Source organism: Chaetodon trifascialis, chromosome 22, assembly GCF_039877785.1.
Source record: "Chaetodon trifascialis isolate fChaTrf1 chromosome 22, fChaTrf1.hap1, whole genome shotgun sequence".
In the NCBI taxonomy this organism is placed as follows: domain Eukaryota; kingdom Metazoa; phylum Chordata; class Actinopteri; order Chaetodontiformes; family Chaetodontidae; genus Chaetodon; species Chaetodon trifascialis.
In genome coordinates, this window is record NC_092077.1 from 6,102,501 (window position 1) to 6,344,289 (window position 241,789).

The 241,789-nt window shown below is 43.0% G+C and overlaps 10 protein-coding genes across 14 annotated transcripts; 5 read left to right on the plus strand and 5 right to left on the minus strand.

Moving 5' to 3' along the window:
- Positions 1–13,293: 13,293 nt before the first annotated feature.
- Positions 13,294–17,954, minus strand: LOC139350600 (amphoterin-induced protein 2-like). The gene is made up of 2 exons (XM_070992090.1): positions 17,759–17,954; positions 13,294–16,659 (listed from the first exon to the last, which is right to left on the minus strand). Exon 2 carries the CDS (start codon positions 16,561–16,563, stop codon positions 15,046–15,048), a length of 1,518 nt encoding a protein of 505 aa, XP_070848191.1. The 5' UTR covers positions 16,564–16,659; positions 17,759–17,954; the 3' UTR covers positions 13,294–15,045.
- Positions 17,955–54,427: 36,473 nt separating this feature from the next.
- On the plus strand, positions 54,428–77,913 carry slc38a4 (solute carrier family 38 member 4). Its single transcript, XM_070992396.1, is given in 17 exon segments — positions 54,428–54,506; positions 58,078–58,282; positions 58,285–58,316; positions 59,646–59,742; positions 60,722–60,837; positions 62,326–62,399; positions 63,106–63,198; positions 63,365–63,446; positions 63,532–63,614; positions 64,378–64,436; positions 65,491–65,742; positions 66,583–66,662; positions 68,084–68,184; positions 68,389–68,513; positions 76,182–76,326; positions 76,962–77,059; positions 77,254–77,913. Coding segments are annotated over 16 exon segments (1,614 nt in total). The 5' UTR covers positions 54,428–54,506; positions 58,078–58,210; the 3' UTR covers positions 77,359–77,913.
- A 31,778-nt stretch (positions 77,914–109,691) lies between these two features.
- Positions 109,692–119,777, plus strand: slc38a2 (solute carrier family 38 member 2). The gene is made up of 16 exons (XM_070992049.1): positions 109,692–110,017; positions 111,258–111,383; positions 111,519–111,600; positions 111,689–111,804; positions 113,789–113,862; positions 113,958–114,050; positions 114,412–114,487; positions 115,647–115,729; positions 115,988–116,046; positions 116,449–116,613; positions 116,720–116,799; positions 116,915–117,015; positions 117,636–117,760; positions 117,852–117,996; positions 118,091–118,188; positions 118,367–119,777. Exons 2-16 carry the CDS (start codon positions 111,259–111,261, stop codon positions 118,481–118,483), a joined length of 1,539 nt encoding a protein of 512 aa, XP_070848150.1. The 5' UTR covers positions 109,692–110,017; position 111,258; the 3' UTR covers positions 118,484–119,777.
- A 3,049-nt stretch (positions 119,778–122,826) lies between these two features.
- scaf11 (SR-related CTD-associated factor 11) lies at positions 122,827–137,544 on the minus strand. 2 transcript variants are annotated; one of them, XM_070992047.1, is made up of 15 exons: positions 137,365–137,544; positions 134,447–134,492; positions 134,029–134,174; positions 133,461–133,544; positions 132,885–132,964; positions 132,721–132,800; positions 132,595–132,632; positions 132,424–132,494; positions 131,929–132,054; positions 130,008–130,105; positions 127,529–129,751; positions 126,733–127,055; positions 124,386–124,487; positions 124,070–124,189; positions 122,827–123,683 (listed from the first exon to the last, which is right to left on the minus strand). In XM_070992047.1, the coding sequence occupies exons 2-15, from the start codon at positions 134,463–134,465 to the stop codon at positions 123,588–123,590; spliced, it is 3,606 nt and encodes a 1,201-aa protein (XP_070848148.1). In that variant the 5' UTR covers positions 134,466–134,492; positions 137,365–137,544; the 3' UTR covers positions 122,827–123,587. The 2 variants fall into 2 exon arrangements, with proteins under 2 accessions (XP_070848148.1, XP_070848147.1); XM_070992046.1 differs by having other exon boundaries at positions 124,314–124,487.
- A 1,879-nt stretch (positions 137,545–139,423) lies between these two features.
- On the minus strand, positions 139,424–173,627 carry arid2 (AT-rich interactive domain 2). 2 transcript variants are annotated; one of them, XM_070992044.1, is made up of 22 exons: positions 173,410–173,427; positions 173,083–173,268; positions 172,867–172,960; positions 171,843–171,940; positions 162,041–162,174; positions 155,946–156,164; positions 155,584–155,651; positions 154,706–154,775; positions 154,038–154,288; positions 152,141–152,237; positions 151,827–152,036; positions 150,939–151,103; positions 149,572–149,650; positions 149,289–149,423; positions 148,707–148,930; positions 145,120–147,539; positions 142,504–142,658; positions 142,272–142,410; positions 142,097–142,182; positions 141,723–141,846; positions 141,281–141,372; positions 139,424–141,099 (listed from the first exon to the last, which is right to left on the minus strand). In XM_070992044.1, exons 2-22 carry the CDS (start codon positions 173,172–173,174, stop codon positions 140,988–140,990), a joined length of 5,064 nt encoding a protein of 1,687 aa, XP_070848145.1. In that variant the 5' UTR covers positions 173,175–173,268; positions 173,410–173,427; the 3' UTR covers positions 139,424–140,987. The 2 variants fall into 2 exon arrangements, with proteins under 2 accessions (XP_070848145.1, XP_070848146.1); XM_070992045.1 differs by having other exon boundaries at positions 162,086–162,174; positions 173,083–173,627.
- A 7,828-nt stretch (positions 173,628–181,455) lies between these two features.
- gas2l3 (growth arrest-specific 2 like 3) lies at positions 181,456–205,407 on the plus strand. 2 transcript variants are annotated; one of them, XM_070992646.1, is made up of 9 exons: positions 181,456–181,597; positions 192,431–192,486; positions 197,755–197,941; positions 198,977–199,095; positions 199,594–199,735; positions 201,027–201,090; positions 201,188–201,329; positions 202,283–202,387; positions 202,793–205,407. In XM_070992646.1, exons 2-9 carry the CDS (start codon positions 192,463–192,465, stop codon positions 204,152–204,154), a joined length of 2,145 nt encoding a protein of 714 aa, XP_070848747.1. In that variant the 5' UTR covers positions 181,456–181,597; positions 192,431–192,462; the 3' UTR covers positions 204,155–205,407. The 2 variants fall into 2 exon arrangements, with proteins under 2 accessions (XP_070848747.1, XP_070848746.1); XM_070992645.1 differs by lacking the exon at positions 181,456–181,597 and adding an exon at positions 190,310–190,437.
- Positions 205,408–207,766: 2,359 nt separating this feature from the next.
- tm7sf3 (transmembrane 7 superfamily member 3) lies at positions 207,767–218,365 on the minus strand. Of its 2 annotated transcripts, XM_070992530.1 has the most exons (12): positions 218,087–218,365; positions 215,754–215,908; positions 212,942–213,092; positions 212,462–212,582; positions 210,970–211,141; positions 210,675–210,852; positions 210,503–210,589; positions 209,814–209,894; positions 209,569–209,721; positions 209,340–209,440; positions 208,963–209,125; positions 207,767–208,887 (listed from the first exon to the last, which is right to left on the minus strand). In XM_070992530.1, the coding sequence occupies exons 1-12, from the start codon at positions 218,220–218,222 to the stop codon at positions 208,634–208,636; spliced, it is 1,752 nt and encodes a 583-aa protein (XP_070848631.1). In that variant the 5' UTR covers positions 218,223–218,365; the 3' UTR covers positions 207,767–208,633. The 2 variants fall into 2 exon arrangements, with proteins under 2 accessions (XP_070848631.1, XP_070848632.1); XM_070992531.1 differs by lacking the exon at positions 209,340–209,440 and having other exon boundaries at positions 209,483–209,721.
- A 542-nt stretch (positions 218,366–218,907) lies between these two features.
- Positions 218,908–222,933, minus strand: fgfr1op2 (FGFR1 oncogene partner 2). The gene is made up of 6 exons (XM_070992415.1): positions 222,644–222,933; positions 221,630–221,766; positions 221,232–221,349; positions 220,999–221,141; positions 220,769–220,882; positions 218,908–219,400 (listed from the first exon to the last, which is right to left on the minus strand). Exons 1-6 carry the CDS (start codon positions 222,666–222,668, stop codon positions 219,263–219,265), a joined length of 675 nt encoding a protein of 224 aa, XP_070848516.1. The 5' UTR covers positions 222,669–222,933; the 3' UTR covers positions 218,908–219,262.
- Positions 222,934–222,945: 12 nt separating this feature from the next.
- On the plus strand, positions 222,946–225,938 carry med21 (mediator complex subunit 21). The gene is made up of 4 exons (XM_070992416.1): positions 222,946–223,104; positions 223,454–223,568; positions 223,744–223,844; positions 225,283–225,938. Exons 1-4 carry the CDS (start codon positions 223,063–223,065, stop codon positions 225,460–225,462), a joined length of 438 nt encoding a protein of 145 aa, XP_070848517.1. The 5' UTR covers positions 222,946–223,062; the 3' UTR covers positions 225,463–225,938.
- Positions 225,939–228,324: 2,386 nt separating this feature from the next.
- LOC139350819 (serine/threonine-protein kinase 38-like) lies at positions 228,325–241,521 on the plus strand. Its single transcript, XM_070992430.1, has 14 exons — positions 228,325–228,701; positions 232,976–233,115; positions 233,751–233,802; positions 233,907–234,029; positions 234,156–234,239; positions 234,327–234,450; positions 234,584–234,738; positions 234,828–234,930; positions 235,034–235,095; positions 235,335–235,452; positions 235,534–235,657; positions 235,781–235,876; positions 236,661–236,752; positions 236,851–241,521. Exons 2-14 carry the CDS (start codon positions 232,982–232,984, stop codon positions 236,973–236,975), a joined length of 1,392 nt encoding a protein of 463 aa, XP_070848531.1. The 5' UTR covers positions 228,325–228,701; positions 232,976–232,981; the 3' UTR covers positions 236,976–241,521.
- The last annotated feature ends 268 nt before the right edge of the window (positions 241,522–241,789 follow it).

Here is a 241,789-nt window from a genome sequence, read left to right on the forward strand (position 1 = left end):
GCATTAAACAGCATTGCTTGAAAAGCTTGAAGCTGGACTTTGTTGCTTCATGTACAGATGAGAGCTGAGCAGCATCGCTTGATGGATGGCTGGGATCCAAACTGCACTGCTGGCTTATTTAAAGGAGTATTATGAGCTGGGATAGTGGGACATGGATAAAGGGTTACAATGAACGGTCTTAAATGAGCCTCAGTGTATGAATGTATCAGCTGAGGTCTAACTATACTAGGTGTTGAGGTGAGTGTGTGTCATTGTTCTCACTAACACCTGTGTTTCTGCCTTAAAGCCTTCTGTGAGATACAGTATGTGGCAGCAGTTTCACAGAAATGCCAGTCAGTTGTTTTTTAGACATTTGAACATGTATACATGCTTGTTTTTTAAGTGTGAACTTGAAACGCAAGTTCCGTCTATGAAGGGCCATGCGTATCTGCGTGGGTGTGTGTCACATCAGTAGAGAATCCACCAACAGTAGGGGGTTCACCTGAGAGGCAGGGAGTGATGAAAGGGCTTGAAAAAGCAGCTCAAGTTAAAGATGTTCAAATGTTTTGTATATAGCACCAGGACACTGGAGTCTAATCAGAGAAGCACTCCAATTAGCACATCTCAACCACCTGCACTTACAGGTTGCGATGGTGATGGGAACTGCTGGTGACTCCTCACACAGTTGGTTTAATAGAGATTAAGCTGAGAGGCACTGCTCAAATATCTTATTACTTAAAGAGCATAATTCCTATCACCTACACATCCTGAGAGACAGTCTGAACGTGTTGCTGTCAACAATGTTGGAAATAGAGCAACCTAAAAAAAAGGCCCTTTTTCTGATTTTGCTCCTCTCGGTTATCATTGGAGTCAGTGGAGCAGTTGGTTTTCCTGTCGCTGTGAGGCTCAGCAAAATGTGTAAGATACTTGCATTGTCTGAAAGAGGGAAATACTAAGAGTGAGGAAGAGGAATTTGGAAGAAGAGTTGAACATCTTAACCCCGCTCTGCGCGTGCTGTCACCCACTCTCATTGCAGCTGTTGTCCAGCAATCCCACCCACACAGACAAACCAAGACGTTACTTAGAGATCTATTCTATCCGAGCCGTGGCAGCGTCCACAGTAGGCTAAACTTTGAAATGCTTTCCATTTGAATTTAGCTGAATAACTGCAGTAATAAACATTATTTATTGTAAAGAAAGTTGACTTTTACTTGACTGTGTGTCTTTCTTCAGCATTGTGATATAGATATACACTATTATACGTATGTATGTCATTTTAATCATTCTCAGTCATCACAAAAAAAGTGCCAAAAAAGAAAGAAAGAATATGATTAAATGGTAACTTTTCTACAGGTTGAAAAAAATATATAATTTGGTAGTAATTATTCATACATTTCCAATTGCTAAATTCCAATTAGTGTAACACAGAGAGTCTTTAAGTGCACAGCAGATTAGCTGAGCAGCCTCAAATGTGTCCACAAGCAAGCACACAACCAATGTTACCAATAATAAAGCATGAAAATTTACATTTCTCCTGTAATCAGTGTCAGATCACAGTATTTCTAAGACTATTGTTGGAAAGTACAAGGAAACATTTGGAAAAAAAATTAGACGCAGTAAAAAATAATTCAGTTCATTAAAGAAACACTGAAGACCTCAATGTCCTCAGTGGCAGCTTCAGCACTGGGTGAAGTAAGACGCTGGATAAAGTAACAGCTGTTCAGACAAATCAGTACTTCCTGCTCACACCAGCAGGGGGAGTCAGAGTGCTAAGTTACACTTCAGCAACAACAGACTTTGGCACTGATTTATGGTAATATTTCTCATAATAATAGAATGTGATAATGATATTACTACTTTTGAACTATTTTGATGTTGAATTCAATTGAAATGTCTCCAAATTTACATGAGTTTCTTTTGGAGCACCACTGAAGAGATGAAAGGGGGAAATGTGTCAACTGTGCTAAACATCCTTCAACCTTCACGCATCTCTGAATATGAATTAAGACCTGATCACACATTTTGTGCAGTGTGCAGCTGGCTTCAAGGCTAACCAGCTTGTTATCTCTCTTAAAGTAGATAAGCAGGCTTTTACATGCATCCTTATCACTCTGTGTTTTATGATGAAACACAACACTGTCTTCATGGTAATGCAATCTCATGAGGAGAAGTCAATGATGCTTTAAATAATGCAGCTGTTATTTCATATTCCACTGCGTGACTGAATTTGCATCACCTTCCACACGTCAGACTCTTGATTTTGTCCAACAGCACAGCGCCAGTGGGGCAGGTATTGTGTCCGGCATCCCTGCACATGCATTTTAATACCCAAACACATCTGTTTATCCACGTCGATCACTCATCTGCTCATTTTGAACATACAAATAATCATAGATTAGCGAGCAGAGGCTTGTCCTCCAGCGTGGATTACTCTGGTGTGGGGGCTCTTGCGCAAACTCCATTTTGATTATTAAAAGCAGGGGACAGGGGAGGCAAACTGTGTTTTGTTTCCTATTAAGGCGACTCCTCTCACTAAGAGGATTACCCCTGACACACGCTCAGGAGTTACGTAAGGCTGTCAGAGGATAATATCTGATATTTCCTCATATCCTGCATTTTGGCAGCTCGGCACTCAAATTGGTGTGGTGGGGCGAGGGGAGGTGGAGCGGTGAGAATACAGAGATGGTGTCTTGTATGAAGGACAGACCTCTCGTCTTATTGCTGTACAGTGTGTGGAGTTTTTTTGGCCTGTTGAAGTGTAAAAACAACAGAGGGAAGAAACATCCTAAAATCCTGTATTTAGCTGTGTGACATGAGCAAACTAAACACCTCATGTAGATGCTGGTGTAGATGTTGGCGAGGATCAGTGATTGGTGGAGCTCTGGAAGGTTTGCTCTCCACTCTCACGTTTTGATTTGCTTCTCTTTCCGCCAGTGGGCGACGGGACACTCTGCCGCTGTGGTCATGTATACTAATGAGACAGATGTGTCCCTGAATACAAATCTTGGCAGCTTTGACTTGCAGTACATGTTTTAAGATGAACACAGCAACAGTGAGTGGCACAGTGGGATTTAAATGAGCAGATTCAGCAACAAAGTCTGGAGAAAATCAGACTCAGAAGCATCTTTTCTCATGTTCATGACAGAATGTGACAAATTTTAAACACCGTTTCAGCCTCTTTATCTAGCTGTCATTTCACAGCAGAATGATAAACGCCAAGTGATCCATAGTATGACTTTATTTTGATGTATTTTCATCACATTTATGTATTAATTTGGACTTTAAAGCTGCACTAATCAATATTTTTCTATTAACAATGGATCAAATAACTTTGCGTGACGTGAAAGGTGTTGCTGATAGAGACTAACCCACAGAGAATTATCGCCCGATGACGTCGTTTTCCTCAGCTCTACAGTGTGTCAGAGCATCTTTCAGCTCACTGTTTTGGCTTTACGGCACGCAGCTTTATTGCTTTGTTTGGTTCACTGTCACTGCTCTCATCAGGCTCATTTCCAGACACAGCAGGCAGCTGCTTTAAGCTGATAAACCCACTGTGTGCCACCCGCCCAGCACCAAACGGCAGTCAGACGAAGTGAGTGACTAGCTGGTGAACATGGTGGAGCGTCTACATGACAGGGATCAAACCAGATGTGGCGAGAAACACAACCCCAAATGAATGCTAATGTCGCTAACGCGTTCACCATGATGTGAGCTGATCATTTTCTCCCATATTTCTGACCCCTATACCTGAGTGTGTCGCCTGACCAACTTAAAGAAGAAGCTGCTTCATAAAGAGCCATTTATTACAGTCACCTCTTGGATCGGTCCCCAGAAAGACCAAAAAATACCCACACCTGCGCTGTCTTGACCTGCTGGATGTTATTCTGCCACAGGTAACTGAACTCTACGATCGGAAAAGACTTAATTTAATTCATCCATCAGTGTGGCACATCCTGAGGCTCTGTGTGACTTGCTTAATCTGTATTTTATTTTAATTTCATTTTAATTAGGCAGTTGATGGACTTGCACAAATATTTAATGCACAAGATTTAAAAGGAAAGTCATATCTTTGCTGTAATTGCCCCGATTGTCTTAAGTAGCAATCGTAGACTTACGTTAACGAAAGTATTTAAATCTACTGTATTGTGCTTTGAAATTGATTTGCATCTTCATTTCCACTTTGTGTGTATATATGTATATACATACATAAAGCAATTTTTGTACGCTGGCGGACACAGACCCTGCACCACACTGGGTTTTGGATAAAACTCAGTTGGACCTCTAATTGCAGGTAGCCTACTGGTAATAGCTTTCGTCAGGCCTCTGATTGGCCAGCGTGGCTTTAGAGTTGGTTTGATACACTCTCGACAGCGCTTCAGTTGTGTTTTTGCTTTTTTCATATGGACAGACATTTTTTCAAACGCCCAGTTGTTCATAAACAACAATGGGGTGAGATTCACAGACTCTGGAACATTTCGTGAAACCATTGTCAGTTAATACACTTTGGAAATGATTGCATTTAAATCAGGCGCACATAGTGTACTTCCCTCTGCCATGGCTCAAATATTCGTGTTCAGATACTGCATCCTTTGCAAATCCCTCTTCCTATGGAATATCTGCATCCACCAGAGGCTGAAACAGGACAGACAGAAAGCCATGGTCCACCACGTGTTTTCTTCCCCACGTAACCTACAAGCAGCTCAGATGAATCACCCACATGCCAGAAACCGCCTCCTTTAAATATCAAGGCTCCAGCTGCCTGCCTCCAAATTTCAGATAACGAGCGCTGCATGTAAGCCGCCTGGAAGATTGTTTGCACTCAGCGACATTAGACAGCCCGGCCCTGATGTCACATCCTGGATCATCGCTGTAAAAGGCAGGAAAACAAATAAAAAACATGGAAATAAAACACTCCTGTTTCCTGGCTGTGGTTGCCAGGACAACACAGCTGACAAGTCCATCTCTTTCCCCCTCTTTTTTTCTCTCTCTCTCTCCGTGTGTGTTTCTCTTTCTCAGTCTGATTGTGTCATTTCTATTTCTCCTTTTTCTTTCAGGCTGTTTCTCGTTCATTTGCCATTCTTTAATACAGTCAGGATCATCATATATACAGCACACACACACACACACACACACACACACACACACACACACACACACACACACACACACACACACACACACATCCAACACATACTGATTCTTACACTTCAGTCTGTCACTGTTACAGTCATTTGGGGACTATTAACTTAAATTGAACTGAAATATATATATATATATATATATATATATATATATATATATATATATATAAAGAAATGTATATTATAGCTATTTTTCTGCAGTGACAGCACCTTCCATAACACTGCCTATTGTCAGCTGCTGCTTGGTCCTATTAAAGCCCTCCCCACATCATGACTCTTTGACCCCTGTGTTACACAGGGCTAACCTTTGCTGTAAGCCATTTGTCATTACTGTCCACTGTACTTCTAATGGGAATCAGTGCTAGGCTAACTAGCTGCCATTGTCCAAGTGGAAGCAAGATAACCTTGTTTGCTAGCTTGAACTTGTTAAGACTGAGGCTACGTTTACACTTAGGGAAAACGCATATGTTTTCATGCAAACTGAGTTTTTTTCACGTTTTTAAAAACTCTGGCCAAAGTGAAGATTTCTGAAAACGCCGGTTATGTGTTGCCGTGTAAACAGGGTTAAACAGCGTTGTAGGTTCTGAAACGTCACAACATGCGACGAAATATACTTGACGTCACGTGATTGACCTATGTTTACGCTTGACGGCGTATTTGTCCGGGTTCATGTAAACGACAACATTTTTGAAAATTATGTTGTGTGCACAATGTTATTTTTGAAAACAGAGGGGCAAAATATCTGTTTTCCAAAATACCCTGCTACGTGTTAACGTAGGCTGAGTAAAGGTCTGGACTCCAAATGCAGGACGCAGCTTGAGATGATTTTGACTTAGAAAAGGAGTCAGCAGGATTTCAGGTGGCAGACTGGAGCTGACCTTGAAACACAAGGAGAGCACAGTCTAAGCAAAACTTGAGCAAAGAACAAACCACTGGGAGAGTTAGATTGCCTGTTAGATTGTGTTATCAGGTGAGCGAGTACAACACTACGACTGGTGAGGAGAGCCGGGTTGTTGTCCTGTGGCTGGTGATTCATTGATTGGCTGCAGCTGTGGGGGCTGATTGGCATGAGGATCAGGTGTAGGTGAGCCATGACTGAGGTGGAACCTTCCAGCCCAGACACACACACACAAACACACAAATATACACTAGGAGAGGACTCACAAGACACAAAGGGACAGGGGAAAAACACAAGCTTTCTGACAAAACTCTTGAAGTAGAATTCAAACTTAACAGCGCGATGGGTCGTCCCAAATGTTGAACATTGTAGAAAATGTCTCATATCAGCATTTCTAGGATGTGCAATCATGCATCATGGTAGTTGACAACACGTGTCCTCGTACCACTGGCTCGCAAATGTCAACCACTGCCACTGGTAGGAAAAGCCAACCCAGAGACTTGAAGCTTGAAATGAGGAGAATTCAAATTTCAGCTGGATTGGAGCCTACATGAACTGATTTTTTGGCCACTTACCGCTGTGCCACTAAAAATTGAAGATTGATTGACGGGTGAGTGACATGATATTACTAGTTGAAACTAGTTGGTTCAAGCTTACGTAAGCACACATCATATTTTGTTTTAAAGGAAGAAAACATGATTGGATTTGATGTAAGAGAGAAAGAAATGGATTTTTATGTCATTTCAGTGTTCATTTTTGCATTTATTGTTAAATAGGTGCACAATATGACAGTTCTTGCAATCTAAAAGGGTTAAAAAGGCATTTTTCATTTCATCTCCACTTAAACCTTTGATCCAAATCCTAAACTTAAACTGTCCTTGATCTTAATCCCAAATCCAACTATTAAGTCCACTTTTCAAACAAAGTACTTTATCTCATTTACTTCAGACTTATGAAGTCATTTGTCTAGCATAATTTTGGTTATACACACACACACACACACACACACACACACACACACACACACACACACACACACACACACACACACACACACACACACACACACAGACACTCCCAGTGTGCGACAGTGGCCAGATAATAAGGTCTAATAACGTGTTGAAGATATGGGTAGCAGCTCACATCCTGCCCAGACTGACCCCTCCTCCGCACTGAAATATTTGATCAGACAATTTTAAGGGCAAAGCTGTCATTGCCAGCCTCAGAAAAAGAGGATAATTACACTGCGGATAAGGCTTGCACCTTCTTTCCCATGGAATCTGGGTCAGCTTCAGCTTCCATATCTGTGGCGGGCACATTTGTTCCAACTGTCCCTTCAGGCTTTACATCTCCTACTGTTTCATCACAGTGAAGCAGGAGGTGGTTGGATGCTGCACTTACACCTGGCTGTCTTCAAGTAGCTATAATTGTGTGCTGAAGGGCAGCATTGTGGCCTTCTTATATGCAGCATTACATGAGAATAGGTGAGTTGGGTTGGAACCATTCCTGACCACCCATATAGAAGTTGTAGAAATAGTATTAAGCAACATTTTTATATAAATAAATGGCTGGTCATGTGTTTACCACTTATTAGAACAATCACCAAGCACATAGGAAGTGATGCATTTAACATTTCTAGTTTGGAATAAACGAGTGTAAATAAGCAGTGAGCTGCAGCCGGTAACCACTGTAATTAAAGAGATGGAGAAAATAGCTGCTATTTATAAAAGTCAACTATCACTCAAACTGTTTGATTGATGGGCACTTCAGATGACAGAATGCTGTGTATACAGAAGTGAGCACATGCTGTAGCAATCTCTTTGAGGCCACTTTGCAGCATGCACTGCACACTGGGTTATAAAACTCAAACCCTCAACAGCGCTGAATGAGGATGGGTGTGATTTTCTGGCCTTTAGCAGACACTTATAACCCTAATCAATACACTCTGGATGAATGCGCAAACACATCAGGCAGAACAATTACAACACACATCTTCTGTGTGGATGGGAATGAACATCCTCATATTAGACCAGCTAAGTAGCGACTGTTAACCACACTAACCACCTTAATTATAATCACAGTGAATGATGTATTTATTGCTTGTTATATATGGGCACAGATTTTTGTTTGTTTGTTTTTGGCTACCTGGGGTCAGCAGAACAAGCTGTGAAAACTACAGTGATATATTATCACCTTTTAAAGTTGATGTGGTGAGCGTGCTGCAAGCACTTCGCTATTTACACAACCTGCAATGTTGGCATTCATTTGGAGTCATGTTTCTGGTCACCTGCTGAGTGTAAATCCAACACCAACTCTACTTTTAGATCTGATCTAGTCTCTTCCAACTCCTGATAAATGCTCCACAGTGTTCACTAGCTTGTCGCTAACTGTGTCAGCTGTTTGGTGCAGGTAGTGTACAGCGAGATTTTGAGAATCTTTCCACTGAAAACAGCTGCCAGCGGCTGAAAATGATGCTAATAATACAGTGGATGACAAGGGAAGCTCTCCAGGTCTCCCAGCGTGGTTGCTTTAATATATTTGTTTTGGCTTTCTGCAGCACATTTTTTTTCATTTTCAGCACCTTTCCGTTGTATTTGTGTTGGATTTTCATATGTATAAGTATCAAAAATTCTCCTCATTCATAATAGCAATAGTAATAAAAATAATGATAAAATGTGATGAATTGTTTCAACTGTTAAACATCAGCTACTAACACGGAGCATTAAAACACAGAATGTGATGCTTTCTAATCAAAGTCTGACATGCTGGTTATCAAGCTGTGTCTAAAGGTTAACAGAGCCAAAAACAAAACATGACAGCCCCTTTAATGTCAAGAAATAAAAGGTTTGCATCAAGACAGTCTGCGGCTCTAATGTATTGATGCAATGCAAGAATATACATTTTCCTTTCACTGCTGAGATTTTTTAACCTCCACTGGCTTCAGCTTGACCCACAATGTTTCAATATAGTTTCCTCGCTATGGTTATAACCCAGAACCCTGAGGTTAAATGAACAAGTTAATTGTGTCCTTACAAGCTTCCTATATCTAAAATTCGGCTGAGATCCTTTATACTTCATTATGCTGCTATCGTTAGCGTTTGATTGCAAATTCTCTCTCTTTATTCATGGCAGTCATTAGCCCTATTGCCTGACCTTCTCTCTTATCTCTTAGAGGAAATTTCCTGGTAGTGACTTATTACCTTGATTATTGGAAAACACACATACGTCATAGAACCCAGCTTAAGAGCTGTGTGAGGTCCTCAAGTCATCCATGAAATGTCAGCTTTTCAGTCCTTTTTCTGTGGACGGGGATGAAAAAGCAGCATAGAAATGACATCAGTCTTTTAAACGTGGCAGGGTTGCTGCCTTTCTCTGCTGTGTGTTTGTTCCTTCAAGTCATTTCTAAGAGAGACTTCACTGGTAATTTCACAGGTAATGTGCTGTGTGTCATATGGATCCCAGTGGTTTATCCAACAGTGCCTGCAGCACACAGCTTCAAGTGACACCAAACTGTAAGATTTGGTGTTTGCTTTTGCACATTTTAATGAAGTGCGACATGAGCTCACAATCACGCCGCCTTGCTCCAGCTCCTTTCTTTGGTGGCTTTGGAGAGCTCATCCTGCGTATTTACAATGTCAGGTTTGTCTGGCTCTAATCTACAGTCACAACATTACAATTCGTCCCTATCTTATTGTGGGCTGAACACTCATCCCTTCAACAAAAACTCTCTCAGCACTCAATCACATTCCCTCCCCCCCGTCTGCCTCCTCCACTCTGGCTGATATGCTCCTTAAACTAAAGCACATTAGTTGATGAAACACCCATTCTCTCTCCTCAGCTTGGGCTATTTTTTCATGTCTAAGCTTGCAAAATGATGTTAAGTAATATGATTTTGATCTTTGCACTCCTTAAAATGTGACTTACAGCATTAATGTTGGTTGCATAGTCTGCTATAAAGCTGTCTTAATACAGTCATATTACAATATGGACTGCTCTGCCATTTGAAAGCGTCTAACCTTCAGATGCATACATGATTGGAGCTTACCCTCTTCCCTTAGTGGATCAAAAATGACCCAGATTAGAATAAATAGTTTCTGCTCATAATAAATATGAGCTATCTTCGTAACATTTACTCAAATATTATGTGAATTATAGCTATTTATTTATATCAATACACACACCACGACTGTTCAGTAACATTACTTAGTTATAACGTGGGTTAATATGGCTGTAATAGCATAATTGTCTAAATGTGTAAACAGTAAAACACCAGTCAATTTAGTGCTAACAATTCTCCACAATTAAAAATACAGATAATACTTTGCAGATCAAATGTAAATCTGTCTTGCTGTACAAACTAATGAGCTGAGCGGTGATGCTATTAACAACATTTTGGGGGAATACATGGAATATTTTTTCACCCACAAAGGTGAAAGAAAAAATCTGAAGAAGGTGAGACGTCACAGAGAAAGTACATCCTGAATACATGACAGAGACCTGCAGGATGCAATAAACTCTCTGCAATCCCCAAATACGTTCCCCATGTTATTGATGCAGCCACTTCACCACCGAGCTTTTCACGGATATTACAGAACTCGAGCACGGTGTGTTAGATACTGTATATTGTGTTTTCATCCTGCAGGTAATGGAATTGCTGTGTGTTCTCCTTTTTTCCACTTTAATATAATGTCGAAGCCCCACCGAGCATGATGTCCATAAGAAACTGCAGGTATGCGTACATTTTACCTCTTATAAACCTGCTTGTTTCAATTATTTAGCGGTTAAGTTCTTTTTACTGTCAATAGTCATTCAACATGGATTTATTTGTTATGAAAAATTAAACAAATGCACATACAGATTTTTCATTGATATTTTCTCATGCGTGTCACCAGCATTACTCTCTGGAAAGGGTTACAATAGAGTATGTATAAGATGTGGCACAAGAGCTCCCAATGTTATAGGATCAAATCCCACTGGGGTTGCACATGCTCCAAATGTCTACACTTACAGTTCACTGTGTAGAGAAAGGTTCCATCGAACTGCTTTAATTTTTAACCATGTTGTAAGAATATTTGATAAGATTTTACATCATTTTTACAGTATGTGCTGCAGGTTGAGCTGTGGTCTCGAGAAAAGAGCTAATCCAAAAGGAAAATTACTCCAGCTTTGATCGAGTTATTGCAGACTGAAGAATGAAATCATTATCACTAGTAAACTTTGCTTGTGAAACAGTAGGACTGCAGGGGCCGTGACGCCCTGTGTTGTGGACAGATCACACTGGTCCTTCTCTAGTAAGGCAGGTCTCCTCACAGTAGCTTTGGCTCTCACTGTCAGAACATGGTGGATCAAGCACACAGTTAAGAGGCCAACATTAATAAAACCACCTTAATTAAACAATTTGCTAAATGGTCCCATTGTCTTCAATGTGTGCACATTAAGGTTCCTATTTCAGCTGCAACCCACACAGCCATTATACTCCTCCAGCATTTGAATTATGGATAGCCAGGAAATTACTACATTTATATTGGGCACAAAGGAGATTAAACACTTCTGTGGTGTCCGACTGTATTTGTCTATCGACTTGTTTCAGTAGAATTTTATAATTGATGTTACTCAATTAGAATTCAGTAAACTCCTATTAATACTAATACTCCTGCTGCTCTGTTATTACACTTACTGGTACTACAACCACCATTAATACCAAGACTATTACAGTATGCTGTTACTAGATTACAGCTATAATAACAATTATATCATTGGTTTAGATGATTGATTTACATAAGGTATTTTACCATAAACCAGTTTATGGTTTTTTATGACTTGGCATGGGAACAGCTACCACAGCTGGAGATGTCAATGAACAACATATACACTCTAGATATACCCTATATAGAATCTTGGTTAATTTGTATGAGGAGGGGACGCTTAATTCAGCTAATTGACCTTCAAACTCCGAGGAGGTGCATACAAGCCAGATTTGAGCAGAAAAAAACGGGTTTTGGTCACAATATATGGAAAAAAATCACCTGTAACATTACAATGGCTGGATATGTGCACAGCGCAAAGAAATAATTTAGTGAAGAGCGCAACAAAGTAAGACCTTGAGTACATATACACACACTTAAATATTTATATACAGACAGATACATACATATATACATACTGTACATACATAGAAATCTAAATTCCCAAATATACGCATATAAGGAATAGGTTAATGAAAAGGGTACTCCATCAATGTAATATTGCCTATCAATTAGGTTGGGGGACTCACATTTGGTAATGGTCACACATTTGGTAATGCCCCCCCCCCCCCCCCCCCCCCCCCGCAGAAACCATCAATCTGACATTCCCGCCCAATTCATGCAACGATTGGCCAGATATGTGGAGGTAAGAAAGTAAGCAGAATTTTAACTTCTCTCTCAGACTCCCTGTTTTCTTTACTATTTGAGAGCGTAACACTATAAAGTCTTCCAGGAAAGACGGTCTGAAATTGGCTTTCTGTTATAAACATGAGATAATCCCGACATCAACAGGGTCATTTGTGTAATATCAGGGAACTGCTCTTTAAACCAATAAACAAATAAAACCAAGACGTGCTATTTCTTCTACAAACACTCAATATTGTTGCAGCCACCATCATCATTAAATTAATATTATTCACTGAAGTGAGCACTTAACTGCTATTTGCTAATTGGAAATAGCTGGACTGACACCTGCAACACTCTCCAAATGCCACTGTCTTGACCTGCGAAAAGCACCTTGTCACTGCGAATGGAGAGGGATGCCTAAATTAATCCCAGTGGGATCCATCACTACCGGAAGCCCATTCAACACCTGCCTTTGGCCTGTTTCCTCTGAAAGCATGAAGTTGTTGTAAAAGGCTCCTCTTGTCCTCACTGCCGTTACAGCGCTCATTTCAAATGTCATTATGCCTGGAAAAGCACTGACCAACAAGTGCACAAGAAAAACAAGGTTTTAAAGGTTTTGCTTTTTTCTCTCTCTCTCTCCACAGAAAAGGCTTGTAAGAGGATTTTTTGCAAAAATGCGATTTGTTGACTCACTAAGAGGTTATTGGTCATCCTTAAATCCTTCTGATGTAACACTACTTTTCATTTTTCACCCCAACTGCCTCTTTTCATTTTAGATCCAAAAAAGATTTGACCAGATTGCCAGAGAGGAGCCAAACAAGATGAAAAAAAAAAGTGTAGATCCTAAACAAGTCCAATATGAGTGTTATATTCACTTGTAGGGATAAAAAGAACACACTCATCCTCCAAATTGAAACATTTTATTTCATACCTTCAAGTCTGTGTATTCATGACAACTTCACTGCTCTACTTCAAATCTACCCTACATCTAACAGAGTAGAAGAAATATAAAAAGTTGATATTCAGAGAGTGGTTGCATGGACATGTACCTTCAACAAGCCTCTTGGCACCTTGGAAATTGTTCCACACACCTATAAGAATCAAACAAAGGGAGGACGGAGCTATGTGGGTCATGGTGGGCTTGGGGCGAGCTGGCAAACTTCCTTCTGATTTCTGTGACACTAATCTGGGCTGACTGGGGCTTCATCAGCCAGCCCAAACTCCCCTCCTGTCTGAACCAATAAGGATCAATTCCTCAGTGAATCTTCTCTTTGTAAAGCTGCGGCTCGGTGGAACAAGGTGGAGGGTGAGTGGGAAAGTCCATTTTAAACTGGATGAACAGGGATCAGATTGACATGTGTCCAGCCTGCTGAAGTGTCAGTCCAAACCAGTTCAAGGTGGGCTGGTCTAAACCTGAACTTTAACACTCCTTTGGAGAACTGTGGTCTGAATTTTCCAAGGTGTCAACAGAGTACTGCATTTTTGGTATAGATTATAAATTATGACAGTAGTCTGTAGCTGCTGCCATGTGAATACATCACTCCTTTGAATTCTTTTGTCATTTAACGCTCATCCATCAAATTAAAGGGTCAGTCCATACAAACATATTTTCTCCCTCACCTAGTGGTGTCAGGTTGTAATCCTCAGTTGGGTTGTAATCCTCAGCTTGTTTGTGGCTTCAAGTGACTCCTCTCACGTTACACGAGTCATTTGACCGATTGCTAGAAAACAAATGTTGGTTAATGCAGCTCTAAGTGTCATCTTCAGTGCTATGAATAACACAAACAAAATTCTGTTCACCTCTTATTGGATTGGTTGGAGAGAGAAATGAAACGAATGATACATCAGAACCAAAGAAAATAAAACTAGAACTTTAAGCATGGCTGGATACTATAGTTTAGGGAAAATGCATATTTTTGCAATTGGAATAAATGAAAATTCCAGGTCATCTAATGCATTTTCATCCAACTTAACATAAGTCTGTACAGATTTTGTAAGTTTCCACCTACAACACAATAGGCTACTTTATGTTTTGCTTTGTACAGGGTCTTGTGACATTGTTGTACCTGATTAACATAATTTGAAGAGGGTGTGAAGCAGACACAAATGGATCTGGCAAAACATCAAAGTTCAGATCATTTCACACACGACTGACATGTTTTGACAATGATACGCTCCACAAGTACAGAGACAGATGGTTAAAAATAACAAGGGTCACTGTTATGGCTATATTCACAATGCATATGCTCTACAATAATAATTACCACCCTTGTCTGTAGCAGCTTATTACATCAGATGTAAGTATTCCTCTAAGCCCAATTTAAAACACCACCCACATTTATATGACCTTTGTGATCTTTGCAGCAACAATTTCCCACGTTAACAGTGAAATTTCCCTATGAACTCTGGATATAAAAAAAGCAGATGCCACTTCACAGTCGAGACATAATTGAAATTCTGCCCACAAAAGAAGTGCATTTTCTGCTTCAGACCAAATACCCAAACCATACAGGAGAGAATTACTTCACAAGGATCACAGTACACAAGGGCTTACTTCACATCAAATGGATTTTTTCATTGTGTTCTGAAACAAAACAGTGAAAAAACACCTGGGTTCAGACTGTAAGAATGCAGGAATGAAAATGTAAAATCCTTGCTATGCCATGTGAGAAGGGTCTGTGAGGGTCTGTCCCACTGTCCTACTTCCATTCTTGAGAATTCCCTCAGTGGTAACATGACCCAAGTTCATTGCTGGTGTTTTTGGGACACCAATATCAGAGTCGTCCGCCTGAGGCTCTAAGAAAGCCACCCTCTTCCCGTTTGAACGCCGCTGTCCTGTCTCCACCTCTCTGGGATCTGAACAGAGGATGATGGCTCGTCCGCCACATCCACTCGGTCCCCCGCCCCGGCTTTCACGGCATCGACAGGGAGTGAGGTAAAGGTAGAGCAGCACCAGGATGATGCTGACCACACAGGAAGCCAGGGTGGTGAACGCTGTGTTGAAATGTTCAGCACCGCTGCGGTGTACCAACCCACTGTTGGAGGTAGCGCTTATGTTTCCGACCACCACGCTGACCTCCAAAGACTCACTGGGGTCATAGCGGTGCCTGCGGACTGTCACACACCCATACATGCCAGAATCCTCCATCAGGGCTGATCGGATTTCAAGGGTGCCATTGGGGAAAACTACTAGGTGGGCATTTGGATCATTGGTTGATGAATTCACCACAGTGCTGGGAGTAACCCAGAACACCACCAGCCCCTCCTGGGATGGAGATGCCAACCCTGGACATGGCACTCTTAGCCAGTTGCCAGGCTCTACGCGGTAAGTCTGTGCCTCTAGCGGCATATCTGACACTACCTGCTTGCTACATTCAGACCCAGAAACTGAATCATCTCTACAGGGGTATTCACCTCTGAAGTCAACCAGTGGCCGATACTGTCTCCACATCCAGTACTCCAGCAAGGCGAGTAAAGCACAGTCACAGACCAAAGGGTTTTCATGAAAATAAATTCCACCTTGCTGGGTGAGAGACAACAGGTTCTGGACAGGAACCTTGGAGAGCCTGTTGTATGACAGATCGAGAAAGGTCAGATTATGAGGCCCTCCAGGCTCCCAGTAAAGGCCCAGGGGGAAAACCAACAGTCTGTTCCCAGAGAGGTAGAGCCTCTGCAGGCTGTGAAGGTCACTGAAGGCTCCTGGGTTAATCTGGATGATCTGGTTTCCAAACAGCAACAGCTCTTTCAGTTCCCTCAACCCAGTGAAGATGGACGAGTTCAGCACTGTTAGTCGGTTGGACGAGAGGTCCAGGTGAAGGAGATGCAGCGTCACAGTGAAAGCATTCACCTCAATTCGGCTTATGGAGTTTCGGCTGAGGACCAATGTGGCAAGCCAGTCAAACGGTCGTGAAGTCCAGTCCACAGGCACCACAGTTAGGGCATTGTGGCTCAGGTCCAACCGTGTGGCATAGCTTGGGAGATCAAAGGGCAGCGCAGACAGATTGCGGCTGCTGCAGGAAATTATATCACTGGCACAAAGGCAGTAGGGTGGGCAAGTGGCCACAGAGGGAGGGAAGCCAAGACACAAGGAGAGCAGCAAGGCTGCAGCGACAGGGTTGCGACAGCTGCCTCCAATATTGGTCTTGCCCAAAAGCTGTGATGCAGTGGGACACATCCTGGTGTTCCCTCAGGATGAGATCTCAGGTTACTCTCTCACTGGGTGTACACATGTCAGGCTTACAAGCCTGTGATAGTGAAGGGCCATTATGAACTGAGGAGAGACACAGAAAGAGAGTAAACAAGGAAGAGAGAACAGGGAAATTAATTATAACAGCTAATGGCATTAAACAGAGATCCCAATGAACAGTCAATTGAAGCAAAACACATTTATCAGGAGCAGAAATGGCAGCGAGACAAACAGCAAAACAGAAAGACCATAAGAGAACAAGTAATACAAGTAAATGCATCACATGCATGTAACTATGAAAATAAATTGTAATCCACATTTAAATGCTGCTGCTGGCATCATCTGCACATGACAACTGTTAGTAAGAGCTGGAACAAGTGTAACTTAATCCATATGTATCAGTAATCCATACTGCTCCACATATTTCCCAACGCAATAGTCAAGGTGAAAGTCCTGCAATATTTACAGCATGCTTAAATTATACAACTTGATTATTGGAAAATCTCTATGAGCAGCTGTTTTCCCCATCAAACTGCCCTCATAATTATTATTTTAGTGCTTCAAAGGTCAAGTAGATTAATAGTAAACAAGCATGGAAAAGGACAACAGTGGATCCTGGTGATCAGAGCTGTAAAGATTAACCAATTCATCAATGAGCCAATCTGTAGCTTACATTCATTAATCAATCGACAATCAATTAATCATTTATCATTTCTTCTGTAAAAATATAAATTATTCTCTGGTTGCAGCTTCTTTCATGTGAGAAATGGCTGCTTTTCTCTGTATATATTATTGTGACCTGAATCTAATTTGGCTTTTGGAGGTTTTTAAACCGGCCAGACAAATAATAGATTGATTAGGAAGACAATTAGCAGTTTGAAGTGATACTGAGAAGAACTGTTAGGAACAGTAACAAAGTTTAGAGACGTGAGAAAATTTAAATAGGAGCTGAAAGTCATAGACTGTTACAGAATGAGTGTGAAATGTAGAGATGAACTCACTTATAATAAAACTAATTCGTATGAGCCTACTCTGCTCTGTCACCACACATTATCCGGCTCAGCAGAGAGATAACAACCTGGATTTCACGACTTTTGTGGAGGCAGAACAAAACAAACAGAATAAACCTCACCTTCACACCCACGCAGCTGCCTAATGAAACCATCATCTTGTCTGCTTTTACCTTCACATCCGGATGCGCTCTGCGGACGCGATGCTGGACCGCGTCCCGTGGCTGAATCCTAATATCCTAAAGGCGCATCGTTTGCGCTCGGCGAGTAATCCAGCCGGAGTGTGAGGAGGAAACAGGGGAGCTGCTGCTGAACTGTTCACCTGCAGGTCGGGTTGCATGCTGCTGTGGGTGGGGTCGCCCTGAGAGTAAATACGGAATACAACAGCAGCCAGTACACCAATAACATGAAGGTGGGTGCAGCCAAGAGGAGGAGAGAGGGCTGTGAGAGGAAGAGGAGAGAGGAGAAGGTGCGGTGCACATTTGATTCTGGATGTACTTATTCTTCCTCCTCTCTGGCGTTTTTTTCTTTTTTTTTTGTTCAAATAACTAATTATACGATAACTACCTCTGCCAATATGGCTGCATTATGAATCCTAACCTGCCGAGCAGATGGTCACACAATGTTTATGGCACTTTCAAACCTGGTGCACCTCATCAAAATGCTGTAGAAACCTCTGTTATATAACTTCAATATGGAGGCCAAAAATGTAACACAATAAGAAAAAAACTGTTACCTGCATATTGACAAAAATGTTTCCCAGATAGCAGATTAAAGCCGAGCAAATCAATATTTTTATACCAAAAGTGGACCAAGTGACTGCATGTGAAGTGAAAGGTGTCGCTTGCAGTGATGAACCCACAGAAAATGACCACCTGACTCTGCAGTTACCCTCAGTTATACAGAGCATTTTACCATCTTTAATCATATTGTTTTGGTTTTACAACTACAGCTTTACTCTTTTGGTTGAGTCTCAGTCGTGTCCAGCTGGTGAACGCAGTGGATCATTTACTGCAGCTGTTCAAGAGCCAGATGTTTCCCTCACAAGTTGGTGGACAACAAATGCTCCGTGCATGCTGGATGTGGAAAGTGTTTGCTAACACATCAATGTTAACTCAATGGTATTTAGTCACTGTTGTGTTGACAGGTTACACCGCTGCACCTAAAGTGGCCATTAAAAGCCTAACAACGATGTCTGAATGGTAAATCTGACCTATGTGATTCACTGTTCGCTAAAGAGTCGAGTTGTAATGACCCTGTCTTCCGCTCGCCTGAATAAGTGCCGACACTATATGTTGTGTGACACATTAAAGGGGCACTCCAATGATTTTACACTTACACTTACTTCCTGCAGTTCCCCTTTAAATTGCGACTTTATGATTTGTAAACAACTTTCAAACGTGGTGTTACCCTTCCTTTTTGAGATTTCAATTATTTTCCTTAAAGGTTTTGATCTAACTATTATGCCTCAGTGTCACATAACGAAATCATAACGTATCACTTTGCTTCCCTGCTGTCACCTGACACACAGAGAATTGACAGTCTGAAGAAAGAATATTTCCTCAAATCTGTCCCCCTAAATTCAGATCATATTAGCTTTAAATCTGGGAGATCCTCACTGCGACTCACTCTTAAAATCTGTCAGGAGAACATATATTTGAGTACGTATACAGTCCATGTCAATTTAAAAAGGAGGAGTTTAGCTGTAAAAGCAGTCATTCTTAAACAGAATAAACAGATACCAAATTGATTGATATTTCCTGGAGGGCACAAAAGACGTGACATAGGAAAATAAATCAAACCAGAGATCTATGTTTCTGCAAATGAACCCTTCAGTGGTTTAGATGTTATTCTTACAAGCTGAGGACTCATAACCCCTGCAGAGATCGCTAAGCCTGCCTATGTAGACTGCAGCATTATCTTAATGGTGGCTTGGCAAAGACGTGTTGGTTTAATTAGAGATAACATCATTGCAATTAAACATCTGTGACCTTGAACATGTCTTTTTTCATTTTCTCCCAGCCTCGGCTTTGTCCCTGCCTGGTTGCACTGTGCTGTTCAAGGTCTGCGCAATAAACTAACACTGCTGCAGCTGACAGAAACTCTGTTTGCTTTTTGTACTGTTCAAGAAGAGCAGCGCTTTAGGATTTGCTTGCTGAAGCAGAATATTTCAGCCAGCGTTGCTCAGGGTTTACATAATCCCTCTCATTTTCCAAAAACTGTTTATTTGTGTAATGTTGGAATATAAAATTGAGTCTTTTGCCTTATTTGTTCACCTATTGTGGCTACATGTTCCCCTTTACAATCACATGAAACCTAATTTTCTAAAATGCTTTCAATGCGTACTTCAGAAGCTGTTTACTGTAGCATTGTGTGTGACAGTTTGCGGCTGGCAGATGGTGTCTTTCATACTACATGAAAGTATTCTTCCACCTAATCAGTCCGTCAAGGTTGTTAGCTGTGAGCTTGAAGAGCCAACAGTTGTTTTTTTTTTCCTTTTGATTTCTTGTTCGATCTTGTCGATCCTCACACTCACACCCAGTTCAACACCCAAGGGGAAAGAAAGGAGGAAAAAATCAATTGAATTCTCATTTTGGAAGATGAGTCAATTCCATTAGTTGAAAGAGAGGTGAGAATGAGGCCTGTCCTCTTATATCCTGACTTCGGCATAATCACAATGTGCTCCTAATTATGAGCTTTCCACCCTGGACTCCATGACGGACAAATGGCTGTATGTTTCCATGGTGCCGACCATCAAAGGGGATGGCCTCCGGGGATTTTGCCAGAGTTGTCCATGTTTGCTCCAAGATCACACAGTCATGTGGTTGATATGCAAGGGATAATGGACCAACATGTACTTTTTCCTTCTTCATTTCCAAAAACATTATGTGGCATAAGAAATGAACAACTTGGAAGGGCAGTGACGCCTCTGAACAGAATATGAGACATAATCTATATAAACACACTTCAGTCCGTCATCTTGCTAGAATCAGATGATTTGTGACTTTCATTCCTGCGATTCAGCATCCACTGGTACCTGCTGGTCCTACTTTTCAGTTAAATACATGTAACTGTGTCTGTTTCGTATCTCAGGTGTAAAATAGTCACTGATTACATGGTTAGCATGAACAGCAGGGTTCTGAGTGCTGCCTGAGGAGACAGTGGTCCAGATGGTTTTCAATTTAGACAGAGTTCAACAGTCCATCTATCCATCCTACCTAACTTATTTGAACTTATTTTTCAGCATCTGATCATCCCAGTATTCATTCAGCCAAAGTCACAGAGACATCCAGAACTGTACCGAGTAGGTCTGCAGTTTCTCAAGTTTTGGAAGTTACAGGTTGTGTCATTTATTGATTTCAATAATAGATATTGTACGTTTAATAAATACAGAACATTAAAAGGCACAAATAGTTTGCAATTTAAATTAATATTCAATATGTGCTAAATATGGTTCTTCACTTTCTTGCTGAGAGTTAGATGGGAAGACCAGCTCAAACGCCAGGTGCAAATGCAAAAACCCGCTGATGGAGAGGGAATCCATCAGTCCATCGTCTGAGTGCAAACACTCATGATGGGTTTTACCAGCAAACAATTAAGCAGATCAACTTGTGTCGTTTGGCAACATTCCACTTTGAAAGCAGGTATGAAATTATACAAACTGTGCACAGGTGTTGCTAAACCTTAGAGGGACATCATTGCTGTCATCAACATCGAACTTATGTTCCTCAGAGGAACCTTCCATTTTGTTCAATTTTAAAAACATCGTCTCGGTCCTAACTGTGCATTGCTAACCTAGATCATAATTGGAAAAAATATAGGCACAAGGGAGAAAAAGTCACACTGCATACCTTTCTTGTAAGTAGCGGCTCTTAGCGCCATCTGCACAGTGCTTCATTCCTGCTGTTAATGACTACTCTTCGAACACTGGAAGCTGCGACAGGGCCGAGGAGCTGCAAGAGTGGTTTTAATGGAAAGAATGTAGTCCTACACATCACATTATGCAGGGGAATAGCTTTTTCCATTTAACTCTCATTGCCTGGTAAATGCCTATGCTTTGTGGAGCTGCAAGTGGGGCGGCAGCAGGAAGCTATTCGAATTCACCGGGGTTCAGGTAAGGCCTGTATCCCATAGTTGTAGTTGGCCACTAAAGGCACTGAATGTTTACAACTCTAACCCCATATGCCAAGATTTTCTTTTAGCTGCTGTCAAGTGACATCACGTGAGAAATTCAGTAGACTTCACACAGTTTGCCCTGGAGCCAAAAAAGGCTTTACACAGCTTTTTTCACATATGCAGAACTACTCCCCAGACTTTGATATGTAAAATCAGTGGGGTTCCCCTTCAGAATCAAAATGTTTGTAGGATCACAGAAATCTTCAATTTGCTGAGAGCCTCGAACATTCTGAATGGGATGTTTTGGCGGCTGGAACACACTGTTGAGCCTTTTCATGTTTGCTGGCCAAACTCAACCAAACAGGAGCCCACCTGGTTACACTGCAGACTGCTTACCTTCGCTGTTACACTCACTCACAAATTCATTTTGATAGCATGTTCTTTTATTTGGCGAGACAGGTCATGGGACATAATTCAAGAAAAGTTTCTCATACCAGAGAAACTGGTATCCATGGAGTGCCATGGAGTGATCCATGGCACTCATATGAAGCCAGTGGGACCATCCGCTGTTATTAAGCCTAAACTGATATAATGTACTTATGATGCAGGTCATGCTGCAGTGTGTCTGGTCTTTCTTTGGTGATGGAGTGAAATGTAGTTGAAAGGTAAGTTAGGTCAAAGCTCAAGAATGCTGTCACCTGTCCTAGGGTCCAGTAGATTAATGACAGCACTGATACATGTATACATTCCTCTTCATTCATCCCTCCTCACCAGTTTTCAACAATGTCATCCACAGTGTTATTTTTTCATCATCATGCACCAGCATGGCTGATGTAACACCCCTCGCATGTTTCAAATCTGAGCACTCACTGCTGCGGTGCCTATAGACCCTCTTTGTTATTACTGTCTTCATACACCAAGCACTCCTGTTTTGCATTAGAAACACTGGTGTTATGACCCCCCACACATGTCTCCTCAGTTCAAAGGCTGCTTACCTCCTCCTCTTTGTGAGTGTGAATGTGGGAAAGATAATGTGTGGGTTTAAATAATGCATGTAGCACATTGCAGGACCCTTGTGACATTAAAAATTGCTTTGTAGTATTGGAGTGTCCAAACCCACAGTCTCACTGTGAATGATAAAGAATAGCAATTTCACTGCAGCACAGAGAGTTTTTTTTGTCTAATAGTGGCATACTATGGTTTATTCATCTAATTTCATTTTAACATTAAAAGTACTCTGCTGCAGATGTTTAACTCATCACAACTCTGACGACGAATAACCACAAAAGCTGCAGTAGCATGGCAACCACGAGCAAACTGGGTTCCATGTGACCTTTGACCCTTTTAAGGTTCAAGGGAATGCATCATTTGAGCGTAACCTAAAACTAGCCTGTTGAAAATTCAACCCGACACCCACCCACAGTGTTATTTACTGTATGAACCTGTGCTGACAGCAAAGACAGACACGCGTCACGCGAGAACTCTCAGTGACATTTTGTCGTAGATCACGAGCCAACTTTCATCTCTGATTTCAGATCAGGGCACGGCTAAATTTCATACACCAAATGTTAACAACTCAGGTGGGATAATGATGGTATGCTGAATAGTAGGAACTCTCAGCTGGATGATATGAAGTTTAAAGTGAAAAACATCAGCTCGCCGTTTTAAGTAATGGATATAAATATCAGCAACCCTTTCAGTTTTAATCATATGATATGTTACTCCCATACTACTATGATATACACGCTATTTACTGTAATTATGTTGACAGTGAACTATGTTGGTAATTATTTCACTATTATACACAACACATGAAATGATGCATTACAACAGAGTGTCCAGCTTTCAGATTTAAGTTGTACAATGTTCCAAATAGCAAGTAAAACATTTTTCCAGGGATTTAATAGTTTGACTTTTGTGGTGTGTCTGCTCTAATGAAGTAACTGAAACAAACCAGACGCTCAGCTTCTAGTTCTCCATGAATATCCCATGATCTCAAGAAATTAGCCTTTTGTTTTCTCTTGTAATCTGCTTTCAGGAGAAAACAAGCTTTGTTGTCTCCAGATAATGAAATAATTATCTTGGGATCTTGAGATAACAGCAGTTTTTTTTTTTTTTTTTTTTTAATGTTGGCATGGTCATTCTGGGCTTCCTTAGAGCACAAATCATCAGTTTTAGAATGCATTTCAGGAGTTAAGTACACAGTTGAACATTTTCAGTGTCATACATTTGGTCTTGTGTCTGCCTGGTTTGGGATAAGCAGAAGAAGAGCTGGAGAGATTAGAATAACCGCTGAACAGACAAAGGAAAGAACGCCAACTTCAGAAACTGGACCTCAGCAGAACACCAAGGAGCTCTGCCAAAAGCATTTGATTGACAGGTGCTCTCTGGAATGTTCAGTGCAGAAATAGTAATGAAATAAAATTAATACCCTAATTCTAAGAATCCGGTGTCCTGTAGAATCCAGTCCTCTGATCATTTTGGCTAATGCTATGCATGAACAGCATTTGGAAGAACTAGAAATGATTAGGATTGAAAATGGCTTGTCTTTCCAGTCGTACCGCTCATCTCTTTGGATTTGCTGCTGCAAATGTTCGTACATTAGACAGATTTAGGTCTTTGTGATGGCAGCTAACAATGACAGATTTTATTGTCTGTTTGATGTGTACAGTATTTCCCAGGGAAAACAGCTTTTAGCCTCCAGTCCACCACCAACGAAAACAAACAAAATAAATCATATTTTATTTGGAGCCTTTTGTCTCAATGAAAACACTCACTGTCATTCAGCAGTTGAAGGATCCAGGAGCTGGGAACTGCTTTGTTGTTTGGCTGTATGCAGTAGGAACGCTAAGGATTTGAAATTATTTTCAATTTTACTGTATTCTGTAATTGAAACCATTAAAAGCCCCAAAACAGGTTTCATGCAGCACCTTACAAAGTCTTATGCTGGACAAGAAAGTGGTCAATATCTACAGTCAGCTCTGCCACGACTGCTATTATTGTAGAGAAACAGCGCCGTCAGGTGGACACATGTGGTATTTATACTCAGTATTAGACTTTATTGATCCCAGTTGGCAAATTCTTTCATTGCAGCAGCAGGTTAAACATACATATAAACATAAATTCTATACAAAATAAAGAAGAATAAGTTTCCTTATCTTTAGATATCTTTATATTTCCTGTCTTTTAAAATTAATAATATCTGCTATTTACTGTACATTTCTTCAAGTACTGTACCTAAATACATAGTTGACGTACTCATACTTTACCTGAATATTTCCATTTTATGTGTGTTCATACCTCTACTCCACTGCATCTCAGAGGCAAATATTGTACTTTTTACTCCTCTGCATTTGTCTGGCAGCATTACTGAGTAGTTATGAGTCAGATTTCAGTTTTCATACCCTTCCTGTCCAATGAAAAGCATGAATCTCTAACTTTTTGGATAAACTGAAATGTTCCTTTATGGGTTGAGAAAATTTTCCTACTTCTTAAACTGAATGACCCCCTTGGATTAGCTGGAAAATGTCAAAGAAACAGCACAAATGTGATGATTTTATGGAATATTATGCATCGCTGTAGATTAAACAACACAACAGTATACAAGGGTCATTAAACGGAGCTCAACCATAAATATCTGCAGCAGTAAAATGCAACATACACATGAATGCAGCAATGATATTGATCTAAAAACTTCAAATATTATAGTAAAACACTTACAGGGAGCATTTTACTGCACAATGATTATGTTTACCTTTGATAATTAAGTAGTCTTTGCTGATAACATTTCCATACTTTTATATGTAAGCAGGGTTTGGAATGCAGGACTTCTACTTGTTTAAAGGTTTAACAGTGTGATATTGCTAATTTTACTTAAATTAAGGATATGAATGCTTCTTCCACCTCTAAATGTTGATTCATTAAGTGGTAAGAAATGACTTGCTTGAATGTAGATTAAACAGAGAGAGATTCAACCCTGCCCTGCGATCGGCTGGCGACCCCCCCCCCCCCCCCCCCCCGCGACCCCGACAGGGATAAGCGGCGTGGAAAATGGATGGATGGAGATTCAACTCTGTCACAAAGACTGTGCTTTGATTTTGTACATTCAGCCCGTGTCATGTATATTTTCTCAAAAGTTGAATCTAAGAATATCCAGACATCATATTGTTTCCTTGTTGAGTTAGCCATCAGTGGATTAAAGGAATAGGATAGAAATAGGATGACTGGAATCTTTATAACACAATTACTGACGTAGAGAGAAAATCAATAGAACTCGTAGGCGCCATTGCAAGATTATTCCTTTGCATTGCATAACAGTGTGCAAGTTCCAAATTGCAGCAAATATTTGAAGTCAGCAGAAGTTCCAATACCCAGAAATGCTGTCATAAACACACAGCATGCTTAACGAAGCCCAACTGGTGTTCTGGTGAATCTGAGTCTCCAAGTCTGTCCTCATAATTGGTGCTTGTTTACCTTTTTCCAGCATCACCGCGAATGCATGTGTGATCATCAGTTTGATCTGAGGTGCTGTTTGACACATCGAGGCCATGAATATTTATCTGGTAGCACGAAGGCTCAGTACAACAGCACACTGTAACAGTGTGTAAAAGATGGAGCCTCCAGCCTTTCAGATCTATTGTTTATCACATAAGTGTCACTTGAGGGTGTCCCACACATTGTTTGATGACAGTATTTGACATGGTGACAGACATGATTCAGAGATGAGCACTTTAAAGGATGCCTGCATTCAAGTCATTACTGAGTCACTGTGGAGAATCTATAATCCAGTCTGAAATCCATAACGTGGACTCACCATGTCTTACAGGTTCCATGTGATCTCCTCCAGCTCACTGTGGCAAACAGACTTCCTGACAGACAGGAGGCTGCAGGCGAGGCTGGGGGAAATCCCATCCAGCACCCAAAGAAGAAGAAGAAGAAGAAGAAGAAGAAGAAGAAGAAGAAGAAGAAGAAGAAGAAGAAGAAGACACACTTTATTAATCACCACACAACATGCACACGCCATGCTTTTGGTGAAATTATTCCTCCGTAATTAACCCATCCTTGGTCCGTCCTCCCTCCGTGGCAGACCAGGAGCAGTGGGCTGCCAGCCAACAGTGGCGCTCAGAGTCCCAGTTCCTTCTGTCACCATTCAGTCAGGTGGTGATCTTCTTGCATGTTTTTAGTGGGTTTTTTTATGGAGGATCCCCCAAATGAACACAGGGAGAACATGCAAACTCCACACAGAAAGGCCCCTTTTTCCTCGAGATAAAGGGCAGCAAGCACCGAAGGCATGGTGGAGGACACGCCACCCCAGCACCCACATCGCCCCAGGCGGGAATCAAACCCGGAACCTTCTAGCTGTGAGGCAACAGTGTTACCACTGCCATCCATGACATTACCCCATTTCATATTTATTCATTTGCACTGTTTGTATTTGTGTACAATTTACTGAAACACTTCATCTTCAAGTACGTGTCTGTCTTCTTCATCGAGGGCCTTCATTGTGTTATCCTTGACAGTTTGTTCATGTGTGGGCTTTGATGTCTCCGTTCTCATAATGTCAGATAAACTATAAAGTTCAACGTTAACATTGTTAGCATTAGTTTGCAGCTAAAATGGTTTAGCTAACAGTAGTTTGTACAGTTATGCTACTGCAATATGCAGTAGCTACAGCAGGATGCACACACACACACACACACACACACACACACACACACACACACACACACACACACACACTCTAATCCTAACTTACCCTAACCTTAACTCAAGTCTAAAATTGAATGATCAACTTTATGGGACTATTTTGTGCTCATAAGAAAGTTTAGTGTCCACAATGGGACTGTAAACAGATGTTTGTCCCCATAAAGTGAGTAATACATGTCCACACAGTTACACTCACACTGGACAAACTCCTGGATGTACAGGACCCACCATCTCATTTATGCATACATCATACATCATATTGTATGCATAAATTAAGTTTAAATATATTTTATCAAAGCAAAATAGAAAAAAAACATATATAAATAAAAATAAAAACCTCTTTATAACTGTGGAGCTTAAAAGGGACAGAAGAGAGCGCTATATTTATGTTTACACTGCATTTGAATTATTTAAATAACTGCATTATTTATTCATATAACCCTTTACTATATTTTGCCAGTTTCTGGACTCCATATTTCCACACAGTGTCAAAATGATAAGAAGAAATCTGTAACGCAGGAAGTAGAACATTCATCGACTGATCAAACTTTGTGTTATTTTTATTTCCAGAATTATAATCCAGCATCTCTGCTACATGAAACACTCAAGAGAGGAAGAGCCATTTGTTAGTGATGCAGTTAAAAAAGAACAATTGCACTTTACTGTTTGCTAATCTGCTCATCTCTACATCATCAACTTTGAATAATGAAGTCTTTATGACATATAACTCATTCAAGCACTTTATATCCATTTTCATATAAAAATGCTTCAATCTACAGACAAAATCTGTTTTTCTCACTCAGTCAGTCTTTGTTTTGTGTTTGTGTAGCTGTATGTTCTGTATTTATAGGTGCGTGTTTTGCACATGTTTGTCAAGATGTGTGTGTGGCCCTTCCTGTCAGGGATCATTTTTGCCGCCATGTTGACACACGTGTGCTTGCAGTGACAACTATGGGAGGGGAAAATGGCTGTGCACGTCATATGTCACGCTGTCATCACCATATGAACGCAAAGACAACCCCCCTCAACACACACTCACATTTCTCTCCTTCAGCCTTTACCCAGCAGCCACTGGGGAGAAGTGTGGCTTGGTGAGGGTCAAAGAGTTCACATTCCAGGTAGAAAACATAAGGCCTGTCCTTGACTGAAACTCCAACCTTCAACAGTTTCAGTTGTTTCAGTAGCTTCAATTTTGCATTTGTACTGTCCAACATACAAACATATTGCTGTTTAGAGCTGTTGTTTTCTTGCCCCACCAGTATGGTGCAAAGTCACCTCCAGTTGTGGTCGGTTTATAAGGGCAAAGGGTCAAATCCAAAAATATAATGTTGACAGGAAGATGGCGGGGCCCATGCAGGTGGCAGGCGTTCAGACAAAGTGTTGGCCTCACACTCCGAGCCTCCCTCAGACCCTAAGAAGCGTGTCATCTGCAGATCCGGAAACAATAACATTCTTGCTCAGGGACTTCTTTTGGTCCTCCCAACCCCCCTTTAACCGTCCAGACAAAAGCCCAAGGAGAAAGAGACGGGGAAAAAAAAGATTCCTCTTGATAAGGCACGGCCGGTTATAAACTTCCAGAGGCTCTTTCCATTTGTTCAGCTGCCTAATGGAAAAGTACAGGGCTTTGGCCTGCCACCCACCCACTTGCTTGTATGGTAGCATCTCACCCTTTCGGGCTGCAGCTCAGTATGTAGAATTAGTGCAACTCAATTTGTGAAAACACATGGCGCATGACGTTCCGTCAGACAAATCCCTGTTTGTGCAAACACTCTCACGAGGGACAGCTTCTCATCAGGAGTGGTGACACAGCAGAGGAAAAACAAAAGACAGGGAAAGATAATGAAATATCACAGCAAAAAGACTGTGTATCCAGGCGCTCTGAGAAATGAAACCTTTCTCAACCACCCTTTAAATATGAGCGAAGGGATTTGACGTGAACCCGTAACTTTCTGCCAAAGTTAAAACAGTTTTATTTTACCTGGAAGATTTTTCCTCTAAGGTCTTCTCACCTGTGGTGGGATACAGTCAGAAAAACATTATGTCACAAGATGCACCAATCAGGATGTAGCAACGTTTGATTCCAAAATCTGATGACAGTTGTGTTTACTTCAATCAGTCAAATCTGATCAAACCACACTGACATGATGAGCACATACATTTGTACATAATTTACATTTTCAGGAGCTTTAAAGGACAACAAATCACCCCTTTCTGCATTTCCCTTTAGCTTTATTGAACTTTATAGCATCTTTTAACTCATGGTTGAGGTTTCTTTCTTTCTTTTTGGCCTAAAAACCCAACACATGCTGCCTGCCCTGCACCACACAACAGACAACATTAACAACTAGCTAATGAACACACTACATTCGGCAGCTAAAGAGAAGAGAAATATTTCCCTCTGGAGTAGGTGAGGACCAAAGCAAAGCAAAAAACAAGGTGAACATTGGAGATTCTGTAGCCCAGAGAGATGACTCCAAATGAATGCTAATGCTGCTCATCATGTGCTGCATGTGCAAATAGACAATTATTTGCCATTAAGTCAAGCCAAGGCACTCTCAGATCAAGCTAACAACCTTATTTACCTTTGCATCACTCCACAGAGTTTCTCCTCACTGAGTGAAGTTTGACGGACAGGACACGTTGGCTGTATTGTGATAGCATATCTAGAAACAGAGCGGCCTTGAATGCTCACTACCACGAGGGATTGGACGCATTTCTGTCTCCGTCTGTTTGTCTGTTCATTTTCACTAAATACTGCCAACGATGGAGTTGACGCTACAGGAATAGAAGCCAGATGGGAGTCAGACCCTCCTACTGGCAAACATCCACCTCACATGTGCGTCTTTGAACAAGACATTGATTCACCACTGGCTCCAGGAGTGCAGGAGCCACCAACGGGACAAATGTGATTAGCTCATATGTCCAGCGAAGGTGAGTTGAGGCTACCTTTGTCGGTCAAACAGGGACAAAGATAGCCAATGGCTATTTTTGGGTTTGAAAGAGAGCTATGCTTGTTGGGTCTTGTGTCAAAAGGTTGTATTGCAAGTTTCAAGTCCCACACGATACTGTTTATTGCTATAAAGTAATGGTTATATTTAGATGTTATATTGTAGATGGCGAACTCTAATGGTTGTGTTATTGCATGTTATTCTTAGATATAGAAAGTTAGAAAGTAAGGGTTACATCCAGGCATTTGACACTGGAAAATATATCAGGTTAAAAGTGATAAGTATTAATTACAGATGGTGGATTTTACAGTCATAGACGTAAGATGGTCAGCCGCTGGGATTTCAGCTACATGACACTAATTACTTCTCAGGCTCGCCTTCAGCTGGACTTAGCTCTAAAGGAAAGCGAAAAAATAAAACAAGTGTCACATTATTTATCACCTGGCAGAAAAGGAGGGCAAAGTTCACTTCCCAAAACTAACCCAAGGGTCATGATTGGGAATCAACCTGATACGCAGTCGAAAAGTGGGGTGTGAAAAGTGAGGTGCATGCCAACCAAACTTTTTTTGTGGCCAGGATCTTGTTCCTGCATCTTGTTTTCCATCTCAGTCTTATCCTTTTCACGTGTCTGTTGGCTTTCCACAGCTCCCTGTTTTCAACACAAATTTCTCTTTACCATTTGGAGTCTGGACTTAATATGCTCTTGGTCGTGCAGCTGCTCCTCTCACTTTTCCTCGAGCCCATGTTCCCTCTTGCCAGCAGCTTCACACCGTGTTCATAATGCTGTTTTTGTCTGGCTTGTTTTTGTTCCAGTATTTCCTTGACTGTTTTGGTTACTGTGTTTTACAAGTAACTGGTGCAGGAATGCATGTTCTCTGGTGACGTCCCTCCATGAGCTGAGCTGGTCATGCTACGTCCTACATCATCTGAAGGTGTTTTCCTGAGGTTCAGTAAGGCAAGATAGTGGTCTTCTTTATCTGCATGTGTTTCTTTGGCATAGGTTTGGCAGTTTTAACCCTTCTCTCTGCCAATCCATTTGAGTGTGGATGAAGTGAGCTTGATGAGATGTGTTGCAGTCCAAACTCTTCTGAGAATTTCTTGAACCCATCCGATCTGAGCTGAATGTTGTCTATGGTCATTACATCTTGAATGTCATGCCTCGCAAAATTGTTGTCCGTCACGTGACTCTCATGAATGTGGTCAAGTGGGCGCTTCTGTGAGCGTTGTTTTCAGCTTGGTACGAGCTCCATCTCCTTATGCCACACCACATCAATCTGTGATAGCTTTCAGTTTTTCTCTCAGCGCTATATGGTCAGAGAAATTGGGAATAACTTTTCCAAGCTATGCTACCATTCCCAGGAGTCTTTCCTTGTATTTTTTGCACTTGGTGGTTGGCATATTCTATGTTACCTCCACCTTGCTCTGGTCTGGTTTCATCCCATCTTCACATAAAACGTGTCCCAAATACTGAATTTTCTCCAGTCTTATGTGGCATTTTCTCGATTCAATTACAGGTTCTTAGCTCAGAGGCCTTAAGAATGGGTAGCGTCCAAGAGGGGTGACACCACGGTGTGTTGTTACTATAAACAAAACACCTGACATGCATGTTAACTGTAATAATATAATATTCTCACACTTCATCTCATTGTTTTGGTGTCATGATTCACAACTTTATGTTATGGTTCACCATCGTTATTCCCATAAACTCTGTTGTCACAACAGGCAGCTGTTTTCAGAAAGACAGCTGTGATATGCTCACCGTACACTCCCTGCCCAGGCAATAGACAGAGCCACTCGCAAGTGAACACAAAACGAGTTGGTGGAGGGCAAAGTGGGGCTAAAAGGAGAGTGAACGAGCTTGTTACTTTGGCTTTGTGGCTCACAAGTTATTGTTTTCCTTAGTCTCATTTCCAGCAGCAGCAGACAGATGCTTTCAGCTAAAAAGTGAGCACCAAACCGTTAAGTTACAGACTAATGTAAAGTGAGGAAGGATTAACATCTAGCTAATGTTAGCTGAAGACCAAGATCTGTAAGACCAAACAGAGCTAAAAGCAGAATCAATTTTGACTTAGGTGGTTAAAAAGAAATGAATGCTAACATTGCTCCATGCCTAATCTGCCATATACATACAGTCATATGCCTCTGTTGTGTTTAACTTGCTGTGCTACCTCCAAGTGGCTAAAACAATCCATTAATTCAGGTTTAAAATGACTGTGACAAGTACCTATTCTGTTTTGGTTCTGTACATCCAGTAGAAATGTTGTGTTTCTTAAACATCATGGCATGAGAGCCAAAATACTTTATGCTACAATTAATAATTTCATGACTTCAACAAATATCCTTCCATTTTCCTTCTGGATTACTGTGACACCATGCAGATGTTTCGTTATGTGTTGCCTTTATCTTAAACAACAGGCCAAAACAGAAACAGGAAGTGTGAATCCAGATTTAAGAGATGCCACACCAGATGGCCTGTAAATCGCTCTTTTCCCTGCTGTTTCTCCCAAAAATATCATAGCTGATAATATTGACAATCAGGATGACCCAAGCTGTGCAGTAAATGATAAACTGCACGTGTCCCCTGTTTTTTCCAAACTTTGTGGGACGTGTGTGTTGTGTCGGTGGTCCCTCCAACCCAGCCGACCGTTGGACTTTTTAGGTTTGTTGTGGCCTGACCCCAACTGCAGGAGAGGAGTGGGGGGCTCCTTTCATGCGTATATGAATGTCAGCAGCAGCTTCAGCCACCAAAAACCTGCCCCCAGACCCATTAGCGCGCAGGGGCCAGAAAAACAGCCATTGGAAAAACACATTGCATAATATCTTATGTAACAAGCCTCTGAAATTAATAGCTGGAGCAGAGGAGCGGAAGAATCGGGAAATTATGTCGAGGCCTTTCTGTATTGTGTTGTCGTCCGGGCATGAGGGGTACACAGGAGGGCTCAGAGGATTCATGAACAGGAATGCTAACTACTTGTCACAGCTAGACACTCTGAGTAGGACCTGACAATGTACAACAAGTGAAAGCTAAGTTTCTTTCAGAAATGATGCAGACACAATGCACTAATATAAAGAGATCAAGATCACTAAATGCAGAGAACAGCAACATCAGAAATCATTTAGTCAGAATGTATAGTGAATAGTGTCTATGATCACTCCGGAAACAGCAGTGACATAATATTCACAACATTATTTTTGAACTACTTGAAAAACTTGTTTCATATAATTCTCTGAACTGTCAGCCTTGTGGCAAACACCACCCATTTGAGGTGTAGTATGTCATAATTCCGTGCTGAATGCTTGCACATACGCTTAAACCCATGTCTGACTTCTCTGAGATAAGAAGGAACCCGTCAGTTTCCTAACCTTGGTTTTTACAGTGTGAAAGGTCAATGGCATCTCTGCACGCCGCGAGACGTTAGTGATTATTCCTGATAATGAAGCCGCAGGTTCATTTCCACGTGGTGCAGCACATGCATGCTGATGTGCAATACATTGAATTATTGCTTTTGATTCCTCGTGTCAAATCCTGAAAGTGTTATATTCAAAATAACAGTGTCAGGATTGATTCTAATAATGAGAAGAGCTTTGATATAAAAAGTGGATACAATGTAGCATCTATGGTCCAGTTTTCACTCAGAATCTATCTGAAACATTTCAGAGCTAAGTTACTGACATGAAATAGACACAAGAAGAAGCTTTTTAACAAGCTGGTAATAAAAAAGGTTGAGCTCTCAGCTGACCCACTGACCCATTTGGAGGGATGTTCAAGCCAATGCTTTTGACGCTGGGAACTCAGAATACTCTTCCACAGATCCTGTCACAGATCAAATGACTTTCATATATTACTAAACAAGTGTCCCAACGACACGGTGGTGGTAAATGTAATCGCCGCCTGGATCATGTTCAGACAGAGCTTGAGTCCTGTTTGTGATTAAGTCTAAGCAACAAAATTGCTCTGGACAGGATTTAGGCTTGACCTTTTCAACATTTAACCTGAGACCACAGTCTTACAACCTCAACTAGCTGCTGTGAGTGCCAAAACCAAAGCATAAAAACTAGTGATCAGGCTTTAGTTGCTATGAGAGCATTGGAAAACAAACAATATTTGTCAGTAAGCATTTTGCAGATAGGTTCCACACAAACATTTTGCAACTTGGAAGATTGGAGGAGTGTTCATAAAGGGCATTTCCTCCCTGCATTGAGATAAATGAGTATTGTAAAAACATAATTGCCACTCCCAAAATAATTTGAACTGCGGTTTGGGTGGCTGGAACCGTTAGAAAGTACTCTGCTTCACTCTTAATGTTTCAAATCTATCATCATACCCTGAGACTGTGTGACAAACTGAATGTGTGTACCTGTGGGAGTGTGAGGCGTGGTCTTACTGAAATGGAGTATTCATGTTTGACACACCAACTCTTGGTCGATAAAAGTTGAAAAAAAGGCCAGTTACTGTACCTCGTAACCGTGCATCTCATTGTTATTCACTGATCATAAATGGACCAAGCATATTATTTATGCACAGGAAAGCCTCCCCTAGAACACCATTATGGGGTCAGAAATACTTGCTGGGAGCTCTGTTGATTCCATGTCCTCTCTTGGTGGTGGTGACATGCTGGTTTTATTAACTTTTCTCATCGAGAGGGTTCAACTTCACTTTAGTCTGAGGTCAGTTCAAGCCTTTGTTGTTACAATTTTAGTGTACGAGACTTGAGGCTATCCTTAGACTGACTTTGCTCTCATGGTCAAAACACCCATCTGGATAAACAGCCATTTGTAAGAGGTGAGGGGTCTTTTTTACTCAAAACCAAGGAGGCAGATGTTGGATTGAACAACAACACATATACTGGGTCTGAGCATCCGTCCTCCTGTGCTGCTTGTCCATCAAACCACACCAAAACACAGATGTGTTGACGATCCAAGAAACAGTGGGTGACTGACTGTGAGCAAGGCATTGCGAGACTTGAGAGGTTCAATTTCCTGCTTAAATGTCAGATTTCTTCATCCATCCCTGTTCATGTGGAGTAGAGTTCTCCCAGTAATCAGTTAAACGAGAGGAGAAATTTGCTCAGTGCGTTTGTGTAATTTCTGTGCCACTTACATAACGAGAGCTTTTGTTTGACTGGTTTGCTCAATGGGAGTTATCCCCCAGTAACAGGTACGTTCCAGCCTGAAGTTTATGTAAGCTCTGTTTGTCAGTATTATGCTGAAGTTCAACAGTGTTTGACCAGGGTGGGCAGGACAGCTCCGTGTTCGGTGGCATTTCGCCATGCAAAATTTAACTCTCAATTATCTGGGGAAACACCAGCAACTACTGGGCACTCACAATCGTTTGCTGGAAGTTAAAGACATTCAAGTTTCTATTGCTTAATTGTGTTTAGATGTGCTTGTGAAAAAAAAAAAAAAAAAAAAAACCTCAACCAAGTCTGTTTTTAATTTCCAATTCGTGAACCACAGACTACATGAAATCCAAGATGGCGAGACTCCATGTGCCTGGTGAACTGAGAGGGCTTCCTCCATTGCACTCAGATTTGCAACTAAGGATTAAATCAAGTGAAAGACTGTAGCAGAAGGTTTGTAGCACAAAGGCAAAAGGAGGAGCAATATAATCTGCTATCACATGGCTGGAAACACCGATGTTGCTTCTTTCATCATGTGGGTCAAATGTAATTTCAGTAGAGCTAATGTGAGTTCACTGATTACCATTATCTTTACTGCGAGAGGTTAAAGGGGCCAGCGCGTAGTGACTGGCTCTCAAAGAATCTCACGTTCATGCACGTGAGGACTTTTCAGGTTACTGCTTAGCTTCAGGTCATTTCAGTGGAAGGACAGACAGTGAAGTCAACTCAGGAGTCTTTCATGTTCAGTTTAAGTGGTTAATTATGGACAATTTTGATTAAATGGCTGAAAATGTCTAAAATCACATCATCTTTGTTTCAGTATTAAAATTGTATACATGCTTTGCAACTTCCCTTATGTACATATACCTTGCTTCATACTGTCAGTGTTAAATTATAAAAGTAATATCTTATTTCTGAATAAAAATACTGTAAATTGTGATTTATTTGTGGTTAGCAGACAACTGTTCCACATTCTAAATATTACTACATACAGCCAATGAAGTTCTACGAAGTCTAATTGACCTTTTTTTCTTTTCTAAAGACATTTGTAAATCACTACCACAGGTAATAAAGGAAATGTACAGCAAACTTGTGTACAAACTTTAAAGCCCATTTCCTGTTTTTACAACTTTTTGGGGACCGATTGGGAGCAGAGGAACTTCCAAACACGCAATTTCTGGCATATTATCACCTTCCCACCGATTATCAGTCTCATGCTATCCTATCATTTGGAGTCATGTTTATGTCCACCTGAAGAATCTAAGTCCAGCATTCATTGTCCTTTAACCACTCTCCAATAAGTCCTGAGAAATATATCTGAATCCATGTTTTAAGTTTCTTCAACCGCTAACATTGATAACTTTGTCTGTTTCCCATATGGGGCAGGTGCCTATTGCTGTGGGACATGAGGCTGATATGAGTTACTGCGTATAGAGTCACTTGATTTATTGTTAATAAAAAAAGAAACGCTGATTCATTGAGCTTTAAAGGTTCCATGTGTAACACATCAGGTAAATTGCCAATAACTCCCAAACATGCTGCACTGTTGGAGAGTACCAGCGCCAAGCTACAGTTAAGGGACTGCAGAAAAGGCTGGACTCCAAAGGCAGGACATGGAGACTGATGGTTTGAATAATAAAAAGGATTTACAGTCACAAAAAGGAACATGATGAGTGGGAGACGTTGTGTGCAGTTCCACAATGGAGCAGACAGGCAGGTGAGGTGAGTCAGCAGGTTTTCTGGTGGTGGACTCCAGAAAACTGCTGTCTGCTGGGCAGACTTGACTGACTGAGACACAAAGAGAACAGACTAAACTGCTCAGAAAACACTTAGGCAAATGACACTATAGCAAAAATAAAGCACAAGGAGAGCAATGTGAGACGTGTTACCAAGCTATTGAGTACAACAACCTGGTGAAGACAGGTGAGGACATCTGAGTTTTATCCTGTAGCTGGTGATTATGGATTGGCTGCAGCCGTGGTGGCTGATGGGCAGAAAGAGCAGGTGTAGGTGAGCCATGATTGCAGGGAACCACCCAGTTCCCAACACGCCAACAAACTCACACATATACATGGACAGACACGAGTAAAGATGACCACAAGGAAATAAAAGGAAAGAGAGGAGGAGGGAGGCTTCCTAACCTCAACAGTGTGAGGACAAAGGTCCTCAAAACTACTTGGTTAGGTTGAGGAAAAGATGATGGGAAAAAATAAGTGTGTTACTGTTACATGTGTGATGTAACTTATTTAAAATGGATCAACGTTGACTTTCGGTTTTACACAGGACACAAACAGAGGTCTCCTGGGTGAAAATGTTTGTGTGACCCATCCATCCACGCCTCCTCGCTTTGTTGCTCCTATCATATTTACAGCAACCATGAGAGCTTGCCACCTAAGAATAAGTGGCCATCGTACTAAGCTACTTGCACAGTGGACCGATAGTCCCAATTTTCTGGTGAGGACTGGTTGTCCATGTCATGAGCATTAAAAATTTCCTTGATTTCAGTACATACAAACAACTGGGAACAGTATACCATATGTGGGCAACCATCTTTAAAATCAAAGAATCAAATGCCATCATCATCATCCAAAAATTAATGCCCAGACTTAGTCTCAACATTTAATCCCTTCACTTTCTACTACATTTATTGGTAAAACATCATGCACAGCATTACTCTCCTGTGACATAGTACACTGAATCTGAAAAAAAAAAAAAAAAAAATCAGTGAAGAAGAGCCACACATTGTGTGGTACCACCATGTCAGTGCAGGCTCCAAGCCTATCACCCCTCACAAGTGAAAGGCATTTTCTATTTCAGCTAACTAGGTCACCCGGCTTTGTGAGCCAGGTTTCGCTCAGTTCGGACATGCAGTTCAGGATCTCAGTGTTCAAATTCTCAGTCTCAGATGTGTAGGTGCTAGATCAGCAGCAGCTATAATAGTCCACAATATTTACTTGTTGCTAAACTGAAAGCAGTGCCACATGCTGAAGATGAACATGATGATAGATGAACATATATGCCCAGCCCATGAACATAGAGCATATAGGATGACCAGTCATAATTAGTGATTGATACTCCTGGCATCTGTCTGCTGAAACTAAACTTGATTACTCACAGTGTTGGACTATTTAATCATTGTCAGCTGAAGTAGGCCGACTCTCATGTGAGATGCTGATGCTCTCATGATTCGGGACATGAGACCTGCAAACATCCAACATGGGTTTTTTTGTACTGGTGAGTCTAATAAATTGAATTAATGTGCATCCTGGTGCTGAAAGTCAGAGGCAGGTAGTTTACAGATTCAGGTGTATTCATCTTTTGTCTTTTTCCATCAGGAAATGTCATCGAATGGTCTTTACAAACACAGAGAAAATTACTTTCCTTGCATCCCAGCATGCTTTGTGTACAGTGAAAGTTTGGGGATAATAATCAGGTAGAAAATAAAAGAAAATCAGACTCAACCTTTGACTACACAGGCATTTGGAGTTATTTTTGCTCCATCACTGATTGCAGCTTGAATGTGTCATATATTTACATACATTTACATCCAATTGACCGCTTGTTCAACCCACCACTTTGTGGAAAGGACGCACTTACTGTTTGGAGTTTGGAGAGTGGTGTCTTTTTGTAGCTTTCCCAAAACTAAAAAACACAAGAATAAAAGTGTAAGGAAAGCTGCTACAGTGAGCAGCAAAGGTTAGCATGTCTGGCTAACTACCTACTGTAACCTGCAGTTACTTCTATACTAACTGTATTTAGTGGGGTTGTGGGTTTCTTTGGGAAAATAGGACTGGGATATCCCCCCTGTGAACGCCATGATGCTACTGAATCAGATGTTAGTGGCGTCATCCTGCTCTACTTTTAGTTTGCTGATGTTCACACTACAAACTTGCATTGGATTATACTTGTGTGGTGTTAGAAAGAAGCAGGTTTACCGACCACTGCACATACGAGCATAACACATCTGAATGCCTGACCAAGCTGTCAGTGGTCACGTTGCATTGTTTAACCTGGGACGTGAATCATTAGCATCAGTCTTTTGGTATTATATGTAGCCATCATGTGCATATTTAAGCTGCATTTGCAAGGCCCTTGTTGGAAAAAAAAAAAATTCAAATTAAAGAATGCAGACGGAAATCCACATGAATTCAGAGCAGAGTAATTTTTAGACACTGGTGGTTCCTCAGCCTTGTGAGGATGATTAGAGACTGTACGATTGTTATTAGCGGGGACTGAAAAACTCAGAGGGAATTGTAATTTTTATTAACGCTGACAGGACGCCAGTGTGACAGAGCAGAGGAGGGTCTTTTCTTTCTTACGCCATAGGTTCATTTCAGGTCAGGCTTCCCTTGCATGACTTTTTTATGTTAAAAAGAGGTGAAATATTTACATCAAAAACTGGTTTCATGTGAACCGCTGATCATAAAAGGTGCGTTTCACTGTATATGCATAAAACATAATATCAAAACAGAGAGATGGACTAAAGTTAAATATGCATGCCAAGCTGAGGTATAATATGATGCACATTCAGTAAACAGAGTCGTCTCCTTCTCTCCTATGCATGTATTGATGATGATAAACCTGTGGTTGTTGTCTGTTTGGATCAACAGGAAGAAGTTCCCTCTGAGTCTCCAGCTGCTGCTCCCAAACACACCTGGGAAACGCTTGTTGTTACGTGATTCTGACTCATTCGGCCTAATTGGTTTAACAGTCAGAGACCTGACAGACGTCAGAGATCAACGACACCATCAGATCTAATTCATATGAAGTTTCACAATTTGGAATCCGGGGTGAGGCAAAAATATCACAGCTCTCAGTTCCAGCAGAAGCCACAGCTGGTGACCGTGCCCTGGTGCAGATTAACGCACAGGAAAGTCCCACATGTGCAGGAGATTACCTCGATTTGATGAGAGGGATCTTTTGCCAAATGGTGACTCACAACCAAGAGGGAATTTGCAAGAACAAACGAAATCAATGACAAGCCGGTCCTGATCGATGTTGATGTGCTAATCTTTGAAATGACCACTTCTATTGAACATGGGACTTAAAAAGTTAATTCAATGACAAATGTATTTTCCTGACTACAGTAAACCGAAAAATTGACATTGATGTAGCCAGTGTGAAGGCCAGACACTGTGGAAACTCAGTCAGAGCATGTTGACCCTGTTGACTCTGGCTTTATATTACATATGAAACTGCTTCTTAAGGTAATTGTGTTCTCTTTAATTGATGAGGCTCCAGCCCATAACCCCTCACATAAAAGTGGGTATAAAAATGCAATGAATAGATGAAGATTGCACTGAGAGCCTAGTGAGCAGTGTGCTCATCCAAGGATGTAGGTAGGAAGGCTGAGAACTGTCAATCATCTATTTGGACATCCTACAGGAAATGATGCCTTTTGGCGCTGAGAGAGGCGAAAACTGTGGGCGGATGTTGTCAAGCTAATACCAGCTTCCTCTTTCAATCCAGTAAATACTAGAAGAGGAAGTTGCACAGAACAACAGATACAAATTTAAGATTCAAGAAGGAAAAGTAAAGGTAAGCCAGAAATGTGCCGCCCTAATGATACAGAGGATGATCTTTACTTTCTTTTGTTTTCCTTTTCTCTGAGAACACAATACTTTTTTTAGTGGGATGAAAACACAATGTTGTTTTTTTTTTCTTTCTCATAAATATGAACAATTCGTACAGACTGAGTTGGCTTTTCACTTATGAAACATTTAAGTGATGAGGAACAAAGATGAGGCATGCAGCATTTGATTTCTTTCTTCTTCTCTGACTAGTGTACCTGTTTGAAGTTTTACACAGTATATATACTTACTTGCATTATAAGTGAAGTTTTTTGTTTTGTTTATGTGTTACTGGAAGTATGTATTATTTTTTATGTTTGATACACAGCAATGGTTTGTCATCTCATGTGGGATTGGGTTTGACATGACAGAACTATTTAAATACCTGTTTTGCTGATGGAGTCTGGTTGTTCCTTCTCTGGAAAAAAAAATCCCCCAGCACTGAGAAAATGATGTGTTTTAGATTTATGGTTTGTCTGGAGTAAACAGAAGAGGAAATCAGTTTTGTAAAGATCAAATATCAGCCGACTGCAGACAAAGACAGGAGCGCCACCGAAAATCAAAGAGAGAAATCACAGTACCACACACAGTTTGACAGACAGTGAACTCTGCACAGTGCAGCACTGGAGAGGCACAGTGTACATCCCAGGATGGCCTCTGTCAGTGCTGCTGCATCATTTATTATAGTTTAACATTATGACTTCATTAAGGACTAATAATTATTCTCATTCATGATTCAACCGTTAATTGTTTTCTTGAGTCACTGATTAATAGTTTGGTCTATAAAATGTCAGAAAACATGAACAAAGGTCCATCCATGTGTTTCGAATCCAAGATGATGCTTTCAAGTGTCCTGACTGCAAATTCTCACACTGGAGAAGCTGCATAAGGAATGATTGGAGCCTTTGCCTAATACATGAACTAAATGACTGATCCTTTATCAAAATAGCTTGGTTAATTGACTTAACATAACTTAAAACATAACTTTAACTTACCTAAGTATACTGAGATATAGAGTCGCATAAATGGAAATAAAGTAAATTGCTTTTGGTATAGTCCGCCACTGGCCATGACACATGCGTAAAACCATTCATAACCATTCAGACAGATCCCACCTCTGTACAAACTCCTATTTTTACTGCTTCCCCTTTAAGTCGTAATTGCAGGGCATCGGGAGTGAGGAGCGCTCCTTTCTGTCCCGACAACGTGGCCAGGCGGAATGTAAACAAAGGATCGCAAGCAGTTAACGGCACAATCATTAAGTGAAGCTTTCCCTTTTATCCGAAGCGCTGCACAAACAGCCTTTAACCAGCATAAATATGCATACTGATTATTATATATTCAGTTAATGCGTTCACCATGAAACAACGGAAACAGACACCTTGATCTTAAGGCAATCAAGATGTTTTCTCGGCTCATGTTGAGGTGGCTTGCGTAATGAGTACCTAGAAAGGGGTTGATTGAGAGAATTGGGACCCCCACCCCACCCCCACCCCCCCAGCAGCGCTTGGCGGTGTAACACGACGCTTCAGGAGTTGCCATCATCACATGGCAGATGGAAATTTCCACTCAGACTCCTTGCTTGTTAAATGGGAAGGGTCTCCAACTCTTGTCTCCACTAGTGCGCCTCCTCCTCCGCCTGCTACAGCTGTCCGCAACACAGAAAAATTGGGTAAGACCCCAACATTTCCACGTAAATATTTCTTCTTTTTTATTTATCTTTCTGAGCTGCATGTGATTTTTGGTTAATTATGGCCACCATATTTGACGGCCTGGACGCGGGTAGTTTAATTCTCATTTACGATTGATTGGAATTAGCGGCTCGGAGGTTCTGCAGCCTAATTGGAGAATGAGAGAAAATAAAAGAAAGGTTAACTCTTGCGTGAGTTTACTGCCGCTGGGAGACTTGTTTCTTCCTCTCATCAGTTTGTTTCAGATGCATTCCCAAATGAGTAAATGCTGAAGAGAAAGAGCAGCCGCGGCGGCGTGCGGAGCGCTTCCTGCAGGGTGTTGCCTGGAGTCAATATAAAGCAACGATAAGCGCCAAACACGCGTCTTTATTTATACAAGACAATTACGCTTAGCGCACGGTGATCATTTAGTATCCGAATTTGGCTCCAAACTACATGTTTCCACTGCAGTCACCGGTTGATCATCCATCACATGGACTGAAACTTGTGTTTTGCATGCCTGCTGTGCAGCTTTTCCGCGTTTACTGACAGAAAACACAAAGGCGGCTGTTATTTATTTTTCCAGTTTGCATCATTCAGGCTGCTTTGTGTCTGTTCTAAGCAGGTACGCAACTCACCCCAGAGGAATAAGTCAAATTCTTTATTTTGAAGGGATGCGTTTATTTTGAAGAGGAGAACTGCAATTGAAAGTATAATGTGGATCATGGGTTTATATAACAGCAGACAGTAGCATGCTGAGTGTGGCCTCCAGGGCTCACTGGGGTCTAATAAATATGTTATGACTGCTATCACAGGCTCAATCTATTGTTGTGGTTGGAAGTTCTATACAAATCTCCTGCTTTACCTTTAGCTTCATTTGATCTCCCAAACTTATCAGTGAAGCCGATGGGCTCTCTTTTGCAGATCTCCCCTGAGTGTCACTGCAGAAACAACTTTTTAGTCTTTCTTGTGCATTTTCTTATCTCACCTACTGTTGTTTAATTTAGGTCCCACTCTTAGTCACTCTTTAAGTGCCTGGTAGCCACTCTGAGAAAGAAAATCACATGGATTTGACAGTAAAACAGAGCAGAGTCATTGAGGTCTTGAGTGGGATTGGGATGCCTTTCGTAGGTGTACTCAGTTGTTGCCACTTTCTTTGTAATAACACTTCATGGTCATCCTTGCCTTAAGGTTCTTTAAACTAAGCATTTGAAGCAACACACCCTAATCCCAGCTATATACAGCAGAACCGCAGCTCATGACTGAGAACAAAGATGAGATTCAGCCAGGAGAATATCTAGGCTTAGGCATATTTAAGCGGTGAGTTCACTTTCTATCATTGCTCGTCTGACTGCTAAAAATACCCAGTTGCCACACAGTGACTGTATGTGCTCTGTTCTCTGTGCACCTTACTTACATAAGACAAACAGCTGATGCAGTAATGTCTACCTTAATGACATTACATTAATATCTTAATGAAGCTCCATCTACACCTTTGTCAAATGGCTTTTTAAGCTGTAATAATACCCAAGTGGGTGTGTTTCCTGCTGATTATAGTGATGTTACAGCTTTGCACTGCACACTGTAAGTGTTTTATTGAAGGTTGCATGCACACACACACACACACACACACACACACACACACACACACACACACACACACACATTCTTAAAAAAAAATGTGCTTAAATAGAAATGAAATGTTAGTTTTTGATGTTTTTGGCACAGACAGCTCGTTGTCACATTGCTTGGCTGCAGTAGCCCATTTTAAAAAGGATCACAGAGTGAATAAGATGTAAATGAGTTGTCTAAACTTTGATCTGATCTGCAAGAATTCATTGTAAATCTTTCAAAAAAAAAGAAAGAAAGAAAGAATGCTCAGGATTGAAGCAGCAGAGGTTGAACTAGCAAAACCATTAGGGCTTGATTTCTTGAACTTAAAAGTTCCCTCCAGAGCCACAGATTATACGGCTGTTGTCAAAGGCTGAGCAGTGCGCCTCATGATGAATAAACTGGCTCCATGTGTAAAGTGCATGGAGTACACCTGTGCAAAACATCTTGTTAAAAACACCCAACAGGTGAGAATAGATACCAGCACAAGTTTGAACACCTGTCAGCAGGGCAAACCTCGGCTGTGGATTCTCGCTCCTCATTGGCTGTTAGGAGACCTGAATGACACATGTAGGCCAGATCATGCCGGGCAGCTGGGGGTTCAAGGCGCTGCTGGTGCTGGCTGATGGCCGATGAGCAAATGAGACAGATATAGAGTCAGTTTCAAAGGAGTGGATATCGCTAACACAAAGACACAGTGAGGCAGCGCTACAAAGGAGACAACCATTTGGAAGTTTTCCACGACGCTGTTAGCACATTCAATTGAAGTCTGAAATGGTGGAACAATGTAAGGAGCCGCCTATTTTTACCTGCAGGATTGCATAAGGTGTGAAAATGTGGAAAGTGCATTGACGGCTTTTGTAATGTCAAGCAACCATGTGCATCTAAGCCTTTTTAAATGTGAGAAGTTGTTGATCCTCGCAGGAAAATTCCCTTCTTTTCTCGCCCTCCACATGGTGGTCAGAGGTCAGAGTTCAGCTACAGGGGTTCAGTGTCTTGCTGGAGATCCAAACATGGAAGGATGTTTCCCAACAGAGCTGCTTGAACACTTAGTTCTTAGTGTCAGTTTGATCTAAGTCTGCTCCACGAGACGAAGCATTTCCTGCAGCATGGTCCAACGTAAAGAGTTTGAAATTTGCTGTCCTGCCAAGTGTTAGATGAGCAGATTGATACCACTCTCATAGCCTCTGCCACCAGCCAGTTAGCTTAGCTATTAGCATAAAGATTTGAAACAGCGGGGAACAAATTTAGTTTTTATATATAGTAAACAAATGAGATATAAGATGTTAATTAGCCACCTGTTTCAAGTCTCTCTGCTGAGCTAAGCTAACAAGCTCTGCAGGTAGCTTTATGTTTATTATACAAACAGGGTGGAATGGAGCATGCAGGTTTTCCTTGTACACTGGCTGAGAAGCTAATGTTATTGCATCCAGTAAAGGTAAAAATCAAACACATCCAACTCGCACATTCACACATATTTAGACAGTTTTTAACAAAAAAGAATCACTTAGGCCTTTGTCATTTATGACAAATGCCCAAATTTGCCAAAAGTAAGGTTTGTATTTGATCTCCACATGTCCATCTTCCATCTGCCAGGAAACTGAACCAGGATTCAACATGAATCAGTACTGATAAGTACAAATGTAATCAATACCTAGTCCTATGGGGAGACCAGGAAGGGGGAGGTTATGTCATTATAATCTCTCTTTGTCACTCTTCAAACACAATAGCTTGTCTAAACTAACCAGTGGCCTGATGTCCCAGACCAGGCCTCCGAAACTGTTCCAGGTTCATGGTGACTGATGCAACAGAAAATGAGTTTTAGACTCAGTAAAGAGTCCCACACAGCGTTGTAAATGGATTCACAGTGGAGAATGACATCTGTCAGAGCAGTGTATTGCATAACTGAAGTGATCGAATTATGATTTCATACTTACATAATATTAAAAGATGCACTTAACTTGATCTAACACAGACTGTGGAATGTGTAAGGGATCTTGGCAATTGAATTGCTGAGGTGAGTTTTGAATTTTCAGACCTACAAAAAGTTTTTTTTAAGGCAGATGCTTAATTCAGTATATAATATCTATATATCATACATGGGTAGGAACGGGTCATGATGACAGTCATCTAATAACTTTAAATAGCAACCAGATTAGTTCTGTGTAATGCCCTATTTGTACTTCACTAATACCTGAAAATGTCCAATGTTTTCTACAGAGTGCCTGCCATAGTCTGTTTATGTTGGCCAGTGTTCAACATGGGGCAAACCAGGGGAACAAGAAACCTAGCAGATTATTCTGTAAATGTGTTATCCTGCTGAATGCGCAGTCTGTCCCACATGCTTGATGGCCAGTGACATCTTTGTACATGTGACTTAACATTCAGACAAATGTACCACCTGTATGCTCTCAAATTACACTTATAGAGGTGTTTTCATTGCGCACACATGGTGGAAAATAGCACAGACTGAACTTTCTTAGTCTTTGGCTCCTGTTTACTCAAACAGAATCTGAAGCCATGTAAAGCTTTCGAACGAAAAAGTAAAAATCCTTATTTTTTAGTGCTGTCCTCCCACTAATGCCAAGTTCAAAACCTTGAGCTTGAAAAGAATTACATATTGTTGCGAAGCAAGGTGCTGCTGCCGTCATCATCAGCAAACATCAACAGTAGGATCGATACTAACTGATAAGATGAACAGGGCGAGGGTCTGCAAGAACTTGTTCACACAGGTCACACCAGGCTTATGTACAAAAGGCCAATATGGTGTTTACTAAAGTCCAACCGGCTGTAATGTCACATGACTACACAGAAGTCACAGAGTTTTCATCAATATGTTATTTTTTGTCCTTTGCTGTCACTGTGTCCTCCACTGATGAAAAATCCTGATTCAGACAAATGTAAACGTTCTTTGTTTGTGACTTTCTGCCAGCTTTCCAAGAACCTTTCAGCATAGAAACCCCATTTTCCTCGTAGATTCAGTCAGTCAGTCAGTCAGTTTCTCTGCTCCTTTCATTAAATATTGTCAAAACACCCTGCACTGCTTTATGGCCCAATGTCACACAGATTCCAAGTATGACGGTCACTGAATGCTTACAGCAATTAGATGTCCAAATGAGGTAAAAATGACCAGCCATCAAACTTGTCCAAGCTTACTCTGAAGATGTTATCAGACAACAGAAATGTGCGAGAGGAAGTTAAACTTTCATTAACTCGCTCGCTGATATCTCTAGGGAATACTGCAATCGTAATACCTCTGCTCATATGTCATACATCCATGAATTTTGGCTGTCTAAGCTCAGCCAAAAGGCATGTGCCAGACCACTGAACTCCTTTACTATATCAATTCAGCTTCTGGGACGTTGGCTCACAATGCTAAGAGGTATTCCACCCGGTTTGTGGTTTGCACATACAGTACTGACTGCAAAAAACTTATATCGTGATGTTACAGGTGTTTTTGGAGCATTCCACCACTTCCCAGTCTTTAGTTGCTCCTGTCCCAACTTGGATCCAAAAATCAATGAAGCTGCTGAGGTCAAACATTAAATATATTGTCTTTCTACCATTTTTAATTGAGTATTAGTTAAAAAGGATTCACAAATGATCACATTCTGTTTGATTTACACAGTGTCCCAGCTTTTTTGGAATCAGGCTTGTACATCATTGATCAATGCAGTCATGATTTTGCGTTGCCCTGTTGAAATAAGGGCCAAGACAACCTTTTTTGCTGACTACCTCTGTTTTTAGCCATGTTAGCGCCGTAGATGTAGGGATGGCAACTTTGGCGCAGACTGAAATATCACAGCAGTAATTCATGGTCCCCAGACGAAGAATCCTACTGACTTTGTTGATCCCCCTGTCTGTTCCTGTAGTTTTGTCCCATTTAGCAAACATTAGCATGCTGACATGTTAAACTGGGAAACATGGTGACCATATCAACCAAACCATCAGGATGTTGCATTGTCACTGTAAGCAGGCTGATATTTGCATTTAGCTCCAACTAATGCTGTGCGTAAAAGTCACAGAATCCACGGCTGTACGAGGTCTCAGTCCATGTGAGAGTGAGTCAGTCCACGAGACAGACATGTCTTGTATACAACTCATTCATTCATTCAAAATAAAGATGCATCTGGATAAACAGTACATGCAGCGTAGTGGAAGTAGTTGTAAAAAGTGGGCAAAACATGCAGGGCACAGGGCACGCTGCTTTTTACAGTTTACAATATCATTGGCTGCAGAGTGTGAACACCACAGTATGTAGCGACATAAACAGTGCATCAGGTGTGGCTCTGAAACAGACCTACAGAACCTGTCAGACAATAAGTGATGGCTCTGGCTGTAACACGTATAAACTCCACGTGTACAGCTGGAGAGTCAGAAATATGCAGCTGAATATTACCCAATGCTAGACATCAGATTTGTCAGGCAGTGTTACTTTATGACGTTATGACTGCTCTTGTGTCAGATTCATTAAATTCCTGGATGGGAGGAATCTAGGTTACGGTCATGGAAAACAAATTGTAGTGATTTAAAATGAAAATCTACCAAATACATATTTGTTTTTTAAGCTATCCAATTTAAACCTAACTTCAAAAATACCTCTTGATTTCTTCAAACCAGATGTTTATAGCGGACCATGACGTGGCCTTGATAGTCCACATGTAAAATGTGTAAAAAGCTAAAGAAAGGAGGGAGGCCTTTGTCTCAACATGCCACACATGATAAATTCCTCCCCAGTGGAAACACAGACCGATCATCTGGAGGAGCGTGTTCACTCAGTTCAACCCAGATGTGTGTGGCTCTCAGCTCTGTATGATGTGGTTGTATTCTGTAGCTCTGTTGCATGTTACGACTAAAAGCTGCCTCCGAAGTCACTACACTGAATGCAACCAGCAGCTGTAAATCTGTTCTACATGACATGCTTCATTAGTAGCTGTGATTGGTGGCGTAGGGTTGAACCACTTACACGAGAGCCACTGCCTTAACAGACTCACAGCTGCATTAAAGTTCTGTTACCACTCTTAGAGAGATGGCAATGACACTGACACTAAATATGAATCCACAGCCATCAGAGTATTAGCTTAGCTTAGCTTAGCTTAGCATGAAGCAGGGGGGAACAGCTCGCCAGGCTCTGTCCCAAGGTGAAAAAACCTTGCTGCCAGCACCATCTGTGTTTCCAGGAGTATAAGCAGGTTGCCTGGCAACTTCACAGTGTTTCCAGGAAGTCACTGCCCCAGAAACAGCACACAACACAGGAAACCTTAACATGTCATTTTATCTTTCTGTTACGGATCAAACAAACACGATACAGTATCTTAATTAGTGCCGGCAGGTGCATTTTGTTACCTTTAGACAGAGCTCGGCTAGCTGCTTCCGCCTGTTTCTAGCCATTATGCTAAGCTAAGCTAATTCGCTACTGCCTCTCATACGTAGTGTACAGACATGAGTGGTGTCAATCTGCCCATCTAAGTCTCTGCATGAAAGTGAGGAAGGATATCTCTGACAATTCCATGAACCATTGCTTTAACTCGACCTCAGAGGGTCAAGCTGTGATTTAAGACAAAATGACTTTTAACCGCTCAACCCGCAGACCTAAGAGCCATCTATTCTCTCAGAACAGAGCAGTATGTTGCCAGTGATTTTACTGAGACTAGTTTGCTCGTGATGCTTACACAGCTGGAGCCATTTGGGCAAGCTGTGTTAGTTTCTGAATGACAGCTTTTTGATTATTTCAATAACTGAGTCCCGAGCAGCCAGACAAACAGCCTGATTACGTTAGGAATGAATCACCAGACCTTTAACAGCTCCATTTTTATTTCCAAACCTCTTCATTACATTTACTTTGTGGCTTCCAGTAGAGGACGGGGGTTGCAATTTTGCAGCTCTTGACGTATGTCCATTTGTGTAACTGTGCCAGTGTGAAGCAAGCATGCCTCGATAACTTTCCACTAACTCTCAAAAGACCGATTCATGAACGACAGTAGCCAGCTTTACAAAAATGTAATGAACTTGTTCTATGTCAGATGTGTGGTATTTTTAAAATGAACTCAGACAATGTTGAGCTTTCTTTTTAATGGAGAAAAAAAAATTGGACACCTTTCTACAAATAGTAATGACTAAGTGTCATGTATGTTACATCATGTAAGAGTCACCTTCTTGCAAACAAGTTTGTAGAGCTAACTTTACACGCAAGGGACAGAAATATCAGCTGCCTTGGACCTGTGACATTCTTCAGGAGGCCACCATCCTTTCAAAGAGGTCATAAGATTTTGAATATTATTTTGAATGAATAATATATATATCTTTACCTTTCACCATGCCTTTCCCATTTTATATGGTCCAGGAAAACTTTGCCTTTAATTTTATATTTGAACGGATATTGCGTGTCATCTGGCCAATGATTCACCAGCAGACTGCGTGGTATTTGCAGCCAGTCACATGGGGTTGAGAGGTAGAGGCTTAATTTAGAGGCCTTCAAATTCCAGCTCATAATGACCACTGACAGAGTTGTTGGGATGGCGGACCCCACAGCAAAGATACAGGCTGATGTGGTTTTGGATGCACGTGTGGTGGGACTGATTCATCCACGCAAACAATCAGAGGTACGAGTTAAAGTCCCTGGTGTCACGTTAGAGATGTTGTGATCAAAAAGAGGAGGTTAATATCCCCGTGATCCATGACACAAACATCTTCCATGGCCTTACGCTTACCAGCTGATGTCAGCACTGTGTTTTTCTCTTGAGACAGACGTGATCACATTCACACATTCACGCCAGTTTTTACAGTGTTCGGCTTCAGAACATTTTCAAGGCCGGGATGTTTATGAGGTCTTGTGCTCTAAAGGTAAACCAAAGGCACACAGAGGTCAAACATGGCGATGAACCAGCTGCATAAAAGATCAGCAGCACTGATTGAGAGTGAAATAAGCAAATAGTGTTACCTCATCTCTGATGCTTCTTTGAGCAATGACTTTACCAAACCATGTGTCAAAATAAAACCAAAAGGACAGACATTCCCCACACAGGAACATACTGTCGAAAACAAGTGTTTCAGGAAAGATCCTTTCCATACGTCACACATGTTGATCTGAATGATACAGTGGCAGAACGATAGACACTTACAATACATCATGTTTGAATGTTGATTTAAAACATGGAAAGTGTTAGAAGATGGTGAAAACAATTTCTCAGAGCCAGTCACACAGCTTCAAATTGCTTCCAGCCGACAGTCTGAAACACAAAGATATTCAGTTTAATGTCACATAAGAAAAGAGAAAAGAAGCAAATGTGACAAAAAGCAAAAGTTCTTTTTTGGTGTTTCTGCTACTAATTGATGAATGGGACAAATCATTTCAACTCAGAAATCACAGAATCTCATGTTAACTGAGCCAAAAGGCCAAATTGACCACAAATATTGAGAATTCGTGTAGAATTTGCTGCTCTTTTACAATTAAGATTTTATTGAGCTATTGTCCTGTCAGACTCTGATTTAGTATTATTTATAGGGAAGGACACTTTTATCAAAATATAGTAAGTAATTTACCCTCAAATGGGCGATCCGGCTGAGGTTTGGGGATTTGCTAGAGACAGTTTTAAAAAACAAAAAGCTGAGGTTGAGATATCCTGATTTTTAGTTCCCAAAATGAGTGAAGCCCCAAATGTGCAGGATCCTCCAGTTCCCACAATGCCACTCAGTGGTATCTTTCTTGTCTTTTAAACTCTGCGTCCTCACTTTGGATCCCAGACTTTCTGCTGATTATATCATCAAGGTTACTTTATCGGCTTCCTTCACTGTGATAGAAGACATTATGCAACAGTTGTCACAGGCTGAATAGCACCTTGTATGATGAATTAACTGAAGTGTTTGCTGTAAAGATAATAGAAACAGCAGTCTACATTTAAAACTGCATGTTTCAAATGATCACATGTCTTCAAAAAACATTATTCCTAAAGCAGGCTTAATGAAATGAGGTTCGGTTAATACTACAGACATGTCAGTTAGACGTGTTTCTGTGCCTCAGCTGGCCATTTGAAGTCTTTTTGTTTCTAAGTGTGTGCTATGTTTGACCTCAAAGACGGAGCTCAGTCACTTCAAGAGCTTCCAGCACCCCCAGCCAACCCCCATCCTTGTTTGGTATGTCGCAGGATTGGCTCAGGGGCAGCTTTCTAGTCACAGGTGATTGGCTGTGTATGTGTGTGAAGCCCCCCTCTCCCACACACACACACACACACACACACACACACACACACACACACACACACTTCAAGGACTGCCGTGCTATGGAGGAATGTCCCTTCGGCTGCAGAGAGGATCATGGTGACGAGTTTATGTTCGCGGGAATTAGGCTTTCACTGTCGTTTGCAAGGCTGTGTTGTTCGGTGTAGTGATTACTGTATACACAAGGTGTCTGCTTCCTCGTGGCTTCGCTTTTTTCCTAAACTAACAATCCCACATCAGAAAAGTTGCATTTCTTTTTTGGGGGTTTCAAGTCAGTTGAAAACTTAAACAGACTGCTTGTTTGTTTTGGTGGTGGCTGTTCTACGAGCAGGTCTGTTCACATTTTTGCCCGCAAATTAGGCTTCGATTGTTATGGTATAGCATAGCTGATCCATTTTTCCTGCACTTGAAGCTACATTTTGTCTTTTAAATAGCGCATTCTTCCGCTTACAAATGAATGTTGTATTCACAAGCATGTGAGCAAACTTGAGGTAAATATTGCGATACACTAACATGGCTGAGTCAGTTCAACAACCTTTGACTTTTCCCCATTTGTACAGCTGTTTGTGTCATTTTAGCTTTTAGCATCATCCCACACATTCATCTGATACAGCTGCGGTGACTTGTGTTTCATAGCCTTGCTTTTGAGACTCAATTACAGTGAAAAAATACAATATTCTGAACTTTTTTTAATGTTGGCGCTGTATAAAATCTACAGCTGAATGCCTGCTTGTTCCTAACTAATTACAATTAAGAGTTTTTATGTGTAAATTTCTAAATAAATGTGTAAATAACCATCCCACGTATTGTCACTTCCTCATTGAAAGCTCTTCAAAACCAAGTTGATAAAATCAGTTTATCAGCTGAGAGCAATAAGTTTTGCTTTCACTGATGATCGAGTAGACTTTGGCACTTTCTAAGGTTTCTAAGCTGCATCTGATTCACAGAAAAGCACCACGTTTTTTTTTTTTTTTTGTTCCTCACATGCCGCGTGTGTGCTCCTTCTTTTGGATGGCATAACAAAGTGGACAAGAGATAAAGCCTCATCCCTGACAGCAACACGGCCTTGGCCACAGCGACATCCACAACGCTGTCCTCTGATTGGTCGTTCAGCGGCACAGCCTACCCTGAATCTACTGACAGTTGCCCACGTCGGGCATCTGCATGTGTGCGTGTGCAAACAATTATGTGTGTATTAGGCAGTGTGAATCAGTTGTTTTAAGCATGGAGGGCATGTGTGTGTGTGTGCGTGTGTGTGTGTGATCAGTTCACCGGTCCACCTATGGTTGGCCAGCTGCTCACTATGACCTCAGCATCTCATCAGTCCACATGAGTCTGACCTGTATGAGTTTGCAATGGTATGAAATGTATGGTTATGGTCATGTGGCGGATCATGAGATCACATCTTGAAGGGACCGTCGGTATTTAACAGCGTTGATGCTCTCTGGTGTCTTCAGTCATGGCGAATGTTCTGACGATGTTACAGTTTAGATGCCAGTTTTTTCTTCATTCGTTTGTACCAACCCTCCTCTTTTCCTTTGTGCTCTTCACAATCAGGTTATAGATTTTTTTCACTCCAGTGTTTATACTTGTCCCATATTATGTCTTTCTTTCTGTCCCTGCTTTGCTTAAACAGAAATGAGCAAGAATGCCAGACATGTGTGTCTGTGCATGTGGGTGTGTGTGTGTGTGTGTGTGTGTGTGTGTGCATGTGTTGGGGGAGTTACGAGGGTGCTTCCACTCCTACTCCACAGAGAAGGAGGGGCTCTGAGTGAACCCTTTTTGTCCTCATTGGTCAGCAGAGGCCCTCCCTCCTCCCTTTTAAAAGCCTGCTTTCTCACCTGAGTTACAAAAGAGCTGCAGCTCCTCACCCTCTCACTTGTCTATCATCTGTATTAAAAGTACATTTATTCCACAAGAAAATAAAGGAACATTCCTGGAGCCTCTGTTTGGAACTCTCTAAGTGAGTATGCCTGCTTTGCATGAAAAATGTGGTTGATACGATGAGGGAAGACAAGGCTGCTGCAGTTCAGACACTGATTCTCAAAATCAGTAATATGCTTGAGGGGTTGTTGTCAAGAAAAGAATGCAGATTTATTCTCAAATTGTCTTTATTTCACTGCACAAGCTGCAGCAGGGTGTGTTTGAGGAACACACAGTTGCTCTTACAAATCTTAATTAGAGTTGACCAGAGTTTCTGCAGCCTGCCTTGCTGGAAGAAATTTAGCTCTAAGGTAGTGGCTGATGCAAGAGTGTTTGGGTGGAGGATGAGGAGTGTTTTCAGAGTGAGGCCATGAAATTCTAAACTGACCTGTTGGAAGAAATGACTGATATTTCTCCTTGGAGTATGCCTCAAAGTTTTTTTTTGTTTGAGACTATGCAAAAGCTCACAGGTTAAGAACAAATCGGTGTCTTTTTACAGCATTTTTGACTTTTCTGTTTTGATACATTTCATTTCTGCTTTACAGTGACTGTTTGACCTGCCCACACAGAAGTTAAAGAATGTTTCATCAATCAAATGAAGCTAAAAAAGATGCATGGGAAAGCTCTTGATCTCTAATTCAACAGAACCTGTGTGATCTCTCTTGCTGACTAATATTCAGTTGTTTGTGCTTGCTGTTCTTTAATGGTTAAATTGGTTACAAAGCTGCACAACAGCAGGAAATCCTGTCCTGCTTTCTAATTTCACAAGTCACCACGCATGCAATTGCATGCTTGCATCTTCGTTAAAATCAGCAGCACATTTAATCAAATAATTAGTGATTTTTCATGCTGATCACCTCCCAGACTGAGACAGTTTAACTGTGAGAGAAATGGAGATAATCATGATCAAGCTGCAGAAGCTCTGGTCAGGTTCACACTTAGCATTAAAATGAACGGCCGTAAACCCAAGTGTGAAGGCATCCCAGCACACAATGGGATCAGAACACCTAGGACACTTTCAAAAGTGGTCAGAGGTGGATTTGTCTTCATGCAGAATTAACATGTTACCTCTTGTCTCTGTAATACCATTTGAAAGTGTGTTTCTCGGTTTTATCCAGTATGCAAATGGCCTCAGCAGTCCTGTCGTACAGCTGAGTGACCATGTGCAAATGTGTTTGTCCTTGCTGGGGGGATTAAATTAAATGTATGGAGCAAGTGCTCACTCAAGATGGATTTTACATGCCTTATATAAACTTTCGGTGTGAAATGCAGTCAGTGCCACTTATGCAAGCTGGAACTGCATCCGAGCAAGCTACATGGCACGCTGCCAAACGTGCGCTTCTGTAAAGTTGTGCTTGTAACAACGGCAGGATTAAACTGGACAAAGTGTGAAGTTAACCAAGTTAGACAGGTTAATCCTCTTGGCAATGAAAAATGTAAACCGTTCTCCAATTCTCTCTCGCCACACAGCAGAGAGCGACACTGAGAGATTAGGAGTACTGGTGTGTATGATGTGGTTGTTAACGGTAATGTAGCCAGTTAATCTCTGTTGGCTCAAAGATATCAGCTTTTAAAGCAGTTCACTTCCGAAAGGGAAGATCACAGGGAAAACAGAAGCCTATCAATGATAAAAACATGATATAAAATACAGTTTAGTCTCGCAGATCATACTGCACCTGCCAGGGAGGGTCATCCTGGAGAGTCTTGACACCTCTGACATTGTTAGCAGCTGATAACCTTGTTGCCAAATGGTAACTTTCCATAGCTGCATCGTGGGATGTTAACTGTAAACACTCTTTAGACATTGTGATGCAAAGACCTTGCTGCTAAACCACTTCCGTCATTAGTAACTGTTGCTTAACAAGCATCCCATGGTGTTATTTACCAGCTGACTTAGATGCCTCCACGTTAATGTAGTCAACTCCAATAAAAACCTTTAGACAATGACCCTCAGCAAGACCAGTTACTTTAACTGTCAGTTATGTTTCATTTGCACCTCGGTGGGAAAAAGGTTTGGCAGTCAGCGGTTTGGCACACCGTGCACTGGATTAAAAGCTGGAGTATAGTGCCATCTTTGCTTTTTAGTGAATTAGGACTTCTTTTGAAGTGAATTGTGACACCAAGAACTGGAATCAAGTCGTGATATTACCAGATATACAACTTTACAACCTGTTTCTGTGACCCCAAGTTGCTAAAAAATAAGTTATTGGAGGTTTAAAGATTCATCCCACCATGCCTCAGCTGTACTCAATTAACACTAACATACCGTGTTAACATGCTAACCACGAGCATCTTATCATGTTAACACGATGAGAGGCGTAAACCCCACCCACAGAAAAACATCCCAGTACTGGAAGTCTACTTTAAATTAATAGTTCAACATTTCTTGCCAAGAGTTAGGTGAGAAGATCAATACCACTCTCACTTCTGTATGTTAAATATGACAGCTAGCAGCCAGTTAGCTTAGCTTATTTTAGCTTAGCATAACAACCTGTGAACAGAGCCAGGCTAGCTGTTTCCAATCTTAATGCTAAACCTAAGTTCACCATCGCTTTGTGTTGAATCTGATCTGAGATTGGTATCAATTTTCTCCTGCAAGTATCAGCAAAAAAGGGAATAAATTCTGTATATCCCAAAATGTGGAGCAGTATGTTTGACGCCTCTGGTTTTGTGGTTGTGTAATTGTGGCCGTGGTTAGTGTTTTCTCTGCGCTGTTTGTCAGTGAGCAGCACTTGAGATCTTTCCTTTCACCCAATCAAAGAGCTCTTTGTGTGAGTGGACACCCAGCGCTGTAAATAATTTGGTTGTTAGATGAACAGAGAGCCTGTATGATTAGAAATTCTGCTGTCTCTGATCTCCTCATTACATAACTTAATGATGAAGGCTGCAGATGGACAAATGTGTGTGCTGTGGGTGTTGGCTTTTTTTTCTTTGATGGTAGTGTGTGACGGAGAGTAAACCAGATCACACATGAACAAGGGAGCCTGTTGAGGGTGGTGGTCAGGTGGCCTCATGAACTCACTGCATCCTTGACCTGGTTTCAGGGTTTGTTGACTTAACTGCAGCCAGGAACCTTTATGGATGTCGACGTTGTAATATGTTCCTGACGATATAAGAGACCCAATGTGATTTGGATTCTAATCTATAATGTGTTTTACTTGCAGTCATTATAAGCCAAACATAGTTGTTCTTGACCACAGTTCAAACTGGTGTAAAATGGAGATAGCAGTAAAGCTAACAGAACAGTCCTGCTAGTGGTGGCGAAGCTGTATGAGGGGAAATGGTTGCGTCATCTCCAGGTAACATAAACAGTCCCTCAGTTCCAGAGGCAAGTATGAAGGACTGGTTTGCAGGGTAGAGGGCCCCATTTCACTCTGAAGTGTTCTTCATCAAGGCCAAGGGCTCCATTGAGATATGTGCAACAGACAATACTTGCGTCTTGCAGGCCTGTAGTCAGCTGAAAATGGCCATTCCTGTGTTGAGTGTTAATGGATCTGTAAGAGCAAGAAGTCACTGTAGTTGAAGTTCTGAACAGACATCATCAAAGCTGTCTAAACCACTGAAACCTTCGTCGAATGTTTCCTCTTTTACACCCATGTCTTTTCTTATAGGTAACAAGGTCCAGCCAAGGTTAGGAAAGAATGCACATCTCCACTGTGAACTCCGAACCCTGAAATTCTGAAAACCGTACTTCTTGCCTCTTGTCCTGCTGTGCAACATTATGCCGGGAGATCGTGGATCGGTATGGAGCTGAGGAAAGTCTCCACAGAGGCTGACGATGACAGCACCGACAGTCAGGACGACCGCTACACAGAGCTCCATCGACTCTGAGGAAGGCCACCATCGACAGGTCAGCAGCCAAGTTTCTATTTCTTTCCCAAATGAATAGACGCCAGGAGTCATGTGACAGATTATTTCTGAACATTTTGGGGTGGCACAATTCATTCTTAAACATTGTGTAAACTACAAAGTCGCTGTTTCTGAGTGCTGTAAGATAAACCCAATTTATCCAGCTAGGTTTCTGCAAGTCAGGGGATAAGTCATATTACAGACCTTTGTTTTACTGTAACCAGGTTACTACATTGCATGTCCTCGAATTTCTGCATCTACTAGTGTTGTTCACAAACATTTCCACATCTTTTGGGTCAACAAAATTGAAACAATATCTCAGTTGTTGGTGAGCAAGCATGCATGGACTCCATGAGTGCACGATTCAAGTCTTTTTTGGCTCTAAAGACATTCACCGAGGAATGGGGTGTATTCAAGACAGCAGCTACAGCTGATTCAGAACAGGTTGCTCACATTTAGCTGCAATGATTCAATGGCATTGTGTGTGTGTGTGTGTGTGTGTATGTGTGTGTGTGTGTGTGTGTGTGTGTGTGTGTGTGTGTGTGTGTGTGTGTGTGTGTGTGTGTGTGTGTGTGTGTGTGTGTGTGTGTGTGTGTGTGTGTGTGTGTGCTTTGTCCATCACTAGCCTCAGCCTGACTGAACCCTATAACCTGGTAAATGATGTGCGTAAAAATAGTATTAGCATTCATCGTCAGGGTGTGAACAATCACTTGGCCTGATGACAGCTAAAGCTCAGCAGGCTCTCTGGCATTAACATGTCTTTACATGTCAATAGCAGCTATTGTAGCAGGCAAATGATAATGCAGACCAAGTCATTAATTACGTTACATATCCAAAAGGAGACTTCAGGGAAGGAAGTCAGTAGTTAATTAAAGATCCCCTCCAGACATCTTTTAAGATGTATATTAAGTACTCTACTTTGAATAATGATTTGAGTCTCCAAACTGCCTCAGATTTTCAGTTAGCACAGAGAACATGTAAACTTTCAACAATGAATGTGAAAGTCAATCTCTGCTCATACATCATTCTACCCAGTGAAGATTAAACATTGAAATGTAGGAACAAGAAGTAAAACACATTTGACTGGAGGGGGACTCTCCACTGGAAGTTCTAAGATCAGTCTGACTTTTGGGGGGCTTAACAAGGATGTGGTGACCGGTAGATTAAGCACGCCAACACATGCAGCTGACCCTAAATAACCAGCATCAGCAGATGTCAGCTGACCAGAAGTTTTCGCCTCGGGTCACCTGACATCTTGTGACATGACTGCCTTGAACTTTACAGAACAAGGTGAACTGTTGTTTTTCTGTCTTTCATTTTGTCCTTGCAGTCAGTTTCTGGATGACAATGATGGCGGAGAGAGCCAGAAGTTCCTGTCAAATGGGATGATGAAGAAGAAGAAATATGAGGAGTACCATGAAGAATATGTAAGAGGACAAGTCGCAGTGTTAATTTAGTCAATGTCTGTCAGTCAGATTAATGGTTTAATCAAATACTAGAAAACAGAATTTGTCATAGTGATCATATTTATATTCAGATTAAGTTCCATTAAGTACTTTGAATGGAGTCTGGCAGCAGTTTGAGCTCATCTGGTTTTCATCAGGCTCTAGGAGCAATTTTCTCTTTCTAGAACTGCCACTTTGTACCAGAGACTGATCTCTGTTCAGCAGCAGAAAAGGACCAGAATGCAATGCAGGGACATGACACTTTACTCTTGGGTGACTCTACACTCAAAATGAATTTGGTGTGCTCTTAGATTTCAAGCATGGTGCTGCAAGCAAACAGCACAGGAGTTCACTTCCTGATGTTGCAGGTGTGTTTGTATGTGTTTAACGGCAGCCCCGCCACATGATGGAGCTCGTGAGTGAATGTAAGAGCAGCTGTGAAGGTTATTAGGTGGTATAAGAGTGTTAGTAAATCAGAAATATGTGCTGGACACCCAATTACCTAACACTGTAGCAAATGCACCTCTGATTTTTGTTTATGAGCTTTCCCAGTACAGACAAGACCAGTCACATTCTGGGAAATGTTGGCAGTTTTGAGTTGAGGGAGAATGGCCCAGTCAATAAAACTTAATCACAACTGGAAATGTAGTTGATATCTAACAGTGCAGGGAAGGTGAGGGTGTGTTTTTCCTTGAATTACAGCTTGTGGGGGACAAAGTAGTTACTAATACTAGTAAAATCTTGTGTGGTTTGCTGCACATTGCCAAATGTTTGCCTTCTTTCTTGCTGCAATGCAGGGGAAGTATTTTACACAATTACGTTGTTGATTCCAGTTTTAAATAAATCATCAAGTATCTGAGCTCAGTTTTACTTCAAAGGCAGACTTTAAATGTTTTTCAGTGTCGCATATCTGTTTTCCTCATACAGATCTCTCTTCCGTCTTTGTTTTCTCTCTGAGCAGCATCCCGGCCACACCTCCTTCGGCATGTCTGTCTTCAACTTGAGCAATGCCATCATGGGCAGCGGCATTCTGGGCCTGTCCTTTGCCATGGCGAACACTGGCATCGTGCTCTTTACGTAAGTACTTTCTGCAGTAGAACAAGGAAACCGACAGCATGCATGTGAGGGTGTGTGTGAGAAATGGCAGGACAGGACAGGCACGTAGTTACTGCACATTCACATGGTTTTGCACATTCTACATTTTGACCCAGAGTATGTGTAGATTTAATACGTCTCACAAACTTTCCATTTTTTGTATATCAGCACTCAAAAAAATTATAGCTAAGTTGTACTTTTTCTCAGGGTTTTTGACACATTGTTCATTACATCTCAAAATTGTTCACACTCTCCTCAAAATCCCATATTAAAGCCCTTAAATGAAGTACAGTCATAGTTGACAAACACTGGTTTCAGTTACAGTGTCATTAGGATTTATTTTATACTGTAATTACAGGGCAAGAGCTGACAGGACTGGCATGTAAGCTGACACATAATGAGCTTAATTAACCTTATTGGGCAGAACCTGGCAGAAAGAACGCCCTGATGTGTAAAAAAAAAACCTTAGAACAAAAAAAGATCATTTATCAGCACCATGACAGTGTGTCTTAAATGTACAGTGTTGCAATTTACTGTACATTCAACTGAGTGTACCTAATTTAATCAATAGTTGTTGAGACATTTCACTCAAAGCCATAAATGGCAGCTGGCGGTAATGAGGAGTCAGGGGATCGGTTATGTCATTTGAAGACATGATCCTGTGTCGACTGGCCAGTGAGACAGAATAATCTGGAAAAGTATGGAATATATAGCAGCACAGCCATGCAGAAATGTTTGAACTCCTGCACCCTGTGACCTCAGCTCCTCTGCCATCTTTCATCCAGCTCTGTCTGTCCCATGTATATGCATTATCAGCATTCACGGGTGACTTCCATGAACATCCGACCCCATGCTGCCACCCTACACCCCTCAATCCCATGCATGCAGCCCCCCCGTCCACTATCCATACCCCTGCTGTGTGGCAACCTCATGAGCTGTTACAGGGAGTGTCAATGGACAAGAGAAATATTGCAATAGTATTTGAAAAATGATAGCAGACAGGGAATAATAATGAACTCATGTCATCTCTTCTAAAGCACCACCAGCACAACAAACCTCTCCATCCTGTTGCTTAAAGTGAGCTGAGTGGAATTCCTGCAGGAAGCCATAAAAGTAATGATCTGTCCCAGTCCGTCCAGTGCCACCCTGCTGATACTCTGTTTGCCATCTGAAGAATGCAACGGATGGTTTCATTGACGTAGCATTGACGTGACACTGCACCAGTCATGTTAGAACCATGTCTTAGCAGCTGCACTTTGTCACAGATACTTTGAAAAAAAAAATGCCACCAGCCACAACTGAGCCCAAAGCAGCCCATCAAAGTGTAACTTCCTTTCTCCTAACTGCACCTACTCTCCCTCATATCACATCCATCCAAACGTTTGTCTTCTCTCTTCTCATGCACAGGGTTTGTTGTTATCGCTGTGTCATGTCTCAGTTCACTGACCTCTGCTCTCCCTCTTTGTGCAGAATCCTCCTTGTCGCTGTGGCCATCCTCTCCTTATATTCTGTACATCTGCTCCTTGTGACGGCTAAAGAAGGAGGTTGGTGTTTTAAGTTAACTTCAGGTTCAGCAAACTCAACCGGCCTCCTAATGGCCAACGACCACGGGCTGATGACTTGGAAATAAACCTGCATTGAAGGTCCATTGTGTAGGACTTAGGGGGATCATTTGGCAGAGACTAAATATAACGGTCAGAAATATGGTTTCAATTGTGTCCACCATGTGATCTTTCTACAATAGCCCAGAATGGGCAAACCAAACACTTTTGGCCTTTTTAGCAGCCAATCGCAGGTTCCCATACATGCTTGTAAGGGGAGGGCCTTCAGTTAGTTGCAATTTGCAACCTCGCCACCTTGTCAACTTTTGAGACTTTTCTACAATCTTTGCTTCTTTTTGGTGAAATAATATTCATGCTAAATGTTAAATGGCCTGTAAAACTTAATAAAATGTCTTTGACTGGACTGATAGACATGCAAGGGGTCGTAGAGATATTGCTTTCGGGTGGTGATTAAGGACTGTGGCACTTGTCAAATTTTGCCACATTGTATGCGCACTAGCATAAAATCTACAGTCCTTGAAAAGTTGTTCGTGCATTACATGAAATTCGATCTTCATAGTAACACAGAACAGAAAAGGCAATACACCTGAGGCTCTTTTCCCATGTATTCCCATTGTCTCTGTTTTTGTTGTGCTGCCTGAGGTGTTTTCTCACGGCTGATCTGCCATCAACTTGCCTGTTCTGACAGGATCCCTCATCTATGAAAAGCTGGGGGAGCGAGCATTCGGCTGGCCAGGGAAAATGGCAGCATTCGGATCCATCATTATGCAGAACATTGGAGGTAGGCAGTGATCTCACGTGCATGTGTGGATACCTAAGTTCATTTTGAAAAATAAAGTGGTTTACTGCAATTTCATATAATTGCTTAAACTCTATATTTGCATGTAATACAGCTAAGTTAACAATCTCAGGGGATCTTAGGCATCCATGTCCTCTCTGTCCTGCAGCCATGTCCAGCTACCTCTTTATCGTGAAGTATGAGCTCCCTGAAGTGATCCGAGCCTTCTTGGCTTTAGAAGAAAACTCTGGGTGAGTGCGTGTGTCCTTTTGAAGATAAGTATGTCTGTGTGTGTACATCATTTAACACATAGATCTCACTGTATCCCCTGTGCAGTGAATGGTACCTGAACGGGAACTACCTGGTGGTGTTTGTGTCCATCGGAGTCATTCTGCCTTTGTCTCTCCTTAAAAATCTGGGTAAGGACTCACTTTGCGGCAGTGACAGCTAAGATGCTATGCAAACTTTACTTCAGACACTTCTGGTACTGCAATGATACTGAAGCCAATTGGTTTCCATGTTTCTCTTCCATGTTCTTGCAGCTGCCTGCAATCCACCAAACCAGAATGAACGTAACACTAGTCGAGCCCTTAGTCAGCTCCGGCAATTAGGAGTGACTGTGAAGTAACACTGCTATTAAGCCTGTTGTCAGCTCTGTCAGACAGATGTAATTTATGAAAGCAAGAGCCAGATCCTCCTCAACTGGCTCAGTCCCAAAAAAGGCTGCACACTGAGCCCAGATTATGTAATTATGACATAAAGACTTAAGGCATTGACATCAGACATAAAGAAGCAGATTGGCTCAAAGCTTTATGTCTGAATTTATTTATTAAGTTGTGATTTTGGTGCACACAGACGTTAGATTTATTCATGTGTGTTTTGGGTAGATTTGGTCACTGTTCTATCCGGACCTTAAAGGCCTCATAAGCTCAAATCTGAACTGACGCTCATATCAGGTTTTTGAGGGTCTATTTCAGGATGTGGGTCACAACCTAGAACGCAGCATGACCCAGATCCAGATCTGAGAATAGACACCAGAATGAATTGACAGCAGTGTCAAAAAGAGTGCAAGGGTGCAGAATAAGAATAGCAAACTATATCACATCTGTATCTGACACGTTGTCACTTCTGTAGTTTGTGGCTTTTTTTTTTTTTTAACCGCTGACATTTTCTTCTCTTTAGGCTACCTTGGCTACACGAGTGGTTTTTCCCTTTCCTGCATGGTCTTCTTCCTGGGTGTGGTAAGTTCAGATTTCTAAAACCCAAAGGGAAATGTGGGATTCAGCCACAGAGAAGGGCATCTTAATGCTGCTCTATTGGCACAGCAGACATTTGCTAATAATATCTATTAAAGCTGCTATAATTGATATTTTTATTCTAAGAATGGATCAATTGCCTGCATGTATGTTGAAGTGGTTGCTTATAGTGACGAAGCCTCAGAGAATTACTGACAATTGTCCAGTTCCCCTCAGCTCTACAAAGCTTTTTAGCCTCTTGAGTCATGTTCTGGTTTTACCACCTGCAGCTTTACCCTCACCGCTCTCCACCCTACTTGTGGGCAGCTGTTTTAAGAGTTTTTTTTGTTGTTTTCTTTTTATTTTTTGGTGAAATGTACTCAAGAAAACAACTTCATTCTACTTGCCCAGCACCAATGGCAGACAGGCAAAGTGTTTCAGTGAAGCTTTTTGCAGCAGATATCTCCCTCAGGAGTTAGTGCACACCTAAACAGAGCTAAATGGAGAGTGACAACTGGGCTTACGTCAACCTGGGGGCCAGAAACATGACTCCAAATGAATGCGAATGTTGCTTTGTGCCTGCTTGATGTGTAAATAGTAAACTTAAAGCCGACACATTCATAATATCAACTTAAAATGGTGACAATATGTCAGTTTGACAGCTTGTTTCTGCTGCGTCCAAGTTGCCAAAAAAAAAAAAAATCACATAGCAGTGATGCTTAGCTCATCAGATTGTTAAATTGCTAACGAGCTAACTGACAGGCATGACTTTGACCCTGTCCTCCTGTTGCCTCATAGTTGAGGACCTCCAGTATGGCTGGTACAGGCTGTATTACACTGTCTGACAGACCTGGAACTGCCGCTCACTTGTTTAGAACATTACATCATGTAGAAAAAGTAGAACTAGCTCACATGTTTTGCAAAATAATCCCAAAATGACCCAAATGGAGAACTGCCACAACTCTCGTTTCAAGCAGAGAGAGTGGTTGGGAATTTTTTTCATTTATTTTTACTTGGAAGCACTGTAGCTGTTGCATGACTTCATATTGCTCTTTTCCAGGTGATCTACAAGAAGACCCAGCTGCCCTGCCCTCTTCCTTTCTTCTACCAGCACTCGTCGAACCTCAGCATGAACGCCTCAGACTTGTACCACCTACAAAACAATTCAGCGCACATGGATTTCTCCCGTGCTGACGTTTCCCCGGCGGTCCTCGGCAGCCATGACCCTCACCACTCCACCGGCGTCCACTTCGAGCCGCACCCTGATGATGAGGAGATGTGCACGCCCAAATACTTTGTCTTCAACTCGCAGGTACGAAGAGGGCTGATGTTTGATTGGTTTTCAGTAGAGCGCGAACTTCTACTTCCTCCAAATGTTTGTCCAACTTGCAGAGCTCAGTGATATGAGTAAAAATAACCCTTTTGTATGTTTTATTAGTGAAGGTGGGATGTTATACTTACACGCTGCTGGTCCCACGCTAGTTGAGTTGAATCAGTGACTGAACATAGACATTATTCATCTGTGTGAAGAGATGACATTTGTGTGAAGCAATATTGGACTCCTTGGCTTACACAGAGGAAGACATCTTATAACCAACAAATCCAACAGAAACATTACACCATGTATTTGTCAAGACATGTTTAGTAAAGGTGGGGATTTTAGGGTGTGTTTTGGCATTTGTGTGTGTGTACTTACCTATTTGTGTGTGGGCCTATATGATCATAAATCAAGCTAAGAATTTGACTCAGAGCATTACATAGTGGGACACGGGATTAGCTGTGCTGTCTCGATTCACCAACATTGTAATTTTCCTGGTGATGAGAGGGGGAAGCAGTCGTTTCATATTCTTTGACTGGATTACTGTCTACCTGCTTCTTCTGGGTTGTTTTGGACTTGGCCAGTTGCAGTTTGAGGCATTAAGGCAGTGTGGATAGGTCAACTGTAAAGAACATGATTTATGACTAATCAAACACTTACCTGTAGCGTCGGTCTGTGATTCGTGGGTGGTGGAGCAGTTAGTCAGTCAGAAAGTTGCCAACAGTTCCAACTACAAAACATGTTTCTGGCTCACTAATTATCTGACTTAATGAAAGTTTACATAGATTGTTAGCACCACGGTTGTCTTATTTGTCCTGTACATGTCTCCCCCAGACGGCTTACACCGTGCCCATCCTGGCCTTTGCCTTTGTCTGCCATCCTGAGGTCCTGCCTATCTACAGTGAGCTGAAAGAGTAAGTGTTCTTCTTCCCCTTATTATTAGTATTATTACCTTTATTTAACCAGGAAGTCCCATTGAGGTTCAGAATCTCTTTTACAAGAGAGACCTGGCCAAGGTAGCAGCCAGTCGGAACATATTAAAATGCAACAAATACGACATATTAAACAGACAAACAAACAACAAAACATACAAGCAGTGGAGCACCACCACCACCACCTCCTAAAACAAGCTTAAAGGCTCAGTTCAGCCAAATGAAACCCATTTTCTCACTATGGAGCCATGCAGACAATGTTTACGTGCCAAGATTTGGAGATAAGAGTTTGAAAGCTTGTGCTGCCATCACAATATATCGAAGTGGAAAGGATTTTGTGTCACTCAAAGATCGGAAAATTACATGTAGAAAATAAACAACAAAGCCATTCACACATGGCTCAAGGAGCCTCCCAATGACAAGAATGGGACACTAACGAGGCAGACGACTGTCGTTGACACCCAAGGGTCGCACCCTACCCCGCCTTAATAGGGGATCGTTAGCCTCACAATAGAGTGATACCATCCTTGGTTTTGGGGGTTGGCCTCACTCAGAGGATAAATACTTGAACCTAACACCATTTCATTGGACTAGAGCTGTCCTATCTAGTCCGGTGCGCATGAACTGATGAAGCCTGCTCGGATGAGAGGCGAAACGTCTTCCAAGACAAACTGACAAAGTCCAGTTGCGATCGATTGAATGCCCTGAAGCTTACAATGACCTGGATGAATGAGAATATTCACAGGCATACATGTAGAGGCCTCTTTCTGGAGACGATGTCATGGTCAGCCCTCTACTGATTGACAGACCTCACTATGAACAATTTTCACTGGGTCTGTTGTAGTTTTAATGTACAGTCCCCTTACTTTGAGAATGAATTGAAGTTTACTCATCACATAACCACGCTTATGAAGTAATTACACTACAATGAGACCTAAGGTCACTACAATTCAGTCTCTTGTGGCGTTGGGCAGCGCAGGGTGCTGCACTGTGAATGCAATTCCTTGTTTGGCAAAGTGGAGAAGTATTTTCTTTTGTTTTCCAGTATGCATTGAGAACAGTCAGTGATGCAGTTTCCCCAGTAATGACGAGCGCTCTTAAGAAATGTGACAAAGGCGGGAAAGAATCAGGAAATGGATCAGGCAGGTGTGCAGAAAGGATGTGGTAACAGGACATCCTGCACGCCGTGGAAGAGAACAGAAACGGTCCAATCATGAGGAGTCACTGAAAAGAATGCAAAGCATTCAAACAGGCTCAGAAGAAAAGCAGATTGTGAAGATTAAGAAGGATCTCCATCTGTTTATATTGATCCAAGACATTTAGTGCAAGTGTCGAATGTGTTCCTGAACCTTTGAAAACTGAAGGTGCCTCTCTGACAACGAATGTGTGTTTTGTTTCCACAGTCGCAGCCGGAAAAAGATGCAGAACGTGTCCAATCTGTCCATCATGACTATGCTCATCATGTACATGCTGTCAGCTCTGTTTGGCTACCTCACCTTTTATGGTAAGAGCGATGATACACAAAAGCAACAAAATAGTAACATAAATAGCCTCAAATGTTACTTTTCTGCATTAAGAGACAAACAGACTGATAACCATTAGAGCTAATAGAGCTTTGAAATTCCAGAACAAACACCAAGCGACACTGTTTGACTGACTATTGTTCACAAATGGCTCATGTTTTTCCTTTGTTGCTCCTCCAACACAGACAACGTGGAGGCAGAGCTGCTCCACACCTTCACCAAAGTTTATAAGTTTGACACCATGTTGCTGCTGGTGCGTCTGGCTGTTCTCACTGCGGTCACTCTGACTGTCCCCATCGTGCTGTTTCCTGTGAGTACTGCTTCTTCTCCACAGACAGACAGACAGGGGGCACATGAAGCAATAGTTAAGTCTGGGAAGCAGAACATTTTCCTCATTGTAAAATATCATGGCAGGGACTGAGTTCTGGGGTTTTCACACTAACGTTCATTCGAGCAGTGCTGTCTTTTTCCTGTGCCAATTCTTTAAGCGGCATTAAAATGAACGTCATTTAAGCGCTGATATAATTTGATTGACGTCAGAGCACACAAACGTGTTCTTCAGACACACATAAACATACACCACCCTTGTAATTTAGAATATCTGGCTGCTGCCTTCCACCTGGCGCCAACCAGCTACTTGCAAACCACTCGTTCAGTAAAACATTACTGCCACTTTGTGTCATTCTGCTTACAGGCTGTGTTTTGTGTTTGGTGCATAGTCAGTGTTTTTTTTTTTCTGGATGCAGCTGTTTTTTTTCCTGGCAGTTTGGTAAAAAAGAACACACTGTTCAGTTTGGCACTCTGCTTGTGTCGTCATCTCAATTCCCAAAGCACACAAGGTGAGGTTTTAAACAGCCACGCCTCTTAATGTCGCAATACAAACACTCACATGATTACTCCTCTCTTACTTACTTTGTTTCCCCTTCGTCTCTCAAGATGGGGTCAAAGGTTAGCCCTTGTGTGACGTCCAGTGGCCAACACTTATCGCCTCGGTCACAAGCGCATACATACTCTTCTGCCTCCCCTCTCCATATATGCTCAAAGGCTAATTTTAGCTTGGCCCTTGTCTGACATACGGAGAACAAAAAAGGGCTGCTGGTCAGAGGAACTGTCATCCCCCAATTTAGCTTTCATGCACAAACACACACACACACACACACACACACACACACACACACACACACACACACACATGTGGAGACTGAAGCTGTTGAAGAATGTTGCTGAACTTGGTTATCATGAACTATTACATGAAAGAGATAAGTAATTTGGGGCTATGGGTCCCGCAGGGAACTTGTTTATCAATTTTAGAAAGATCATGTTTTAATGTTACGGTAGCACCCCCTGTGGGTAGAATAGTATTAAACGCTATATGCTACATGCTGTTTGGCTGTATGTAGAATATTTTCAAATATGCTTGCGATCCAATTTAATACTGAGGAGTTATGATCCATTAAGTGCACCAGGCCACAACTTTAAAAGTCTGGTAACCAATCAAAGACAAACAGTAACTGATGAACAAAACAGAACTCATAAATTTTGTTTGGGGTCGTCTAAATATAGACCCATGTTGTAATATGTTAAGCATTTCCAGAGGGGGCATCAGTTCATTTAGTATGAATATTTTAGATTTCAACTTTCCAACATTCCTCCCATAGACTTCTCTTATTTATTTTAATACTTTAAAAATGTATTTAAACTGACTGAAAAATGTTAGCATAAGGAGAAGTAATAGTATACATCTCCTGATGAAGATGGGTCGACAGCGAACAGAAGTAGTTAGACGCCACAAAAACAGTGAAATATTAATAATAAATAAACAACAGAGAGAAGAAAAAAGGAAAAAAAGTGCATAGATAAATGATGTGCCAGCTCTCCCATGAATACACACAGCTGCTAATCTGGGAATAATCTCTGAAGTGGCTGCAGATACAGTAGCCTGCCACCAGGGGGCAGCAGATTAGTTGATATTGAGTCACAGGAAAGTGCTGACAGAGAATGATGCAGCACTGACTGCATGCCATGGAAACACGCAGCTTGACACAACACACACACACACACACACACGCACACACACACACACACACACACACACACACGCGCATTTATACATAGAGAATAAAAATATACGATCTTAATCTGTAGTCTTTTATATCTTCTTCATATGTACACACACTGTCATTGTCGCATTTTATTACAGTTCAGCCGTTTAGCTGATGCTTGCATTCTCCCCCATACCCCTCTGACTGACACACACAGACACCCCCCCACCCCCAGCAGACACTGCTGTTTTTTTTTTCTGTGGAGGGGAATGTGAGAGAGGATCCCCCTCTCTCTGCAGTGGAAGTTTACAGCCTCCAAGTGGACAGTGGAAAAACCCTCACCCTGACCGCTACCATGAGGGAGATAGAGAGGCGGAGCTAGTGAGATGGGGGTGGGCTGGCAAGGTAAAGAGACAGAATCACAGACCTCTGCCAAAGCCACACAGTCCTCTAAATGTGTTGTCTTAATGATAGATAATGGTTAGAAATCTACATGTGGATGTGCATCAAAGAAACCATATAATGAATGGCTGATGGTGGCCATGGGAAAATACCTCAGTCACATGGGAATGTGAGGATTTTGTGTGAGGGTGAATTTTGCACAATTTCAAAGTGGTCAGACATCACTGAGTTCCTCAATCCTCTGAAAGAGAAACTCAGGTAGTTTTCAACCATGGCTGTATTTTCCCACATCTTTGTGTCAAAGTGACGGATGGGGGCAATATGATTTTTTTAAACTGGCGCAGTATTGAGCGAGAGCACTGCATCCAACAGCTGAAAAATGGGCTGCAATGTGATCCGTCCAGGCACCATCAGTGTACATCCATGAAAGTGCTAGTTTTTGCCACTGACTCCTTTCCACCAAACAACTCCACCAAGCGACAACTCAACTCTTGCAATGCTTCAGAGCAAGGCATCTCTTGCAGTTATGCTGTCGGCACGTGACTGTTTTCTTTATATGCAGCAGTTTTATTTGACTCCAACTCACAATTAATCCATTTTAAATGTAACAGACATGGAGAAGGGTAAGCCTGTAAAACTATATAGTGCTGAGAAAGTGAGAGGGAAGAGGACTGAGATAACAGAGGAGATAAAAATTTGATAAGGGCACAGAAACACAAGACTGAAATGGGATGCCGCAAAGCAGCTGTGGTAACTCGCAGCTTAGTGACAAGGGAGAGGCAGTAACACAGCAGCCCTGTCTCCTGGAAATAATCTTTATATACAGCTAATCTGCAACAGCAAATTTGTTTTGAGGGAAACTTAACGTCGACCTAATTGCGTATTCTATTTGCAGAATGAGGAAGTGTTAATTAACAGAGCTAGCAAGTTGAAAAACTTAAATATTAAGCAAGAATGGGAAGAGTTAAGCTTTAAAACTTAAAAAAAAATACACTTGATTTGATCAGTTTGAACATTAAATATCTTTGAACTGCTTTCAGGTGAACATAAGTCAATAATGAATGAGCTGTGAACTTTAAAAAATGTCAAGCAGATTCCTCCTGTGAGCTTGTGTTAAAAACTGGTCTTGGCCTGTGTATACCTGCATGGACGCCTTTGAAAAGAACTGACTCATAACCTGCTTTACATAAGGCAGTTTTGGTGATAAACTCTAGCTGCTGAGAGTGGTATGGAATGCGTATGGTTGACTGAGCAAATGCCGTTGGTGAAGTGGAAAAACAGGTCGATGTGTGCATGGATTTCAGTTGAGAAACGTGCGTTTTCTGCAGAGTTGGGAATGTTTAATTAACCAATCGCTTGTCTTGCAATAAATTAAAGGGTGTTGCTGTAATGTGGCCAAAAGGTTGATGAACTTGAACGCATAGAAGGCGTCAGATCAAAAGAACTACTCAGTCACACCACTCTGCCAAGTTCCATTTGACATTTGAGAATCTCGCCTTGAATCCTCCTGACCTTAATTTTGCAGTGAAACGCTGCCAACCTTCAGCTAGAGATTAACGTTAGCTTTGTCTGCGACTGTCCTTGGCTCCAGAGGGGAAGTACTATGTGAGAGAGGAGAGAATGCATGTGTGGGAGTATACATTTTGAGACATGTGTTTTAGGTGTTTAAGTGTGTGTGTGTGTGTGTGTGTGTGTGTGTGTGTGTGTGTGTGTGTGTGTGTGTGTGTGTGTGTGTGTGTGTGTGTGTGTGTGTGTGTGTGCAGTCACGTGAAGGATAGATGCTAACAGAGGCCAGATCACACAGGGCTTTGCCAGGATCCTGTACATAATGAAAGGGCTTTATGTGGAGTCAAACCTGCCCCATTTCCCAGGCTCCAGCTGGAGATGGAAACCATGGGAGAGGGCTGCAAACGAGCCTTTATGTCTACCATCGTGTAGTTTCAGTCTGAGGCTACGTCCATGTTAATACGTTTTGATTGGAAAATAAAAACAGCCTCAAGTGTTGTAGCACGGTATCAGAAATAATCTCCATCCAGACCAACACGCCTGAAAACATGTCACATGACCATTCATGTACACTGGGCGTGCACATACAGGTGTTTGGTGATTTTCTCCTTTGCATGCAGGCAGTAGTAGCACGATGAAATGCAGCATTGAACTGCACAACAGCCACTTGCACTGACAACAAGGTCAACAATGCCTGTAATTAATTTTCCATGTTGAACAAACTGCTGGTGGTCAAGGCTCATAGATATACTGTATATAGACATTTAATTTTTCTGGAAAAGGGTCACCTGACAGGGGTGGGACGAATCAGGATAGGGCAAGTTGTAACTGACGTTAGCCAATCAGGAATTGAACATGGGTGTCTGCATCATTTCTAGAAGTCTTCGCTTCCAATGTAATCCCAGAGTTTTAATACTAAAAGGAAAGTCTCCATTTTAAGGGCTCTGAAACATCAGAACAGTGTGGATGCTGCTCACAAACAGCAGAAATTCTGTGTCGTTGATTGCTATTTGGTGTGGATGTAGCTGATTCACAATAATAACCTCACCATTTCAAATAATATCAGTTTAGTTCGTTAGCTATAGGCAAGCAGCAATTAATGTAACATTTACTAATGCTTTACAGATCGGTCATAGTGGTACAAGGAAAAAAAAATGAATGGCTGCTAGTTTATAGCATGTCAAAACTGTTTTGGGGTTGCCAGGTTGTGAAAAAAACCATTCATGCTGTTGTGTCAGCTCCTCATCAATTCTGAAGTAACACAAGTTAATCAAGGCATTAATTAAGGGTTGTGAGTCACTGTCTAACAAGTCTGCAGGAATTAATGTAGGTGAGTCATTAAGAACATGTTTATATAATAACCTCTGAAGTCATAAGTGTTAAAAAGCTGTTAATTAATTCACTGCAGCTCTTTTCCTCAAGGTCAGAGGTCAAACAGGCCTCTCGACTGGTCCAGCGAATTAAACAGCAGTACAAGTGTTATGCTAGTGGGACTGACACCGGCCCAAGATTTTTCACAACCTGGCAACGCAAAAGTTGTTCTTATTAAAGATTAAGGTCAACCTTTGAAACAGTGGCACGGTCTGTGTGGTGGTCTGAGTGGAGCTGAAATGCTGCAGAGCATCAGTGTCGCCACTAGAGAGCTCGTGTCGACATTCACGGCACCGTGTTTTGGGAGGTGAGTTTTTGGTCATGAGTTGTTTTGGTTGCAGGAAAGAACACTTTGTGAAACTTAACTGTTTTTTGTTTTTTTTTTGACACAAACCCAGAAACCTGGCAACCTGAAAGTTGTTTCTCTTAAAGTGCACATGGAAATGTTGTAGGTACATTTTGTGAAAGGCGACTCTTTGTTTTTAAAGTCTAGTTTGACCGTTAAGGTTCAAGTAATTCTTCAGCGCCTGTGCAGTCGGAAACACTCCGATATGACTTTCCTGTTGATATTTTTACTTGAAAGGGGACTTTTACCCTGCTGCGTGTAGTTTCACTTCACATTCAGCATCTGTGCAGATTCAAATGTGTGGTTGTGAAAAAAAAGCAAAGGGCTTCATGTAGAAACAACAGGTTCAACAGGGTAACACTTGAATTTAACAGCTGCCACACAGTGTCTGCTGTTGTCTCTAGCTTTGAATATGCTTTCATGTGTGCATCGTGACTTGAACAGAGAAAACCCAACCCCTGTTTGCAGTAAATGGGCGAAAGTGTAAAATCTGTTTCTAGGCTGGACACATTTTGCAGAACTAGCTTTCGTAGCTAAATTCCTGGTTTGTTGCTAACTGGCTGAACCCAGATGTGGCTGGGTCAATCTGGCTGCCTACAACACGCTGTGTGTGTGTGTGTGTGTGTGTGTGTGTGTGTGTGTGTGTGTGTGTGTGTGTGTGTGTGTGTGTGTGTGTGTGTGTGTGTGTGTGCAGACCTCTGACAGGTAAAGACTAAGGAGTAGAAAGTGTGCAAATATTGCACGGTGAACTCCAAAGGCTTTGCGCCAGGTAACAGTGGGGTGCTGAATAGTTTGGAGCCTTGGCAAGAAATGCCTCGTCCAGGCTCTAGTTTTCCAAGCTGGTCTAATTATGCAACAGCTGGTGGGTGGGGGAGGTAGGGGTGGGGGCACACTTGTAGAATTTTAGTTGGGATTCACTTGAATTATTGTCATTATCTCCCATAAGAAACGAGTTTTGGCTTTAGTGGTGACACTTATTTGGCAGTGGACGGTGAAGCGCAGGCGTCACCCCAGTGCCTCCTGACTGTCATGATGGAGGTCACTTGGTTCAGTCTGACAGTGCAGAAAATCCAGTTAATGTGATTTTTTTTTCTCCCACTGTGCCATGCTAGCTGAATATAAATCTTTTCCTTAAATCAGACTTGAAAGAATACAAAGACGGCCTGTGGATGTTCTGCCAGCAGCAGCTTTTAAAAAGGAAAACATGGCACGTCTGGTCCTTAATAAAGAAGCGACTATCTCTGAACCTCTTCTTGCATCTCATATTTGTAGTGAAATATGTTTCCATGGCAACTGGTGGCCCTCATCTCCCTTAATGTTGACATGCTCCATCTAGACTTTTCCAGTTATGTTGCTTGTCATTGGTGCTTTTTATATTGCTTTTTAAATGTACGCACACTTGTGTACATAAGTCCTCTCCATTCGCTACCTTTTATTTGCTCAGCTTTGTTCTGAGCCGTTCCTGTGTGTCCGTTCCTGTGTAAGTACACTGAGAACAATGAAAAAACCTGAGTCACAGTCCTTCTATCTATACTTGACCAATAAGGCTGATTGTGATTAATGAACTAGTAAGTAAGACGGGAAGGAAGACAGGCTGGCAGAAAAAAAGAAGTCAACTGCAAGTGATAGCTTTGTGTAAAAGCACACCTCCCCCCTTGCAGGCAAGCCTGCCCTCCTCTCAGGCTGATGCAATCCCATGGTTCCATTGCGCTGCAGGAGATAATCCCCTGCCTTTTTGAATGGGCACGGCAAGCTCCGCCCCTTGTAACCTTTCCCCGTGTGGCCTGCGAGCTGACGGTGCCTCGGGTTTCACCTGATCCCCACAACCTTTCACCCACTGGTGGCTTGAACAGGCTGCCTGTGGCTCAGCAGCACCAGGCACATTAGCTGGGATCTCCTCGTTCTCTCGGTTTCCCTCTCGCTCTCACACACACAAACACAGTCATAAATACACACAGTAACCTCGTAGGACTTGACACACTTCAGTCAGCGGCCAAGTGCAGGAATCAGCCTCAGGCAGTGGCCAGCAGACATGCAGACTGTTGTTGGTCACGGTTTGTTTCAGGGACAGACTGTACACATGCAGAAAAGTAACAACAGTGACACGTGTTTCTTTACAGTCCAGTGTGGAGGAGGTTGAATGCAACTTTACTTTTATTTTATGAAACAAACCCAATAACTTTTACAGGCACGAGCTGACCAAACATGCTGTGATGATTACACATCCCGCCTGCGGTTCAGTCAGCTAGTGCTGAACTTTAAATTAATTATAATAATGAGTGAAATGTCAATGCTTTTTGCTTTTTCCCAGATCCGCTCCTCCATCAGCACACTGCTGTTCAGCGGTCGGGAGTTCAGCTGGACTCGCCACATGCTGATTGCCGCAGCCATCCTGGCCTTCAACAACATGTTGGTCATCTTCGTGCCCACCATCAGAGACATCTTTGGCTTCATCGGTGAGTGCTGCCTGAATGCCTTGATGCACAGGAAACAGTTGCAATGTAGGAGGAAAGTTTGGTTTACAGGCAGTAAAGACCCACCACATGGACATACATGAGTTAATAACACAGGCAGAGCAGCAGAGGCCTGATTAGCCTCTTCAGTTTAGGGGTCATTTTATTAAGTAAAGACGCTGGAATACAGAAGCTTAAAGTGTCGTGTCGAGTCAGCTGTGCAGTCGCGTGAGCAGTTTGTGACCACTGGGTCTGAAAACTCACGTTCTCACTGCCAGCACACATGCACTGAACAGCACAAGAATGTAGACACGTCTGCTTGATCTTCAGCTGCAGCCTTTTGAGCGCAGGCAGCATTGTATGTTATTGTATGTTAAGGGATTTTAAAAGGATGCAGTGCCACAGAGCTGAATGAAGTTTTGCCTGCCATGCAAATGACTTATTGATGACTATTCAAGTTTTACCTGTATAGTGTTGTATAAGAGCGAGGACACACTCTCTCCTAGGAGAGTGAATGTAAATGCAGGAAACCAAGTCTCACTCTGAGGTTGGAGTGTTTTTTGTCCTATGAGTGATTCAGTGTTAAAAAGTGGGTGTCTGATTGGCTGAATCTATCTCCCTCCTGGTTTTCATTGCAGGTTCATCTGCAGCCACGTTGCTCATCTTTATCCTACCTGCTGCCTTTTACCTCCGCCTGGTTAAATCAGTGCCGTTCCGCTCCCCGCAGAAGATCGGGGTAAGTGTGCAGAAATACACACAGGCATGCACTCTTTCAACATCTTTCGCTCTGTATCATTTTTCTCACTCCCCGAGGGGCGAAGAACATTGTCAGAAACTTAAACAGAAATTTCAACCCTCGGCTGCGCATCACCACACATTCAGCTACATTTAATCCCTCCTCTGTCTCTTGTTGTGTCTTTCTCTCTTCAGGCGGCCATCTTCCTAGTCGTGGGAATCGTCTTCATGATTGGCAGCTTGTCACTCATCGTCCTCGACTGGATCCACAACCCCCCAGGCTCCAGCGGTGGTCACTAAGCCCCTTCTTCTATCCCGTGATTTGCATTCAAGAGTGCAGCAAGCCCTCTCCACCCCCATCCTGCCACATGTCTTTTGGTTTGCCTCAGCTGGTCCCACATCTGGGTTCCCTTCCACTCACCACATCTCAAGCATTGCTCATAAAACCACAACATAATGGACATAATGTGCTGCACCGGGTTAAGACATCTTCAGTTTCCCCCAGACGAAGTCACTGGAGGGAGACGTTTGTTTCCATTTTCCTTTTTTTGTTGCTGTAAAGTTCTGGATGTGACACCACACAAACGAATGAATCAAAACCTGGACAGGAAGACGCACGCCACCATCAACATGGTCATCATTGTTATTTCCAGCTAATAAGAGACAAACACATGCATTGCAGCCCTCACCTGGAGCAGATCTGTGCCATTTGCTGGGCTGGAAAGACGATAGGAGTCCCTCAGTCCTCTGCACTTAAAGGAGACATTTGGAGGTGAAGTGTGTCATCCTCCATGAAACAAGGAGCACTTCTAGCACCTAGAAGTTTCACTTGTAGAGCTTACACACACACACACACACACACACACACACACACACACACACACACACATATATGGACATAGTAAAACCCATGTACACCTGCATTTTCAAGCAATGATCCACCGAAAATTCCTGAAATTTAACAAGCAGTTGTCTCATCTCAAAACTACATTAATCAGTAGCTCCAGCCAATCATGTAGAACTTTTATTGAAGAAAGTTTTATTTTGCTGCTCTGCTACATGTTAACAATCAGAAGCTTTGCCAAAGTATCCATGCACATACAGTCAGAACTGATCAGAGTCATGCTAGAGCTTCCTTATTTTAACGTTTTAACCCAGGCTCTGCCACAGTGCAAGGAGACACTTTCAGTATTACTGTCAAAGAGGGAACTGAACATGCAAGGTATCAGTGGACATAGTTAAGCATGTCTGCTTAAAACAAAGAAGTGTTGTACATTGATATTTTGGGAAATGTGCTTATTTGATACTCTCTTGTCTCTATGCCACATATGAAGCTTACGTTACAGCCAGCAGACGATTAACTTCACATTAAGACTGGAAGCGGAGGAAAGGAGCTTGCTAACTCCCTAAAAACCACAACTCAATGTTTTGGCAGTTTGTTTACATTGTCAGTTTTTCGTTCAGATTCAACTATTGAGATATAATGTTACAATTCTTAAGTCTTTAGAAGTGATCCTCAGTGGATTTTAGCTTTGAATCGAGCCAGCCTTGCTATTTTCCCCCGCTATCAGTCTTCGCTAGGCTCGGCTAAGTCTAACCGTCTCCTGGCGCTAGCTTCATATTTAGCGAAGATGTGGCCCATTTTTTAAGTGCAAGACTGTAAACCAAGCTCAAAATATATGCATTTTATCCAAGCTCTCACTAAAACCCTAAAATTTCTGTCTATAAAAGGAAAAGACAGATTCAGGTAGCGTGCTTTGTAGCTGAGCACATGGGCCACTTTGTTGATGAAGATTCAATTATTAATGAACTGATCATCAGGTAGTTACATATTTTTTGTTCACTGTCATTGTACATTCAGTCAATAATCAGATGAAAGCTGTAACATATTCTTTTTAAATTGTGCCTTTTGGATCGTTCTCATTGTAATTGGCTTCTAACACTGGTGCCTTTGGTAATTGACGATATCATCATCACCTCATCTCAGCTCTTCTCCAATGCCGTTGCGTGTCACGAACACATCCAGCCAAAGTTGACAACATTAATAGATCCTTTGTGGATCTACATAAGTGAAACGAATAGATATTTCAAATGAAATAGTGTATTATGTGCATGTTTTTGGATTACAAACATGGTCTTTTTGGACAATTGTATATGCTCTGTAAATAATCTTTATTTTATGGTACACTGACACTCATTGTCTGTGAGTGGGTTGTTAGGGGATTCTGCCTTACAAATCCTCTGCAATCCACTGTTTGTTCTAGTATATATATAAATATATATAACATGTATTAGATCTTTTTTCTCATGCTGTATGACAGTAGGTTTTTTTTTTCCTTTATGTGAAGCTTGTATATTTGTAGAAAATTTGGTCGCTATATATCCATTTTTATGTTTTAATGTTAACTTGTCATATCAGGATGAATTAATCAACGGCCTACTTCAGAACATGGTTTTCCCAGAAGTCTCAGAAACAAGGCAACATGTTTCCGTTGCTTATTGGCTCCTGCTGACCAACACCGGGTTGCAATTAAAGCCTCAAATAAGCAGTATTGATGTTGAATGTGCTTTCAGAAACAGTGCTGTAACACTTAACAGAAGCAAGATCATGAAGTATTTCGTACACTGCAGGAAGGTTCCTTTAGGGCAGAACATCTTTAATAATTAGTTTGAAAAGCTCATGGCTCTTCTGCTATTTATGGTATTGCATATCACTAATCTTAATGTGTAGCCGTACACCTATGCTAACACGTAACTGTGCAAAATGCACAGGAACCTTTTGTGCTCACCAGTTCTGAAGCTCTACCAGGACAATCTTACACAGATGTAGTTCATACCTTGCTGTGGCTTATAATCACTGCTGTCATTGAAAAACCCTTTTAAACTCAGTTTTGTTGAGGTTTGATGTCCATGACATTACTTGAACTGAAGCTTTCCACGGCCTGAAAGAGTCAGCAAGCTTCATGAACAAAGGGTCCATGCAGCCCCTTCAGTGCTCACTATGAATGTTCAATAATGGATTGTACCTAATTTGAAAATCTGGCTCTCTCTCTCTCTCTCTGCATTTATTCTGAATTTTTGGCTGTAACTTCATTAGCCATCTGCCATCAGCGGCCTATTCTGCTCATCGGTAGTCCGTGCAACAGCTTCCTCTCTTTCTCAGGTTGGGTTTTGTCTTTTCAAATTGCTCTTCTTGGAGAGAGGCAGAAAGAGAGGCAGCAGGTCTTCAACAGAATATCCAACAGCAACACCTCTACCCTGTTTAGTATCTCAGGTATTCAGTCTGGATGATTTTTTTCTTCTCACCTTTGGATAACTTCAAATCTCTTCACCTTTCGCATGATTGAGCCAAGCTGTACAATGCCGTTGTATATCGTTCTGGCATCGAAGAGAAGTCGTCTTGTGGATTTGTAAAAGCGGACAAGTTCAAAGCTAATTTTGACAGTGTTTAGAAAGAATAGCATAGAAAAGAACACACCTTTATTGAAGGGAGTTGTGCAGAACCACCTGCCTTATTTTTGTATGACCCTCAGCCGCGGTGAAGCACTTGCTCAAAGTTTCCGCTGTTGGCAGTGTCCCTGCTTCCTGTGGATCAGGCTGAACATTCACATTTGTAATTTTACCCAAACAAAGGGGACGTTTTTGTATCAGTGATGCTGTTCCATTATGATGAACAATAAAAATGTGAAATGAAAAGGATTTCTTTTGTACATTTTTTTTTTAATCTGCCTTTATTTTGAGAAGGTTGCACTTTACAAGACACCCGGAATTGATTCCTGATATCGATTGCATTTTCAAGGTGATACACAGTCGATGTGCTGATGGTATTGGTGCACTATTGTACAGAATAAGTCTCATTTTGAGCATGTGTAGGAGTTGCTATATTCAAACTGTAAAAAAAAAAAAAAAAAAAAATTCCCTCTGTGACACATCAGAGCTTACATAACATGTCTGTCCAGTCTGGGTCTCGGGATGTAACACTAAAGCCATATTTCTGACATAATGATCAGATGATATTAGGCCTGTCGAAATAAAATGGATGCTCCTGTTCCTGTGGAGCTAGCATCTACTGCTGACATGTAACACCACCTTGTAATGTTCCCAGAGGATCAAAATGAGAGGTGAGGGAAATGAGTTGGGCAGGGACATGTCCAATGAGTGGCACCCCTGAAATCCGACTGACCTTTGACTCCCCAGATGCCACCCCATTATCCTAAAGTATGATTGGCTGTCTGCCCAGTGAGAGGCGGACCTTTCTTTGACATAACTGTTAGATAAGTGTTTGTATGTGCATTGTTTGGTTATGTATGTAGCCTACTTTTGGAAGGTATTTCTTTAGAGTAAGTTTCGAGTAAAGTATGGAAGCTTTAAATTAGATTTGTATGCTGCCCCTCTGTTGTGTGATCAGTTTCAAATAATAGAAGGTAAGATAGGCAAAGTTAGTAATGAAAGTAGGTATGAGAAATGGTAAATTATTGACATTCCTACGTGTGTGTGTGTGTGTGTGTGTGTGTGTGTGTGTGTGCGTGTGTGTGTGTGTGTGTGTGTGTGTGTGTGTGTGTGTGTGTGTGTGTGTGTGTGTGTGTGCGTGTGTGTGTGCCCTACTTAGGTCACAGTCAAAAAAGTCTGAACCCACCACTGGAGTTCAGTAACCTTTGCATTTCTTCCCATATACACTACCTTGACTCTAAAATCATCAAGTCTTCCAACATAACTTGAACTGGGTTTTTGTCCAGTTACAGCCTCCCAAAATGATGCAGGAGGATTTTGACCTGGTGCCCCTACTGGTAGACAATGTTGTTCATCACCTTTCAGAACGCATCATGTCTTTTTACTGCATTCATAACTCATAACTGCATGACTGTAGATAGTAGTTTTGTCCAGAATGAGGTTCAAAATTCAAAGCATATGGTAGAAAATGTCTCAACGTTTAACACAGCAATATTTTTACAGTTTCTGAGGTGTGCAAACTGCAAAGGTTGTGGTCATCGAGGACTTTAACTTTGAAGTCAAGGCTTTTTGAGGATGTGCAGACTGCCCACTGAGTAAATGTTTGGCAACATCTCATCTTGGTCTCATGTTCTGGACACCAGGAGCTTGAGTGAGATTTATATCCAATTGGAACAATCAACATTGGTTGGAAAACATTTAGTCTGTAATGAAAAACTTTTCCGTCAGATGACAGATGAATAAAATCCACCATGCAGGCTAGCAAACACGTTTGTATGGCTCAGGCTGCAGATGTATGTTATTGATGTGTGCGTGTTTGCATGGGAGAAGGACACAGGGAGACTATGCAGCATCACCACATCAGGATGCAGATCACACTCCACCGCATGGTTTTGTTGTCAATCTGGTTACGCAACACTGTGAGCTTTGACCTCTGGATGATAACCTGCTGTATCCTCCATTCACCTCGCTGTGCTGTCAGCACTCTCCTGCATGCTCAGGACTTCTTTAGCTCATTTACATTCACCGCTCTGCCCTCCTGCCTCTCCTTCTCTTCGGTCTTGATGCATGAATGTTCAATCTAGTGTAACTCCATCACTCTGTCCTCACATATTTATAGAAATGTGCAAACAGTCCCTTATCCAATTTACCATACAAATTAGATCTCCAGTATGTATGCCTGTATGCAGTGTATGGTGAAATTGAATCAAACACTTTCATTGCCCAGGAGTCAGCTGTGTTGTCAGTATTTGATTTATTTATGCTGTTTGTAGTGGCAGATTGGAGAGTTTTGGTGCATGTTGGATTAATTGATTTGAAAACTATATTCATCTTCCACATAGACACACTAAGGCAATTCAAAATACAGGATGCAGAAAGTGTTCAACCCAGTGTTGACTCATTAACTATGTTTACATGCCCACATTATTCCAGTTTGTGTCCAAATGAAAAAGAAAATATTCCTACATAGCTGCTAACATGGCAAAGAAAAGTAATATGACACTAACATTCCAGTTTACATGCAGCCACACATGCTCCAATTAACGTAATGATGTAGGCCCATGTCCTACGGCTACACCTGTTCAACATTAATTACCGTTCAACATCCATCCATTATCTATACCGCCTATCCCTTTTGGGGTTGCGGGGGGCTGGAGCCTATCCCAGCTACAATGGGCGAGAGGCGGGGTACACCCTGAACCGGTCGCCAGCCGATTGCAGGGCCAAATGTAAGGACAAACAATCATTCACACTCACACCTACGGACAATTTAGAGTCATCAATTAACCTAATGAGCATGTTTTTGGTCTGTGGGAGGAAGCCGGAGTACCCGGAGAGAACCCACGCATGCATGGGAAGAACATGCAAACTTCACACAGAAAGGCCCCACCTGACCCGGGGATCGAACCGGCAACCTTCTTGCTGTGAGGCACGCGCACTACCTGCTGCGCCACCGTGCAGCCCCCGTTCAACATCATTCATTCAATCGCTTTCTCAAATTTCTTTCTCAGCATTACAATATGTGTGCATATCAAAACACCTGTTCTGTGCATGCGTCTCCACCCCAGCCTTGCAAACTGCTAGGTGGTTTGTTTCCAACGTGCAGAGCAGACCGGATATTTGCAAGGCTGTGTGTCACCGACTAAAAACTGGAGGTTGACCAACCAATCAGTTTGGCCGATTAATCTGCTCCAATAGGACATTTTATAAATTATCATTAATGGCAGAACTTGGCCGGTGGCTGTGCTCATTACCATTTTGCATGGAAGCCAAGGTAATGTCATTGTTCACATGAGATCATTTATATTTAACATAAAGTCAACTTTATATAAAACAGCTTTATTAATAAATTATGAGCATAAGGTTGTTGGTTATAGTGGGGCATTATTAATGCATTTGACTGAAGATAACTGCTGCCCAGCTGAAAGCAACGTGCGTCCACTAAAAGTGTTTGGTTTTGCCACTGATGGCTCAGATTGTTATCCTAAGTGTCCGACAACATTATGGAAACGATCCCTACAGACCTTTTTGTTAAAAAATTAAAGAGCCACTATATCGCCAAAGCCACCACTCTCCATTTACAGAAGCAGTGATTTTAGCATCGTAACACGCTTCATTCAAACTCGACAGAAACAAAATGAAACTTACCAGAATCTTTTTTGGTTCTACTTTCATACTTCCAAGAATCACTACCAACTCTGGTTTGGTTGAAATAAACTTTTCATGCACCAAATTGGTAGAGGTGCAAGAGAGCGGGTGGGCATCACAGAAGCAGAAGGGGAAAACACCTTGTAGAGCCAGAATATTTTCACATCTAACTCAGGAAATATTTTCACCAGACATTATGACTGGAGAGATTTTAGTATGTCTGACTTCAACAGACTTTCCCAGTAAAAACAGTAATTAGTGGATAAAGAAACTGGTTGCGTGACAGTGCAGGCCAACACAAGAAGAGCCACTGCAGTAGTGCTGCTTTTTATGTATCAAATATTAATTTTCACAATCAAATCTATTTATTTATTTTTTTGGTTACAATTTGATTGAATATTCAGAATATTCCTTGACAGCCCAAAAGGGAATGTGCTGTTTCTATGACCTGTATCAAATTCGGACTATTGTTATAATCTAAATAACTGGAAAATTAGTGGGCATGTACACATAGACAGTGCAGTTACGTGGAATTAATCAGTGTACAAGAACAAAGGGGTTTCCCACAGTTTTGACAAAGGGTACATTGCCTGTAAAGCTGCTTTATTGTTTCTGAATGTCAAAAATAAAACTCTAAAGCTACATAAACAATCAGGTGCAGAGTCTAATTCAATAATTAATCAATGAAGAAATCCACAAGAAATTGATCCAGACTCCTCATCCCCCATTTAAATGATCCCAACCAACCCGCTTGTTGTTGAATGAAGACGTTCTGTACGAATGCTTTAAAACCCACCTCGACTCCTGCACTCCTCTTCTTCTTCCTGTATCTCAATTTTGTACAATTGCCCACTTCTCTGCTATTTTCTTCAATGCCGGTCTCTCTTCTCTCCTCATTCTCCCTCCTCTTCCCTCTTTGCCTCTGCAACTGTGCAACACACTCCCCCTTTCCCCAACCCTCTTCTCTCCCTGCGTTTTTTCCTCCTCTATCTTCTTTTTATGAGGATTAACTGTACTGTGGGGTAAATTCCAGGAATACGATCACCGTTAATAACCTACTATCTGTGTGGGAAAAAAGCTTCTGCAGCACCAATCTGCAGAGGTTTGGACTCAAACTAGCCAATTGTCTGTACATTGTATTTACTGAAGAACTCTTTAACTGTAGATACTATGAAAGATTTAAAAAAAAAAAAAAAAGCAATGCATTGACTCATATAAAAATAATCCCTCTCAATTATCACTTATGACCCAGTGGAAGGTTCTTGACTTAACTTGACTTTACTTGCCTGATTGCTATTGTTATTATGTTATTGTGTTATTGCTATTTAATAGATAGTAATCAGGCAGTGACCGTTAGCAGCACACTTCAAAGAGGAAGCTACAAAAACGGTGGACACAGTGCTGGAAAAATGCAAATGTAGCAAGGCAAAATGCCAACTGGACAAAGCTAATCTCAAAATGGGAGTGAATCTAGGGTTGGCTTCCACCTGCTGGTGAGCACTGGGGGAGAGGATGAAAAGCAACATGGAGTGAGCCTGTTTTCTGCTGTACATGGATTGGGTGGACAATATACATTTAAGTGGTCAAGGCCTTGGGTATGTGGCATGAAAACAGAAAAGATGATAGATAGACTGAGGATTGGCAGGGCTTGCAACAATTACATATTTAATACTATACATGGAGCCACATTTAGATTGCATTCTGAGAAATATCAGTACTAGCAGTGATATCATTTTGCTTCGTCTGCTAACATGTGATACAAACATAAAGTAAGGCAGAGGTTGCACAGACAACAGTGATGCAAATGAATTTGTATTTGATGGCACATCGGTCGGCTTCATAACTAGCTTTAAAGGCCCACTGTAGGATAGATAGCAACCAAGTGAATATCCTTCACCTCATCCTCACACACAGTGGCCGCTAAAAACGTAGAAGCGTGGCAGTGCAACATGGTGGTTCATGTGTCATGTGAGGTTCCACAAGGTTCAATCTTTGGTCCCATCTTGTTCATCTTGTATATGCTCCCTCTTGGTCCTATTTTTTAAAAGATTTTTGTTATGCAGATGACACTGAGCATTATGTATCATTTAAATCCGCTCATCTTAAAAATCTGAATACTCTACACTGTTGCCTTACTGCAAAGATCAGACAGCACTGACCTAAATCATTGGCACAGACAAAGTTTAAGGGAATATTGGTCTTTGTCATCTCACAGGGAATATAAAACTAAACAACTAAAATCAGTTCAGCATTGCTTAACAATATCATAGAGCAAATCATCCATACTTGTCTCTTCCTGCAATACTGGCTGTAGCATCAGATTTACTATACAGTCACACAAGTGCAGGAGCATATTTCACAAAATGTCAGACTATTTCTTCAATAGGATATCAACAAATACTGTCCTCTGTATTCTGCCAGCTAAATAATGACGGCTCTGACACATATCCATCTGCTTCAAAGTGTTCCAACCTCTCCGAAGTCACAAGGCACAAATCTGACAGAGCCATGTGCATCACCTGCCCTGCGCTCAAATCAGACCCTACAATTTAAATGTTTTGGGGCGGTTATTTGAGTCAGACAGACACGAACAATGGAGGAAAGCAGCTGTACCCCAAATCATGATTAAATCAGATACTGTATGCTGCTGTGAGGTTGCCAAAGCAAAAATTCTACTTGTGAAAATCAACATAAGTCATCAAGGACATCCTTGGTGGATGCCAGCACCCACCACTGTAAATAACCAAAGGTGCAGGACTCTCGTTTATATGCTGTTGTGCAACACAGATTCAATTTCCATAACAGCTGAGTGGAGTCAAAAACAGTCCTGCTCTGTCTGAATGTCACCGCAGCTGAACGACTTGCTAAATAACATGGAATGACTTGCACTGTGTCATTGGACAGGTGATGTGTGTGTTTCAGCATTACATATGCATATGCTGCTGGCTGGAGCTGATGGCTCCTCCAATACAACAAAAGGGTCACGTGGAAGACACCACACACACAGTCGCACACACTGAGGCACACCCAAACACAACCATACGCACATTCAGTGAACACAGACACGTAAAACATACACTGTCGTTACAGTAAACATGGGTTTCATGGTGCCAAAAAGCACTGGGTGTGTGTGATGATCCGGTCATGTGACTTCCAGGATCCCATCAGCCTTCAGTGCGCACCCACACCCATGACAGCCCTGCCACACACGCAGACACACATACACGCACAGCGGCTGAGCGTCACACAGCAGTCCACGTCAGTCACAGCAGAAGCAGGATGTAAACAATGAGGGCAAAGAAACAGAGGCCTTCAGGTGAGAGTCATAATCAGTTACTGAAGGAGAGAAAAATCACAGCTTTAAAACAGTTAAATGACTTTTAAAAAATTTCACATGTTAAAAGATATTGGGATGTGCTTGCCTTTGTAAATAAAGCAGTACCTTTACAGTCTGTATCCTGTATATGTGAGAGATAAACATATGAGTTTTGATTCAGGGTATGGAAGCATAATTTATAATAAATACATTTTTGTTCCAGTCGTCTATTTTGTTGTTATTTTTAGCATTTCACACTCATAGAGGCCTCTACAAACCGTGTGATGTGGTCAAAGCCTCAGATCGAGTACATGAGTGGAACATTAGTTGAGACTGTTTTGTCAACTGCTGCTACTTCCTAGTTTGATGGTGAACTGCTAAGCTGAGACTTTGTATTCAATGTGGATAACATAGAAGTATATTAATTTGAAATACATATATACATTTTTTTTTTTTACAGTGTTTAAAGTCTATTTTGCTATTATAAGTCAGGAAGTTTCTGTATAGGTTACTTTTACCATTGAGTGACATTTCTGCTTTGTTCCACAGTAGATTCAGTATAAGGTGGGATTCAGTGTGGGATTCAGGTCACCTCCTCTCAGGTACATGGCAGCTCCTCGGTGTCTCCGAGTGTCAGAGATCAGAGCGGGCTGTTTGATTTGGCGTGTCTTACTGGGAAGGAGCTGCGTGACACACTCGCAGCAGTGAAGATGGCGACACGGTGAGAGAAATCACGTTATGATGCGAGAGGGCAGCCATGCCAGCCAAGGACACACACACACACACACACACACACAAAGAGCACAAAGAGGATGGTCTTGATTCTGACCCCCAGAAGTCTTTGGGACAACTGAGCAGAAAAAACAAGAGTGTAACAGTGCACCTGTTTGAAAGCAAATTTAGACATTGGCGAATATCTTAAAGTACATTTCTAAATGCGCAGTGCACACAGCATAATTGTGCACTATGACTATGTAGGTTGTTTTATTATTCGGTGTGCAGAGATGGTGTTGCTTTAAAATCCCACAGCCTGTGCTGCTGTAGACAAGCTGGCCTGGGATAAAATCCAACCGAACACCTTCCCTGCTTTCATCAGCTCTGTGCTCTTCTCCTACTGTGTTGGAAAATAAACCTATTTTATCATCACAGAGGGAAAAAAGACCTGAAAAGAAGCTGTGGTGCACATTCTGTACTTTTTTGGCGCATGGTATTTGATTAGATATTAACTGAATGGTCATCCACTCATTCATTTATTTATGGACAAAGTCGTGAGATTGAACATTTTAAACCCTCATCTCTCACCTCACTACGGCAGTTGTTTTGCTTCCCCCTCTGAGCACATCACACCCTTTCCAAGAAAATGCCGAACGTTTGCTATGTTTGCAAACACTGAGCTCCAACCCTGCAGTTTCATATGTCCGTGTGAAACATACTGAACTTATACATGGTGCGGTGGGACCGTCCCACTATGAGCGCCTCCTGTTCCTCTAGGTTTTCACAGGAACAAGTGGCATCCAGCACAACATTCACTCTTGATTGTCTTCAAGATGTAAAGTATTGAATTGACAAGTCTTGTGAAACATTTTTTACTTTGAATAAAATCATTTCATTTTGCGTCAGGTTCTGTAGTGGCTCAAATCATTTTTTCATCAACGACACTTGTGTACCTCAAGGGTCGATTGTGGGCCCTCTACTTTTCTCCATTTACATGCTTCCCCTTGATCACATAATAGTATACATAGTATATCTTCCTGTTGTTGCCTGAAAAAGATGAACGCTTTCATACTTTGAGGATATTAAGTGCTGGACATCTTTCAACTTTCTCCACTTTTAATGAGGACAGAGACACCCAGTCAGTCGGCCCACTAAAAAATATAAAACCATATGTCTATTGCTGTGAGATGGGTTGCTGTGAGATTTAACAACATTCAAAGGCCATGACTTCTCAAAGACATTTTTGTTCATCTGACATTAACTCTAGCACCACTATGAGGCTCATATTTGTGGTTTAAGTGAAATTTGTTAAAAACTGCAAGATGGATTGCAATAAAATTTGGATATTCATGTTAGCACCACTATCAGATCAAAATGTCATGGTGTCTAATTTTCTAGTTTAAACTCTTGACATTATACTTAACATGAGCCTCAGCTATACTTTCTTAATAGCCAATTTAATTTGATTCAATCCATTATCTCATTAATCTGCACACAATTCTGCACAATGACAAGCAAAAATGCAATTCTGGAGTGCTTTGTTAATTTCGTTAAAAAAACTTAAAGACTGAAATACTCATTTGCATAAGTATTCAGACCCTTTGTTATGGCACTTGCAAATGAGCTCTGGTGAATCCTGCTTCTGTGGATGGTCCTTAGATGCTTCTAAAACTTGATTGGAGTTCAGCTGTGTCTTCTTGAATTGATTGGACATACTTAGCAATGGCACACACCTTTCTGTATGAGGTCTCACAGCTTCTGGTGCACGTCAGAGTAAAAAGCAAACCATGAAGAAATGTCCATAGACCTGCGAGACAGGATTGAGATTTGGGGAATTAAACAAGAAAATTCTGTAGCCCTGAAAGTGCCAAAGAGCACGGTGGCCTCCATCATTTAGAAATGGTTTGGAACCACCAACAGTCTTCGTAGATCTGATAGGCCAGCCAAACTCAGCTGGGCAGCCGGATCTAGGAAGACTGCTGATGAAGGGCCTTGGTCAGACAGGTAACCAAGAAGTCAATGGTCACTAAGAATGACATCCACAGTTCCTTTGTGGAGACAGAGTGACCTTACAGAGGGACAGCCATCAGTGCAGCACTCCACCAATGAAGATTTCATCATAGAGTGACCAGACAGAAGCCATTCCTCATGAAAAAGCACTTGACAGCCCACTTAGAGTTTGTCAAAAGGCATACATGTCAACAACACAATGGCCAAAACCATACCACTAAGAAAACATAGGAGTGGCTTCACGTAAACTCTGTGAAAGTCCTGTCATGACAGAGCATGGTTGTGATCAAATAGCCTTTTTTTTGCTTAGGAAGGTTCTTTCTTTCAAGTGAAATAAACTGAGTGCTATACAAGTAAAGTTATTGTTATGTTATTAGGTTTTTTGGGTCAGTGCTTGTAATAAGGATATTGTACAGCAGATAACCTGATGATTCAAGGCTGAACTGTCACAACCTCTGATCTCATTGTTTTACTCTAATAAACACTTTATGATACCTTTTTTACAACACCGACTGTTACCTAAGTGTTAACGTTTACAGTGAGGCTGTGCCCGTCATTACTTCCTGTGGATACGATAAGACCTTCAAAAGAGCATCAAAAGGTTTGTGTTTTGGATAGAAAGTTTACAACCCACAATGACATGCCAAACAATGATAAGTCATGTTGTGCCGGAAGTCTTTCATGTTTGAACAAATAGTTCAAAGGTCACTGCTGGGGGATTTGTCCAGTTGGGCAATATCAAGAAATACCAGCATGAATGTGTCATAACATGAGCTAACAGTATAACAATATGGTAATATATTAAAAATATTATTTAATTATTAAGTTTTATTATTACGTCATTTATTTCTTTATTGAGCAACAATCATTTTTCAAAGTAGATGTTCTGTATTGTATTTTTTATTGGACTGTTGTTTCTGTGTGTTTTGTCATAGGATGTGCACACTGGATTTCTTATAGGTGAATTTACAGAGAAAAAAAAAAACACATGATGTTTAATATTACTCTAAACCTGAACATTTCACAATCTTCATGGCTGCAGTCCATCAACATGTAAGGACAGGAAACACCAGTTGAAGAGATGAATCAAAAGCAGGCGGGGCCAAACGCTAACAATGATTTCTATTTCTACTTCATCATGGGTTGTGTTCAAATGTGTGTGTCACATGCCAAATCTCACAGGGTGGCACACTGTTCAAACATTTTTAAGCTTCAATATGGAGTACGTAGATGGGTGGAGTTTAGCAAATAAGGCCTGTTCAGATAGTGCCATGTTGATCCTCTGCCTGATGCCCTGTGTTGCAACAGCACCTAGTCTGGGCAAAGTTACACCAAACACCAGAACATGCAAACATGCTTCACCAGTTCACTGCATTACAGCTGTTAATGCAGTTTCCATTCATTTAAAAAACAAAGCCAGAGTTAACTACAGTACAAATTGAGGCACTTTAACTTTTACTAAAGCATTTCCATTTTATGCTACTTAATACTTCCCCACACAACATTTCAGAGGAAGGTATTGTACAGTACGTCTATCTGACTGCTATGGCCTTGGAAATATATGGCTATGGAGAATACACAAAACCTATGATGCTGAACAGTAGTTTCTGCAGTAGTTCAAATTAGCTCCACTTCAGCTAGCTACAACAATAAAAAGCTGCTTTCTCCCTGCATATACTCTCTGAGTCCCTGCACTGTCTCCCTGCTATCTCCAAGTTTCTCAAACTCATCATTGTCCTCATCCAATCACAACGGGATCCAATCACTTCTAGCCAATCATCTGCAAGCTGTCAAACTTTAAACCCCTCTTCTCTCCACTGTCTTTTCGTCAGCACCATGATGCACATGCGACCTACACTCCATCACCACCTCCACTGTGGTGATGTTCTAACCTCCAGCTCCATTCTCTTCACCACCACCAATGTTTAGACTGATATATATAGAGTTTCCTATATATCGGAAGCACCTAATCCATAGGACTGCATCCCATGTTGACCTGCTTCCATGGGATTTTTCATTCTTTCTGTTCTTCCTATAGGTATCTCCTGATTTAAATGACACAGATTCAGATGTTGTGGGGACATAAATGTGTTTACACAGTCACATTGTGGAGACTCACCTTCCTCACAGGGACAAAATGCAGGACCCCATAATGTAAATCATTAAATTTTAGGTTGAATACTTGGGTTAAGGTTAGGGTCAGGGTTAGGATTAGGCAAGTAGGGGTTATAGTTATGGTAAGTCTCCAGGAAATGAATGTAAGTCTATGTAATGTCCCCACAAATGATGGAAAAATCATGTGTATATATGGTAAATGTACACACACGCGCACACACACACATGCACGCGCACATGCACGCACGCACATGCACGCACGCACATGCACGCACACACACACACAGCATGTGCGCACACACACACAGCGCGTGCGCACACACACACGCACGCACACATGCACATGTGTGTTGTGTGTGTACATCTACCATATATGGACATACAGAATGGCTTTGATGTCACTTTCTGTTCTACAGTCACGTCACTACCTCAGCAGAGACAGACTGAAGATTTACTTTATTGACCTTTGACCAGAGAACTACTCATTTCTAAGTGCTTCCAAAGGAACTGATACTGATTTTGTTTTTGTACGTCCCATAAAATGGGAGAGTTGAAGAGCAGCAATATGGAGTTGCCTCCGTTCACATCAGAGGCTTTCCAGGAGGAGGCCAGGCATCTCGATTTTCTAACAATTCAGTGAGTAAAGTTGAATTTATCAGACAAAACCTGCTGCAGCAGTAATGAATACACACACACACGCACACACATATATGCATATATACATGTATAAATTGTTAAATGTTTGTTTTGCTCACTCATTTCTAATCTTTTCTTCCAGGCAATGGATGTTACTGGCTCACGGCACATTTGATAATGACACAGCCGACGTGCTGGCCGACATGTGTCATGGCATTATAGACCAGGCCTGCAGCATTGTATTGGGTCATGTTGAACCGCAGGTTTACAGCTGGATGTATTCCATGAAGGGTGAAACACTACAGACGGAGCAGACCTATTGTAGAGTGACACCTGAGGATATTCAAGCCAGCCTGGGAAATTCACTTCACAGCCTTTTTCAAGAAATAATGGACGCCCCTCATGAGGCATCTGACATCTATGAAGGGCTGCTCGAGCTGGTTGCTGAAGAGGTGGCCAAGAAAGTGAACTACAAACTGGCTATTATCACGTGGGAGTCCACTTGTATCCCTGAATTGCTGAAATCTGTTGAGATTGAAACATCGTATCATCGAACTAAGCACATGGTTTACCTGCTCACCATGATACTATGTGAGTGCCTGAAAAGGCATGAGTCCTCTGAAGAAGTATATCCGGTCAGTACTTCATCCCAGGCGACCGATCCATACCATCTGTCCGAGGACGAGGACTCCAGAACAGAGAGCATCGAAAGCTCTCAGAGTTCAGACGTCCCCAGTACCAAAGAGGAGTCCTTGCACAGACAGGAGACCTTTCTTGCGGACTTCCTTAGTCAGCTGTTGGACCACATTGCCCACTCCACCAAGATGTCGATGCAGGACTTGGACTTTGAAGGAATTTTGAAAAGTCTGAGGAGGACTATGGGAGAAGTAAACTGCCCTTTCCCACAGACGTGTGGAACCCTCCACCACACCATCTTTAAGAATGTTTGTCAGGAGTTTGGATCCGCACAGCTGCTGCAGACTGCCATCATGTCTGACCACTTAGTGTTCGTGGAGGCAGTTGCCAGGGAATTAAAATCACAGCTGCGGAGGCTTTGCGGAAGAAAAAGCAAAAAAGTTACCCCGGCCTGTGAGGCTGACACATCAGTGTCCCACAGTGAAGTCGTCGAGCAGGGGAATGCCATCATCAGGATGTTCTCTGCTGTGGCCCGGACTGTGAAGAGGCCTTTCTGCTCCTGCATCAACGTTTGATCACAGTATCTCCTTTCATTTCACAGTCATTCTTTCTCTTCTTCTTTCTTTATTTCTTCACATTCACCTTGAACAACAATCACTGCTTTTCTCTTTCTTTTTCAAGATGAATGCCCTCTTTAAAAATGTGTAGTTTTGATTGAATCTTTGCCTTTTCTTTGTGGAGTTTGCACATTCTCCACATGCTGGTTTTCTCCAGGTGCCCTGGTTTCCTCCCGCATTGCAAATGCAGAATTTTCCAAACTGTATTTAAAAAAACTTTTTTCGCCATCTCTGCAATGGCCAACAGCGATGTACTGTAACTTAAGACAATACATGCAAATAATCAAAACGCATGCAAATGAATTCATTACCTTCATCAATTTGAAAACAAATGTGCTGCAAAAGCACAAAAAATAATCACAACAGATATAAAAGTTGTCAAGTGACGATGAAATCTGCTTACCCATCAGTGCATCAGTAGCGATTAAATAAAATTCAAATTAAATGAAAAATAAACAAAAAACTGAAGTTGCAGAGATTCAAGGTTGTTTTTTTAAGGTTTGATCTTTTTTGCATCCTTTTGGACAATTATATTTGATTTGCTTTTATATTGATGTTGTAATCTAAATTACATGTGAGAGACAATATTAAATAAAAAAACAATGTCCTGTAAAATTTGCTAGAATGTACAGTTGTCATTTAAAAAGGCTTAGTCGTGTTATTTTCATGAAAGAGAAAGTCACAGCCTGAAGGAAACATGTAAGTTATTGTACAAACTGGGCCAAGAGACTCCGACAGAGTCAGTATGGAACTCATAATGTAAAGCCACGGAACCACCGAGCATCTGATGGTATTTTATTAAAACAACAAGGACCTCTGGCACCACAGAAAGGTATGCCTCAATAATACAGCTGTGTCTGAAGTTGTGTTTGTTCAGCCAGAGCTGCTGTTTACTCTGCTCTCACCCTGCATGTGTTTTTGGATGTTCCTGTTCAGGTGCTGTATTTCCTTCAGCTGATTCAGTCCTCTCCAAACCTGCCATGTCTTGGCTCAATTTGCTGGAAACGCTTAGCTGATGTGACTGTGTGAGAAAACGATAACTGAGGGTGGAGACCAAAGTACAATGGACACTGCTGTGTCCATGTTTAATGATGTGTTGAAGATTCTGTGACACGTTTGGTAGCAAGTGTTCTTTGCTGTAGCACTTCTGCACTGCAGTTCTCAGATATCACTTGTGAAACTATGAAACACTGCGAGCTCTTCCCTTTGTCTCATCTGCCATGGTGGCCAGCTCTTCTTCTGTTTCACAAGATACACATCTCTTCCTCTACAACAGAGATCAAGCACAGTGTGCAGCTGCACAGAAAATAAACACTTTTAAGGTTTTTCAGCGTTACGTGCCTCATCACCTATAGAGGAGTGAAGCGTAACCACTGGTGTATGATGGTGGTGCGTGTAAAAATGGTTGCATATGAGTTACCTGTAATGTCATTTTCAGCCAGAAACAACTGCCAGCATTGTTCAGTGTATTCTCCTTTTTCATTTTAAATACGGAACCTGTGCATCGTGTGCAGCGACACATGCAGTCCAACATAATAAGCATTAAAAAGAAAACACAACGCCATTTTAAAGGCAGCAGAGAAACGCAAAGATTATTGCCTAAATTCAGAATCCAGAAATGATCGAAAATAAGCTTTAAATGGGAATCTTGAAACACACCTCCAGCCATAACTGACCGAATCTGGAGCACACCAGTTGGCCTCACCTTGTAGAGTGCAGCTGTGCTCTAAAGGAAGCAAGATACTCTGACACTGCTCTCTGACCAGCACTTTTGAATGTTATCAGATGCTTTCTGCAGACCTGTCATGAGCTGCCTCGACCCCTGAAGTTTCTCTATGGTTATATAACCTGCTTGGCCCTTTCTTTTTTTCTTTCTTTCTTTCATTAAAATGCCATTCTCTTGAATCTGACTTATTGTAAATGCGGTTATGTATACAAAGGAATGTTTAGACCCATGAGCGTCTGAGTATTTGCAGCATTTTTACCTGGAGGCCCGTTTGGGGGCAAGCAGAAGACTGCTGCCTGTGCACAGTTTATCTCATAAAACAAGAAAATCAGGTGATAAAAATGATGAAGTGCTGTGAGAAGTGGATAAATGTGACACAAACAAGTGCAGACAGCTCATTAAATTACATTAAAAAAAAAAAGAAGTGCTGTCTGTGTGTGCTGCTAGTTTACTTGGAGTTAACTCCACTCCTGAAATGAACGGGATTTGTTGTTAATTCATTCAGGAGATCATTCAAAACGCCCCATACTTTCAAATGTGTCTTTCTCCCTTTCAAATTTTTATTTTCCTGACCTTCGGAAGATCAAGATATTGTGGATATTGTGTGTATTGTGCATACAGAACAAGTTTTTACTTATATACTCCTATTTATATCTATTTATTGTGCATAGTGTCCGTGACATTAAAGAAGTCTAAGTCTAAGTTTCATCCAGGTCTGGAGCAGCAGGGTCAGTCCCCAGCTTAGTGTTATGTAACAGCAAGATAGTTTAAGTAACGTAGCACACATGAAGATAACAGAAGAAATGTTTTGAATGGAATCATCTGAGGAAATACACATACATTTAAGACAAGAAAAGTCAATAATCACATGGCTCTATCAATAAATAGAGCTGTCAATCAATGGGGGACAAATGTGTTTCACCTTACGTCTCGCTGTATGACTGAGGATTACATAAAAATATATGTACCAACAGCCATGTGACTGTTGGTGCTGTGTCCACACACTGAGGTGAAGTCAGCACAGCAGCAAATCAAGTTCTCAGACAGCAAGAACATTGCATATTTGGAACCCCTCCAAAAGAAAAGTTGGTTGAAAGTTACGAAATGCATAAATGAGGACATCAAACTAATGTCTCAGTCCCTGCAGAACTTCATCGCACTTCTTTGTTGAGAACAGTGACTGGACACTTTATCACTGAAGCTCCTCCCTCGCACAGCTGAATTCACTGATCGGTGTCACAGTGCACACCTGAAGGCACTGAAAAACATTAGAAACCATTCATGATCTGTGTGATAATGAAAGACAAGAAAAAAGAAGCAGTTATTCAATAAAGAAACAACAATATTTCGCAAATAATCTGCATAAAAAACATGCTAGATCAGCTGATATTTAAGATGGAATTCAACATTAACTGTAACCAAAAATCTATTAATACCTGCCTAATACTGTTAATTGCAGCCCTTCATTCCTTGATGGCAAACAAATCTACATTGAAACTATCTTTAATTGAAGGACAAACATTAAAAAATGTATTGAAAATACAGCTTCACACAGGATATAACTGTTTTCATTATCTTGCCGTCTAAAAACTTCAACAGTGCAAACTTAAAAGAACAGGCGCAGGTGAATGTGACTCCATGGGGCACAAAGATAAAGATGTTTTTCACCCACAGACTGACAGGTCTGCATGGAGAGAGAGATGCATGAAGCAGACAGGTCCAGTTTTGATTGCTCTGTGTCAGGTTCTCTAACCTGCCCTCCTGTATCATGCGTTACATAACTGTACCAGTCTGCAGAGCCCCTCAGCACCTGCTAACTCAGTTGTACTTTCTCACTCCCCTAGATGCTCACATCAACTGTCAAATCAATACTTTTGCCTCACTTGAAACGGTTAAAATGACACAGCCAGAGCAAAACCGAGCTACAGCGTGAGTAAGTCTGGGACACAGTGTCACTTTGTATAATACGATCCAAACGTGATTGTGTACAGTGAGGCAGTAACCAACATGTGACCTCACCTGCAGGTCCTGTGAGATCTGCATCAGGTGTTGGTGTTTTTACATGAGTTCTGTTTGTGTTTTTTCTTTTTTTCCCATTGCAATATAACTGCGGGTGTACCTACTGCAATGCACAGTCATGGTTGCTTGGCGTTTTCTGTTTGGCTACAGCTGCGAACAGTTTTGCACAAATACCGTCATACTGAGACCGCGTTTAGTTTTTCAGTCATCAGGTGAGCAGGTAAAGCTCCCAATCACCTTGCATGTGTTGTATGTGTTGGTTACATAATCAAACCAAAGGCAGAGGAACGTTCTGGATATCTTAGACAATCTTTCAGAACGTTATTACGTGCATAGCATACAATTGTCCCATATGAGCAAAAGGCCACAACATCAGCACAACTGGCAGGATCAGCACCTCAATGGGCTCCTTTGGGAAGGAGTCTCAGGTGGGTTTGAGAAGAGTCACACAGATGTCAGATGTGGGTCACAGAGGGTCAGTGGTACTGAAGGTGGCCCCTCAGTGTATTCACACCTGGCTGAAACCAGGTCAGACCAGATGAGAAATGGTGGATGAACACTGCAGACGGCCGTGCAGATGCAACTGTGCTCCTCTCATCTCTCAGATTTGTTCGTTGCTGTTGAGATCACCCATCAAGCACCGGTGGCAGAACTGTAGCATCCTCGATGTCTTTACTCTGTCGTTCAGTCGCATTTCCTCCTCATGCTAACGACAGTTCCTCCTCTGTTTATTTTGGGGCTGTGTTAATTGCAGGAAGTCAAATCGGATAACATGTTCTACCAAAATGGAAAAAAAAACATAAGATCAGCAGCAGAGCTTGTAATTACAGGTTCGTCACATTAGTTGTATCCTGATGGATTTAAAAATGATCCATGCTGAGGTGTGTTTTAAGAAGCATGTGATCTGGAAATAAGTCATATTTGAGACCAGTTGTTGGGTGGCCATGTTCATTTGATGTCACATCATGAACTGGGATTTGTGTTGTTTTGTGTTGCTGAGTGTATTTGACCCTCATATTCCAAAGCGATCCTGGTCATAGGTCTGAAGTGTATGGAAAATATTACATAACGCCAGGGTCCAGTTGAGCTAATGTGTCTCCAGTCAGTCAACATAGCAGTCCTGTAGACGGAGGAGCACAGGTTAGCATACACACTAGAAATCAATTAGTCATGTGTTCCGTGTCACACCGCTCTGCCGAATCCCTGCACTCATAGTAACACATGCACAACAAACTGTGTTGATAGGCCATTTCCAGGAATAGCTCGGCTGCACCGAAATGATTCCGTTTATTCAGAGATGTGGGCATTCAGAACCAGACGGACGCACAGTTGCATCTCAAGACTTCAGTAATTTTTTTAAACTGGAGCGCTCTAGGTTTGCTTTTCTGCTGGTGTCAGTGCTTCTGTGGTCGTGTTGCATTCAGTGCTTAAACGCCTGCACGCAAAAAGGAGATACATGAATTCAACACTAAATACTAAATGCAGTAAAAAGTGATGTAACACATTAGTTTTGCAATTTAAGTGATCAGTTATTTAGTTACAGTTCCAAATAAGCAGTCTGTTAAAGCTTTTCCACATTTCTTTCTTCCTTTTCTTGACACATACAAAAAAAGGAAATCCCTGCTCACATTGGCGCTATTTGTTTCCTGTTTTTGCATGCGGCTGCATGCTAGTGGAAGGTAATCAGTCCAGTCCTGTGGATGTGTCTGTGCACATGCATCTCAGCTGGTGACATGACAGAGAGGGCAGCCTTTACGCCGTGGAAGTATTTGCATTATCTCGAATTTGTGGGTGAGAGGGAAAAAGACACCTCAGTGTCTGGTTTTGTGTGTGTGTCTGCTAACTGTGCCTGGATGATAAAAGTGTGTGTCTGCTAACTGTGCCTGGATGATAAAAGTCCGTCAGCTGTGAAGAGCTCGGCTTCAAATTTAAAGAAGCGCCTGCAAGTTAAGCACAGACTCACAACACTTGCTGTCATCCATGCATCCATTTTCTATGCCGCTTATCCCTTTCGGGGTCGCGGGGGGGCCAGAGCCTATCTCGGCTGTCAACGGGCAGGAGGCGGGGTACACCCTGGACCGGTCGCCAGCCGATCGCAGGGCATACAACCATTCACCTAGGGGCAATTTAGAGTCACCAATCAACTTAATGAGCATGTTTTTGGTCTGTGGGAGGAAGCCGGAGTGCCCGGAGAGAACCCACGCATGCACGGGAAGAGCATGCAAACTCACACAGAAAGGCCCGACCTGGGAATCGAACCTGCGACCTTCTTGCTGTGAGGCACGCGCACTACCTGCTGCGCCACCGTGCAGCCCCTTGCTGTCATGTATATCAAGTAATTCAGGTTGTATGAAGTTGAGTTACTATTAAAAGTAACAGCTGTTGGTAAGTGGGTTTAGCTACCTTTGGACAGCTTCGGAAGCTTCCAGTCTTCTTGCTTTGTCATATCTGCTGTCAAGTCTGGCTCTAGTCATTATTTTATCATGTCCTCGTGTTAAAGCCTTTTCACCTCTGACTCAGACGCTTGACTGTTCTGATGTGAAAGCGTTCAATAATTGATTCCTTCACATGTGACCCTTTAACAAGCTCACCCCTTCACCTCGACAGGGAGGTCTTCTGCTCCGCACCTAAAGAGCGTTTCATCATTACAGCAATGATCTGTGTGAGGCTATGGTATTTATTTGAGAATTATGGGTGGGCTGAGGGAGCGGGACTTGATGTCAAATCCTATTTGTAGTCATAATTAATTCAGTCTGTCTTAAAATACCTTCCTGTTCTTACTTTAGTGGGAAAATGCAGTTTCTCACACGGGCTACCTGAATCAGTACCGTCCTTCATGAGACCTCAGAATAATGTGTTTTATACCACCCAGTGAAGAGACACTTCTTTAAAACATCATTTTCAGACAGTAGTAGCTTGCTTTCAGTTTGGTGAATGCCTTTCTAAATCCCAAATTTGGTGAATTTTGAGCTTCAGACAAGTTTTTAAGAGACCAGAACTGACGCCATTAACAAGATATGGTGCTTCTGGACGTTTCTAAGACATTGTCTTACTGTTGGCGCCGCTTGGCTTCACAGCACCGCCCCTTCCCGGTATCAGACATCTGTTTGCGTCCTCTTCACCTCCAGCGGCAGAGAGGAAACTGTCACAGCAAAGGCATTTCATTACATTTCCTGTGTTGAAAGGACATTACCATACTGAGACAAGCAGAGGCAAACAGACCAGGAATTCAGAGGTTATCATGTACTGACCAGACTTTGTTTCTCACCCGGCAACTATTTGAAAAATGGCATTTGTTTTAGAGGAGGAAAATGCTTTTGACACTTGCTTTGCTTTAACACTTCTTGACACTCACATCATTTTGGACGTGCGGCTGGCCTTTTTATACACTTTCACTTTCAGCCCTGATCTCCACTCATGTTTGAACAGGCATATTTCAAACCTAAGCCATAATACATATGAAGACTCACCCTACTGTTATTTAATATCTTCTTTGAACGCTCTCCTTGACTAGATGACAACTCCCTCTTGAAATAATATAACAATAGTGAGGTGGTACAATAGCATGTTGCCACCCGTAACAATGAAGTCAAATAGTGGCTTGATTAATGCCTGACAGCAGAGGTTGGACACCAGACCTCTGCCTGTCAGGCCGAGTCGGGTTCTGACAGACATTTGTATGATGATTCAGGTAAGGCTTGGTTACCACTCTCTTGCACTGATTGGACAGGAATATGTCTCCATCACCGTATCTGACACACTCAAAACTGACGGGCTCAATGGCTTCTGTGACTCTGCGTGTGCATCCGTTCTGTGTTATATTCATGGCGAAGGAGCTAAAACATCAGAAATGAGAAGGCCTCCACGCTCGTCCTCGAGGTGGTGACATTATTAGCCGACTGGTCTGCAGAGGCCCATTGGATTCACATGCCACCAATCACTTTTGCAGATTCTCATGTGTAAAAACAAAAGCAGTTTTTCAGGAACAACCTTCACTCTGGAGGGAAGCTGTAAACTGTGCGTGTGTGTTGGGGGGTATTCTCCTAATCCTCTCAGTTGCAGCAGCTCCACTAATTCCTGTGCCACAGCAGTGCCCTAACTTCACCCTGCACTGTGAACCAAATTGCCTGCCCTTTGTTCACTTCTTTCTCCCCGCTGGCAGCGAGAGACTTTCAGACTCGAGTCGTGTTTTAAGAGCTACACTATCACACACAAGTACACAAACACACGTGTACTGTCCCACAAAGCCAAACAGCTGGAGCCGTGTGAGTCGTGAAACTGAAATAACTAACTTCACAGTTTTACCTCTTTGTCAAGGTCAAATGTACTCATGATGCTGCGAGTGCATAGCCAGGGTTGAGTTATAATCCAAACACAAGAGCACGTAGAAAAATAATGATAAAATGGAGCAGAACCTCTTAAAATCCATTCAACGGAAAGGGAGATCTTCGGCTTAGGTTGTTCTTGAATGACAACAATGAGAAACAAGACGTCAAAATGAGGCAATGGCAGTTAAAAGGGTGAAGGAATGAATGTGACCTCAGTCACATTTTCTGGAAATGAAAGTATTCTGCGCTGCGAGCTACCACAAACCACAAGTGTGTTGTTATATTAGATTTCGAGTGGATAATGAGTATGCACACGTCCCAAGTTCCAGTCTTGAAAAGCATTTTTATATTTAGCAGGCAGGGAAAGGAATGGATTTTGGTATGAATTCACTCATGTTTCAGGAGATATATGAACAATTAGCACAAACTAGAAAATGCGTTTTATTTCACTGTGTCTTTAAAGTATTGCATTAAAATCATAATCAAGCTTTACCTCCTGAGTATATTCTTGAATCATATCACTAAACTGAGATTGGTTATTGTTGTCGCTAGGATTTATTATGAACCATTTATGAGAGAAAATTATATTTTTATGTCTGCAATATTCTGCATTTCTTTATTAGCAAGTAAATAAATATGCTTGATGGTTAGCGTTGCTGAGGCCTGACCTCTGACACATTTCCCTCCCTTTTATCTGTCTGAGTTTCATTCTTTTCTTTTTTTTTAAAAGAGCGCACATCCCACAGCAGCCCAGTGGAGGCGAACAGGGAGTCAGCGGGTTCATCGGACTGACCGAGGTCCATCCCGGGTGGAAAGTTTTTGGAGAGCGGGACGAGCAGCCTCCCCTCCCCTCCGGGGCCCCTAAGGCTAACGTGATCCCCCATTTGTGCTCCTGTCATAAAGAATGCGCCCGCTAAACCACTTTCCCACCACTAAGAGGATTACTAAGGTAATGCTCCTGAATCAAGAGATGCTCTGGCACATCTAGACATTGGGAAGCTGAATTTAATAATTCATGTAGAAAGCCAGAATGGGATTTCAGCCTGTGGGTCAAATGGAGCGCCTTACCTGGACATTGGGCTCAGAGATGCTAGCTGGCTAGTCATCTTTGTGGATTTTGAATCAAAGAAAAAGGGAGGAAACCTCTAAAATTGGTCGAGATTCCAGCTTTGCAATGCGCCTGCAGCCAGTTTGGATATTGTCTCTGCCACTGCTTAGTCTATTGTTGTCCAGGGGAGAACGTACAGCTGTGGAATCATGCAACCATATCGTTTAACCTGAGGGTGGAAGCTGCACAAGTTCTTATTATTCCCCCGACATTTCGCCCTCCAGTAAGACTCACACAAGACATGATCCCTCACTGGCTGCCACTTGTTACTGGACGTTAGCACAACGTCTCACAATTTATTGTTTCTGTTTCATCAGATTATTTCAATTGGCAGGCTGCTTATCATTTCAAAAGTCATAAACCATGGCAACAACAAGCAGATCCCAGCTGGGTTCATCATTTTTTTGTGTCTCCTGGAAACAGATCTGTTGTAACATGTGTTACCCGAAGTGTGTTCCTGTATTTAGTTGTGTTGTGAGTATTTGCAGTTGCTGTGTCATCAGACTGATGAAGGTGTTTCCTTAAGTTTGAGCATGTTGAGCTCTCTTCGCCACCGTAGCATCTCCATAGAAAATTCAACTGGCGCTCTGTCCAAACCGTGCAGAGAATCCGGCAATGGTCGCTGTACTCGGCGGGTTTTCCCACTGTGTTAGGAGGTCGTGTTTAGCTAAGGAGTGTTTACGTAGTGACCCTGATCCTGTCGCAGGCCTCACGTCCGATCAGGATCAACTATGCCTCTGTGTGAGTGCGTGTCTGTGTGACACGACAAGGTTTCCAAAAGATAACTCACTTCCTCTTTGGCGACTTGTTTGCTTTTCAGTCTGATGGCCACCAGCCTCCTTTGTGCCGCCAGCGTCGAATGGCGGTAGCATTCACGCACACCAATACCCATCGAAAAAGACAAACGCATAGACATGTGCAATCACAGCCACAAAACAATGTAAGATGAAAGTAACAGTAATCAGAGACAGAGAGAAATCTGCCAAAACTAAATACAGATGCTTTTTTTTTCTTACTTTAGTATAATCACCACTGAGAAGGACCAAATTGCTCTGTTTGGCTGAGCAAGAACAAATATGTAATTTCTTCCCAGGTGACTCATCATGACCCAGGCTCCATCCTGACTCCAGCCATTTCTCCAGTGTTCCTCTCAAACTCTTCTCTCCTAGAGGAAATAACCCAGTTACCTCTCACCCATTTGATGCCTCCAGATCTTTGCATTAACTTTTTGTTCACACCAAGAGCCAGCGGAGAAAAACCCAACGACCTTTATTTTCCTAATAAAGCATGGTCGATCATGAGATCTCCTCCTTGGGGAAAGAAAAAAAAGCTGTCCGTCTATATTGTAATAACGATCCTCCTTAGAGGTTAACTGTTCCAAGAACATTCACAGTGGGGACGGGGTGAGTAAGGTTGAGGAGCAAGAAAATCCCCAGCCCAAAGTCAGGGAAAATGAAAAGTTAATAAGTATAGGCTGGGGGGAGGTGGGCAGGTGGGGAGCGGCGGTGTTAGCGATCCGGTCCGGACACAGGAGGGGGGGCTTGGTGGGAGACTGGCACAGTTAAATATGATGTTCTGAGAGGTGTTCATTTGGTCAGTGGGCAATGGATTTACATAAGACAATGGACGGCTGCCAAGGAGGTTATTAGCACTGGGGTCGGGGTGAGTGGGTCCAACCGTTGTGGGTGAATATCACATCCAAGGAGGCAAGTCACACAGGAGTCACGTCAGAAAGTTGGCAATTCTGTCTCCTGGCTCACATGTTAGCAATCAGTTGCACATCCTGCAGACATGTAGCAACATTAGCATTCATTTGGAGTCCTGTTTGTGGACACATGGCAAATGTTACTCCAACGTTCACAATCTTTTTAGGTCAGGTTCGGTTTCCACCGACTCCTGAGAAAACATCTGGTTCTTTAGCTTTACATGCTCCACTTTGTTCATCAGGTAGTTGCTGAACTAGTCTGTTGGGGTTTATCTGAGCTTTGGAGCTCTAGAGCTGGCAGCACTGAAACTGAATCAAACATTAAAGCTGCAAAACCAAAACAATGAGTAGAGACAATAAAATGCTCTAAAGAGCTGAGGGGAACTGCAAAGTGGTGTGATTCTCAGTGGGTGCGGCACTACAAACAACCCCTTTTACATTACACACAGTGATCTATTTGATCTACATACACATATATTGTCATCTCATGCATCCATACCCATTGATGAAAATACATAGAAGTCTATGGAGAAGCACAGAGCTGTTGAATTTCCTGAGCCACTGCTCTCAGATTCAGTCCAGAACACCTGATCCTGCTTCCTGTCCAGTGTGATGGCCTCCTCTGCTGTCAGAGCTGCTGAAGCCTCGAGGGCACTCTGCAACACTGACACTGCACTTTCTTTCACATCAAAAAAATGTTAGATGATAAATGTGTGATTATCTGCAAATATAACAATGAAATGTAGTCAAAAACATTTTGTTTAGCTTTTATATATATAATGAAGCACCTGTAGGTGATGACACATCTCTTCAGGTGTTAGGTGGGTGGAGCCATGTTGGGAATTATGTTGTCACCAAACTCCCACAATCAACAAAACAATGAAGATGTAAGTCATGCCTTTACAAATGACTTAACAGCTGCTGAAGGGAAAATTGGGCTGTGGCTGATTTAAAATGTGCTTTTACAAACTAAATGGCACTAAATATATAAAGCCTCCACTCTGTACAGTGTGAGAGTATGGAATGTGGAGGAGGAAATGTGTGTGCAGTCACAACAGTCACTCACCCTGCAAGTCCAACCAGCCTGAGCTCACCTATGGAAATGTTGTTTGTCTTCTTCTGCAGGCCTGAACTTTCTCTGCAGGCCTCTGGGGGTAAATATTAGGACCGCATTCAAGCAAATATCTATCTGCAACCAAGAGCAGTTTGGTTCGTATTATTCACACTTCCTGAATATACAAGTGAATATTTTAGTTGTTAAGCATTTTGGGGACGTACGCACCTCCAGATCTAACTGATCAACATTGCATTAGTGTAATGCTTAAAACAAAACAAAAAAAAATCAAAACAGGAAGTGAATAATAGTAGTATTTCCCAAAATGTCAAACTATTTCCATTTCTGTCACTTACTGCACAAGTCGCATTTCCTTTTGCACTCAGGTCTCCAACCATGAGGAACTATGAAATATCATCTGTCTCTTCATCATGACCAACCTTTTGTGCTTGGTGTTGTTTCCTGGAGTGTGTTCTGGTGGCCTTTTCGCTTCCTCTGACAGGCCATGGCAGTTCACAGAGGAGAACTGAGACCTGTGTTTCCAGTGTGGCAGAGTTTAAATAGCAGTGTTCTCACCTGGCCGAAAAATGAGTCAGTGCTCCACAGTTTGAACAAACTGCTTCAATTCCCACGAGAGTGACTCTACTCTCACGTCTCAAGAAACCTCAGTGTCACAAACTAAACAAAAAAAGCTGGAGAAAATGGCCGGACGTCTCCGCTTTTCACTGCGACCATTTTCTGCAAAGGTGTGAACAAGCAAATTCCACATCTATTTGCTTTAAGACAAGCCTCAACAGACACACACCCACACCCAAACAAAGTCTGCTGAGTGGTACTGTTGTGGCTTCGCAGATGGAGGTGGCTCATTAATGCTGCAGTGCAGAGCCTCAGCGCAGACAGTGTTACAGTGAGAGCCTTGTTTCTTAAACTCCTCAGAATTGGCTCTCAGTGTACTTGTGAGCCACCACATGACAAAGTCAGCACTATTTGTAGCAGTGGTCGTGGCAGTGGTATTAGTGGCGGGGCCCTAACAGACGCAGCAGAGTTGTAATGATGGAAGCACTGCAAATGAAAGGAAGTCTAATAGCATGAGTGGGAGGAGTAGATTTCATGATAGGCCTTTTGTTCTATTGACCTTCTTCCAGCTTTGGACCCGCCCTGTCTCACCTGTCTGACCATTCCCTGGGCCCCGGTCCAGATCTTGTTCCTCTGGATTCATCCATTAGCGCAAATGCTGTATGGATATGTGCGTTTCTCTGTGTGTGGACGGGGGTAACGAGGCAGCTGCGTTCAGACCACGACCCCTCCTGCACCCCTTGCCCCCGCTCCAGTTTCCTGATCCGTCTTAGATCTGCTGGGTCGAGCTAAAGCCCCTAACAAAGGCTCGTACTCAGAGAGCCACACACAAACTTACTCATGTGTGACTGAGGGCAGAGGAATGCACAATGTGTGTGTGTGTGACAGCGAGATCATGAGGGATAGTGAGTGAGAGAATCAACAGCCGTGTCCTCTCACTCATGAATGTGTCGCCTTCATGCCTTCACACCAAGTGTGTGGATATCTGTGCGTGTTCATATGTCTCTGTGCGTGTGTGTCTTTTGCCTGATCAGGTTGAAGGTCTCATGTGAACTGAGCCAGCGACACCTGCATTCACCTGCACACTGTGTTGTGTGAAATTCTTGTGCGCCATGAAAGAGCAAAGCAAAAGGAAAAAGATGGCCATGTGTAAAAGAGCAAGTCCGTGTTGCTGGTTTACTCTCCACCAGTAACTTTGACTCTTAGATAAAACAAGAGAAACCACCTTTTCCTGTTTTGTCCCGCATCTTCCTTAAAAAGAAAACAGGTTTGCCTTTCCACAAAAGGGGCTGCGTTGCATTAAAAATGTACTTTCTGTGAGACAATATGACAATAGCGCAGCTTTGTGAAACTGTTCACATTCCAAATCTGTGTAACTTGAACTTGTGTCACAAGATCACAAAGCCAGAGTGAATGTGAGGCCGCGTACGTTTTGTGGAGCAGTTCAGGATGTAAAGACATAATGACGTTGCATAATGTGTCTGAGAAGAAAGATCTCTTTCTTATCAGCTGCTGACATTTCACCTCCAACTGAGGCAGATTCATGACGCCGACTTCACACCCTGTGCTGCTTCTCGTTTGTTCGTGCATCGTGGGTGACTCTTCCTTTTGTAGTCATCCTTCTGTGAAATTGGACTCTGCTGAGTCAGGTTTGATCACGTGCCCTGCTGAAGTGTCCACAAACAGCTATATGATCATTACACCATTATGATGGGAGATAAGGAGAGGTATCTGGAATAGCAGTAATACCAAAAGTAGTAGCACCAGTAGCAGTAGTAGAAGTAGTGGAAGTGCTAGCAGAAACAGTAGCACAAGTACCACATGTCATATGAGAAGCAGTCAAAGCCGTAGTAGTAATTCCAGTGCAAGTAATAGTACAAGTAGTAGTAGTATGTTACTGCGAGTAGCAGTAATAGTACATGTGCTGCAGCAGAAACAGGTGTATCTGTGGAGGCAAAGGTCAGTCTTTAAAGCTGCCTGAAAGTTAACAAGCTGTACTGTCCTGAGTCATGCCAACATTAATAATAAACTGGAAACCAGAGCTGTGGAAGATCCCTCCCATATATCAACCACACACACATCGTTACACATACACACACACACACACACACACACACACACACACACACACACACACATTTGACCTGCGAGGAGAGCCAACTGTGTGAATGAGGATCAGGATGAGCGCTGTCACATGACAGCGTTTGTGTGTAATCTCCTCCAGACAGGGAGGTCTGCTTTGAAGCTCCACTCACAGCCTGATCTGGACTGACAGACTTCCAGGGCACAGAGTCCGCATCACCTTCAGAAAGCGTCCAGTGTCTGTGGAGTCCAGAACATTGGAAACGATACTGCGACGGAAAAAAAATCCCTTTTCTGTAATGAAGCGTGTTAAATAACCTTAAAATCAGTCCATCCATGTTTGGAACTTGATGAACTTGGGCTCAGCTGACAGGACTGTGGGGGTACCTCAGAGGGAAAAGGTTGGGCACTCCTGCCCTGCAGGATTATTACTCCTATCAGAACTAATACAAAAACTGATATACTCCAACTGTTAAGTACAAACATTGTCCGTTAACCAGTTAATTATCATAAAGTGATGATCACGGAAGGATTTAGAACATTTCCACACGTTCATCTGTGGCACTGATGAATTGTTAGGTTTGTCTCACTTATTATCTTAATCTCATGTGATATTATCATAGTATTTCTATAGTACTCCTTTCTAACACTTACTGTAAAAATGTACTCGGATCCCTGTGGTTTTTTCCAGGGAAGAGTCTCTAGGTCACCGCTCTGTTTGTATACAAAGCCCACATCACTGCTGCGCGTAAAGAGTCTCCACCTCCACCATCCAAACGAGTCGGGCCGAGCTCCTCCTCTCCTCTCCCTCCCTCCTCCTCCCTTCCTCCCCTGTGGGTCTGGGCTGATGCAATGCTCATCTTTATAAAAGGGTGAGTCCCCACCCCTCCTCCAGCAGAACAGGGTCTTCTCTCCGAGCGCACCGCATCTCTGGAATTTGATTTGATTAGAAGTAAATCTAAATTCTTTTGATTTTACGCGTCGGTCGGTTTATTCTAAGAGTATCTCTTCTTTCTGTTACTTGAACTGTTTCAGGTAGTGTTTTGAATCAGATCCTGCCTGGTAAATAGGCCTATCCATTCAAATTTCAGTTTATTGATATTCAGCCTAAATACACTCAAGGAATCAGTCGGCTTTTGTGATCAAATCGTCCGGAAATTTGCTGTTTTTTTCTTTTTATTGGAAGGATTTTACAGGCATCCTGCCACATCTTCACAAGGTAAGAATGCCGGCATTTCATCATTTACCGACTACCCGTCAGAAAATTACCGGATGTAGGCGTCACAGTCTATAAAAGAGAATTGTAAGCTTTTAAATTGGCAATATCTTACAGTTTTTATCTTTCTATTTGTACATAATTACCTCATGATCTGTCTTTGATCTGTATTTTGGATCTTTGGGTAAAAGAAGATGCGCTAACAGCTCTTTTGAGCTAATTAGTCACTATTGCAAGTATCTCCTGCTGTACTAGCTGTGCGGATCACTTTCTAAATAAGCGGAAATGTGGTTTCTAGGCGTTAATTCTTAGCAGATCAGCCCTGGTCCAAATAAATAAATAAATAAATACTGAAGCGGTGTGACAGTGATGCTGCAGTGCTGGGCTCATGTCTGGATATGGCAAAGGGGTGTCACCGCCACACAGACAGTAAAACACAAGCTGGGTGAAAAGGAGGAGATGTAAACCTGCCTCTGTGTGTTATTTGAGCACAGGCTCCAGTCGTAACCTGACTATGAATCAGAGCGCGAGCCTCTGCGCAAAATGGAGAGCCATGCCCATAAGGAGACAGCACGTGCCATTGTTTCCATTGGAGCCGGCCATGGAAATAATGTCATTAAATGCATCTGGGGTTCCGCCTGTTGTGCTCTGTGTGGATCTCCATGTGCGCACTGCGCAGCCAAGAGAAATACATAATATTATATTCAATATTAAACTGGCCACATGAAGCTTTGCCTTAATGTCACCTCATTCTGCTTTCTAAATGTCTGATGAATGTTCTGGATGAGGGAAAAGACGATGACACGCCCTGTTTTAATATCACTTTTCATATGATTTCGGAGGGAAATGTGCGCAAAGTCAGCGGCGCGTACTGCGGTTTTTTTTTTTTTTTTTGTCATTCAGCGTCTATAGCGGGGCTGAGGCGCTGTCGGGTGGACTCAGATGCCGGTCTGGTATTTTTCCACTGCCGGTGCGTCACCCCTTCACTCCCCCCGCCCCCTCCCATCGTCCAAGCCTACCTCCTCCTCTCGCCAAAGAAAAGTCACATGACCTGATATTCATGAGGAAAGCTGCGGCGCGCGCCTGCTCACTATAATATTGATTATTCTAACGGGCAGGGGGACGCGCACAGCCAGAAATAAAAAATACCGAGGCGCCACGGCATGACGCAGAAGGCAGGAATGCGTAAAAAATGAATGCTTGAAAATAAATATGGTCTTTTTTCCTGCTCTGAAATGCACAGTATGAAACAACCCACTGCTAAGACGGAGATGAGTCGTTTCAACATCTCTCCTGAAGAAGACAGCAGCAGCTCCAACAGCAATGAATACACTTACCAGGACTGTCCAAAGAAGGTCCCACTGAGCGGGTGAGACAGGCTTTACAGTAAAATATACCTGAGCGAGCAGAGTATGAGAGAAAAATAAGCCTTTTCCGCAGTGTGAACTGTACATCCTGCACACCTTCACTCCTCTCATCTCTTCTCTTTCATTTCCTTCTAAAGCCAATACTCTGACATCGATGCAGAGAGTCAAAACTTCCTCCCTGAACACAACCTGGGCAAGAAGAAGTATGAGACTGAATATGTAAGAGCTTTTCTCATCCTCCAACAGTTTTTCTTTGATCACATTGATCTTTTTTTTCCTCATTTTGTAACCTGTAATTTCTCCACAGCACCAGGGCAATGCCTCCTTTGGCATGTCTGTCTTCAACCTGGGCAACGCCATCATGGGCAGTGGCATCCTGGGTCTGTCCTACGCTATGGCCAACACTGGCATCGCCCTGTTTGTGTAAGTGTTTCTTTGTGTATTTCTGCATTTTTTACATGCAGGCTCACAGAGGTTGAAAGTGAGGATTTGGTGGTAATGCCAAGATAACCGCAACTGCAAACACCTTCAGGCATGAGAGAATGGCAGATCTTGAAGTAACACCACAGTCCTTTCGAATGGTGAGGTTCAAAGTAAAGGAAAACTGCCTCACTCACACAACATCACATCTGTATTCTTTGAGCAGATGCAGGTGTGGTTTTGTCTGTTGTATCGAGGTTGCAGCACATTAAACTGGTATCCAAAGTTTGCAAATGTTCATCAATGCAAGTACTTGCTTTCACGTTTGCTGTAGGTGAAACTGGAGAGAGTGCTCATTTTTAGTTGGAAAAGGGGAAAAAAAGAAATGTTCTTTATGGCTAATCATGGTGTTTGTATGAGAGTTCCCCCTACTGGTTTTCCAGTGTAATTTTAGATCACAGTGTCTACAAATCTTTCTCCTTTGCAGTTTATGTGAACAATTTTAAGCTGTTGCATCAGATCTCCTCTGGATTCGCTCATTTTTCATTAGTGTCAGCTCTTACTTGTGTCTGCATTTCTGATATTTGCCTGCAAAAAACCCCACAAGGTTTCCTTAAATCTCACCTAAGAAGGACTGTCAAAAGAAACTAAACATTTTTTAACCACAGAAATAGCACTTCACAGCACTGACAGCTTACTGTCTCTGAGACAAGAGCTGAAGCACCCAGGAGCCAGAGACCAAAGTGTCTTTTCCTGTAACGCTGTCAGAATATGAATAAAAGTAGACACAGTAGGCTACTAGCTTCTTTAAATGCTACCAAATGACAGTTGTATGTCAGTTTACAAACGCAGGGAGTGGCAGGTGAAGCAGCTTAGCCGAGCTAATCCCACTGCATTTGGGCCAGAATTACGTAAATGGCGAGTAAACACACCCTCACAGGAGATCATGAATGGAGCATAGCGTGGTTCACTGTCAGCCAGCAGCGGACCAATCCAAGGCCTACATCTGCAGGAACTAGCGGATTACTGAAGCTGAATAACCACCACGTAACTTGTCTGTTTGCATTTTGCAACACCGTCTGGCGCTCTTCTCATCAGTATTTACAGTAACAGAATGCTCTCACAGAGCAAACTGACTCCCCATAAAAGGCCATCCAAACCACGTATTTGTTGAGCTGCAGCGTACAAAGTGATAAGACGAACGGTTCTGATATCAGAGGCATGTAGACAGGGAGCAGCCAGTCAGAAGCAGCTGGAGGGTCACATGCAGGGAGCAAACGCTGCATCTCTGCAGTCTCAAATGTCCGGGAGATTAATTTTCACCTGGACTATTAATACCCAGGCACACAGTGCTGGCTGTGCAGCGGCCAAAGGATGCAAAGAGGATCCCATACAGGGAAACCTTTCGCCCTTTGCAACCTTGCTGATGCTGCCCATGAATCAGAGAACCTGCAGACTGATGCTGCCTTCAAGGTCTTTGCTGATCAGGCCAACAAAATGTGAGAAAATGCAGGTTTTCATCATGTCAGATGATCTTTTTTTTACTTAATAGTGAAACTCTGCAGAATCTAAGGTCTCAGAGTCAACAGGGACAAAATGCTCTGATTGATGATGTTTTTTCCAAAGCTGATAGTTTAGGATCCTTCAGTAGCCACTCTGAGGACTTTTCCTGAGATAATCATAATGAACGTACATGTTGAGGTCTTGAAACAAGCAGAAATAGGTCCTGTCCTTCTTCCAAAAGAGATTTGATTTGTTATAGAGGTGAACTGGTGTCATCTGCCATCCCTCAGTGTTTGACCTTCATGCTGGCCAAATGTCAGTGTGTTTGTTTACTGCAGTCAGGAAAATACATTTGTCATTGAATTGGCCTTTCAAGTCACATGTTCATTCTGGAGTGCAGCACTTGAACACCAGTCAGGACCGGCTGTCATTAGTTTGGGTTTTTTTTCACATTCAGCTAAGGATCCCTCTCGTCTGTTTACAGGATTCTCCTCGCGGCCGTCGCCATCTTCTCCTTGTATTCTGTCCACTTGCTGCTGAAGACGGCCAATGAAGGAGGTAGGTCTGTCACACAGTCACATGTTCAAACCTCCTGGTGGCTTCTTAAAGTCTGTCTGAATGCTAAATCTTCTTTGTGTATGTCCTCTTCTAAGGTGCACTGGTGTACGAGCAGCTGGGTTACAAAGCCTTCGGGATGCCGGGGAAGCTCGCCGCTTCCACCTCCATCACCATGCAGAACATTGGAGGTGAGAGCCTGTGGCATTTTAACAGCAAAGAAAAGGTCTTTGTCTTGTTGAGCGTAATTGAACTTCTACCAACATGTGGATTCCACAAGCTGAAACACTGGCCCTCTGTGTCGAAACTAACTGCACGGAGGGAAAAAAGCAAAGAAAGGAAAACAGAAATCTTGGCCAATGGAAAGCAATGTGTGTTTTAGGAATGTAGAGTCGCTTCCAGTAAAAACTTGAGTCATTCTAAAAGCACGCGTTAAACTCTCTCTTCCTCCATCAGCCCCTCACCAAATATTAGGCATTTGTAGTGGACTTCATGGGAATGACTTGGCTTATTTTACAGGGGAGTGTACTCACTGCAGTTTTGTCTTTTCAGCCATGTCAAGCTACCTCTACATCGTCAAGTACGAGCTGCCCATCGTCATTCAGGCCTTTGTGGGAAGCAACAATGGGTGAGTCGCCAAATATTTTACCCTCATTGATGATCAGACCATTTGTGAAGCATTTTTGCAGCCGTAACTATGATCCAAATTTGAGTACAGACGAGTAAACACATTCACAAAGGGGTGTTTTCAGGGTCAGGCCTCCAAATAATGGGAGGTTTTGGTGAAAGAAAATGGTGACAGAAAGCTGTGTGATCTAGTACTATAAGTAAGAACATCAGGTGTAAAAGAGAGCAGGCGCGCCTGGCAGCGGCACTCGAGGTGAAGTGGCACATCAAGCAAAATGGCTGCTGGTTGTTTTTCAAGTGCTGAATGTCGAAGAAGAGGAAGCTGCGTCCTTGTCCTTCTGTTGGAAGGGGGAGAGGAGGGTGGACGCTTTAAAGGGACGGACAGTGCTCAGCCTCTCCGAGCGGCCCTTCAAAGAGCCCTTTTAGGAGACGCAGCCGGTGCCGCATCGAGACAGAGCGCAGGATGAGCTCACTGCGACCTCGCTTCAAGTTTAAAAAATTGATGTGCTTTGGCTCCTCAGTGCGCCTTTGTTAAATCTATTTGTGCGAGCGATGTGGTCATCCTACGCAGGCCAGTGTGTGTCAGCTGGAGTGCAGATGTTGGTAAATCTGCCGTGATGTGTCAGAGCAGCAGCGGAGGGGTTTGATCAGGGCTGGAAGTGAGGATGGGAAAGAAAATTCAGACAGCAAAGTGGATTTAATGGGATGTTTTCTGCAGTAGTAGTCCATTTTAGTGCCAATTAGGCTGCTCCTGGTGCTGGTTACTTAATTTGTCTTCAGATGCTTGCAAATATTTACAATGATGAAAGAGACATCGGAGGAATTTAATAATGCATTAGAGTTGGCAGACCTGTGGTCAAACAGAGAAAGATCAGGATTGATGCATCAGAGGCTGAGATATCCCGATGTACAGACCAAATGCCCAAATCACTGGAAAACAAATAAATGATGACATCACCAGAGTAATTTTAGAGAGCTCCCCCAGAGTCACAGAAGACAATACTCAAGCAGAGTTAAATTGTCTGTGACACATAAACTGAACCTCATGTGTAAATTTGGTGGAGGACTCCTTTAATATAAGTCGTATGATGATGAGCTCAATTCTTAATTCATTATAGACTTGTATCACTGACATGTTGGTCTATGTCGCTGTGTTTCAGAGAATGGTACACTAACGGTGACTACCTGGTGCTGCTGGTGACGGTTGTCATCATCCTGCCTCTGTCACTGCTCAGGAACTTGGGTAAGCTGTGTGTATGTGTGTGTGTGTGTGTGTGTGTGTGTGTGTGTAGGGGTGTTGTACAATCGGATGCATGTCTATATAGGGTTGTTTCAGGGTCAGTGACGCACTTGCATGTGCGCAAGACTTAAACAACTCGTAAATTATTCACGGCTTGGAGTGATGTGATAAAAGAAAAAAAGGAGCGTTGCGCAGTTGCAAAATTGAGCTCTCCCATAAAAACAGAAGCTCATGTGTGTGTGTGTTGTCTCCCCCCTTCAGGTTACCTTGGTTACACAAGCGGTCTGTCCCTGCTCTGCATGGTGTTCTTTCTGATTGTGGTGAGTAAAATATACCCGTTTCCTCACACACACACACACACACACACACACACACACACACACATGAGCGCACACATTCCCAGCACACCCCTTTGGCACATGAGCCAGACTGTTGTTCCAGATGAGTGTTAGTCAGAAGACAAATTTCATTTTTTCCATGAAAATCTGTGGCTCCCGCTCGTCCCACACAGTGGAAGAGTGGGATTCATTTATTAGGAAATACAAAAAGCTTAAGTCATAAAACACTGGAACATGACATCATAGTGAAACTGAAGTTGGCAGTCTGGTTTCAGTGTGGTTTTCTTGTCTCTAACCTAAACGTGCTTTCAAAGCCTTTTCAACCGGGAAAAAAATGCCCAAAATGTTTAATTTAGCTTTAAAATCCGCTGTCTTGCCCTGCAGGTGATCATCAAGAAGTTCCAGATCCCGTGTCCTCTGCCCGAGGACGTCAACGCTCTGAACGAAACCATAAGCAAAGTGCTGAACACCACCTTGTCCCAACTCAACAACGCTGTGGACTACAGCGAGGACGCCTGCACACCAAAATACTTTGTCTTCAACTCTCAGGTAAAGCCCTTTGAGATGCGCCTGGAGAATTTACATTGGCACTGAAAACGACAATCTCGTGGAGCATTTTGGGGCATATTTTGAAATTTGACGCTCTGTTTCGCAGACTGTCTACGCTGTTCCCATCCTGACCTTCGCCTTCGTGTGCCACCCTGCCATCCTGCCCATGTACGAGGAGCTCAAAGAGTGAGTGCGCACTGCTTTCATTTCATCACCGTATACTTCTTCTTTACGTCACATTTACGTAAAAACTGGGTTATGGTCTCTAAAAGAAACATCCCCTCTTTTCCTGCCCAAACAGCCGTTCTCGCAGAAGGATGCAGGGCGTTGCTAATGTGTCCTTCCTCGCCATGTTCCTCATGTACCTGCTGGCCGCCCTCTTTGGATATCTGACCTTCAACGGTGAGTCTGAATAACCAACTGCATTTAATGCGCATATAAATAATAAATATAGAACGCATGGTGGCAGGCAGAGTTGAACTTTAGCTTAACAAATGAGAGAATACACCTCATTTCCATCAAAATTATTTTAATGTAGCTTCTTGAGGCATCAGAATGCATCAAACATCTTCAGCAACAGATGACGAGAATGCAACAAAGACTGTTTGTACCAGTCCGGGTTGACAAGCAGTCATTGCCCCTGAAGAGTAACTGTCAGTTAAGTTCAATCACCAAGTCCAAAATAAACAGCGAGTAACCCTCCTGGAACAAACTGATCAAGACCTGTTATGTAAGACTGTGAAAAACTCCACCTGATGCGCTGTGCCTTCTTGCTTGCGTTCCTGTTTTTCGTGGCAGGAACGCTTGAGTGACTTCGCATGAAGCCTGATGCAGGGTGGCGCCCAGTTTGAGTCAGGGCCAGTACAGATTGAGAAATCATCGTGATGTTTGTTCAAACCTGCTCAGAGACACACAGCGAGCTCCCAGCTGCAGCAAAACAGACAGAAATAATCGTCAACAGATGTGTTTTTGGAGCTGTGTGGGCTTCAGGTCTAAAGGGTCTCTGCTGTCTTTCTGCACAGTGCATGTGGAGCCCGAGCTGCTGCACACCTACTCCAAGGTCTACAAGTCTGATGTGCTCCTGCTGATCGTCCGTCTGGCTGTGCTGACCGCCGTCACGCTCACCGTCCCTGTGGTGCTTTTCCCTGTGAGTATCAAAGAGGCAGATCTTAGATTGTTACCGTCGCGTGCATTTAGTTGTTCGTGTGGGATAACCTTTATGTGTCTCTCCCCTGCAGATTCGTACCTCCGTCAACCAGCTCCTGTGCGCCTCTAAGGACTTCAGCTGGATCCGCCACACCATCATCACCGTGGTCCTGCTGGCGGGCACCAACGCCCTGGTCATCTTCGTCCCCACCATCAGGGATATTTTCGGCTTCATCGGTGAGTGTCTGCGCCTGAATGTGTGCGACAGGGCCGTGGAAAGCATCTCAAACGCAGAATATGACTAAAATGCCAAATTTCCTCCCTCACACAGGCGCTTCCGCTGCCGCCATGCTCATCTTCATCCTGCCCTCTGCTTTCTACATCAAACTGGTCAAGAAGGAGTCCATGAAGTCTGTGCAAAAGATCGGGGTAAGGAGGGAGCTCTTGTATTTTCTATGATTCCCAAAACATCACCAGAAATCAGTCTATATACGCTTTTTATAATCTCTCATTGCACTCTTGACACAAAAGCGAGGACGTGTATTTCCCAGCTGTTCCTCAGGGCAGGTAACACATCATCTAAACGTGAAATCCCTCTCCTCTCCAGGCCACCGCCTTCCTGCTGTGCGGCTTCGTGGTTATGATCGGCAGCATGAGCCTCATCATCCTGGACTGGATCCACAACGCCACAGCCAGCCCGGACGCACACGGCGACGGACACTAAAGCTCCGCCTCTCCTGCCGCGGCCTGCTTAGCAGAGAGGACGCTCTCAGCGCCGGACAGCCGGCAAACCGACGAAGATCAAACCCTGTTGAAAAAGAAGAAAAACACAAGAACTCACTTGATGCTCGGCTTTGACTTCCTGAGCGACAAACCATGCCATTCCAAGAGAATGTATCTGAACTTTGTACAGTATGCTGTTATAGGCCACAAAGATGGTGTTCGACTTGGTTTTTTTTCCTCTTTTTATCGCGACTTTTTTTCATTGTTGTTTGCGTTTGCTTTTATTTTCGTATGTTCTTTTGTAGTTATGGTACAGCTGAAAACAAATATTTGAAGGTGCCTCAAATCAGAGATAACATAGTCGTAGAGTTCAAAGTGCAGCTTACGCTCAGGTACGGTGTCAGGTGTGCGCGAGTGTGGCTGTGACCTCAGAGCTCGGCAGCAACCAATCCTGCTGAGAGGAGAACGGGAATCTTCCGGAGATCGACGAGAGGCAACAGACTTGAAAGTTTGTCCTCCTCAAGGAGGATTAAGTTCCTTCCAACATTTGTTGTTTTTTTTTTCTTTTGTTACTTTGCCAAAAATGTATTTGTAAAGCATCTTTGTATATTGAAAAGCACTTACTGTTCAGCACACTTGTGGAGAAAAAAACAGATATGTCAGTTTTCACGGGCGAGGCCTACTTCACCGCCTATTCAGTATTCGTACAGAGGTTGTGTGACCTTGCTTATAGTGTCAGCTTTCCTTGTAAAACATAGCGTAAGTCAACAGAACCTGCCTTTTCAAACCCGACACTGGGAGCTGCATTTAAGTATCTCACAAGAGGACTCTTTCAAAACTGTATTTACTCTTTATAACCTGCTGAAGATCTTGTTGGAATAGCGTGTGCAGCGACGACACTACTGCTTCGAGACCTGGGGGCCACCGAGCCTCCAGTTCCACCTCCCCATCCAGGGGAAGGGGGAAACGTAAAATTTTTTTCTTTATGGGAGAATACTTTGAATTTGACCACATGCAGTGGTTGTAATATACCTGTTAAACTTGCAAAGAAATAACAAAAAAGTCAGAAGGTCAGGTGTGCTCTTGAACACAGACAACCAAACAACAACAACCAGGAAAGCTAAGGAGAGCATCTGTCACAATATTTAGAGTTTTTGTTTTGTTTTGTTTTTTTACATACGGTTGCGCAGTTTTCTGCTTTCAGAATATTTCAGTGAAGAACTTGATAGCTCGGCGCGGACTCGTTTCCAGCCGAGCCATGAACCTGTCATCTGACGGTGCACTGTGCTTCCAACACTAACTTAACACATCACCAAACTGTTATTGTCCACCATCTATTTATGGAAGACCGTGAAATCAATGTAATTTAATCTATTTTACTATATTTATATAATATTCTATGTATATATATATGTATATATATATATCTATTGAGTTCAACTGTATATACGCTTTGTTTTGTTTGACTTTTTTTTTTTTTTTTTTTTTTTACAATAATGCGTTGGAGCAGTAAAACAAAACAAAAGACCCCAAGCTGGTGAATTTGTGATACTGAATTGGCTCTGATACACTGGAGCTTCAACCGTTCATCTCTGTTCAGACTGACTGACTTGTGTTGATTCTGTGAAAACTGTGCTACATGTGGAGGCCGCTGATACAGCCGTGGCAGTCTTGTTTCCTTTATCGCCCCCCCCCCCCCCCCCCCCCCAACACGAACCTGGATCAGCAAAACGTTCTTTACGCACATCTTGGTTGGAGAGTACGTCAGCCATCTCTTGACCTCAGGAGCAAAGAGGGCTTTGCCCACCAGTGTTACACTCTTGTTTCAATGAAACACTATGTACATCCTGTAAATACTGTCCAATTAAAATCAAAGATAATCTATAACATCGACTGTTGGCTTTATTTGCATCCTGTTATGGCTTCTTTTTGGCTGAGCAGCGCTTAGGAATGTGGTGTATGAGGACAAACTGGTCTACATATACCTTTACGGTCCTCCACCATGCAGCAGAATGCTAGTCAACCTCAATAGTGGCCAGTAGGGGGCGTTATTAATGCCAAACACAACACAAACACGATTCAAAATGAATGAACAGAGTAGGTTTTTGAAGAAAATGCTTATAAATTTCTTTTTAGAAGAATAAAGGAAAGAAAAATCTTTATTCATTGCAGTTGATAATTTCTTCCTGAACATGAATTGTTGTGTTAACCCTTAAACTTATAGTAAAACTACAATGGGACATGATTAGCACTGTCCTCAGAGGGACTGTATACTCAGGAAAACATGTCTGTGCTTTGTCTTCTTTTTGCCCCACAAACCTGTGAATTATGTCCAGTCAAAATCAAACAGCCTCCATGCTTTTGGCATCCTCTGTCAGCCTCTGTGTCTGTGCAGACTTTGTGAATGTGGTTGATGAGGACAAGGAGCTCAAACTGATCTGGACGCCACTCACTGTGCAGTTACCAGGGCCTTATTCCTATCAATGAATATGAGTCTGAAGAAAAATCTCTACCTGTATTTTTCCTCCTGCTTCACCTCCACTTAACTCAAACGTTACAAAGATTTCTGAGTGTATAAAACACACATTTGTGGAGTTACTCTGTGGTTTGCATAAATAAAGGCACCGTCCTACGTGTGGGGTTATAATTACTCTTCGAGTGCAGACTTAAAGGGCATCTCTTTAAAAAGCATGACTGCAGTGTTATAAAATGAAGCTTTTTCCTCTGGGATGAACGTCACTCGTCTTTCCTTCACACTGCTGCTCCCTAGTGGTCAACAGAAGACACTCCACAGCTGGAGACAAATGTATTTAACCTTTCTGTCTCACACTGGCTAAATATGTACAAAGCTGATGGACAGGATTATCCACTTTACAGGAGAAAAGGTCATTTTAATAAGTGTGATGTGACAGGATCATACAAACTGACCAAATCCTCGGCTCGTTTAAGATTTCGTACATTCAAGCTTGTAATGAAGCTCAAAAATGTGTCATTGGCCTTGGAAACAGTTTCTCAACACAAGGTTTTTAAGCAGCAGTTCTGGAGCAGATTTCATTTGTCCAGCTGTGAAAGACTTGTTGTTCCTGTAATTCCTCTTAATTTGGCTGCATTTTTCACTCTGTTGGCTCACTGTAAACCTAAACCACTGCTCTTTATGGTCGACTGACATGTCAAAAAGTAAGTACAGGTGTGACTGATGACATTAACGATGTCCGTCAAGGTGTTCCAGTAAACCACAGGTCTCAAACTCGTTCCACAGAGGGCCGAGTGGCTGAAGGTTTTCTTTCCAACCAAGCAGCAGCACACCAGACTGGGCTCATTTCATTAGCTGATCTCAGTCTTCAGACAGCTGATTGGTCAGACTGCATGCTCTTGATTGGTTGGAGGAAAAACCTGCAGCCACATGGCCCTTTGTGGAATGAGTTTGAGACGTGTAAACCATGATGGAGTGAATGATGACAGTGAACCAATACACACAAAACCAGGACGCTCAAACTGGGGCAGCTGAATGGAATCTGTGTGTGTGTGCGTCATGTCAAAATTGTCAAAATGTATTTTTCAGCGAAAAAAGACCAATTCTTATTTGTTCAGAGACTCTTGTGTCACAATTCCCGACAAAGCTTCACCCACACCAACCTCAGGTCTAATTAGGCAGATTAATTGGAAGCACCTGCAGGCCCTTTAATAATCAGCTGTGACTCAGACATTTGAAAAACTTCTTGAAGATATATGACTGAAAGCAATAGTTGCTGACATTTTTGGTGCTTTATAGTGAGTTTCAGCTCATTGTTAATGCATCTGCCTGCAGCTTTAGTTCTGCTTCACCTTCATGCCTCTCATGCTGTCGTTTCTGGCTGCACAAGGTAGCAGTTTGCAGCATAAAAGGTCTAAAAAGCCCAGTGTACGCTACCTGCTCAACAGCAGACAGACAGACAGTGAGCAAGTGATGGACATAATGCAGGATTTAGCAGCTGAAGAACCACATCAGCCCAAATGGACAATAAAAATAAAAAATCTGGCTGGAAATTTAAGGTTTTGTTTTCTTTACTTGTCTGAATCTAACAGTTATATTACGTATTAGAACAGTGCAGCACCATCCTTCACATTCAATCAATGGAAACTTTCCACTTGCCGTCTTCTGATTCCTTCCTTGGAAAAAATAGGGGGGCATTGTGTTTAAACGAAGAAAACATCACAATACCACACAGTTTCAAAAGTGATTTTAAGTGATTTCTGGGAAGTGCAGAGCAGAAACACCACAGCGACAAAGATGGAGACAACCATGACGCACTTCCAGGCGTCTCCTCCCTTCATGTGAAGCCTCTGACAAACACACATAGCAGATCAGGAAGCAGCTAATTTATTTCACTATTCTCTGTATACTTTGCAACGTTCATGTTCAGCCACTGACATTTATTACACATTCAGGCAGGGTTCATTCCGCTTGATCTCGCCCCCCGCCCTCCCCGGCATCTGTGCCTTACATTACACACTCACTGCTGACTGGCCATCCTGCTTAGCGCCTCCTCAACCAATCAGGGCCCTGATTAGAGTCAGATTCCAGACTGCCGTCACCGGGCCACAGAGGTTAGTAAAGGCAATGCACTGTTTAAACTAGGCTTTCATCTGAAATATAATATTTTTTAAAAAAGAACATTGACAATATTCAATGAATAAGCTATGCGATCAGGATGCCACAGAGGAGGAAATCACTGTACCAGCCGGCACTCTGGGAGAGGCTCCACACTTCACGAGCTGCTGTCGTTCACTGAGTGTTGCATCTTTAGTATGAACAGTCCCACCGCCCCTCATGCTACCCTGCGCTCCTTACAGTAGTTCCCAAGTCACATCACCTATGCAAAATAAAGGGCTCTTGCATTACAATTTCTGATTGGGTAATTCTTTTTCTAACAAAATATGAAAATCTATAGAAAAAAATCTTCATCATTCAATAAAAGGTAGAGATATCAAAAAAAAAAAAAAAAGAAAATGTTAGCTCTCCGTTGTCTTTCAGTTTGGAGGCCAAATTCCAGCTAGAGGAAATTGCACTTGAGCAGCTGAATGGGTCTGTGAGGGCACCACCGCGCCAGGAGCAGGGTGGGCTTTCATTTCTTGCGGGCGTGCTTGTATTTGTCCACGTAGGCCTTCACCAGGTTGGCCACCTTACTGGAGTTCACCTCACCACTCTTGCTGTGACACACCTGAGCAAAAGAAAACACAGTGACGGTCAAGTTTAGGCTAACGTTAGCAGTGCTGTCTTTCTCGTTAATGGATTTGAAGACATTTAGACCGCATCAAAACACACTGCTTAGTGTTCTCTCTTGGGAAACATACTGTCTGAACATAAAACAAGCAGCTAAACAGGGTTATGTTAGGATGGAATGTCAGTCTACACTTACATTTTCTTTGTAACAGTTACTACGCATTTCAATGGCAAATCTGTGACCCTTATCATCCTAAACTGCATATTTGCAGACACGAGAACAGAATGTTGACAGGGGTAGCAACAGTAACTAAGGAGGGTGGGGCTTAGTGAATGAACTGCTGTCAATTCGTGTGAGAAAATCTCAAAGTGAGAAGCTTTTACCTTTTCTACCGCTTTGCGGACAATCTCCTTGTACTCCTCTTTCGTGATTTCCTTCCTTTGGTAAAAGGGTTTGATGGCTGTCTTCACTTCATTTATAGCTTTTTCTTGGATCTGTTGTTTCTACAGCAGAAAGAGGACATGAGATGGCTTGAGATAAACTGGCAGAAATTGGCAGAGAAAATGAACACGTTCTCGACAGATGGTTTGTGATTGACGATCAGGTAGACCAGTGGCAGCAGGATACCTTCTCTTTTTTGGAGCTGTCAGCTTGAGCCTTGTTATGATGGCCGGACTGAGTTGTGGAGGATGGTAGTACCTGACTGGGTGGCAGCTGGCCCTGGGTCGCTACAGCAATACCAGCTTTGGTTGGGGTTGGAAGAAGGGCAGGTTTCCCATAACCCACCATTGTACTTGCCATCTAGGAGAAACCAGAGAATTAGAATAAACATGTTAATATGAATACAACTTGCTGGATTTTGGCTATGTCAACACCAAAACATCAAGTTTGGTTGAAAAACATGGCCGCCATCATCCAGAAAACCTTGCAAAGGGTGGGGCTTGGCAGGCAAATGGCCATACCTGACTTAAAATTTGTCCATCTGTCATAAATCTGGGTACAGATCTGATGAGGGGCTTGAACTGGGAATTGCTGCTTGTAGCTATATTCTATTTTATTTCAACTAGTGATGGGTCATACTGTGCCGACGCTTTGGAGCTTGTGTTGAGAAACCCCGGAAGTATTTTGTGAAGCGCGTATCGAAGCTTGTGTCGTTTAGGGCGAATGACGTCACTGATGACGTTTGAACCCTCGCTGGTTCAGGAATTGGTTTGAGTATTGGTGCGATTTATATACCGCAATAGATCCGCTCACACTTCGTGGGTTAGTGTTGGTGATTTGTTGGTTTGTGTGTGACATAGAGGTGCGTTTTGATGGAGAAAGAGAAAGTTTTCCCCCGTGTGGGAACATTTTGATCTGATCTCTTCCAATAAAATAAGTACACTTTCAGTAACATTATTACACATGTTTTGTGTTTGTTATGCAATGTACTATATTTTTCACTGTCTTTTCTTTTAATCCAAGCTGAAGTGTGTGTTGTGTGCTAAAGAAATGGTGTACAACAACACCTCACCCATGCTGAGGCATTCTTGTGCTTTGCATGAAAATAATGAGGGGAATGTGGCATATTTTCTTTCTGAATAAGAATGAATGAAGTCCTTAAGTTGCACAATCAAATTCACTGCCCTCTTCATGTTCACAAGCACGTCCACTGCCCCTTACCTTGTTAAAACACAGCAACAGTTTCAATTCAACTGCCATGAGTTATTCAAACGTTGACAAAATTATTTACTGATAAACATTTGACAAGTAATATTAGATTCCATTGTATTGTCATGTTACATACCATACTACACTAAACAACCTAACAACAATCTAAATTTTCATTTACATGAATAGTGTTGCTTTCTTCAACGAAAATTATGACTAAATATCGTCGTTAACGAACCTTTATCACATGACGAAAACGAGACAAGACGCAAATATGCAATATCGTTGACGAATAAAAACGAGACTAAATGTGGTTTACAAAATAAAATCTCTGCTAAAATGTCTCTTCAGTTTCGTTGACTAAAACGAAATGAGACGGAACGTTCTAACGTTGTTATTATTTTGCAGTATTTCTGTTTCCTGTGCCTCACTTCAGGGGCTGCATCAGGTCGCACTGCGCAGTCGCCGGCATTAGTTCCCACTCGCGGCGTTATTTAGAAGATGCAGCTGTGGTAGGTTAGCGTTAACGACAGACAGCTGACACAGAGAACGGGGCCGATGGCCGGCCAGCTGGCTTTGGTTGGTAAAATAAATATGTTGTAAATTCAAATCAGAGCGTCTTCATGTCTGGAAAGGATGTATTCTTGAGTCTATAAGGTAACAATAATATAATAATAAGACAACCTTGTTTGAATTGTGAAATGGGTTTGGCTACAGGAAAATTTTGGTTTTGTCTTTACTACTAGATACTATATTGACTGGGTTAAATAGAATTGCATTACTAAAAAGAGACTACAATACAGTTTTCATTGACTAAAACTAGACGAAAATAGTCACGGATAATTCTGACTACAATAAGACTGAAATGCTCAGACTTTTAGTCGACTGAAACTTGACTAGACTAAAAAGAGTATGAACGTTACTAAAACTAATAAAAACTAAAATGACAGCTTTACACAAAGACTAGACTAAGACTAAAATTAAAACAGGCCGCCAAAAACATCACTATACATGAACAATACATGAAATGTATTTATTAAGATGAATTGATTTATTTTACTTGGCAGTCATTCCCATGGCTGCACTGCTGCAGGACAGTCTTGGGTGTATTGCAAATTGATAAAATTACAATTACCAAGGTCGGCATGGTATGACCCATCACCACCTATAATATATCTGGCTGTTTAACAGTCTTTGACCAGCAGGGGGGTTTGTGCGCACATGAAGCCTCGAAAAATGAACCTTTTTGTGAACCATTTGGCTGGAAGGCTTCAAGGCTTCAAGAAGCTTCATCTCGCCATCACTAATTTCAACATTTAGCAATATTAATGCTGACAGATATTCATAGTCTCACATCCCCAGCACCAGTCTGGTCTACATTCATAATAGTCCATACCTGTGTCGCGTAGCCATCAGGCTGAGCTGCTGTCGTCTGGCTGCCTTGCTGCATGGGCGGGGGCGGCGGAGGCGGCGGTGGAAGGCCCTGAGCGCCGACAGCGGGGACCTGAAGCAGTGGTACGGCAGGGTGGAGATGCACAGGGACCTGAGGAGGCATGGCGTACGGTGCTGCAGGCTGCAAGCTGACCGGCAAGGCTCCTCGCGGGCCCTGCATGGGGTAGTGATGGGGAAGAACATTCAGCTGAGGAGGAATCACGTTCATCACAGGCACCGGAGCGTTACCCAAGACCGCCTGGGGAGGAGGCTCGCTTTTCGAGGGATCTGTAGAACAAGAAAAACTAAATTGAGAACCTGTCAGGAAGAATTTGTCATCCTCTATGACAGCTAAAAGTCACATCTTGTAGTTGACTAAAAGTACTGTATTTATTTATTTATTTATTTATTTATTACTGTGCACAAGATTCTTGACAGACTCAAATAAATAGCCTTTACTCAAACACAGATATGAGCGAGTAAAACAATTGTGAGAGTCAGAAAGGAACAAATTAACAACTTCTGAGTGGGTTCCTGGGTTTTATTATGTCTGTTCACAGTTGAGATACTTGATCTCCCTCTATTACCCTAATAGAGAACATTAATCCCACACACCATGACTACTGCTCCTATTTAAGAGGGAAAGGCTGATTTATTACTTGCTCTTTCATAATTTGCATGTTGTAAAGCAGAAGCAGTACTGTGTTTGGAGTAGTTATAAATCACTGAACAGAGAAGCCTGCTTTTCAAAAGGTTTTGACCTGTTGCTGCTGTCGGCTGCTCCTCCTCTTGTCGGTTCCAGCCTCCGGGTCCTCCTCTCTCCCTCTTAGAGTAATAATCCTGAACGTCTGCGGGTAGTGTCCTCCTAACAGCCCAGCTGGATGCTGATGACCAGCCTGACCGGTCAAGCATAGAGTCTGCTGGCTCCGAATCTTTCCTCCTGCCACCGCCACGGTTTTCATTGAAACGGCTATACGCGTCATTCCCTGAATTGTTGCCTGTACCTGAGAAGTTGTTTCTGGGTTGCCAGCGGTTGTCGGATGTTTCCTCCTGCTGGTTGTAGAAGCTACGGTTGCCTCCACCACGCCCTGCGCCCCGGCCACGTTCAAACCCTCCCCGGCCACCGCGGCCCCGTGACTCTCCTCTGTTGCGGTGGTCTTCCCATCGTGAGCCGGCACTGGAGTCGCGGTTCCTGTTATCAGATTCAGAACTCTTTTCCGTCACCCAGTCAGGATTCTCCGACCATCCCTGGCGATCAGGGGAACTTTCCGTAGGCACACCATTTTCAAAGCGCCCAGCGCCTCCATGATACCTCCGTCCCTCACCGCCAGACCCACTGCCCTGCCCAGACCTCCAGGTGCCCCTGCGGTCCTTCCTCTGGGGAGACTGCTCTCTGGAAGGTGGTCGTTCAGGGCTAGGCCCTCGTCTGTAGGACCTTGTTCTGGATCGTGACCTAGACCGAGACCTAGACCGGGATCTGGACCTAGATCGACTCCTGGATCGGCGCCTTCTCCTTTCACGACTTCGGTCCCTCCTAGAATAGTCTCTCTCACCGTCCCGGTCCCTGTCTCTTTCTCTGCTGCGAGCGCGGGATGAGCGGCTGGAGGGCGGGCTGCCATCACGTTCTCTAGAGCGTGATCGAGAGCGCCTGGATGGTTCCCGCTTGGAGTCCCTCTTGGGTGACCAGGTAGAGGTTGGGGAGTGGAAGCGAGAGCGCCGCTGTCTGCCATTTTTCCTCTCTTGACTCCTTTCTCTCTCCCGCTGGTCCTTGCGACCCTCATCCTTGGCATCTTGGCTTGCAGAAGCAGGAGGTTCAGCAGCAGCTGCGGCAGCACTCTCCTTCGGTAGTTCTAAAATAGGATCGTTACCACGCTCACTGATGGGTGAACTGCAGTCCATGGCAACAACTTCAGTGTCATCCTTGGATGGACTGCCATCCTTTGTTCCTTCCCCTGAGCTGTTAACTACTGAAGGCTCTTCTGATCCAACCATTTCTGTAGCAGCATCCTCAGAAGCTTTTGATTCTGGGACAGCCAAGTCATCCTCTGACTCTCCAGCAGAGGGGGAAGGCGGCTGTGGAGAATTCTCACATGATTCAGCCTTCGCTTCCTTTGGAGAGTCTTCATTGTTGAATTCTTCTGACTCTGCACAGATCTCCATGTCATCATCCTGCTCCTCACAGTGTGGAGACATCAGGTTCTCCAGCGAAGCCCTCTGAGAGTCAGAGGGTGATGGTGAAGTCCTGTTCTCAGAGTCCTTCTCTCCAGAGGAAACAGGGGTTACTGGCTCTTCATCCTCCCTCCTCTGGACATCCTCAGATTCATCTGCTAACGGCTCTGGTTCATGCTCTGAGGGACAAGACAGGTCATCGTCTCCCTCATCTAACTTCTGTTCATGTTCATTCGATTGTTCCTGAGCCTCATCGCTATCCTGTCCCACATCATTACTCAAAGGATCGGCATCTCCTTGCTCATCAGCAGAGTTGAAACCATCATGGTCTTCAGTGACGCTCCCTTCAGCATCAGACTGTGGCTGCTCTGAGTTGTTCAAATCCTGCTCCTGATCACTTTTCTCTTCTTCCTCCTCCTCCTTTTCCACAGTGTTATCCCCATCAGCCTCTTCCTCCTCCTCACTCACTACCGGGCTGCTAACAACTTCTGGGGATCGTTTTTTCCTTGTTGTGGCTTTCCGTTTCCCACTGGCCTTTCGGTTTGTTACCTGTTTCCCCTTCCTCTTAGCTGGGGCCTGAGAAGCCTTTACTGGCTTGGCGGACTGGCCGGTAGACGAGTCAGAGTCTGACAGACTGGACTGTGGCGGTGATGGGTCAGATGCAGGAGGCTCTTCCTGGGTTTTACTGTGGCGTCCAGATCGCCTGGCTGGCAGAGACTCAGCCTCTTTGGCAGGAGCTTTGGAGGTTGATGCCCGACCACCCCTCTTCTCTCCTCCTTTGGGACACGTGATGGCACAGACAACACCTTGAAACACTGTGGTAGAGAAATGAGGCCCAATTGCATTTAGAGATACAATCAGCAATTCTTTAAAATCTTGAAGAGCAGCTACCAAACTTTTTTTTATACCTCACTTAGAAATATATCGTCATCTAGATTGCTTCATTTTCTGTGTTGACTTGTTTATAAGGAAGTTTCTAAATAAGACTCTAAATAACATTCATATCCAAATAATGGACTTACATTTCTCGAAAAAAAGCTTGACACCAGAAACTTGCCAGACAAGACTCACCAAAATGACCAGGGCCAAACAGTGAAGTGGAGGTAAAAGGAGATGAGCAGAGTCCAAATGGAAATGGGCTGTGATTCCAACTGGGATGGAAATTCTGCCTGTAAAAACAAAAATATAACATAAATAAAAGATACCACGCAATCTCTTGCATTGTTGTTGTTGATGACAAAAGGCAGAAAACAAAGTACGGGCACTGACACATTTTCTCTCAGCGACTGAATTACTGATACCACTCATTCTTCATATTACTAAACATCACTTTAGGACTGTGTGTTTGTGTGTCATTGTGAAACTTAAACTGAACTTGACACACACTGTGAAGACGTGTACTGGAATGCTGGTTTTGTTATATAGACGTGGTGAAACAAACACCACAGACAGTTTCTGTTATTGTCATTGCTGTGAATACCACAGTTTTCACACGGCACCGCGCACACAGTGCAAAGCTCCCGTCTTCATTAGCAGTTTGATTTGTGTCGCCGTGGGGGAGCGCCTGGTCAGACAGCGGCAGAGCGCGACCGGCTTCTGCTGCTGAGTTGTAACATTTAACAATAAAGGGAGCATGGATTTAATTTGAGTGACGAAGAGAAAACTCGCTGCCTGAAGATATCACAAATCAAATACTCTTCGTTTCAGCTTCGGAAAGCCAGACCGACGACGCATTTGTTAACTGCAGAGGTTGGGGTGGAGAGGTGCGGGTGGTGCTAGGGACTTCAAAAAGCCCAATGAAACAGTCCATTCTGCTTTAAAAAACATGTTAATTATTACCACCCAAAGGAAATCAGAATGTATATGAGTAAAATTAGACAGCCACTGTGCTGTATTTGAAATGGCTGCCAGTCTTTTTAACAGCAAACCAGCTCGTATTAATGCTGGTTTTAAAAAGGTACCCTGCAGTGTGTGTGTGTGTATCCTTGAGGTCAAACAAATGAGTTGAATGCATGTCCTTGCTCAACATTGGTAAAGCCAATTCCACAAACATTTTAAATCCTGACATGTTTACATCTATGTTTACTAGACTGAATCCTTTGTTTGGCGCACTGCTGTATTGCATCACGCACATGCATGAGATAAACAAAAACAGGAACTGCTCATGAATAAGGCATCCCATAGCACTACAGAGGTCGAAGAGTCCACTGGTTATCTTTAAGAGTCACTACTGTTTCTATACTTTAGCTCTAATAGTTGTGTTTCAGAACATTTAAAACCCTTGCACACCTAATGCTCACACTCCAAAGTCATGTTTTGATGGTTTATTGCGAAGTATGACGAATAGGGCAGCTGTAGCTCAGGAGGTAGAGCGGTCGTCTGCCAATCAGGAGGTGGTTCGATCACTGGCCTCACCAGTCCACATGCTGAAGTATCCTTGGGCAAGATAATGAACCCCAAAACTGCCCCTGATGCTGTGCCATCGGGGTGTGAATTCATATGTACGTCGCTTTGGATAAAAGCTGACTGCGAAATCACAGCATTCCCAAAATCCATGATGACTTAACAATCATGTGAAAGATGTTCCTCTGCTTCTTTGATCTGAACCAAAGCAGTGAACTTCCTGTGACTTTAACTCGGGATAACTGACCTGCCTGTGCTCCTCTGTGGTTTAGAACACACAAAGACTGAACTGAATGTGAGCAACAGAGCCTTCATTTTACCTTCCATTTGGCTCCCAAAGCCAGAAAAACCACCCATCTCTTAAATCCTAAAGGCTTTATATTTTCCTGCAAGTGGTGTAACTCATATTCAAATGTATATATACTGTATGTATGCACTCGTTGCACAGTTTTTGGTTCCACTCAGACTGGACACAGAGGAGGAAACTGCTTCAGACTTGTTTTAGTGTGAACATGACCTTGCAGGTGTTATTCACAACAGCAACAGGGGCAAACAAAGCAGTATTTGTGCACAGTTGGGATTTCATTACCTTGAGGTGCCGTTAGCCGGGATGGGAGCAGCAGGAGAAAGCCACGGACAATCTTGCGCCTGAGGTTTGCACTGTTTGAACCCAGTGTCATACGGTATGTCCTCTGTCACCCAAACAGGCTCTGCACTGCAGGAGGATGAAAACACAATCAGGGTTACAGTCTACACGTGAAAAAATGATGAAAAAAAAAAAATGTAATCTGTAACATGTTCCACTTTGAAAGTTGGCCATTTGAAGTCATTTTCTTTGCACTCCAGCAGGGGGCTTTCTTGAATTCCACTGCCCCCCTGACTGAATGCTCGCTCTGTAATCTGAGCGTCTGTAATTCTCTTTGATAAGATAAAAGCCGAGCAACAAGTAGGACAGATAATCATCACACCAGAGCAGGTAGTTTCAGATTTTTTTAACCACAGGAAATACTACTAGTGTGCACTCCTGTATTTGTCCTAATTCTTTGTAGTTAAAATATTCATCATAGAAGGAAGCGTGACTTACATGTCCTGAGTCGATGTCGTTAATGAGACACAAGAAGACGGTGACCATGTACAGCACTCTGTTCCTCTCACCTGGAGACATTAAACATGGATGAGACTAAATCCTGAAGAACACTGAGATAACACCGCACCAAACGCTCAAACATGAATGCGGAACGGTGAAAAAAACCACCTTTTTTCTGCTCAGCGACAAGGGGTCGTCATCGTTACCTGCAAGACATTTACAGACAGTTAGATCTTGCTGACACAATGTGAGCGGCTCATGCATAATCCTGGAGGAAGAGGAGTTTCAACATACATTTCCTCACAAGTCCTTTTGTTTTGGCATCTGCCTTCCGCTCCACCTTTTGCCGTCTCAATCTTCTTGCAGGCTTACTTCTGAAAAGACGACAACACCTAATTGTTAGGTCCTAACCTTCTGATCAACTTAAAAAATAACAATAATAACTGGCTCGCACTCACTTTAAACAGACTTTTTGTTCCAGGTTTCGACAGCAGCAAATCTCAGCTTCAGGTTGAGTCGCCCGCTTCCGCACAGGAACCTTAAAACAGCCACACATTTCATTGTGGTGTGAAATATTACAACATTTTGTGTGACATAAAGGTCAGTCGAGGCGTCATATGCTTGACTGACAGCGGACCTGGCTGGCGCACAGCAGCGCAGCGTAAACAAACTTTGACTGGTAAGCTGTAGCTTTCAAGCCAAGGACAGACTGTGCTGCACCGCAGCATTCGACACAAACTGACATTTGCAGGTACATTTAAAGCTGTTTGCTCCAAAGTGCAAACTAGTCAACTAGCAAATGTTTAAAATAGAACGTTTTGATTGGCTTTATGCAAAGAGGCTCTGTCTACAGGATGCAGACATGTATATGCAAAGTCAGAGTACATCCACTTTACAGAGCACGTAGTTTAGCTGAACTTTATATATACAGCTTTAGATTACTGCGTTGGATTACCAGCAACAGCATCCAATGGCATCTTCTTAAAGGCAGCGCAGCCATGACATCCTATAACAGTGCTGGAACCCAGACTGACCTGAACGCAGCTGAGATTCCCGTCCCATCTGTAAACATTATTGAAAGGTCTTCTGTCCACTGGGCAGGAAGGAGCCATCTGCAGCTGGAAAGTAAGTTCAACAAACATCATTAACGTACAAATCTGAAAAGGCACTCGGTTTAAAAGGTAAACAGTTCACGCTGGTCTAATGCTCTGCAGACTTTTCCACTCTGACATTAATCACATTCTTGGGGAAATACTTGATGCTATTTTTGACATTAAAAGAATCAAATTTAATCTTGTTTGTGGCACAAGGCCAATATCAGCCATTGGTCTAAAAAGTCTACAACATTGGCTCAATCTTAAAACAAACACTTGTTAATTGAGATATTAGAATGAAAAAGGTTCCAACAGTTAGTCCAAATAGGATTCAATTCAATTCAATTCAATTTTATTTGTATAGCGCCAAATCACAACAGAAGTTGTCTCAGGACACTTTCCATATAGAGCTGGTACAGACCAAGCTCTTTTATCTACAAAGAAACCAACAATTCACTACTTCTGATATCTCCATTTCACAAGTATGTTATCGAGCACTGAACGTCACCTCGGCCCATGTGACGAGGCATCTCAGGCAGAAGACGTGGCAGCAGCTGTCGGGCACGGCGAGCTCGCCTCCAGCCAGGAGGCTCAGGCAGATCGGACACCTCTCCGCCTCCTCAGCATCCGTCCCATCAGGCGGGCCCTGGCCAGCTAAACACACACGAAAGCACACACGCACGCACGCACGCACGCACGCACGCACGCACGCACGCACGCACGCACGCACGCACGCACGCACGCACGCACGCACGCACGCACGCACACACACACACACACACACACACACACACACACACACACACAGAAAGAGGAAGCGCTAAGATAAAGGTTTTCAATGTGTGTACTCTCATTTGGCAGATTATCCGTTCCAATCTGGAAAACACGGAAGAAAAAAAAAAGTGTTGTGCTGTGTAGAATCTCACCACTTCCAGCTCCAGTCATGTCTGCCCCGGACTGTCTTGATCACCACTACAACACAGAGGACGAGAGCAAATTAAGATGAAGGTGTTGATGCACAGGAGAGGAGTCCAACTGATGGGGTGCATTAGGTTATTTACTTTGTTTAGTCCACAGGGAAATAACCCTAAAATCTCATTATCACAGCACCAAGACATGAGAGAAAATGCCATAAAAGACCAATTTATTTAAGTGATTTGAAACCTGTCAGAGTGGAGTGTTTACATTCGAAGAGGGCTAAATGTTTAAAGGCAATGACAACACAGTACTGCATGACATCGCTTACAAGCTTAATGGCATAAGCAGGCCTGCATTACAGAGGAGAGGCTACACTACAATCAGTGCATTTACAGGAGGGACGTAATACCACAGAACCTCCACCAACAGTCAAGCTGCAGTTTACATCGTCCCTCCAGACTCATATGTAGGGAAGACTCTGAACGTATTACGTATCACAGTGACCTTTGACCATCAAAATCTTAATAAATTCATCCTTGACACCAAGCAAACGTTTCTGTCAAATTTGAATGAATTTCCTCAAGGCGGTCCTGAGATATCACCTGCACAAGTACAGGGCGAACAGAGGTACGAATGTACATATAAACGGATGGATGGGCAACCCCAGAACACAACAGCTCTGGCCAAGTCTGTCGCCTGCTCAGAGAGATAAAAATGCTGAAATGGGTCACCAATTATACTTTAGCAGCTGTTAATACGCAAAACATTAAAACGCATAATATATCAATAAGTCAATATGTGGTGGGCTACATCCAACAGCAATTACAGAATTTGGAGGAAAAAATTGAATGTAGAGAAAATGAAAACAGATTTTGAAGTGCCCGACAAATGAATTCAATTCAATATGCCTTTATTCGTCCCACGAGGGGAAATTCCAATGAATGAAACCTGCATCGAAACGCATCTTTGCACTGACTCTTTATTAAACCACACCGCCTCTAAAATTCACTTTGTGTTCTGTCTGAACACACAGAAGGTGAACTCGCCTGGATACTGCTGCAGTATAGACAACAACAAACTATTATGGACGCGTATTAATGTTTTGGGATTAATGACATATTGATGGATTAAGTCTGCCAATATTCTATGCCAAAATTCTGCACTCTCATGTTTGGCAATTTGACAATTTAAATGTCTTTATACTTTTTAAATGACCTGCAGGGCAGTAATGGCCCTGAAAGAAGAGCATGTGTATCAGTGTGGTTGTGCAGAACTGCAGTTACACACTTTGACAAACTAACAAACTAGAAGATGATTGACAGAGATCATTTGACAGCTTACTGATATATAAATACAACTTAACTGAGTATCAGGACAGGTTTCTGTAAATCACCAACAAGAGAACAAAATCCCTTAACAAATTTATACTGTATGAACATTTTGAATCTAACATAAATGATACGGTGACATAAATTCACAGAGGTTTGTTCACCTCATTTGAAGCATTATAGATGTTTGCCTGTTTGAAGTGATAAATTGGAATACTGCATGTTTTATAGTCTTGCTGCAATTTTGCGGCCTGTGCTACAAATCTTTCAACCTCTGTTGCATCAGTGCTGTGTGCAGAAACGTTAACATGCAGCCCTGGTTATGCACTGGTTATCCATTATAGAGAATTTAAAAAAGACAACTGTATGTGATTAAACATTACATTAACACTTTTTAAGGGGGGAAATGTATACTGATGGATTTATTTTTTCCTAAGGAAGAAAAGTGTTGCACAAAAGTTAATTTACCAACGAACATTGGGACAAAAATAGCCTATTAGACTGTTTTTGACAAACACATAATAAAGACAGATCCCTAGTTTTTAGAGAATTGTGACCAAGATATGTACTAAGCTACAGTTTACAGTTGGAAAACTATTTGTGGCTCTCTTGTGGACAAACTATGTAATGCTACTGTGTAATAAAATGTCTAAAATTAAGCATATCTGTGGTGTTTCTATGATGATACAACATGTGTGATGAAGTCATTTCTAGCCAATATTAATGGCGTGGTCTTTTCTCAGGGGGGTTGTGATGATGGGAATTTTCATTGCTTAAAACTATTATAGTCAATTATTGATGGACTACACGAAAGTGTGCAACACATGTGTCGATGGATGAATCATTGCTAGTTGCAGTCAGAATGCAGACTTTTAAACGTTGTGATAATAAAGTTCATCAGAGAAATGAAAGTGAAATGTTATTCCCTCTGACTCACTGTGTTTGGCTGTATCAGCGGCATAAACCCACCGCAAACACCGAGTTCAGCCTCGATTTCAGTCATTGTTGAACTAATCGAACTAAAGGCTTCTGGAGGTGGGGGCTTTAATTTCCAAACACTTAAAATAAAGCAAGTCAGCACAGACTATTAACCAAGAGCCACTCGCTTCGACTAAGACATACAGCACTATCGCTCCATTTGGAAAGCCGATGCTAATTTAGATGAACTGGGGTGATTGACGTAGCTAACTAAACAGCAGTTGAGTTGACAGATAAGTGCTTGTGAAAGCTCGCTACTGTTTTGAACCAGCACGGCCTGACTCCCGAAGACACAAAATTAGCACCAACTTGATCAACCACTGCCAACACGACGGTTAACAACATGGATGTTGTTGGTTAGCCAGACAGCTCCTGCTAGCTAAAAACACAGCTACCTCAGAGCTAGCTGGTTGTTGTTAGCATAGCAGCAAACACGGCTAAATAGTGTCTAATATTAGCCACAATGATTACACTGAAGGTCATAAGTTAGCTAGCTAGCAGCGAGCGGATTTAGCAGAAAGCTAAGCTCCTAGCTGCTTTGAACAACAGCACCTGCTTACGTCGCTTTTAGCTTGCTAGCAGTTAGCTCTAGTTAGCTAGCGGTAAGTGTCGTTACTCACCTTTGAGAGTAGCTGCGGCTGGTTCGCACCTAGTAAACCGCTTTTAGCGTCCAAACTCCTTCTTTGAAATGCAGACGAATCGCACTCTTCGGATATTGTTTTTTGCTAAAAACGAAGCGTAGCTTTCAGAAAGTCCCAGCCACATGTCTTGCGGTCTGGCTCAGAGTTTTTGCAGCTGGCGCCCCCTACCGGAACCGCCGAGCATTACAGAACAGAGTGGATTTATCCCTGTGGTGCGTTTACATTACAAAGAAGTCACAGCAACAGGTGGTAAAGTAGCGTAAAATTGGATTCAACTTCCACTGCGTTAAGGTCAATTGGACAGAATTGACATACTTTGCTTCTTGTCTCCTGTATTTGCTGATGTATTTGGCAAATACATCAGCAAATCAAATATGTATGTGCCATGTAACTGTCAGGTTTGTTTTAAGTGACTATAAGTAGTGCCAATAAACACCTTCGATATCAAGTGTGAGAGATCTGCATCCAAGTCTGCCCAGTCATATAAAAACACTGTAATGCTACTGTCTACTGGCACAAAGAAGTTGGTAAATCTGTACTAAGCTACTGATCATAGTCCTAGCACAGTGACCTACACAAGACATGATAAGGCATGTTCTTTAATTTTGCCTGAGGAAGAACAGTTTGTTTTCCCGTGTCTACAAGTGATTAGCTAACACAGTGTACAGTCTATACAGAAGAAAGCAAAAATAGTGGAGACAGATTGTCATATTGAGATGAATGTATTCAGCAACATGAGTCTTCACTTCCCTCCAGTGGTCACAGAGGAGAAAAGTAACACTATTTAAGTCTGAGTGACTTGAAACTGGACACACAAGTTCAACTGATCAACCATGATGGATTTTTGCTGTATGAACTCCAAAATGGGCACATATCGTTGCAGGACTGAGATATACATTCCTATCATAAATGAGCAAGATCGGTTGAAAAACATGGCCGCTATCAACCAAAATACTTTGGGCAGGGCTTAGCAGGAAGATGGCCATAACTCATGAACATATTTGCTCATACTTTAAGATGCCTTTAAGCAGTCATGATTAAACTCACTGGAGGCCCCCTGCGCTGTCTGCTGCATTAACAAGCTGATTAAAATCCGATGACGGGGAAACAAATGGCGGAACTACTATAGGCTCTGTGGTGATGAAACAAGGTGTGATGGGTCTCCTCACTCAAAATAGCTAGAACAGTAACTGAACAGTAGCTGAAGTGACTTTGCTCACCTTCCTGAAGCCTAAAAGCCAGGTGTTTTTGGCCAATTGAGCTCCTTCCTTCTGTTGGAGTTTTTAAAATTGAGTAAGGGTCATTCAAATGAGCATTGCTACGATGAGTGAAAAGAGAGTCCCACAGTGTGCAGACACACCACAGCAATAAGCACCAAGCGACAAAGATGGAAGCAAAAATAAATTTCAGCTTCAAGATGTCATATTACGCACAAATAAAATGTGACACCATACAGTCTTTTGATGAATACAGCAAGTTCACTGTAATGTAAAATTAAACACAAAGTGTTTTTGGAGCGGTGGGAAGTGGAGCGCTTAGCAAAGTCATTAACAATTCAATTATGTTGAAAGGAGCGAGCCACAGGAAAGGAAAATGTCCAGTGGTTAAACAGAACAAAAGGATGAGCTTGCCAGCAAATGGAGCTTGTTAGGTTATATCAGACGAGAGGGCCGTTTGAAGTCCCAACTACCAGCCACGAAAAACGGAGAGCTGAATATTGAAAACACTGGCATCTGTTCAGACGCCTTGTATTTAGAACACAACCCAGGGAGCAGTGATGAATCCAGGAAAACACTCACTCACGTTCTCCACAAAAGATTTTCTCCAACTGAAGCACCCTTCATTCACATTTTCCAAATATATTTGAGTTTATTCTAAAGTGGATGATACGACATCACTGTGTCATCCTTTATTTATTACATTCATTTGAACTATTTAAACAGTTAATTGCAGCAGCGTTGGCTTGCTGTAAATTGACTGCAAAGTGGGAAAATTTGGGGGGGGTGGGGGAGAAGAAAGAAGCATAAAAACCAAAGCAAAATGTTCAGTGTTTTATTTAAAAACTATAAACAGTCACCAAAGTAAATAAAGCCAATCTCTAACAGACTGTTAGGTCTATGTATAGTCACACATCCTACTGACACCGCAGAAATGAGGATGGTTGGGTCGCCCCGCTCAGATGCTAATACGACAGGCAGTCATAAATGTTACACAACACACGGTAGAGAGGACAGTCTGAGGACGTGAGCCGGAATGTGGCATGGTATTAAGAATGAAAAAATAGTACAATAAAACTCCACACTATATTAAGATAGAAAAAAGTAGTGAAGAAAATATCATACCTGCACGTAAAGCAAAGAACACAGGAGAAAACCTGTATAAAAACTCCATGTATTTAAACCAATTTACAAATACAAAAAAATTTTGGTACGCGCACTGTGCCCGTACAATGACAAAACGCTTACAGTGGATATATGTTACTTGTGTGTCTGTGTGTGTGTGTGTCAAGGGAAGGGTGTGTGAGGGAAGAGGGAGGGAAGAGAATACCTTCAATATTTTTTTTCTTCTACAAAATGACATGAGATATATTATTCCATACTCTTTCAGCCAGCAAAATGAGTTCTACAAGGTATTATAATACAAAAAATGTCACAGTTCCACAAAAAACTGTTTTTCCCCCTCCCTAAGCTTTACAGCATCAGTACCTTTGCAGAATTATTTACAGGTTTTTAAGTACATTCATCCACTGCTGAGTATAGAATCACATTAGATACAAGTGACCAGGGATCATAAAAAAGCAAAAAAAAACAAACAAAAACAAAACAAAAACAAAAAAAACATACTACTTTATTCAATCCTACCAAAGTAATGCTTCTATTACTCCACAGAGCAAGTTCTCCAGTGGCTGCATCGGCATGAAAGAGGATCTTCTTTATATATATTCACAACATATTTACAAGATTCTTTTTCATTAATTGTAATGGTATTCATTTCAATAATAAATAAGTGAAAATATATTGACTCAAGTAAGAAAACCAAGCTACCAAGTTTCTAAAGAAAAAAAAAATTCTCTGCGCCAGTAGCCAGCTGAGTCCTCCTCCACCCATCCCTGTGGGATACCTTGAATAGCCCCGCCCCCCCACTCCTCACCCACCCGTACTCTTCAGCCGACCGCCACTCACTCCAACGCACACATCTGTTCACGGGACGAAGAGAAGAATAAAAATAACAAAAAAACTTAAACAAAATGTGCTCGTGTTTGGGGTTTCGTCGGTTGAGTCCCTCGGGGAAGCAGTCTTTAAAGAGCTCCCCCTTGTGGGCAGCTGGTGGAAGACCCCGTGGCAGTTTTTTTTTTTCTTTTTCTTTTTCTGTGTGTGTGGAGGCGCTGGGGAAGGGCGGGGGTATGAACACAGGTTGGCGAGGAAGGAGGTGAGGGATGAGGTGGGGGGTTGAGGGTGCCAGGCGCGGCAGAAGGAGGGTCTCTGTTCTGGTTCCCGACCTCTGCTCCCCCTGCAGACCCGCTACGGCTCACTGGTGGCTTCCTCCTCTCGTCTCAGGAGAGGACCGGGGTGGTGGGGTTTTTAGAGGTTGTCCTTTTGGCGTTAAGCCTGGAGCGAGCGCGTCAGTTCATAAAGGCATTTGGCGAGCGTGGTGGAAACCTCCATGTTACTTAGTGCGAGCACAGAGAGGTGCGTCTCATGCCTTTTTACCAACCTGCGGGACAAGAAGAAGAATGATCAAACCAACCCACGAAATGTCGATGTTCTGGACTGCATTACACTGTCACACGTGTTGTAATATTCAGGACAACTTTCTGGTCACAAGGCAAAGAAACAAGCAGCAGCAAAAACCAGAAAGTGCACTCAACACTCCTCAAACCCCACAGGATACTTACATGCGACCACAGTCAGAGTGCTTGGCGATGTTCTTTAACGTTAAGGCAGCAGTTAGTCGTATGTGTTTGGTCACTGGTCCCTCTTTCTCATCCTGGGAGAGGAAACAAACACATGTATTCATGGATACAGAGAGGTAACAATGGTGTATCACCTCTCACGATAATCAGTGGTCTAAACCTGCAGAAATGTGTCTAATGAGTGTTTTTCTGATCACATTCCAATCTAATGAAGACCTGAAAATGACCAGGTTCTTTTGTCCCCGCATTTCCAGTCAACCCGACCCTGTTCTTAAAAGCTTCAGAGCAGCTTAAGTTCACATCTGCCAACCAAGAGCTTTATCAGTCATGTAAGTGTGTGTGTGTGTGTGTGTGTGTGTGTGTGTGTGTTTTTTTATGGAAAATCAGGGAGAAATGTGGTAATGGTCATCGTCCTTGTACTTACAGTGAAGTCCCTGAAGACCAGGTTTCGAGAGCCTCTGCGTAGGGCCATGAGAGCTGCACTCGGATGATTAACGATTGCTTTCGGTGCTCGCGGTGCCGGAGTACTGCCTGCCGCTGGCGGAGTCCTTTACAACACAACACGTACACACACAATACATCAATGTCATTAGTCAAATCACCCCATCAGTTCACTGATGGAGGGGAAATTCTCTTATCTACGATTTAAACTGCATCTTGTTATAATGCCCATCTTGACACAGTGGAGCCATATGAAATCAACCAGTCGATGCTTGAATGAGATGAGGTGAGGTAACACGTATGAAGTGTTTCATGCATCAATATTGTATGAGGATTAATAAAGAAAGGTGTATGTACTGGGAAGAAGTCTGATTGGGACTTTGCGCCTGCTGCTCCTCTAGTTTGAGTCCAGCCAGCAAAGCCTCTCGAGAACAGTGCTTATCCTGGAAGAGAAAGAGCAGAACAATTTAGACAAATCTCACACAGGATTTCATTCCACCACCAGCCACAGAGAAAGTGGAGAGAGTCCTACCTGTAGATGCGTGATGAAGGACAGTCTCTGCCGGGGGAAAGGTTCACATCCCTCCCAAAGACATTGGCCTCCATATACACCTTTTCCTCCGTGTTGCGTTGCTGCGTGGTAAAACACCTGAGATGGCGTCTCGAACCACCTGGAGAAGAAATAAAAACAAATCAGCAGATGCTTGACAGCAGCTCAGCACGGGATAATTATGAACAAGCAGCAGCCTGTCTCCGACACGTACCGTTTACAGGACTGCCACAGACACTTGAAGTTCTGCCCTGCTTTCCTGCTTTGCTCTGGTGGTGCTGCGGGGGATTGCTGTGCTGGGAGGTGAGGGCTGTGGTTACCTGTCAGTGCAGGCTGGGATACAGGGGGCGGGGACGGGGTGACGGTAGGCTGTGGAAGAGTTCGAAAAGTCCAAAATGTTAATCGAAAATAAATGGAGACACCATCAAGTGATGGCCCTCATTCCATTTAGAGACATTAACTGTTCCTGACAGATCAAGATCTTCACAGGTTCATATGAGTCAACACATTTTGCTTACTAGCACAGATATATTCACCAATTGCAACTGTAATTTTTACCTAAAAATGAAGATTACATACAGATGAAAGAAACTCTTACATCAACAGAGTTGAGAATGTAGAATATTATAACACCTTTCAACTGACAAGTGACACATCAGCAACTGGTGAACTAATGTTTTTTTGGAATAATCACACCAACAGGACATCTTGTTCAGACAGTTCCAAGTGAATACCTGTGTTCCTGAAAATCTCGTGGAACAACAGAACCATTACAGCGCAGAAAAAAATCAAACTTGCACATATGACATGAGAGGAATGACGTAGATTGCAGCTCTCTCTCTCTCTCTCTCTCTCTCTCTCTCTCTCTCTCTCTCTCTCAAGAGGAGTGTCTTGTTGGCTGAGATGTAACCCAGGCCTTGCTACTGGCAGAAGTTGTTCTCTCAGCTGCTTTGCTATAGGAGGTGGGTATCAGTGAGAGCCACATAGTCTTAACTGGTCTCACCTTCTTAACCTCCAGGCATTAACTCATCACACCCAAACCCCTCCAGCCAACATGACAAGTAAAGGTCAATAAGCACGTATTTGTTGTTGCAGAGTTAAATACTCAATTAAACTGTTTTTACTCATCTGTTATTGTTCTTAGAATCACCTTCTCACAGGGGTATGATATTAAAGCTTTTACAGTGGAAGCAAATGCACCCTGCAGAAGTACAGAATTACATAAATGTTCCTAAACAGACAGCAATTTGAATACCAGTCCCTTTTCCTAACTGCACAACAATTGTAATTCCACTTTATTGTCAGATTATAGTCTGTGGCCTGACTCTAAAATATTGCACCTCTAGTGCATCATGTGCCACTTCAGTTCAGTTATATAACTGTATTTCAGAATCAAAAACTGGAGCCATATTAAAAACATACCCTGTGAAGTTTCTGACCATGAGTGGCTCTGTAGAGCAGTGTTTTGAGTTGCCCGTGCTCTACTAGCAGGGCCACAACAATACACAATGGAATGATTTACCCATGACTCTCATTTTAGTGTCTTTAATGGAATCTCACACAACCTGAAGTGAAAAACGTTAAATGAATGTATTGCTGGTATCCGTTCTTAGTGCTAAAATGCCATTGGCACTTTCTGGATTTTGTTGCTGTAGCCTCCCTGTTGGCAATTTAATTTAGTTCTATTCCAAAGCTGAAGACATCAGCAACATATTAATGGTACCGTGAGGAACTTTCAGAAAATAACTGAAATTAATGGAACCGGTGGCAATTAAGTGAGGGACAGAGCTCATGCTCACCCTGCTTAAGACTCTGTCAGCACCAACATGCATCATTCTGGGCATCGGCCAACACAGTGACCTGACATACACAAGACTAAACACTGAAATTAATGATGGAAAATAAATAATTCAATTGAATTATATTCTGAATAAGGGAACTATATGTAATGTTCCTATATTGTGTTTGGACCATTGGCTTTGTTACAGCTAGCTGGCTAACGTTAGCTTAGGTCAGCTAAAATCAACACTGTTTGTCATAAAACATAAGTTAGTACCACAAATCAAATAGGCTTGTAAAGAAAATTTGGCAAACTAGCCAACAAACACATCGACTCGTAGCATTTTGCTTGCGAGAATGCTAGCGAGCAAGAAGGAAAGCAAGCTAAGGATAGCCAGCTATCTTTGACTTTCTAAACTAACGTTAGCTTGTGTTGCACAATGTTGGTGCTGTAGGGGAACAGAAGAGAGCCAAGGCACTCAGAAGTGCACATAAATGTTAAAGCCATTGGGTTTTCCTGGTCTTTTTGTTATGTGACAAATGTTCACACATTGCCAATACAAGGAGATTAATACATGAAAATTGCTTCACATTCTTAAATACTGAACCTTAAGACAGAGGGAGACGCTGAGTAGTACCCTACATGTCAAATAATTGCTGTATGTAAACTCCACAGAACAAACGTATCAATAAAGAGCAAAATCAAAATCAGCATATAATCAAAGGAATGCAAAAAAACAGCTTTGCATATGTTTTGTAGTGGGAGATGCCCCCAACCTGTCTGCTAGACTGCAAAGGGAACACAGAAACGTGTTCGGTGAATGTAAATAAATCTGTTTGTTTACAATGAAAATGTCACAGAAAACCCTTATCCAAAAAAGTAGGTGGTGAATTAGACACAGACACCTTGGTAATGCAAATACTCACCCCTTATGTGTCTGTGACAGACATGCAAGACACATTCTGTCACAGACTTGACATCAAGTAACACAACGAGAAGACACTGTGGATAAATGTGGCTTACTGTGAGACTAACCCTATAATGACTCACCGTTGAGCCAGCTGCCTGTGTGGGTGAGCAGTTCCTCTGCTGAGTGGCATTCTCTATTGCTACTTTGGCTACTGTGCTTGGGTCTGTTCCTGCTGGCACTGCCACCATGGTGGCACTGCTGCCGGCGTTGTTGGGGTCGCTGATGGTGATGATCCGCACTCCCACTTTATTGGGGATCCCCGAGGATGCTGCCGCTGCACTGCAGTCCTCATTCTCAGCTGATCTCTTGAGACCTCGAGCCTCAGAGGCCACTCCATTTGCAGGAGAGGCAGCAAGACTCTGGGAGGTATGAGTAACAGTGGAGGGGAGGGTGGAATTGGGGAGCAGTTGCTGTCTTAGCACAGGCACAGTGTGGCCCAGCCCCAAAGGTCCATTGGTTAATTCCGAAGGAGGCTTGTTGCCTACTGTCTGGGGTCCATTGGCCAGGCGCTCAGCCTGTTGGGCTTTGGCAGTGTCCTGCTGGGGGGGAGGAGGACTAGGGAGAGGGGGGTCTGACCCATGACTCTTCTCAGAGGGGCCCACCTCCCCATTCCCCAAGTACTGTTTGGAAGCAATGTGATTTGGAATGTTTTTGTTGAAGTTGCCACCACTGTCACCCCGATCAAAGTCACACACCCCATTGACTAGAGTCTTTTTGGGGTCGGGGCTGCCCTCCAGAGGGGTGTTCAGACTGGGTGAGAGGGCCTGCTTCCCATTAGCAGGATGACTCTCTGTAGCCGGGCCATTGAGCGCCCCCTGGCTGTTCCCTGAGTGGTATGGAGGTAGATTAGACTCCATGCACTTCCGACCATTTAGCAGCTTGGCACCTGCCGCAACGTCACCGTTACTGGTTTTCCCATTGGAGGAGTCTCCTTCTGCCAAAGAGGAGTTCTCCATCACCTCTATCTTTCTCTCATGGATGTGCAGCCCCGTCGCATCCTTGGCCTCCTCCTCCTTTTGACAAATTATTTTGTCCCCTCTGAGAGGGGCTGGCAGTGGTGGCGGTGGAGCTGCTGGGGCATGGTGGGGCACTGTTCCAGTAGAGAATGGAGGAGGAGGAACTCCTGGTGCCATAGCACCCTGGCTGACAGCAGCAACAGCAGCAGTAGAGGTGGTGAAACCAGTGTTGGGGACCACGGTAAATGTGACTTGTCCAGCTGCTGCAGGGCCCTGGATGATGGTAGCCGCTCCTGGGCTACTTGTGGAAATTAGCTGGCCTGGCAAGAGTTGGACTGTCTGGAGGGCTGGGGTTCCTGCTGCAGGAAGCTGACCAGGAACTAGCTGGACATTGAGCTGCTGGGGCTGTGGAGAGGGATTCTGGGTACTGTAGCTTGTCTGGTAGATGACTTGTGGACTCTGGGCTATTGTGCTGTTGGGAAGGGGCACCTGTGGAGCGGGTAGGATGAGTTTTCCTCCCGGAGTAGAAGGCCCTCGCTTTGGAAGCAGTAGCTGTTTGATCAAGCTGGACTCAGTGGAGGTAGGCTGAGAGGGAGGAGTTTGGGAAATTATTTGGAGCGGCTGCTGTTGATGTTGCTGCTGTTGATGCCGTTTCATGGACAGTGTGTGGCTGACAGTTTGACTGGACTGGACCTGGGTGCTGGAGTGAGAAGCTGGAGGTGGACAGGGGTTTGAAGCAGCTCCAGGCTGCCCTGCTATCTGGACAGTCTGGGCACCGGGAATGGCGGAGGGGTTGGCAAGAACAATCTGGTGTATGGCAGGGGTGTAGGCTGGGCTCTGTTGAGGGTTGGGACTGACTATTACGACACTCTGGGGCTGCTGTTGAGGCTGAGGCTGCTGGTTGGGAGTTGCTATCGTGGCTCCTGGTCCACCTGACTGGTTTGGTGCTGGTTTGGGAGCGATATTCTGAAATGTGACGCGTGACCCCTGGGAATTGGGCACACCCGCGATACTCAATGCCGGAGCACCCCCAACCTGGAGGGAAGGAGAGGGTGTCGATGCTGCAGCAACACACTGAGGCTCCATCTGGGGAGCTCCACCCTGAGGTCCACACAGGGGAGGGGTTTGTGGCAGGGGTGGGTGCTGGGTGATTGGAGGGCACACACCTTGTACCCTGGCGGTGAGGATGTGGCCCTGTGGTACCTGCTGAAATAGCGTGACAGGTGTCCCCGTGGGGAGCATTGGGGAGTGTTGCTGAGTTGCAGGTGGAGCAGTAGGATTCTGGGGACTGTGGTTCTGGGAAGCTGGCGCCGATGTCGGAATCTGGACCATTGGAACAGGGCGAATCTGTTGCTGCTGCACAGCTGCCAGAGGTGGTAACTGCAGAGGCACCTGCGAGGGCACCAGGTGACGGGAAACAGTCGGGTGGCTTGCATGGGGAGGTTCCTGTGTAGACAAGGCCATGGATGGGGCGGCACCAGCGGAGCTAGGGCCCAGGGCACGGACAAACTGCGGCGCAAGACTGGGATGCCCGGGAGGTAAGCCTGGTCACACATTAAACACAGACACAAAGAACTGTTTAAATCCATGATACAACTTAATAATCAGTTTTCTGAGTTTACAAAGACTCTTTATAATATTTTATACACAGCCACTATACACAGCAGTATACTGTGAGGCAGGGTTAACTATATGATCACATGCATCAATATATCATTTGAAGCGTATCGTCTGTATTCAGGCAATTTCTTCTGTTACTGTGACAGAATGTACAGCATGTGTCACTGAAGCTTCAACAGTACCAGAAGGGGCCAATAATCAGGATTACCTAAGCGGGCAGCACATCATGCAAGCTGGATACAGTCTTGCAGTATAAACCCTGCTCACCACTTGCCAACCTGATGGGCACAGGAGCCAAAAACCTCAGAATGCGACAAAACAGAAAAAGGCTGGAGATTCACTACTGTGTATTAACAGGAAAAATGGCATAAACAACCCTGAATGAGCTACACATGCTCAGCTAGGATGACTTTGTTGTTCAATTCAATACAAGTTATAATGACCACAACGTTAATGTGATTCTAATGAGTTTTTCGAATCACGCTTAACATTCTTTAAAATATGATGCTGATGAGATGCAGCAAAGAGAAAATAGCATTTGAACAACTAAGTGGACAATATTCTAAGTATTACTTTATTAATGATTTCATAATTAATTCAATTTCCACAACACAAAACACCACTGGCAAGTGTCCTTTTGTGTTCAGTTTCATGACTGTGATACATCCTTTCAATTTCCCTAATAAGCTCCTTCAAGTAACTTCTTTTCCTACAAACATTTTCTCAAGACGTTTGTCTTTGTAATTAGTTCAGCCATCTTGGTCTCAGTGGTACCAGCTCTGCTCTCTCTGCATGGCTGCCAGCATCCTTCTTCTCAGTACCACTTTTCTGAAGCGCTTTTTCTTTTCCTCCATAGCTCTTTAGCTTCTGACATGAACCTTGTCTAGGAGTTTTACTAATTGCAAAAGTATGTCAACAGTGACCCAGGGGGAAACATAAGAGTGAATACATTAGTTTCCTAAACAGTTTCTAGTTGTATGTATAGCATTTTTAACTTTGGAGCTAGTACAGCCTCTTGCAGTGTGAACCATCCCAAAAGAGAGACAACGTGGATGAAAGAATCTAAAGATGCTTAATTCTAGTCGTTCTACCTGGAGGCGGGGCCTGAGGGTCTCCGGGAGCTTCCTGTCGGGCTGCTGGAGGTGGAGGAGCTGCTGCCGGATTCTGCTGCTGTTGCTGCTGCTGAGGCTGCTGGTAGTACAGCTGGATGGGCAGGGGGATTGACCTTCGCCTTAGCCCGACCAGGAGAATCTGAACCTGACCATTGGCCTTAACCTCCTCTTGCCGCCGCATCGTGTGGTTGGGAAACACAGTCCTAGGGTGGCAGGAGGAGACGGAGGAAAATTGCTTTTATTCAGGCTGTTGATTACTTCCTGTTGTACACTAAGCACATTTTCTAATACTTTCTAAAGAAACTCTTCTAGCCACCAATGTCCCATGCAGTAAGAAGCAACAGAAAGAATTTTCCTGAATAACTAATGATGCTTTTCTTCAAAATTTGCTCGTATCTTGCTAGGTCATGGTTGCTAAAACTCAAAACAGCTATGCTTTGTTAGAGCTGCTGCACAGAGGCAAAGGGCAGCAACTGCTGTGTGGCAAACGATCTTGATCAGGACGCAGACATTAATCAGTACTCTGTGCTGGTGGAGCAGACAGGATGAAACAGGACTAACCGCAGACATTTGAGGAAGCCAGTGGAGTTCAAGATGTTGCTTCGTCCCATTTTGCTGCACGTGCCCAGGTACTCGGAGTACATTTCTGATCGAGACACAGAGCCCTCAGCGTTTGTCTCGAAGTGTGCGTTTAGCCTATTGGAGAAACAGACAGAGTAGTTACGACGCAAGCAAAAAAGATGCTGACAAACAACAGGAAAATCCTAAATTTGCTTTCTGACAAAATACATCTGAATGTTCGTCTTAAGTCAAATTATCATATCTATAGATGAATGACTCTTACCACTGCAGTGTAAATTTTTCCCCATCTAGTTCAACAATACCAGGTGGTGGTTGAGTGGACTGAACTGGGACCCTTGTTACTGAAAAAACAAAATGGAAAAAAGGAAATAAACAAACAAACAAACAAACAAAAAAACAGAACAAAACAATGTTTCAGCATAATTTATATAAAACTTGAAGACTCCACTGCAAGAACGCAGTGAGTTTGTCCATTGAGTCAATAGACTTCATGTTTGTAATACTCCCCAGGCTGTCCACTAGATGTCAGCAAACTAACAACTTTGTAGCCCAGTGGAGCACATCAACAGTACAGGAATGACACTTCCAAGGTTAGGTGTGTTAAATTCCCTCCAGGGTCACTCGTTAATTCACACACTGACCCGTGACAACTTTGGAAAGCTGCTTTTACCTCTGCATTTCACTACCTTGTCTCATTGTCCCACCATGATATGAGCGGGTGGCAAACAACAAGCAATTCTTAAAAAGTATCGACATCTAAGACTAAATAGCTATTAATTTCTGTGGTGGTCTTGAACCCCCTAGAAAAACTGCTCAGTGCTTTAATGTTGCTTTTAACTTTAACCTAATTTGATTAGTTTTGTACTTCAAATGTGTTTTGAACAGTTGCAAATTGTTTCATCACAGATGGGAAAATGTCCAGATATGGAACAACGCTCGACTCTAGCTGTCCTTATTAGCATGTAAGAATTAACAGATCAGAAACCCGCGAACGTCTGATGTGCAATGTGACACAATTCAACTGCATTTTTCAATGTGAAAATCCCAAGCAACTTATTTCAAGTGACAAAAAAACCCCGACATGGATAATCAGCAGGTATTTCAGCCAGGAATGGGTAGAAATCAAACTGGTCTGGTAAACACTTTGAAGTGAAGGATGTGCTGCAGTATTCCAATGGCTCAGCAACAGGTGAGTTAGCACCTGTAAGTGAATTAGTTGCCAACTGGCAGTGATTCTATGACTGTTTCCTACACACATTTTTTACAGTTCAAAATCAGTAGCTTTGGGCAAACATAATATTAAATGTCTTTAGAGTCGAATACAAACACTATGGGGCTATTTGTGGTGTTTTGTTGATCTGATCTCAACTGATGCATCAAGTCTCAGAGTTGACCACAAACAAGCTCTCATTTGATGCTCTGCCGAGGTTTTGTTCACTGGCTCAGTCATACGGTTTACGGCAGCCGGATTCCTCTGTTACCTTCACTCTGCATGCATGATTCACAAATTGCTGCAGCAAACTCACACAGATTAGCTGTTGCCTGTGGTCTTGTGTAGATTTGTATCATTTCCACTCACAATAAACAAAGGAGATACATATATGTATAGATTTGAAAAACAAAACTCACCAGGTGCTGGAGCTCCCTGCACTGCTGCAGGTACCTGTTCTACCAGCTGCGGTCGAACCTCGGCTGCCTGGTCGGCACTGGCCTGATGCTCGATCAACCGCACCGCTGTCAGGGCATCAGGTCCAAACGTGTGAAGGTCAACTGACACTAACCTCACTAACAAGTCTGACCATAGAGAATAAGAAAGAAGAAAACACATGAGGATCAGCGCAGTGGAGCCTCGTCAAAACAGGCAAACACATTTATCCACTGAGCTGATCAAAGAAAAGGTTTCAGTCCTGCAATGAGAATGCAATCCAAACCAGACCCTTAAGATAAAGATGAGGGTGCAAGGAAAGAGACATTGTCATTTGAGCCAGTTATTCATGAATGGAAAGAATAGCGTGATAAAACTTGGCAGGCAGACATGTTACCAAAACTCCACTAAGCCCATGTGGCATTAGATTTCAAGCTCTGGATTCACTTATTAAGTAGAAGGGACTGGAATGAACCGACATTAAACAGTCAAACCAAGTAGAGTGTCGTGGTATGATTTAGGGCTGAGGCCAACCAAAGAAAATCCTGGCTGACTAAAATTCTACCTGCTCTTCAACCAATCGATTGGTTGGTTGTGGTGGGGGGGTGGGAGTGGGGCAATCTGCATGTTATTACTAAATTAACTAAAAATACACTACTTTTGCTTTAATCTAATGCAGCTGCCTCTCTCTTTTAAAGCACTGCACCCTTGAGCTTATTAAGACATTATCCAGAGCTATATGGGAAGTAGTCTGTCAGTCTTTATGAAAGTAACACCCGTGATTGTTCGACCAATGACAATGTGGTCAGACAAGAGCATATCAACCAACCAGTCCGAAGGTGTCACCTCTAGTATGACAGTAGGATTCATACCTATGCTGTGGTCGACGGAGGCAATCTTGCTGCAGGGAATCTCTCCGAGCTGGGCCAGCAGGTACAGCACCTCCAAGGAGGCCATGAGGAGCATGAGGTCAGGCAGGGTGAGGAGCATTATTACCTCCCTGTAAGAGTCCTGGTCCACATATTCGCAGATCAACACACCATTGTCCTCTGCCTTGCTGAGGTTGCCCAAGATCTCCATGGCTTCAGGGGACACACACAGAAATAAAAAAAAACACATTTAACTTGAGATGTTCTGTGCTGCTTACTGACACTGAGAAGTCGGCATAATAAGTAAGAAAACTCACCTCTCATTTTGAGAAACCTGTCCCTGGACATCAAGCATTTGGTGATGGTGTGAAAGATCAGATGAGTCGTCCGAAAGTCAACCGGATCCAGCTGGAGCTGCAAGAAGTCAGATAAGATTTATTCAACGATCCCCCAGTCCAGCAAGCCAGAATGGCAACACTGATTATAAATATTACAACCTGCTTCTCACATTCAAACCGCTCTGACAATGAGAGACACACTAACTTGAATAATAACTGCACTGAAGCGATAAAAGCATGGCTTGTTGCTATATTTGTAAGCAGCCAGAAGCCAAACACAGTACTTCCATCACGCCATTAATCATTTGTGTTCTGAGTCACAACACATACACAAGTAAAAAAAAAAACAGTCTAGTAGCATTCATATTATTTACATTTACAAAAGCACTGCAGTATCATATCTGAAGTGTCCTAAAAGCAACAATCCAATTAATGGCATCAAAGGCTTAACTGATACTATCAGGGACCCTGTGCATAGTTTCTAAAAATAGATCTCTCATGTACATTGATCTCATACCAATACATGTGATATTAAAAATGAAGCGAGCACATGTGATGTACTCACCGCCACCATGTCACAAGCATTCTCAGCATATCTAGTTCTACATTTTTTTTCATGTTGGACTAGAAGGTCTGAGTTTAATGTATGTATGTAGCTGCTAGAACATGTGATAATTTACAAATAATATATATATAATATGAAAACATTATTCTGAAAAACAGACCACTTGGAAGTGACATAACACACCATTTGGCAGACATCGCCATTTCTTCCCTAAAGAACCTCGTAGACATGTCTGTTTTTGAACAGGAACTAATCATTTCATTATCAATTCATAGATACTGGAAGAAGATAATGTAAGTGTCTTAGCCAGCAAGCCATCGTGCTGTCAACACATCTGATCTGCACAAGTCCTTATCAACCAAGAGAAAGCTAACAGTTACTAATGGCTAGTAAGCACGTTTTCACAGCAGATGCTCCCTAAACAGCTTCATAAGAACAACTGCTTCAACCTCCCCCCTTAGTTACTGTTGCTGTGCCTTCAAGCTTTCTGTTCAGGGGGAGCACATGTGCAGTTTACAATAATAACGATGGCACAGATTTCAGACAGATGTGATAAAAGCGTACTCCTCATTTCTAGAAAACAACCATTGATTTTGCCAGCAGAAATAATGATGGCAGATTCTATCAGCTACAGGCAGCTAGCTCATTAAGCTAGCAACAGCTCTATGGATTCATTGAAAACTCTGTGCTAGTCCAAAACTTGAACGTACCCCACAAACTAATGTCTTCTAGTTAGTTAACAATGTGTACCTTGGCCTTGGGAAAAACAGTTTCTACTGTAGCTAGTGAGCTACTTAGCCAGCCATGTGAGCGCTGGCTGCTTATATTAGAGCAGACGAACACAGTTTAATTCACTTCAATTCATTCAAGCATCACTTGTACTACAGTCTAATGCACACTACTTCAACAGGTGGAGAAATCCAAAGCTCGGCAGGCTTGCCGTGCCTAGTTACTGTTGCTATGCTGTGAGTGGACAGTCACTCTACAGGGGAGGGGTTTGGCAAACGGTCATTTTAATCTGTTCGGACTGCTGCGCTGAATAGCACATTACACAGTTTGCAAGTTTTCTTTGGCACTTCTCTCTTCGTTTTTGGAGAAGAGATGATGGTAAAGACAAAACAGTTTATTGTGTCACAGTAACCTACATTTGGGAACAACCCTTCCTCACCAGGAACTTCACTCTTACTTCATTACTGGTCTGACCCAAATTCATGCATCAGTTTTTTAAAAGGCTGTTTTTTAAAGTCACAACGGTTATTTTGACTCTGCAAAGCCCAGAACGAGAGCCCCGAGCAGGAACACTTGACCAACCTCAGCAGCCACGTTGCCCAACGTGTCAAGTCCAAGCTGTCGGAGTGAGATGAGGTTACAGTGGGCACAGAGCAAAAGGAAGCGCAGGCACGTTCGGTTGGCCGCCAGCAGCTTGACGTTGGCCTCCTCGAAGGAGAGGTTTCGCAGGATAACGGCAATCTGCAGCACCCGCTGGGCCTCCATGTCACTGATACCCGGGTTCCGTGGCGGGTGGAAGAGGCTCTGCCAGTGCTCCTCACACGTTGTACCATCTGCAAAGAGAACAGAGCAGGAACAATTTAAAGCTTCGTGCCAGATGGGGGTGTGAGCTTGCGCTGTGAGGATCTTTGAGGATCACAAGCTACAAGAAAAGATAACCTGACATAATTCTAAAATAGTGTGTTGTTTTGCGTTGTCATTTGTGGACTTTAGCTTTTACTTATTGCAAATCTTTTCTAAAGGGAATATGAAATAATTATTGTATGCAAGGATGGGACTTCTGCTTCCAATGAGAAAGAGGGGTTAAAAACACAGAACACATCCCACTTCTCTCTCGCAGGTATTACACAGTAAACAAAGTCTGCACTCTTGAGCATGTCATGGCATTTTAGGTGTGAAACATACCGTGGGAGCACACAGGAGTGTACCCTTTCATTGCTTTCTGTGGCTTTTACGCCGAGCGTGTTTACCTTGTGCTGGGTTGCTCTTGTCCCAGATCAGCTCCCTGACTTCAGCGTCCTCCACCACCTCCTTCCAGAACTGCAGAAGAGCAGCAGCTGTTAGCGGTGCATTTGAAATGACGCTAATGTTTCAACTGCAGCCAAATTTGGCTCTATTAACTTAAAACAAAGTGCGCCATGATGCAATTTGACCGCGACAGTTTGATCAGAGCTTCAGCTAGCTGTTTTGCTAGTAGCAGTCAATGTAGCCTTGAGCTGCCAGCCTTGAGCAGAGATGAGGAGTGGGCTGCGGGAATATGGTAAACTCACTCAGCAGACTTTGATGTGGCACAGTTGCCCTTTAATCTCGTACAAGCACACTATGCAGTTAACAACTGTTAACAAATCTTTGGGAATTCTTTCTTGCTCTATGTTATTAAGACAGTCTGAGTGGGAGTCCAGTCCTCCCCTGGATTACAGATCAAAGCCTTTTTAACTGGATAGAAATTGTCCTTGAGAAAGACGCTGGACGTCTACTGGCTGACCTCTGAACTCCCTTCAGGACGAGTAGCCACAAAAATGCAGGATAAATTAAATACATTATTTTTGAGTCATGACTTTACTTTCAAGTATGTCTCTTAAATTGAGTGAGATCAAAGTGAATTGACCTCAGTTTGGTTTTAAAGACGCCTCAGAGAAAACTGCTCTCTGAGGTTCCTCTGTAGGGATGCACCGCAGTTTTCTGCCAATCCTCGCACTGCAGAGCATGAAACGGACGCCCTGTGGCTTATTAGTGAAAGCAGAGCCTAATATCTACATATAATGGCCAAATCAAGAGATATACATTTAGTAGACAACTTCCAGGAGACAGAACAGGTCACACAAATAAAACTTTTTTTAAACTTTACCCTGACAAAGTCCCTTGAGGTTTTCTCCTTCCAGTCCATTCCAAATACCCCAGAGAAGCTGCCTAGCGCTACAAAGGAACAATGGAGGGTTAGAGCAGAGCATCAGTGTTTCAGTTCAGTATTATTTGTCTCTATTCACTTCTTCTTCCACCCCCCGATAAATTAAATTGCCACGAGCAGAGAACACTTGATCCTAGAGCAAAGAGGTGGAAAAAGGAGGCAGCGTATCATGAGTTTGCACCCCCGAATAAATGCTCTTCTGCAGGGCTGAACAATTAAAATGAAAACTAGACTAGCCTCAATAACGTTCAGATTACATTTTCAACTTAAAGAGCACAAACTGAGCAAGGCTGGGAACGTACAGTCGTCGAAGACGCCGGCGTGGGCCAGCAGCAACGTGACCAGTTTGGGGTCCTTGTCCAGCTGCATGGCGTGCTTGCTCTCGTTGGAAAGCAGAGTGCAAACATTAACAGCGAAGTCCACTTCGTTAGGTAGGCCCGAAAGGAGGGAGAGCACCAGTTTGTTGTAGTCACACGGTGGAACGAAATCCGTAGACAGTCCATAGCTTTGGCGGAGATAGTCTGGAAAAGAGGAGATATCTCAGTGTTACTATATACAGTGTATTCAGAAGTTTGAGAAAGAAGAAATGAAGCAGGGTAAGACAAACAACACTTGGGCAGTGACTGTAGAGGAGTTTGGATTTTAAAAGTTATCACTGCAACGTGCGAATATTGCAAGAGGATCGCTGCAGAATAAGAGGAAAGCCTTTGCTTGCCCTAGTTTGTGGTACTGTTGCCTGTGCGCACCTCCAACCAGTTTAACTCAAATTTATTTTTCCTTAACTGAGTTTAAGCAAACCAAATGGGGCATGAAGCTGTTCAGTGAAAGCCGTCTCTGGTTCAGATTAGTTTGATGAGCCATGCCTCGTCTCACCGAGGAACATGGACGTTCTCTAACTTTTAATTGTGTTTGTCTCTGACTCAGTCAACCTCCATGATGGGCTTTTTGTAATTAAAAGACTTCTAATCCCGACTACTCGGGGAACCCTGTGTGTGGGGAAAGAATCATGACTTGAATGTTAGTCGGTAGCTCTAAATGACAGATGATCCAGTCTGTGAAAGTGCAATCATTGTGTCAACAAAAGACCTAAGTTTCCTCCCACCCTATGCTTTGATTTTCTGCCATCCATCATTTTGTGTGCATAGGTGTCATTTTTCCATACAGTGAATATTTCAATTTGGTGCAGGATCTTTGTAGACCGCTGCCCCTGGAAACCAATCATAAAGCAGACAGGAGTCCTGCTGAGTGAATTTGATTTCCATGCTGAAAAGGTTTGTGCAGGCAAATGTAATTCTGCCGAGTTGCTGTTACAGCAGCAACAGCTCCTTTCAAAACCTGCCCGTCTCCGCTCGTCCTCCGACACCTGCAGCGAGCCAGTGCTGTACAGAAGTGCGGCGGACTGATGTTCCGACATTCCATTTGACAGACGAGGCTTTCTGAGTGGAGTGAATTAAAAGCTGTCGCAGGCCTGCGACCAAAACACGACGAGACAACAGGGCAGACCAAAGCTCAGTGAGAGATTTCCAGACCAACTGTCAAATAATTAACCATCGCTGAGCCTGCCTAGCCAGCATAGCATGGTTTCAGCGTGGTTGTTCGACTACATCACAGCTAAATTTCAATTCAGAGCCTGGGACACAGAGACTACTATATCAGCTGATATTAATGCAGACATATTGATACCAGTGTGTATTTCAGCTAATAAGTAACAAGAAAATGTAGTACAGAAGTGCCAAAGAAGAGAACGCTGACAAGCTGATTTGTAACCTGTAAATGTCTCAGTCAGCCTTTATAATCATTGCTATTTGACATATCATAAGGGGATTTTTTTGAACTCCCAAAAAGAGTTCATTTGAAGTCATATGTCTGACCCCTCCATTAATCAATGATAGAATAATAACAGAAAATTACTCAGTAACTATTCTGCTGATTGTTTCGTCTTTCATCATTTTTCCAGCAAAAACGCCAAACATTCCTGGTTTCCAGCTCAAATATGAGGATAAGATGCTGCTATTAGTTACTTTCTAAAAGCAAACTAAAAACTTTGGACTGTTGCCCAGTTTCTCCATCATCAAACTGGACATCAACGGCAGAACGAGTTTCCTCTCACTCCGTAAACATTAATAGATTTGAAAGCGAAATGTTCTCCCCAGAGAGCACACAAAGCTTCCATTTAAATCAAATAGTGTACGTATATTTTGTCAGCGCCACAGAAACACAAGGTAACTGCTAAAGCATCATACAGTTGTCTGACATTCACTGACTTCAGTTAGTCATCGGTTTGATTAATGGTTTACAGTCTAATAATGTGTGTTTGTATTGACAACACAGTGGCTGATCAGGCTAATTATCCGTTAACTGTACTCAATTTCTAACCACAGTACGCAGTAAAAGGTTGCATGTGTGCATTTTCTTTTTAAACTTCTTTCCGAGACATGACGCGCTTGTTGGGGTCATTAATGGCTCCTGATGAAACGCGAAAGCTCGGCATTCTCATTGCCCTTTTTAAGTTCCCCTTTTATAAGTAACATTAACATTTATTCCCCCAGAAACAGCTAACATTTCTCTGTATAATGTGACCTCCTGCTTCTGTCAGTTGCTGTGTGTCTAGGAGAGACTAGAAGTCACTTAATCTTTTATCTTGATGTAAGTTTTAATTTACTTTCAAAATAATTCCAATGATATCATGGCAGCCTGGTTACATGCAGAAAGAAAAAAGAAAATATATTTAGAAGCAAATTGCATTGGGTAAGTTAATCATAATATATTATAGACCTATTACTGTTGCTATCTATACCAGATCAGGTATTTTGGCATAAAACCCCACATTTTGAATTTAACCAAGTATCCTGTGTCATGAATCCATGCCTTGCATCTACAGCAAAACAAAATTCAGCAGGCTATTTTGATTTTTATTGTGGACATGCACCAATATGGCAGCAGTTAGCATGGAATTTTGGGAAGTGGTGTTGGATGTATGGACAAACAAGTGCACAAACCCTCACCTCAGACAAACATTTTAAAACAATGGTGTCAACACACTGGTGCTACTGCGGTAATGTCGTTCATCACACAGATTGATGTTTACGTAGCACATGCGACATATGTCTCTCTGTACAGCGCTGTGAAACTACTACAGTGTTTCTTGACTGTCCCTGGAACCTCTGTCCCTAGCGTTGGGGTATTTTCCACTGCAGGTGGTATACAGGGCACACCCCTATTTAAAATGAATGGTTTTAGCCCCAGCACACATGCTAAAACCAACAATAATAAGCTTTCCAAGAGAGTAAAATTGCTAAGTCAACTGTTGGGGGAAACCACCATATTCTTTAATATCTGACTCATCTGGGTAGTGAATGAGCAAAACTTCCAACCCACAGACAAAGTTTGCCGCTGTTGGTCGTGTGCCTTTTCCCACCCTGGTCATGTTTTGGAGTCCATTAGCTCAGCAGGCAGAGGGCTGACTGGTAGAGAAAAGAGCCCGCCACTAAAAGGCTGGAGGCTCTAATCTAAACTGAGGTTGAGGGAAAACCAACAAGTGCTTCCTCCTTCCCTTCATCAATAACTGCTGTCAGGACAGTCAATTTACCTCAGAGAGCAGCACAGCAGTCAACAGTCCAACACTGTGAGTCTAATGGACAGCTCGCATTCACTGCGAGTGAGCGGGGTTGGACAATACAGACAAGAGGTTGGCCTTGGCAAGTTGTGCAAAAACATTTACTATACAGCATGTGGTTACTCAGATGCTGGTCTTTCAGCATGAAAGCAACAGCATGCTTGGGTTTAAAAGATTATTAGTCAATGCTTAGGTGTGTGGGCACAAAAAAAAAAGAAAAAAAAAAGGCGCTGACAATTACTGCAAACGCAAGCTTCATAGCCTTGGTCCAAACACAGCAGCGCTTGGCAAGATGAAAACTAAATTAAATGAGTCACTGGGTAATAAAAGTGATGAATGTGAAGTACATTAAGTACACTCGTGAACTGGTCAAACGGCAGAGAGGTTGGCCATGACAGGGGCCCTCTTGGTATTTAAATGTGAAACATTAAACAGACACTCCTGCTGTCCGAAACTTTGGAGTAATTGCTGTGTGAGGCAGAATTAATTAAACAGCCTGATGAGGCAATAGGGATGTCCAATAGTTGGTGCTGTAGCGCCTGCATCATGAGATTATAAATAAAAATCACCCTGGAGATTATGTGCCGAAAACACAGAGCGAAACAGATACCAAAGGATTTTTTTTAGAAAGCTTGAAGTTAGCAGAACAGAACAACCTGACCAAAATGAAGCAAAAATACAGAATATGTGCGATCAGATGACAAAAAAAATCTCACAAAAAGAACATTACTTCTGAGGTGAGATTATGCATCAAATAGCTCAATTTGCAGATGAGACAGCTGGCAGGCCAGCTTTTATGGGTTAAAGAAATAAGTCAGCATTTTGGGAGATGTGTTATCTGCTTTATTGCTGAGACGCCTATGAGAAAATTGATACCACTCATGTCTGAGCAGAAAATATGTAGTTGCTGCTAGCGGTCTGTTAGGTCTGTCCAAAAAACAAAGAAGAGAACATCTGCTATACATACATCATATACACACGATTATTACCAGCCACAGCAGCATAACTGGTACTGTTTTCACCTTGTGAGACTGTGTGTGTGATTATGGCAATGTAGGAGTAGTGAGAACTACCACTGAGGCCATTTTCAGTACTTTGCCAGGTGTTTATACTGGACAGATTTCGTACAGGTGTTTAGTTGAGATCAAAATGAAGGTCGAGTTTGAAGGTGGGAATGGTCGATGTCTAATGATGGGTCGGAACGTCAGCATGTGGATGGGTATAGCGGCTGGTGAGACAACCATCGCAACACGCTCTCTAGTTCCTGCTGAAGTCCTATTGGTTAGGGTTGAGCAGTATGACGGTGTACGCCACGCGACAGTAGCAATGTGTCCGCCGGTAGAGATTTGGCAATGTTGTTTCTAACGTGGGAGCTATTCCTTAAGTCATATTTACACACAGTCATTCACAGTGGAATCACTACTACACTGCTGAACAGCGAGCAAGTGGGCGTGTTGATGACACTGCACGGAGTGTAGCTGCTCGTTACTCTTTTCTGCTTGCCTGATATTGCGGATATGTCCAAATACATGTAGTATTGATGTGGACACAACAACAATCATCATTTCAGATGAGTCCCCCTCCTCAGGCACTACGCCTCACCTAAACCTAAACCGGTAAGTGAGAACACATCTGACTCAAACGATGAGATGGTATGTTTTGGTTATTTGAAACTCTTATGTAACAGAATTTACATAACAATTAAAGCAGAATTTCAACATTTTACAGGAGGTTATGTGCCTGACTATTTCTTGGTTGGGACGGTAACCTCCTGCAGCTGCGGTTAGTTGCCCATCAGCTGCTCGCTGCCAAGTAATAGCCTGGAACTTGACCCTGTAAAAATTGCAAATTGTCATTTTAACATTATTCATTTATTTAGAGAATATATAAAAGGAGACACGACATGTTTATTAAAGATTTTTGAGGTGCTGGTAGGTGGATTTTGTCAGCTTTGGACAATGCCAGACAAGTCATTTCCCCCTGTTTCCAGTCTTTGTGCTAAGCTTAACTAACAGGTGGCTGGTTCCATCTTAATATGAAGCAGACAGACATGAGCAGTATCAACTTTCTCATTTAACCCTGAGCAAGAAAGTGAATAAGTGACTTTCTCCACATGTCACACTATTCCTTTAAAAATCCGCTTTTCCTCACTCTAGCTCAGGCACCATCACAGCAACAAAACGCAGCCTGCTCGACTACAGCACATGAAGACCTGACACATTTTTATTAACACAACACAAGGAATTTTCAAACAGTTGAGCTGAAAACTGTTTCATAAAGGGAACAACAATCAGACAGGCCAAACTCTGCAGCTTGTAACACCATTAGTGGCATTAAATCTATCTGAACCTTCGTCAAAACTCGCAATAAACATATTTCCTTCCTCATCAAATTCTTGTGAAATGAATCCAACCCACTGGAAAACCCTTGGAACAAACAGCTTTTGTCGAGGCCCATTTCTATGCATATGCTTGACCTGTGGGCTGACCAGTTTCCCATGCATCTCACACACAGCTCTGATGAAGTGATGCTTTGCTGTAATCACATCTGCGTGAGGATTAAGTGTTTGAGTTGGCCATGGGGCAGAGAGACGGGATGAACTTCAGAGAGAAAATGAGAAACTGAGTGAGAAAGAAAACAAGAAAGTATACAAATAGAAACTCAATCCCTGTACCTGATACAGACGTGACCGAGACAGAGTGAACTTGTGACCACAAGTAAAAATAAGACGGCTCCTGAATACTAAGTGTGGTGCGCACAAGAAACAAGCTGACTTTCTACCTGATACAATATGTTGCTGGTAGTTGTAAGAGCTGGGAATTGCACCGATTGGAAGAGAGGCTTTGGGATTCCCCGGCTGCGCTTCTTCATCATCCTCGCCGAAGTGGTGGACTTTCTCATACTTCTCCAAGTATCTGCGGAGGAAGAGGAGAGAGAGAAAAATCAGGCGATGAGCCAAGACGTGCATGGTGTGAATTTTGCAGTGAATCTGTGCTCTGCTTTCTTTCCAAGACTTGAGTGACTTAAGATTTATTTTTTAATTATGCAGACACATTTCCCTGTGAGTGCAGAAGCCTTGAAGTGGATGCAGCGTTCTGTCTCTGTGATACTGAGTACAAACTCCTTAACTAGTCACTGGCAGTCTCAGTGTATGCTGAAATGTAAGTGGGAGCAGCTTCTATCAACTAAACACTAAGAACCAGGACTAAAAAATGTCCCCCATTAGAGGGAAACTGTTTACTCTGTGATACACTCAGCTGCCTCTTTCTCTGGTTTGGCGCGACAGCATGAAAAATAAAAATGTCAAAGTAGTCGAGGTTAGCTGAATTTTAAAATCTAATGGTAAAAAGGATTCCATGTATCCTAAATCTTGATAACACAGAGATAATGAATCTTTCTTGAATCCTTCGCTCTAAGTCAGGATGCTGCGCTCATGCTTTGAAGCACAATGAACATAAAGGTCCTATAAATTCACTTGACATTATATTTGAATCTTGTCACGTAAAATCTTTAAAGCAAACAACTGCCTCAAATATACGGGGTAAAAAAAAAAATGCAGCATTAATATGTGAAGATCCTTAATTTGAATTTGTAAATAATTTATCAAGAATAGAACTTATACTAGTGCTAAAACATAACTACAATCTTCTTCCTCCAATGTAAAAGCTGCAGTATGGAAACATTTTGCATTTAACAAAGCTTGACAAAGGCCAGACAGCGTGCAAGCCGTGTTGAGTTCACCTGTGTTTGGAGGGAAAACAGCCTTTTGTTGATGCCAGACAGAATATTCAAGCGTCACAGCTTTCAATATTTCAATGAGGCTGAAATGAGTCATGCATTCTGCAGCCAGTTCGATCATAAAAGCGCTACACGTGTACGTGCTGTCAACAAAATGCAACCTCAAGCAAATTTAAACATTGCAATAGGAATGAATTCATCCAGCAGCCTAATGGACCAGGACACTTTAAGTGACCTCAGTGAAAAGTCTTACTTTACTGATTTAATGAAAGTAGAAATTTTAGAACAAGGACCCGCCGTTTCTTCGGCCAAACAGGCTTAACAGCTGAAGGAATTTTAATAATTCCATTGTCACCCACTTAAACCAGGAACTACAAACACATGTGTGTACATAGCATAAGTAGCCTAAGGAGCCGTGGCTGAAAGACAGAGCGACACCTGTAGACACCCAAACATCAACAACAGAGAACCAGAGGGAGAAGCCATACTGTCTGCCCGGTGAGAGAAGCACAGAAACACCACAGCAACAAGCACTTAGACACAAAGTGGAGAAATTTAAAAAATTTAAATCTAACAGAGGACGCAATGAACTTCAGAATGCATCTGCCACCACAAGTTTTTTTTTCCAGACTCTTACCTGCTGAAAAGCAAAGTGCTCCACACACTGTTTAGATCAGGTGAAGATTATTCTGCACAGCAACATATTTCAGAGAATGGGCTGCCCAAAACTTTTCAAACAAAGCAATCAATATTAGACGGAACCGCTCTTGTTGACTGATCAGGGAGGGAGTTCAAACTACTTTTAATGCAACTAAGTAAGTGACAGAATCACAGAAACAAGTGAATCTTCGACTGGCGTGATTCTCCATTCTCACGTTCTTGAGAAGTTTGCGCTTGACTTGGGGGGGAAAAATCCTCTCCACGAGCATGCAACTACGGTGCCAGGCTTTCTTGAGTTTGATAAACACCTCATAATAATGCGGAGAAATCTTCCGGACAAACAAAAACACACACACACACGCAGCAAAATACCTCAGCAGTGATAGTGTGCTGAACCCTGCCTGTGTGGCAGTGAGTCACCGAGCGAGCGCCTGTTTCTGAATGAGGCCCCGCTTGTTCATCGCGGCCAAGGTAATCCCCCATCCGCTGGCTGCTGGGTGACACGCTGGACTATAAATACACTCAGCCTTCATTTGGAGGGAGCGAGAGAGAGAGAGTGGAGAGCGCAAGAGAGCGGGAGAGATAGGCCCCAGATCTGACTGCAGCGTCATCAACCGCTGTCTGGGTATAAGCAAGAAAAAGGCTGTGGGTGAAGACAGGTGGGGGCATGGGATTGACTGCAGCTGCTCGTGTCTGCACTTCCCCTTTTTCATACATGCGTGATGAGAAGAACATCAGTTCCCTCCCGCTTAAACACACAACCGCCACCCAACAGAAGCCACCACAACCGTTAAAAAAAACCCAAAAGTGTGTATTATCGCAGCCAAAACCGAGGTGTATTTTCCCTCCAAATAACTGAAGGGGCACAAAGGGTGGCAAGCTGACAAGGCCTGAGGAGTGATGAATAGACAGAGCGGCAGCCACAGCTACTGTCGCTAGTATTATGTTATTTATGGTCATCTGGGTCACACCAGAGCAGATACTCCTGGCTTCAATTACTCTCAGCTGCCTGGCTGCCCAAATGCCCTCAGCGTGTCTGTGTGTGTGGGAGTCGATTGCCCCCTGCTGGACGTGGACGCAGACATGCAAAACACAGCCACTGCCAATTTCTGGACAGAAATGTTTGCTGGGATTTAACAGAGCCAGCTGTCCAGCACAGGCTGAAGGTGGTTTGCTTTGTCAATAATCAGAAAATAGTGTAAAAGATGGATCGTTTACAGGACAGAACGTTTGTTCCCTGAAAGCAAACTTAAAGTTAAGTCCTGTCAGCTGACAGTATCCATATCAGAGACATGGGCTCATTGATCCTGAGTGTTTTTCAATTACCTCACTGCAACACTGACCACTGTGCTCTAATGCTATTCCTGTGACCCATGTCAGAAAGTCTGCTTCACCCATGCGGTCAATACATGTATGCACACATACAACTCAACACCTTGATAAGTGCAAGCATTTCCATTTGAGTTATCTGCCTGGTCAATCTCAATGACACAGTAGCTCAACGGTTAGGAGCATTTCCTGGGTTCACACTGAGCTTTTTGTTGGACTTTGTATGATTGGTTTTCAGAGTGAAAGTACAGCATCTCCTTGAAAATATACACAGTCACTCAAGCCTATTCTCCCATGGACTGTCATGTCATGTAGTTCTAGAAAAAGCTACAGCCTCGGCTGTTATGCATTAGGTTCGACTGTATCACGTTTATTCAATTAATGTGAAACGTTTGTTTTTGCACGTGTAACACGTCTTCATCAGTGAAAATTAAGTTATTACAGTGTGTACAAAAACTTTATTTTACACAGTAAACACAGATGATAGCTGTCTACATTAACTGTCAAGTGCCGCACGCTGCTACTTGAGTAGTAAACACCAGTGACTGTCGTGACTCCAGGTTTTGCCGGACTCCTGGAAGCTAGCTAACTACGGCTATTCATAGTGGATTTAAGGGTCAGATCTCAGCCTATACAATGTCCTCATATACACATGGGTTTCTTCTTAGGCCAAAATGATAGAGATGCACTCCTGGACTTCTTCTCACTACGACACTGGTTCCTACACAACGGCTGGACAGCATTTAATACGACGGTGTGAGATGGGCTTGATGCTCCTGTGCAAACAGTAGAAGCATGCAAAGACTACTCCGACAGGCAAAGGGTTCTGTGCAAACTCTGCCACGTAAAGCCGGCACATCACAAGTCCAAAGCAGCTATGCCCAGCGATGTGAGAGCGAAGCACACAGCAGAAGGTGAGGGCCCATTTACACATCAACAAGCAACGGCTAGCTTTGTCACCTGACAAAGCAAGTTTGATGGTGGACGTGCAAAGCAAACAACAGCTGTCAACTCAAAGACGACAACTTAAGACTTGCTTTCCATCAGCTTTGTTGATGAGTTTTCGCAGTCTGATGCCATTTGTTGAGCCCAAGTTTACAATCCCCTCCAGAAAATCCATTACTGCAAAACTGAATGTCTCTCTCTCTCCCTCTCTCTCTTTGTGTGTGTGGAAGTATGCAGAGGGTAGGGTGGAATCTTCGAAGAATGGACAAATAGTTCCCATAAATATCAAATAGCCTTTTTGCTTGAAATGCCACTATAGTTATGTGTAAAAAGTACAGAGCAAGTAAAGTGACTCCGCTTTTACTGAAGCGCTGCGGTCTCCATTGCAAGCAGAGCAAACATTTCGACTGTATCATCTAATGAAGTGGTAACACCAGATTCAAGTTCCACTGTCAAGTACAAGGCAGATCTGTCCATCCGCTAGTTAGCAAGGAGACTGAGAGAAGGAGATTAGGCTATCAGTGGTGGCCAACAGTGCTGGAGGGCTGGTCAAATTACAGGCCAAAAACACAAAGTCTCAAGAGCCTTCAGATGTTATCTGTGATAGCAAGTTGGCTCTAGCGCTCTTATTTTGTTAAAAGTCTCTTATTACGCTGTATAAAAAGGCAGAAAACAGACAAACACTAGCCAAAGCAGCCTCGTCTTTATTCATAACCGGTCGTCATCTGAGCATCTCTAAAGTCTGAGCAGCAGCTAGGATGAGGCGGGGGAATACAAACACAGCTAATGCAGGCCAGATCAAAGGCCACTTCGTCCAGATGTTTCAAATGAGCAGGAGAGTCTATCGACATACACAGGAAGCGGAATACGCCCAACAAGCATGATGGCACCCAGAATAATCTCATAACCAGGTGTGAAAATTAACACCCGCCAAGCAGAAAAAGGTAGCAAGATGCATCTGTGGTGTACAGCCGAGTTCAAGTTTTTGTTTTCTATTTTCCTCCTTAAATAGAAAATATCACATGTTGTCTTCTGCTTAATTAAATGACTAACTCGGGTGAGAACTGCTGTACGCATGTAATGTGAATATCAAGACTTTTGACATTGCACACAACATTAACCATGCAGCCCGGCCCCATTAACTTCAAGTGCTACTTAAGCACATAAATAGACGAGTGGATATTTAAACATCGACAGAGACAGAGGCCTCCAAATGATTTTCGATGCCTGTAAAACATTTTCATTTCGACTTTGTCTACATCACAATCCAATCTAATTAAATAAGAGAAATGCCTTTGTATCAAGCGTGCCCCTGTTGGGTTCCCAGTGCTTTCTCCACACAAGTGGTGGCGTTTCAACTCTGGCGTCCCACATGGCACCGTTTGATATGCAGGCAAGGTCACACATCTTTACGACTGATCTAATTATGACATTTTTTTCATTAAAACAAACAAATTCAATCAGAATTTGTACAATCCACTTGCAGCTGGCTGGAAAATAGAGAGAAAAGTATGGCACGCTCAATTTCTCGTGACAACTAAAATACGGCCTAATTGTCGGGATCGTGAGAATTTGGGAGCCTAAAAGTAGGGTCACACGCTAGTAACGGTTGAGAAACACGTATCCAACTAGTGTGGCGTTAGCAGAGGATTCATATCAAAAAGTGAAACATTCTGATATTGACTGAGATGAGTGAATCTGTGAGTCTGACTGCACCTGCTTCTCCACATTGCAAACAGTTACGGTGACAGGTTAAAGTGTGGCATAATTTGCTGTACAGGAAGTAGCATTTTCAGCTCTGAGAAAGACAGATTATTTGGAGGTGGTTGATTCAGCAGAAAGTATATGTATAGAGTAGAGCAAGTTTCTTTTTCTATCATCACCGTGGACAGTAAAAACTGTCCTTGCAGCAGTGGCAATGAGCCTAACTTTGTCATAACGTGGCATGGGTCAAAAGGTGAAATCTGATCTGTATTTGTACAACAAATGCCACAGGACATGACAGGATATCACAAAAGCAACATTCTCCCCATTTAATTTGTTGAACAAGGCTGAAGAAAAAAACATTTTGGTCTTTAGAACCTTTCCAACCATGTGTATCCATCTCCTCGTGACAACAGATATAACAGATGCGAGCTAACACAGAGGATCAAATGAGCGGTTCCTAGATGTCAGTGCCTCCTGGGCCTTGATTTCCTCCCAATGAGGATGCAGTGGAGAGGGCAAACAAAGGGTGAACCAGGGTATCCATCACCTGACTTGGCTACTGTGTTAAGTGTGCTGCAGTTTGGAAAAGAAGTCAAAGACTGTAGCAACACCAGAGGCCTGATTTCAAAACACCTTTCGTTCACTCTCAAATTACAGCGCTCTCCTTGACAAAGTGCATGGTGTTTTATGCCTGGTGCATACTAAAAGAACTGATTTTAAAAGTAGGAGACCACAAACAAACAAAGACAGATTTACTCAATTTCATCACATTTTGATACTAAGAGTGCACACATCGGGTGATGACTGCCGGTCAGCTCGCTCTCATTGCCTATTTTGGGTTTCTCTTCAATTCGATATCACAGGATTTCAAATCAGAAATATCAAACTTGTTTGGTATGTATTATTAAAACAGCATGTGAAATCGGGAGAGAAGTTCGATCCAGTCAGTAACCTTATGTCTGTAAAGCCCTCACACTACAGGATCATTTGGGCAGATTATCTGTTCAGACCAGCCTCAAATCAGGAACACCCCCACAATTGTTAGGAGAGGCGAATCAGACCCAAAATCTGCCCAATTATCCTCTCGTGTGGTGCCGGCATTACTGAAAAATCAGGACTCTGTTGCCCCACAAGGGTTGAGAGCTTATTGCAAACTACTGCCAAATCATATGAAACTAGTAATGGAAGAGGAAAACCATGGAGATGTGAAATAGTACTGACTGAGAATCATCCAAATCCGTGCAGCCACAAGTAAACTCAAAGCAGCCGTGAGTAACTCTAACCCAATCTACTCAAACACAGTGCACAGATGAAGAACATAAATGTATGGCAAATTATGGAAACGTAAAGAAAAAAGGAAAAGAGTTCCGGTGTTATACAAGTTCTTGTAAAACATTCCTCATATCTTCAAACATTCAAACATTTTCATGGCTGTGGAAACATGGGCCAAAACATTTTTGCCATGTTGATCATTTCATTTCACACTTTCCTTTATATTAGTAATTCTGTTTGACAACATCTTACTGTCTTGTTTCACTGATCAATAATTCTTTCACTCACACCTCAACACCTGATTTCATTTTTTTTTATATTTCGCTTCAATCTTGCTAATGAAGTGAGCCAAAAACAAAGCTGCATTTCCACCGTGACCTTAGTGTGTCAGTGTGATGCGACGCCAGCGCTTTGATCCAGAGTGTGAATCCTTCCTCCCGTGAAGCTGAAATGAAATCAGCGCCATTGGTAGGACTGATGTCAAAGCAGCGCTTCAACAAGTTGAAAACGAGCTGGAAAAATGTTTCTGGCAAGCGTCGCTCACTTATTACTGAGTGACATTCAGATATCAAATAGACGGCAGCAGGAGCTGGCACTGAACTTCAACGCTGCTTATTACTCTGCTCTGAGTGGGAAGTGCTGACCGGAGAGAGCCACATCATGATCATCCCATTCATTCAAACAGGGAAACTTGGTCAACAGATAAGACTACGTCACAGGTTTGATTCCTGCAGTCACGGTACATCCTTAAGCCTTTCCTACCAACTCATTAGGATTTACTAAAAAATAAAAAGCACCAAGAATCAGCACAGGAGTACTCAACTAGAAGTTAGGCTTGTTAAAAGCCACAAATACCAAACACTGAGCAAAATGACTACCCCTTTAAATGTTACTTGACACTTGTTTTCAGACATCTAATCATCACCAAGAAAGCAGATCTACAGATGCTTTCAGCAGTAGCCTTAAAAATGCACACACATCTTAAAAAAAATGCCCAGGCAGCCAGTGGTTACTTATGGCCATTCAACTGGATAATCAAGATTAACACCTGATATTAGCAAACATCCACCCAGCTTAAGTGTCCTTGAGCGAGACACTGAATCTGAAGCAGCTCCAGTGAGCACATGTCCACTGTGTAACTGGCTATGACCCCTGATCTGCCTGGATGAGGGCAATGATTACATTATAAGCCCACTTTTGCATAGAAAAACTGTGGGGGGGGGTGAACGTTTAGTTTCTCTATTGTGCTCCATCAGCAAAAAAGCAGCATGAGGGAGGCGAGACAGCCTCTCTATTATCAGCCTTGGTTGAGGCAAGACAAGTCTAGCTGCCTGCTGCCTCTGACATCCACAGCACTGAACTGCCTTAGATAAACTTTACAAAGTAGCTCCAGCGACTATCGTGACACGGACTGATAGCCAGCATGTCGGTCGACTCAGCCGCTGGGCCTCCACTGCTCATTCATCTTCCTAAAGTCTTTTACAGATAGTCCTGAGTAACACATGAAATTTTTAGGGGTTAAAGAAAAAACATTAATGATGTTAATGGCTCCATATGACTTTCTGCTTTGTCTTGTCACTTGCAGAACAACGCAGCGGCCTACTGGTATTTTAAAACCACTCTCTGACAGATAACACACATTAGCTGGCCTAACTGTGTCCTCCGAAAAGTATTATAGAGACTCAACAAATCAGATCAGCAGTTGACTCCCTGTGACAGGTACTTCAGGCATACTCAAAACTAAGCCTGTTAGACAAAGACAAAAGCAGATTTCTGAATGTTAGTGTTTTACTGAGCCGTTGAGGTAAAGTTCCCACATAAATCAGATCACAGAAACTCAACACCTTTGCGCTACAGCTACTTCCACTCCAAGAACAGGCCTTAACAACGGTCTTGTCAGCTGCCTGAGCTTCCAAGCAGACCATTAGAGCAAACTACATGATTGCCTGCTTTACAAAAAAGGCTTCATAAAGTATTTGGTCAAATATGAGGATGGTTAATAGCGGTTTGTGGCCATTATGGTAATCAGAAAGACCTTAACTGACTTCAGAAGCACTGCCAGCTGACATGTGCCTGAGGTGTCTCTCTCCTGCAGACAAACAATGGAGATGTGAACTTTTCAGGAGCTACAAGTCTCATCAGCTGTGCACAGTTGGTGCTCCAATTGAATTCTACACTTCCAACTTGCCACAGCTTGAATCAAAAGCCAACTTAGTTAAAAATACCGATAATTAGCCGCCGCTTAAGATCTCAACCAAGTGACCTGCAGTTACCTGTAAAATATCCATGAGAAGATACAAGCATTTTTCTACTACAGAGGTGGAATCCCCTGCAGGCAGGTGCTAGTGATGGGAACAATCGTTACATGAGGTGGTGGGGAGAAGAAAAGGAGCACAGAGAAAGCAGTAACACCAACAACCACAAATGCCAGCTGTTGGGGAGAGCTGCATTTACACCAGACTCCCATCACTGGCAGCTGACTGTGCTAAGGCTGAATGCAACACATGTTCCAGCACCCAGAGCTGCTCAATCATTAGCGCTATAGCAAAAGCAAACACCCTGTGGCTACATCATTTTCAGACAGGAATAACCATCATTAGTTTATAGTATAGGGTCATTACAGACAAATGCTACTTAAGTGAGTTCTCCAAAACTATGTCCCTGACTAAATACAGAGGACATATTTAGCCAGATGATTCTTTTTTCATATAAGAGACAGATGATTTATGTGGAGGAGCCAACTGATCTACCGTGTCATGACTCGTGCACACAACACACAGACCTTGCTTGGCTTGTCACAGTATTGTACTGGTGCTGCTTCCGAGCAGAGGGGAGTGGAGAGGCTAGATCCTGCTGACTGCATCTTAACATTTGTAAACACTTCCCACATGCTACCTGCGAGGAAGAGAGCTGCATGGCAAATGCTACTTACCGAAGGTAGTACTGTTTTAAAGCGAATGCAGCGTTGGAACAACTCCTGGGAAAGTTAAACTCTTCTCCAAGTTCAATCCATTGGTTTTTGTCGGAGACCTGAAAGGGGGAAATGAGTTCGTTAGATAAAATACTGGCAAGAGAAAGAGCGGTTTAGACTGCAGCCTTCTGGTTAGCTAACGTTTCAGGTTCCCCCAATGAGGCAATATCACAATCCCTAATCAATAACTTTGTCAAACTGCTCAAAATGTGAACACATACTGAAAAGGATTAAATTATCTGGCAGGACATGAAGTATTTTAGTGTTTAATTAGCAAGCTTAAGCTTGTTATCGGGACAAACTTCCATCTGATACATCAGTAAGTAACTGTTATAACTGCCTGACTCCCATTAGGATACTATCGTTACTGTTGAGGCTAGTTAGCACTACAGCTAACAAGCTAACTTGACTTTTCCGTTTTGGCGTTCAAACGTAACGAAGCTAAACTCCAACAAACCGCCTGCATCAGAAAACAAACGCTTCAGCTCACGGCGACCCCTTTGATTTTGGACTAGGTTTCGCTGCCGTTCACTGTATTCACTACATGGGCCTGTGAGGCCTACATTTTGTGATCAGCCATGAAGCCGAAGAAAGATGGCTATGGCGAGAAAGAAAAAAAATCCAGCTTCCCCTGCGTGAAAACTACCGGTAAAAGCCCGGGCGAAACGCTATGTCCTCCGCGGTGTTTCCCGAGGCCGGGCTCCGTGCCGATAATCGATGTTAAACGTGCCCGCTAATTTTGAGTCGCTCCAACTGCACTCTGACTCCGAGCGGTTGGACTCTCAATTCAAACCACACAACAACACAAGCCACCACATTGCATAGAGATACATGGCAAACTAGCACAAGGCCAACACCGACCCACTAACGTTTGTCCAGAGGGTTACACTTGTCCCGGGTTACCCACACGGAGTTGTGGAGTGGTCCACCGAGGAGTCCACACAGAGCAGAGTGTGGAGAAAATCCACTTTTAGTTCCCACTCACCTTAGCAAATCCACCTAAAGAGACGACTCTGATATAGAGAGCATTCAGATCCAGCTCTTTCCCACCCACGAAAGGAATCTTCTTGAACGGCGATCTGAGGGAATAACACAAGAAATAAAGGCACATATGTTTAATAACAGTTTTGCCTCGCTCGCAGTCGCATGCAATGAAGATTTAAAGTTGCAATTCTTGGGAATAAAGACGCCCCAATCTCACCCTCTGCTTTGGTGAAATTGCCGCAGCTCGTCCAGGAAAGCCTGTCCTTTCCTTCGCTGATCTAGTAGATTTTTCCCCGTCGAATTTGCCATTGTTTTTGCATGCAAAAACGGTTAAACCCCACTTCAGTCGCTTCTTAAGACACCAAGGATCCCATACTCCGCCGGCGCTCAGTCATTCGCGAAGCTGAGTGTTTAAAAAGTTAAAGAAATAGCTGATAGCAAGAAGAGCGGCAGCTCGCTAATAAAGACTGATGCACACAGAAAGCAAGCCCGATTCAACCCCGGACTAAGTTCCAACGAACAGTCACAAATACGACCGATTTACCGGCAGATTAGAAACGCCATGGCAGAATGTGGAGAATAAATGCTTTTGGTCGCGGTTGTATTCGTTTGGAGTGGTTTGACAGTGTGATACGGACGCAGCTCCGAGGCTATCGCACACACTGTAGAGCGGCAGAGGGATCCAGTTCTCAGACAAAAAGATGTGAAGGCCGCGGAGCCCGGCCTGCCATGCATGCAGCGCCCTCTGTGGCCAAAGGCGTCACTGCATCGTCCAGAGCAGAGCGGGTGCTGGAACAATAGAGACTGTTTTCTTTTTTAGGGACCGTCTGACAACTCGTCTCTGTTTGGAAAACGGGTCAGGAGGTACTTGGAAATGTCCCGTGGGGGGAGGGGATAACACTAATTAACATAACTCCCTTGTTATCCCAACCAGGCGTGTAATGGAGGGCAACCCCGCATTTTACTCGTGAAATATTATTTTTCTAGTATATTTATAACTGTCTTCCAAATGAACGAAATGAAATCTCACCCTTCTGATATTAGTTAAGTGAAGATAAGTTATTTCCATTAGGAAAGAAAAAACTGCAAGAATTATCAACGTCAGTACCACAGCAATATTTTAAAATACTATGCAACCACTTACAACCAATCACAGTCTATTGACAATTATTAAAACTACAAAATGAGATACAATGACACACATGTTCATAAGACATAATTATTTGCAGTAATTAAGAAAACGCATCGGATCAGTACTTCAGGAGTAATTACTATGACTGGGAGGCATGTGCTTTGTCCAGATTAATGTCTGAAAGCTTAACAAACTGGTCACCCCTTCACTGAATATATCTGAAGATATTTGATCATTTATGCACATACAGTTTCTTAAATTTCTTTTTCTTGCATTCGTGATTTTGGACTAACTTATTTGTGCCTCTGTGATATCACAATAATACAGTGCAACTGGGATGGAAAATCGACAACATGACACAAATTGATTTTTTGTTTATCATTATATGTCGTTTGAGTTGGCTGAGCTTTTTTTTTTTTTTGCTCATACTACAGTCCTGTTTTCATATTTTCATTACACACTGTGATCTATACGTTAAATCTATTTATGGTGTTGTAATGTTTTGGTGCTTCATATACGGTCACTACACTACTGGGTTTTTTTTCATGGTGCAATTTGTTGCTGGAAACCTGTGAATCTTGTGGCGAGCGGCCCCTATCCCTTGCTGACCACTTCAAAACGACTTTTATCTCACGGGATGGTTGAAAATTACTCCTGATCCCTTCTCCCTGTAACTGCCAAGCGGATATCTTCTTGATGGGGTTACATTCAACCATTACACGTACCCCTTTGCTCAATGAAAAACCTGTCACAAAATGGCGGAGACGTACGTTAGCAGACCCCATTTTGAGGAATTGACACTAGACAGCGGAAAAGTGCGTGTCCTTGCGTGTGGTTTTCAAAATAGTGCTCTTCTTTGCAAACAAACTGCGGCACACCCGAGTTCACCTCACGCCTGTTTGGACTCCCCACTCGTCAACCGAATTCTGGGCTAACGAGTCGGTCGTGCGCTAGCTTGTTAGCTTAGCCAACGTTAGCTAACCTAGCAAAATGACCACGAACCTGCTTTGAGCAGTCTGTGTTAATCCAATTACCCGCGGACATCTCACGTTAACAACGAATTTATTTACTGTTTCGTGTCGTTACCAGTCAATAACAACCACGCAGTGTACTATGTTGTCAGTGAATGGAGTGCATGCTGTACCGACGTCTTACATTAGCGTGCCAGATTCCAGTCTCTCATTAACACTGCAAATATTGGTAACTAGATTACCTCCAGATACCAGCAGCTCACTTAGACTCTCCCAGAGCAAACACACTGCTGCAGTTGACATCATTCAGCTATAAGAAACATTAAACGCTGAGCAGTTTTCACCACGAGACACCTGTCAAACTAATTCAGGTAGCTGTGATACTCGTTTAAGGCACGCCGGTGTTGTAAGTTAGCTAGCCGGCTACTTAGCCGCTGTATGTGTTGTAAGTTAGCTAGCGGGCTAGTTAGCCGCCGTATGTGCGTAAGTTACCTTCGCTTTGCATTTGTCATTACTTGATATGTTTACAGTTTGACGCTGTTAACGCTGTTAACAATAACGTCTTGCTAGTCAGTTAAACGCTCTTTTAATTGTTGGTCGACTGTATCCATGGCGCTGCTGTATGTGCAGCGTATGTACTGGATAATAACACGCTAAAGGTGGAGCCCATGTTTGTCTCTAAGGACCACAGAGAGTTCAGCGTTCAGGCTGACAAGTGCGCAAATATAATACTTATACTTATAATGATAAGGAGAAAACCTGAATAAATCTTATAATGAGTCTTTTTGTGTGTACTTGTTTGTCCTGTCATGACACAGTGAAAGTCAAAGCGTCGTTTTACAACTCTGTTATTGTAGCTGTAATTCATGACTGAAAAGCGCTGTTATGCCTCTTCATTATAAATGAGTCCAAGCAGGACGTCAATTAAATTTTTGGGTTGAATAAAATGAATTAAAACACTGCTGCATCATGAAGGCTTTGCTAGAAAATGGCCTACTTATCCTGGCGCATGAAGGCATTTCCCATAGCATTCATAAGGTGCATTTGGGGATTATTAAATTATTTCCATGCAGCCATTCAGTTTTGCGTAAAAATGCAGTCATGTATATTCTGAGGATAAAGATCTCTTTCCATTTTAAATGTTTCAGTGAACAGTAGATAAGTAGAAACATCTGCAGTGATACACTTATAGATGGATTACATTTGTATTATCTCATTTACCTTTTGGTTTGAGAGACCTAAGTTACAGAGCAAAACCTCACATTTATTTATTCCAGGCAGAAACTTTTTGGCATACTGGAAGGATTTCCTGGTTGGACTGACTGTAAAATTGATGTAATAGATGGATGATGTTGCCTGCAAGCAGCATGGTACAATATAACAAAGATGTTTCAGGCATGTTCTTAGTCACAGGTGAAATTTCTTGCTTTTTTAGGAAGGCCTTAATTTGGAACAGTCATTCATTAGCATGTGACCTGTTGAAATGCTCAAATAGATCAAACCCTGATTTCAATAATCATACTGTCATGTAATCATAGCCATAGATTATTATAATGGACGCCAAAGGTACTAAGTCAGTGTCAGATGTCTTTTCAGAGGAATTCATTAATACACTTATCCTTGAAAGGTCATGTTTGTTAAATTAATTTAACACTGATCAAATGAAATCATGAGCTAACGCCATAAAGGTAGTCGTGAGTGGAAATATCATCTTAAAATCTGCCATCTCGGTGTCATCCTTTACATCTTTGCATCCACCCATCTGAGCTGCGTTTAAGAAGTGATGGATGCTGTGCAGTGACTGTGAATGTGCGCGGTCAGTCAGGGCCTGTGCCATCAGGCGGAGGTCCTCATGTGATGTGACAGGCAAGCCTCTCATGGCATATGGCGCAAATGGGGCCAGTGAGCTCAAGCTGCCTCCAAGCACCCAGACAAAAGATCCCAGTGGGAAGCTAACTGCTTCTAACGTCCTTACACCTCCCTGCACCCTGCGGCTTCCACGCCTGAGGTTTGCCTCTGAAGTCATGTGCAAGCATTTGGTGGAAAATGGCTCCACCTTCTGGCAGCCGCGCGTCACGTCTGACTGATGGCACGGATTCACCTCATTGCGTTTGGAACATATTGTACTTGCAGGGATCAGTTGAGAGATTTTAAACTGGATACAGTCACAGTTGGAACAAGATGCATGCTGGGAGCTTCAGGGAGGGCGCTGTGGGTGGAGGCGAGAGATCCTAATGCAGCCGGAAGTTGTGCAGTGCAGTACACTTAGCACCATATTTTAAAAGTTGTGTGTATTTGTTGGTATTTTTAAATCAGTATGATATTACTTGTGCCTTAATATTAACATATTTTACAGTTTGCTGCACATGAAATCCATTCATTTAATGTTTATTTTTATAAGGGCAAGCAAAGGACCTATGCCACAAATAACAGCATTTATAAACTGATTGATCCATTACAGCTAATTTAATCCATTTTCAGATCTGTCCGTATGCTCAGTAAAATAGCACATTGCAGTACTTTAGTGTGTTTTCTTTAAATAAGATGTTAGGTCAGATTGACCTAAACAGTAATGTAATACTCAACACAGCAGTTTTGAAACTAGAAAGAATTTGTGGGATGTTGTTTATTAGACTCACTGAAGGACAGGATACAGTCTCTGCTTTCTTCATTATTTAACCACTGATGTACAACTGTACATCCAACTCATTGTTTCATCTTTAATGACATGTAATGTATTTACTTGTACATTTATTTCACAGGGACAATATAGATGAACAGAGATACATGAGGAGAGGTAATGGAATAGATGTAGTGTATAAACACATTATATATGTTCATGCAGAACCTGAAAAATGTGCCTTTTCATTGGTCTGATCCATAATTAAAAATGTGTGTTTCACTGAGCAAAGTGAAGAGTCTGACATTCATTTGCAGAAGGGGAAAGTTTCTCTGTTCTTGCCTTAAGTCTCAGTCTATGACATCCAGTAAGATCAGAAGCCAATCGTGGTCCAATACACAACTTAAATAAATGCAGCATGGAAACCTGAAACCTCCAGTGCATGTATGCTGAGGATGGACTTGATAGGAGACATCTTGCGTCCTGCAGTTAAACTTTTCTAATTAAACATATTTACATATGCATGGATTCTGGATTCTTCAATGAAGGACAAGGAGTAGGTACATTTTGAAGATGTTTTTTAACAAATTAACTGTAAAACACACATCAGACACAAATGATCATTTAAAGCAATGTATTGTTACATGTCTCAAAGCATGTCTGGATGGGATCTTTGAGGTTTGTTTGTATGAAACACCGATTTAATGTCATGGATTTGAGTGGCAGCAAATTCCCTTGAACCAGTATGATTCCACGGGAGGCTGGCAGCCTGTCCTGGCTGTGTTGTGGTGATTCGTGACCTTTATGTGACATGTCTATATTTTCAGATCCTCTCACAGCTTGAGCACAGTTTCTGTATGGCCTTTCTATTAAATGTGGAGGAGGCTGCAGAACAAATCTTCATCTGAGTCCTCTGCAGAGGACAGTGTGGATCAGCGGCAGCATTGTCTGTTGGCTCTGTGTTTCTCTTGAATATAAAGATCTTACCCTGTCACTGTGCAGAAGAGGGGATTGTGCTTTTTGCCTGGTGAATTAACTAGAACTAATTGTGGGTCTCAAAAATGCATGTAGAGACAAAATATTCCTTTTCTTTACTGTCCTTCATGATAAGTTCTCAGAGACTTCCAGAAAAAAGTCAGTTCAGTCACACCTCCGTTTGTTTGTGAATGAGATCAATCAGAAATTTAAAATCATTCTTTAAATATATATATATATATATATATATTTATGTACGTATGTTCTTGATTTTTTTTCCTGCTGTCATTTTAAATGTTCTTTTTATCAGTAATTGTAATAAAGCGGTCATCAAGTCGTGGCCATCACTCATTTTATTATTTAAACTTGTACTTTTCCTGCTGTGACATGTCAAGCTGTGTTTGTCCATTTTCATCACTAGGTGGCAGTAGTGTAGAGGTTGGATTTGGACTTTATGCTCACACCTTTTGTCAGTTGCTGTAGTTTTACATAGAAAACACCATATCACTCAGTGATGAAGGCTCCTTTACTTTGTATTGTTTATTCTTTACTTTTCAGGACTTTTTATACTATACTGACGCTTTTTGATGCAAGTTGTCGACATGAGTGCCATTACTATGAACTACCATTGAATCTTTTGCAGGCAGACATGGCAGTTGGACTTGTTTTAACATGAAATGCATACAGTAGGTGTAACTGATGCCATTATTCATGGCTCCACTTCATTAAATAGCACAATTGCAGGGGCCTGCCACTGGCACACTCATATAGAATGCAGCCATTATTAATGGTGTTAATTGCGCCTGTGCTATTTATCTGATGAAATGTCCAAATATCTGCTATTAGATTGACCATATCGTAATTATGAAGGACTGATAAGAAGCACATTCTGAGTGTCTGCCAGCTCTTTCTTCCTTCATCTGAAGTGATGGATTCTATGTTTCAGTCTTGTCTGTCAAAACAAAAGAAGTAGAAATGAATATTGACCACAAGCTGCAATAACCATCCTGGTTGAATGTGCTAAGAAAAGGACATCACCCATAGACACCCTCTTGTACTGCTGGGTTCACGTCTCATGGGACTGATGGTTGACATCTCCATGTTAACAGCAAGTGTTCATGTAATTGGATAGCTCAAGATAGTTGTATGATTACAGAGTTGATTGCACTATGTTCAGAAAATTTAGGGTTAATTACATTGAATGACAGACTTTGGCTGACGTGTAGTCCCTCTTTGTTTGGTTTTAAGGCACTTCTGTGTATTTAACTGCAAAGCTGGTTACATGAAAGCTTTCAGGAAACATTCCCAGTCATAATTATGACTGAGATGTTAACGTGAACAAGATTCACGAGTCAGAAACTTCATTACAATAACTCTAATATGACACAAACTCAACGTAAGCCTGAAAAAAAGCAGTATGGGGACATCCAGTATCAGATTTTGGGTGATACTTGGAAGGAATGAACATGCTTTGCTCTGAACTGAGTGAATTGTGACTTTATGCAGCCTATAAATAAATAAAGTTGAGTTTCATTTTATTCCAGTGTTGACCGACTCTATTAGTCTGTTGATTCTGAAATGACGGGATGGGGGAGGGAGCACTCAGAAAGGCAACATTGATTCGATGTTACTGATTAATAGTGTATCAGTGAGGTGTTTGTAGAAGAAAACCTGCAGTTCACTCAACTGAAATTTTAACCAGCACACCGATATAGTCCAATGTTGCAGCATGAAAAAATTAAAAAAGAAAGAAAGAAAGTGTGAGTTTCTGTTTTTTCAAGAAAGTTTCTGTTAACTGTGTGTAGTTGTCTGTGTTTCCTTAGTCGTCCACAATAGAACAATATCTAGTTTCAGGGAGCTTGAAAGGGTCAGCTGGCAGGGGGGCTGAATGGCAGCTGGAAGACTGGCTGTTTCCTGAAGTATTTATAACAAAAAAGTTGAAGTGGAGGCTGCCATGGTTTCACTCTACAATGGCCAGGGTGCGGCTCAAGCTCCACACAAACCTGTCCTCCTTCTCCCTCACGAGACGGGACAGTTCTGAATAGCCCCTGGAGAGATAGCTGGATGTCAAGATACTCATCGTCCTCATTGTTAAACATGAAGCAGGCCAGTGTTGGCTCAGCGATGTTTATATGGATGTCGGTATCAATGCATATCTGTCAAGCAGGGGTGTCACTGTTTTCAGGGGTCGCCAAGCACCAGGTCCGTGGTTGCACATGCATTGCTTTTAACAGCAGTCCTGTCAAATGGATGTCAAAGTGGGCTGACGCCTGCGTTTTGTTGATATTGATAAAAAACCCAGTGTATATAGAAAACTGTCAAAGTGCTAGCTCCTTTTGCTACAAATGGAACATTTGATGAAGGTGGAAAAAAATACAGAAATAAACATAAAGCATTATCATTACTTCGAATATGTGTAAAACGTGTGAAATATCTGCTATGATGTCTCTAAATTTCAAAGCTTCTTATGCTTGGTGTCAGAAAGAGAGGTCTAACAACAGAATTCCAAACTTATTTCGACTTATTTGGGAATTTGGAGTGTTGCTACATGAAAAGCACTGTCAACATAGATCACGGATAGAGAGCAGATGAAAATCATATGGCCCTGTGGCATTTTCTGGAGTGGGTTTCTGAAACATGCCATTAAGAAAATAAGAGGAAAAAAAATAAAATAAAAATAATAATTTTCAACCTTATTGTAAAACTTAAGACACTCTCATAATTTTATGCAGACATATTTTACAGCTCCACTCTGGTTTTCATCATCATCAGTAAAATGACACTCAGGTGAGCCCGTGACCCCGCCCCCAGCGGACCGAGCGCTCTGATTGGCTGGTTCGAACACCGCTGCCCCACAAACACACAGCAGTGGAGAACATGAGTAACTGGAGAACCACCTCAAGATTTCCACGAGGAAAAACGCGTTAAATGAACACAAACTGCCCGGACTTTGTCTCTGCTGGAAGATTCTGGACTCTTCAGTATTTCTGGCAAGTCTGAAACTTTTACTGCATCTTGGAGGGGAATTAACGGGGTAAGTTTATCCGAAAGTTTTCGCCGGTGCAGAGGTTTTTCTCTGGTTTCTCCCCAAAATCCGTGAGGGAGCCTCGTGGAAGCTGCTCGTGTTAGTTAAGTTAGCAAAAACACTGGAAAAATACCGTTATCACTGCATATAACTGAAGCCCAGTGTGTTTTTAAGGCTTTAAACAGAGGTGTTTAGACAAGCTGCCAGGAGTCCAGATATAACTCAATATTTCTAGTTTAACTGAAATGAAGTATTCTGTTTTTATTTCCCGAAACGTCTTTAACACAGCTAGCTTAAAGTCGCCATTAACTTTCACCTGAAGCCTGTGCTTGTTTTTATGACCAATTTGTTAAATAAACCACGTTCCTTTTCACACGGTCACTTTTAAACGACAAGGGAGCATTTTAACTCAATTTCCATCTATGTCAGCCTTCACTGTTACATAACGGCAGGTAATTGCCGTTGACAGGTCTGTGCGTGTTTGTGCTGAGAAAGAAACAACAGCTCTCAGCCTGGACCACACACACACACACACACACACACACACACACACACACACACACACACACACACACACACACCTTTGGTCTTGATTGGTGGGAATAAATAGGTAAGAGGATCAGTAGTTTCCTGGTGGATATCTAACTTGGGAGTCTATTCTGGGGTGCTGCATGATGATAATGTGAGGTTGCAGTGGCTTGATGGTAGGATTAAGTGTTTGTGAGGAGTTCATTAAGAAGAGCAGGTCAGGTAGAGAGTGAAATTCCCTCTCCTGCGCATTAAAGGCGCTCATGCTGCTGTTTTTGGATCAAAGCGCACACTGTCTGGCTACCTGTTGTGCCAGGACAATGGAGGAGAATCCATTAATGTGATGTCTTGTACATGTGGTAGTTCTGGTTTCCTGTTGGAGGAAGTAAAGGCTCAGCAGGTGCTTCCTGCAAAGAGGGTTGCACTTGGGAAAGACCCTCACCCTCTGCACCTCAGATGCTGCAGATGAGTTCATGGTCATATTTATTTTTGTCCTCTCCAGCAAGATTTCTTTACTTGACCCTATGATTTAGCCTGACAATCAGACTGAACAGCCATTTCCTTCCTCTGTATGAGCTATTAAGAGATGTGGGGGTGGTGATTCAGCACCAGGCTTCTTGTGATTATGGCTGTGAATGAATTTTTCCACTGTGATTTCCCGTGCATGGATTATACTTTGACAACATTACACTGAATGTGATGTAACTATGGCTCTAGAAAAAGGAAGGGGATGAATGAGAGCAGGCGTGGCATTATTATTCATCCTCACATGCTGTTCATCTGACACTGATGTATCTAATCAACACCCCATCCAATAATTTCCATCATCTCTATTGAAACGAACACCAATCAGCTGATGGGTAGGCTGACCCTGCTGGCTTGACCCACTCAGCTATTGGGAAATTGACTGGTATCATGCTGCAGTAAGATTAGAGTCAGTGATCAGTTAAATGTGCTCCCTGTGTGAAAGTGTTACTTGAAGCTGCTTTAAACCAGATGTTTCTAGCAAAACCCTCATGTCTTACCAGCCACCATCACACTCAGTGAAGCTGCAACGGAGAACGTGTCCATCCCCACTGATAGAGGCACTGTTGTTATTCTTATTATCCCAAGTAAATCATGCTGTCAGTCTGGTTTCTCTCCTGCCACAGAAAGTATATTAGACATTGAGAGCTATGGACAGTTTATGAGCCAATAAATTATTTACTTTTGAGTAGATGAGACTTTTGTTTACCAGTTGGTGCTCACTGTTGTTGTCCTTTTAGACTGTAGAACTGTCACCAGATCACTGGCACTACAGAGCATCACTCTGTTTCAGACAAAGCTGTCACTGCCCAGCTCTCAATGAATGAGCGTACACATGAGTAGCAACCCCATTTCCAGCTATCTTCATAATCACCATCTGCTTGATCTTTGGCATCAGGCCTCGCAGTTCGGGCCTGCCAAGGCCCCCGAAAGAAGTTAAGACTGAGGACACACACACACACACACACACACACACACACACACCAGATGAGACAAAGGAGGCTTAATGAGTTAAAAATGCACGTGGGCCCATATGGGCTACGATGCTGCGTGTGTGGACACAATGGAGATGATAATGAAATCTTGGATTACCCCTCATTTATTTAGGATACAGCTTACAGGAGGGGAATTGGGTGGGGTTGGGGGGTCATGGGTGGCTGTATGCGTAAAAGCGGGTTGGTTATTCTGTAGGTGGATGTATGTATATACTGTAAATAGTTGACCAGTAAGGCTGACATCATTCACTAGTCATAGAAGGTGGTTTGGATTGGTAACATTTATGTGATCGAACGGAGTAATCTGCATATTATTTTAATGCTACAAGTCGTTATGTGAATACAGTTTTACAGATTTTAATCAGTTTGAGGGTTAAGTGTAATTTCGATTTTCCTTTGTTTATTATCAGTTTGTTAAAGACATCTTGAAGATTTAGGGGAGCGCAGGTTTCTCCCACGACGTCTTGGCACTGATGAAGCTGATTAAGGTGAAAGGTCCCCCAGTTTTTAAATCCTACGCCCCTCCCTAGGATTATTATGTGACAAACAAACGTGGCTAATTAGGCTGAGCTCGATGACCCCTCGACCTTTCACGTCTCCTTGACCTGACCCTCTTTGGAGAGTAGGGAAGGGGAGACGTGGCTGTTTGGACTACAGAGGCTTATCTGAAGTGACTGATAAAGTCTGTTAGACAGCAGCACTGGGGTTGTGTGTTTGGAAATTAGATATTCCAATCCAAAATCTTTAATTATTGACAGAGCTTTTGGGCGCAGAATAAGATTATTTTTTGGTGTGACTGAAATGAAAGTATCTCATGCAAAGAGTTCTTAGAGAAAATAGAGTTAACATGATTAACTTCATATGGTGACAGTCAAAGAGGAGCCCAGCTGTGCTTCGCAAACTGTGTTCTCACTGGTATGTTTATAGTAGGAGACACCAATTATGACGGCCTGGCAGGTTTGAAATCCAAAGGTTTCTGCAACCGTTGGTACCTCCCTGATGCTCCTAATTAATTTAATGAACCCGTGATACAATTCTGTTCATTATGGAATAATCGTCAGCTGCTTTTTTTTCAAATAACGGCAGAGGAAAGATCAACGGTCAAGCTGATTTGGTAGTGTGCTCGGGTATTTCAAACCGCCGGCTGCTGCTGGACGCCTGTCCTGCAGCTGAAGCAATGATGTCATTGGAGTTAGGTGCGAGTGTGTGCGTGCGTGCGTGTGAGCGTGTGAGAGAGGTCAGCAGAAACGGCTCAAAGTGGGCATCTTGCCAGGCCAACTGCATGCTAAAGGATGTTGTGCCTGTGTGTGTTGCCCGCTGCCAATTGACACAGTCAACTGACAGCTGACATCATGTAGGGAGGGCATTTGAAATGAGGAAGATGACTCTGAAAATGAAAGTGTTTTAACTGTCGGCTCAGGCTTTGCAGTTGGCACAAACCGGTGCCATGTTGGAACTCCATCAGAGAGCTGTCTTGTTGTGGTTTGGCTGTAGCTCCATGTAGTAATGTTCTCAGTCAAAATCAAAAAAATATGTCTCCAAAATTCAACCAAAACAGTGCATTCGATGCGTCACCTGACCACATCACACAGCCCATTCCTTCATAGCTTTTTCTAAACAGCTAAACTTGGAAAACATGCTGCATAGAGCAGACTGACTCACCTCCCTAAGCTCCTGTTAAACATTGGAGTCACTGTTTGGATGTTGTTTTGGTCAAAACTGACACATGTTGTTTGTTTATGTTGTTGCTGTTTCAAGATTTGAAATATGGGGAAGAATCTCTGTCAGGTCAGCTTAGAAGTGGTGTTCAGTTTGCCTCTTGTAACTTACACAGCACTGTGAGAAACCCTGATATTTAAGGTTAGCATCTTCTCCTAAGAGCAGCAGAGACCACAGATTTGTTTCATTAATCCATCATTGGATTTGACACATTTTCCCAAGTGTTTTGCCTGTGTTTTTATTATGATATATAGCTGATTGTGTTGACAATCTTGTGTGGAAGCTCACACACTACCACACAGCTTCCACACACTCTTGTGTGTGGAAGCTCACACACAAGAGGTGGTGTGCTTCAAACTGAAGCCTCCTTTTACCGACCTGGAATCAGCTTGGATCCATTCGTCTGCCGGTCAAGGTTGTGGAAAGCAAGCAGGAAGCCTGATCCTGAGTCAGCACTGAGGGGCTTTGAAATCCCGAAGAAGACCCGGTGGCGTGTGGTGAGCTGTGGATTACCATAAACAAATCAAAATGGGATTGGCAGGTGGCTCCCACTCATTCAAGCCTTTAAGATGGACTTTACCCACACTGTCTCACCTCTAAGGAAAGACCACTCCAACAAGTGGAAGGAGGCCAAGAAAGGTTTTAATCCTGCTTGAAAGGAGGATAGTCTTTTACCATGGAAAACCATGATGAGCAAGCTTGTACAGGACCAGGATGGACTGAATTGCTTTAGAAAGTAAAGTTTCATTGAAGATGTTGGCTCAGTTTGACAACAGACCGTTGACGTTTATTTACTTTTTCATTCTCCACAACCGAATAAATTTCCCTCTCAACACAATACAGTCAGGCCCCATCTGTAATGAAAAGGGGGAAGCTGGGCTCTAAATGAAACGCTCCTCCGACAGGGTAATTAAGTCCAGACACAAAGGGCTCAGCAGGAAGGGGTTTAATAGAGGAGGAGTTGGTATTCTCCAGGGGGAAGTTGGGTCCAGCAGAACCCTTTTGCACTGCAGGGAAGGGGAATGGCGCAGGAGGTTCACTGGCCTGCAGCCACCTCACACCGCGGCTACTGAGGAAACACGCACACACAAAGATATCACTCACCCTATTCTGTCTGCTCGAGTTATCGAATTAAACGTCAAAAATAAGGCTTCTTTTTCACATCAGAAATCTCAACAGTGCGTCCAGCAGAATCCTGTCAGATGTAAATTATATGACGTTGTGCCTACAGGCTGGGGTATGCTAGAAACAAGGGGTCAAGAGCCTGCCACCACGGAGAGGGTTGAGGCGTGATGAGGCGGTCAGATGGGGATAACGATGTACACTTTCAGTCTCTCCATGAGGGCTCTCATGGTCTGAAGAATGAGAAAAGACAGCTTGAGAGAAAAAAGTAAAAACTCTGCTTACTTTTTAGCTCTGCATACCTTGCCAGGCGCTATGCTGTGCGGCCGTGCTTTTAAGTTGGTTTTGATTTAGTAATGGGGCACTCCAAAGAAATTAGCTTTCAGGTAAAAGATGAGACATCAGGAGAAATTTGTGATGCCGAAATGTTATTCCATCTGCAAGTTCATTTGGATGGCTGAACCTCCAGGCTCAGAGTTAGTGGTTACAGCGGAACATCATGCTCTAATAGTGCTAATGTCCAAGGAATTAAATCATGAAATAAAAAAAAAAAAAAATCACATTCGCACATTAAAGACCCCTGGGGGTCCTTAAAACTGCACATGGCCAATGTTGGTTTTATTTTTTTTATCTTGTGTGCTTTATTCCCTCAACCTTGATTCCCACTCACAATGGAAAATCAAAAGGACATCACTGCCTGACGTTCTACTTTTAACTCATTACATAATGCATTCTCATTGCTTTTTTGCACTTATGCACGGGTGCTCGCATGCACCGCCGGAATCCCACGGGCTGCATGCGTGCGCCACGTGCTCTGTGTGTTGTGGTGACGGAGCGCCGTGGAGGTGGATGCGCTCTGCTGTCTGGAATAGCGCTGATCCTCTTAAATGATTACTAGCTGCGACCAGAGAGATAGGCGACCTACTCGAGGAACACGCGGACAGATGTCTCACCCCCACCCTCATCAAAACACACACAGCATCTATGTTTAGCTCAGGAAGCTCGGACTAGATCCCTTTCCTTTAATAGATATATTACACTGCTCATTTGTACCCAGATAAAAGCAATTCACTCAATTCATTCAGCACCTTTTCCTGATAGGATGTGGATCATGTGCTGGCCACTATAAGGAGAAAATAGGCCTCTTAATGAGAAAAGTTGAAGCTAAATGAATCTTGGTGGTTTGATTGCATAAGTTGAAGATGTGTTTAAAAACATCTGGGTGCATTAAGACAAATTATTCAGTCATTATGAAATTTATTATTTTTCTCTGTTAATGTATGTGGCCATTGAATTTAAAATGATCTTGAATTGTAAGCAGAATGCAGTTACAATCATTATAGAGTCTTAATATTCCACAGTATCTGAAATCTGCATTGCATATATGTGTAACAGTGCATTGCCTTTACATGTGGAGCATCTGGAAACGCCATCTGAAGTTAAAGCTTAAAAAGTGGTTGAGTCCATTCAATCTGGAAATAGCAGTTTTCCTGAGGGGATAAAACCTGCGACAAAGCTTTTATTTCACTCATAACAAGAAATACAGGGTGTTCAGCCCAAACCTGACCGGGGTCTTTTGTGTACCAGGTTTCTGTGCCTCATTTACTCAGTTAATCCCCATGTTGCTTTTGAAACAGAAGAATGGCTTCACCAGAACACAGGCTAATGTTTCAGTAATCTGAATGGAGAACTGGGAATCATGGAAAGCTGTAAATACCCGCTCTGTTCTGTGAACGGGGCTTTTCCAGAATTCCAAAAATCACACTGCACATACGAAGCACAGCTTGTTCATCATGAGTTCGACAATCAGCGATGTAAGTTGATTCACAAAGAGGCTCAGCTGCATATTTGGCCCCAGAGGAATCTAAGAACATAATCACAATAACTCTCAGGGCTGCGGAGGAAACGTTACATTACAGATGGACGGCAGAAGAGTGCCAGCATTGTCGCACGTGTTTCCTCCCAGCAGCCGTTGGGGAATGTGCGTGGTAGCGCTCAGTGTCGAGCCCTGCCCTTTCCAGCGTGCCACTCCCAAGTTCCCCACCACTATAAAACATGTTTTGTCTTCGCCTCCCCTCTTTGGCTTCGATTCTCTCGCCCTCCTCTGTGCTTGACATTTGACTGTGTGTGGGTGCCTTTGGTCCCTGTAGGGAGCCACGCTCTCAGGCTCTGCTGAGGCCCCAGATGCACACAACTGGAGTCCAGAGCCAAAGATTTGCCCTTTGTCCTGTGCTGTTGTGTGTGACCCTTCACGAACGCCTGTGTGCTGAAAAGAAGCAGAGCCATTATGGGTTGTTTTCCTCCTCTGAAATCCTAAATGTCGTCATTGCGTCACTGTTTCTGGTTTTTCTGCTTTGTAGCCTCGGGGACATGGCTTTGAAGGACTTCACTGACCCTTTGAAATCCTCTCTGGCTTGGCCTCCATACCACATTTTATGATCAATGATATTTCCATCCTCATTCCTTTTCAAAAAACATTCTTTTGAATTCATACGCGATAAAAACTGTCACTGAATTTTTAGGAGCCCAAGGAATCCCTCAGTACATGTTGTGCTTTCATTCTTAATTTCAGTGGTTTGATCATCAAATTACACCATGTGTAGAGAGTTTGTGCGGTTGTGTTTGACCAAACATCAAGGGCACACCGAAGACTTCAGGCTAATTTCAGGGATTTTCTTATTTTTGTTTATCAGTATTCAGTCTTGTGCATGATTTTGTGCCCCAGGACTCATGCCATATGTACTTTTTCACCAAAATTATTGTGCATGCATAATGTTCCTGGCTATTTACACGCCAACAACTGGAACTTCAATGCTAGTCATTGAATTGCACCACAAAAGGGGCGAAAATTAGTGTGTCCACCCAGGTGTTCTGTTTCCATCACTGCATCAGCTGCCAGTAAATACCCATGACTTCTGCGGAGTCTTTTGACTCAGGAATGAATGCCCTTTCCCTTTTGAAGACAAAAGACAGATGTTAGTGTTTTTTTGGCCAGCATGAAAGTACAGTTTGTTCTCAAAGTGAGAGAATACAAGAATGAAGGGATGGATATACTGTACGTACCACAGGTCAGCTAGCCTTGCCTTAAAAATACTCTAGCTCAGTCAATGTGAGATAGCCATTAGCCATTAGAACAGAGCTTGTTGGAACAGCTGTGGAAAACCAACATCTGTGCATCAGAGTCTGTTAAATGACGTCATGTGTTCTGTTCTTTGCTTTCTTGGAGTTTGCTCTCTCTCCAAGGCAAATTCGTGGAGACACTTTCCACATCGGTGCAGGTGTCAGCTCTCTTGACACCTACATCGACACCCACAACCATCAAAAAACAACCAGAGCAACAAAGTTCTGCACTCACTGGTTTCCTGCTTCCCACTACAAACTTTCTGCTGAGTGCTGGTCTGGGCAGTTGGGAGTGCTCTGGTGGGACTAGAGGGAGGTGGGGGGATGAAAGGAAATGGAGGTAACCCCCCACCTCATCTCCCCTATTCCATCTCATTCCATTTCATCGCATCCTGGTTGGGGAGTTCCTGGTTTGGCTGCTGGTTTGGAGATGAGGAGGAGGAGGTGTGTGCACACGCGTGTGTGTGTGTGTGTGTGTGTGTGCGTGTGTGTATGGAGGGTGGCAAGCTAACAAAACAATGGAGGCTTTGTGAGAGGGTCCCGCCGTGACAGGATTGTTGGGGGGAAGCAGGGGGGCTGTCAGGGCTTAGTGAAGCGTAGCCACTTCATTAGTCAGGGCTCTCCTTTTGCGCCTCCTCCTCCTCCCATCCATCCTCCCTCCCTGTCATGCTCTCGCAGCCCTTCCCTCCCCGCTCACTCGTGGAACCACAGAGGCAGGAGTCGCTCTGGCTGGACAGCAGTCAGCGTATCGCAGGGTCGTGACGAGGATGTGCTTTTGAGGCTGATCGGACTTCTTTGGTGCAGTTTCCTCACTCGGTACCGTACTGTTTTTGCTCTGAGGTAGGTTGTCATGTGTTGTCATCCTTCCTGTCCCGTCCCGTCCTTGGCTGCTGACTTGCATCTTCTCTCCCCCGAGCTGTAGTTTTGGTATCGGATGTCTGGACGCAGCACTCTCAGGCGGGCCTTTGATGAACAGCTGAGGATGTGGTTTTAGTGTTTGTGGTTGTGGAGGCATTTCTAGATATTTCCGTTCCTCGTCGGTTTCATCACTCTGTGCATGATGACATCAGAAAAACCGCATATGTCTAGAAGTTTCACAAACCCACTTTGGTGAGGTGATATCTGTTTGTCTGTGGGCGAAGGTGGGGTAGTGGTGGTGGGGTCTATTGCCTCAGCTGTGTTGAGCAAATTATCAGTGTTATTACGATCTATGTGCTTGTGATTGCTTTCTCCCCCCACCCACACTGCCTCTCTTTGTCAAACGCACACCCTCGGGGATAGTAGAGCATCAGAGTAATCCTTCACATCCTGTGTGGGAAAGGGCAAAGAGGAGCACTCAGACTAACCCCATCACTTCCTCGTGAGAAACTCTGATGTAGAACAACTCAAAGAGAAACATCAACATCCCGGCTGGTTTTTGCCCAGAGGGCTGTTCGCAGCATCCTTGGTGCCTGTTTGCAGCTTATATCCGGTTAAACTTTGCTTTGTTATGTTGTTCTAGTACTGCTTGTCTTGTAAAACTGATTACACACTCATTACACAGTGAAATGGAAGAAAACTGGACTGTCTACTCTGCAGACAGAGGAGGCTTCTTGTAGAGGAATCCCATTGATAGTGAGGGCTGATGTGTACTGTGGATAAAAGAGCTGCATGTGTAAAATTAGTTTAAAAGACTGAATAGACTTGATGGGATAATCAATGAATGAAGCTTAAAATTGTGTGGAACCAGTTAAGCTAGCAGGTCATTCACAGGGTTTTCTCACGTCTCTCTCTCATCCCTAGAGTCAGAAGGTTTTCGTGTAGGGCTGGATGATGAACCAAACATATTTAGTTACCAACAGCAGGAATCTCTTACTGACCTAACTTAGCTGTCATTAAAGTTAATGACTCACTGCAAACATATAGAAGTAAACCAATAGAAAGAAAATGTTGTATACAGTTGCATAAGAATACTGTTATGGAAATCTAGATTGTGTTGTAGATTTAACATCATGTGATCTATCCCTGGGTGACTGGATGTTTGTGCATGCTTTATGATGTAAAGCACAGTCAGTTTACTTGAACTGAAATACTGTATAAAAAAATGCCTTGCCTTACTTTTCCTCGGTCCAGTGAATGTCGATGTTGCAGTTTTCTTTTAAAGGAATACTTCGATATTTTGTTATTGCTTTCTTGTTGAGAGTTGGATGTGAAGATTGGTACTTCTCATTAGCTCCAAGTTTGGAAGCTAGCACTGGGTGCGATCAACTTAGCTTGACAGGGAAAAGGCTAGCCTGGCTCTCTCAAAAATCTGCCAGCCAGCACCTCTAAATTCACTAATTCACATGTTGTGCCTCATTAATTTAGTCTGTAAACAAAGAGAAGAGATCAGTTTGAGGTCTATGAGGGAGTTAGGAAGTGTTGGAAGTGTTTCTTGACAAACAGTTAATCCATCCGCTCAGCATTTCTGCTGGTGGTCTGGCAGCCTCAGGGTGATGACAAGACTTGTGGTAGCCATTGCTTCGGGCTGTTGTTCACCAACAAATAGTTACAATATATAACTCCTTCATTTCTCCCTGCTTCTCGACTTTTATCATCAGCCAAGCTAAATGCCGACGGGCTCCACTTACAGCGCAGACATGAGAGTGGTATTGATCTTCTCCTCTAACTCGTAACAAGAAAGCAAAAAAACTGCCTGACTAGCCCATAATCAGATACCATGTGCGCCTTGATAAGCATTTTTCAGAGACCCAGAGGCAGCGGCCACCTGAACGTCTTATTCACACTCTCTGAAATGCTGCGTGGTAGAAGTACGATTTGAGTTTCTGATCATGTCTTTTTCATCTTTCCACAGAATGAAGAAGTGACTCATCTGTGATCGCAGTCATGGCTGTGCAGACTGGCATCCAGGTAGGCACATCACCATCTAGAGAGGATTAAATGTACTTTGATTGAGGGGAATTGTGGTCCTGCAATCCATCATTTAGCAATTGTAGCCACATGTCTGTGCCCAGTTTCAAGTCTCAAATTCAAACTGCCTCAGTACTGAACCTGACTTTGAGTACTTACTATAGCACCCTCTTTAGGTCAGTTAGTACCATTCGTAGTGGCCAAGCAGTGAGTCACCAACACTATCTGTGCCAAATTGGGGAAAAAATTCCCCAGACTGTGCAAGAGCTATTCAAATTAAATAAGGAACTGCAGACATCTGTCTCCCACTGAACAGCTGCGGCGAGCCCACCTGTGTTACAGCATGCCGTCTTGTTGTTGTTATGCATGTCTGACGTTCCACTACTCGAACCCCGAGGAGTTTCTCTGCACATTTTTTAGGAGGAGTGGGTGGAATGTGCAACACTTTTTCCCTTCCCCTCCCAGCAACCAAGTGCCAGCTATCCCAAAACCCAAAACAACAAACGTATCATGTTACAGATTTGTCACATGGCAGCACCTTGTTGAGGAGGGCTTTTCTCTGTCGTCTGGTTTGGAAAGTCCTGGCTCTCACCACCCGTCTTGGAATGTAGATGCACAAAATATGTATCCCAGTGCTGTACACATAACATGTGGCAGGAAACCTCTCAGACTGATGCCCATGTGTTGACAAGGCTCTGAAAAGCTTCCCAAGAGCTGCTGATGAACTGTGGTTAAATGCTCCAGCCTCAGATGCACCAGATTACCTCTAATGATGGTGCTAATTAGAGGGTTTTATATATTTAGATTTATATGGTGCATTATCTTTGTAGGCTGCCTTATGTTCACTGCTGCTTCATTTCAAGGGGAAGAGTAGTTCAAGGACAATTCCTGTTTCATTTATTGAGGTTTTTTTCTTTATTCTTTTCTCATTCAATGACAAAGAGCAGAGACAACAACAGTGGTGGTTTCTAATTGGCACCTCTATAAAAGACATGGAGCAAATTCAATATAATAGTTCAATTTGTCTGTCATCGTGTGGGCATGTTTAGTATATTCATATGTGTTTGTAGAACGCTGAAGAGGTGATGATTTAGCGTGCTATCAAAGGCACCCTGTGAGGATATTGATCCATGTCACACTGTGGGGATGCTGCAGAGACTGTAACACTGCAGCTACTTCCAGAGCTCAGCTCAGAGCTTCACTGCCCATGTAGAGCACAGTCACATCTGATAACTGGTCACACTCTGACTGCTCCGTTCACCCATGCTGAAAATGCATTCACTCATGGAAGTATAAGTAACATATGTGCACATCTATTAATGCAACAGTAAAAACAGCCATTGTAAAATCTAATGTCTGCAGGTTTTGGGTCTTGTGCTTTGGATGTTTGAACAAATCTGAGAAATCTTTTGTGCCACAAAAAGCCACAAAATTGTAGCTTTGGGGTTAAAACCTGGTCTCTGCAATGCTGAAAACAGATAGCAAACTCACTGGAGTAATAGGGGTCAGATGAACATCATTGAGCAGGGTTAGGAAGGCATGATTTCATTTCTTTCAGTGGGAGAATAGTTCCTACAGTAGGGGAGATTGAACAAGTTGTAAACACAAGACTGACATATTATCACTTAAAAAGGTTTATATGGCTAATGTGGTTGCAAACGTATTGACACAGAGCAACGCTATTACTCTTGGAGTTGTTTCTGTGTTTCTACAGCCGAGCAGACAAGAGAGACACTTATTAAACCTCAACAGAACCTCCAAGGAAGATTGTCATTGATTGTCCACAGTTAAATAAGTCAGCCTTTGGAGGAGCCGTGCTCAAAAAGCCCACCTCATCTCCCCAAAAATTGCTAGCTCCTAAAATTCCTCATTAAAACCAAGGCTACGTTGTCTTTTTTTCCCAGCTTTGCAAATATCTGAGATGAAAGTGAGCAAACAGAATGCCCAAGTCGCTCTTTTAGTGTTCGAAAAGAGCAGCGTGACCTCATTAGTTCAGCCTGGCCAAACCAAACAGCTCTGGGTTTAGTTATGATCCTGAAAGGTCAATGGTCAACAGCCAGCCCATGGGAAGTTTAAAAACCAGGAGTAGAGAAGTAAATGCAAAGATGGGAAGAAATACTACATTTATTAAAGGAGTGGAAGTGTTCTGGTATGATTGAACATGATCAAAATGTCTCTACTCTTAAAATAAGTAGAGTATCATAGTCTACTATTGTTTCATGGAGTTTAGTCGCCCTTGCTGTAAGTGGCTCAGGTTAAGAGCATCAGATAAATTCCTAAAGCGAAAATGGTAAACATACAGGCACAAACTGCTCAGTATGCTGCGATTCTTACCAGGATTACCAACCCACATTCCAGCTCCTAATGAGGACAGAGGTGGTGAAAGAAAACTAGATTAGCTGCGACTTTCTCGACACTCAGTGCAGAGTTTAATTTCCAACACAAGGCTGCTTTAAATCCTGAACGCTCACGGTGAACCTGTATGCAGTCAGGTGACAGTACGAGGGGGATTATCCCACTGTTCAGCTAAACAGCACAACATCTTTTACGTAACTTCTGAACATTACACTACGCTGCCTTATTTTCTAATTAGCTGGATGTTAAGAAATACACATATGTTGTTGTGAACACGTAGAGCGCCACAGGCCACCTACCCTTCTGCACTGAGTTATGTAAAGAGTGTGTATGTACAACTGTTTGTGTGTGTGTAAGTCGGGGGGTCAGGGTGGGGGTGGGGGGTCTTCCCATCCCTTCCTGAAGTGATGTAAGCTTTTCATTTTTGAGCAGCAGGTGTTTTTCACACTTTATCTTTTGTTTTTTAAGCACCTATTCCTCAGAACCACACATGTGCTCCCCCCTTAGAGTTCAAAGGTCAGCCTGATGGGGACGAGCGTGGAACAAAAAAACAATGCAACACTTTCTTATGACAAGCATTTTGGTGTTCAGTGGAAGCATTTGTTTGCATGTCTCTTATCCTAACACTGAATTAACTATAGGGGCCTCAAAGGTTCACCCACCAATCAAATTACACAGTGAATTAAATTAGTAAAATGAGTCATTTACCTGAAGTTGACTGATTTTTACACGAGGTTCAGTTTACTTGTCATGAGGAGTGCTACTCAACCTGTGAAAGATGCAGTTGAGCTGCATTATGGGAACTGTAGGACGCAGTGTTTTTGGAGCTTGACCAATACTGGGCTATAAAAGTCAGTGACCTGAGCACTGTTGTTCAGGGACGCTCAGAGCATCATCAGAAGTGCCTCGCTGTGTGAGAGCCTCACTGTTCGACTGACCAGAAGGTTTCCTGTTTGAAGGCCCAACAAACACAATGAACTGAAGGCCTCAACAAGACTCGGCCTTGTTTTAAGCACAACAACCCCTTTGCCACAGTGGAAGCAATGTCCCATTATTACACGACGACATATGACGGATACGAAGATTAAAGGCTGTATCTTATACAGATGTCAACAAACTGGAAAGAGGGAGGGGTGAGGGGGTGGGGGTCATCCAGAAGTGAGTTATGTAATGTCTGGACAAGTCATCACAGTGCACATCTGCTGCTGGTTTCTAGATCACCCCTCCTGCTGCCTGCCAACAATTGAAACAGTGAAAACAAAACAACGTCAATGTAAATCTGAATTACAGGCACTTTTGAGGAATAGAAGTGTGTTGGGTTACTCTAAAATCAGTTCTAAAAGGCCATTTGTTATTTTGTTCATCTTTTTTCTGAAAGTATGTCTAACTGAAGGATTTCATTAAGGTAGTTGGAGAATGTGAAACCAACAACACTCAGGCTGCATAGGATTATTCTCCATCTCTCCTTCTATATCAGCGCCGTAGTGAATTATCAGTGCAGAAATGAAGTATGAGAGAGGTGGAAATGGAAAGGGGGGGGTGTGACAGCAGAGCCGGATATGCTGGGACATCAGTGTCAAGAGCCGGGATGAGCGGCTCGCTCCAGGCACTGAGCCCTGGACTATGAACTCATGCTCGACACCCATTTAAGCAGTCAAGTGCAGCAGCATTCAGTGGTCTCCGTCTTTCCTTTTTGGTTTTAAAACAAGGGAGAAATTAAAAACTGAAAAGCTGTCTCTCAGTGGACGATGAAAGACTTGCAAAATATGACCCACGCTGTTGCAGAGCTGGATCTGAGGCTGTGGTTGCTGCAAACCACAGTGGTTACCAGGCCGAGCTGCAGCGCTGTGTGCAGCGTCAGAGCATGCCGCGAACTCCAGCAGAGCGTAGAAGTGAAGCGTGGCACGACGGCACCCCTGACGCCTTCTCTCTGCATGGATGGGTTACTAAAATTCCTCTGATATTCTCACAGCGGCAGGCTGAATGTTAACTAGAGTATGATAATGCCAGTGCGTTGTCTGTGGAGAAACTGCTAACCTACCTTCAGGGTTAAAAAGCAATCCATAAGGAAGTGTTTCCAAAAAAAACATTTAGATAGGTTTGTTGACACTTGGCGTACAGTTTTTTGAAGACAAGCTCAGGCTTATCTCACAAATGCCTCACTGAAGAGATAACATTGGTGTTTTTGTTTTCCTTGATTAATTAACCAAAGCAAACGTGAGTCCTGAAGCAGGTTTGCAAAGAAAATAAAAGTATTTTTGAGTATTAAACTTTACTCTCTCTGACACTCCTGCAGTAATTAGAGTGGTAATTTTATCAGCAAATGTTTCTAGAAAGACAATGAACATGTCTCACTCTGAGGAACATTTTAAAAGCAATATTTTAGGAAATACACTTTATATACGTTATGTCCAAGTTTGGGATCAAGCATGAAAAAAGAAGGACAAACTCCCTGTTTCCTGTCTTAATGCTAAGCTAAGCATTACATTTCATGTAAAGATTTGAAATTGGCATCAATCTGGCAACGCAAGAAAGCTGACAAGTGTATCTCCCAGAACGTTGCTGTCCCTTTAAAGTTGAATGTCTTAAAACCATGACTAACTGAGAGAGTAGCACTCAGATCAGATTAGGCAGATGTCTCAATAAATGGGCAGCCTCACTAATCTGTTATAACATTCTGTCTGGCTTTCTGTTTGTGTGTCTGATCCTTTGAGTCATACAAGGAGATGATGTAGACCGTATTAAATATATCATCTTCCCAGATACCTAGAAAACCTTGATTTTGAGTGCATATACAAAAGGTTACAAATGCTTTCGTCCACAAAAGTTCAACTGTCTAACTTTGTTTCTGTCAACATGGATGGAAATCTGCCATTGAATCATCCGTCCACTTTCACCTCCTCTCGTCCTCAGGTATGGTTTGGCGAGAAGTTCGATGCCCCGCTGCTGAGCCCAAGGAGCCCTCGCAGCCCGTTAGCACAGCGGCACGGGCCTGGCCTCGCAGACGTCTTCCAGTATGACCAGTGGCTGGCAGTGCGACATGAGGCCACCCTGGTTCCCATGCAGGAGGATCTGGCCATCTGGCTCACCGGCATGCTGGGTAAGTGCTGCGTGTCAGCGGAGAAGTACTGCTCTAGTGGTTTTGTCTTTTTGGTATCACATCATTCATCATTGGCTTACTTTTCTCCATCTGTTGTGTTGTATTTTCCTGTAATATGGTCACATGGATATACACAACAGAGAAAATGTGTCCAAACCTGTTTGTATAGCCGCATGCTACCAGTTTGCCCCTGGAGGCTGGAGGTTAGGAAACTACTGAGGCACAATTGACACGGGTCTCCCATGTAATTGGATTTAGATGCTGTTATTTCCAACTGGGCCTGAACAAACCACAGAAACAGGAGTGGCACAAAATCCCTCATTTCATCCATTATACTGACATCTATTGTCCGTTCCAATACAATGGAGCAGTGAGGAAACTGAAGCTGACTGGAAACTGACTCTATTGTTGAGTGGTGAAACCGTTTTTAAGACGCAGACAGTTCAGTTTTTGTCACGAGGAATGTGGGCAGGTACTAAATGCTCCCCGTGAGTTATTGGTACTGTGACCGCAGTGACCTATAAACCCCGTTTTTAGACTTTTGAAACTGTTTGACCCATCTAATAGTCGGTCCTGAGGGGCCGGATAGTGCACATGCAGCGGATAAAGTTTCAAGCCTCGAGGCTCGTCTGTTGTTACGTGGAAAATGAACCTTTGTGAAGAAATCTTTAGTCACTTTGTGTTATAGCTATTGTGGATTTTGTTCCCAATGCAAATTCAGTTCACATGGCCTTTGTTGAGTTTCTCAGGGCGGTGATTTACAATAAAGGGTCGTGGGAGCATCATGAGTGCTTAAGGAGTTTGTAGGAGAGTCTTCTGTTGAACTGTCAATGTGAAGTGTTTTTTAAGGTTCCACAAAAAAAGTCTGTGCTTATGGAGCAGAGAATTTGTGCTAAATCTGAGCTGTAATTGTATTTATTTGTATTGGAGATTTTGACCTTCACTTGAGAAAGTGAAGTGAAGGGCTGCTGCAGATGAAAAAGAAGGATAATCTGCATGGTGCTACATGTCTTTAAACCCTTTTCATTTTTTCAGAGGAGGAGGTGAGAGCCGAGTTTTTCATGGAGGAGCTGAATAACGGCGTGAAGCTCTGCCAACTTATCGGTGTGCTGCAGACTAAGATCGCCCAGAGCTGCCCCTCCGCACTCTGCAAGGTGAGTCACACAGCAGCGATGAAAATAGCTCGGACGATCGTCCAAAGGGCGGCTTTCATGCTCGCACATGGGGGATGTTTGGGGAGAGCTCTGCAGGTCACAGTACGGACAAGTCTCGTGCTTTCAGTTTCCTGTTAACTCTCAGGAGCTGTGAGGTGGAGCTCTGCCTTTTTATCCAACGGTTTTCATACACTTGACCTGTTCTGAATTTCTATTTGTACTGAGATATTTTCCTGCCACAGCTAATACACACAATTCCTGTTTACAGCCAAGAATGAATGTACAGCAGGAGGAGTAGAATATTATACTGTACATGGATATTTTCAGCGTTCACAAATGCAAACAACTTGCTTAAATGGTAAAATTACTGCCTGGCCTTAGTGTGATGTCTTCAGTGTTAACAGGCAAGACTTTGTCTCAATACCCTCTGAGCTAACAGGGTGCCCACACTAATTTTCATGATGATGAGGTCTCATAGAATTTTATTGTTCCTGACAGCTCTTCCCCACAAGGAAGGTTGCATGTAAGCGGGACGCCTCTCCAGGTTCCTTCTTCGCCCGCGACAACACTGCCAACTTCCTGGCCTGGTGTCGCCACATCGGTGTGGAGGAGACCTACCTGTTTGAGTCAGAGGGCCTCGGTAAGAGCCACAGCAGATATCACTAAATCAGCTCTCGATTAAATGTATCCTTTCTCTCTGCATTTTGAATATGCTGCTCTCCCTTTAACTGTTAAAATCCAGCCACCTGCTTCTGAGTAAATGTGACCTTTGAGTTTTAGAAACCAAGAACATTGTTTTTGGCTGATAGGACTTGGCTGTGTACACATGAATCTCGGTTGTTGTAACGCAAGAACCCACAGTAACCTGTTAAAGTTTGCCAGAATCCTGCTTCTTAAAAAGCCAGTTAAAAAAAATCAGAGTGAAGGTGGCATGAAGCAAGTGCTTTGTTTCAGAATAACACCTTAATCGTCTGGTAAATCTTTTATTCCAGGAGATCGAAGTGCAGCAAAATCTCTGTTTGTGGTATCATGATGAGTTCCTGTGTGTGCTTGGCCAGTGTCTGACTATTGGGGGAAAAAAAAGTCTATTTTTCCTCCTGAGCTTTTATTTCTTTAGCAAGCATGAGTTTTGTCCAAGACTGTTTAAAAATCTGGCCAAAAGGAAGTTGAGAGCAAGCAAAAATAAGGCACCAAAGGTCCTGTGCAAGAGCAAACAAACACTTAAGGAGTTCTCTTAAATATTTACTCTGAGGTAGATTTATTTAGCCACCTGATCCACCCATATGATTTGGAACGCTTAGCTGTTTGTAGTGGGAATAAGATGATAAGATGGACGAGGAAGAGAAATGATGCCAGACAGGTGGAAAGAAACAAAGTCGCCATGAACGTCAGCAAGCGTGAACATTATGAACTCCACACTTCATACTGAGGATGTTTAGCAGTGAGAAACAGACTGCGATTGTAAGCTCCTGATAACTTAACGGAGCTCTGTTGTTTAAGCCTTTCTTCTCAATGGTTTAATAGGATCTGTTGTGGAGAGCAATCACCCTGAGTACTCTGTGTGGGGGATTACTTCATTACAAGTAATGGCTCTTCAAAAGAACGGATTGGAGCGATTTAGAAAGAAAGCCGCACACCTGCTGTTCCAAGAGTGGAAACAGATTTAACGAATTCTTTAAGATATTTTTGTGTCATTAATATCCTTGTGTGGCTTTAAAGTTGCACTCTTCACTCCAAGCGTCTCCTCTCATCTGTATGAATCACCAAACAACCTCGGGGAATAATTAGCTCTATGTCATGTGCTCATCATGTCACGTTTTGGAATGTAACATCTTCTCTGTCCTGTTCCGTCTCTAAAGAAAACAGACATGGCAGCTGCTTCTTCACATTATTTCTTAGTCGTCTGTTCATTGTTGTGTTTTGCGTCTCAGTGCTGCACAAGGAGCCTCGGCAGGTTTGCCTCTGTCTGCTGGAGATCGGCCGCATCGTCTCCAAGTAAGTCCTTGAGAACAGAAGAAGACGCAGCCTCACATGAATCATCATATTTTACATTTCGGTGCCGGAGGTGTAAGCTCTGCCGTGTGCTCCTCAGGTACGGCGTGGAGCCTCCCGTGCTGGTGAAGCTGGAGAAGGAGATAGAGCTGGAGGAGACTCTGCTGATGACAGAGGAGCCGCCTCCGGCCGTCAAGACCTTCAGCGTGTGCTGTCAGCACGGCGGCCTCTACCAGCCGGGGGTGAGTTCTGACTGACAGCTGGAACATATGAACAGGAAATGAACACGGCGGTGTTTTTAAAACAGACCGAACATGAACCTCTTCCCCCTGGAGGCAGGAAGCGTGGCACGAGAACAGGCCCTCCTCTTCTCCAGCTTTTCAAGTCACCTCCACCAGAACACGTGCGATGTTGTCGGTGAGCTGTCATCTAAGCTCAGTCTAGACGACGGTGTTTACGTAAATAAGCAAAAAGAGAGCTGCTGCTGTAAAGGGCTGCAGCTGATCACGTTAGCCTCACATAGGTGGTACATGTGCGACCCAGTTGAAGCCGAGCCAAGACTGTTGCCGCTTCGCTGGCGCCCCACAGGGTATATGACACATCACGGCCGACCACGTGACGCTCTGCCGGCGCCCAGTGACTCGCTCTCACACAGATCCGTGCCGTCATACAGCCATAAGCGCACGCAGCGAACAACTCGCCGTTGGTGAAGTAGTACAAACACTCCGCCTCTCTCACAGCGCAGAGGCTCCTCCATCAGCTGCGGTTAGAAATCACTTCTGATGCGGGGTGGGTTTATTCCCCAGCGGCCAAAACGAGGCTCCAACACTGTCGGGGTTGTGGGTTTTATTCCCAGAGCAGACAGCTGGGCTAAAAATAACCGCATTCATTGAAGTGGAAGGCAGTTTGGATAAAAGCATCTATCAGCTGGCGTTTGTAGCAGGAAGTTATTTAAGTCAAGTAAGTCTTCATCACCATGAAGAGACATTTTAACATTGTAATTACATCATTCCTCACTTATCCAGCCACAAAAGCTGTATGTCCTTACATGTATTGCTTTGTTTTTCAGCCCTCTGAAGTGACAAATTATCTTCCAACTGTCAACATTAATCATATTCTTTACAAAGAGTGTCCCATATTGCTGCAATGAGACTATCAATATGGCCACCTTATAGTCCTCTATTATCCGTTGTAGGAGCACGGCATGGACGACCCACCCTGCAACTGCTCCAACAGGGTTTCCATTGAGTACCTGTCAGAGGGACGCTACAGACTGGGAGACAAGACCCTGTTTATTCGGGTGAGTGCTGTGAACACACACACACTCTGCAGTGGCAGCAGACTCTTGTTGGCTCACTTCACGTCAGGAATCCAGATTCACAGGAGCCACAGCTTGTGAAATACACTGATTTCACATGTCAGTGTTGCAGAGGAGGCTGTGGCTGGATACACGTAAGCTCGTTACCCAATAGTGGCGAATGGCGTTCTGCAATTACATCACAATTACGCCAATGTCCGCATTGCCAAGCCTCAGGGCAGATGTGTGTTTTTATAGATCTGCAGCAGCTATTTTAGGAGCTCCCTGGAATGTCACTGATGGATTTTTGACAGTCTGTAAAGATCTGTGAATGTTCTTCTCTCGATCAAACCAAATGTGTCTTTCTTTGGGGAAATTCAGTGACCGAGTGATTTTGTCGCTCCACAGATGCTTCATGGTAAACACGTGATGGTGCGTGTCGGTGGCGGCTGGGACACACTGCGTGGCTTCCTCATGAAATATGACCCTCTGCGAGTTCTGCAGTTCACCACTCTGGAGCAGAAGATCCTGGCCTTTCAGAAAGGCCCCCCTGCCCTGGGAGGTCACCATGGCAACGCCACTCAGCCCCCTCCTCCTGACATGGACCCCCTCGCCGCCGTCAACAACCTCATGCCCTCCTCTGCCTCCTCTTCCTCCTCCACCTCCTCCTCTTCCTCTTCGTCCGGCTCGGCCTGTAAGCCGGCATGTGTGACCGTGGCCGGTCAGACGTGTCGGTCCTACGCCGCCTCCCCGGCCTGCACGCCTACGCTGCCCAGAAAAGGTTCTGCCACCACAATCAAGAAGAACCTCCAGGGGACGCAGTCCTCCCCCAGGAAGCCCACCCAGCTGCCCCTGCCCATCACCACCAAAGGCTCCTCCTCGCTGCCCTCCACACCTGTGGGGAGCTCCTCCAAACAGGCGTCCAGCCCGGGGTGTCAGGGTGTGCAGACCCCTCGCAGAGCTCTGACTCCATCCTCAGCTCCGTCAGCTGCCCCTGCAGATCCAAGGCCTGCCTCCAATCTGAGGCTCAGACCGTCACCACGCGGCCCCGCCTCTCAGCCCAGGAGCCCTGTCTGCCCCGAGCCGTCCTCCAAATGCCCCAAACCCTCCAGCCCCTGCACCTCCCCCACTGCCACCTCTGTGCCTCGCCCCGTCACCGCACCAGGACGGGCACCCGCCCCTAAAGATGCCCGGCCCCCATCAGGGGCCAGCCAGCGCTCTCGCCTTGCACAGCGCCGCCCCGGCTCCCCAGCTTCGCGCCTCCGCCTGGAGGTGGCCAGGCGGGCCCGGACAGCCACAAAAGCTGCAGCAACAACTCCCCAAACCAGGACCCCCACCCCCAGCTCACGGACAGCCTCTCCGGCGCTGCCAAAACCCGCCTCCTCCCTGCCGAAGAGCAAAGAGGTCACAGCCAAAGCCAAGGGGCCGGCCCCGGTCAAGGCGGCTGCCGCCCCTCCACGCGGTACTACTGCTGTCCCCGGGCGGGTCCCAGGGGGCAACACAGGCCCTTCTCCCGCCAGCAAAACCAATCAGAAAACACCGGCCACAACACAGAGGGTGGGGAGAAAGCAAGCAGCCACCACTAACCCCATCAGTGGGAAGTCAGCTCTAAAACCCGAACCAGCTCCAGTACAAGTCCTGCAGAAAACCAGCCCCAACATCAAAGCTAATAAGACGGAGCCCAGTGTCAGCAAGAAGGTCCCACAGTGTAAGAGCAAAAGCGGGGACCCTTATTTTGAAATGAACAGTCGGAGGAGGCAGAAGACGTAGCAGCTCGGCCTCTGAGGACTTCCCAAAGCCAGCAGGCTGGTCCCACATAGCTTCTTACAAACCAGCTCAGACTCTTCCAACAAATCTAGTCTCTAATCCACATCAAAAGGTTCTCATGTTTGACCTTTTCTCTTCAAATATATTTTTGTTTGTCGGTTTTGTATGTTATTTAATAGTCTTTTATTTTATTTTTTTTAATCCAAAAAGGTCAAAGATGTCATGCTTTGTATGTCTTTGTGATGATTTCGTGGTCTTCTTTGAGAGGTCATCTCCATGTTACCTGGTCAACACTAAAACTTGCACAATGTTTACAGCTTCACCTTCATCACGCGCCCAGCCGTGACAGATTATGCGTCAACCGACCTTTTAAAGATCTAATGATAGAATCTAGTAGAAAACCCGTGTTCAGACACTAACCTCAGAGCTTTTTTAGATCAGCACAGTATCACAGGACACAGCCACAGTTCAGCTCAATGCACTTATGTGAGGATTTGCAGGAGTTGGTGTTCATGGCGAAGCAGCTTCTGAGTCCTGTTTTCTCAACAGGTTACCAAAGTTGTGACATTTCTGGAGTTCAGTGATACAACTGGAACACTAATGGTGGTTTCTGATGAGTTTTTTGCTCCCCAGTGAGAACATGCATTCCACTGGTGGATGTGATTTTTTTTTTTTTTTTTTGTATAAATGATATCTAGGTGGACGGTTTCCGCTGATGGCGCCAGACAAAGCGCCATCAGGAACGGACCTTCCTGTCGCGTGCCTTCGTCAGAAATCTCCCGTTTCTGAGCGGCATTAGAATGTATCAGATGATCGGGGGTGGTGGGGGGGGGGTTTAATGGTTTTTACTGATGAAATTGCACAGTGTGTACGAGCACTCATGACTTTGGCGTCTCAGAGAAAAGCCGGAGTCGCAGATGAACTACTGATCAAACGCCTCTTTTCTTTTGAGCAGGAAACACTCGAGGCCCTCCAGCGGCCAAAGTCATTTTAGAGCAGAATCTACTCGGTGTAGACTTTGTTTTTTATATGGTTTCTAATTTTTACGTGTATTAAAAATCTAGTTTTGTATGTGGTGTTTGTGTATGTGAGTGTGTGTGCGTATTCAGTGTGTGTATATATTATCAGTGAGGCTTTGTTCTTGTTTGGCACTTTACAGAAACCGCTGTGTTTGTCAGAATTTGAATGTTGATTCTGTTGATTGTGTCCTTGTTCCGGCTACCTTTTTGTCATCTTGATTAATAAATGGACAAGTGTTTTAAAGCTCACCCTGGCTCTGTGGCGTTTGTCTTATTTAACTCGGTTTGCTGTTGCACGTTGGTGCTCCAAATGTTTTTACAGGATTTGTTTTCACTCTAAAGCCTGAAAAGGCTCTTAGCCTGGATAGCCAGCAAAATCCTTGGAGCATTCAGACTGTGGGGAAACGGTGACGAAAGCAACACTGATGCTTTGTAATATGCAGAAGATTAACTGCTGACTGTAACTTTACTTAAAAACTGAGTGGATCATATGTCTTAATAACTTGTGTCCAGCGGCCTCACGTAATTTCCAATGTAGCTCTGACCATGTTCAACCTCAGCAGAGCTCTAATGAGGCAGAATAAGTGGAATCACCTGTGCTGGTGTGCAGTCTTTACTGGAAATAAGACCGTTTGCTGCCATCTAGTGGTACTAAACAAACACTGCAACTACACTGGGCTTGTATTAGTGTTAGTGGACAAATGTTGGATCATAAAGAGATGGAAGGAAAAAGACTCTTAAGCTGAGAATGTAAACAATTCAAGCCAGATTCTCTCTTTGTGTATTCACATGATGAATAACAACAGAAACAAAACCCTATATTACTTTTTTCTGAAAGTCAAGCGTGGATAGATGTAGTCATTAAGTCTTAAATGCAATCAGCTGCTGTCAAGCCATTTCAGTCACGCGACCATTCTGGACACCAAAGTCCACGTTAAAAAGCAGTGATTTCTATGCATTAGAGGCAGTGGTGGAAGAAGTATTCAGATCTTTTACTTTAAAACTTAGTACCACAGTGAAAATACTCACCTTTACAGCTTTGGTTCAGTCAGCAGCTGATTCCTGATGCAGCAGGCAGCTGTTGATTTATCCACTGTTCACTGCAGCAGACAGAAAGGTCTGTGACTAGCTCGCGATCATGAAGTCCAGATATTTCCCTCACGAGTAGGTAGAGACCAAAAATGGAGTCAGGTGGCCAGAAACATGACTCCACATGACTGCTATGGTTCCACCTGTTTGTTACATGTTTAAATAAGCAATTGTTTGGTAACAAGTTTGTCATATCAACTTTAAGAATGATATGTCAATGTTGTGTTTACAGGCTCTTTCTGCTGCACACAAGTGGCAAAAAAAAAACGATGCAGGTTTAAAGAATATGCAACCCTGCTTCCAAAAAAAGTTGGGACTGTAAAATGTAAACAGAAACAATGCAATGATTTGCAAAACCCCAGACAACATCCATCCATCCATCCATTTTCTATACCCGACTACCCCTTTTTGGGGTTGCAGGGGGGCTGGAGCCTATCCCAGCTGTCAACGGGCGAGAGGCGGGGTACACCCTGAGCTGGTCACCAGTCGATTGCAGGGCTACATATACAGACACACACAACCATTCACGCTCACACTTAAGGACAATTTAGAGTCATCAATCAACCTAATGAGCATGTTTTTGGTCTGTGGGAGGAAGCCGGAGAGAACCCACGCATGCACGGGAAGAACATGAAAACTCCACACAGAAAGGCCCCGTCTGACCCGGGGATCAAACCGGCGACCTTCTTGCTGTGAGGCACGCGCACTACCTGCTGCACCACCGTGCCGCCCACAAAGACAACATATCAGATGTTAAAACTGAGAAATTTCATTGTTTTTGAAAATTAGATCCTGATTTAGAATTTGATGCCAGCAACACGATTCAAAAAGCTGGGACGAGGGCAACAAAAGACTGGAAAAGCTATGAAACACTAAAAGAAAACAGCTGGTGGAAGATCTCACAGCTGATTAGGTTAACTGGCAACAGGTGAGCAACATGACTGGGCATAAAAAGAGCCTCCCAGAGAGGCTGAGTGTGTCTGAGGCAGAGATGGGGAGAGACAGACAGAGCTGGCAAACTTACAAACAATGTGTCTTAATGCAAAATTGTAAAGAATGTGTTGATTTCATTGTCAGCAGAACATAATGTCATTAAAAGATTGAGCAAATGTGAAGAAATCTCTGTATGGAAGAGACGAGGCTGAAAACCAGTACTGGCCGGCTGTGCTCTAAACTGAATGGGCTCAGGCACACGTCCAAAAACCATCATCTGTGAACAGTTCATCACCGCATCCGTGAGTGCAAACTGAAACTCTACCATGCTAAAGAGGCTAAAGAGGAGAGGGACCATCCAGCTTGTTGTCAGCACACAGTTCAAAAGCCAGCATCTGTGACGGTATGAGGCTGCACTAGTACACATGGCTCCATCAGTGCTGAATGAAACATGGAGGTTCTGACGTCTTTTTCAGGAGGGCCTTGCTCATTTCAGCCAGATGATGCCAAGCCACATCCTCCACGTCCTCAAACAGCACAGCTCTGTCAATACCAGAACACGTTCGACTGCAAATGGCTGTTTTGGCTTTTATTGTTTCAAAGTCATGAGACCAGAGCTGAACTCTGGCCAAACAAAATACTGACAGACATTCACAGGCTTCCAGACACAAGTGGAAGGTTTCATCAGTTGTCTCAGTGCAGTCGAGCGTGACACCCTGAGAAAAGTCGTGGCACAAACGGATTAAAACATCATCGATGAGCACCGTTACAGCCGGAACAATTAAATATATTAAAATCCAGTGTGCAAATTACAAAAAGAGCGACCAGACGGCCACGTGTCGTCCAATCAGGAACGCAGGACTAAACAAGAAGGGAGGGAGAAACAGGCTGGACGCTTTCTCTTATTTTGGAGGCTGAAATGTAAAAACAGTGCAATATTGCATTTGTTTACTTCGATTGTTTTGTTTGTGACCTCACTTTACTGACCTACGTGATGTATCATTAGTCTAAAACGTCAACTTTTACACAGCATTTCTATTATCTTTATCCAGCTCTGCACAGATAAACGCGTTGCTGGGATTTACGTGCAGACAGTGAAGTGAGCAGAAGTAACAGACGACATTTTAGTGATTAAAGACATTCAAAGGCTTTAGTTCTCCTTCAGTAGCAGTGACTGTTAAAATGCCATTTAAGCGTTAAATAAATGTGGCGTGGGGGGGGGTCTTTGTACAAAACTTTTTTTTTTAATATAAAAGAAGAGTCAGAATCCCTCTTTGGGTCGTTTACGCGGCACTTCTGAGAACTGTATTCCTCCCAGTCGCCATGATCTCTGCTTCTTTGTAACATGGCAGTCTGAGCCTCCACTGGTTGAAAATGCATCCCAGTTTCCTCTCTGCTTCAGACCTCGACTTAGAGAGCGACGGCGAGGGGGGCCGAGGCTTTACAGGAGCAGAGGTGTGTGTTCTCCAGCCGGCTCGGCCCTCTTGGTGAACTGCCGCACTCTGGCCAGGAGGCGGTTGGGCAGAGGGGCGAAGTGGTGCCTTGGGTCCAGGACGTTGGTCTTGCGGCGCTCGCGTTCCTGCTGCCACATGAGGTACGGGCTGGGCGGGAAGAACGGGCGGGAGCGCTCGCGGTACAGCTGCAGCACGATGCCGCCGACGCCGAGCACCACCCACACCGTGATCATAACATAGTCTAAAAGGGAGACAGGATTATGTCAAAGACGTTTGAGGGTGATACTGAGATTGTGGTTTCTGCCAGGATACTCACCGATGGTCTGGAAGGGCACGTCAGTGAACGCGGCGCTGTAGCTGTTGTTGAGGAAGCGTTTGAGGATGTTCAGCGTGATGTAGGAGAGGCTGGTGTAAATGTAGGCGTTGACAGCCAGGATCACGGCGTAAGCACCGACGACGCCGCACGTGATGATGTTTCCCTGATACAAGAAACACAGTGTAATGTGATCTGGTCCGTTGTGTCATGTTAAGTATCATCATTGTGTGTTGAGGATTTTTTTTTTTAAATTCAAATGATTGTGTGCGCTGCCAGTCACAGCGTCATTCTTATTACTGCCGCTAGATGGCGCCGAAGCGACGCGCTTCAGAGCGACCCAGACTGCAGCGAGCGGGTTGAAGCATTCAATCTGTTACCTCTCTGGGCCAACGCACGAAGAAGAGCGGAACAATGATCATGATGCAGCAGAACGTCACCCAGAAAACCACATCCGAGTGCCTGAACACATCGAGGTCACCTGAAAACACATCAAACTTACTTAACGTAGCAGTATTCATACCTCGACCAGGATTGGCTGACTTCTGTAGCATCTACGAGCCACTGACACCAAACAACTGGGGTCATGCTGGGATAACTGTTTCCTACCGAGAGGAGTGAAGAGGACAGTGGAGGCGGTGAGGAAGCCGAGCATCAGCCCAACCACGACAATGCAGGCCATGACCGAACCGAAACGCCACCAGCTCATCACGAGGAGGACCCCGCCCACCACGCCGATCACCGCTGACACGGCCAGGCAGACTGCAGGGAGACGCAAGCAGACAGAAACGTCGGGCCCCGAGCTCAGATGCGTTCAAATTCTGCTGTCCGCGCCGCAGCTGTATAAAACTCACTGTCGTAGTCCAGCTCTGTGGTCCTGGTGATCAGCACGAAGAAGAAAAACGCTGCGAAGCTAAACCCCATGCAAAACAACTCTGCGTGAGACACAGAGCGGAGGGGAGGAGGAAAACAGGAAGAAAGAGAATAAAACCTTTAGACATCACAGTAATTCAATCACAGAACCAAGTCAGACATGTCTGATCACTCCACGCAAACATCACTAATGACAATTTAACTGCTGGACGGGGATGAAGCCACACGCTCTCCCTCTGAGGTAAACTGCATCGTATCCTCCGACGCCATCGCTCAGATCTATCAGCGGCAGATCACAGTCATGGGTTCAGCTGGGAACAAATACATTTCTGCATCACATGCGAGGGAGACCACATGACAGGCAGGCCGTTGCCACACCCACTGAGTTTCTGGTGTTAGCTGGACAAATGCTACAAGAGTATCCACCACTCTGCTGTACTGTGAACGCACCACGCCAGAGCTTTGCTCCCCTTTGAGTCATTTTTAAGCTCCTACGTACGAGTTACGCTGTGCAAACATGACCTCTGACCCCGACTGATCTATTCTGTTGACTCTGGAGTGAAGTATGACTGGAAAAAAGCTAAATTTAGAGCATTTTGAGTCCTGTTCACTGCTGCCTCCATGATGGGAACAGAAGTGTGCAGAAGAAATCCCCCAAGCCGCCACTCACCACATTTGAAGAATCGATGTCCAACGAAGCACACAAACAGACCCGCCAAGCCAGCGACGGTGAAGAAAATCTTCGTAGATACCTTTCCTGTGTATATTAACAGAAATCATTCACCGCCTGCAATAAGCTTCATCATATCTAATAATAAAGCAGTAAAGGGTCTGCAGCTCACCAAGCGTCTGACAGCCGTCCAGGGTGGATGTGAAGCTGCAGGCGTAGGTGTGGACGGGGATGTAGGAGGCCGAGGTGTTCCGCAGCGGGTCTCTGACGATGACGGAGTAGATGACGCCCTGACCGGGGATGGAGTTGAACACTGCCATGCTCAGATCTGATGATGACAGCGTCATGACCTGCAGAGAGGCGGGTGAAGAGTTAGCGAGCGACACGTCAGCTGTCATTTGTCCTGAAACATGTTCTCCATCAGAAGAAACCTCCTGAGCGAAATGACGGTGTTCTTGGGGCCCCACCCGTTTGCCGTTCTCAGCCATGCGCCGGACGTCGGCCACAGCCTGGATGCCAATGAACAGGCTGCGCTCCGATAGGTCGTTCTCAGGCAGGAAGTACTGGTAGACGTCATACCGCAGCCGCCAGCGCGTGTTGGCTTCCATGGTTTGGTCGCAGGCCAGAGGAGCTTCTCCCCTGATGGACAGTGAGGACAGTCGGGACAAATCTGTGAAGCTGAAAGGCTCAGTGTGCTGTCAACAGAAAATGTTGCGTTCACTGGCTCTGACAAACAAACATCTCCATTACACACGGAAACTTCGTTGAATGAGAGGGAGAGTGGGTGAGCGAGAGAACGAGTGCAAAGACACTAAAACTGAAACCTGACATGAGCTACTTTTTCTGTAATGCCATTCGCTGTAATTCTGTGGTTTATCAGTGCACCCTGTGAACTGCAACTGTGTGTCGGAGCGGTGACGGCGGGCTCACAAGCATCTGCTGCAGAGATACGAGCTCAGCCTTCAACAGCGGCCATGGCTGCAGACTCGTGAATGCTGAATCAAAGGCTTTATACTGCACTAATGTGCAGAGCAGAATATTTTCATGCTTTCGTTTCGGTTTTCAGAAATCCTCCAGCAACACCCTTTGTGCGCCGTCGATACACACTGCTGTCCCACAAAGCAAGTGGAGGAGCGGCGTACATCTAATTATGGATGACAGCTGCAGGAACACCCCAGAAAAGTAAACAAAACAAAGAAAAAAGAGCAGTGAATCTTTGGAAAAACATTTGGATTTCACTGGTGCTGGATCCACGTGAACGCAGCCGTTCAGTATATGATTGACAGCTCGCCTGGACTCCTCACCTTAGATGACTCACACCCGTTAGACACGTCAAACAAGTCGAGGTTTAACTGAAATGAACTGACTGGCAATAAAAGGCAGTCAACGAAACAAAGCCCTGCTTGTAAAGGGCTGAAAACGACATTTTCCACGTTTGTTTAGTTGTTTTCACAATTTTCCCACATGCTGTTTGGAGCCGCTCGAGACCATCCTCGTAGCCAAACCACAGCAGCAACTGCGATGCAGAACTGAAACCTGCAGGCAAACACGCAGAAACATTGTCTTCCTCAAAAGCGCTCACCGCTGAGTTATTAAACCTGGCTCGAGGTGTAAAAACTGAGCAGGCCGGCAGGCAGAGATGCAACGGGAGATGAATTAACAAGCCAAGAAATCTCATTCTGCCCCAAGATGGCTTTGACGCACAACAGACATTCCTGAGAAAATGAAGCGAGTACGATCGGCTGCAATAGAGGAGGAGGAGGCTATGTGTGTGTGTGTGTGTGTGTGTGTGTGTGTGTGTGTGTGTGTGTGTGTGTGTGTGTGTGTGAGAGAGCACGAGATCATTTCAAAGCAAATAAACAGCGGGTTGGTGTGTCGGCAGATGAGTTAACGCTGCCTTCTGCTGCGCAGCGTGAACAGGAAGCAGTGCGGACGATGCCAGTGGATCTTGCGCGTTACCTCTCGTATCCCAAGTTCGCCGGTGCAAACCGGATGGTGGTCTCGTAGAGGTTGTAGCGGATGTAGACGTTCGGGTCGATGTCCAGGTCGAACTCCATGTTGCAAGCTCCGGGGACTGGATCTGAAACAGAACAAATGTGTTATTAGAAGCTGCTGAGGCTTAGTGGCGCCCTGCCATGTCAGGATGACTTGGCATCGCGCTGAGGAGGCATATGAGCAAGCACAATCACTGCCAGCGCTCACTCATGGTCTGTGTGAGCTTCCTCAAGTCAAAAACACAATCAACTGTTTTTTTGTTTTTTGTTTTTTAGCCTGTGGTAATGAAAGTTTCCATGCTTTGAAACTGTTTTCATGAGCAGTGGGCTGCAACTTCCTTCCTTCCTTCTGACTTCTTATGCAAGGCAGAGTGAAAGAAATCAGAGGAGAAGAGCACTGGCATGTCTGTTCACAGCCCGATTTAACTGGAACTTGTTGAAGTACCCTGGCTGGAGTATGGGAGGATGACCCCAGTGCCCGCCACAGCGTCACCACCAGGGGAAGACAGGAACAAAGAGAGGGACGCTTGGCCCGGCTGGAGGGCTGACAGGAGCCCCGAGTCCACCGCTGTCAGAGAGTGACCCTGGTCTGCCATCTGAACCAAAAAACACAAACAAACAGCATGATCACAACTCAGACAGTAAGAAAACTCCACGGCGGGCTGATGGACAGACAGGCAGACATATGAAAGCACAGACAGTGTGTCTGTTCTTTGTTCATGGATTACTGTGTCACCAACAAAGCGCACACGTTACTTGCTGAGGATTATGATTCACTACAGAGTCTACAGACATTTTTCAACAGCTGAGCTTCTGATAAGACTCATGAGACTGTTTGTGAGCAAAAGGTCAACAAGCGCTCGTGTCCGCGTTCTGAAAGTGACCCGAGTCACAGGAAACTCGCCCTCTGAACAAATTCTATTATTCACTAACAAATGAAGCAATGAAATTCATTCTTTTCATTGGCAGCCAACAGGAGAAGTTCACAGAAGGCCACAGATAGCCCTGCTGTAGGGGGGTGAGTGTGGTGACCACCGCAACCAAAAGCTGATAAACACATCAGTTAGCCACGATGTTGTTGTGGGTGACAACTTTTCTTATGATGATGGCCAAGCGTGTATTAATCCACAGCTGAAAACAGACCCCAACAAAAGCACTATTTGTTCCTCTTTGAGTAGCATTTGCTAAAAACTACAGTGCCCAGCTGGTTTGTTCATCATATTGCATTTAAAAAAAAAAAAAAGATGCATTTGTCACCTGTTTTCGCATGATCTTTAGAAAGGAATGGGCGGCACAGTTCACCACATCCTGAACCGATAACCTGCCAGTTCACATGAACTACTCGGCTGAGAACAGAATGTGTGTTCCTAGAAATGGAAAAAAATGAGCATCACGGTCTGTCCTGGGAGACAAAATGTAAAAAATCCAATCTGATCGAGTGCTTCATCACTGAGTTCAACAGATCCTGTTCAACATACTGTTGCTGACATTATATGCAACAACATACACGCCTTTACTGATATAATAACGGGCCAATATCAGCCAATAAAATCAGTTGACTGGTATACCAGTGGGGCTAAATGGTGAATGTCATGGAACAACTGTTGAACAGCTCAGAAATGACATTATTTTGACAGATATCACCCTAAAACATGCCACATATTTCTGACATGGACATACATTTTGCCACATATGTTTCAGTGAGCAAACACTGAATTACTGTGTTGTGCAGAGCCTGGCAGCATCGAAGCACTGTACCCACACAGTGTGGCTCTCAGTCCAACTGCTCATACAATACGTCTATTGTAGGACGGGCGGCGCAGGAGTGCAAAGAGACACCCCATTCGATGTGGTTTTCTCTGAATTTCTCTGATGCGCCACTGATGCAGAGCAACTTCAAACCACGCTAAATCACAAGTGTGTAAAGGATTACAGCTCAACACGACTCCTCATTAGTCATCAACAGGAAACACACACAGTGATTCAACCGAGCGCGCTGTGTGTTCAGTTTATGAAAGCGTGTCCGATTTCCATTTCCACATGCTCAAGTTCAAGCGGTTGATTTGTCTTGATAATAAAAAGTGATGAGATTTATACAAGTGGTTTGTTAACCCGAAGAGAAACCACACTGGCTGATAAATTAAAAAAAACAAAAAAAAAACAAAAAAAAAAAACATCTTGTGGTTTCACCTGAAGCGAGTGAGTGATAAAAATAAAGGGGAAAAAAAAACGACATTAGTGGAAGAGAGATCATAATAAGAAAACTGAAGCGTGTAGCGTGCATGTTCACTCTCCATTGAACCACTTGTGTTTGAAAACACACTTCCTCTTCTTCTCTGACTTCCCAGTGCAGGTTTAGGTGCTAGTGATCTGCTCCATGCTGAGTTTTGACGTTCATTTGCATCAACGGGCTCTTCTTCTTCTTCTAGGAGACGTTCCCTGCCACTGAGAACCTCACATGCGTTTGTTTTCCTTTCTCCTGCTTTCCATCACCAGTGAAAATACGTAAAACTAAACTAAATTAGGCAATCTGGCCGTCTGCGCAGCGTTGACCTAAACCGAGCTCGCCCCTGAGACTTCTGGGACCGACGCCAGGAGGTTTTCCCTCAGGGTTGCCCTGTTTGCCACTCATGACCAGTGGACTGTACATCAGCTGACTGCCACTTCTCTCAGTGGGTCAGAAGACCTCCCTCACAAAGCCTCATTCATGAATCAGAGGTAGAAGTGACTTCCTGACCGACTCACAGTATCTCATTTCATTTAGTGGCCTATCTAATCCAATCACATATCCACATATACTCACAGAGGAAGCAGATGTGTTGCATTATTCAGCAGGACTGAATAAAACACGAGCATGATCAACAAGTACAGATTCTTTCTTTTAAAAAAATGGAGCATTAGCTCGCCTACTTTATCATTCCAGCCCTGGTGCCATACGTAACAGTCCACTGGTCATTTTACAGTGAGCTCATGTCTGTGCACTGAAAATGAAGCCAGCAGCTCATTAGCTTAGCTTAGCACAAAGACTGGAAACAGGAGGAAACCTTCAGATCCTGTTAAAGGTCTCTATGCTAAGCTAAGCTAACCAGCAGCTGACTGCAGCTTCAAGTTTAATGAGAAAGAAAGTGAATAAGCGTGTTTCCCAACTATGCCTTTAACTTTACATTTTTCTCTGTAATCCAGCCCATTATTGGCTGTTACCACCAGTTTAACCCTGTGAACCTCTCGAGCTGTGAGGCAGGGCAGCGCCATCTCACCCGGGTGTAGGAGAGCGTGGCGTTGCGGTGCTGCGTGTGGAACTGCAGCGTGATGAAAGCCACCTCTGAGGGGATCCTGGACACCACGGCCTGCACCGTCTCATTCTGGGAGAGGCTCACGTTCTGGAAGGTTCCCGGCAGGAAAATCACCCGGTCTGTGACACAGAGGGGGACAGTCAATTCACACATTTTGGGCCAATAATCAATATCGTTTCATTCTTTTGATCATTACTATACTTTACACATATTGCTGTTGTCGTCAAATTTTCTCTGGTTTTGGACTTAAGGCAAAGCTATTCGCATTCCAAGCTTGTTAAGTCAAATGTAAAGGATTTTTTTCTGAGTGTTTTGAGAGCACTGTCACTGATTACTCAGGCTGTAGGTGCACATAATGCTAAGTTTAGACATTAAGTTTGTCTTCCGCCAATCTAAGTTACTGTAGCGAGGAACAAGGGCCGATTGTGACAGACACAAGGCAGCATATAGTAACATGCAAATTCCCTGACATCAGACAGCTGCTGCCACGACAAGGAGGCCAACGTAAAGCAGCTCAGCAGCACTTTAAAGAGCTCTGAGAGAAAAGGCCAAATGAAGAAGTACGCTCTGCATCAAGCAATGACGTACGACACTGAAATCTGAAGCACGCAACCACCGTTTGTCAGTGGTGGACGGCCACTGAGTACATTTACTTTTATACCTTAATGTGCTATTTTTATTATTCTGGGATGCCTAACAACCTCTGGCAAAGGGACTGCCAATGAAAACTAGTCCTTCAGCTAACCCGGGTGCATTTGTTTGAATGATGATTAATGTATATTGCCGCTTTTCAAACAAGTAAATAAATATATCTACTAAGCTCAATGCTGCTTTTTCTTTTACCATTTGAGTAACACAGTAATAATTAATCAACCACGGAGATATTCACTCTTAAGGGATCATTAATCTGAGTGGAATGTGCAGAAAAACACTGACGCATGATTTGCTGAGCAACACCATGACCGCTTCAAATGACAGTCCTGCAACCGCAAAGGTCCACAAATTAGATCTGATAAGCACATGTAGCCTGACCTAGAAAACCAGAAAAAAAGGGAAAATGGCCAGTGGTTGAGCAGTAACTTTCGGAAACATCTCTCAGTTGTAAAGATCACAGCTCACCCGCAACTCAGCCTTATCTGTGTGCTGTTCCTCAGCTCACCGTGAGACTGAACTTTCCACACAGTTTATCTCTCTCACTTTGTCCTCTGATTGATTTCACTGGGCCTCAAAGTCTGAGAAAAAGTCAACAGCTGTTTTTAATACCAGCTGTCTTTTATTTACACTGCGTCACTTTCAGCATCTGACCGCGTTCGTCAATAATATAACAGCAAGCGCCACACAGCTGGGATCGTATGTATGGTCTTGTTGTGTCTGCATGTTTGTGTCTCATGCAGAGAGGACAAATGCCAGTATTAAAGGTAGAGCTCTGTGGATTTGTTGCAGGTTACACGTGCCGCCTTCATCCAGACTGTTTGCAGGTCAGACTCCGGCTCAGGACTGACCTGCTGCCTTCATTCTTCTGACGTGTGAACACAGGGGAATCAATTGAGCCAGAAAGGGCTTGTGTGAGGAAGACACCATTTACTGTCCTCATATTCATTGACTATTACTTATTTTTATTTTTCATATCTAAAATGTATTTAATTTAAAATGAGTCATGCATGTAAGACTTTCCCTCTTGAATAACTGAATAAATTCACCAAAAGAAGTTCTTTACTTCCAGTGGAGTTTGGTGGAGAACGAGGGGATAAATACTCTTTTCCCTCCAGAAAGAAAACTATAATTATGAGCAGAAACAGTGAATACACAATCACAATGAAAACAATTGAAAAGTTGCATAAATCATGTGTTGTTATTTACCTATCAGAGCAAATACTCTCACTCCACTTGGTTTTACTTCCTCATTTCTTACATCCACCATTTGTTTTGGTTCAAGGGTCTCAAATTACAGTAATAGCTGAACTTCGATCTTTCTGTTAGACTTTAATCAGACAAATCACAGTTTTTTACTCGTATACACTGAACTGCACACAAAACTGTCACTGACCAAGTTAAATGTTTAACAGCTAGCTAACGTGAGCTAAAGCTACACAACAATAACAAGTTCAGCCGAGTGACACTGAAGTGATTTACGTACAGTGTAACAATTACAGCATGAAGCGACCCTCAGTCCACCCACTCCACAAAGTTAGCTAGCACGTCTCCCTATACCTGTCGGTTTTCAAGATGAGAAAGCTAAATAATGCTGCTAAAACTGAAAGTAATTGACATTTCTAGCTCCAGTAACGTTCACTCACTTTCCACTTGAGCATGAACTTCACACACCAGGAGCAGCAGCTGCAGCAGCGGGCACAAAATCCAGCGAGACATATTCCTCCTCTGCTTCGTTGATTTGACAACAGAAGACTTCGAAATGCTGCTAAATAAAATCATTGGTAACCTCTCAGCCTCCTGTGTTCGGATAGTGGAGGTCCCTGCAAACGCGAAGATGACATGCTTCTCTCAACTGGGCAGTTTCGAGTGTCAACCGTCTCCCTCCGCCGCTTTGACTGCTCATCGTTGCTTCCGCGAGAATCGCGTCCCGGGTCCCGCGATAACTCCTCCCGCCATCTCCAACCACTCTCTAAGATCGCAAATGTTAGCATGATGAATCACTACCTAGCAACAACAAAATGTGATATTGCATGCTGTGGACATGTGGTTCTTGGAGAGGGAGTGGGAGCTCTTTCTTAATATCTGTTTTGAGACTATATAAATCACAATAAAGTAAGTATGAATAAACACAATATTGTGCGCACAAAATTATTTTAAAGCAGTAACGAAGGCTGGTGCTCATGATTTGTTACTTTTACAAAAATGTTCTTAAGCCATTGCAATAAACACAAATTGGCTTGTTAGTACTCTCCAGACGAAGGGGTAGTTGGATGTTACAGCATAGTTGTGGATTGGATCATGTTTCTATTCCTGCTTTTTAGCTGCCCGTGGCAATGTGTTACAATAACACAAACAGTGAAAGTGAGAAGTTGACTACTTGCACAGACCACTCAAAGAGAACTAGAAACATGGGAATCTGTGCTGTGTCAGACGTTTGCAAGTCAAATTAAACCCAAAGCAATTTCATGTTCACAGATTTATTTTAACTCGAGCCCTTCTTTTACCCATTCACACATTAAAACCTTGCAGGCACCACAGACTTGTGCATGCTGGCAAAATTAGCAAACAGAAAAGGAAAAAAAACAAAACAAAACATGAGACAGAGAGAAAGATGTGTGTGCACATTGCTTGTGGCTGAATCACAGGACAGGGACCGGCTCTAGGGCATCATGCTGTAATAGGTCCAGGAAAAGGGAGAAGATCGTTGGAAAAAATTATAAAGGTGAAAAGTGAAGCGGTATGTGGAAACACACTGTACACACTGTACACAGTAGTGGCAGCGGTAGGGGGACGGGGGGTGAGCAGTCACCATGGGCTCTCTAACTCTTTCGTAAGCTGACATCAGCACTGGTTAGCAGCGGCGACAGTGACGTGCTCTCTGATGCATCTTCTCTCTTCAGAATCAGGAAAGCCTCTCGACTGATTCCCAGCAGCTCTCGCAGTCCACTGTTCTCCAGCTAAAAGACACAGACATGTGCATGCAAACATTCGGATTACTATTACTGCATTTATCACAGGCTTTTGAAGTTAAACCTTTGGGTACAGATAACAGATGCAGGTATTCTGATTCTCTCCCGGCTGTTGCTGAATAACCACCAGCATTCCTACAATGTGCAGGAATTCATCTTTTTCTCTGTAATCTAACTCCTCTAGGTGGGTTTCCAATAAACGACAGCATAAGGGGATAAAAGACAAACCAGGAAAAAAAAAGTGCCATAAATCATAAAAGCAACATGTGAAAAATGTTCAGTATCCCAAGAAGAAAACCTCCCTGCAGCTTAGAGAGAAGAATTTGCTATCAGTATCTAGTGAGCTGTTAGAGTCATGGTATTTCTGTGCAGAAACTGCAGGAGAAGAAAGGCCCAGTCAAGATAAGATAACTCACTCTGTTACTGTGTGTTTATGGCTTTCCCTAATGAACGGGGCAAAGGTTAACCAGGCTCGATGATCAATGCTTTGAATAGAAAAATTCAGAGCAGCTCCTTCAGTGCAAAAGGTGCAATAAATACAATAAATACACAATAATATTAAAAGTAATTTGTGATAGAGGTAGACCAGGGGATTGATGTCAGTGCATATGTGAGTTCAGAGTGGTGATGGCTTTGGGAAAGAAACTGTTCTTGAGTCTGTTTGTTTTGGACCCGATGCACCTGTAACGTCTTCCTGAGGGCAGCAGGTCAAAGAGGGTGGAGCCAGGGTGGGAACTGTCCTTGATGATATTATTTGCTCTGGTGAGACAGCGGGACGAGTAGATGTCCATCAGGGAGGGGAGAGGGCAGCCGATGATTTTCTGGGCTGGGCTGCTTTGGTGACCAGTGTGCATTTAGAGTTTCAGTGTTTGACTTGACTGATGTTGTACTCGCAATTTTTCAGAAAAAAAAAAAAAAAATAGCAAACAGGTGTGTAAAAGTCTTGTTTCATGATCCTGTGTACCTGGATAATGTGGACATCACTTCTTATTGATGATATTACTAATACATATCCAGTATGGCGGGCTTCTGTGATTTTAACCAGTGCTGCCTGCTAATGGGTTTTGGTCACAACTTTCTCACTATGTCGAGCACTCCCTTTTAGTGTAATTACTGCTCCCAAAGCTGGCAATCCTCACTGGTATTCCATGTGTCATGTGAGCTAGCCACAACTAACAGTCTATCAAAGAGTGGAAAAAAAACGGTCAGGATTTTCCTCTCAAGTTCAGCTTTTTCACTTGTGTGGGCAGACAAGAATCCATACCCTCCACCAGGATTCTGCTGCTACAACTCGCGTCTTGTGGATTTGGAATCGTCAGAAGTACATGTGGAACAGGGTCGGACATTTTCTTTTACCTCGAGCTGTTTAATCCTCTCCTCGTCTTTACACGTTCGCCCCTCGTCCACCTCTATCGCCTTCCTCATCACAGAGGCCATCTCATTGATCTTGTCTATGTGTGCTTGCATTTCCTACAAAGGGGAAACAAATACAGGAAATAACAGGCAGTGGAAACTGATAGTCCTTATTAAATCACCTTACAAGTTTGTTTCAGTTTACAATCAAGTCAAGTGTGGGCCTCACTGACCGTGGTGTGCTGCTCCTTCAGTTGTGTCACGATGGCAGGGTCATCCCTCTTGCTCGCCATGAGGAGCCTGAACACCTGCTCCCTGTATTTGGTCATGATGAGCTCTAAGGCAGACTGGTGTTCCTCCAGTGATGTCCGTAACTCTACAGGAAGAGTGAACACAGGTTCAGTTTGTGCAGGAGACAACGCTGTATACAACGCCTACAACACACAATATCAAATTAACCATTTACCTTTGTTTTCCTGTTGGAGCTCTCTGATTTGACGGTTTTCCTGTTGGATTCCCAGGACCAGACTTGAACGGGGACGATGTCGCGCAACCTGGTTCAACGTGTCAATCTCTTCTTGGTACTGGCAACAAGAGATAACCAAACCAACTCTCATTATGCAAGTGAAAGATTTCAGTTTACAGTTCATTATGTTAGACGGCTCCTAATTGGAAAACAGTGCTGAGCCAGAGTCACTGTTAAAATAATATTTGAATGGTTTTAATGTAGTTGGCTTATGTCTGAAGCTTATTTTATAAATAGCTTTCACTCTATCCCATGTTAGCTTTTCCTGATATTGTGCAGAAGAATCTGTAAAAAGAACATTCCTATTTATCTGGCATCAACATCATGTGACACTGTACCTGTTTCATGGCATCCACATGCTTGTTGAGCGATGTTGTCTGCTCGATTAACATCTCGGCAGCATTGTCGTGGTTACGAAGCCTTTCAACTAATGATTTGGCATCTGCCAGGACCTTCTCTAGGGTACAGTTCATGCCTGGGAGATACAAGTCATCATTACAAGAAACTGTGACAGATGAACAACAACAACTACAACATTCTGGTTTTGATTGAGAAAAGTGGGTTAATTTGGTCTCTTTTCTTCTGTGAAGATCAATGAATGCCTCTGCCTGATGACTGGTTCGAAATGCTTGCATGCTAACAAAACATGTGATGGAAACAATGGCCTGAATATAATCATACAGAGATATGTAATAACAAACTATCCATTCCCTCACAATTTCCATTTACAAGCCTGTACTTTGTATTTTGATCTGGCTTTTATCTCGGGTTATAAATTGGTTCAGATAAAGTACATGAAGTTATGCCTCATCAAGGTGTTCAATACACCACTTACTGACCCCAGGTGGAGTGACAGTAACAAAAACCGAAACTCTCCGTGTGTGCATTTTTAGATTATGTCCAATTAGACTCACTAAAATAAATAAAACAGTAGTTGTTCAGCACAATGAGGAAAATGATCAGAGCACTAACAAATAACACCATGCACTTAGCTCGTCGTCCTTCACCTCGTCACACCTCGGATGACAGCTGCTGTGTCAGCTAATTCGCTCAAGCTAACATTACCTTGTTGGTGGTGATATATCGGGTTACTGGTGCGCCATATTTACCTTAGCTATGGTAGAGGAAACGACAATTACACACTCAGTTTTTCTGATTCAGTTAACTGATTAGTGTTGCTATTGTATCACCAGCAGCACCACCTAACTTACTAGCCGACTTAGCACACTAAAGCTGTCATGCAAATCCACTTAAGGCTCGTATTACAAACATGTTGGTCTGACTGGCAGACTCGAATTCAAAACAGTTCTTAATTAACGTTCGGAAATACATGCAATAATAATCTGTTGTACCTGGAGAACTCAATGTGCAAGACATTGCAATTAAGCTAGTCCGTTGCTTCCTGTTGATGTTTTGGTAGCTAACATTAGCTACAGGCTAATTGCTCCACATCCACGATTAGTAAGCAGAGCTTCTGATGCAGCTCTATTCCTTAATAAAGCACAGTGAGATGGCAAATATTAACACGTTGATTTATAGTCGTTTGCTGAGAAGTCAGTCTCAAGATAAATCAGCTGCAGCTATCCCTGAACTTTAACATGCAAACTAAAGCATCCAAAATACTGTCCAATCCCGCGAGATTTTGTATCGAGACATTCTCGCGACAAGACAGTGTCCAGTGCGCGGCGGTAATGCACCCGAAAGCTGTTTACCACCCGCCAATAAAACCAGAAGAAGATGAATGACAGTCATTTGTTAAATTACAGAAAATATGGCGGACAGGCTAACACAGCTTCAAGACGCTGTCAATTCGGTAAGGCAAATATGGGAGTTTTAAAACGATAACTGACAACAAATAACTTAATTTTGACTGGTTATAGCATTCGAATGTAGTAGCTATTGCGAAGCAGTCGTCCAGCTTTCAGTAATTCCATCATTGGGTAGCTAACGACTAGCGGCCTGTAACGTTAACACTAACAAGTTCAGCTTGAGACTCTTACACAGACACATTTGCGACAGTATTGCTGTGTTACAACTTTCGAAACTCAAAGTAACTCCTAGTTACTATGTAGCGAACGGGTGTCTGACTGGCAGCGTCAACAACGAGTTTCCTGCTTGAATGAAAGTGCAATCTTGTTGATACTGTTGTTTTGTGTGTCCAGCTTGCAGATCAGTTTTGTAATGCCATCGGCGTTCTGCAACAGTGTGCGCCTCCTGCCTCCTTCAGTAACATCCAGACGGCCATCAACAAAGATCAGCCAGCAAACCCAACCGAAGGTGGTTTATCTGTTCAGATTTTAAACCTATAATCCTATCGTATTGAATAATAGTCATCTTTGCACATATATCTCTCCCCTTTATATTAAATGTCTTAACTGTTTGCTAATGACTTAACATGACAGAGAAACATGACTGTTAAACGTTAGGATTCGACATTTTCATCTCTATCTAGAATATGCCCAGCTATTTGCCGCCCTGATCGCCAGAACAGCCAAAGATGTGGATGTACTGATCGACTCTCTGCCCAGCGAGGAGTCCACGGCAGCTCTGCAGGTCAGCACAATTCACAAATACCTTTTTAGACATGCATCAGATAACGATTCTCAGCTGAAAAGGGGATGAACCCACACAAAAGCCCAGTTAGCACTTCTAGGTTTCAGCCAGCAGGGGGAGCCAGGTGAATGCTTTTCCAGCTGCTTTCAGGAGTGACAGTACAAGACTTGATTTTTTTCATTACTGAAACATCAGCACTAATCAGTTTATCACATGCTGTACTTGTATGTTTCTCTCTTCAAACTCACATTGCAACATTTACATTTTCAAAGTAATTGCATAACCCTACATGTGTTTTAGAAGGACTAGCCTTCCCCATGATAGTAGGTTGATTATTAAATGTAATGCAAATCATTCTGCGTTGGACAAGGGGCTGGATTTAACATCTCAACAGTGTTTGTCAAAAAACCCAAAGTAAATAAGTCAGTGTACCATGGAGCGTGTCTGTCAAGTACATTTACATACAGCAGCAACAGACGCACATACTGAGATGGCACGCAGCAGAGGAGGCTTTCCTGTAACAACAAAACCAGCTGAGCTTGTGTTGCAGTATGAAGTGACTTTCTCTTGACTGTCCTCCCTGGAAATAAATGGTGTCAATGCAGCTTATTTGTCCTATCAACCCAAGAGGACACTTCGATTTGTCGTAGAACATGAGTCATACAACATTTTAATCCCACAGTTCAACAGTCCTACCACCATTAAACTTATCTCATCCTCGTTAAGTGAGGTGCTCTAAATTCATGATTTCTATTCAAGCTAATAAAGGGTTGCATATAAATGAATCCTATGTAGGACTAAAGATTTTGCAGTATTACATGTTGGTTATGCACTGATGCAAACTATTATAGGAAAATGTAAATTACCTGTGCAGAGAGTGACAACACTCACACATTACTGTCGCCACAATGTGAGGAGAGGCTTGCATAACAGCAGCTGTCCTATACTCTATATATAGGCAGCAATTCACTTCACAAGTACCTGTGCCAATACAATATTTAGTAACTGAAATAATCAGCTGCAGGGGAACATCCCAAGAGACTCCGAATACACCAGTGAGTCACTTCTTTTACATTTGTTTGATTTTTTTTTTTTTCTCTCTCTGAAAAAGAGTGATGTGTTTTCCATCCTGAGCCGTCAGTCAGTTACAACTAACTGGCAGCTTTGTCTCGACAGCACAAGCAGGTACAGCTTTTGATCAGTAAAACAGAGTCAGGTGAAAAGGTTACCTTATTTTCTCACTTCATTCTAGTATATTTATATAGCCAGGTATATTTTCTTATTTCTCCAGCTGCTGTGTTTCATGTATCAGTGTTGCCTTTTGAGAGTAGTGTATGGGCTGGTGCTCACTGTTTGCTTGTGCAACACACATCAGTCATTTGATGCACAGAAAATACCGCCGCCGTTCATTGGAAATGAATCTGTGACCTCCTGTCAGGCGGCCAGTCTACGGCAGCTGGAGGAGGAGAACCACGATGCCGCGGCTCGTCTGGAGGAGGTGGTTTACCGTGGCGACATGCTGCTGGAGAAGATCCAGAGTGCTCTGGCTGACATTGCCCAGTCGCAGCTCCGCACCCGCAACGGAGCACCGAGCCAGCCTTCACCTGCCGAGTCCTGACCCACAACGCACATCATGCAGTTCTGGACAGTTCTCAGTCATTTTCACTCTTTATTTTTACCCTCCAACATCAGAAATGTGAGATGTCAGCAGTCAGTGAAACATCACTTTGTTGCTTCATCACAGTGCTACTAGAAAATACTGGAGGCTAGTTGGAAAAGAGTGCAAGAAACCATCTTTCTTCTGACCTTTCTGCTGATACAGAAAGTTTGGTAAAATACTGCCATAGAGGTTTTCTATGGTCCACAAGGCTGGTCTGAATGTGTGAACAGTCACCCTGTTTTTCATGTTTTATGTACATATTAAGTCTGTTTTTGATATTTATGAACAAAATGATTGAAATTGTGCTTCTGGAGTATCTTCACTCAAACAACACTCTTCAGATTCGGTTAACAAACCCCCTCAGCTCACTGTGACTCCACATCTGATGAGTCTTGGTCTTTTTTTTTTAATAAAGCTTGAACAAACTATTTGGGGATTTCACTTGTTCAGACTTTTTGTGTCTTTGCAGCAACATAACTTTAGTTTGGCAGAATTCTTTGTACATTCTTGCAGTTGTTTTCCATAAGATTTGTCTTGGAAAACAATTAGAAGAAGCATTTTTATCTCCCAAAGAGGCAGGTAGTGCTAACAAGCGATGTTCCACTCTCATAATATTTATTTATAAAATGACAAAATTCAAACTGTGTTTTTTTTAAATATATTTTAGTCTGTTTCAGTCCTTAATCATAAAAAGCTGTGTCAGCAGAATAGAATCACAGAAATGATAAATCCTGACTTACCAGAATAAATGGACTCTACTATAAAATGAATTAATGATTGATGCATTCAGTGCTTTTGTGGGAATGATCTCAGTTTCAATATGAGTACACTTCTGCTTATTAGGGAAGGTGGATTGTGTGACCTTTGACCTGGTGTTTCATGCTCATTTGTCAAGTGGTAATCAATGAGTGGAGGTCCATTCTGCCACTTCCTGTAATTCCAGATGGGAGCATCAGCTAAACACCTGACAGAACATGCTGGTGCTGCTTGCTTAGAACCTCAAAATGTCAAAAATTATTTTAGGAACTAATCTGTGGTTTGAGGATATGTCATGACAGTTGAGAGGATTTCACAATCAAAATGAAAATAGCATATGAGGAAAAATGACAGATTGCTGAGGCGTAAAATAGGGAAGAGAGCTGTAAGTTGTGTAAGATACCAAAATTAATGTATTTGTAATACATCAAAAACTCTCAGAACCTTTTTCTGCAATCTGAGGATAAGACAAAAACCTCCTTATATGTAACTGTTAGAGCCCAGATGTCCTGAAAGGACTCCGGTGGTCACAAGATGATTCACAAAATAGGAAAATACATAACAATGCCTCACCAATTAAGTGTTTATTTTAAGCAATTTCTTTTAAATCTGAGAAAATAACCTCTCTGCCTCCTCTGACAATCTAATAAAAAATCATCCCAGTTCAGTTGTTTTCACACAGCACCAGTCATGTGGTGCAATCTTGATTTCATTAAGACTGCGTCTCAGTGGTCTGAGTGTTTCAGACTGAACTTTGTGAAGCATAGGCTGCAGGCCAGAGAGTTTATAGCCCAAACCCTAAATATAGTTGCTGTGTCACAGCTCAGTGGGCCCCATTGATGTGAGAAATATAAAAACAGCCTTGTCTGCTGGACACCACACCCAGACGTGTTCGCAGGGTCCACCCACATCTGTGTGTGTTGACATCATGGCTCTGGCAGTAAAAGCACTCAATCCATCCAAATAAGGAGATTTACGGCAGAGAAACCTCACCTACCAGCCACAACTGTTTTCCTTTCTGTTTTGGTCAGCGTCAGTGGTGTCACCTGCATGTTTCAGTGGTGATTATTATGGTTATTCTTTACTGTATACACCTGCTCTTTGTCTGAGAGACCCTCAGCAAATAACACAAGTGAGCAAGGGTCCACATTACAGATAGGGTGAATATATTTCTAAGCGAACCTCGCTGTGATGATGGGAGGAAAAGTCAGTTTCCTTTGGAATTTCTACATTGTTATGTTGAAATGTAAAAACAGATTCTGCGGTTTCTAATTTAAACAATGATCACATTTGACATGTTTTGGGCCAAACAAGCTGCAGTTGACTTGAACTGTAACACCAAAGGTCTCAGGTCTTGCCTTGATAGAAATATCTCTTGGATTATACTTAGAATATAGCTGTTTTCAGCCTGTGGCATGCTATCATTACTTTATTTTTAATGTATTATGCTTTTTAGTATTTTATCTCCTGTATTGTCACTGGGGAAAATAGTCCATGGGGTATACATTACAGTTTTGTTGTCATATATGTATAATAATATTTCAATAGAAATCGTTCATGTAAGTTTTTTCTTCTTCTTCTTTCTGTAAATGTATCCTGGCCAACTAAAGCAATTAAAAACCTGCAATTGGTAGTTTTGATCACAATGTGACCTTTTATTGACCTTTGATACCCTCTTGTAGTTAAGCTGGTATTTGCAATTTAGGTGTAAATCGACTAATTATTTCATATTTTTTTTTCAAGTAAAACAATTTTAAAACCATCGTAATAATAATAGCTCTTTTTAGAACGACTTTGCAGTACGCATAACCTACAAAATTATGTAACAAAGCTTACAAATAGTGAAACTGCAGTGTATTCTTTCATAGCCACAAACGCTTGCTAACCAAATGAACCTGCGTCCTAGACCACAACCCTTGCGGGGCGGTTAAGATTTTCTCATTGGCTGATGTGCATGTCATTCTCATGTATCCTCCGTATATGATTGGCCAATGAAAACCACAGGTCCCTTTCTTCGTCGTTGAATGGTTGTTGCTAACGTCATTCAAATCTGCGCCGTTGCGTGGCTGAAGCGTCTGATGAGCCTGACTGGTCCCAGGAAGCATCGCTGGTTATTTCATATATCATAGCGATAAAGACGGAGGAAGCGCTGAATTTTGAGGTCAGGGGGTACAAATGAAGACCTTAAAATATATTCAAATTATTTCAGGTTAGCTTGCCGCCGACAGCGGGCGACTTTTGTTATGATATGGCGTTGATATCGGCGATGTTTACTGTGCAGCCTCATAAGTTCCTCTGAAGGGTGGCCAATAACTGGAAGCTCTAGCCTTCAAACTGCCTAAATATTAGGCAGTAAAATACGAAGAGACACACAACATTTCTTTCTACTGAGTCGTGGGGTGGCGGCAAGCCAATAATTGACTCTGGAGCAGGACACGGAGGTAGGTGAAATATATTTCCCCCTGAATGCTCTTTATTTATCTGCTGCCGGTTTTTTTTATTTGTGGCTGTCATGGAACCTGCCAGACAGACGCGAAGGGAATAACGTTATAGCGGACCAAAAGCTAGCTAACGCTACACAGCAACAAACTCGCCTCATATCTGAATTTCGCTGTCGTATTGGTCTCTGAACGCAAAATATTCTCTTTAAACAGCAGTCATGTGTCGTGGCAACAGGGAGCCAGACTGTGGAGGTTTGACAGGGAGGCTAAAAGTTTGTGTGTCGCTCGGTGAGCTGTGAAACATTAGCCGGAGAAGACATTGATGTGTGTCCACAGCTTGTTTAATGCTGCATGCAGGTGCACAGCAGCTCTGAGGGTCAGTGTGTGCCATTCATCACAGTGGATTAACAGCATGACAGTCAACACGAAAATAAGGTGTTCGTTTGATATTTAGTTTGTCCACTTTTACTTTTTTGACAAAACACAACTGCAAGTATATATAAAATCCATTTGAAATCCATGTTTTTTTAAGCATTACTTCCCCCAATTCTGAAGTATATATTAGCACTTGAAAATAAACACTGTGAATAAGAGAAGGTATATAAGTAATATACTGCCATACTAGATGATCCTGCACAATTCTAGGAATATTACTGTATATTAGTGTATTATTGTAGAATTGGTACACCTCAAGGTTTCCATGATGAGAGTGTTATAGTGACTTTTAACACTAAAATGGTTGTTACTTTTGATATAGACCTAGTGTGTGTGAGTGAGTGAGCGAGTGAGTGTGTAAGTGTGTAAATGCACGTTTGTGTGCTCCCCATACCTCTCTGGAGCGTCATGACTGAGCCCTTTCATTTAGGATGGAAAAGGTTTCCTGTCCAGTCACTTACAGTACTTGAAGGGTGGAGTGTGTGTGTGTGTGTGTGTGTGTGTGTGTGTGTGTGTGTGTGTGTGTGTGTGTGTGAGAATAATCTCACACCAAACTGAGAAATCCAACAACAGGGGAAAAAGTGATAACCTGGATCCTCTGTCTGGATTTCACTTTAGTTCAACTTTAAACTTAAAAGCTGAAAAATGTCCCAGCACATGTGAAGCGTTTAGAGTCTGTCAGCTTATCATCCATCAGGTCAGATCAGGTCAGGTCAATGAACTTCAGTGTACCAACAGTATTATTGCTTTCTGCTATGCTGTTCTTGGCGATCTACTATCTATGAATGTAAGTGAACTAAGGATAATCATCAGGCCTTGCTGTCAGCAGGCAAATATTTAACTGTCTGTGGATTTAAAAAGGTCTAAAAAAAAGGAAGTGGGGCATTGTTTTCTTAAGGGACATAATGCTGTTTACTTGTTAAAGTATACTGAGGCAGTGAGCAGGAAATGACTGTATGTTTTTTGCCATTTGGGTGGATTAATCCTTCAACAGCTTCAGTGAGGTGACTAAAACACAGTTTCAAAACAAATTGTCATTGACCACATACTTTACTGTATTTGTAGATTAGAGTTTTGGATGGCCAAAGACAACCCCTTTTAGTCTCCAAGCAGCGAGCTTGCCGTTATAATGCCTTCCTTGTAAGTGCCTGAGTGGTGTAGCCTTGTTTGTTTAGCTAAGGGGTGGATCTGGTTAACTTCAAGCCAAACGAAATCCCCTCAGACTGAGCTCGAGGCTCGGCTGGCTCAGCTGTGAGCTAACAGTCTAACGGTTTTAATGATGCTTCATTTTCCACCACGGTGGGGAAACAAGCAAAAAAAAAAAAAGCCATCCAGGCTCATGGCTCAAGTGTGTTCATTAGCTCCATTGCTCAATCTCAGCTCACCGGAAGACTATATTGTCATACTGAAAGCTTTGATTAAATAGCTTTACAAGATATTTTTTAATCTAAATTGCAATTTTGTACAATGTTCTGTAATTCAACATGATCAAAGAACCTATGATTAATAGCTTTATATTAACAATGGATGATTGCTTGTATGAAACGGTCAGTAGTAGTAACAAACCACAGGTAATTTACCAGACGACTCTACTGTTTCCCACAACGCTACATTGTCTCGGTTTCATGACTCACAACTCAACCATTGTGGTTAACACTCTCTAATGTTGGTTTTGGCAGCAACCAGTCGTTGTTTTCAGTGAAGAAGCTCAACAAAACCCACTGCAATGCTACCAAACGTCAGATGAGCATAGTGAAACATCTGGCAGCTAAAGAGCCAGATGCAATATTTTTCGCAGGAGCTGGTGGAGACCAAAAGCAGAGCTAAAAGGAGAGTGAGTGCTGGACTTAAATTCTTCATAAAAACTATCCTAATCAAGCATTTTCTGCAGGTACTTTAGACAAAATTGGAACATACCAGAGTGATAATGTTAATTAAGAGATGTCTGGCATGGCTTGTGCAGTCAGCTATTTCATTACAGCTCCCTACCACCACCCAGCATGTTCACACATTGTCCACCAAGCCACCTAAATTCGCACTTGTTGACCAAAAAAAACACGAGTCCACGAATGGATTGTGCGTCTGTGTTGGGTTGTTGTGGGACCTACAGGATGTAAGATGGCCTCATAGGTTTCTAGAGCTGACATGCTTCTTAAAAATGGAGCGTGACGCAGGGTCAACTCAGGCTGCTCACTGCCACAAGAACTGTGATTAGTTGGCTTGTGCTGCGTTGTGTTTGTTCAAGATCATTTCAGTGGCGATCATGAGCAGCGTTTCCTTTTAAGTTGGCCATCTAGAAGTGTTGTTCTCGTGTACAGACCTCAGTAACTCAACACCCTTATTTGCCAGTGTCTCTGTTTTCTACCCAATAGAAACCTCCCAAAGCAAGAAGTTTTGAGCAGTGATTCAATGATTTTTCTCAGAAGTCAGGAAGTGCCCTGTTGTTGTGAGATTGTTGGGGCCGGGACGGAAAAAGGACCTATGACTAGACGAAACAGGGGTCCTATCTCTGGGTAGCAGTGCTGCTTTATCTCTGTGTGAGCTAATCAAGCCCATTCATACCGCGCACTGTTGACATGTTTTGATGATGTACCAATCCATCCTCTTCCTCTCTCTCTGTTACATAACATGTTTAAAATCTGCTCATGTTAATATTCTGTTCATTTAAGAGAAAGGTTTTGGTTTTTATTCAGACAACCTCCACCTCACACGAGGGCTACATGTCAAATGCAAGATGTCAATATGTTCACTTTTAAGGAAGAATTGTGTGGGAGAGAACAATCATTTCATAAAAGACAGAATGGATAAGAACTGAAGTTGCTGTTCGTATGGGATGTGTTGTCCCTGCAGATGAATGATTGGCCGTCTCAGGTGTTTGATATTATCCAAGAGGGCGTTAAAAATGCGAAGGAATGCATACTGAGAAAGATCTTTGGAGATTTCCTGGAATGAAGCCCTGCAGACCATGAGCCACCCAGCACATGATTCCATGTCCCTGTTAGAGGTTCACAAGAATATTTTTGTACCAGGGCTCTGAGTTGGGCGCCTCCTGGTAGTCTGAGCTGAAGGGATCTGTTCCAGAGCTGCTCTCACTGAAATGTAAAAATGGATAGCACTTTACTTTGTGAATTACTCAGCCCGACATGTAAGATTCAGTGTTTTTGGATCTTGACACACACACAAGGGATTAAACGTCAGAATTTTTCAGCCTTGGCTGCTTCTATTCCACACTTTGAAAGGGAGGGGTGAGGCAAGCGATGCTCAGTTGGTTGCGGTCTGCAACCTCCACTAGATACCCCAAAATCCTGCACACAGGTCCTTTAATAAGACCTTACATCATGTTGGATACATTCATTGGACCTCAGTTGAACAGTTAGCTTGTTTATTGCTGTGCTGATTTACACCCTGCAGATACTGTAGACAGCAGACATGCAGGCGGTGCAGGGGTGAAGTTACCACATTGGGCCCATAGCTGTGTGTGTTGGTGAGTGGAAGCCATTGTGGGTTCTTGTCATTGCACTGCTCGTACCTACTGGTCTGCTGGGGATTCTGTACAGAGACTTTTTGTAAACCTTCCACACATTTAAAGCAAGTCTATTTAACTTTTGCAAAGCAGCAGCCAGTGACACTGTGAGTGACGATCACAGGATAAAGGACCGGTCTGACCAGAAAGTGGCTCCACGATACTTATCAGCAAATCCTCGTGAAATAGGCAGAGCGAGAGGATTGGTGACAGGGATAGAGGACAACCGTAGCGTGTGAAGTGATGGCGAACATGAACATATATCAGAAACTGGCCTGATGTGCACATCCTGATAGTTATTTTTTTCCTCTTACAGGATAGTATGGCCATGACGGGAGGGACTGCCGCTGCCCTTCCCATGAGCAATCACACCCGAGAGAGGGTGACTGTGGCCAAGCTGACACTGGAAAACTTCTACAGCACTCTGCTCACCCAGCACGAGGAGCGCGAGATGAGGTAAAACAGCCTTTCCCCCAAACAAATGTATTGAAACACACCCATCTAATTGCACCCGTTTCTCTTTATCAGCAATATTCCAGGCCGTGATGCATGTATCCATTAACAAAAGCTACGAATAAACAAATAGATTTTAGTTTGTCTTGTACTTCCCGGATGTTTTACCTCATGCAAATCGTTCCACGCCGTCACCACAGAGCAGAGCCAGTTTCCTCAGTTCCTCTCTGCATGTAAATGAAGCTGTTGTTACAGCATCAAGTGTCAGTCCATCCACTGCAGGAAAAGGAAACAACGCCGAGGCGTTTCATCTCAGGTGCGAGCATAACAGAGAGCATCTCATAGTCTGCCTCTTGTGTTCTCACATTACCACATTAGAGCCAGGTAGCATGGTTTGGGGCCTCTGGTTAAAGACAGCTGACTCACTGTTTACAGAAACTGACAGGAGATTCATTTCCAAGATCTGACACTTGTCATTTAATCCCTCCTTGTGTGTTTCCACTCCAAAAATCTCACTGATACGCAGTAAAGGAAATAGGAGCACAATGTTTTTGCTGTGTTTTTCAGCCCCTGTTCAGATTTGTATATCTTTTGAAAGCGCCTCTTTCATTCATTTCATTTCATTTTTACATTCACAGGCAGAAGAAGCTGGAGAAGGCCATGGACGAAGAGGGTTTGCCAGATGAGGAGGTACAGTAGGCTTCGTCCTCTCCTTTACGGACCTCAGCGTGTTTTGAATCTTTCTCTTTGACTTCTTCAGGTGACTCTCTGTCGTGTCTGCTCGTGCTTTGCAGAAAGTAATGCGCCGCTCGCAGCACGCCCGCAAGGAGACAGAGTTTTTACGACTGAAGAGGACACGACTCGGCTTGGATGACTTTGAGTCCCTTAAGGTTATCGGGCGAGGTGCTTTTGGAGAGGTACAGGAAAAGAAAAGCCTCAAAGCTGAAGGCCTTGTGAAGTTAATTAGAGAATTTGACTGCTAGAAATTTTGCTTTTGGTGTTTTTTTTACATTCTTTAAAAACTGTGGCGTCGTCTCCTTCAGGTCCGCCTGGTGCAGAAAAAAGACACAGGCCACATTTACGCCATGAAGATTTTGAGAAAAGCCGACATGCTGGAGAAAGAACAGGTAAAGTATTGATCACTGAAACTGCTGCTGCTGCGTTCACGCTGTGTGTATTCTAAGTGTCCTCGGTTGTCTGCCGTCTCCCTGCAGGTTGCTCATATCCGGGCAGAGAGGGATATTCTGGTGGAGGCAGACGGCGCCTGGGTGGTCAAGATGTTCTACAGCTTCCAGGACAAGAGGAACCTCTACCTCATCATGGAGTTCCTGCCTGGAGGTAGCTTAAAATTCATTTGATTGATCCTAACATTTGGTGTGTGTTTTACATGTGGATCGATTTCCAAAGCTTTCAGTGTGCTTTTGCAGATATTGAGATGAAAATCTGTTCTGATCTCTGACCTCGTTGCCAGGCGACATGATGACCCTGCTGATGAAGAAGGACACTCTGTCTGAAGAGGCCACCCAGTTCTACATCGCAGAGACGGTTCTGGCCATCGACTCCATCCACCAGCTGGGCTTCATCCACAGAGACATCAAACCAGACAACCTGCTGCTGGACTCCAGGGTGAGACTCACAGACAGACAGACAGACAGACAGTAGAGCATGCAGCGTGCTGGGCGAGGACAACTTATCAAATGCTTATGTGCTCACAGGGACATGTGAAACTGTCAGATTTTGGCCTGTGTACGGGACTGAAGAAGGCTCATCGCACAGAATTTTACAGGAACCTGACGCACAACCCACCCAGTGATTTCTGTGAGTTCCAAACCCAAAATGCATTTGCAGAGAGATCACTTTGGTAGAACATGGGCTGAAGCTATTGAAGTAATCCTCGCTGTCACTTTCCTTTGTCTTGCAGCCTTTCAAAACATGAACTCCAAGAGGAAAGCAGAAACCTGGAAGAAGAACCGGAGGCAGCTGGTAAGGTTTTGGTATTTCTCTGAATGTGCAATGGCTGCAACATGCAGAAGAAGAAATGAAAACGTAGGTTCAAAGTAGCCTCCTGCAGTCTGCAGCCTCTTAAATCCTGACTAACATAACTTCATGAATGGAGCGTGTTTGATGTGCAAGTTTATTGTTTGACTTTATTTTGACTCCAACCCACAGCTCTCTCTCTCTCTCTCTCTCTCTCTCTCTCTCTCTCTCTCTGTGACTCTCAGGCTTATTCTACTGTAGGAACACCAGACTACATTGCCCCTGAAGTCTTCATGCAGACAGGATACAACAAGCTGTGTGACTGGTGGTCTCTGGGTGTCATCATGTATGAAATGCTCATCGGTAAGACGGGCACAGAGATGCTGTATTTTTTTATCAAGTCCACAAACAGCGCTTTCTAAAATGCCCTTTGGCTGCATTCAGGTTATCCACCCTTCTGCTCGGAGACGCCGCAGGAGACGTACAGGAAGGTGATGAACTGGAAGGAGACCCTCGTCTTCCCACCTGAAGTCCCCATCTCAGAGAGGGCCAAAGACTTGATATTAAGGTATGTAAAGATACATTTTTATTCCAGTTCATTCATCATGGTGTGGACGGTGAATAATTGTCCAAGTGATGTATGCATAAAGGTTGATCAGACATCTCTGAGGCTGCTGTTTGTGTGTTTCAGGTATTGCACTGATGCTGAGAACAGGATTGGAGCTGTGAGTGTGGAGGAGATCAAGAGCCATCAGTTTTTTGAGTCGGTGGACTGGGAGCACATCAGGTACATGAAGCACGAAGCCCTTTATAAACACAGACCTGTAACATTTCCATAATGTGACTCAAGTGCTGTCAGATTAATGTGAAGGCCACAGCAGCACAGCCCTGAAATACATTTCGTCAGTGTCATCAGCTACACTCAGAGAAAATCAGTTTGCTAAAGTATGAATCACTGCGAATGACCTGATTTTACATTGGTGCAGACATTTTTCTTATGTCGCTGAAGTGTTTTTAAAGAGCAGCTAAACACCTCCTGAAAACCATGCCTCTGCTGACCTCCAGTGGTTTAACTTCTCAACTAGTGATGGTTGAGTGCACCCCAGAGCTCAGTGACATCACCTTTGGGCATGATTTCAAGCTGGTGTTAAGTTAACTCCATCTCCATCTTTATATTTTCAGCTTCCATCTGTGCCAAAACATGGCTGAATAAATGAATATCTGGCATGCTGTAGCGTGCAAAATTAGCATGCTCCAAAGGTTTAAAGTCTACCTGTAATGCAGCCTGTGAGAGCAGAAAACACTTTAAACTCCCCACTGGACAAAACTGCTCCCTCTCACACACCAGGCTGCAAATCCTGCAGGAGCACAATGTCCCGTCCTTTCAGAGTAAAGGAACATTTGTACGACTGAAGGACAAAAAGCCCTTACTTTAACACATAGATGAAGCCAGCAATGTTACGCTCATGAAAGGTAACTTTCAGGAAATGCCATTCTGTAGCTTAAACACAAAGGCGCCTTATTCCTGTCTTCTACTTTCGTCCACAATCCTCTCTGTCTTACCTCCACAGGGAGCGGCCAGCAGCCATCTCCATTGAAATCAAGAGCATCGACGACACCTCAAACTTTGACGACTTCCCTGAATCGGACATCCTTCAGCCAGGTTCGTCTTAGGAATCATTCTGCCAGCTGTGCTGCAGGAAAATCCTGAAATATGAGCGTGACCATATGTGAATCACGATCTGCTTTGTGTTTATACAGCCAGCGCAACGGAGCCGGACTTCAAATCGAAGGACTGGGTGTTCCTCAACTACACGTACAAACGCTTTGAGGGTCTGACTCAGAGAGGCACCATCCCCACATACATGAAGGCGGGGAAGGCCTGACACTCTGCGACGCAGAGAGAAAACAGACGTTTACGGACACAGGGTCGGGCCGCGGAGCCCCGCTGGTGCTGAAGGCTGCGCCGTCAGCCTCTCAGTATAAATTTAATCCTCATCACAAGTTATTTAGGTCTGCTCAGCCGCCGCAAGAACCGCCAAGAGCTCGGAAATTAAGGAGCGTTACCGCATTACCTCGGTTGTTTATATCGTATACACGTGCCGTCTTTAGCCATAGCTCTCAGGCCAGCTCACTAACTAGGACACTAAATCAGCATATCTGCATGTTCGGCGGCGTTTTGCTTCTGGAGTGGATATTTTTTACTGCCTAAAGGCGACAGTGGGAATGAGGATGGAATACAAATCACTGCTTCGACATCTTCACAGCGATAGTTTCTACACTGGTGGCTGAATTAGCTCTGATGCAAACTGAAGACAAGCTCTGCACACTGTAGTCAAACTCTGAATGATCTGTGAGGAAGAACAGGTACCGCTCATACGCTCTCCCTGTACTGTTCTGCTCTGTTCTTAGATTCAAAGGAGGGTCCCAGCATGGTTTCCAGGGTTTTGGCTCACTTTCTGCTTTATACTGAAGAGCAACTTCCTTTAAGAAAGATGGCGTTCTGTCGGCTCCACTGGGTTGCGTCTAGCAGGAAGTGGAGCCCGGTGCAACCTCAAACTTCAGCTGCTTTTTATGTCAGAAGAGATGACGACTGGAGACTGTGGTGGTGCAAGTTCTTGGTAGCAAAATGCGAGTAGATCCCAACGCAAGCACAGTTAGCATCCCAACTGTATGAGGCAATGGAAGGAATGTTTACATGACCACATCGTATGCACATGCCTGTCTAGCAGTGTAGCTCTGTCAGCCCACCACTAAGGTCCAGCATGAAATCTCACAACAGCTGCTGGATGGATTACCACCAAATTCATTACACATTCATGCTCCCTCAGGGTGAATTGTAATGTTTTTCATTAAGCGCCATCATCAGGTCAAAATGAAATACTTTGGTTTATGACTAAATACCTCCAAAGCAAATGGCATTCCCATCAGCCTCAGCTGCCCTTTGTGTTTCGTGCTAATTAGTGAACGGCAGCATGCTAACATGCTAATCTAAGATGGTGAACATGGTAAACATGAAACCTGGTAAACATCATGTTAGCATCGTCTGTGGATGTTAATATGTTGATGTTAGCAGTTAGCTTAAAGCACTACGGTGTCTTCTGTACATTTATATAACGAAGTGTTGAGGGAATTCTTTGAAAAGCTTTTACCAGAATAGTGGTGTGATTGTGCTTTGCCTTTTATTCACAGCGATGGAGAGAATTCAGGGACAATTAGCTGTTGAGGGATAGAAAATATGCAACAAATGAGCTGAAATTCAGATCATGCTGGAATCCTCCTTGAGCCCTCGCGGCGTCGAGACACAGCGCGACTTTGTGTCAGCTCTGTGGGCAGCTCTTCCTGTGGCATCGCCTCAGCGCTGCCGCCTTTCTCACAGAGGAACGACTTGTTGCCAGGAAACATGTGAATGCAGTTTACCCTGTGCTTGACATCCGTTACTGTGGAGCGTTGCCTGTTCACTCACGCCAAACAAAGTGCAGAGTGTGTCACTTCCCTTTAGAGCCAGTTGTTTTGTTCACATCAGCGCTGCAGTAATTGATATTTCCCCCTGATTATAATTCTAATGAGCCCGAGGTCGATCACCATTCACAGGTGGACAAAACATACAAAGTGCCTTGAAAGAGCTGATAAATGTGAGTGATTATCTGAGATTAATCAGAAGGTATCTGTGGGGGGAAAAAACAAGCGAGTTAGCAAGGAAAGGGAAAGCCTTTCGTGAGAAGGCAACAATTGAAAGCTCTGGTGTGTCATATTTAGTATGTCTGCAGAGTGATAAAAAGTGAAGTGATACAGGTGATAAAACCCGCGAAACAAAGGCAGTATAGAAAAATGGGTAGACTATAAAACAAGAGGCTCGTAAAACACAGTGTGTCCTGGCAAACACGAGGACAGAGTGTCTTTGTTTCTCAAGTAAAGGTGACACTGAAAGAGTTATGAGAAACTGAATAAGAACAGATAAACATGGTGGGTATATTCACTGAGACCTGTGTGCTTTTTGTCTCCGTTCATTTTCAGTTGAGTGTCCACTGGATGTATTTAAGGTTATTTCTTTCTCCATAAAAAGCTGATCCCAGGCCCGTCTTTCCCATCGCGTCTGCTCAGAGCTGCGACTAGACGACGCGAAAAGTAGCTACCAAAGAACGTCGTGATCTGAACACGTTCAGATGCAGCGGTCGCTTGCTGCACCGAACTCAAAGCTACCTGTAAAGAACACCTTTCCAAGAGAGCTGACCTTGGTTTGGGAATAATTTCTATTTCTACACTTGTCCAAAAAAATGAGCGTGCAGAGACAGACGTGTCTGTCAGCACATCTGTTAAGTGTCAAAATGCAAGAAAAGCTATAAATGTACATATACTGATGACTTCACCTTACAGGATGAAGGTCAGCCGTAGCCATCACAGGGATCCTATGATAGACTGTTTGTGGTGCTATATGTGAGGAATAGATGGCGAAAGTGGTCCTTCAGTTTGATGTATGACGGTGATATATGATAACACATCTGTACCAGTCCCTCCTCCAATATTTGATCGTTTACCTGTAATTCATCCAGGCGCTTCTGTTCAAATTGGCCAAGAACGCAACATAAAGACTGACAAGAAAACATAAGAAGTGTACAAATTAGGGTTGATTGATGTGTATATTTCTGCATTATTTATTATTTTTCTTGTGTTCTTAAGTGTTGATAAATGACTTTTTGTGTTAATACTCATGATTTTCATGTCAATTGGTTTTCCCTAGAGTTTAAAGGAGCACTCCAGCGATATTGCGCCTCCATCAAGGCAGACAGATTTTAAAATGAAAGGTCAAAATAAATGCAGCACAGGCTGATATATCTTGACTTTTAATCACTATTATGGTTAAAGTTCCCAAAACAGTCAATCCTACACTTCCCAGAGTGCAACTTGATGGTGGCTTTCGACCCTCCTTGGCTAGTAGACGCCCATGTCTTACAAACTAGTCCCTTGTTTGCATTGCAGGCAGAAATCTGTAGTTTCTAAACCCAAGCTGAGATTACCTGTATGACATCACTATGACACCACCGGGGGAGGCCCTCCAGAGCCACGGAAGACCCCATTCAACTACTTTCAGAGGCTCAGCAGTGCTCCCCATGAGGAGCAAACTGAGTTTGAAAATCAGTGGAGTGCTCCTTTAATCACTGATGTCGACAAACATTCAAACAATCTGCATCACATCAGATAGACCGCCCTGATTGGCCAGTATTTGTCCGCAAGTGTATGATTCTAACCCAAGTACAAACATCATCAAAGGCTACAGGACTGCTGACAGCAGCAGGACAGATGCACGATGGGGGATGTTGTTGGTGGCTACTGCTGCAGATTCCCGGTTGTGTCTAATCACTGGAACGCACTGACAGAACCTGGAAAAAGCCAAACTGCTGTATTCAGAGCGTCCTGCTTCACAGCCAAACCGTTTGTGTGTGTGTGTGTGTGTGTGTGTGTGTGTGTGTGTGTGTGTGTGTGTGTGTGTGTGTGTGTGTGTGTGTGTGTGTGTGTGTGTGTGTGTGTGTGTGTGTGTGTGTGTGTGTGTGTGTGTGTGTGTGTGTGTGTGTGTGTGTGTGTGTGTGTGTGTGTGTCATGAAGCAGTCACCCAGTGCTTTTTGTCGTGAGGCGATGCATTCAATGTCAAACTCATGTTGTGTGTTGTAATAGAGGAAATATTACACTTTTTGTTTTTAGAGTAGACACACAGGAGATAAAAAAAAAGGAGGGTAAATATTGTATTTGGGATCCAGACAATTCTATATATGTACACGATGACTTGAACTCCATTACTGTGCCACTTTATCTCATGGGAGCTAAATTATTTTGCATTTCACTGTCAGACTGAAGAAGCGTTCAGGAGGTGTTTTAAGCTTGACAATTCATTTCCGACGGACCAAACCAGCTTATTGACTCACCCTGGGTGTTGTTAGTCAGGTCAGTGTCATATAATATTTAACGACTGATGTATAGAGAGGTCACTTACGGAACTCGGAGAGCAGGGAAAGGCGTACTTATTCTTTTAAATGAGGAAGTGACAGAACCATACAAGATAAACACAGATCAAAGGTCTGTTCGCATCTAGAATCTAGTTTTAGATGGAAATGGTCAATTTCTCTGCCTCAGAAACCTCAAAGCCCCGTGACTTAGCTAATACTACAGTATGTATGTAACCCCCCCCCCCACACACACACACACACACACACACTTGTTAAAGCAAGAATTCACTTTTCAAAGGTTTAAAAAAAAACCCCGCAGGCCAGGACTATGTTGTGAGGTCTTTGTGTGTAATGCTGTGTACATATTGTTGTAGACACTTGAAGGAAACTGTGGAGCGAAGAAGGAAATGCTCATTAATATATTCATTCACGTTGATGAGTTTTTATGTTCATAAAATGCTTAAAATAATTAAAATTAAACACAAGTCTTAAGGCTTCTTTTTGTTGTTGTTCTTGTTGGGGATGAGCAGCAGGTGAGTTAAATTTAAAAATTAAAAAACCACATGTCCCAGAAATATATGGTGGGTGGAGGCCTGGAAAAGCTCTAAAGTTTTTAAGGCGATGCAATAATCTTTTACAGTATATTACTATTGCTAGAAATGGCTGTTAGTGTAATCTACTCCATCACAAACTGACTACATTCAGTCAAGTGATTTGATTGAACCCTGAGCTGCTCAGTCAGTAAAGAATTCATACTG

Coding starts and splice junctions, on each gene's coding strand:
- fgfr1op2 (XM_070992415.1), bottom strand. CDS start 222,668: ATGTCTTGCACATTGAGTTCTCCAG. Junction 221,767..222,643: donor TTGCACATTGAGTTCTCCAG/GTACAACAGATT, acceptor TGTATCTCCCAG/GCATGAACTGTACCCTAGAG. Junction 219,401..220,768: donor AGAGGATTAAACAGCTCGAG/GTAAAAGAAAAT, acceptor TGTGTCTTTTAG/CTGGAGAACAGTGGACTGCG.
- scaf11 (XM_070992046.1), bottom strand. Junction 132,055..132,423: donor ACGACATCGACTCAGGACAT/GTAAGTCACGCT, acceptor ATCCTCCTGCAG/TGCAGAGCCTGTTTGGGTGA. Junction 129,752..130,007: donor GTTTGGCCCTGGTCATTTTG/GTGAGTCTTGTC, acceptor TCTCTACCACAG/TGTTTCAAGGTGTTGTCTGT.
- gas2l3 (XM_070992646.1), top strand. CDS start 192,463: ATGGCTGTGCAGACTGGCATCCAG. Junction 197,942..198,976: donor CTGGCTCACCGGCATGCTGG/GTAAGTGCTGCG, acceptor TCATTTTTTCAG/AGGAGGAGGTGAGAGCCGAG. Junction 201,091..201,187: donor ATCGGCCGCATCGTCTCCAA/GTAAGTCCTTGA, acceptor TGTGCTCCTCAG/GTACGGCGTGGAGCCTCCCG.
- LOC139350600 (XM_070992090.1), bottom strand. CDS start 16,563: ATGTGTCCCACTGCATCACAGCTTTTGGGCAAGACCAATATTGGAGGC.
- LOC139350819 (XM_070992430.1), top strand. CDS start 232,982: ATGGCCATGACGGGAGGGACTGCCGCTGCCCTTCCCATGAGCAATCAC. Junction 234,739..234,827: donor ACCTGCTGCTGGACTCCAGG/GTGAGACTCACA, acceptor ATGTGCTCACAG/GGACATGTGAAACTGTCAGA. Junction 235,453..235,533: donor CATGTATGAAATGCTCATCG/GTAAGACGGGCA, acceptor GGCTGCATTCAG/GTTATCCACCCTTCTGCTCG.
- tm7sf3 (XM_070992530.1), bottom strand. CDS start 218,222: ATGATTTTATTTAGCAGCATTTCGAAGTCTTCTGTTGTCAAATCAACG. Junction 215,909..218,086: donor AGTTCATGCTCAAGTGGAAA/GTGAGTGAACGT, acceptor TCTGTGTCACAG/ACCGGGTGATTTTCCTGCCG. Junction 212,583..212,941: donor CCTCCCATACTCCAGCCAGG/GTACTTCAACAA, acceptor GTTCTGTTTCAG/ATCCAGTCCCCGGAGCTTGC.
- slc38a2 (XM_070992049.1), top strand. CDS start 111,259: ATGAAACAACCCACTGCTAAGACGGAGATGAGTCGTTTCAACATCTCT. Junction 116,614..116,719: donor ACTTTGTCTTCAACTCTCAG/GTAAAGCCCTTT, acceptor TCTGTTTCGCAG/ACTGTCTACGCTGTTCCCAT. Junction 117,761..117,851: donor TCCCTGTGGTGCTTTTCCCT/GTGAGTATCAAA, acceptor TCTCCCCTGCAG/ATTCGTACCTCCGTCAACCA.
- arid2 (XM_070992044.1), bottom strand. CDS start 173,174: ATGGCAAATTCGACGGGGAAAAATCTACTAGATCAGCGAAGGAAAGGA. Junction 154,776..155,583: donor CCTCAAGGGACTTTGTCAGG/GTAAAGTTTAAA, acceptor GCTCTTCTGCAG/TTCTGGAAGGAGGTGGTGGA. Junction 147,540..148,706: donor CCCTCAGGCCCCGCCTCCAG/GTAGAACGACTA, acceptor ATGTGTGACCAG/GCTTACCTCCCGGGCATCCC.
- med21 (XM_070992416.1), top strand. CDS start 223,063: ATGGCGGACAGGCTAACACAGCTTCAAGACGCTGTCAATTCG. Junction 223,105..223,453: donor TTCAAGACGCTGTCAATTCG/GTAAGGCAAATA, acceptor TTGTGTGTCCAG/CTTGCAGATCAGTTTTGTAA. Junction 223,845..225,282: donor AGTCCACGGCAGCTCTGCAG/GTCAGCACAATT, acceptor ACCTCCTGTCAG/GCGGCCAGTCTACGGCAGCT.